The following is a 288,358-nucleotide window of genomic DNA, read 5'->3' as shown; positions in this document are numbered from 1 at the left end:
CTGTGTCTGAGGAAGAAAAGGCTGAAATGGATAAGATTCCATATGCGTCTGCAGTGGGTAGTTTGATGTATGCAATGATTGCTACTCGCCCAGACATTGCATTTGCAGTGGGAGTAGTAAGTCGATACATGTCAAACCCAGGCAAGAAACATTGGGAGGCAGTGAAAGGAATATTGAGATACCTGAAAGCTACAAAGAGTATGCGTATATGCTATTGGAGTCAAGAGCTAAGTGTAAAGGGTTTTACAGACTCAAATTATGCAGGTGACTTAGACAACCGAAGGTCTACGTCAGGGTATGTCTTTACATTGGCTGGTGGAGCAGTATCATGGCGTTCTAGATTACAAGATTGTGTTACTCAGTCTACTACAGAGGCTGAATATGTTGCAGAATCAGAGGCATGCAAAGAATCAATTTGGCTTAATTGACTAGTAACAGATTTGGGAATCAAAGAAGAGATGCCTGTGTTATATTGTGATAGTCAAAGTGCTATACAATTGGCTCGCAATCCAGTTTATCACTCAAAGACAAAGCATGTGGATGTGAAGTATCATTTCATCAGGGAAATGCTCGAGGATAAGCAACTTCAGCTTGTCAAAGTTCACACCACAGAAAATCCTGTTGATCTACTTACAAAAGGACTTCCCTTAGAGAGCTTTGCGCATTTTCGCAAGCAGTTAGGTGTAGGGTAGTACATCACTTCTCTACATCTCTTGTATATTAGCTTGTATAGTAGCTTCTCTCACATTTAAAGTACCACATTGGACTTTAAGTGGGAGGTTGTTGGGGTATAAAGCCCAATGTGGTCGCCCAGGTAAGTGGGCGGGCCGCCAGGTATGTACACATATTCTTTTGTAAAAACCTAATAAGAACTCACTATGCTCTACACATTACAGTAGAGCGAGTTCACCATATCGTCGTGCTCTTCTTCTCGCACTCTCTCTCTCGCGTCGCACTTCCGCTCGTACTCCTTCATAAATTCCCTCAATGGGTTGGTGATCAAAACATATGATTGCTTCTCACTCACTATTTTTTGTTTTGCCAAAAGAAATAGGTACAAAAAAGTTGAATTTTTACCATTCCGCAAACCTATCATCAGAGTTTCTATAGCCACGCTCAATACAAATAATATATGCATGTTTTCTTAGTTCCCTATTGTCCTTTAGGTTCATAAGGAGCCATGGATCATGTCAAAATAATAACACATCTCTTACCAAGGGGAATCTTGGGGACAAAGATGAAGTGCTAAATACAGCAAACATGAAAAAACTGGGTTCAACATTATGAGTTGTAGAATCCCATAGAAACTATTCAATATCTAGCCAAATTTGATCCTTATGACTAGATATGGTTACTACCTACAAAATGCATGTAGTTGTCACAAGAAACTAACAATATTGAAAAAGCTATACTTGATATACTAGAATGTTTCGTTTTCTTCTATAATTGAAAAAATCAACCATCGTTGTCTACTATGCAAAATAGGGTATTAGGTGCCCCAAAACTCAAGGAACATTAGCTTTATGTTACAATATGTGACATAGAAAATCAAAACTGCATTTGGATATCATGAAAGCCACCAAAAAAATCATAGAAGAGCTTAAATTGGCTAAAAAACAAGATTTGACAATTTTTGTAATTTGGTCATAACTTACAACTTTAACATTTATTTCTCCTTAGAAGCATCAGGACATGTTGAGGACTACTAAAGATAGTTCTCTAGTACTATAGACCTCACAAACATGAATTCTAGAGTGGTATAGTTGCAAAAAGATGAAAAAAGTCAAAAACAGGACCCGTTTTTTCACACAGTTTAGGCTGTGAAATGTTGTGCAAGGACAAGGTTAAAGATGAAATTGATATTCCAAAAAAATGTCGAGCTTTTTTCAGCTCATGAGACAACTTTCTAGATAGATAGCACCTGAAAATACATTTTGAAACTCTTGACATAATTCAAGGAAAATGGTCACTTAACAGGACATAAAAGTGTCCCAGGACATAAAAGTGTCCCATTACCAACCTAGTGTTAAAGCTCTCAACCACTTCAAGTTGAAGTGGTTGTACACAATGCATGGCTTCTCTTTATGGTTGGTTTTCACAAGCATAAACTTTGTCTTGGATTCGTTCACAATCAACCACTATGCAAGCAAAAGTTCTCAAGAACAACCATAAGCTTTTGTGCATCTTGTAAAGTGTGTGCTAGAAGCACTACATCATCCGCATACAAAAAAAGCATGATTACCGTATTGCAAGTAGTGACCTCTTCAATGCCTTCTTCTTGCATAAAGTCAAGTACCATTTGTTCCAATTGATCGATGCATAGACCAAAGAGAGTTGGAGACAACGGACATCCTTGTTTAGCCCCAATAGTGCTTACAAATTTTTTTGAAATTTCTCTTCCCATGCGCAATTAACAAATCACCTTCTCATAGATTCGAGAAACTACAAGCATAAACTCACTTGGCACTTGGAGTTCTTCCATCCTTCTCCACAAATTGTTACATGGAATCATATCAAAGGCTTTCTTAAAGTCCACAAAACAACAATACGATCGCTCGCCTTTCAACTCACAAATGATAAGATGATCAACGGTGCTATGGCATCGACAAAAACCCCGCTTGGCCCTTTGCATGCTTGTCATTATCTTCAGCCCAATCACTCAATTTCATATCCATTATGCACCCAAACAACTTTGCCATAAGAGACCCAATCATTATAGTCCGGTAGTTGTTTACATTCTTTACATCCCCTCCTTTGGGCAAAGGCTTAACCCAATTAGTACTCCAATCATAAGGCATACCATGTTGAAGTGCAAGGTTGAACATATCACACATCCATTCATGGGTAAATCTCCCGTCCATTTGATCATCTCCGGCTTGATACCTTGAAGATCTCTCGCTTTGTGGGTGGCCAACTTTTCAAGCCCACCGCATACATCTTCAATAGTAAATAAAGAGGGCATACATGGGAGTGAACCATAAAATGGCATTTTTTTAGCATTTTCTTGCTCATATAATTACCTACAATGTGTGTACATATCCACAAGAATCAAGTTACCAAAATTCTCAACCAGCTTGCCCCTCAAGTTTCTCCAAAATCTTCCACATGCATGTGCCTCTTCTTGGACTTGCTTTACTTCCCATCTTCTTCTCTTCTTTTGAATCAATGCCTTGTATGTATGCAAATGACTTTGATAGTTTTCTTTGTCCATAGTTGCATCAAGCTTTATCAAGGACTTTCAAGCATCTTGACATTCTTTATCACACCTTTTTCATGATCTATCTTTGTTGATACCATGGAGATGCTTTATAGCAAAGCATTCTTCGACACAAGAGAAAATAACTTTCTTGAAAGCTTCCCATTTAGTTTCCAATGGTGCATCATATTAAAGCTTCTTTATCCATAAACTTTGCTCGACCATTTCAATGTACATTGGTGTCCGTTTGAAATCCATACATACTGATAATTTCTCTTTCCTTTGGCTAAGATTATCATGCTTAGTTGCTTCTCCACATGAAATGTCAATACATAAGGTGAGATGGTCGGATTCCGGGTCCATTGGCCAAACATAAAACTCTTTATGCGATACATGATGGCTTCGGAGAGTAGCATATAGTCAATCACACTATCCCCATTATGTCTCCTACATGTAAATCCATTGGTTCCACTCCACAAAGATACACCATTGGCAATGAGCATACCCGTGCTATTATACATGTGTAAAAGTAGCTTTCCATAGTGATCCACCTCTTTCTCATCCATTGAAGAACGATCATACAAGTGAACTAATTCCTCCAACTCCCTTGAAATGTATGGCATATCAAATTGTTGAGTATCATATTGCAATGTTTTTGTGCGAGTATTCATATCCCCAAATACAATAACATCACCTTCACCTATAAAATAAGCAATGTCCTCTTCTAAATAAAAAAATGGCTGTTGTCTATCCATGCAAGCATAAAAGGGAGAATCATGATGAGGAATGTAGCGACCGGCTACCAAAATGGATCCTCTTTTTGGTGTCATAATTTTCAGCCGTACATAACGTTTGTACTTGTCATGTTTCACAATTGATACAAAATCTTCCAATCCTTTCTTAACCATACATGCTACCCCTCCTTGTCCTCTTTGTTGCTTAAGATTCTTTGACCATATCAATGAATGTACATTGTAATTCTCCAAACCGGTAATCCTTTGTGTATCATGCTCCCAAGTTTCAACAAGAAGTACAACATCGGCTTCGCTTGTTAGTTCATCGATGCCAACCCCCACATTCCATGGGTATCCATTACAATTCCAAAAGCAGATTTTCAGTTGTAACTTGATCTCATAGTTTTTAATTGTAGCTTGATCTCATAGGTCACGCATCCCTATTTTCTCGAGGGACTTGCCTCCTCCTTGGGCACATTTTCTCATGAGAGATCTCCTTGTTTTTCTTATTCTTTTCCTCATATGCCTTGCGACACATATTTTGTTTCTAACTAGTGCGATCTTCACATATAAAACATTCTGTATCCCTTGAATAGATTCAACTATTATCAAGGATAATCTTTCGCTTGGTTTCATCCGGCATGGTGCATACAATTGGCCGTTCTCCCGAGCGAGGAGTTCCTTTCTTCCCCACTCTATGTGCTCCATAGACCATAACTCCAGACATGCCAAAGTGGGTTTTGAAGAAATCTTCAATAACAATGGCAAGAGAAGGAGGTGTCTCTAGCTTCTCTTCAAGAATTCCACGAATAAGAATGTTCTTGGAACGTCGCTCCCGTTCCTTCAACTCCTCCACATCCACATTCTCAACATTCTTTGTTTGAGCCATATCTTGCATGAGTGAGGAATTAGAAACCACATTTCTACCACATACATTAGCCCAAGACTTGTTTGTGCATACATTTTTCATGTCACATACATCTCGACTCATGGTGTCAAATTTCTCCTCTTTCAATACATGGTCATGCTCTACTTTGTTCATCCGCTCCTTCAAAGTGTTCAAATCCACAAGAGAGCGCTTACATTCCTTGACTTCCTCTTCAAGTTACATCAAATGTGTTGTTTGCATCTCAAGTGTCCTCTTGAGATTCTCATTCTCAACCACAAGTACCCTTAGTGTGCCATTCTCCATTGAAATTAGTGCTCGTAAGTCTTCGCCTTGTTTGTTCTCTTGCAATGATACCAAGTATGCCATGATCATGGTTTCCGATGTCGTAAGTCTTCGACTTGTTTGTTCTCTTGCAATGATACCAAGTATGCCATAATCATGGTTGGGTGGTTGTGTTGCTATCTCCATACTTAAGAGATCTTGGATCATTTTCCACAATGGTTGTGGACCTTGTTGAAGAAGAAGAACCCTTGTAAGTGCCGAAAGACATTTATGTAAAATTAGAGATGAGAGTCAATTTCCTTGAACCTGTTCACTTCGGAAATGCTGTTAAACTCTGAAAATTTATGTCTCTCCATCAATGCGTAGAGGGTTTTGTGCCCTTCAATTGAGGCTATAGATCACCCAAATCGGAGTTCGAATGAAGAAGTTATGAACCAAAGAGAACTTCTGTCTACTTGTCAAAACATGGCTGCGTTTTTTGTTAGAGAGAGAGAGAGAGAAAGAGAGAGAGAGAGAGAGAGAGAGAGAGAGAGAGAGAGAGAGAGAGAGAGAGAGAGAGAGAGAGAAGGAGAGATAAAGAAGGAGGGTTCTTTTAAAAATTTTATCGGCACCCCCCTTGTATCTCCCTGGCCACACACACACACATATATCTATATATATATATATATATATATATATATATATATATATATATATATATATATATATATATATATATATATATATATATATATATATATATATATATATATATATATATATATATATATATATACACACATAGACAGAGAGAGAGAGAGATAAGGACAAGGGCAAGGTCAACCCTCACCTTGTTTAAATAGTTACAAGTAGAGGACACTCCAAGAGAGATTGAATAGAGAGTCCCGTGAGGTTTGCTTACAGAATCAGCCCAGAGTCCAAGTATGCAGGCAATACAACATCGATAATATGCTAATAGAACTTATTTGCAATGGCACAAGCAGGAGAGAGAAGGGGGAACCAGAGGGAACACTATTATGCAGTAGGCAAGGAGAGTGCTTACAAATATACAAGAAGAAAATTTCTTCTTTGCTCCAAAGGAGGGTCACCATTAAGGATGTGTACTGAATATGCTACGGGTAATTTACCCTTTGAAAGTGAGTTTTTAGGGGAGAGTTCCTACCCAGGATAAATAGCAACTACATAATGAGTTGAGTGAGTTACCACCAATAAATACAAACCATAGGAAATTATTTATGCTGAGACAATATAGGAAGGGGTTTAGCACATAGGAGGGGAGAGATTCAAATATATTTTTAAGCATCAAGTGGATGGCCACCCAGAGGATAGTGTCAAGTCATAATTAATGTTGTAGTTTAAAGTTCTGAGATAGGAGTATCCAAGTATGGGGTAGATTGCTAGTAAGCCACGTATAAACGACCTCTTTGTGTGTGTGTGTGCGTGCGTGTGTGTGATCCACCATGCTCATGAGACAATTCATTTAGCTGTGTAAAACATGCCAGTAGAATGTGTAGAGACATAGGTGGAGTGGTAGTGCTCTAGTGAGACACAACAAGTGTTGTCAGAGTCTGTGCAAACAGAGGTAGAGCGGGTCCGCGCTCTAGAGACATAGATAGAGATGACAAGCATGGAGCTATTTGATATGCTCATGATAGAGGCTAATGAGTTGACCCTAGGACACACAGTTCCACCTATGTGTGAGAGGGACATAGCCATCCCAGTGTTTGCAATGACACATCCATATGCAATGAGTAGTCCTGATGATGGAGTGCATATAGATAGCATAGGGGAGGCTAGTACAGGCAAGTTTGCACAAATTTTGTTAGCGTTTGAGCATCTCATGTACAACCTAGTAGTGTCAAGACCCAAAATAGTAGCTATAGTAGGAGTGCCTATTTGCAATTGGGGTTGTCAGTCGTACGGTGACTGATAATAGCATGATGCATCGTGAAGATTTTCAAACCATACAAAGTTGTCAGCAAGATTTTCATGTAGATTTTAACATGGATACACACTTTCACCTATCACTACAGCCAATACGGCTGCATGTTGATTGATTGAGTGAACCAGTGGGTGTAGCTTGAGAGAGTCTATTATACATACTAGTGGTTTAGCTATTAGGTCCCACTTAGTTGCTTATGTCTATCTATTATGCATGCTTTGCATTCACATGGGGCAGAAGAGGTCGTGATGTGTTGGTTGCATTGCTTAATGAGTTTGTAGAAGTGTGAGAAAGATTCATTAACTTATGTAATCACATTGCTGTGGATGATTGTCTTTTGGCCTGATTTTGCACAACCCTAGACTGCAAAGTGCAGAGTTGAAGAATCTTGATAACATTACTCTAATAAAAAGTGCAAACATTAAGAGAGTACAAATACATTACTCAAAAGAAAAATATAGAAACGTTAATAAATCACACATATAAGTAAACACCAACATGAGGAAGAGACAATATGAATTTCTAGCAATCGTACATGATGAATGTGCATGCATATATGTTGAACATACAAAAGATATGATGATTAGGTTCTTGATTGGGACCTTTCAAGTATGCCTTGAGATGACTTCTTTGGTGCACACTTCTTGTGGTCTCTCAGATGGTTCTTAATTGTGTAAATGATTGGTGCTACTCTGTGCTTTTTTTAACTTGTTTAAAGTGTTGTGTATATGTGTAGATATCATCAGAGCTTGGAGTTGGATTTGGTGCAATTAATAGATTTTATAGATCTTTCTCTTTCCCCCTTTGCTATGTAAATGTTAGTTGGGTCTTTGCCTTCAGGCTGATTTGGTGAGTCCCTTGTTGTTGATGTTGTGGGGTTGCTCCATTGAAATTTCCTGATGCACGAGCAACAACTTGTGATTGCTAATGTGCGAGCAATAGCTTCTTAGAGATAGGGGTTACACAGATGCAAGTGGCTTGAGTGTACCTGTAGCACGTTGATATATGTAGCTTAGGGCTACTATTGTTGGTGTATGTTATAGGTTATGTAAATGTTGTGTGCTTGGGGCTCGTTTTGATGTATGTAGCTTTATGCCTAGGGGTGTGAGTTGTGTAAGTGTAGAAGGTGAATGCGTTGTGTGTAGAGAATGTTTTTGTACATGTACTTGTTGAAAATATACGTAACAAGTGAAATTTTCATGTGTAAAGAAGGTTGTTGTATCACAGGTTGTTACTTAAAAGGTAGAGGATATCAAGGTGCTGATGCTTCCTATGAAGGTATCAAGTGTAGAATCTATAAAGAGGTTGAAATGAGTGTGGGCTGTGAGTGTACCAGGATATGAAAGAGACCGAGGAATGAGAAGCTCCAACAAAGAGACAATAACTTATTTTGATCCATGCTCTGATTCTGGCCTTTATTTGGAATGAAAGTGGTTGTTTATTAACTTTTTCTTGTCCCTACCTATTGTCTCTCTTTTGGAGCCCGATTTTTAACTAGCCCTTTTACCCTAATCACACAATATTCCGGTTTATTCAAGTCATTAATTTTAGACCACTGTCAAAGACACTTGCACTTTTTATGGATCCACTTTAAAGTTTTTTGCTCTCCCCCCCCCCCCCCCCCCCCCCCCCCCCCCCCCCCTCTTTTTTTTAATACTCTCCTAATGTCACAAATTCCACCAAGTTGATCAATAGATTTTTGTCCTCTAAAATCTCAATGGTAGCACTGATAAGAGGCTATGCAAAGTATTGGGGTTGGACTTCTCATAGAGAATTGTGTGCAAGTACGAAACCTCAATCACAATCCAAACACTCTAATTAAAATCTCACTTCACAAGTCATCTGAAAGCCACCAGGGCTATGTATCTTATGGGGAAGGATAATAAGCGAGATTCGGAACGAGCTTTTACCGCTCCTCCACCGCACCGTCTTTATCTATCCATATTCATCTCTCTTTCCAATTTTCTTAGTAGGTAGTCTCTCTCTCTCTCTCACACACACACACACACACACACACACACACACACTCTCTCTCTCTCTCTCTATCTCTCTATCTCTCTCTCTCTTGATTTCTCTTTTTCCCTTTACTTTCTCTTTTTCTCCATTCTCATTACCTTGTCTATCCTTAGGTCCCCTTTTCCCTCCCCCACCTCTCTCTCTCTCTCTCTCTCTCTCTCACACACACACACACACACACACACACACACATACACACACACACACACACACACACACACACACACACACACACACACACACACACACACACACACACACACACACACACACACATACACACACACACACATGTACATTGTCTCTCTCATTATTATGCCTTGAAGGGGGTGGATATGGAATGAGCATGATCATTTGACACATTGATTCCCTTTTTGTAGCCTTTCAGATTCTATCATGTAATGCAAAAGCCGATGACTCTAGTAGTGTGGCACGTATACACTCAAACTTGTAGCCAACATAATGTGCATAGTTGATGTGAATATTTTCCGTTTCCCTAGTGTCCCGTCTCACATTGAGGGGAGCGAGAGCCAAGCCGAATGATTGAGATAATGTGTATCAACGACAAGGGGATAGTCTCAAGAATATTGGAAGGAGTATGGTTTCCTTTTTAGCAACGAACATGGTTTTGTAGCTGAGGGAAATATGTGTGATGTAATGTATGGAGTATAGCATGTTGGAATTTGGCAAAGCCAAAACACATTGGTGTGTGTGTTTGTGTGTGTGTGTGTGTGAGAGAGAGAGAGAGAGAGAGAGAGAGAGAGAGAGAGAGAGAGAGAGAGAGAGAGAGAGAGAGAGAGAGAGAGAGAGAGAGAGTGAGAGAGAGAGAGTGTGTGTGTGTGAGAGAGAGTGTGTGTGTGTGTGTTTGAGAGAGAGAGTGTGTGTGTGAGAGAGAGAGTGTGTGTGTGTGAGAGAGAGTGTGTGTTTGTGTGTGTGTGTGTGTTTGTGTGTGTGTGAGTGAGAGAGAGAGAGAGAGAGAGAGAGAGAGAGAGAGAGAGAGGGGACTGATTGAAATTAAGTCTTTTGGGGTGGACCATCAGCTTTGGGTCCTACCCAACAAAGCTTTCTTAGCACCTCTTTTAAGTGAAACCTGGGTTTACCTTGCCAACCTCCCAGCCTCCACTGTCGAGGATTGCAAACTCCAGATCTTAAAAGGTGGACAATTCCTTGAAAAAGGAGAACTCATCAAATCCTCCTTCAACTTCAATCTCATTGACCACTCTAAACGGCCCTCCAATACTGGCCTCTACATCCATACAAAAGGGAACATGGAGTTTTCTAAAATCAACCCAGACTTCTACACTGAATCCATTTGGAATGTATTTCGGCCTTATGTTAGATGTGCCTGCAGATTTCTGGACCCTAAAGCCTATTGTGAATCTAGCATCATGTGGTTTGATATGCCATTTGGTTTATTCTCAACCATCTTGACCTACTCTTCCCTGAAAAGCCCGTGTATTTCCACCTCTCCCTTATTTGCTCCTGGTTGGGCGGCCAAGCTAAACAGATCGTAATTGCTGAGATTGCCTTTAACATCTTTCATGGGCTACTGTTGAATATCTTGAAAGAACTAAAATCTCATGAACCTGGAGTCTACCTAACTACTTATGCCAACTAAAAAGGTTTAAAGATCATCACTAGCTTACTCAAGCCTTGTATTGATGAAGACGATTCCCCTGCTCTTAAGAGGCTCAATTCTCTTACTACTCCCAACTCTTTCACTTCCTTCTTAACTCCTAACTCTTCCTCTAACCGGGGTAAATCTTGTAGCTACACTAGGGGAAGAAGCAAAAAACTCCCCTGTGAGGAATTTTCTTGATATGTAATCCTTGGTTATATTGCAGGTTGCTACGGGTCCTTGCGGGCAAAATACTCAACAAAGTAGCTCCAAACCAAAGCTTTATCTACGTACACTGTCTTTTTCACAATATACTTCTCGATTGGATACAACCTAAATCTCTTTTCTGTGAGTGCTTTGACCTATTTTTAGGCAATCACAAGCTGCTCGATAATATACTCATCGGTTGGGTATACCAACAACTCGTAAAGAACTTGGTCTACAATAATGATTTTCTTCGGCGGGAGTCGGTCCTTGAATGTACATGTAGTCAATTTATCACTTTTTGCAAAACTTTGGTACATATGGTATGCATGTTTGTACTTGTGATCTTAGCATCATTGGTAATATTTAGGTACACAGAATCTTGGCCAAAGGGCTCAATCACATACCTAACTTTCCAAAAAACCATATCTCACTCTATCAACTTTACTTAGTTGTTTAACTGACCTTGTCAGTTCTCTCCGAGTATAGAAGACTGTCCTACTAGACTTAACAAAAATTTTGGAGTAATGTTTCTTTCAAAAAATCCTATAAACTCCTAGAAAATGGTTATCCACTGATAACTCCTGGCTAAGACCACAACTTGCTCTTGATTTTTACAAAATAGCTAATAATTGGTTCATCATTGGGTTGGATAAAAGCTCTTATTATCCCATTATCATATGCAAAAACCTAGCTTGGAGGGCTGCTCAATGTCAAGTTTCTCGGAAGGAATTCATTTGAATTAAGACTTCCTTACAAACAGTCACCAATATGTTAAGTATGGAGCCTGATTTACCCCTTGTAATTTTTTGTGTTAAAAATGCACATTTTTAAGGCCCCCATTATGAGGAGAAGCCATCATGCAAGAAGAAAAATCACTCGCCAAAAACCAAACTTGTCACGCCTTGTCTCGCTGAGTATTATGGCCGGCCAGTGGTCGGAAAACGATCGGTCGGTTGGCCAATGGCCGGTAGTCAATGCCCGGTGGCCGGTGGTCGGAAGTCAATGGCCGGTGGCCAATATCAAAGGAGAAATTGTCTTCTCAAGGGCGGCTACACAGGGGCGGATTGGAGGGTCCAACTTGGACTTATCTACACAAGGGCGGCTGCACATGGCTGCCTCTCATGAGAGAGGGCAACCCTTTTGGCCTATAAAAGAAGGCCATTTCTACACACATTTCATAGTGTGAAGTTGATGCAACAAGTGGGTGTGAGGTGGTAAGAGTGAAGCAAGGCGGGAGCTCCAAAAGGGTATAATCTCTTTGTAACCTACTTCTTGTTTTGAAGTACTAAAGCCATTGAGTGGCTGCTTTCCTGAGGACATAGCCCACATTGGGTGAACCATGTATATCGTGTGTAATCTCTCTCTCCCCCCTGTATAATATCTTGTGTGTGAAAATTATCTTTCTCCATTAAGTAATCTACTCAATTATCTACTTAGCTATGTCATATTTTCTAAAAACTGGTATCAGAGCAAGGTTTGCTCGTAGCTAAATTATCTCAAGAAAAGGATTCCTTGAATTGAGTGGGAGTAATGGCGGAGGAAGGGAAGCTCAAGATCAAGAAGTTTAATGGCAAAAACTATCAACATTGGAAGATGTAGATCGAAGACTATCTCTACCAGAAGGACATCTATTTGCCACTAGACGGTCTTGCAAAGAAGCCCGCAACGATAGCAGATGAAGCATGGATTGTCCTTGATCAAAAGGCACTGGGAACAATCCGGTTAAGCTTGGCATCAACGGTTTTTGTAGATGAAGACCACGGAGGACTTGATGAAGTCACTTGACAACTTCTATGAGAAACCATAGGCATCCAATGAGGTATTTCTCATGAAGCGCTTGTTCAATCTAAAGATGGTAGAGAATGGTTTAGTTGCAGAACATATAAATGACTTTAGTACCAACGTAAGTCAACTTTGATCGGTGAAATTAAATTTTGATGACGAAGTGCGAGCTCTTCTCATACTATCGTCTCTATCGGATAGTTGGGATAGCCTTGTGATGGTTGTAAGTAGTCCTATTTTTGGCACAAATACTCTTAAGTTTGATGATGTTGTGGGTGTTGTCCTAAGCAAGGAAATGCAATGGAGAAGCACATGAGAATCATCAAGTGTTGCACTGTAAGTGAAAACAAGAGGAAGGCCTAAGGAGAGGTTCAAAAACCAAAAGGGTCGTGATCGCTCAAGATGGAGCAAGTCACATTGTCAGTTCTTGAATGTTGTAAGTGCGGCAAGAAGGGCCACGTCAAGAAGGATTGTTGGTCCAAGAAGAATGAGTCGGAGTCTCAAAACAACAAGCCAACATCGGAGGCCAATGTGGCAGGTAAAGTAGAGCAAGATGCTCTAATTCTCTCACTAGACAATGTGTCTAATTCCTGGATAGTAGATTCTAGGGCTTCATTCCATGCGACACCACACAAGCAACATTTCCAAGATTACACCAAAGGTAATTTTGGGTATGTATACTTGGGAGATGATGAAGCTTGTGAAATTGTCGGCAAAGGTATAGTTTGTGTTAAAATTTCTAACGAAAATGAATGGAAGCTTAAAGATGTTAGGCATGTTCCTTCTCTTCGCAAAAATCTCATCTCTACAGGATAATCGGACGATGAAGGTCACAACATTGCACTCAGAAGCAAACGGTGGAAGATCTCAAAGGGATCTTTGGTGGTTGCCAATGGAGAAAAGTTTGGTACACTTTACTTGTGTACTCTTAGCACGCAACCTTCAGCTTGTGCAATAACTACAAAAATCGACAGTGCGGTGTGGCACTGCCGGCTTGGGCATATGAGTGCCAAAGGAATGCAAATCCTTCAACCAAAGAAGCTTCTACCACGTTTGAAAGAAGTGGACTTAGAGTTCTATGAAGATTGTGTTTATGGTAAACAAAAGAGGATAAAATTTCAAAAATCTGTAAATGAAAGAAAAAATAAAAAACTTGAGTTGGCTCATTTTGACGTTTGGGGTCCTGCAAGTACACCATCACATGGTGGCTCATTGTACTATGTAACATTCATAGATGATGCGACTAGGAAAACATTGGTTTATGTAATGAAGAATAAATCCGATGTGTTTTCCATATTTCAAAGGTGGAAAGCCTCCGTGGAGAATGAAACAGGTGCTAAGGTTAAAAGCCTCAAATCCAACAATGGAGGCGGCTATTGTAGCCAAGCTTTTGAAAGATTTGTGTTAGCGATGGAATTTGGAGGCAAAGAAAAATCCCAAGGGAGCAACAACAAAATGGCATTTCCAAAAGGATGAACAAAACAATCATGGAGCGAGTACGAAGCATGCGGCTACATGCAGGCCTACCGCTTGAGCTTTGGGCGGAAGCTATAAGTATGTCTGTGTACTTAATCAACCGGTCATCCTCATTGGCATTGGATGGGGGAGTTCCAGAAGAGGTATGGACTGGTAAACCGGTGAATTATGCATTTCTCAAAGTGTTTGGGTGTGAGGCTTTCATGCACACAGATAGAAGCTTAAGATCAAAGCTAGATGCAAAGTCCAAAAAGTGTTTCTTCATTGGCTATGGAGAAGGTGACTTTGCGTATCGCCTATGGAATGAAGATGGTGAAATCTTTAGGCGTAGGGATGTAATTTTAATGAAAAAAATATGTACAAAGATTACTTGGAAAGAAAACAAACAAAAGAAACAGGTGACGAGTACATGGAGCTTGAGGACGGTGAATACTCAAGGATAGCAAACGGTGAGAATTTGCAACAGCGTCAACCAAATGAGGAGACTCAACCTATTCCTCGAAGATCTACAAGAGCAAGTAGACCTCCAGAAGGTTCATTCCATCCTTCAACCATATCTTGATCTCAGATTCTGGAGAGCCAGAATCATACGAAGAAGTTATGCATCACGAATCCAAAGAAGAATGGATGAAGAGTATGAAAGTGGAGATGGACTCACTACATTGCAAACAAACATGGGAGTTGGTTGAGTTGCCTAAATGTAAGAGGGCACTTCAAAACAAATGGGTGTACAAGCTGAAGGAAGAAGAAGGTGGGAAGAAAAGGTACAAGTCTAGGCTTGTGGTAAAAGGGTTTTCTCCAAAGAAAGGTATTGACTTCAATAAAATATTTTCTCCTGTTGTAAAAAAATGAACTCAATTAGGCTTCTCTTAAGCCTTGTGGATGCTCATGATCTAAATCTTGAGAAAATGGATGTAAATACAACATTCCCTCACAGTGACTTAGAGGAGGAAATTTACATGCTTCAACCAAGGTGTATAAAGTAGAAGGTAATGAGCAAATGGTTTGTAGATTAAAGAAGAGCTTGTATGGTTTAAAGAAAGCATCAAGACAATGGTACTTGAAGTTCAATCGATGTACGTTGGATCATGGATTCACAAGATGCAACTCGGATCATTGCGTCTACACAAAGAATTTGGGAGATGGGAAGTTCATTATCCTAATGTTGTATATTGATGACATGTTGATTGCAAGTGCTAACATGTAGGACATCAAAGACCTAAAAGAGGAGCTATCTAAATATTTTTCAATGAAAGATTTAGGTGCTGCAAAGAGGATACTTGGTATGAAGATATCAAGGGATAGGATGAAAAAGACAATAAAGCTATCTCAAGAGGATTACATCAAGAAGGTACTAGAAAGGTTTGCAATGCAAAATACAAAAACAGTTTCTACACCTTTGGCTGGTCACTTTAAGCTAACCAAGGATATGTGTCCAAAGACACAAGAGGAGATAGCCTATATGTCTAAAGTTCCATATGTTGTAGTGGTAGGTTCTCTTATGTATGCTATGGTCTGGACAAGGCCAGACATTGCACATGCAGTGGGAGTTGTAAGTAGGTTCATGGACAATCTAGGAAAAGAGCATTGGCAAGTTGTGAAGTGGATACTTAGGTATCTAAAAGGGACAACAACAAATGCTTTGTATTTTGGAGGAGCTGATATTTTTCTTCAAGGATATGCTAATGCAGATATGGCAGGTGACAAAGATACTCGAAGGAGCACTACTGGCTATGTCTTCATAGTTGGAGGCACATCAGTAAGTTGGGCTTCAAAGCTACAGAAAGTGGTCTCACTTTCTACCACGGAAGCAGAGTATGTAGCAATGACGGAGGCAAGCAAAGAAATTCTGTGGCTTCACAGATTCTTAGAAGAGCTTGGATTCAAACAAGACAATTGTGTCTTATACAGTGATAGCCAAAGCGCTATCCATCTTGCGAAGAATTCAGCCTTTCATTCAAGGACAAAGCACATTGAGGTGAGATATCACTTCATACGCACTCTTTTGGAAGAGGGACAACTAAAGCTAGGAAAGGTGCATACAAGTGAAAATCCTACATACATGTTTACAAAGGTCGTCAACAAGGAGAAGTTGAGATTTTGCTCATCTTCAATCAAAATTCAAGGATAACAAGCTAGGATGAAAGCAGTCACAGGTTTGGTTTGGAGATCAGTCTCCAAGTGGGAGATTGTGAAGTATGGAGCCTGATTTACCCCTTGTATTTTTTTGTGTTTAAAACACAGATTTGGAAGGCCCCCATTATGAGGAGAAGCCATCATGCGTGAAGAAAAATCACTCATCAGAAATAAAAATCACTCATCAAAAATAAAAATCACTCGCCGAAAACCAAAATTTTCACGTCCAGTCTCGAGCTTAGGCTCGAGACTGGCTTTGCCGGATTATTTCTTTTTGTCGAAATATTATGGCCGGCGGCCGGCGGCCACAAAGTGGTTGGAAAATGACCGTTGGTTGGCCGGTTGGCCAGTGGTTGAAAATCAATGACCGGTGGCCAAATTCAATGGCTGGTGGCCGATTTCAAAGGAGGACTTGTCTTCTCAAGGGCGGCCACACATGGGCGGATTGGAGGGTCCGACTTGCACTTATCTACACAAGGGCAACTATACATGGCTACCTCTCATAAGAGAGGGCAAAAGAAGTCCATTTCTACACACATTTCATAGTGTGAAGTTGATGCAACAAGGTGGGTGTGAGGTGGTAAGAGTGAAGCAAGGTGGGAGCTCCAAAAGGGTATAATACAGTACAACCCCTTTTGGATAGCTAAAAACTCTACGGAAGTCTCTTTGAACCTCCCTGAACTAATCTTCCATATTTTTTCAGTAGGTATCACTCAGTGCTATGAAAAAATTCCTCTAGAAGGTGATCTTGGCCTTAAGAATATTCTAGCAAAGGTTATTAAAATGGCTTTTTCCAATGCAAGTAAAAAGAGTCTGTTCTACACATCAATTTCCCAAAAACCTAGATGGATTAGAAAAACTTACTCCATACATCCTTTACACTTCAACAAGGAGAAGCTTGGTCTCTACATTTCATGGTTACTTGATAATTGCACTATCCTCTCTGGAGGACATAGTTTTAACCCATCCCCAGGCATCCCTATGGGATTCTCCTGCTCTCTACTAATGTGTAATATTTACTTAGCCTTATTCGAGTACAAATGGTTTCTCAAAGCCATGAAACGTGGGGATAAAAATCTTTCACTATTTGGACACACATACAGATATATGGATGACGTGCTGAGCATCAACAACATTAGGAAAAGTTTGGACTCAAAAATGGGTTGTAAGAATTGTTGATGTGGCATAGCTTTCAAAAAGTGGGGATCGGTAAATTTTTTGCAAATAAGATCCAAACTTGTCGGAGGTTGGATATTTAGAATCTACTCTTCAAATGCTATCTATTGATATATAGCATGCATGTATCGGACATTGCCTTTATGTAGATCTAGAAAAAGGTGATTTTCGATTACCGTAACGGTAACAAAACCTGGCTGATTGAAAAAAAATGGCATAAATTTCATAGAAGTCATCCAAACTTTTCGGACCTTGGCTCTTTAGGTTCCATTTTTCAAGAACTTTCCAATGATATGTCATATCATGGGGTTCTAAGCAATATTTAGAGGGGTCTACCGGGTTGCTTTCTTTTGTACAACTTTGATGATGTGGCACTCTTAAAAGGCCCAAAAATGAGTTCAAAATTTTCCTAATGTAAGGTTTTCCCTGAAGAAATCCGCCACATATATCCTGACTGCCTAAAAATTGAACCAACTTGTTTACATGAATTTGCAACACCAGATGGGGCTTTTTGTACTTTGATGCAATTCCCTAACTTCTCTATCTCCCTTCATATTCCTTGTGTAGGAGGATACGACCGAAAATTTGTGTGGAAAAGAGATCTTCTGAAATTACCACCTTTGGAATTCATTAAGAGGAGTAGCAATAGACCTCACACAGCTGCCCTAAGCACCTGTATCAGACTGCTTTATTTGATCATCTACTCTTCCTCTAACTACTTCCTTGCCTGGGAAGAGATAAACCTACTCATAAAAAAGTATTTTCTTAATGGCTTTAGTCAAAAAGATATTGTCAATCAAATTCTAAAATCTCTTACCCAACATAATTGGCATGACTTACACTTTAACCACAAGAATCTCGTTTCTCTTATAAGGTAGTAGGACCATTCACAATGGGCCTACTATGGACTCATTGTGTTTGGTGCCTGGGCCAGGGCGGGTACACACACACACACAGTATTATTTCAAGAGCCCCTAGCTTAGTGTTTGACATTTAAACTCCTAAAAAATTTATTATATTTGGTCCACACCATGGGACTTGGCCCGTCTATAACATAGGTAATACCTTTTTTCCTATGGGTGGTTTACTACCCTAAGGCAAAACTGGCCGTGAAGGCGCTAGGGTAATTTCCTCTACAATGTAGGTGGCCCCGCTGTCTCAGAAGGAGGGTCGCTCCACTCATGCCAATTCTGCTCATTACAAGGGATTGGCAGCCCACCTCCCTCCTCTATATAAAGAGGTGAGGGCGCATCTCTGCCCCTCACTTATCTTTGTTTGTTGTTCTGCTTGCATAAAGTAGGATTGTCTGTCTCTTGTACACTGGAGAATGAGCTCGCAACACAAACTACGCAGGTTTGCCACTCTGCTCTTGCATAATGTCCTACAGACCTACTTCTTATATAGCAAATAGTCATTGTATCAATGTTACTATAGCAATTTTTTTTGGTGTGGTTTTTTATAAGGATGTCGCTCAGTATAACATTACCTGGTTGTCATTCCATAAGGCGGTGAATATTGATGGTGATGATATTTTTTGGCTTGGCTTTGAACCCTACACCATGGTTCAGATTGCTGGCAATGATGTGTAGGTACTCGTCTTAAAACACTTTATGATGAAAACATTGATACACAACACATCCTATGTTATGGTGATGTTATTATTTTTTTGGCTTCAACCCCTACACTATGGTTCAGATCCCTGGTAATGCTGAGTAGTTACTGGTCTCAATCATTTTTATAACGTTTTGGGTATGGTATACCAACTGCTAACCTTTTGTTAATTTTTTCTAATAACTGGTTTTATTGGGGGGCTATTCTACATTAACAACGGTTTGTTGTGGGGTTTGCAGCTGCATGACTTAGCCTCACAAGTCTTTTTCGATGGTAATCAGACACGTTATGGGGGCTTACAAACATTTTTTAGTACATAGAATTTGTATCCCTGTTGGGTATAGGTACATACTTGAGGGGGGGGGTGTTTTCTGTCCTACTATGCATTGGTTGTTAGAGGGGATTGATCCCGGTGGCACCATTTTGTTGTCCTTACTACTGTATTGATTGGGATAGGGTATACATTGCACTATCTACAATCTCATAGGCAATTGGCTGGTGGTGATATTCTCTATCCAGCTTCGCAATGATTTAGAATGGTTTGAGGTGTTGGGCCCTATTGTGTACCATTGTAGTACTTGGTATGTACTCTATTCAATTAGGATGTAAATTACATTCACTTGGACGAATGGTGCTCCTTTTGTAAGCTTTGAGTGTTGTTTGGAGGTGATAACAACATACAAGTGTCCACCTAGCCAAGGCGCCCGTTGGGTCAGCCGGCCAAAGTTTTGATGTGGTCACATTATTTTTCGGATGTTTAATACATCAAACCCTGTAAAAGCCTAATGTCAATCGTCTATGTCAAGTCTGAGTCAAAGATGTAATTTTTCCAATGATGTATGTAAAGGTCCATGAGAAGTTGGCCGCCGTCGGCCACTTTAGAAAGCCCTAGGTATATAATACACTAAGGTTAGTGTGAAGAAGAGATTATTTTTTTGAAGATAAGTGACTATTGCGTTACGCACAGAGAGCTGCCTCTTTGCTCAAACTTGTAATCATCGCTTCTGTGGCTACGGTAATCCAAATTCAATTTTGTTTCTTGCATTGTGTTCCTCTTACTCTGCTCTTTCATTCAAGTGTAAGCATTCAAGATTTAGTGAAGGTTTCAAACGCATCCATTTAGGCCTTAAAATGCTGTTTTGAGTGTTTATATGTGTATTTTATGTTGTTTTGACCCTAGGAGAGGCTTTAGGGACCCAAAAACGACCCTCTAGGATCATCCGTTCACTGTTTTTGCATACTGTGGGACGAACGATCGTGATCTTTTTACCTCTCAAGTATGTTGTGAGACAGTGATAGGGTATGTTCCTAAGAGTCCCCTATAGCTTTCCTTCAAGTTTCATGCGATTCCGATATGATTTATATGGTAAACGGGCATGATGACTGTAGAGCTGTGTAGAAGGACATAGGCAGATTACTTGGCTTTAGTGCATTTGATTTGCTTGTAGAGTTAGTAGTTGCATCTCTTTGAGTTCACTTCATTAGGATTGACACCCTAGTGAGTTTCCATGCCTCATCCGAGTCGCTTCCCCTGTATCAATAATTTTATGTTGATGCTTGAGAGCTATGCTATGGACGTCCATCGCGGCGACCCACAAACATTGGCGCCGCTGCCGAGGAATGAATCTTAGGTGATGAGTGACCGAGTGCATATTCAAAGTTTTCTTATTGTTCCAAAAGATAATTTCCATTCCATTTACATTTCAGTGAAGCATCTAGATAGGGGTTTAGTGCTTAGTGGAGTCTAGGGTCGGTGGACTGGCTAGATCTACTCTTGAGAGATATAGGGAGTTGTGAATGAGATTGCTTTAAGCATTTTTTCTCTTCAAATTTCTTTGTATTGATTGAGTACTTATCCATCATCCCTTTTTTATCCTGTTTGTTTTGTTTGATTCATTTTCTTATGTTCTTTCATTTTTGTACTTAGGAGTAGGATAAGTAAATCACATTTTAGTTAGATTTGGGGCAAAAGATAGAGTCAGAAAACCATAACTTTGGCAAAAGGGCCATAAGACTCTGAAATTAGAAAATCTGACCAAACAGAGTTGAAATAGTTTCAAATCACAAAGTGATAGCACCAAACACTGGGAAATACTTGTCAGAGAGAGCCTGTAAAATTTCATCAGATTTGGCTCTGGTACTACGATCGCGATCGGTGTACCTTAGTGTCAGAATTATACAAGATTTGACATGTGCCTTCCTGATAAGATTCTAAACAAGTTTGTCTAAAGCAACCACACCCAAAAACATCAAAAAGCAAGAAAATCAGGCCACTTGGGTAAAACAAGCATGACAGACCCAGAAACTGTAAAATCTTGACTTTTGGTGATCCAAATGCAAAAAGACTTGGGGGATAGCCTTAAAACATCAGTGTCTACAAGGATGCCAAATTTGGTCTAATTTGGGCTTAGAACTACGATCGCGATTGATGTACCTAAGTGCCAGATTTTGACCAGATTTCATCTATGGAATCCTCAGGTATATACAAACATAAAAGCCTAAAGGACCTAGAGCCAGAAACCACAAAAAACTGGTCAAAACCACTGAATACAGATCCGAGTAAAAAACTGCTAAGTTAGCATAGAAATTGACTTTCAGTAGACCAGAACACATCAAAACTAGGAAGAAACCATACAGAGGGATAGCCTGTACACATGACAACCCCAGACCAATTAAGCACCAAAATCAGATTAAATCTGATAAAATTGAAAAATCAGGCACTTCAGACCAAGAAACTGTAAATTCTTGACTTTTTTGAGTCCAAATACAAAAGTGTCTGGCAAGTAGTCTTAAAATAGCCTAGTGAACAAGCTGGTGAAGTTTCATCCAATTTGGGCTCCAAACTACGATCGCGATTGGTGTACCTCAATGCCAGATCTGACCCAGATTGGACCCACACATACACCTAGGCTATATAAGATACTAGGAGTTTTCAAAATTAAAAAAAAAATCACCAAAATAGCCAAAAATAGCAGACAGTCAGAAAACCACTGCAGCAGACCAAGATCTGGTAAAAACTTGACTTTTTCTTGTCCAAATAAAAAAAGATTTGGGGAGTAGACTGTACACATCATTGTCTACCATATCCACAAGTTTCATCCAATTTGGGCTCCAAACTACGATCGCGATCGGTGTACCATAGTGACATTTTGGATTGAGACTTGGTGAGTAGGTAGCTGATAACTAGACAAACAAATTTCTCAAAAGAACCAGGGTAAAAAAACCAAAAGACAGTTGTCAAATAGGGAAAACACTAATCACTGATCCTTCAGACCAAAATTTTGAGAAAATTCAAGTTTTTGTGATCCAAATGCAAACTGGGTTTGGGAATAGACTAATCATACCCATGTCTATCAACTCCTAAAATTTCATGCAAAAAGGAGTTGGTACTACGATCGCGATCGGTGTACCATAGTGGCATTTGGGACTGAAAATTTATGAGTAGGTAGCTGACATCTAGTGCAACATATTTTCCAAAAGGAGCAAGGTCAAAAAAGCAAAAGAAAGTGGTCAAAAGTCCCAGTTATACAATCATACCAATAACCACAAAACCACCTGGGATTTGGGTTTTCATTGGTCAAAACATCTCCAAATTCAAAAATACAACGACACTTGGTATCAAGACATCAAGGGCTAGCTACTGTGCAAAAATCTTCCAAATCTGTGACATGGGGTCAACGATCGCGATCGGTGTACCTCTACATAGTGAGGGTATTTGACTTCATAAGTTTGTAGATCTACTTGAGTACATCCCAAATCTCAAGTTTGAGTGAAAAATACCCTCTGGAAGCCAAGATACAAGCCAAAGTTCCTGTGTTCTGGTCCTGAGACTGTTTTGAGTGTTGTTTCAAGTGCAGTTCACTAAAAGTGCTCTAGCTTTCGATAGGCAACTCCAAATTGAGTTAGGTATAGCTAGGAAGAAAGCTTGCGGTTTTGGTTTTAGAGATGAATTTTTCTAGGTTTCCTAATTCCAAACTTTTAGGGTACCTAGAACCAATTTCCAGAGACCAAAAAGGTCACAAATTCCTGACTTTTTAGAGACTTGACTAGGGGCAAAAAGGGATTGTGTGCACAAAGCCAAGGTGTTCTTATCAAGGACCATCTTGAGAGTATTGAGTGAGGCTTAAACATGACAACTCATCCATCATTAGGGTTTCCCACTCAACTTAGAGCTATGCCACCTACACAAACAACCAGAAATACTGCAACACCTATAACAAGAGGGTTGAGAAAGACCATGCGGCTTATCAATCATATCAAGCCAAACCTCAAGGCATGGCTCATGGATATTTGTCAAGTGATCATGTAGCTCACTGGAAGCCAAACCAATCAACTCAAATGAGGGAGTCTGGAAGAGCAAAAGTGGAAATTGCTGGAGACTTAGAGGAGAAGCATCCTCTAATCAACAAACCCAACATGAGGTTCATCAAAACCAATGAAGCCACGAGAGTTCTAACGGATTACACTTATGATGGCCTTCATAGGTTACCTATTGGGGATCAAAACAACTTCTATAGATGTTTAAATTCCATCATTGAAGAGTTGACAGACTACAAGAACCTCTTTGCCTTCACATACACGGATGACCAGGGAGTGCAAGTTCTAATGGTAGATAAGTATGGACAAGAGTACAAACTTATCAGCCCAATTGAGCTAGAAAGATATACATAGATGGGTACTCCAATCTCTGCTTACTACTTTCAACCGAGTGTAAGCGTACCAGGGTTTTTTGAGACTGATTTGCGAGAAGCTAACATTGAAACTATGGAATCAAATGGACCTCAAACATCCAAAATAGCTATTCACGGGAGTGTAGCTCCTACCTCATTGAGTGGAACCAAGAGACCACCAATTAGACTTACAAATCCATCAACATTTCCAAAACATGTTTCAAAGGGGATTCCACTAGGATTTTCTCCAAGACGAGAAGAAGGAATGAGGGATGTCTTTGTGAGAGACCCCAACACGCTAAGATACATGGTTGAACCAGAACCAATGAAACCATATCAATTGGCCAAATGTTTCAAGAAGAAGTATGATGGATTAAGGGATCCATACATACATGCATACTTGTTCAAACAAGTGTTAAGAGCCAAACAAGTATTTTATTTTCATACACAGTATGAGGGATTTGGCTTAACCTTGGAAGGGATAGCATTGAATTGGTTCCAACCGTTGGACAAAAATGCCTTCTCAAAGGTTGAACAATTGTTGCAAGAATTTGTTGTGGAGTTCTCTAAAAGGGGAATAAAGCATAACACAGTGTCCCAAATCTACGCATTCAAGCAAAAAGAAGATGAGAGAGTGAAGGAAGCATCGCTACGCTTCAAACAATATATAGAGAGATGTCTGGAACGCGAGTTACCACAGAATGAAAGATTATCAATTCTCTTCATAGAGGGTTTGAAAAATGAAACTCTCAAGAAAGATTTGCACTTAAAAGGATGTGCTTCCTTTGAACAAGTCACGAGAGAAGCGTTATACCTAGTTGAATTGTAAAGCCTATGGAGAGGAAATTGGTGATACAAAGATCACTATGGATAATGCTCCTTTAGCATCTAGTGAAACCAACACAAGGCAAGTGGTTATGTCTCAATTAATGACCAACATAGATGAGCTAGCAGTGCAAGTAGCACAACGAATAAAATGGTGTGCCATTGAGCAAAAATGGACCAATCATGAGATGAGTGAGTGCTACTATAATCAAACCTACACGAAGGGGATACTATTTGGACATCAAATAGAAAAACAAATTCCATTACCAAATCATCCATTATTTCAAAATAGGGTTGTATCAAGGGCTTTACAAAGAGCTGAGGTATCACAAACTAGGCTAGGGCAAGAACCTATGACAAAACTCTATTCGTTGAATGAGGACACTCTAATGTTCATAGCCAATCAAGAGCGTAGACCATAGACCATTATGGCTAAGCAAGAACAATCATCAATTGTGCCACCAGTGACTCAACAAGATGGACCATGCTACAAGTGTGGAGGTAATCATTGGGCCAAGAATTGTTCTCGTGTAGAGATAATTGGATATTGTACACGTTGTTCCAAATTGTCCAAAACACCCAAACAAACAGGGGAAAACAACAATGAATGTTGTGGGAGTGTTACTTTCTCCAAGTGGATCAGAGGTAGAATCCAAAATTCCTATGAAGGTAGTGACTAGAGCCCAAGCAAAAGAAAATGCTGAGGACCAAGCTAATGAGGAGAAAGATCAACAACCCAAACAAGGGGAAACAACTAGTGTGTTAATGAGGACTGGGAGAAAATCTTGGAAAGCCAAAAGAGAGAGAATTAAAGCAAAAACAATTACAAATCAAACTGCACTACAAACAGAATTACAAGAGACAAAGGAGCAGTTAAAACAAGAACGAAAAAAAAAAAGTGGTGGTGAGCGATAAGAAAGCAAGGAAGGCGTCTTCCGGAGGATCTGTGTTGGTAGACAAAGTACTAGAGCCATTAGATGGTGCACTAGAAGCATATGAGGCTAGATTGAAACCCAACCAAACCCTAGAGCAACGAGGGATGAAATATCCTCATGCTGAGGTAGAGACTGAGAGGTTGAAAATGTGTAAGGAACTGGTAAAAACTGCACAGGCAATGATGGAGCCTAAAGCACCAATTCCACCTCCAGAAACAAAACCAAAAAGTGATGGATTTGAAATGCCTACGGCAAAGGTTGTTGAAACATTAACTCAAAGAAACATTGAGCTAGAATCACAAAAGGATGTGCAAGCAAAGACTGCAACACAAACCAATAACCTAGAAATTCAACTAGATGATCAAGTAGTGTCCAACACCACTAATGATGCAAGGTCAAGATCACAATTTATGGCACCTATCCCAGAGATAGATGAGCCATGGACAAATGAATTGTGGGAAGCAATTAGAAGTGCAAAAGATGGAAGTGCGACTTTCCAATCTGCACCCATAACTGAGGTCAATACAGGGCATGAAGTCTATCAGGGAGACATTCAATCTCTAAATCGAGATGCAGGGACGGAAGTTTCAATTGAAAGCAAACAAGAGTCCTTGAAGACCTTACCCTCATACATAGGAGAACATGAGGTAGACTCAGAGACTAGAGTGGTGCCATCTCAGAGGAAAGCCATATCCAAGATGCTGGATACAAAGAGTATGCAAGAGTTGATGTCAGCTCCAATACAGTGCACCATTACTCTATCTGAACTGCTTAAGATTAGACCACATGTATGGGATGAAGTAGGCAACAATTTGGGGAAGATGGGATTAAAGATACCTCTTCAAGATCTACCCTCAAATAACAATCAAACAAAACTCAACAAGGAAGTGCAAAGACTAAACCTGTGCCAATAAACAAGGTGGGGGAATATTGAGAAGGAGAAGAAGGAAACACCACCTTACCTGTGGAACACAAAGGAGTTAAAACATTGGCTATACTTGATAGTGGGGCTGGAGTAGCCATAGCCACAAAAGACATTTGGGAAAACTGGGGTAGACCAGTGCTTAGGAAAACTAGAATGAAGTTGCAACTTGCAGATGGATACACGGAAAAAACTCTGGGTATCTTAGAGCAAATTTTTGTGACTTCTTGTGGAATTGAATATGAACATACATTTGCAATGGTAGATTTTGGAAAAGGGAACAATTTTGATATCATTTTAGGAAGACCTTTCATGCGTCAACTTAAGATGGTTCAAGATTGGGGCTATGACTATATCTACTTGAGACATAAAAAGATCACCACGAAAATAAGCATAAAAGACTATAGCTATAGAGATGTGAATAGAACTCCTTTAGAAGAAATTGACTCTACTATAGCCAATGGGAAAGAGATACCTGTGTGGCTACAAACCAAACAAGAACTTTGGATGTGTGGTGCTTTGAAGTGTGGAAGATCAGTGAAGGAGGATTGCATCCTAGAAAGATCAATGGACGATGAAGCTTACATACCGGAACCCTTTTCAGAGAAATTATTTGAGCCATTTGGATGGACTCAAATATTGGCAACCTTGGATGTGTGTGTAAATGAGCTAACTCCAACCAAGTTTTGTAATGAAGAAAGCTACGAACTAGTTTCATGTTTTATGTTGAAAGTTCTGAGAAATGCTAATGAGATTTGTGAGAATGAAAATAGAGGGACAAATAGCTATGTCATGGAGGATGCTGCACAAACACAAACTATGAGATCGATACAACCATGTGGAGATGTCATCGTTGACATACTTGAAGACTCAACAACATCTAGTCCAAAGAAACTAACTTCAAACGATGCAGAGTTGAAAGTACAGGAAAAATCAGATGTGCAAAGCTCCACATCAACAGATGTTCTACAAACTCAAGATCAAAGGAAGAATGAGGAAGAAGCCAAAGATGAAAAATATCCCACATTTATCAAATTCAATTTATGCGGACAAACAAGGCTCAAGGTTACATGTTCGGCCGCAATTGATCCTTACGCTACCAAGAATATAATGTCATATGGCACTTGGATAATGATGGGAAAGCCGACAATTAAAGAAGTGGAGAAAAGAGTATACACCAGTGCCAAAACACCAATCCCAAGCTTTGGCATAGCGGAGGCAATACTCAAGTTCAGTCATGGGGAGTTCAAAGATAACTTCAACATAGTTGACTCACATCACATCAAAGAAATTCTAGTCCTAACAAAGAGTTGGAAGAATATCTTCTTCGGGCAACAAAAAAAAGCATCAACAACAACAACAAAGACGGTCCAGGAGACATCAACAAAAAAGACACAACCATCTGCAGACAGCAAAAAAAGCTAAGGCAACTAAACATTGAAGAAGATCATCCTCGCAAGTCAGTTTTACCTTCGACAAGCCCACGTCAAAGCTCAAGAGAAGCCTCTACGTCAAGAGCCACTCCATCAACAATGCAATGGAAACCAAAGCAAAAAGTCTATCAACCAAAGTTTCCATCACAAAAAAGCATTCGAAAGAAGCCGAAGAATGTCAACCAAGTGTTGGTATCCAAAGAGCACATCCAAGTCAAAGACCCAGTTTGGATACATGAAACACGGGTTCAACCACAACAACAAAAGGTGATAGGGTGGGTAGCATCAAATGAGTCAATCATTGCTCAAGGCTACTTCGAAGGAAACATTAATGTTTGGGCCAAAAAGCCTAAAGTAACAGCCTGGATGTACTCACCTCAAGAAAGAAGCTCTACAATGAGCGATCCAAGCTATCAACGAAATAAAAACAACTCAAGCAAGAGAAATAACAACAAAAAAGGACAGAAGAAAAGACCTTCCAAGAAAGCAACACAACAAGTATGGGTACCAAAGTCAAACTTCAACGAAGCTACCCAACAAAAATAGATGCAGCAGTGGATGATTCCAGTTAAGCTACTTGAAGCACAAGGATTTTATGAAGGTAACACCCAAATATGGTTACCCAAAGTAGTTTCTCAACCTAGAGCCACTAAGACCAACCAAGTAGCAAAGGAAACCACACAAAGACAATCAACAACAACAAAGAGCCAATGGGGACTAAGCACAACCAAGGGAGAAACAACCTCAAAATGGATCCCTCGTCTTCTACTACAAAAGCAAGGCTTTTACAATGGTAATAGCCAAGTATGGATACAAAAGCCCAGTGTCCATCAAGTCAAGGGAGAAACTCATGAAGCAACAACCAAGTGGGTCTCAAAAACACTGTTTAAAACTCAGGCTCCTCACAAAGAAGAAAAAGTAAAGGTACAACAATGCGGCCTCCTTACGGAACATCCCATGAAACAAAAGAAGCTAGAGGAGTCAAAGTATGCCAACTTACTCGACAAGATGGTGGCATCCAAAGACCAAAGCAAGGATAGAGGCCTTAATCTCAAGAACTTATGGCATTGGGTTTCAAGCCATGAACAGGTAAGTCCAAGTCGCCATTAAAAATACATGGCATAAAAGTCAAGAGTCGGGCAGCTGAGCCACTAAATGAGCAAGGCATTAGTCCCAAAGCTTCAAGTAATATTCTCTGTGGTCTAAGAGTCTTAGCTATTCTAGGTACTGCTCAATGTGGAGGAGTTGAGCATATTTATGTTGTGTCACTCATGCTAGTATAGGTGAGCATAAGAGTCCAAGTCTATGTATTTTAAGTTTGGTAAAGTGAAGAAGAGAGTCCAAAAGACACTCACACACTATGCATAGTGACTAATGAGTGGAGAAGCTTCAACATCAAAAACCCTTCTTGGAAATGTGGAAGCTATTGAGATGTCCTTGGATATCACATGTGCTACATATGTTCCTTGAAGCACCCAACAACTCATTTTTCACACCGCATGATTTTCTTGAAAGAACTCTTGTGTGCATATAGAGTGTCCCATAATTGGCGCTTGCATTACACACTCTTACTTTATTTCTCCCAAGCACTCACCTTGCATGAACGGGTACTCAACTTCCAAGTGTTCAACCCCAATAAGAGCGTATACCAAAGCATTTTTTCCCACTGGGTTTTTCCCTTTGGTCATTCAGGTTCTAGACCCTAATTCAAAAACACCCATCACTATTATATTGTGTATATTCCTTCCATCAACTGAAACCAATAAAGAATTTGTTACAAGATCTTCAAAGAGATAAAGTGGGTCCACATTGTTCTCAACTACGCTTCGATAAATGCAGCTCTTATCTTCAAAGATACCAACAAATCTCTATTGACAAAGTGGCAAAGAAAATCAAATTGGAGATGCCAGTGCACACACGTCAAAGTCTCAAACATTTTGAGATACGAGCTCCAATAAAAAGTCAACTGCACCAGGAGGCAAAGTATCCAAAGAACAAGTATCATCGACCAACTGCACAAATGGAAAGGTAAAGCAGGATATGCAATAACATGCACAAATGCCTCGTCCACAACATCCAAATCACAAAGAACACATGTTCATCAATCAAAGGAAAATGGACACCCCATTTGAACAAGCAAAACATGCCAGATATAACTCAATCAAGGAAGGGGGGAGTCTCTTCATCAAAACCTAGCCAAGGCGCCCGTTGGGTCAGCCGGCCAAAGTTTTGATGTGGTCACATTATTTTCCGATGTTTAATACATCAAACCCTGTAAAAGCCTAATGTCAATCGTCTATGTCAAGTCTGCGTCAAAGATGTAATTTTTCCAGTGATGTATGTAAAGGTCCATGAGAAGTTGCGGCTACTTTAGAAAGCCTTGGGTATATAATACACTAAGGTTAGTGTGAAGAGGAGATTATTTTTTGAAGATAAGTGACTATTGCGTTACGCACAGAGAGCTGCCTCTTTGCTCAAACTTGTAATCATCGCTTCTGTGGCTACGGTAATCCAAATTCAGTTGTGTTTCTTGCATTGTGTTCCTCTTACTCTGCTCTTTCATTCAAGTGTAAGCATTCAAGATTCAGTGAAGGTTTCAAACGCATCCGTTTAGGCCTTAAATCGCAGTTTTTAGTGTTTATATGCGTATTTTATGTTGTTTTGACCCTAGGAGAGGCTTTAGGGACCCAAAAACGACCCTTTAGGATCATCCGTTCACTGTTTTTGCGTACTGTGGGACGAACGATCGCGATCTTTTTACCGCTCCAGTATGCTGTGAGACAGTGATAGGGTATGTTCCTAATAGTCCCCTGTAGCTTCCCTTCAAGTTTCGTGCGATTCCGATATGATTTGCATTGTAAACGGACGTGATGACTGTAGAGCTGTGTAGAAGGACATACGCAGATTACTTGGCTTTAGTGCGTTTGATTTCCTTGTAGAGTTAGTAGTTGCATCTCTTCGAGTTCACTTCATTAGGATTGACACCCTAGTGAGTTTCCATGCCTCATCCGAGTCGCTTCCCCTGTATCGATAATTTTATGTTGATGTTTGAGAGCTATGCTATGGACGTCCGTCGCGGCCACCCGCAAACAAGTGTGGAGGTGAAACTAACACTGTAAAGCATGATATATATATATTGTTTCAAAAACTTCATGGTTCGGCTCATAACCTGGCTTTTTATCAGGATTCCTTGATACTTGGTTTGCTAAAAAGAGAAATATGATTAGTGATAGTGGGATGATTTAGAGTCCTTTTTACCATAATGGATGTCTGACCTGGAAAATGATTTTAATATGATCTTTTTTTCCGAGAAAAAGATCCTTCTATTAGTTAATGAAAGCTGCCCATAGGGCTACATCCACCTCTGCAAGAGAGGGCTACAACAAACATGATGGGGAGACTCTCCCAATGAAAAAACAGCATATATACAATGGGGCTAAATCAAGAGATGGGAGGAGGGAAAAGCCACACAGGTGGACAGTAGTGCCATCTGAGCACCCCCTGGACCATGGAGTAAAACGGCCCAGGGCGCCAGAGACGAAGGAAAGCCTCGCGGCGCTCTCGCATGCGGTCGGAGCTGCCCTGTAGTCCCTCCAGCTGTCCTCTGAGAGTATGGATCAGCTCTAGCAAAAAGTCACGAACAGTCTCTGCTGGTGGTACAAGGCGAGCCTCAAAGATGCGGAAACAACGGGCCCGCCAGATGAACCAGAGAGCTAGGCCGCTGATGAGCTCCCAACACTCCGCTCTCTCACTGCTCCACTCCTGTGGAGTAAGGTTTGTAGTAGACTGGAGTGTAGGTCGACCCCCCTGTATCACTATCATGCTGCTGGTGGAAGATAGCTCAAAATGAAGTGCCGGGCCCGTGAGGGTGGACCAAGCCGCCGCCCCCCAAGTGTACTGTCGAGCCGTGGAGAGGGAAGGCATCAGCCGAAGAACTCGTAGCCACACCTGCTGGGCCGAGGGACAGTCCCAAAGACAGTGTCGCTGACTCTCCACCAACTGGTCACAGGCTGTACATGTGGCCGAGAGACCACTATGTACAAGCCAGCTCCCTACTGCTGTGGCTCTGTGTGCAACCAACCACTGGAACAAGGTGACGCGCCTCGGCTGTCTGGAGTCCCACAGCCTCTGCCAAAAAGCTGCCAAGAACTCAACTGTGAGACCCTCCTCCTGCCAATGACGTGCTGCAGCGCGGCGGGCCTCTCTCTGTGCTGCAAGTATATGACGTCCAAGCCGAACAGTGTACTAAAAGAAAGGGACTCCTGGGCGGTCTGCAAAAGAGAATGGGTCCCTCCATAGCCACTCACCAGGATCCCACTGTACTCGTGCCAGTGGACAGCACTCCCAAGCCCATAGCCTCCAGTGTCCTGTCTCAAGAGCTGCTGGGTCAGGGTCTATGACGCAAGTCCTCCCACAGATGCCCACAACTCGGATCCTCTGGAAACAACACTCTACTACCTACGGGGCCTCTACTGCAACTCTCTGTAATCGTCCCCCACCCTGAAGCTCGAAGAACAGGGCTGGGACAGTCTCTGAGCAAGCCCTGACTGAAATGAGAACCTCTAGTCGTGTGAAGGCTCCCATCCACCGGGGTGCTACTGGCTCGAGAGGCGTGAGCCAATCAGCTGGAACTGACTCTGAGATGTCCTGACACATGCTCTGAACCCCTCTCATGCCCTGTAGCTGGACAACCTGCACCTCCTCTGACAAACCTGTGAACTCTAGCCAGTCACCTAGAGAGCGCGCTGGACCTGCTGCCATGGGACCCCAAGAAACATGAGGCCTACTCCCAACCAAGTGGCCTCTCTGAGTGCTAACCATGGGGTTCTAGACGAGGGGCTGCCGTAGGCGCTCCTCCGTGCACGTCGGCTGTCGCTGCTCTAGGCCACGCCGCAATAGCTCCCAAGATCGAAGCAAACTCACAGCGAATCGGTCCTCCAGTCTCCTGCTCAAACCAACTCGGCGCAACTCTGTAAAGATCCATCTGGTCGAAGGTTGCCAAGGGCCTCCTGCCTGAGGCACCCTGGCACGAAGCCTCTGCAACAAGAACTCCTTCCAGGGCTCCTCGCCTGGAAGAAGTCCTCTGACGACGAACTTCCCAAGAAGGGCTCTGCTCTGCTGTGCTGGATCAATGATCCCAAGCCCTCCCTGAGAACAAGGAAGTGTGATGACCGACCAAGCCACCTTGGCTTGGGCAATCTGAGTGTCGCGACCAGACCAAAGGAAGTTCCTGATCAGCCTCTCTACCTGGTTGATGCAAGAACTCGAGAAGATCCAGCAAGAAGTGATGTACCACATAGTCGCCAACAACACCTGGTTGGCAACTACTACTCTACCAGCCAGCGAAAGTCGTGCTGAGCTCCAATGTAACAGCTTTCTCCTGATGGACAGGAGAAGAGGAGCAATCTACTGCTCGGGGGACAAATCCAAACCAACCTGACAACCCAAGTACCGAACTGCAGTCCCTGGAGGAATCCACCTGAAACCCTCTCCTGGCATCCAATCTGGCACAGGAGCACTACCAACTGAGAAAGCCACTGTCTTTCTCCAGTTGATCAGTGCGCCCGATGCACAACAGAAGGTCTCCAAAGCCTGCCCACATTTGTGTAAATTGGCCTCTTGGCCCTCTAAGTACAAGGCTGAGTCGTCGGCAAACTCAGCGTCCAGAAGCTCATCTCCCCGTATAGGGAGTGCTAAGCCCCTCAAACCAACCTGCTGTGACACCAAAAATCTGCTCATCGCCTCCGCATAGAACAGAAAAAGAAAGGGGGCAAGAGGACAACCCTGTCTGACCGATCGTGTGAGCATGAAGCGCTCACCTCTACCTCCTGCCAAAAGCACCTGACTATGGGCCTGTCTGTACAAAGCTGACACCCCTCTGATCCAAGCCTCTGAGAAGCCCATCCTGCGTAGCATGCCCTCTAGAAAGTCCCAGTCAACTCTATCGTATGCCTTCTCAAAATCGAGAAGAAGAATCACAATGTCCTCCCCACGGAGCCGTGCAAGGGCAGAAGCCTCCCAAAAAGTGAAGATTTTGTCAAGGATACTGCGTTCCTTGACAAAACCTGTCTGAGTCCCATGTATAAGGCTCTCCAAAAGTGGCTGAATCCTCAAACTCAGAGCCTTGGCAAGAATTTTGTAGGCTGAGTTGAGAATGGTGATGGGACGCCACTGTCGAATCTCATCCAAGGAGCCACCCTCCTTTGGAATGAGGTAAATCAGGCCCTCACTCATGCTATCTGGCATCACTCCTGTGTGAAGAATGTACTGAAAGGCACTACAAAGATCTGGGCCAAGCAGGTCCCAGTACTCCAAGAAGAAGCTGAAAGTCAGCCCATCCTCACCTGGACAGCTACCACGAGGGAGGGCCCTAAGAGCCGTGTGCAGCTCCTCAAGATGAAGAGGTAACTCAAGCCTTTGCCGCATCTCCTCAGTCACAAGACAAGGCATCTGTGCCCAAACCTGCTCCCTGCATGCATCCTGTCTCTCTGACTCGGGCTCAGCCGACAATAGCTCACGATAAAAGTCAGTAGCAACTGCACGCATATCCTCTGGCTCACAAACAACTGATCCATCGGGTCTCCTCAACTGATTGACCTTGGCATGCGAGTGCCGAGGTCCCACTGTCTCAAAAAAAACACCTGTCACTCTGTCACCCACCTGAGTCCACTGAGATGCCTGTCGGTGGAAGGCAAACTCATGGCACCTCTCCTCTGTGCAAGCAAGCTCCTGTGGAGCCTGCTGTAGCTGCTCCTCCAACCATGGACTGTCTGGATGCTGCTCCTGCATCCTCTATAGTGAAGCAATGCCTCGTCTGAGACGCTGCTCCTCCTCTCTCGCTGCAGCCCGTCGAGCCAAAGACTCCTGGAGAAAGAAGTGGCTAAGCTGAGTTAGGCCTGAGGCCACTCTGTCTGTAGGTGGAGCCTGGCTGTCCATGCCCTCTGTCCATAGAGCCTCGACCCTCTCTCTGAGTGCTGAGTCCAACAAGACCCGCTCTGGGATGCGAAGCATCGTGCTCCCACTCCTCTACCTGTCTGCCACTGTGAGGATCACTGGTGCATGGTCCGAGAAGGATGTCCCTTCCAGGATGCCCACTGATCCCCCCAAGTCACTGAAGTGGTCACTAGTGTAGAAGCGATCTATGCGTGATAGATTCACTCCTCCCACTCTGCGGTCCGATCTAGAGAAGGCAAGACTCTCTGGAGGCCTCACAAAGCCAGAATGCTGCCATATATCCGAGACCCTCAACATCATACAAAACCTCTCCCAAGGTGCTAACTCGACTCCATGCAAAGTAGCATGGCTGCCTCTGATCCTGTCAGAAGGGTCCTCCAACATGTTGAAGTCCCCTCCTACACACCACTGGTCAACCTGTGGCAAAGACTCAACAATCTGTGACCAAAACTCTGCACGAGCACTCGCCACATTGGGCGCATAGATGTTCAGGAAACCCACAAGGCTACCCTGAACCTGCATAGTAATCCACTGAGCCCTGCCTGGTACAATAATCCCTCTGCCCACAATGGCCTGCTGTAATGAGTCCGCAATAGTCATACATACCCCACCCTGGATGCCTCTAGGTCCAAAAGCAGCTGACCAAAAGGTATCATAGCGTCCACGCAAAATCTGACCACATCGCCGAATGCGGCTCTCAGACAAATGGTGCTCCTGAAGCATAAGGAGATCAATCTCTCCTCCCACAAGGCAACGCTGAAGCTCCTGACGCAATCGGCCCCGCTGTCGCTGAAATTGGGGCCCACCTAGTCCCTGCACGTTCCACGAGACGATCCTCATGGGGAGTGAGAGAGAACAGATGCTGCCGCAGCAGCAAGACGAGCTATCTTCGAAGCAGGCTTGGATGGGGAGTAATCTGCATCCGAGCGTCCTCTAGATAGGCGAGACTGCAGTGAGTGCCTGGTCCAAGCCCAAGTAGAGCGAGCCGTGCGTAAAGCAACCTCCTCTGTCCAGGAGTCCTCATGAATGAATACATAGCAAGGCAAACACTGCGTATTAGCAAAAAAGTACACCACAATGTGTCTACATCCTGCTGAATCTGGGGGTGTCACCGCAAACTTGGCCAGTGGCCACAAAGTCTGCAGCAAATCTGTAACGCCAAGTTCTCCCATGTGGTGAGAGAACTCGAGAACCTGTGTATGCAACCATCCCACCACTGAGTCGAGGGACCACTCTGTCTCAGTCCTGCCACAGAGGGGGAAGGAGAAACCAACTGCTGAGTCCAAGGCCTCTGTCCCCCTAGCGGCGAGGAACAAAGCGTGGACTCTAAAGCAGGCTGCCTCGTGGTCTGCTGCGGAATCGCCAAGAAAACGAGTAAACCCGTAATCGAAGAAATCCCAGTGGCGTCGGAGGTCAAAGCTCGTCAAACCACGAGGGATAGCTGCAAGAGGAGATGTATGAATCTGCAGTGGGGGCCGCATGAAGGGCTGACCCTCTCTCGCTAGGCGACTCGTGGCGAAGGCGCTGCCAAGAGATCTCCTGGCCGCCGACAAGGGTCCAGTCTCCTAAGCCGACTGTGGTACTGAAGCAGGAGGAGAGGGAGAAGGGGCTGTGGGGGGCGGGGGAGAGGAGAAGCGGGGTGGGGTGGCAGAGACATGGGGGGGGCGAGGTGGGGAGTGAGCGGTAGCAGAGGGCGGGGGAGGGCATGAGGAGGAGGAGGGGAGATCGGAAGGCGGAGCGGCTGGCGAGGGTGAAGTGGAGGTGGAGGCTGGCGTAGGGGGCTCCTCCTGCTCAAGAGGACCAAGGCGGTTCCCCGTGGGAACCCACTGCTGCTGAGTAGGCACCTGGGGGCCACTCTGAGTGCCAGGCTGTCGTTGTGGCCCTTGGCGTCGACGGCCACGGGCCTACTGCCACCCCTCCTCCGCTGGAGCCCCAGGCTCGGAGGGTGGCGCTGAATCTGTGCTCTGTGTCGCTGACTGTGGCTGCGGCCCAGCCTTGGCAGGCTGGGGCTGAGGCTGGGGTGCGGGTCGTGGTCTCCTCCATGGACAGGCCTTCGCTAGGTGGCCCATCTGTCTGCAAATGAAGCACTGGTTCGGGAGACCCGAGTACTCCACACTCTGTCTAAACCAACCCCCACTCACCCGAGGCAGAAGGATGACCTTCGGGAGCGTGTGGGTATCTCTGACCAAAACTCGAACTGAAGGGATGCCAGCCGCCTTGGCAGCTACTGATGCTGCCGTACGAGGTGTCTCCAGGACAGTTCCGATGGCGGAGCCAATCCTGGAGAGAAGTGGAAGGTACTCCCTCCGTAAACCCGGAAAGCAGACTGAGATGGGGATGTCCGCCTCCTCTACTAGCACATCCGAAGACGGGTCAAAACCATGTCGCCACTGTCGAAAGTGGGTGCGTGATGCTCGGATGGCCAATGGACTCATAGCTATGACCTTGGAGGCCATCTCGGAAGTCTCGAACTCAATCTGGTAGTACCCCCGTCCGAGAATCTGGACATCCAAGATCTTGCCCACCTCTGCGAGGAGGCGGGCCTGGAGAAGGTCTCGCAGCTCTCCTCTGCTGGGACGAGTGCCGAGAACCTTGTAGATGACAGAAGTTGCCTGCAAGCGTTCTACCTCTGTGGCAAGGCTCGCTTGCTCTGCCGGCGTAAGAGCAAGTCGAATGGTGGGCTCAGCGGGGTTGGGCGAGGGGGCTTCATGCGAGTCCCTCTGAGGTGAAGCTGGAGCCTCCATCTGTGTCTACTGCTGAGTCGAAGAAGCGGGCGGCGAAGAAGAAACCTGCAAACAAGTCAGCCAGGAACTTTTCCGAAGAGAAAGTGCTGCCGAGCCAGGTGCAGAGGGCCTTCGGGAGCGAAGAGGATGGGGGGGGGGGGGGGTGATGAGGAGACAGCGAGGGCGAAGAGGGCAGCTGTGCAATGTGCGGGTGCACAAGCAGCAACGAACGGGTTGGATGGAGCGAGGAAGGCAGAGCGAGAGGAGGGCAACGGGCTGCGGCAGCCAAAGGGCAGCGCGCAAACAGGGGGGGGCAGCGGGCTGCGGCAGCTAATGGGGCAGCGCGCGCAGATAGGGGGGGGCAGCGGGTGGGTTGAGAGGCAGTGCGTAGGGGCTGAAGGGGGTGGGGGGGGCAGTGAAGGGGCAGCGGGGGGAGGGAGGGGGGGGGGGGGGAGGAGAGCGATGGCGCAACAGCAAAGGGGGGGGGGGGGGGGGGCGAGCAGCAGTAGCGAGCAGTTCTCTTCGTGACTTAGGCTTGGTCTCTAAAACATTCATATTTTAATATGATCTTGTTACTCTATGAGATCTTTAAATGGATCTTTTGGAGAAAAAATTCTTATATAAACTTCATTTGATAGGGTTTTTTTTTTAGGAATTGATGAAAACTGATGAATTTCTTATAAAAGGGGGGTGGATTCAGACACTTGGATTAAAACGGGTGATGGCCTAATCAAAATGATATTATTTTTACTTTAAACTCTAGGATTTTCTAACAGAAAGAAAAATGATAACATCTTTACTTAGAATCTATGGACTAAGTTTGTAAACGTTAAAAAAGTTTGTAAGATGGACATGGATAACAATTGGTATAGTCCATTGATACCTGTAAAACACATCCAAGGCAAACTGAATTGTTGTCTTGTTTCGATGGATGCAGGTAAGGACTCTATCCTATTTGGAAAGGTTTTTTTGGCTTTGGCAAGTTGTCCACCACAGATTACACATTCACTTACTGCAAGAGAAGTTATCCTACTATTTGTATATTGGAATGAGGCTTCATTCTTACAAACATTGTACAAAGATAATTCTAAGGCTGAGTTGTTTTGTACTTATCAGTTCCTTTGTTTCAAAGCCAGCTATCTTTTGAATGTATATAGTTCAATTATGTGTTATTATTTATGATAAAACAACTACACACATGAGTAGAGCACACATGTTGTCTTTTTACGATTCAATTTTTTTAATACTTTTTGTAGTGTAGGCATCTTTGCCTGCTTAGTATTGTTGTTATTATGGGCCTTAGATTGTGGGCTTGCACTAATACCTACTTAATAGTGTCCAATTTTTCCATCTTGCTGGCTGTTTTTCTACCATCTTGAAGTGACTTATTTTACCTGTGAGTTGTTGTATGTATGGCCAACTTCCTTATAATTAGTTTACAAAGACTCTGCAAATATTTGTGTGCACCTTAGGATTACAGGAAGAACTACATCGATAGCAAGAAATCTTCATCCATTACTCGATTTTATTTTTATAATCAAAATATAATCCTTGTATATTTTCCTAGGATAATTGTATACTCAATCAATACATTTTCATGAATTTTCTTGGTTCTATTTATTTATGATTAATTTGTAATCTTTGTAAACTCTTCGTTGATAATTGTATACTTACGTAGTAGTAAAGTTTCATGCAATTGTAAATTCTCAACTTTCCCATATGTATAGGCATTTTGATGACTCTAGCAGTATTCTTTGGTAAAGTTTGAGTTATCTTTAAGTATGTATGTTCTACCCGGTGTCTAGTCCCATTTATGGTTCAATAGTTTGTGAAATCAAGCTATTGTTAGGTATTCAATCACTCACACACACACACACACACACACACACACACACACACACACACACACACACACACATGCACACACACAAAGATTTTCATTGACAAGAATGTCATTATCTCTTCAATCTAGCAAAATCTAAATCTTAATAGTTCTTTCTAAGATTCTATCTTGGTGGGCCTTGATTGTGGATCCTATCCTCGAGTAGGGGAGAGCCACACACACACATTCCCTTTCACTGATACTATCTCTGACCTAATATAACTGAGTTTTTAAGAGCTCTCAATAGCATTATGTATTTTTTATTCTTTAATACTTCTACCTGGTTAATGGCAATATGCCTTAATCTCTAAACTTAGGTATTCTATCCTTTGTTGGGATTTTGTATGCACACACATGCACATATTCTTACATGTGCAATTGTACAAAAAACTGACAAACATCTCTCATATTGGTCTATATATACTTTAGACAATGCAGCTCTTTGTAACATGTAAAAAATATTTAGTCTTCACATATAATAAAAATAGGATATTAAGAACACCTTAATGGTAGGAACCGTAACCAATGTGGGTCTTTTCCCCATTGGCCTTTATTCAAGGGTAAGGGGTTGTAGGAGAGATTGTTTCCCATCGTCAATCCAGATATGGGCTCATTTAAGATTGCACATGGGCCTTGAGGGGGCTAGGGTTCCATTAGAGACTTGTACATAGAGAAGACCTACCAGATGTGTTACTCCTATCCTCTTGGGTGTTATAAACAGATCAAAGTATGCATCTATCCTTCATCTTTGTCGCTCCTACCATGTGAATGAACTCAATGCTTAATTTCACAATATCATCAAAGAGAGCTACCTCCGGTTTGCTCTCAAAGACTCAAAGGTTCTTGGACTTCCATAATTGGTTCACGTAGTAGAATATGATCATCTGAGTGCATACCATAACGGCCTCGCTTTGGATGCCATGCACTCCCAAGATCAGGTCATCCGTAAAAAAGGTGATCTTCCAAGTCCTTCTTACCCACTTGCACACTTTGGAGGTTGTTGTATTCTTATCGGGTTAATATATAATTCTCTCAACTCACAATTGTGAGTATGGAAAAAAAAAAAAGATTTCACATGGGTATGCAACCTTTTTTTAGCTTTGGCTATGAGTGAAAACACTAAATATTATAAGGTGTTGCAAGTGGCCAATGAAACTCCACGTAATATTTAACATGAAATTGTATACACGTTGCATTGGCCTCATCATATTACCTTATGGAAGCTTTCTATATTTTCTTGAATGCATGTGAAGCCCTACTTCTTGTTGCGATGCTTTCTCTCTACCCCCCAACCACACACACACACTCAAGCACAATTCTAACCTTTCGATTGCTAAAATTTGAGGCATTATGATGAATCTGGTCAACACTTTCTTTGGCATGAGGCTCTCAATTGGCATCTTGACATTGGATGTGAAAGCGAAACCTTCTTTGTTTTTCTTCTTTGTAAGGGACATAGTTTGATGGAGGCATAATGCTCAATTCCTCTAGGATATCTTTTCACAAAGATAATGAAAAATATTATTTGGTTTATAAGGTGTATCTGAGATGATTGCAATACTAAGACTCTATGTGATACCGTTGAACTTTTTATGGTGTGCATTTTATTTAGAAAACTGCTAGGATGACAGTATTTCTCGACACCAACAAAAAGAGGAAGGGGTCATAGACACCTATCTTCGCAAGAAAATATTTACAAGAGTATTGATAATGTTCTTGTTTTCGTTTCCTTGATGGTGGCAAGCAATAGGTTCCTTCCTTGGAAATGCGATCAAGCCTGTAGTTGTGGAAATGATTAAGACATAGTAGAAAGTTATGGAATCAACAAGTAAAAGTCATGTATACACTTTCAAGCACAGAGCCTATTTAACATGGCCAAAAATTATGTTCTTATGACAAGGGTTTGTAGAAATGTCTTAGTAAGGACGCATATGATGTCTTTTACAAAAATAATTTCTTCTAATTTCTCAAATATGAACTTTTATTTGAGTAAATAATGTTTGTGATCACTCTTGGTCAGGTTAGCACTATACAATTGATCTAAACTCACTTTTACAAAGATCATTGGTGATTCTCTTGCATTTCCCACCTAATTCAGTCGGATAGGTCTGGGGTCCCTACTTTGGTATGCATGAACATTTTTTACATTCCTTTGTATTGTTGATTCAACTAATCATTTTTAATGTATTTTAGGTTGAGTATTGCAATGGTTTGTGTCTCAGTTTTTTGTTTTTATAAATGCTCATATGAGCTTGAATTGCATTACATCAAAATACAATCTGACCTAGCATATCCTTTGCATAAGGTTCTCTAGAAAAAAAAAATCAACGTGAGAGCTCGCTGACATTTACAAACAAAGCTTACATTTATGGTCTCTTTTTTTTTTCTTTCTACACAGCAAATTCCACTGACACAATTCTAGAACAACATTTGGGTCTAGAGGACCCCCCTTCTTTTGAGAAAGTAATTCATTTTTGGAGTTCCAAATTGCTCTCTACATAGTATCTCTTATGACACTACAACACGCCGTGCAGAAATCGGCACAAATACCGACAAAACAAAGTTAGTTTGAAAACTAAAAAGCACTGAAATAGGCCTCGAAAGAGAGGCCAGTATCGTAACGTTAGTATAAGTACCGGTGTACTAAGCATTGGAATACCCCATGAAATGAGCGTTAAAATACGCAATGAAATAACTGCCGGTAATACTGTAGCTTATTCCGACGCGTCTATCGAGGATTGTACCAACACTTATACCGTACTCTATATCAATGACCAAACCTGTAAATGTTTTTTGGGTAGAGAGGGCTGGGAACTGATGCTTCATGTACTGCAGTAAAAGAAAACAACCCTCTCTACCCAAAGGAAGAGTGCACAAGCAACCACACTCCACGTACAAGCTGACGCTAAAGAGCGAGTGTATGGCAATTAGCAAAATTGTAAGAAAAACATAACCACAAAATCAAAAGCTTGATCATGGCATAACGGCATAAATATTTTATAATCATAATTAAAACATGAGTCGAAAAATACAAAACTATAAACATAATCTGTTTGCAATACCATAACCATAACAACCATACTATCATTGCACAACCATAACCATAACCATAACCATCGCCATCACATGGTTGCCATACCATAATAGCAAAACCATAACCTTAACTTGACTAACAAATCTTAACCGTAACATCGGTGCCATACCATAAACAGAACCATAAACCATAAACATAAGCACTACAAAATTGTACATATGCAGACAATCATTGAGTGAGAAGACCCTTATGGTAATGCCTCCCAGTCGGCGTCCTCTCCCTCCTCCTACGGCTGGGTCAAAAGTGTCACAAGTCCATGTTTGTACCCATACTTCTCCTCTCGGCGTGTCGGAAGACGCTTCACGGTAATTTCCTGTAAAATTATTTTTTAATCATTAGATAAATCTTCAAATAACATATATATTTTCCATAATTTAAAGCATACATGTAATACTAACAAACTCATGTCGAAGTGTATTGTAGTGTCCACTCCCAAGATGTGATGCTCCAGCAGACTCCAAACGTCCTCTGGCTGCATCTCTCTGTTGCTGAAACCTCTGACGATTGTCTTGTGTCTCTCGTACAATCCCTGCCCACTGCACTGCGTCCAACCATGCTGGCTTGGGACTTCCATCATTGTACCTGTCTCTCGCCTCTGATCGATGGTGTGACATTGTGGACTTCGCCACGCTCAAAATCCAAGGGTTCAAGACTGGATCGTACCCCTGTGTCGGCCTGTACTCTCTATGAATGGCCTCGACGATGTAATTATTTCTTTAAACATCGAGTTTATCCCAAACCTCCATCACAGAGTGACCAAATTGAATCGTACAGAGCTGTCAAATCCTCTGTTGCATGGCCTTTTTGACCCTATCCGCCACAACAACCCCATCCCTGCTCTTGTACACCTTTCTAGGATCATGCTCGTGTGATTCTCAAGGTGTAGGTGGTGTGCCAATCGGTGAACTATCTACTGAAGAGAGTGGTGGACGCTCTCTCGGTGGTGTGGACGCATCGGTAGAACCGCGACCACATCAACCAGCACCTCAAGAACAATGACTACCTCATCTAAAGGATGAATCACCCGTCGATGTAGGGGGCACACGAGTCCTAGGCATAGGGGCCACACTAGACTGAGGTGTGGGTCCGCTTGGTGTAGGAACCACACTAGTGTCGAGCATAGGGTCGGCCGTAGTAGGTCTAGAGGGACCTGCTGCCCAAAGCTGTTGTGCCATTGCAATCTGCTGTGGTGTGAACTGAGACAAAAACGAGCCCATCTGTTTGGGTGACATGCCGGGCTAGAGTGACAAGAAAACTAAAACTAGGAGAGTATGGCTCATCGTCATCGACCATGGCTAATCATACACAAACAACACCCACAAAATATGCTAGTTTACACAAGGAATTCTTAATCAATACAAATAACAAATCCACGAAGCTGCTACACAAATGAATGAATCTAAAGTGTATTATAGACTAATAAAAAGAGTTTTACAAAAGAGTTCCTAGAAAAAATCATGACTTAATCTCTCATCCTCTATGAGATTTGATGCACCAAATATGTCTATCTCGATCTGTACTTCTGCATCTTCTTCATCGAACTCTACTTCTTCATTGCTCTCCGCATCAGCTTCAGTATTTGACACCTCATCTCTAGGTTCAGATAATTGCTCACTGCTGACATCCACCTCAAAATCTAAACTTAAAGTTTCCATCGGTCCTGCACTTTGTTCATGCATCACCTCTTCAGCCTCAACGTCCAATCCTTCACACACTTGCTTGCTACGTGGAGCAACTTGAACGACATAGAGCCAACAAGGTTTAGACAAATCATTCTCATCATTTTCTATCCATAGTGGATCGTGTATGAACACAACTTGTTCACAATGTTGCGGAAGGACGAATATATCCCGGGTATCTATCCACACCCACCTAGAGTTCACTTGAATCAATCCACTCTTGTCTTTACGCACAATTACGTTAGGGACGCTGGTAATAACTTTGAACCACTTGACATCAAAGATAAACATATCAAACTTTCTAAAGATAATCTTCAAGATGTCTTGGATGTAGCCAAAGTATACAAGCTGGCTAGCCTCTTTATTCTCACCCCTGGTACTACTCCTACTTTCTTGGATGAAGCTTGCCCTAACACCACTATCGAAAGTGATGTTAGGGCAAGCTTCATCCAAGAAAGGAGGAGTAGTACCAGGGGTGAGAATACAGAGGCTAGCTAGCTTGAATACTTTGGCTACATCCAAGACATCTTGAAGATTATCTTTAGAAAGTTTGATATGTTTATCTTTGATGTCAAGTGGTTCAAAGTTATTACCAGTGGCCCTAACGTAACTGTGCGTAAAGACAAGAATGGATTGATTCAAGTGAACTCTAGGTGGGTGTGGATAGATACGTGGGATATATTCGTCCTTTCGCAGCATTGTGAACAAGTTTTGCTCATACACGATCCACTATGGATAGAAAATGATGAGAATGATTTGTCTAAACCTTGTTGGCTCTATGTCGTTCAAGTTGCTCCACGTAGCAAGCAAGTGTGTGAAGGATTGGACGTTGAGGCTGAAGAGGTGATGCATGAACAAAGCGCAGGACCGATGGAAACTTTAAGTTTAGATTTTGAGGTGGATGTCAGCAGTGAGCAATTATCTGAACCTAGAGATGAGGTGGAAAATACTGAAGCTGATGCGGAGAGCGATGAAGAAGTAGAGTTCGATGACGAAGATGCAAAAGTACAGATCGAGATAGACATATTTGGTGCATCAAATCTCATAGAGGATGAGAGATTAAGTCATGATTTTTTCTAGGAACTCTTTTGTAAAACTCTTTTTATTAGTCTATAATACACTTTAGATTCATTCATTTGTGTAGCAGCTTCGTGGATTTGTTATTTGTATTGATTAAGAATTCCTTGTGTAAACTAGCATATTTTGTGGGTGTTGTTTGTGTATGATTAGCCATGGTCGATGACGATGAGCCATACTCTCCTAGTTTTAGTTTTCTTGTCACTCCAGCCCGGCATGTCACCCAAACAACTGGGCTCGTTTTTGTCTCAGTTCACACCACAGCAGATTGCAATGGCACAACAACTTTGGGCAGCAGGTCCCTCTAGACCTACTATGGCCGACCCTATGCTCGGGACTAGTGTGGTCCCTACACGAAGCGGCCCCACACCTCAGTCTAGTGTGGCCCCTATGCCTAGGATTCGTGTGCCCCCTACATCGACGGGTGATTCATCCTTGAGATGAGGTAGTCATTGTTCTTGAGGTGGTGGTTGATGTGGTCGCGGTTCTACCGATGCGTCCACACCACCGAGAGAGCGTCCACCACTCTCTTCAGTAGATAGTTCTTCGATTGGCACACCACCAACACCTTGAGAATCACACGAGCATGATCCTAGAAAGGTGTATAAGAGCAGGGATGGGGTTGTTGTGGTGGATAGGGTCAAAAAGGCCATGCAACAGAGGATTTGACAGCTCTGTACGATTCAATTTGGTCACTCTGTGATGGAGGTTTGGGATAAACTTGATGTTTAAAGAAATAATTACATCGTCGAGGCCATTCATAGAGAGTACAGGCCGACACAGGGGTACGATCGAGTCTTGAACCCTTGGATTTTGAGTGTGGCGAAGTCCACAATGTCACACTATCAATCAGAGGCGAGAGACAGGTACAATGATGGCAGTCCCAAGCCAGCATGGTTGGACGCAGAGCAGTGGGTGGGGATTGTACGAGAGACACAAGACAATCGTCAGAGGTTTCAGCAGTAGAGAGATGCATCCAGAGGATGTTTGGAGTCTGCTGGAGCGTCACATCTTGGGAGTGGAGGCTACGATACACTTCGACATGAGTTTTTTAGTATTATATGTATGCTTTAAATTATGGAAAATATATATGTTATTTGAAGATTTATCTAATGATTAAAACATAATTTTATAGGAAATTACCATGAAGCGTCTTCTGACACGCCGAGCGGAGAAGTATGGGTACAAACATGGACTTGTGGCACTTTTGACCCAGCCGCAGGAGGAGGGAGAGGACGCCGACTGGGAGGCATTACCATAAGGGTCTTCTCACTCAGTGATTGTCTGCATATGTACAATTTTGTAGTGCTTATGTTTATAGTTTATGGTTCTGTTTATGGTATGGCACACATGTTATGGTTAAGATTTGTTAGTCAAGTTAAGGTTATGGTTTTGCTATTATGGTATGGCAACCATGTGATGGTGATGGCTATGGTTATGGTTATGGTTGTGCAATGATAGTATGGTTGTTATGGTTATGGTATGGCAAACAGATTATGTTTATAGTTTTGTAGTTTTCGACTCATGTTTTACTTATGATTATAAAATCTTTATGCCGTTATGCCATGATCAAGCTTTTGATTTTGTGGTTATTTTTTTCTTACAATTTTGCTAATTGCCATACACTTGCTCTTTAGCGTCAGCTTGTAGGTGGAGTGTGGTTGCTTGTGCACTCTTCCTTTGGGTAGAGAGGGCTGTTTTCTTTTGCTGCAGTACATGCAACATCAGTTCCCAGCCCTCTCCACCCAAAAAACATTTGCAGGTTTGGTCATTAATATAGAGTACGGTATAAGTGTTGGTACAATCCTCGATAGACGCATCGGAATAAGCTATAGTATTACCGGCAGTTATTTCATTACGTATTTTGACGCTCATTTCATGGGGTATTCCAATGCTTAGTACACCGGTACTTATACTAACGTTACGATACTGGCCTCTCTTTCAAGGCCTATTTCAGTGCTTTTTAGTTTTAAAACTAACTTTTTTTTGTCGGTATTTGTGCCGATTTCTGCACGGCGTGTTGTAGTGTCATAAGAGATAGTATGTTGAGAGCAATTTGGAACTCCAAAAATGAATTACTTTCTCAAAAGAAGGGGGGTCCTCTGGACCCAAATGTTGTTCTAGAATTGTGTCAGTGGAATTTTTTGTGTAGAAAGAAAAAAAAAGAGACCATAAATGTAAGCTTCGTTTGTAAATGTAAGCGAGCTCTCACGTTGATTTTTTTTTTCTAGAGAATCTTATGCAAAGTCAGATTGTATTTTGATGTAATGCAATTCAAGCTCATATCAGCATTTATAAAAACAAAAAACTGAGACACAAACCATTGCAATACTCAACCTAAAATACATTAAAAATGATTAGTTGAATCAACAATACAAAGGAATGTAAAAAATGTTCATGCATACCAAAGTAGGGACCCTAGACCTATCCGACTGAATTAGGTGGGAAATCAAGAGAATCACCAATGATCTTTGTAAAAGTGAGTTTAGATCAATTGTATAGTGCTAACCTGACCAAGAGTGATCACAAACATTATTTACTCAGATAAAAGTTCATATTTGAGAAATTAGAAGAAATTATTTTTGTAAAAGACATCATATGCGTCCTTACTAAGACATTTCTACAAACCCTTGTCATAAGAACATAATTTTTGGCCATGTTAAATAGGCTCTCTGCTTGAAAGTGTATACATGACTTTTACTTGTTGATTCCATAACTTTCTACCATGTCTTAATCATTTCCACAACTACAGGCTTGATCGCATTTCCAAGGAAGGAACCTATTGCTTGCCACCATCAAGGAAACGAAAACAAGAACATTATCAATACTCTTGTAAATATTTTCTTGGGAAGATAGGTGTCTATGACCCCTTTCTCTTTTTGTTGGTGTCGAGAAATACTGTCATCCTAGCAGTTTTCTAAATAAAATGCACACCATAAAAAGTTCAACGATATCACATAGAGTCTTAGTATTGCAATCATCTCAGATACACCTTATAAACCAAATAATATTTTTCATTATCTTTGTGAAAAGATATCCTAGAAGAATTGAGCATTATGCCTCCATCAAACTATGTCCCTTACAAAGAAGAAAAACAGAGAAGGTTTCGCTTTCACATCCAATGTCAAGATGCCAATTGAGAGCCTCATGCCAAAAAAAGTGTTGACCAGATTCATCATAATGCCTCAAATTTTAGCAATCGAAAGGCTAGAATTGTGCTTGTGTGTGTGTGTGTGTGTGTGTGTGTGTGTGTGTGTGTGTGTGCTTGGGGGGTAGAGAGAAAGCATCGCAACAAGAAGTAGGGCTTCATATGCATTCAAGCAAATATAGAAAGCTTCCATAAGGTAATATGATGAGGCCAATGCAAGGTGTATACAATTTCATGTTAAATATTACGTGGAGTTTCATTGGCCACTTGCAACACCTTATAATATTTAGTGCTTTCACTCATAGCCAAAGCTAAAAAAGGTTGCATACCCATGTGAAATCTTTTTTTGTTTTTGCCATACTCACAATTGTGAGTCGAGAGAATTATATATTAACCCGATAAGAATACAACAACCTCCAAAGTCTGCAAGTGGGTAAGCAGGACTTGGAAGATCACATTTTTTATGGATGACCTGATCTTGGGAGTGCATGGCATCCAAAGCCAGGCCGTTATGGTATGCACTCAGATGATCATATTCTACTACCTGAACCAAGTATGGAAGTCCAAGAACCTTTGAGTCTTTGAGAGCAAACCGGAGGTAGCTCTCTTTGATGATATTGTGCAATTAAGCATTGAGTTCATTCACATGGTAGGAGCAACAAAGATGAAGGATAGATGCATACTTTGATCTGTTTATAGCACCCAAGAGGATAGGAGTAACACATCTGGTAGGTCTTCTCTATGTACAAGTCTCTAATGGAACCCTAGCCCCCTCAAGGCCCATGTGCAATCTTAAATGAGCCCATATCTGGATTGACGATGGGAAACAATCTCTCCTACAACCCCTTACCCTTGAATAAAGGCCAATGGGGAAAAGACCCACATTGGTTACGGTTCCTACCATTAAGGTGGTCTTAATATCCTATTTTTATTATATGGGAAGACTAAATATGTTTTACATGTTACAAAGAGCTGCATTATCGAAAGCATATATAGACCAATATGAGAGATGTTTGTCAGTTTTTTGTACAATTGCACATGTAAGAATATGTGCATGTGTGTGCATACAAAATCCCAACAAAGGATAGAATATCTAAGTATAGAGATTAAGGCATATTGCCATTAACCAGGTAGAAGTATTAAAGAATAAAAAATACATAATGGTATTGAGAGCTCTTAAAAACTCAGTTATATTAGGTCAGAGATAGTATCAGTGAAAGGGAATGTGTGTGTGTGTGTGGCTCTCCCCTACTCGAGGATAGGATCCACAATCAAGGCCCACCAAGATAGAATCTTAGAAAGAACTATTAAGATTTAGATTTTGCTAGATTGAAGAGATAATGACATTCTTGTCAATGAAAATCTTTGTGTGTGTGTGTGTGTGTGTGTGTGTGTGTGACTGAGTGATTGAATACCTAACAATAGCTTGATTTCACAAACTATTGAACCATAAATGGGACTAGACACCGGGTAGAACATACATACTTAAAGATAACTCAAACTTTACCAAAGAATACTGCTAGAGTCATCAAAAGGCCTGTACATATGGGAAAGTTGAGAATTTACAATTGCATGAAACTTTACTACTACGTAAGTATACAATTATCAATGAAGAGTTTACAAAGATTACAAATTAATCATAAATAAATAGAACCAAGAAAATTCATGAAAATGTATTGATTGAGTATAAAATTATCCTAAACCCTTTGTTCGTCGATCCATTGCACTCTGAAGTGTTTCCCATGTGACCACAAAGCTCCATATTTTTAATATTGCAGCCGTAAAATTGAAACAGACTAAAAGTTATCAAAGCAATGTGATCATGTGGAGCTACAAAAGGAAGTTGTGAAATATACATGCCAATCGCAACCCCGTGGCATCTCTTCTTCCTCTTCAATAATCAACACTCGATTCCTCTTTGCCTCTGAGATTGTCACATCTAACCACCGCCCAGTAGGAAAGTTAGGTAGTTTTTGAAGATGATCTGGAAAAGGAAGGTTTCTAGTGGCACGATTGCGCTTTGAAGGCGATCTATCAAGCGTTGTTGCTTTCCCCTTCGTACCTCTCTAGCCACTTTTGCATGATGTCTAAGTTGAGTAGGCAAAATCTCATAACCTTTTCTCGCATTGTGATGTCCATCTTCCTAATGATGCCTTGTTCCTGCGGCTCGTTCCCTGCCACCTTGACGTTGACCTTAGTAGTCCACATTTGGGGCATCTCTGGATCAATTGAGACCAAAAATTCACTGATGAGGACAAGAGACTCTTGTATAAGCCATCCTTTGGCCATGCTACCCTTGGGGCGAGCCCTTTGGCAAAAAAACCCCTTTAAAGTCTTCATAAATCTCTCCAAGAAGAACATACACCTACTATGGACCACCCTAGCAACTGCACCTTCATCGACCACATGCACCAGTACATGCATTTGGATGGTAAGAATGTTTTTTGGAAGTACTTCTCCACCATGCACACTGCTTCAATGGCATTTAAGTGTGTTGCACCGATGTTGTCTTCTCTTATCTCTTTTGAATTGATCCAGTGTACCAACTCACTGATTTTGTAAATTGTTCTTTTACTGTCATCTGTCAAACAACCCTTTATGGAAATTGGTAAGATAAACTATAAAAATTTGTGCCAATCGTGAGACTTAAGACCACTGAGATTGTCATCTCTTGTAAAAGCCGTTTTCAAACTTCGCATGCACCCTGTGGGAATAATCTTCTTCACTTGTTGCTCTTCTGCACGACTCAGAACCCATGGAACTTTTGGTATAGCAAACTTTCCCTTCGGTTTAAGTCGAGGCCACATCTTTGGCATTTGACCTACATCCTGCAGGTCATCTCTTTGAGCCTTGCTTTCCCTTTTTCCAGTGATGGTTTTCCATATGATCTCCCCCACATTTTTAAAGATGTGCATTGGGTCGAGCAAATGATTAATCAGCAGGTCACTCCAGTATGGGAGTTCATGGAAAATAGAAAGTCTTTTCATTCCAGGTGGCATCCAATCTCCCCTCTCCAGCCACACGTTTTTTCAATCACTCGCTTTTAGTGGATGCATGTCATGTTTGCATATGTTTGGTTCAGGTAGCTCATGTCCTTCAGGAAAAAATCTACCATGCTCCTTGTAAACTGTCTTGCTCAAATGCTCAAAGCGGCAGAAGCCAAGTCAAGGACCACATTTCGGACATGCATGATTGCCCGAGTAGCTCAAGCCTGAAACATCACAAAAAAGTGTTGGCATAGCCAGGAATCACATGTGTGTGAGGGTTTTAAAGGCACTTACCTGAGCACTCACCGAAGCTTGGCCAATGTACATGGTCCACATGATAATGCCTTGCACATGTACATTCTGTCATCCGATTGGTTGGGACATATCAACCACATCGTTTCTTGTCCACAAGATTCGGAGCTCTTCTATAAGTGGTGCCAAATAGACGTCCATGTTCTTTGCTTTGTACTTTCCTGGGATGATCAATGACAACAACAGATGGCCCTTCTTGATAGCGAGCCATGGTGGAAGATTATAATTAACCAGAAAAATAGGCCACGTGCTCCATGACGAACTCTGTAATCCGAATGGGTTTACTTCGTCCACCATTGCCGGATCAAAGTGGATACATCAACACTCATTCTTAAATGTAGGCCAGATTTCCTCTATGTGCTCCCATGCACGAGAGTCAGTAGGTACCCGCATCACATCATCTGTCGATCTAGTATCTGAGTGCCATGTCATCAAAGCGGCTATGGACTTCCACCTGAACATGCTCTTTATTCCTGGAATGATAGGAAAGTGTCGAAGGGCCTTTGTAGGGATACATTTTCCTTGTGTGTCCTCCCTGTACTTGTTTGATCCACAATTGGGACACTGTTCCAAGTTTTCATACTCATTGCAGAAAAGTATACAATCATTAGGACATGCATGTATTTTGTGATAATCCATGCCCAAATTAGTAAGAAGCTTTTTAGCGGTTGGACGGGTAGGGGGCATGTGATTCCCTTCTGGCAAGATTTTCTCATTGAGCAACCTGTCATTACATGAACAAGTCAGCCCTTTGATCACTTTATATGAACTGTAATTTTCACTTTATCATGCTTAGGATACAATGTATTTACCTGAAAAGCTCTGTGTGACTGAGGCGTCAGACCAACCGTAGACATATTGCAAATTAAGCATTGCCAACGCGGTATGGAGAACAGAGATTTTTACACCAGTGTAGAGCGACATGCGTGCAAGACTTTGCATCATCTCGCCATCTTTATTGTTGCTATCATGCCGTCGATATGAACGGGATGGTTGAGGTTGGTCCACAATTTTGCATTCAATGTTGTCGCGTTCTATGTTGGAATCCATGTCAAAGAACGCATCCAACATCTGCTCCATCTCTACTTCTTGAAATGCCGCGTCAGGTATTAGTTGGAAGGACCGAGTCGATGACTGCTCGTTTGAAAATTGTCTTCTCTGGGATGAAGTTGGAGCAATATCTACTTGCGGAGTTTGACCTTAAATCTCTAGACCATGAGATTGATAATGCAGGTCTTGTAGTTTCTCTATCGGAAAGAGACCGTGATTGCGTATGTGTTGGTTGTAGATTTTTCATTTTTGAAAGATCTGATGCTTGCAATGTGCACAAGGACATTCCATCCTATCGTCCATATTTTATCTACCAATGATGCATCAAATAATTAAACACTCTAGTTGTTATAACTACACCCTACTAAGTACATGACAATACATGACAACCTCACATTCTCTAGCCAGGCCCGATCCCCGCACACCTCGGTCTAGAGGTACACGGAGATTAGGACCACAGAGTAATAATCTCTTCTTTATTGGTCAATGACTATATATTAAGGTTCTTGAAGTCTGTGTGCACTTTTGAAGTCCGATTGTGTTTTTTCTACTATTTGCTATTAGCTCTAACAACCTCAGATTCTCTAGCCAGGCCCTATCCCCGCACACTGCGATCTAGAGGTGCATGGAGATTAGGAAAACAGGGTAATAATATCGTCTTTATTGGTCACTGACTATATATTAAGGTTCTTGAAGTCTGTGTGCACTTTTGAAGTCCAATTGTGTTTTTTCTACTATTTGCTGCTAGCTCTAACAACCTCACATTCTCTAGCTAGTCCCGATCCCCATACACCTCGGTCTAAAGGTGCATGGAGGTTAGGACCACATGGTAATAATCTCTTCTTTATTGGTCAATGACTATATATTAAGGTCTTTGAAGTATGTGTGCACTTTTCAAGTCCGATTGCGTTTTTTCTACTATTAATTTGTCGCTAGCTCTAACCTAACCTATAACCTAAAACTAACCTAACTTATAACTTAAACCTAACTTATAATCTAACCTAACCGAAGTCCGTTTGTATTTTTAGACGTACACGAGTCATCTTTGAAGTTCGTTTGCATTTTTTCTACTATTAATTTGTTGCTAGCTCTAACCTAATCTATAATCTCACTTAACCTATAACCTAAACCTTTGTGTAAGTGCATGGGTGGAACACCAAAGAGTGTCTGATGCATATGTCCAATGTGAGGACATATATATGCTTGCACAGAGTTATGCATGTTAAACGAGATGTGGTGCCAGAGAAGAGTATTGAGGGGTTCTTCTTAGAGCAAGTGTAGCAAAACCTATCACTTCTCACAAGAAGGATTTTTGTTGACGAGGTTTCTCCACTCTTCCTCACTGCATCAAGTGCGTGAGTGTTTTTGGACTACTCCATTTTCTCCACCGTACAAAATAATAGACTTCAACTCTTATGCTCACCTCTTCCAGCATGAGCGACATGACTTTATGTATGCTCAACTCTCCAGCTTGAGCTTATATCTATTAGCTAGACTCATAGACCACAGAGAAAATATTAGACTTGAAGCTTGGGTCTAACACTTTGCTCATTTAGTGGCTCAGCTGCCAGACTCTAGACTCTTATGCCATGTATTTTTAATGGCGAATTGGACTTACCTGATCACGTCCTGAAATCCAATTCCATATGTTATTGAGGTTTAGGCCATTCTCTTTGGTTTGGTTTTGTGATGCCATTTTGTCAAATACATTGACAAATACCTGCTCTTCATGCTTTGGTAGCACACTGATGTTGCGTGGTGAGACAGGTCTTGAGGTTGAAGCAATGGTTGATGAAGTCTTCTTCCAGACTGTGTTCTTTAAAACTATGACTTCTTCTTGTATCCTTGCTTTACCTTTGTTGATAAGAGGCTGTAGACTAGTTGTGGGCCTCTGTTGTTGAGTTCCGGCTATAGGTTTTGGAATCCAAGTTGTCCTTGGTCCTTGTGTGACCTGCTTTTCCACTTTCCTTGTTGCTTGTTCGACTTGATGGTCCTTTGGCTTCAGTGTTCAAATATTATTGTTACCTTTGTAAAAGCCTTGCTCCTGTAGTAAATGACGAGGGATCCACCTTGGAGTTGTAGCACTCATGGTTGCGTAGTTGGGTTGTCGTTGTTAGGCATGTTGTGCTACATGAGTTTTCTTCATGATCTCAGGGGAAGCTTTAATCTTTGGCAACCAAATTTGAGTGTTACCTGTATAGTATCCTTGTGCTTTCAGTAGCTTGACTGGGATCATTCGTTGTACTTCTTGCTGTGTGACCTTAGCTTGACTTTGTGGGGTATTTTCACCGCAGAGCTCTGACTTTGGTACCCACAACTGCTTCAATTTTTGTTGCTTGGAAGGTCTTTACTTCTTCTTCCTGTACCTATTGTTACTCCTGTATGAACAGTTAGACCTGCGCTTGATGCCTTGTTGATCTTGTTGTGAAGAGATACCACATGCTGGGTATGTCCAAGTTGTTACCTTTGGTTTTTTGACCCATACTTTGATGTTCTCATCATAGTAGCCTTGAGAAGTGATTGAATTGCTTGATGCTATCCAACCTGTGACTTTTTCTTGTCGTGATTCTTTTGATGCTGGTACCCAAATTGGATCTTTGTCCTTGATGTACTCCTTGGATACTAACACTTGGTTGACCTGTTTCTTTCTTTTGTGGAGGCTTTGTTGCGATGGAAACTTTGGTTGATAGACTTTGTGCTTTGGTTTCCTTGTGTTGGCGAGGGTTTGGCTTTTGATGTAGAGGATTCTTCGTGTACGTGAATCGGCTGGGCTAAAGACTTTGACTGAAGTGAAGGATTTTGGTTGTAGAACACTGTTTCACTTGCTTTAGCTCTTCCTTTCTCGATAGTGGCCGAAGATCTTTGAGTTGTCGTAGGCTTAACCACTGTTGAAGATACAGGTGCTTCTTCAAACATTTTCGCCCATTGCTTGGACAAAATCAAGTGTGTACTCATGTTTTGAGAGTCCACCACTAGGAATTTGTCTTTTACTTCTTTGGACTGTAGTTTAAGGGTCGCCTCTGCAATCCCCAAACTTATGACTTATATTCCTGGTGAGATAAAAACCTTGACTTGAATTTCATAAAGCTCTGGTTTACCTAAAAATAACCACATGCCATATGACATAACATTCGTCGTGGCAATGTGATCAATCTCTGCTGTGAAATTTAGATTGACTCCTTCATGCGTACTTATCACGAATTTGATCTTCTTGTTCACTAACAGGTCTTTCATATCCTCCTTGCATGCTTTAGTAATCTTTGATTCTTGTTCCTTGAATCTTGTGTCAGCTTCTTGTAAATTAAGTTTCTCTGCCATTTCACTGGGTTTAGCAGATTCTGTGCACTTGCTAAAGCTTTGTGTAAGCATCACTTCTTGAACTTCTTGCTGGTCCTTCACTTCGTCGATAGCTCCGGTCACTGACACCTTGATTGTTTCCTCTTGTGCACTAGAGTTGTCTAAAGACTCCTTGTCTACGTCATTTCCCCAATCTAGACGATCCGAAATGTCGTGAGAGATATCCTCTTCATTTATCTTTTCTGGTTCATCCTTTTTCACTCGTGTATCACTTTGATCTGATTCTTTATCAATCACTACTCCCATCATGAAATACGAAACTACATCATATCCGTCTTTGTCGCAAAAATTTGTTGTGGGACCATTTGGAATCGCACAGACATCTAGTGTGGCAAGAATGTGTGTCCATTCTAATGGTTCAAGAACTTCCTCTGGAAAGGGTTCACCAATGTAAGTTTCATCCTCAATCGCCCTTTCTAAGACACATTCCTCGCGTTTAAGGCTTCCACAATTTGAAGCTCCACACATCCATAGCTCTTTGGGTTTACCTAGCCAAGCTGGAAGTTATATTCCTGCTAATGTAGCTGAAGAAATCCTCGACAGGTGTTCGATTCACGTCCTTGTAACTATGGTCTTTCAAGTTTACTCGTGTCGTGGTTTCCTTGTGTCTCAGGTATATGTGGTCGTAACCCCAATCCTGGACCATTTTTAGTTGTCTCATGAATGGTCTTCCCAATTTGAGATCATAGTTGCTCTCCTTGCCAAAATCAACAATAGCAAATGTATGCTCATACTCAATCCCACAAAAAGTCACTATGACTTTCTCTAAGAGTCCCAAAGGTTTCTCCATATGTTCGTCAGCTAGTTGGAGTTTCAACCTTGTTTTCCTGATTGTTGTTGGTTTTCCCCATTTCTTCCATATTTCTTTTGTGGCAATGGCCACCCCTACTCCGTTGTCAAGTATTGCCATTGTCTTTACTCCTTGGAATTCAACTGGTAAAGTTGTATTCCCATCCTCTCCTTCACAATACTCTCCGACCTTGTTCAAAGGTACCGGTTTTGCGTTTTTTTGCGGCTTATTCAGCTCTCGTATCCCTTCTTGCAGCTTTGAAGTTGGGTCTTTTACGCCAAATTTTTCTAACCATTTTCCTATCGTGGCCCACATATTTGGTCGTAGTTTTAGAAGCTCAGCTAGGGTGATAGTGCATGTCATTGGTGTTGACAAAATCTCTATCAATCCTTACGAATCCATAACTTTTTATGAAGAGATTCCTTGTGAGGGAAGCGCTCTAATCTTAGATTTTGCTTCCTATTCTCCTAAGTATGAAGGTAAGGTCTTCAGCGAATGAGGTTTACTCTCTACTGTTCTAACAGAGCCTCCATCTCCCCAGTAAGAATGCAGATCTAAGTCCACTTGAGATCCTGCCTCAAATTCCTCTATGGGAGGATTGCTGATGTCCTTTTCCACATTATACTGATTAGCTTGACAACTCAGCTCATTTGCAAAGTTTTCCTCTCACACTTGTTTCCAAAACTCATCATAATCTTCGTCTCTTTTATAAGACCTCTGTATTAGAGGATGAAAACTTTCCATCTCTTGATCAGTTGAGTTCATCACTATGTGTTCATCCCTATTCGTTCTCTCAGCTTTTTGCGCACTTTTAGCGGTTTCAGCTATCTGTTCATGCGGTGAAGGGATAGCATTTGTTTGAGTTGGGTTTCCAGTCTCATGCTCTAGTTTGTCTCTCGGAGGTTCTAATAGAGCTTGTGCCGTCTCGATCATTTTCTGACACATCTCTAGTCTCTGCTTTTCCAGTTCTGCATTCGAATATGTCCAACGTTGTTCCTGGGTTTGAGTGTTCTTTACTCTTGCTTCGTAAGCTCTCATCAGTGCGTCCAATGGTTCGTGTACCTTTTCAACTAACACCGAGACCTTTCCAAGCTCACACTTGTTGTTTCCTTGCCGTTTTTTGTCTTCTCCTTTTCAGAGTCATCTTCTTGAATTCTCTTTTGACTCTCTAATTTCTCTAATCTTTCTCTCGTTTGTCTTAACTCTTCTTCTAGGATTGCTTCCTCACGTTCTTTTGTCACTTTCATCCTTGCCTTCCTAGCTTTCCATGTATTACGTTGTCTTCGTGTCGCGCTTGGAATACCTAGTTTAGGCTCTTCACTTGACGGGATTTCAGCAGCTTTTTGCGTTTTTAATCTCGTCATGGCTTTAACAGGCACAACATTATCGTGTTCGGAGCTACTTGGTAACTGTACGATAGGCTCATTATTTTTTGCAGCCTTTGCTACCCTATTTGGGTTCTGTGGACAATCACAAATGAAATGATCTGTGACACAACTGAGGCAATAAACATTGATTGGCACAACTTCTGTGTGTGGACAATCGTTTATCAAATGGTTACCACCACATTTATTACAGCCTAACCTCGTTTGTAGGGCTTCTGGCTTTTCTTGGTGGCTGTAAGCAGGTTGCCACCGTGCTATACCTCTCTCTGCAATGAATCTCAACGTTTTTCCGTCCATGTTATACCTTTCCTCTGTTGGTTGGGACGTAGGCGATAATGGTTGTTTTGGCCTTACCATTCCCTGTGCTCCATATCCCGTTTCTGCTCCTAAAGGATAGTATCTCCTAGGATCATTGTAATACATTGGGGTCATTACTAGCGGTTGCATCCTCGGTTGGCCCACCATTGTTGTGTTTCTCAGTCCTATAGGTTTTACCTCTGACATAAGTTGTGGTTGTCCCCGGACGACTAGTGTTACTCTCTCAAAACCTGGGGGTACAGGCAATTTCTCGTGTGCATACCTTGGTGCTTGTATTGGTGCTAGTGGTCGTTCATAGGGTCTATCTCACACGGACCCTATGTAGTAGCACTCCTCTGTTGTGTGATTGGTCCAATTTTGATCTTTCTCATACCACATGGGTTCCCTAAATTCTGGCTTAACAATAGGGGAAAGTCTTTGAACCAACTCCTCTATTAGCTTTTCTTGATCTAGATCAAAGCCTGTAGTTGGCTTAGTCGTGGACTCTGTTGTCTGTGATGAATCACTGTATTGAGAGAACGAGTCGGCCTCATGTATGTGGTCTCCTAAGCGTAGCATTTGTTCTCCAAGACCTTTTGTAGCTTCTCGTCTAAGAGTTGCTAATGGATTTATCTCCATACGATCTCTTAACGAGACGTGTTCCCTTAATCTTTGTCGGTTGTTCTGTAGATATCTACCAGATCTTGAATACACTACTCCTTCTCGAGGAGTCTGACTTTTCAGTCTTGGCAGTTTGTTATTCCTAATTTCTGTGGTCAAACGTGATCCAAACTGAATGACACTTGGTTAATGGGATTGTTTGATCAGATAGAAGACATCTGTCAACTTCACTGAGAAATCTGTTTCAGATTTGCCAAAAAAGACTATATATGCATATAATGTCTTTTTTCACAGATTTTGGAGATTTTTGTTCTGTTGATTCTCTGTGTCACCCTAACACTCTACCAACTCACAAAAATCAATTTGAACTCTGTTTGTGCAAGCTAAGGTCAGATTAGGCTTTTCTTGTCAATTTTCGACTTTTGACTTTTTTTGGGTCAAATGTGCTCCAAATAATATGAAATTTGAAACACAGGCTCTAAACAACAAGTCAAAAGGATCTGTGTTAGCAAAAATTCAAAATTTGCCCTAGGTTTAGGGTTGAGACATCATACGCGTATGATGTCACTTTGCCCAATTTTGGTCCAAAGTTGATATGTAAGCTATACACTATGTTTGCAAGAAACTTGTTAAGTCAAAATTTGAAAATCACCCCCAGAGTTGCCAAAAGACATCATACGCGTATGATGTCTTTTAAAAAAAAAATAAAAAAAAATAAAAAAAAAAATATATATATAATTTTTTTTGGGGCTCAAAATTACCTTTGAGACACGCGTATGATGTCTAAGTGCTCAATTTTGATCCAAACTTGATATTTGAGATGTGGACTATGTTTACAAGCTACTAGTCAAGTCAGAAACTAAAAATCACCTCCAGAAGTGCAAAAAGACATCATATGCGTATGATGTCTACTGGTCCAGATTTCAAATCTATTTCTGTGAAGTGTTCACACTGTCCAGAGTATCAAATATATGTGGTCCAGATTTCAAATCTGTTTCTGTGAAGTGTTCACACTGTCTAGAGTATCAAATATATGTGGTTAAAACAAAATTTGAAACTCTGTTTTGCTTTAAAACTCAGGTTTTTGGTTTTCAGTCTCCTAGGTTCAAATCACCCGTTTTCTCTCAAGTTAATTGTTCAAACTCTTCCAATCTTGCTATGGATGATTGAAACAGTATGTTGTATCGGCTTGCAAGGTCAAAAGTCAAAATTTGCTCACAAATACTCAAGTGGTCATCATATGCGTATTCTTAGAGTTTTTTCTCCTCTCTGACTTGGTCTTTTAGGTTTCAAGGTGTGTTATAGCCCTTATCTCAAGTCATACTTCGGGTGAAACCCCCCTTCCGAACACTCTGGTAATGTCAGATTTTCAGTTTGGGTCTCTGTTTAGCCCTCAAGACATCATACGCGTATGATGTCTTTTTTCACAGAAATTGGATATTTTTGCTTTGCTTACTCTCAGTATCACCCTTATCCTTTGTCCACTCACAAAATTCAATTTGAACTCTGTTTGTGCAAGTTATGGCCATATTAGGTTTTTCTTGGCAATTTTCCGATTTTTGACTTACTTGGGGTCAAATGTGATCCAAATGACATGAAACTTGAAATACAAGCTCTAGACAACTAGTACAAAGGATCTGTGTTAGCAAAATATCAAAATATGCCCAGAATTAGGTTAGAGACATCATACCCGTAAGATGTTTTTTTGCCCAATTTCAGTCCAAAATTGATATTTGAGCTTTCCATAGTATTTGTAACAAACCTTGTCAAGTCAAAGTTGAAAAATCACTTCAGCAGTGCCAAAAGACATTATACCCGTATGATGTCTTTTCTCATAGATTTGCCCAATTTTCAATTTTGATGAGAATTAATCATTATTTGGATACACACAAAGTTCATTAGTCACAATTTGACTATCAATTTAGTTCAAAGTGTATCAAATTAGGTGCAAAGTGTAGGTCAATTTGTGTTACACACCTATTTTAGCAAATGATTAACAACATTGAATCACATTAACACTAGGTTGGTAATGGGACACTTTTATGTCGTGGGACACTTTTATGTCCTGTTAAGTGACCATTTTCCTTGAATTATGTGAAGAGTTGTAAAATGGATTTTGAGGTGCTATCTATCTAGAAAGTTGTCTCATGAGCTGAAAAAAACTCGACATTTTTTTGGAATATCAATTCCATCTTTAACCTTGTCCGTGCACAACATTTCACAACCTAAACTGTGTGAAAAAACGGGTCCTGCTTTTGGCTTTTTTCAACTTTTTGCAACTATACCACTCTAGAACTCATTTTTGTGAGGTCTATAATGCTAGAGAACTATCTTTAGTAGTCCTCAACATGTCCTGATGCTTCTAGGGAGAAATAAATATTAAAGTTGCAAATTACAAAAATTGTCAAATCGTGTTTTTTAGCCAATTTTAGCTCTTCTATGATTTTTTTGGTGGATTTCATGATATCCAAATGCATTTTTGATTTTCTATGTCGCATATTGTAACATAAAGCTAATATTCCTTGAGTTTTGGGGCACCTAATACCCTATTTTGCATAGTACACAACGATGGTTGATTTTTACAATTATAGAAGAAAACAAAACATTCTAGTATATTAAGTATAGCTTTTTCAGTATTGTTAGTTTTTTGTGACAACTACATGCATTTTGTAGGTAGTAACCATATCTAGTCATAAGGATCAAATTTGGCTAGATATTGAATAGTTTCTATGGGATTCTACAACTCATAATGTTGAACCCAGTTTTTTCATGTTTGCTGTATTTAGCACTTCATCTTTGTCCCCAAGATTCCCCTTGGTAAGAGATGTATTATTCTTTTGACATGCTCCATGGCTCCTTATGAACATAAAGGAAAATAGGGAACTAAGAAAACATGCATATATTATTTGTATTGACCGTGGCTATAGAAACTTTGATGACAGGTTTGCAGAATGGTAAAAATTCAACTTTTTTGTGACTATTTATTTTGGCAAAACAAAAAATAGTGAGTGAGAAGCAATCATATGTTCCGATCATCAGCCCATTGAAGTTAACTAGGGAATTTATCTCAAGTCCTACAAAAATCCCTAATCTTATTTTTATGCAACAAAACGTAGGAAATGACTATTTTGATGAAAATGCACTGGTCCATCAACTTTGGAGGCTTGGTGTGACCAAAAGATGAGAAATTTTACAAGTTCCTTATTTTTTCCATGTGTAGTAGGCCTTGAACTATAACCTCATGAAAGGATTTTACAAAATGAGTGGATCTACTATGGTTTTGGAGGTTTTTTTCAAAACCCTGAAAGGACACTTTTGTGTCCTGTTAGGTTACCAACCTAGTGTTAATAAATCAAGAATTGACATAACAAGTGAGTGCACTTACATCGTAAGTACACTCCAAGATATTCCTTTGCTCCATGCAAAGTCGCATCATTGCACACACAAGTGTGTGCACCATCAAAGTCTCCAAAATTGACCATTTGGTCAAAATCAAACACTCAAATCATAAAATTAGGCATAAATTGGTACAATTAACTTGATTAGAGTGATGATTCCACCTCTTACAAGGGGATTTAACATTCATTACACTTCAATGTTAGTGGTTAGGTTAGGAATGTTAGTCAACAATTAGTAAAAATTAGCATGGAAAGAAGCGGAATTAATAAGGGTTAGCATGAAATTAGTGAAATTGGGGTGGAATTGGAGGTTTGGGGTATTTATAACTCAACATTAGCATCAATTTCTTGCACAAACATCATCAAATCACACCAAATTTGAGTTAGACACACTCAAAAACCGAAAAATTATTAATGAAATTACTCTATTCTACACATCCTAAACTCACTAGCTAGGTTATCGATCCCCGACAGCGGCACCAAATGTAGGGAGGCGTTGTAGCACGACCTAATCACAACCCACAAAATTGTCAAATCATGGATTGGTAACCCGGCTAGGGCATGGAAGCACGAGCCTAGGATGTATCAACATAGAGGATTCAAGGGATCCTTCTACTACTCATAGAGAGAAGCCATGGAAAGGGCTTCCTCTAATCAACCACACATTCCTACTTACTAATCACTTGCACACAATCATGTGGTTGAAATTAACCTCTCACATCAATCACTCTATTCACAACTCTTAATCACATAACGACACAAGCATGCAATTAACTACTCTGCATTAGTGTGTCCATTCCGGTACAACCCTTCAAGGTGACTACGTATGCACACACACTAACCGCACACCTTGTAGAGAGAGATGAAGAGAAGGAAGGATTAGCCCTCACACACCATGGCCAATGATGTGGATAGAATAGATTAACTCAAAAAAGGGATTAGGAGATCTACCATCATACTAATACAATCTCACTCCACATAATCAAACAAGGAAGACTAATAAGAAAGAAAGTGTAATTGATTATTAGAAATCAAGAGCTACATGGGCATGGAAAGCCCATGAGCCTCATGACCATCCACTCTACAAAGAGGAGAATTCACCCAAGAATGACTTCTCATTAAGCATAGGGCTCTTTTATAGCTTTGGGCCTCAAACCCTTCAGCTATGGGATAAAGTTGAGCTCTCTAACCTAGACTCATACAACTTTGGAACTCCTACATGAGCCCAAGGCCCTATACAATGAAAATGAAATATTGTGCACTATAGCACATCCACAACTTGGTGTATAATTGGTGTAGCCTGTGTTAGCCGCTGCTAACATATGTAGACAAGTTTTGGGACTTGTATCTCAAAGCCACTGTTTTTAAAAAGATGGATTTTGGAGAGCAAAAACAACAATTTTGTGCTGGTTTAATTGAAGATATGATGGAGTATGTCAAATCCCAAATGCCACACACCATATCTGCGGTCATGCACCATACCATGGTGGCTTTATGAATCAATTTTCAACAAGGGACTAAGAGAAATCTTAAGCCCACGGAAAACAAGGACCGTAACGAGCCTAAGGGGAAGGAAAACGTCCAAAAGTATCCCAAAGGCAATGCCAACAACCACAAAGCTAAGGAGAAGGGAGTTTATAAAGGCAAACATAAACTCTCTCGTGAAGAGCTAGAGCATTATCGTAAAGATAATTTTTGTTTCAAGTGCGGGGAGCAAGGGCATGCCTATCGTGCTTGTCCCCACAAGAATACACAAAATGAACCTCCTAGAGCTACCTTGGTCAAAATCCAAGAAGATGATGCTCACCACAAAGGATCTCCTCTATGCCATGCTCGGGGAAAGGTAAGAGAACATGATGCTTTTATTCTCTTTGCCCCTGGTTCTACTCAATTTCATATCCACAGAGCTAGCCACCAAGCTAGGCATCCAAGCCTATGAGATGGGAGATGTCCTACCTGCAGATGATGCTTTCAAGGGGCAAGAAGCCTCAGTCACTCCCTTAATTGGAAAATTGAGGCTTCCTGTCCAAAGCTATGTGGACAAGGAGGATTTCTTTATCTCTCCTCTCAAGCATGAGGATGTTATCATAGGGGCACCATGGTTTGATCGCATGGCTGCCAATGTTAAATCCCTGAAAGGCAAATCTACTTTAGGCTCAGGGAAAAAAATATGTACATAGATGCTAAGGAGTTGGATAACACCATACCCATTGTATATAAGCAAGCTTTCAATAAGTCAATAAAGATCTCTATTTCCGTGTACATGATTTTTTTTAAAGATTATCAAAATGAATCTAATGCTTTAGCAAAAGAAAATATAAACAATCACACGGAATTAAAGCTATCCAATTTTCTCAAGGGATTTCAAGATGTTTTTATTGTGACGACATTCCTTGTGAACTAACTCTTGAACGAGGCAATGATGACCATGCAATTGAACTTCTTCTAGGAGGTTCACCACCTAATAAACCTCCTTATAAAGTTTCTCAAGCTCAACAAGAGGAGATGCATGAGCTAGTTGAGAAGGGTATGGTTAGGCCTAGCTTATCTCCATTTTGTTCACCAGTGTTATTAGTGCAAAAGAAAGACAACACATATCATATGTGTGTTGACTATAGAGCACTAAATAGGATCACTATCAAAAATAGGTTTCCCATTCCACGGGTAGAAGACCTATTTGATAAGCTACAAGGGTCGACCTACTTCAGTAGGATTGACCTTAAAAGTGGCTATCATCAAATAAGGATAGTTGATCAAGACATTGTAAAGACCATATTTTGCACTACGTTTGGTCTTTATGAGTACATTGTCATGCCTTTTGGCTTGACCAATGCACCAGCCACATTTAACCGCTTGATGGAGAAGTTATTCAGGTCTCACCAAACCGTTACTGGATTGTTCTTTGATGATACAATCATCTACTCTAACTCACTACATGAACACAAGCAACACCTCCAGGTAATATTTCAAGTCTTACAAGAGAATAAACTTTATACTAATCGAAAGAAAAGTGAGCTTTTCTTACAAGAGATTCAATATTCAGGTCACATTATCTCTCAAGATGGCATCCAAATGGATCTATCAAATCTAGAGGTAATATAAGGATGGCCTAATCCAAGAGATCTACATGAACTAAGAAGCTTTATAGGTTTGTGTGCATACTATAGACGCTTCATAAAAAAGTTATCACAAATTGTAGCACCATTACATGACCTAACAAAGAAAAATGTTAGGTATATATGGTCCACCAAGGAGAACAATGCTTTTGAAAAGCTGATCTCTCAACCTGTGCTTACACTACTGGATCTCTCAAAGCTATTTGAGATCCACTGCGACGCCTGTGGTGATTGCCGTGGAGTTGTTTTGCTACAAGAAGGGCACACCATAGCCTACGAAAGTCGAAGGCTTGACCCTATTGAGCAAGCTCTAGGCATATATGAGAAGGAACTCTTAGCAGTTCTACATGCTCTAGACTCGTGGAAGCCCTATTTATTGGGGACTCCTTTCATTCTGCGAACGGATCACCAAAGCTTTAAGTACTTCATGACGCAGACCAAGCTCTCCGACAAACAAATGAGGTGGGAAAATTTCCTTTCGCAATTTCATTTTCATATTGCTCACATTGTTGGAAAGCATAATCAACTACCCGATGCACTCTCAAAACAACCAAGAGTGAATGCGGTTTCCATAGCAACTCAAAATGATCTATCTTCTATGATAGATGAGTACGCTATCGATCCCAATTTTAGAGATGTGATTTCAGCCCTTACACTAGGAAAGAAAGAAGAACCATTTACCCTACAAGATGGTTATCTTCTCTATGGCAATAGACTATGCATTACTAGCTCACTACGCGAGAAAGTAATGTATGAATCTCATGCTCCTCCTTATGTGGGGAATAGAAGGATTTAGTCTACCCTAAAAGGGATAGAAACATATTTCTATTGGCCTGCCATGAAAGAAAACATACAAGAGTATGTTTCAAAATGTGTGGTATGCCAAAAGACAAAGTTTGATACAGGAAAGCATCCTGGATTGCTTCAACCTTTGCCAATCCCTAATTCACCATGGGAGAGCATATCCATGGATTTTATCTTTGGATTGCCCAAGTCTATCCATGGGAATACAGGAATATGGACGATAATAGACAGGTTTAGCAAACAAGCATATTTCATAGGTGTCAAAAAGACTATCAAAGCCCATCAAATGGCAACCCTCTTTATATCACAAATCTTCAAGTACCATGGTTTGCCAATGTCCATAGTGTCGGATAGAGATCCTAGAATGACCACAATGATTTCTGGAAGGGTCTCTTTGAGAATTTAGGTACAAGGCTCAACTTCTCTTTGTCCTATCACCAAAAAGCCTATGTAACGGAAGTAGATCAAAGGTACCAATGGATGAAGTACTTACCGTTGGTGGAGTATGCCTACAATTACACTGTACATACCTCCATGGGAAAAGCACCTTCTGAGGTAATTGAGGGAATCCAAAAGTCCCCTACTACTTAAGGTACACAAGAAGATCTTCACTGCAGATGAGTATAGCCGAGACCTAAAAGAATCTTTTCAAAATATTAAGGATGCTATCTCTATCTCATAGCAAAGGCAAAAAGCTGTTGCTAATAAGCACAGAAGAGCTCAAGACTTTAAACAAAATGATTGGGTCCTGCTTAAATTTCCCAAGTCTCGATTAAGGCACACAACGGGAAAGAATTCTATGGGACACCAAAAGTACTATGCTAAGTTAGCAAAAAGGTACTATGGTCCCTTCCAGATTCTTAGGCCAATCAATGAGATGGCCTGTCAACTCAAATTACCCAGTCATTGGCTCATACACAATGCTTTCCATGTGAGCCTACTAAATCCTTACAAAGGAAAGCCACCTCAAGAACCAACTATTGAAGACCCACCGGAGATCAGGGACAAAGAGGAGGTGCTATAGCCCGAGTGCATTCTCTGACATGAAGACAAGGTATTGAGAGGCGGTAAGATTATCCAACGATATCTTATTAAGTTCAAGAACTATTGTTTTGAAGATGCTAGATGGATGAAAGGCATACATTTAAAGGATAACCTAAACCTTGTCAATGATTACAATGCTTCCCTAGAGTAAGTTTTTTTCTTATAAGACTCTCTTTTTCTTTATTGTGCACAAATGTTAAGAAGTATGCATGCTTAGTATCATGTTTGTGGAGACGACATCCCCCAAACACCAAGTAGAGTTTGTCACTCTACTATGGAATATTGATACGGACTAATGTGTAGTCATGCTTGCCGCAACTACTAACACTCTCAAGAACCAAATGGACTAGTCATCATTTTGGGATGATGTTGTAGGGTAATGTAGGGGTCCTCTACCTGGTAGCAAACGGACTAATGACTAGGCTTTATCGTCTCTACCTCATAGTCAAGAACGACTATGATTTCAAGAGAGACGTAATGTCATAATAACTAATATAATTCTCCTATATGATTTTCTCATATTAAACTGATCATTTAATACGGGGAAGTACCAGGGGAGAAAAAGCTAGAATATTGGTAAGGCTAGAAGACCGGTCTTAGTAGGGATCCAAAGACGGAAAATAAGGATCCAAAAAGGGACCATCTGCAAAAGAGCAATGTGCATCAATGGGATTCAAAGACCCTAAGGTTCAGCCCATTAAGACTTCCAAAAATCTTAGGCTCCAAAATTAAATGAAATGCTCAATGGTCAAGCCTTAGGGAAATTTGGATGTTTATGGGAAGGAGGGGGCAAGCCATTTTTGTAGGGGATAAGAGAGAAACACATACACACACTCTTCCAAGCTCCCTTTACACAAAGGGCATAGTGAACACATGCCAGGCTCCTAAGCCAATTGCCCCCAAGGTGCATTCAAATCCTATTGGATGGCCATAGAGGTGGACCAATGAAGATTAAATTTAGTTTAATTCAATTAAAAACACTTGATAAAAGAACCAATAGAAATTAAGCTCTCCAAAAAACTATTGGACAGTCTACCAAGGGTCCAATGAGCATTTAGCAGCCCAATGGCTTGCCGGATTCCTATTGGTCAGAAGACTAAGAGGTTCAATGAGAGTTTAATTGATTTATTTAAATACCTAAAGCTCTCACAAAAGGGGAAAGGGGGACACATGTCACAAGGCTATCAATTATGCTTCTAATTTCCTATTGGCTAAGCTTGGCATTAGCCAATGAGGGGCCAACAAGAGGAAATAGCAAGAGGGGTCGACCAAGAGAGAGAGAGAGGGCTGATTTTTGCAAGGCATTATCACACACACTCACATAAACTCACGTGTGAAGTAAAGAAGACTATCTCCTTCTCAAGATTTAGTGGAAAGCTCATCATCTACTCCAAGCTTATGAGAAGGGAGGCCTACACCAACAACTCTTGGCTTTGTGATGCAAATCCAACCAATAGACAATGTCAAGAAACTGGCAAGGCCGGAATAGACAAGGGCAAGGCCGGGCTAGGCAGTGTGGAAACGGAGTCCAACTAGGGCAAAGGGCCAGGGGCTATGCTATATAGGGGGTGGTTGAGTGGTGGACTCCTAGGTTCTAGTCCCCCTTGTCTAACATTGGTATCAAGAGCTTGGTTCTTTTTTGGGAAAGGAACAGCCATGGAGGAGGGGAGCCACACAAACTTGCATGAGCAAGTTGCATGTAGGGGTCACCAAACTGTGGAACACGTCTATTGTGAGGAGGACGACAAGCAGGCAGTCCGTCGTGGGCGACCCCCCTTGCAAGGAGGAGCCGCCGAGGTGGACCTGCACCAAATTCACCCCTTGCAGGCTCTATGGCATCGCCCTGGGCGGGGGAACGTTTCACGACCCTGGGCCAAAGCCCCTTGCTCACTTCAGTGGCCGCCATGGCCCCTTTCCTTGCTCGTATGCTGCTGTAAGCGGCCATAGCCATTGTGTGCTTGTTTTTTCACACTATAAGGGTGCCCAATCCCCTTGAGGGTTAGTGGCCATAAAATTCTTTCAGCAACAAGGGGCGGTACCCACAGTGAGGGTACCCCACCCCCTCCCTCATGTGAGGATTCGGTCCGACAAGGTGCGGCATCTCGACACGGTCGACACAAACTTCGAGCACCAAATTCTGCGTATTACCGGCAGAAACTCAGAGATTCAAGAAAAACATTCCGATGGGAGTTCAAAGTACAATTACCTTTCAAAATCAATTAACGATTGCAAGTATAATTGATTTGGCTACCAAGGAATTGCGGAATTCCCTATACGGCAGACAATTTGAATCGATTTCCACCAGGATACTATCAATTTTGTTGGAATTATCAAGACTAATTACACTTTGCAAGTGCTCTCTATCTCAGGTATTTTTTGACTATTCCTTGCACTGCACTTTGTCGTCATGGATTCCAATATCAATATGACATTTGATTTTGAGCAAAATACGCCTGATCCTGCCCATGATGGCCTGCGGCCGGATCCTCTCAAGGAGAGTACTCGTGATGCTACGGTAGGTGATGACACTTATGAATTGCTCGATATTAAAGAATTTCGTGCACTTCAGACACGCATGATAGTCATGGATGAAAATTTTAAAGCTTTAAATGCAAATGTTACTAAACTATCCACATTAGTAATTCAATTAATGCAGCAACAGTCCAAGGGTCCTACTGACATGCACATGCATGAGCACGTTGCTACACAAGGGCAAGGCACTTCTAATCTAGGACAAGGCCAATGATGATATGTTGCATACTCTCACTTCAAAAGAGGCGGATGAATTGTTGAAAAACACCAAACCATTGATTTTTAAGGGAGAAGACCGAGACCGCAATAAGGATGCAGTGAATATCTTTCTCAGAAAGTGGGATGAAACATGCCTTACGGCGTACTCCGGACGCAGTCAGAGCTCTACAAACGAGTTTAACTCTGGAAGTCAAGGCCTACAAATGGTGGATGTCTCTCAAGGAGAAGAACATCATACCACAGAGTTGGGCAGCTTTTGAAGCTATGTTTAGCAGAGCATTTTTTCCTACAAATGAGGCAAATCAAAATTGGACGGCTTGGGACACATGTTCCATGTGCCGATACCCATCATTGCTTGAATATATCTCTCACTATCGGGATGTTATCCTCAAATTGGAAGGCTTAGATAACTTCTAACAAGTACGGGGGTTTGTATGCGATCTGACACCAGATCTTAAGAAGTACGTCAAGACCCAAGACCCTAAAACACTTGAGGAAGCCATAGTGAAAGCACATATTCATGATGATCCATATGAAAATAAAGCACATAATAGTCACGTGCCTGCGAATACACATGGTAATACACAGACTCAATATGGGCACAATAAAAGGAAATTTATAGTTGTCAATTCAGATGCATCTAAAAAACCCAAGGGGTCCAGGGGTCCTCTCTCTCTCCTGAGGACTTTGATAAAGCTAAGAAAGAAAAATTATGTTTTCAATGCTTAGGAAGCGGTCATGGAAAAAAGCATTGTCCCAAGGGGAAATTTGCTGCTCATGGCAAGGAGAAAGCAGTGCACACGGTGCAACTGCTACCTCTTGAGGCTTCCTCACGCTTCTCTACAGTGGAAGTAACACACACAGAGGTGGTACATGAATGCTGTCTCACAGCTTCCATGTGGCAACAAACCTTTGGACCACATGAGTTAGTACGTATGCACAGATCTTTGCAAGGCCACAAGGTGTGCATCTTGGTAGATGACGGTGCTACTCACAATTTCATCAATAATGGATTGGTGAAAAAACTCAAATTGCCTCAAACTCCGAGCACCCACTGCTACAAGGTAGCAATGATGAATGGACATGATACCGAAATCTGGAATACTCAATGTTGAGCTGTTCCATTGGAAGTACAAGGTTACTCCACATGCTTGGATTTTCAGGTTATGAACATGGAAAGGGCAGATGTGGTCCTTGGTAGGGAGTGGTTGCATAGCCTAGGACCATCACTGAAGCGTAGCTATGAGCACAACAACTTGATGTTTGAATCCCATGGCGCATGTGTTGTTGTTAGGAGAGAAGGATATACCTTCATCATCATTGATTTGTACCGTTGAGCTTATGCAGCTCATTTTTTATAATGAAATAGATCAAGTTTTTTTGTGTTACTCACTGTTTCATTTTCTTTCTAACATTAAATCTGTTGAACATTCCTCAACGCCGCATGCTTCTCTCTCATCTCTTCCACCAATGGCTAATTCTAAACAAACAAACGTTGCTAGTGAATTAAAAAAATTATTAAAGGAATTTCAAGATGTTTTTCCTAAGGATTTGCCACCAAGATTACCGCCAACACAATCGGTGCAACATAGCATCGACGTGGCTGCAGGCTATAAACCTGTCAGTAAACCGCCTTACCGTATGAGTTATTCTGAAGCTGCTGAGGTGAAACGTCAGCTTGTTGACTACCTTAGCAGCGGGTATATACAAACCAGTTCTTCACCATGGGCCTCTCCTATCCTATTAGTGAAGAAAAAAGACGGCAGTATGCGCATGTGCGTAGAGTACCGTGGCTTAAATGCGGTTACGGTTAAGAACAAATACCCATTGCCCCGAGTAGATGATTTGCATGATAAACTCACTCATGCTCGCATTTTTACGAAAATAGACTTGTGGTCAGGATGGGATATCACCAAGTCCGTATTTGACTTGCCGATATACCCAAAACTGCATTCCGAACACGGTTTGGAAACTACGAGTTCTTGGTAATGTCCTTTGGGTTAACCAATGCGCCCGCAACATTCATGACACTTATGGATACTGTCTTGAAGCCGTACTTGGGCAAATTTATCATTGTTTTCCTTTATGACATTCTAGTCTACAGTGCTTTTGAAGAAGAACACTTACAACATCTCAGGCAGATGTTTGAGTTGTTACGAACAAACAAATTATACGCCAAGGAATCTAAGTGTTATTTTCTAAAAGACAAAATTCACTATTTAGGGCATGTTATTTCAGCTAACGGGCTATATATGGATCAATCCAAAGTGGATACCATCCGGAAATGGTCTTCTCCTAAAAATATGGAAGAGTTACAATTTTCCTTGGGATTTGTAGGTTTTTACTGAAGGTTCGTTAAAAACTATGCTAATATTGCTGTTCCCATGACGGATAAACTAAAAGGCAAAGGCAAAGCTTTTTAGTGGGGATCCGCTCAACAACAAAGTTTGATACGCTCAAGGATGCATTAGCTACAACTCCCATACTGGCTATTGTAGCTCCTTTGAAACCATTCATTTTGGAAACGGATGCCAGTAACCATGCTATTGGAGCAATCTTGTTACAAGACGGACGGCCGATTGCATTTGAAAGCAAGAAGCTTGATGTAGCTCAGCAGAACTACTCTGCTTATGAGCGCGAACTCTATGCAATAGTGTTTGCCTTAAAAACATGGCGGCATTATCTGTATGGTGCTCAATTAGAGATTGTGTTTGACCATGAAAGCATCAAATGGTTTACACAACAAACGGATTGAAGGGTTGGAAAGCCAGGTGGACCGAGATTCTTCAGGGATATAACACCAAGCTAAGGTATTGTAAAGGTTGATACAATGTGGTGGCTAACGCTCTAAGTTGTATGCCGGAGATCAATTCTCTCTTGTTCACGGAACTTCGTAGTGAAATTTTGGATTCTCTCAAAGGCAAATATGAGCATGATGAAGCATATTCCAAAGTGTGGAGCCATGTTCAAATGAGGGATCCTTCTCACTCCAATGATGGTAGTGTAACGTTAACCTCCACACCTAGTTCACCTCTATTGAGTGATGAACTACAACGATGGAAGCATTTCACCATCGACAATGGGTACCTACTCCATAAGGGGAGAGTTTGTGTACAGACGAAAACAGACATTCGGTGCCAAATTCTTTATGAATGTCATGATAGTCCAAGTGCAGGGCACCCGGGTATTAGAAAAACTTATGCTCTTATACGACGACAGTTTTACTGGCCAGGTATACATGGCTTTGTTCAAGCTTATGTCTTGCATTGCCAAAAATGTCAAGTTAACAAAGTAGAGCGCCTGAAAGCAGGACGACTCTTACATCCTTTAAAGATTCCCAATGGAAAATGGGAAAGCATCTCTATGGACTTTATTGTGGGTTTACCAACCACTGTACGAGGTCATGACTTGATATGGGTGGTCGTAGACCGGTTGACTAAAATATGTAAGTTTATTCCAACCAAATCAACGGTTAAGACACCAGAACTAGCCAAGTTATTTGTGGACAATCTATACAGATTGTATGGTTTGCCAAGAAACATTGTCAGCGATCGTTATCCCAAGTTTAACAGTCACTTTTGGAGAGCTGTGTTTAAATGATTGGATACACAACTGAACCTTAGTACAATCGATCATCCAAAAACACATGGTTAGACTGAATGAGTTAACCAAGTGCTAGAGGATATGCTAAGAGCATACATCAGCAAAAAACAGTCAGACTGGGAAGAATACTTACCTATTCTCAAGTTTTCCTACAACAGTGCTAAGCATGTCACAACTAGATTTAGTCCTTTCATGCTCATGTATGGGTTTCAACCTAGGTCACCAATTACGGTGGGGTTAGCAACCGAAAAACTCCAACAGGTTAATGATTTTCTCCAAGACCACATGGATATGCTAAAACTTGCTCGGCAGAACGTCCAACAAGCACATGATCGGTATAAGAAGTATGCTAATGAGAAATGTCGGCAAGTTACCTTTGAAGAAGGGGAGGAATTATTTTTACGTGTGCCAAAAAATTCAGAAAAATGGAAAACTAGGCCAACACATAAATTATCTCCCCGATATTGTGGGCCTTTCAAAATACTCAAGCGAGTAGGTGATCGTGCCTACAAATTATTGCTACCTTCACATTCTCGTATTCTTCCGGTGTTTCATGTAAGCCGTTTACGTAAGCGGTTACATGGGGACAACAATGTCATTGACCAACAGATTTTGGTTAATTTCATTGAACCTCCTACCTTGCCGCATGAACCTGAACGTGTTCTTGATTATCGAGTTGCATACACGTCATCATGTACGTCAACAAGCCTTAATCAAGGGGAAAGACCGACTTGAGGAAGGTGCCACTTGGGAAAACATTAGTGTTCATAAGAAGAAGTTCTCCACTTTTGTTTTCGAGGACTAAAAATCTTCTTGAGGAGTAATGTTAGGACACCGACAAGGCCGGACTAGACAAGGGCAAGGCCGGGCTAGGCAGTGTGGAAAGGGAGTCCAACTAGGGTAAAGGGATAGGGGCTATGCTATATAGTGGGTGGTTGGGTGGTGGACTCTTAGGTTCTAGTTCCCCTTGTCTAACACCCAAGCTCCAATGCATGCTCATCTCCTCTACCATGATAATTACTAAGTTATGCTAAGCTATTAAGAGTGATTATGTGAGGAGAAATACTTCTTTCTCGTAAGAATAGTTCTTCTTTCTCTCAATCTACTCTCATACCCCGCTAGCTCTCATACCCCGTTAGCTCTCACCATCTTTGAAGGTGTGTGAGGTCTTGGTTCTGAGACTGTGAGGGAATTGATGTTGTGTTTTCAAGTGTAAGCTTGCTGCTTGAAGCTTCCATCTTCATTGCACCAACAAGTTATTGAAGGAACACAAAGTATTGTATTGTAAAATCTCTCCCTTTATGGGGGAAACCTATAATACAAAGCCTTTTGGAGGGGGGACCGGCTCCAAGTAAATCGGGTCCTCAATTGTTGTCAATAGCTTAATTTCTCTCTTTTTGAAGTATTGTTCATGCCTATCTAACTAGGTGTTATGCTTTTGTTGCTCTCTCCATCCAAGAACTCTTGCTATGCTCATTAGGATTCTATTCTTAATGAAATGCTCACTATCTCTAAGTTATTTTCCACTACACACAAGTTACTAGACCACTAAATGTTACGAAGTTTCAACTAAATGTGCATTCTATACAAATCAAGCACTCTTTGTTGTTTCAAGATAGATTTCATAACTTGTTGTGTTGTGTCAATTATTTTTGCAAACCATGTGGTTTCTTCACTAGTGTACCACTCGTTCATCACCAAGTTTAAGCTATACGTATTACAACCATTGACAAAAATGTGTGGAAAGCACTTTTTTATTAATTTGCTAGCATTTTTACAGTTCTTTGAATTGTACATGACTATTTGAACAACATGTTCAGCTCTGATTTCTTGAATTACATTAATCAAGACCTGAGAAATGCATTTGCCACTTTTAATTGCACCAAAACTGTCAATCGCCTTTATGGATGTTTCTCCCCTTAGAAAAACCATCATTACATTGATCAATGGTCTTCTTTGAACATTAGACCAACCATCACTCACAAATGTGCATCCTGAAAGCAAAATATTACCAAGTTTATTTTGGAAACACGTATTTTGAGTTTGATGTAACATTTGTCCTAGAGATCATTTCATATCGTGTGATACGAAGGGGCTGAAAATCCTGGGCCAAACTCATCGATTTTCTTCCAGGTGGCCTTTCTATGATTGGTGTCTACCATGACTAGAGCACTTCCAGTGAAGAAATCGCTATGGCAAGTGCAGTTTGTGCTTCTTCTAGAGACTGCACTCCAAAGATTTGATGCAATATTTTTTGACACATTTGCCCAAGTCCACTTTCATTGTGATTCTTAAAAGGAATGTTTCTTGAAATTTCCTTTCCCTGCATAGGCTGTTTTGCAAGGTTAGTTGGTGATACCATAAGATCATCAGAGTTAATATTTGTCTCTAAATGCTCTTGGCTTGCATCCGTATAACAGAGCTATGTATCCATTGTCTCTTTCCACCCTTTTTGGCGATCTCTTTTCTCAAAAACTCTGCAATTGCACATGCTTAAGGATGTTCACATTTCTTACAATTCTTTTTAATGCTACCCAAAAAATGATCCCTGATACGTGGTGCACAACTTGATTTTGTAGTGAACAAAATTTACATTGCCACTCTATATGTCGACCGCATATGTTGTGAGTCTATCCATGGGAATACAGGAATATGGACGATCGTAGACATGTTTAGCAAACAAGCACATTTCATACCTGTCCAAAAGACTATCAAAGCCCATCAAATGGCAACCCTCTTTATATCACAAATCTTCAAGTACCATGGCTTGCCAATGTCCATAGTGTTGGATAGAGATCCTAGAATGACCACAATAATTTATGGAAGGGTCTCTTTGAGAATTTCGGTACAAGGCTAAACTTCTCTCAGCCTATCACACGCAAACAGATGGCCAAAGTGAAATAGCTAACCTAACAATCCTTGATCTACTAAAAGCCTATGTAACGTTCTGAAGTAGATCAAAGGTCCCAATGGGAGAAGTACTTACCATTGGTGGAGTATACCTACAGTAACACTATTCCACGGGAACAGCACCTTTTGAGGTAATTGAGGGAAGATCCAAAAGTCCCCTGCTACTTAAGGCACACGGGAAGATCTTTGCTGCAGATGAGTATAGTCGAAACCTACAAGAATCTTTTCAAAAGATTAAGGATGCTATCTCTATCTCATAGCAAAGGCAAAAAGCTGCTGCTAACAAGCACAGAAGAGATAAAGCCTTTAAACAAACTAATTGGGTCTTGTTTAAATTTCCCAAGGCACAATTAAGGCACACAACGAGCAAGAATCCTACGGGACACCAAAAGTACTATGCTAAGTTAGCAAAAAGGTACTATGGTCCCTTCCAGATTCTTAGACCAATCAATGAGATGGCCTATCAACTCAAATTGCCCAGCCATTGGCTTATACACAATGCTTTCCTTGTGAGCCTACTAAAGCCTTACAAAGGAGAGCCACCTCAAGAACCAACTATTGAAGACCCACTGGAGATAGAGGACCAAGAGGAGGTGCTACAACCCGAGTCCATTCTCCAACATGAAGACAAGGTATTGAGAGGCGATAAGATTATCCATCAGTATCTTATTAAGTTTCAGAACTATCCTTTTGAAGATGCTAGATGATTGCATAGAATTAAAGGATAACCTAAACCTTGTCAATGCTTACAATGCTTCCCTAGAGTAAGCGAATGTAAAAATGCTTAAAAGAACAAAGTTTTTGTCTTATAAGACTCTCTTTTTCTTTATTGTGCACAAATGTTAAGAAGTATGCATGCTTAGCATCATGTTTGTGGAGAGGACATCCCCCAAACACCAAGTAGGGTTTGTGAATCTTGGCTATACTACAACTTTGCTAGAGTCTGCAACAACGTAGGTGACTTTGCTTGAATGATAGGGGTAAGAGTCACCTGTGGTCGCATCGTGACACTACCAGTACCCCAATCAATAGTGCATTTGGTTGCCAATATCCACGTGCGTCCATGGTTTATGTTGCCCTCCATAATTCCAACAGGCATGACCAAAAAGTCTTGAGCTACAATCCTATTGTCATAACTGACAGAAGTGTGCCATTTGTCATAACTGACAGAAGTGTGCCAGATACCAAAAATTGTGGTTTTTTTCTTGTTGACACCCTTGACTTGGATAATACTCTCTGATAGAGATGGCTTTCCTAACTGACACCACACCCCATATGATAGCAGATTATACTTAGCACCTGTGTCCAATAAGGCATTATATAGCACTTTATAGCACTTTTCCATAGGTGATGTTTACCTCATGTGGGACGCATGTCTAACCTCACCATCCTATCTTATTGTAGTATTAGCGAGAACTACGATTAATTTGTCAAACCATGGGATGAAGCTGACTCGACTAGTGTATAGAGGCTACAAGAGGTTGTCAATCTCTCAAAAAACAACTAACAACTTGCATCTAACTCAAGCTACACTCAAGTGACTGAAATCACCAAAAGCCAATCGCTCATTGGCAAGCAAATCACATCCGTTACAGCATCACATGACATCCAAACGTACAAAACTTTTAGGAAAAATTTATAAGACCTAAGAACACATGCCTATGGTCTCAAACCCCACTTTAGGTCAAGTTCTAAAATCGCAATTATTAACAGCAGTGGATTTTTGACCTAGTCATTTTTGACCCAGAATGCATCTAAATGCTTAACAATGATGCCTCAATGCCCCGCATATGCTTAGTTTTCGATTTAAAAGTGTAAATTCCTAGTTATGATGAAATTAGGCTGCGGGTCGGTGACGCCAAAAGCTACAAAATACTGTGAATGGCTTACGTCAATGCGTAGAGCTCTTACCCGTGGTTGTAATGCAACAAACACAATTGCAATGTGACAACAACCGGAGAGGGAGTAGGAAGCGCGAGAAGGAGAGAAGTGAGCGCCGTTAGCTCAAGCTGTGTATTTCTTATCCAAAACTTATAAAAAACTTACAAAAATTGGCTTTTATACCTTAGCCAAGGTTTTTGGGTGGTCAAAACTAATAATTTGGAGTTCTATCAAAGCTGGGAAATGACTGGCTGATACAATCTAGAAGCTTGTAGCCCCGCTCATTAATTACAAAGCTTAGCTGAGAAAATAGGAGTTACAATATTCCTGATGCATCAAAATAATAATTGTTTTACAAAGAGAACTCTGAAAAATGGTGTCTGTGTTAGCTTGCTGCTAACATTCCCCCCCTCCTCACCTGTGTAGTCCCTTGACATAGCTTTATTGGCTGAAATAGTCTTCGGGTTGACGGCGGCTGGCGAGGTAGTCTTTAAGTGCATCTAGTGCCTTCTGGTATCTGATTCTTCGTTCTTTTTCAGGCACTTGCAAAAATTTCATTGTGCATTGATTCTTCAGCTCCACCCCGCTGAGTAGCCTACAAACCTAGATGTTAGGTTGCTTATCACCGGTGCAAATATCTTCGTTCGCCAGGTAAAGAATCCAATGTAGAATGCAACATGCATTTGGCATAGAATCTGTAAAGGATTTCTTCTGAAGATTTCCCACTCAAATCGTAGCATAAGCCTTTGTTTCCTTCCAAGAATGAGAGCCATGGGGCTAAAAACTTGTATACATGTGAGTAGCATCCTCTAGATCTTATATAACATTGCACAGGAGAGATCTGGCAGACTCTTGAAGAAAGACATGGAGCCCATTAGGGTTTTCACCATGTATTCCTCCGTTGCTTGGCCTCTCTCTAGAGCTGGCAACCTGGGGAAGTTGAGCCAGGTTGGCCTCTTCTTTTGCAGTGCGTCATGCGCTTGCCATGTCCTTACTCTGGGTACAAGACAGAATGTTGGATCTGTTTGAAGGGCTGCAACTGCTCTTGTGAACAGAATTAGGCATCTCGGATTATTGTTTAGCCAGCTTAACCTCCATTTTGGGTGGTCTTTATCTACGCCATCTTCTTGCATATCCTTGTACAGCCTTTCTTTCACCTGTAATAGTTCTACTTTAATGAGAGGGTACGGCAGGGATTGTTGGTGACATTGAGCATTGATCTGATTGGGAGTGAGTTGAGTGACGTTGACAGAGTGTAAAACTCTCAACTCCCAATCCATAGTGGCTTTCCACTTCTCATCCACCTCTAAGGTGATCTTCTCCTTCAGTGCTTCTTTTTCAGCTTTTGACAGCTGGACCATTGGCACTGTGTCTGCATCTGTGATGTGAACCTAAAAATATTCATCACCACTCGGCTCTGTTATGGACTGCGTCTCAAACTCAGCAAATGAGACCGAGGGTATGTCTATTTGTGGCAGCTCTGAAGTGCCCGCCTCTTCCTTCATGTATGGTTTTCCATCTCTGAGGAGTTGATTTATCCACTTGAGTTCTGCTATCTCTTTTAGGAGCTCCTCCTCTCTCTGAACCCTCATCAGTGCCAGGTCCCTGCGCTGTGATTGTTCTAACTTTAATTCCAATTCTAGGTCCTTGTTTTTCTTTTCAAATTCCTTGTACACTTCATCAGTTCCTTTGATCAAGACCACAACTGGATTTTCTCTGGTTTGCCGTAAGAAAATGGCATGATCATTGATTCTCTATTCAGAATATTGTAGAGAAGCATTGGAAACATCTAACTGCACCTGAATTTTTTGAGCTAACAGAGGGGTCGTAAGAAGTTCATTTGTAACTTCTGTCAGCTGCTCATCTTTTGTTTTCCAGGCATCGAATAATTTGGTGAGTAGATCACCTAACTCCTCCATTTCTTTTTGTTGTTTATCTCTGGCTATCTGATGTTGTTCAGCTTCTGCCTTCAGATCTTGCACCTGCCTTTGGAGATCAGTGATGACAATCATCTGTCTTCTAGCTCTCCTTGAAGAACGCCGATCACCATTTCCAATTCCTTGGCCTTTGTGCTGCGATTTAAAGCTGCTGAACGGAGTCTCTCCATCATATCCTGCATCTGACGTGCATATTCATTGACCTGTATTATTACTTCATCATTTGACTGCCACTCCTCCTGGCTTGCTAGCTGGGATGTGCCTGCAGCCTCATGTGTTGCTTCTTGCTGCGTCGTAGCTGCTGGTGGTTCTTGTGTGGAGGCAAATGGTCCGTCTTCTTCTTGGCCATCCTAAGGCTTTGATGCCTCGACAGATTTTGGCTGAGTAGAACTGGAGGGTGTTGTCTCGACCCTTGCCATCTCTTCAGGTGCCTGCCTTTCTTGTTTTTTCGGCTTGGGCTCCGTCTCATGTGCAGTTGTAGGCGCTTTTTCCGCATCTTCTTCTTTATCAGTCTCTTTTTCAGACCTACTTGCTTGTTCCTCGTCTGGCTTTTGAGTCTCTTCAACTACCTTCTCCTGTTCCGGCTTGGCTTCTTTTTGTTTTTGTCTGTCGGGGTGGCCAGCCTCTGTGTAGATTCTGTTTGTTAGGTGGACTCAGAATCTTTCGTTTTCTTAGGCTCTGCTTCTTCATTGGTGTCGGTGCCTGCATGTGATGGTGGTGGACTAGGCATGGGATGGTCTTGTTGTTCTGGAGGCGATGAGGTGGGTCAGGGAGATCCATGACTTTGCTCTTGGCTAGCCGTCTCCTTGGCTTGCCTTTGGTCTTTGCCTTTGGTCTTCTGCTTCCTGGGCTTTCTTTGCAGCTTCTTCTGCTTCCTTCAACTTTAACGCTTCAACCTCTTGGTACATTCTTTGTAATTTCTCTGTAGGATCATACAAATATGAGGTGTGTTTTTAGAAATTTTGAATTTGAGAGGTATTTTGGGAATTAATTCCACAAATTACAAGAGGTATTTTGGTATTTTCCTTGGAAATAGCACATTAAGATCAAATATTGTAAGTAGTGACTTGCACAATGTAGAATCTCTCACAATTTACAACTATCTATCACAGTCTATCACAACATACGATATGTAGATGGAAGTATAGAGAATCAGTTTGTCAGATTATTAGAGTAAGGATTTCTTGTTGTGGTTTTACTCCCGGGGGATTCACTCTATATACAAAATGGGACGCCACCTGTGCGAGCGGACAACTTTGATAAAACCCCTATATACGACTCATATTAGGAAATATGAACCCCCTTTCTACACTTATACGACAATCAATGCAGAAAACTATCATACCCCTATCTTACATATAATATTTAGGTCTCACATGATCTAACTGAGTAAAACTATTCAAAGAGCGTATAGCATAGTGACTGACTACGTACTAAGAAACCAATTCTATTGATCCAATTTTGACCCATCTAAATTACTCAAAAAACATGGTTATAAATTTGTGCTAGGTTCTCCGTGTATCTGCATCTATATAAATATAGCTTTCATCCCTCGACAAATGAACTATAATCACAAAACAAGAAATTGATACAAAGAAATGATAGTTCTTGCATGCATCTTTGTAGCTATTGACTCACAAGTTTAAGGGCAGACTCTTTCGGGAAGCCATGATTTTGAAACACAAAAAAATTCCTCTCATTTTTCCCTTTCTCCCCCCCCCCCACACACACACACACCCACCCTATAAATATGATACCCCCTCCCTTATTTTTAAGCTTGGGAGATAAATTATTGGGGGCCTGCCCCTAGCTTATACGCTTATGTAACTTGTAAAAAAAACCCCCTCCCCTGCACTTACGTGGTGCGGTAAGTTTTCCATGGTGAATCCCCCGGGGGTTTTACTATGAGTGTGCAATGTTGTTCTCAACCTAAATTTTGTACAATCTAATTCTTTTGAGAATAGATAGTACCTTAGACAAATCTACTGCTATCATCTTCTATCAAAGAAGAACCAGTCTTCTGATGAAGGGTTGTCAAAATTATTATCTTTGGAGATGTTGGCAAGGTTAAAAAAGAGGTATTTTGATTATTTCCAAAAAACATTAAATTGCATTTTGGATATTTTTTTCTAGATATACGGGGCATATTAGTATTCTTTTGAAAATTTGAGGGTCATTATTTTCCACATGTTTTTGGGTTACTTTATTAGATTATTTTAATTTATTGTAGAAAACTTATTAAGCTCCAACTCGAAGAGCCAAAGTCTATAAAAGAGGTTGTTCAGGTGGATATTTTGTAACAATTAATGGCCTAATAACTTATGTGTAGCAGAAATTAGCATGAACATAGTGGGAGTTTCATTAGAATAGAATCCTAATGAGAATTACAAGAGTGCTTGGGTGGAGAGAGCAACAAAAAGCATAACACCTAGTTAGATAGCATCGACAATATTTTCAAAAGAGAGAGAAATTAAGCTATTGACAACAGTTGAGGACCGGATTTTCATGGAGCCGGTCCCCCCTCCAAAAGGCTTTGTATTATGGTTTCTCCCATCAAGAGAGACATTGTACAATACAATTCTTTGTGTTCCTTCAAGACTAGCTAGTGCAATGAAGATGGAAACTTCATGCACTAAGCAAAACACTTAACAAACACAACTTGAATTATCCCCGTTCTCAGACCCAAGACCTCACACACCTTCGAAGATGGTGAGAGCTAGCAGGGTATGAGAGTAGATTGAGAGGAAGAAGGAGTATCTTACGAGAAAGATGTACATCTCCTCACATAATCACTCATATGTAGCATAGCTTAGCTTAGTAATTAGCTTGGTAGAGGAGATGAGCATGCATTGAAGCTTGGCTCTTGGTTGGATTTGCATCCACATGCCAAGAGAGTGTTGATGTAGGCTTCTATCTCACAAGCTTGGAGTAGGTGATGAGTTCTCCATTAAAGCTTGGGAAGAGATAGTCTTCTCTTTCCTCTCACATGAGCTTGTGTGAGTGTGTGTGTGATAATGCCTTGCAAAAATCAGCCCCCTCTCTCCCTTGGGCGAGCCCTCTTACTAATTGCTCTTGCTGAAGCCTCATTGGCCCTCCCCAAGTCAAGCCAATTACAATTAAGCAGCATAAGTGATAGCCTTCTGACATGTGTCCCCCTTTCCCCTTTTGTGAGAGCTTTAGGTAATTAAATAATTAAACAAAACTCTCATTGGACCCCTTTGCCTCCTGGCCAAAAGGAATCAGGCAAGCCATGGGGCTCCTGAATGCTCATTGGACCCCTTGGGAGACTGCCCAATATTCTTCTAGGAGACTTAATTCTCATTGGTTTCTTTTATTAAATGTTTTTTAATTAATTAAACTAGATTTACTCTAGCTTAATTCTCATTGGTCCACTTCAAGGGTCATCCAATAGAAATTGGGCACACCTTGTGGGCATCTGGCCTAGGGAGCTGACATGTGTCCCTCATTCCCTTTGTGTAAAGGGAGCCTGTGTGTGTGTGTGTGTGGCTTTCTCTCTCATCCCCTACCTTTAGGGATCGCCCCCTCCCATGTAGGGATGTGCAAAGACTTTTAGGGCACACACAAAGCATCCAATTTTCCCTAGGGTTGACCTTTGGACACAACCTTTGAATTTTGGAACCTTAGCATTTTGGAAGTCTTAATGGGCTGAACCTTAGGGTCTTTTTAGCCCATTGTTGCACATGGCTCTTTTGTAGATGGCCCCCCCTTTGGATCCCTATTTTCCCTCCTTTGGATCCCTACTGTGGCCGGTCTGCTAGCTTAACCAATATTCTAGCTTTTTTCTCCCCTGGCCTTCCCCACATTAAATGATCAGTTTAATATGAGAAAATCATTTAGGAGAATTAGATATTGATTATTATGACATTACCTCTCTCTTGAAATCATAGTCGTCCTCTACTATGGTGTAGAGAAGATAAAGCATGTTCATGAGTCCTTTTCTTAGCGGGTAGAGGATCCCTATGTTACCCTACGACATCATTCCACAATGGATGACTAGTCCATTTGGTGCTTGAGAGCTTGAGGCTGCCGCAAGCATGTCTGCACATTAGTCCTATCAGTCTTCCATAGTAGAGTGACAAGCTCTACTTGGTGTTTGGGAGACGTCGTCTCCGCAAACTTGATCTAAGCATGCATACTACTTCATTTTTGTGCACAAATAAAGAAAAAGAGAGTCTTATAAGACAAAAATTTTGTTCATTTTTAACATTTTGTACATTTGCTTACTCTTGGGAAGCATTGTAAGCATTGACAAGGTTTAGGTTATCCTTTAATTGTATGCCTTTCATCCATCTAGCATCTTCAAAAGGATAATTCTTAAACTTAATAAGATATCATCGGATAGTCTTACCGCCTCTTAGTACCTTGTCTTCATGTCGGAGAATGGACTCGGGCTGCACACCTCTTCTTGGTCCTCGATCTCCGGTGGGTCTTCAATAGTTGGTTCTTGAGGTGGCTCTCCTTTGTAAGGCTTTAATAGGCTCACATGAAAAGCATTGTGTATGAGCCAATGATTAGGCAACTTGAGTTGATAGGCCATCTCATTGATTGGCCTAAGAATCTGAAAGGGACTATACTACCTTTTTGCTAGTTTAGCATAGTACTTTTGGTGACCTGTAGGATTTTTGCCCGTTGTGTGCCTTAATCGAGCCTTGGGAAACTTTAACAAGACCCAATCGTTTTCTTTAAAGTCTTGGGATCTTCTGTGCTTGTCAGCAGTAGCCTTTTGCCTTTGCTGTGAGATAGAGATAGCATCCTTAATCTTTTGGAAAGATTCTTGTAGGTCTCGGCTATACTCATCTGCAGCGAAGATCTTCCCATGTACCTTAAGTAGCAAGGGACTTTTTGATCTTCCCTCAATTACCTCGAAAGGTGCTTTTCCCGTGGAAGTATGTACAGTGTTATTGTAAGCATACTCCACTAAGGGTAAGTACTTCTCCCATTGGGATCTTTGATCTACTTCCGTTACATAGGCTTTTAGTAGATCGAGAATGGTTAGGTTAGCTATTTCACTTTGGCCATCAGTTTGTGGATGATAGGCCGAAGAGAAGTTTAGCCTTGTTCCTAAATTCTCAAAGAGACCCTTCCAGAAATTACTGGTCATTCTAGGATCTCTATCTGACACTATGGACATGGGCAAGCCATGGTACTTGAAAATTTGTGAAATAAAGAGGGTTGCCATTTGATGGGCTTTGATAGTCTTTTTGACAGGTATAAAATGAGCTTGTTTGCTAAACCTGTCTACTATCGTCCATATTCCCATATTCCCATGGATAGACTTAGGCAATCCAAAGATAAAATCCATGGATATGATCTCCCATGGTGAATTAGGGATTGGCAAGGGTTGAAGCAATCCAAGTTGCTTCCCTGTATCAAATTTTGTCTTTTGGCATACCACACATTTGGAAACATACTCTTGTATGTTCACTTTCATGGTAGGCCAATAGACATATGTTTCAATTCCCTTTAAGGTAGACTGACTCCCTCTATGCCCCGCATAAGGTGGAGCATGAGATTCATACATTACTTTCTCACGTAGTGAGTTAGTAACGCATAGTCTATTGCCATAGAGAAGATAACCACCTTGTAAAGTAAATGGTTCTTCTTTCTTCCCTAATGCAAGGGCTGAAATCACATCTCTAAAATCAGGATCAATAGCATACTCATCTATCATTGAAGATAGATCATTGTGAGTTGCTATGGAAACCGCATTCACTCTCGGCCGTCTTGAGAGTGCATCAGCTACTTGATTATGCTTGCCAGCAATGTGAGCAATATGAAAATTAAATTGCGAAAGGAAATTTGCCCACCTCATTTGTTTGTCGGAGAGCTTGGTCTGCGTCATGAAGTACTTAAGACTTTGGTGATCCGTTCGCAGAATGAAAGGAGTTCCCAATAAATAATGCTTCCATGAATCTAAGGCATGTATAACTGCAAGGAGTTCCTTTTCGTATATGCCTAGAGCTTTCTCAACAGGGTCGAGCCTTCGACTCTCATAGCCTATGGCATGCCCTTCTTGGAGCAAAACAGCTCCAAGGCAATCACCACAAGCATCGCATTGGACCTCAAATGGTTTTGAGAGATCCGGTAGTGTAAGCACAGGTTGAGAGATAAGCTTTTCTTTAAGCTTTTTGAAAGCATTGTTCTCCTTAGCAGACCATGTATACCTAACGCTTTTCTTTGTTAGGTCATGTAATGGTCCCGCAATTTGTGAGAACTTTTCTATGAAGCGTCTATAGTATGCACACATACCTATGAAGCTTCTTAGTTCATGAAGATTCCTTGGTTTAGGCCATCCTTTTATTACCTCTAACTTGGACGGATCCATTTGGATGCCATCTTGAGAGATAGTGTGACCTAAATACTGAATCTCTTGCAAGAAAAATTCACTTTTCTTTCGATTAACATAAAGTTTATTCTCTCTTAAAACTTGAAATATTACCTGGAGGTGTTGCTTGTGTTCCTCCAATGAATTAGAGTAGATGATAATATCATCAAAGAACACTCCAGTGAAGGTTCGATGAGGCCTGAACAACTTCTCCATCAAGCGGCTGAATGTGGCTGGTGCATTGGTCAAGCCAAAAGGCATGACAATGTATTCATAAAGACCAAATGTAGTACGAAATGCGGTCTTTACAATGTAAGACCATATTAGGTAAAGTGGGAAAATCCCAATTCCCAGGTTGGACAACTTTCAATATATCATGTATAAAATATAGAGATTTTGTCAAAAATTTGAGTTTTCTTAAGGTCTCATTCCACTTTATGCACATACAATACACAATGAAAACAACTAAAATATCATGGTTTCAATCAATTGGATTATTAGGAGAGGAGTATATTGCATCCATTATCGTTGTTTATGTTCTACTGTCCTACCTACAACTTATCTCAACATGGAGAGCTTGGTTTCTAGGTCCACCACTTGTCCAAGTTAATGTAAAAGTGACTCAAGGTTCACAACTTGTGAAAGCAAGGATCCATTGAGGAATACAATCCACTTGGCTATTTTTCCTTAATTTATTGCATGTGACATTTAAGCAAGGTCCACTTCTAATCTATAACTTCTTAATTTGAGGCATGGGGCATACATAAAATATGTAGCATATGCTCTATTGCCTCATAGGAAGGTTGGTTTCAAGGTGCACTTATCCATGCTAGCCTATCTTGGAGAAATGATGGAGCTTGCTTCTCTCCTTGTTTCAATGGAGACTAGCTTGGACAAGTGGTGGACCTTTGCTTCTCTCTATGTTTCAATAGAGTTAGCTTGGACAAGTGGTGATCTTGGAACAAAACCCCCATGTAAAACATATCATGGGTATTCCAAGTGATTAGAAAGATTACCATTTAAGATATAACCTTATAGGTTGGACAACTAGATCTTGGCTTGGAGAAATGGTGGACCTTTGATTCTCTCCATGTTTCAATGGAGTCTATCTTGGAGAAATGGTGGAGCTTGCTTCTGTCCATGTTTCAATGGAGCCTAGCTTGAACAGTTGGTGGACCTTTGCTTCTCTCTATGTTTCAATAGAGTTAGCTTAGACACGTGGCGGATCTTCAAAATAAACCAACTACTATCAATGTTGCCTAGCTTGGACAAGTGGTGGAGTGTTTCTCTACTCCATGTTTCAATGGATATTAGCTTGGACAAGTGCTGGACCTTAAAACAAAAACCCCATGTACAACATAGAATGGATTTTCTAGATTTCAATGGAGTCTAGATTTAACAAATGGTGGAGCTTGTCTTCATCCATGTTTCAATGAAACTAGCTTGGACAAGTGGTGGACCTTGTAACAAACCCTCCCATGTACAACATATCATTGGTTTTCTAAGTGATGGGAAGGAATACCATTCAAGATATAAACTTATAGCTTGGATAAGTAGTTGACTTTAAAACCAAATTCATCATAATACAATGAAATACAGGTCAGCCAATTCCTAAATCTTGAGACCAAACCTCCCATGCTATTAGAGATAATATATTGGATAAGTGGTGGACCTTCTATTATTTTCCCATGCTTAGTTTAGACAACCGGTACACTTCGCAGCTATAAAGGTTGGACGAGTTGTGGAGCCTTGTTTCTATCCATGTTTTAATGGATCCTAGCTTGGACAAGTGGTGGACCTTGGAAAAAAGCTTCCATGTACAACATATATGAGGTTTTCCATGTTTTAATGGAACCTATCTTAGACAAATGGTCAAGCTTTCTTCTCTCCATGTTGATTTTGGAACTACCTTAGACAAGTGGTGGAGCTTTTCTTTTCTACTCTTCATAATACAATGAAGTATATGTTGGTTACATGGTGAATCTTAAGGCCAAACCTCCCATTTTACTAGAGATGATAGGTTGGACAAGTGGATCAACCTTCTATCATTTCTCCATGACTATATTGGACAATTAGTAGACATAACATCTCTCTATGTTGTCTAGAGATGAGCTTGGACAAGTGATGGACCCTGCTTCTCTCTTCCCTTGGTTTACTAGTTTGAAGACTCAGTATATATACTTTCTTAGATCTAGCTTGAACAAGTGGTGGACCTTGCATCCACAATCTTAATTCAGTACAAAAAAGTATATGAAAAAATAACATAGGAATCTTGGTTTGGAGGTCAAGCAATTAGGTTCCAAATGCACATAATAATATATTTTCCACCCATATTAAAAGAAAGTTAAATATGTTATTACCAAATTGACAAAGGTAACGTCCAAGAATTATATCTTTCCATCTTGTCAGATCTAAATCTTCATCAAGGCGACATGCATGTATACATCAACTTTCAAGCCATTCAAGAATACATGCACTTAGATTCCATAGTTTTGTTTTCAAAGTCTTTTAGGTTCTAAAACTCTTTCACATAAAGTATGTAATGACAAAATTCTTGAAGCAAACATTTGTGCCCAAGAAAAAGATCCCTCTCACATATTTAAAGTCCATGAATTCTCTGATCCACACTTACAAGTTTTATTTTGACATCAAACATCAATTCTTTCATAGTTCCAAATAAATGCAACTTCGATATGAATTGACAAAAAATGAATTTCTTTTACTATATGACCCAACATAGGCCCCAATCAAATAAAAAATGAGTCCCCAAAAATTTGGGTGCACTCTAGCAATACATCAGAGTCCCCTTACAATAGGATGCACTCCAATAGTACATTGAAGTCCCCTTAGAGTAGGGTGCACTCCATTCAAGTGTTCATAAAATTGACACACCTTTAAAAAAAAAAAAAAGACTATATCAAATTATACAAATGTTGAAAGATACACACTAGAATAAAAAAAGCATCTTATAGCCATATTTATTCAATGCTTTCGTGTTGACAAGTACACACCAAGGACATAATTTGTCTCAGAATCACTATACTGATTTACAATTGTGTTGTATGTATAGACTCTCTTATCTCTTGCATACAACCATCCTACCAACCATGGAATTATGGTTCTCTGCAAGAAGTTTTGAAGTTGCTCGGAAGTTTGCCTCCACATCTTTGGAAATATAAGATATGTCCCTGGCATGTTCCACATCACCCTATATGGAGTGTCATCAAAAATTAAGGTATTGTTTGCATCCAAATCCTCAAATATCTTCCAAATATCACTCAGATTTTTGTGATAAACCCTTGTAAATCCTAACATGATATTTGGATTTTGGTAATTTTTGTTACTCATAAACACCTTGAACTTGGTATACTGCTCAGGAAAACACTTTTGTGTGATGCGTTGCACCCTTGTTAAGTTATAGCAACTCCATATCCATAGCTCAAAGTATTTAGCACAAAAATCCAAAAAACTTTGTGCGTTTGGTCGCACCACATGATAAACTTCATCTTTGTCCTCCACAAGTCGCATGTGTTGAGCCCAAGATGGCATAGAATCTCCATGTTTCATTTCAACTGTCTTGAGAAGTAACCCCTCTAGATCCAAGATAAGTACTCTTTTGATGTCCTTGAAAGCAAGTGGTAGGTGATAAGGAGGTGATTCATTCCTTGGACAAGGTCTTGGAGGAGGTTGGATGGGTAATTCAATAGTTTTCTTCAATTTATGCCAGCATATAGCCAATCCATTTTTCTGTAATGGTTCTGAAATTAAAGAACAAGAACACTTAATACAAACACAACAATAGACATGAGTTTTACATTGTCTACCCTAAGGTTTTATTAGATACCAAAATCCATCTATGATCTACTCATTAATAGAAAGAAAGTCAAATTAAAATCCTGACTCTTTTTTATGCTACACTCTCTCTTAGTCTCAATACCATGGAGTTCAACTAGACTTAAGTCAACTAATAACTACTACTTGTTGTTAAAGGTATTCTTGAAGTGTATAAGGCTTAACCAATGCTCTAGTGTAGAATGGGTATTTAGGTCTCAAGGTCTACCACTTATCCAAGCAAAGATCCATTTAGATATGGAAACCCAATTTTTCTTAATATAATGATATAGAGTGGACAAGTGGTGAATCCTGAGACCAAGCCACTCATGCTACTAGGGATAATAGGTTGGACAAGTGGTGGACCTTGAATTTAAACCCCCCATGTACAAAGTATCAGGGGTTTTGGGTATTTCAATGGACTCTAGCATCTTGGAAACATGGTGGAGCTTACTTCTCTCCATGTTTCAATGGAGTCTATCTTGGATAAATGGTGGAGCATCATTCTCTCCATGTTTCAATGGAGCCTACCTTGGACAAGTGGTGCACGTTTGTTTCTCTCTATGTTTGAACAGATTTAGCTTGGACAAGTGGTGGACCTTGGAACAAAATCCCCATGTAAAACATATCATGGACATTACAAGTGGTGAGAAAAAATACCATTCAATATATAACCTTATAGGTTGGAAAAGTGGTGGACCTTAACACCCAATTATTATTAATATAATGACATAGAGTGGACAAGTGGTGAATCTTGCGACCAAACCTACTAGGAAAAGTACGTTGGACAAGTGGTGAACCTTGAATGCAAACCCCCCATGTACAAAATATTACTCATGCTACTAGGAATAATTTGGTATTAAGGTCCATGTTTCAATGGAGCCTAGCTTGGAAAAGTGGTGGACCTTTGTTTCTCTCTATGTTTCAATAGAATTTTCTTGGACAAGTGGTGAACCTTGGAACAAAACCCCCATGTAAAGCATGTCATGGGCATTACAAGTGGTGAGAAAAAATACCATTCAAGGTATAACCTTATAGGCTGGACAAGTGGTGGACCTTAGCACCCAATTCCTCTTATTATAATGACATATAGTGGAAAAGTGGTGAATTGTGAGACCAAACCTACTAGGGATAATAGGTTGGAGAAATGGTTGACCTTGAATGTAAATCACCCATGTACAAAATATCATGGGTTTTGCGTATTTCAATGGAGCCTAGCATCTTGGAGACATGGTGGAACTTACTTCTCTCCATGTTTTAATGGAGCCTATCTAGGAGAAATGGTGGAGGTTCCTTCTCTCCATGTTTCAATGGAGCCTAGCTTGGACAAGTCGTGGACCTTTGTTTCTCTCTATGTTTGAATATGGTTAGCTTGGACAAGTGGTGGATCTTGGAATGAAACTCCCATGTAAAACATATCATGGGCATTTCAAGTGGCGAGAAAGGATACCATTTAAGATATAACCTTATAGGTTGGACAAGTGGTGGACCTTAACACAATATAATGACATAGAGTGTACAAGTAGTGAATCTTGAAACCAAACCACTCATGCTACTAGGGATAATAGGTTAAACAAGTGGTGGGCCTTGAAATAAAACCCCCTAGAGTGTTTCAATGGAGCCTAGCTTGGAAACATGGTAAAGCTTGCTTCTCTCCATGTTTCAATGCAGCCTATCTTGGATAAATGGTGCAGCATCATTCTCTCCATGTTTCAATGGAGCCTAGCTTGGACAAGTGGTGGACCTTTGTTTCTCTCTATGTTTGAATAGAGTTATCTTGGAAAAGTGGTGGACCTTGGAACAAAAACCCCATGTAAAACATATCATAGGCATTACAAGTGGTGAGAAAAAATACCATTCAATATATAACCTTATAGGTTGGACAAGTGGTGGACCTTAACACCCAATTATTCTTAATATAATGACATAGAGTGGATAAGTGGTGAAATTGGGACCAAACCTACTAGGGAAATAGGTTGGACAAGTGGTGGACGTTGAATGTAAACGCCCCATGTACAAAATATCACTCATGCTACTAGAAATAATTTGGTATTAAGGTCCATGTTTCAATGCAGCCTAGCTTGGAAAAGTGGTGGACCTTTGTTTCTCTCTATGTTTCAATAGATTTATCTTGGACAAGTGGTGTACCTTGGAACAAAACCCCCATGTAAATCATGTCATGGGCATTACAAGTGGTGAGAAAAAATACCATTCAAGCTATAACATTATAGGTTGGACAAGTGGTGGACCTTAACACCTAATTCCTCTTAATATAATGACATAGAGTGGACAAGTGGTGAATCATGAGACCAAACCTACTAGGGATAATAGGTTGGACAAGTGGTGAACCTTGAATGTAAACCCCCCATGTACAAAAAATTATGGGTATTGGGTATTTCAATGGAGCCTAGCAACTTGGAGGCATGGTGGAGCTTATTTCTCTCCATGTTTCAATGGAGCCTATCTAGGAGAAACAGTGGAGGTTCCTTCTCTCCATGTTTCAATGAGCCTAGCTTGGACAAGTGGTGGACCTTTCTTTCTCTATATGTTTTAATAGAGTTAGCTTGGACAAGTGGTGGACCTTGGAATGAAACCCCCATGTAAAACATATCATGGGCATTTCAAGTGGTAAGAAAGGATACTATTTAAAATATAACCTTATAGGCTGGACAAGTGGTGGACTTTCACACATATTTCTTCTTAATATAATGACATAGAGTGTACAAGTGGTGAATCTTGAGACCAAACCACTCTTGCTACTAGGGATAATAGGTTGGACAAGTGGTGGACCTTGAATGTAAACCCCTCATGTACAAAATTATGGGTTTAGGGTATTTCAATGGAGCCTAGCTTGGAGACATGGTGGAGATTGCTTCTCTCAATGTTTCAATGGAACCTATCTTGGAGAAATGGTGGATCATCCTTCTCTCCATGTTTCAATGGAGCCTATCTTGGACAAGTGGTGGACCTTTGCTTCTCTCTATGTTTTAATGGAGTTAGCTTGGACAAGTGGTGGGTCTTGGAACAAAACCCCTTTGTAAAACATAGCATGGACATTACAAGTGATGAGGAAAAATATCATTCAAGATATAACCTTATAGGTTGGAAAAGTGGTGATGGACCTTGACAAGTGGTGAAGGACCATTTAAGATATACCCTTATAGGTTGGACAAGTGGTGGATCTTAACACCCAGTTATTCTTAATATAATGACATAGAGTGGATAAGTGGTGAATCTTAAGACCAAATCACTCATGCTACTAGGTATAATACGTTAGAGAAGTGGTAGACCTTGAATGTAAACACCCCATGTACAAAATATCATGGTTTTAGGGTGTTTCAATGGAGCTTAGAATCTCGGAGACATGGTAGATCTTGATTCTTTCCATGTTTGAATGGCACCTATCTTGGAAAAATGATGGAGGTTACTTCTCTCCATACTTCAACGGAGCCTAGCTTTGACAAGTGGTGAACCTTTGCTTCTCTCTATGTTTGAATAGAGTTAGCTTGGACAAGTGGTGGACCTTTGCTTCTCTCTATGTTTGAATAGAGTTAGCTTGGACAAGTGGTGGACCTTGGAATGAAACCCCCATGTAAAACATATCATGGGCATTTCAAGTGGTGAGAAAGGATACCATTTAAGATATAACCTTATAGGTTGGACAAGTGGTGGACCTTAATACATAGTTCTTCTTAATATAATGACATAGAGTGTACAAGTGGTGTATCTTGAGACCAAACCACTCGTGCTACTAGGGATCCTAGCTTGGACAAGTGGTGGACCTTGGAAAAAAGTCCCCCTATACAACATAGATGAGTTTTTTCATGTTTTAATGGAAGAGAGATTCGACAAATGGTGGAGCTTGCTTATCTCCATGTGGATTTTAGAACTAGCTTGGACAAGTGGTGGCGCTTTGCTTTTTTACTCTTCATAATACAATGATGTATAGGTTGGTTACATGGTGAATCTTAAGGCCAAACCTCCCATCTTACTAGAGCTGATAGGTTGGACAAGTGGTCAACCTTCTATCATTTCTCCATGCCTATAATTAGACAATTAGTAGAACTAGCATCTTTCTATGTTGTCTAGAGCTGAGCTTGGACAAGTAGTGGACCTTGCTACTCTCTTCCCTTGGATTATTAGTTTGAAGAATCATTATATATACTTGCTTAGATCTATATAATTACTCATTAGTTAGGTTACAAGTGGGTATGTAATTTGTTAGCCTAAAGGGACTTTGAATATTGAATAGTAAGAAAGTCAAGTGCTGGTTTGAAGATCTTTTGCTTATCTAAACTAGACTCTAACTCAATAATAAGTTTCATGAGTTCCACGAATTGTCCTATCTAGGCTCCAAAAGAGTCTTAATTGGTTTGTGCTAGATTCTAACTTCCTTGATGGGGTAGAATCCTAGAAAAATGAGGCACTATAAGTTTTACCTTAGCTCAAATGGATTTTTCACTTAAACTCGACTGCAATTTGGCTATCTAGTCTTTGTCTCGATGGAGTTTAACACTAGATACATAGTAGTGATATTTAAGCTTCATGTCTCTTCACTTGATCGAGATATGAGACCATACTTTCAAGGTCACCACTTGTCTTACCTAAAGACCAATGTGAGACATGGGAGCAAGAAAGCCATCCGATATTGTTTTAAGGACTATTACATAGGCAATCAATAACTTAAGTAAAGCAAAAAGACTTGGATCTTTCACAATTAATAACTTAAGTAAAGCCAAAAAGACTTGGATCTTTGACAGTTTTTTTCAAACTAAAAAAGCACAATCTCATGCTAACAAAACTATAAATCACAATTGAAAGGTTTGAACAAGAAAAAGATCAACAATCTTAATAAGAAGGATACTTTTCATTTCATTTGATGATTACAAACTAAAATAAAGTCTCTCAAGAAATTGATAAACAAAAAATGTAGGTGACTGCTTCATTATTTTGAGCAAAAATATCAAAATCTCTATTGATTGAGCTCCATCTAGTAGTATCCTTTGTAAGATCCTGCAAGAAGGAATAAAAAGAAAGATTTGTTAGATACCATGCACATGAGTGTTCAAGCATGTGTATCAAGAATATATGACATGTCACTAGTACCTTAGGGTTGCTTTCTATCCAGCCTTAGAAGATTGTTCTCAGCTTTCACCTTATTTATATAAGCCTTTGCTGTGGTTGCCTTCAAAACTCCTTTTGTGTTACAACCCAATTGCCTAGCTAAAGTGGTCAATTGTGACGCCTTCATGCTTTCAATGGGTGTACGCTCCTTTGCCAAGATCTCTTGTATTTGGGCTCTTCTTGTAAAGAACACCTTAGCTGACCAAACATCATTTTTCTGCTTCCAATACTCCATGATTTGTTTGTATTCACTATCATTTGTCACTATAGGTTGTCCATAACGATTAGAAGCAATTAAATCACGCACATCCCTTCTCTCATCAAGCTGAATCAAGTATGGCAATAGCTCCTCCAAGAGCATATTGTCAACCATCTTCTCAGCATCAAATTGTGGTGGAAAAATGCAATTGTTTGCTGGTGAAATACATCCCTTGTAAGGAGAGTCATCAATAAGCACTGTTCTTTGTGGATCACATTCAAACCCCATGGCAATTTTGGCTAGAGGCTTGAACATTGCCTCAACGTTTGGATTGTCGGGTCTAAACAATTTTTGAGTTTGAGCGGTGTAGCAAACATCTTGCGACCAAATTGCAAAGAAAGGCAATGTATCCTCAGCTAAGTTGTTTAGTGCTGCAAGGATTTGATACACATTATTCCTAGTAGCTGTCGACCAAATTGCAACATTAAACCTTTGTAAAATAGTCTTCAAGAATTGGATGCAACCTGGCCTGAGTATAATATATCTTTTTGAATCCATTTGCACTGAGTTGTGGTGTGAGGATGGTTGAGGGGAACGTTTCAACAATAGACCATTTAAATCCAATATAATTGTAAGCATGGATTTCTCAACATCTACGCTACATGACGTAGTACCAATTGGCAATAGCTCGTGAGTGGACTTTTCAGTCTCTTTTGATGTATGTTGCATTTTTGAAGCATCGATTTCTTGGTTCTCATTATTGGAAGCTTGCTCAAGTTGCACAACACTAGACTCTAGTATAGAAATATCATCCATCTTGGGCACTTTAGAAACCATAGAATCTATGGATTCTATAGTTGTTGACTGAACCATAGGAGCATTATCCATCCCAGTTTGTGAATCTAAGAAAACACACACACAAATGGTATCTCAAAACCACTAGAATTTTATTCACCATATTTATATGTAGAACTCCTAGTAAGAAATTTATTTAAGGTAAAGTCGTTGTTAGAATCCTTGCAACCATTTTCAGCATTCGTACACCAAACACCACTTGTCTAAAATACAATCTACTAACTCAACATTTTCCATCCTACACTTTATTAAAGATGAGTACTTAAAGTGAAAACTAAAAGCCACCCTTGTTGAGGAAACATGGATACAAGGTCCACCAAATGTCCAACCTAGACTACAAGAAAATAATTAGAGATTTGGCTTAGATTTGGATTCAAAGGCCACCACTTATTCAAGTAAGATAACTCCACTTGTTTAAGACATAATGTTTGAAGCCCCACCACTTGTCCAACCTAGACATTGATTAAATTTTGGTAAGATTTATCACAAATCTAGAGTAGAATCAAGATTCTATGGCCAAGGTAGTCAAATATGTTAGACAACACACAAAGCATAAGAGCACTCTAGATTCTCGTTGAGCATAAACTAAACAATAATCAAATGTTATATTTACTTGAGATTTCATCCATGAAAAATGAAAATGATGCATGTACTTGAGATTTCCATCCATGTACAATACTTTACAATGTCAAGTAAAGTTATAGTCAGCAAACAACTCTTCTCCTGCTTCAACTTGACAAATAGTCTCAATGCATACATGGCCATATTCTTCTGACTTGATGTGTGAAGAGGTGCATTTATGCCAAGGTGGCAAATTTGGATCAAATGTATAGCGTACGTTGGGACAGACATTTGTACTGTGAGAACTATTTATATAGCCCGACACGTTTCCTTCTTCTACACAACCAATAATGTATGATTGATCTTCCTCTTCTTCTATGTTTGGATCCTCTAGAAGAGAATATTTATAAGCTCTTGGAAATATTTTGCATATCTTTTTCCAGTCTTGAAATCTATACTTATGCCCTCCATAGTTTAGAATAGTCAAACCACTTTCCAGGGTAGTATGCACAAATAGCCCATAACCAGCTCCTTCAATACATGAAAGTCGCACTTCAAAATCCACACCGTTAATATGGAAAATTACATCTTTGGGAATAGGAAAAGTTGGTGTCCCAAAAGGATCTTCATGCCAATCATAGTGTGAAATACATCTAGTTTTTATATCACTTAACTCCTTTGTGTCTGCAAAAAGAAGAAAATATTATGCATAAAATAATGACAATATCAAAGAAAGATATCATTATTTTATAGTCCAATAGGTCCAAAGGAATGACTATAGAGTGTCCTCTTACTTGGTGCCTCCAAAGGTTTCCAAAAAATAAATCATTGGAAAAAAAAGGCCACTGTGTCTCCAATCTATTGCCCATTTGAAGGCATAGAGAGAACCAAGGTCCACCACTTGTCCAAGCTAGACATGGAGCATTGACACAAGATCCAACACTTATCCAAGAACCCTATAGTATATGTGGTAAACATGGGATGCATTGATGCAACAAAAGTAGTCTAGCCTCCTCATCCATCTTTTTTCTTGTAGCCTAGAGGGATTAGTTTCAGGGTATCACTAGTCAAAAACTACACATAGAACATTGATACAAGGTTCCACCACATGTGAAACCTATCATCTCTAGTAGCATGGATGGTTTGATATCAAGGTTCATCGCGTGTCCTACCTATACTCTATTGTAGCATATAGATTCGGTTTGGTGGTACTACACTTGTCCAAATTGGCTTGTTGTTGATATATGGAGGTAATCAAGGGTCCTCCACTTGTCCAAGTTAGGCATATAAAACTTGCAAGGTCCACCATGTGTACAAATATGATTGATTATAGCATGCATGGTCTTATTTCATGGGCAACCATCTTCTCTCCAACATGTGTCCAACCTCGGCTCCATTGAAGCATGGAGGAAGCAAGGTCCAACACTTTTCAAAGCTATTATTTTTCCCAGTGCTTTCAAAACCCATAATACGTTGTACATGGGGTGGGGGGATTCTTGTTTCAAGGTCCACCACTTGGCTAAGATTGGATCCATTGAAACATAAAGAGAAGCAAGCTCTACCATTTGTCCAAGCTAGGAGCCATTGAAACATGAAAACCCCATAATATGTTGTATACGGGGGGTGTTTTTCAAGGTCTACCACTTGTCTTACCATTGGAACATGGAGAGAAGAAAGCTCCACCACTTTTCTAAGCTAGGATCCATTGAAACATGGAGAGAAGCAAGCTCCATTGTTTGTCTAAGTAGGCTCCATTGGAACATGGAGCAAAACAAGCTCCACCACTTGTCCAACCTTGCCTTCAATGTATGGAGAATAATCAAGAGTGCAATGCTTCTCTAAGCTAGGGACATAAAAGAGTTTCAAGGTCCACTACATATACGATCTATGATGGGTTGTAGCATGGGTGTTTCATTTTAAGGTTGACCACTTCTCCAGCTCCGCTTGTCCAACCTCAGATCATTGAAGAATGGAGAATAAAGGTGTACCAACTCTCCAAAATAGGCAAGGACAATCTCTATAAAACCCATGAATTGTTAATATATGCTATGCTGTGGAGTTTTGTTTGAAGTTCACTCCTTATCCAAGCTACATCCATTGAAGCATGGAACTAAGTTAGATATATCTCTAGTCCAAGATAGGATCCATTGAAAACATAGAGAGAATCAAGGTCCACCACTTGTCCAAGCTATGCATGGGTAATTGATATAAGGACCACTACGTTTTCACCTATACTATGCTCTATCATGGATGGTTTCATATCCCACCAATTTTCCAACCTATTTAGTAGGTTGTATTATGGGGGTTTGGTTTCAAGGTACTTCACTTGTCTAAGGTGGGTTCCATTGAACCATGGAGAGAAACTATGTCTACCACTGTCCGAAATATGCTCCTTTTAAAACATAAAAACAAGGTCCACCACTTGTCCAAGCTAAAGTTTCTCTCCATTGAAGCATGGAGAGAAACAAGGTCTACCACCTGTCCAAAATATGCTCCATTGAAACATAAAAAGCAAGGTCCACCACTTGTCCAAGCTAATATAACAAATGGGTGTTGGTTACAAGGTGTACCACACTTGACTAAACTAGTCTTCATGCAAGGTCTACCACATGTCCAAGCTATATGAGCTTGTTTTGAAGGTCTACCACACCTCTTGAAATTAGGATCCATGTAAGGTCCACCTTTTGTCAAGCTATGCATTTAATGAGTACTAAAACTAAGTAAATTGCAGTACTTAAATACCTTTCCAAGCTCATTAAGATTTTGGTCTCTAAGGCCGGCCACCACCACATGTCTAATCTATGCTCTAATTATTACTTATGCTAGTTCTCAAAGTCCAAACATAAGCTCCCTTCTAGCAAGGTTAGTTTAAATTTAGGCTCCAGCACCTGTCTAAGCTAGGTTCAATTTATGAAGCATCACCATTTAACCATGCTACGATCTAATGTATCATATCAAGGGGGTATTGATAAAAGGTCCAAAACTTATTGAGTTCAAGCTCTTAAGTAATTAAGTCTTTGTGAGTATTAAATGTTATAGTTTTAGTCTACAGATCCACCATTCAAAAACTCAAGTAATTTACTATTTACATTCAAACCTTGAATGCTTGAGATAAAAAATACAAACTCAATCAATACTATATAAAGCAAAATCTAACATTAAGAGTATCAAATCAGTAACAAGAAACACTAACATGCACAAGAAACTAAAACATACGTGTCTCCATTTCAAAAGTCCTCCATTGACAGAGGATGTGTGTTGTTGTTCTTTTCTCTTTTGTGGAGAGCACTCCTCTGTAACAGGCACAATGTCGCCTGATTGCGGTGGATTGTTGAAGTCCAGCCCATTTTTCTATATCTTCATGAGACTTAACAAAGTCTAGCAGCATGGTCTCCACGCTTTTTGCCTCCTCCACACTATCAATTAAGCAGATAACTTCTTTTTTCTGTTGTATTCCTTCTTGTGCAACCAAGGAGCCATCACCAAAAACATCAACAAGCTTGCGGTCTTCAAAACAATATGTACGAATGTAGTGCTTGACCAAAGCTCTTTTTTTGGCCTCCAAATATTGCAAATCTGACATATCGTTATCTGCTACTTGAAGAAGGAACAATCAATTGGCATGGGATGTTCCTCTGATCTTCTTCTCAGGTCTTCAAATGCATTGCCTTGTCCCAAGAAGGCAATAACTGTTAGGAATTGAATTGCTCCTTTGCAAGGAGCTGATGGAAAGTGATGCAATGCACCACAACATGGTAGCTCAAATTATCTCCCATGGCGTGAAAGGCACATTGCAATTTTGTGAAGTTAGTGAAATCCACAAATGCAAGAAAGACAAATCCAGGATCTGTTGACCCTCCAGCAATAGCCAAGATCCCATCCAAAGCATTGTTAAATGTCTCCTCACTCCACTTCAAATTGCCTCCAACGTTTTTTGTCATATCTAAAACACATAAGCCAATAGGCACTTTATTATTGAAGTGGCGCATCAAGTAGAGATTGCCTTCCATTTGTAGGCTCACCACATAGATTGACCATGGCAAATCTCTAGGCTCAGTTTTCTCCTTTTGAAGGTGAATTGCCCATTGCATGTATTTTATTGCTCCATCTGGAAAAGCCATTTTCTTTGTTCCACGCGTCAAACTAGATCTGATCCATTCCTCGCATAGCATTAAAATTGTTTTATAAACAACATCATTGATGTTATACATTTTGACCACCTCCTCCCAGTCTTTACATGGTGAAGACTCATTCAAATTGTTGAAGCCTTCAAGAAGTGCATCTTGAATCAATTTGTCTTGCTTCAACTGCTTGATTCGATCATACATGTCAGTTGCATCACCATCCTTTGCACTCTTTGACAGTAAAATCTTCTCATCTCTAATCTCTTCTTGAATAGTCTTTACCTCTGATTCCTCAAGGCCACAAAGGTATCTAAATACAGTTGTTGGGGGTTTCTTATTCTCCTCTTCTAGATTTTCAATGATTTCTATCCAGCAATCATAAACTAAATCAGAGTACGTGACCATGTGTGCCTGTTTAGCAATCCAACTTGCTGCTGCACTCATTCTTGCCATCGAAGAAAAGCCTAAAAAGAAATAGAGAAATAATTAAACTATTGAGCAAGATTTGTTAATTAAACACTATCAAAAAGACAAAGAAAATAACTTACATCCCATCCGGCACGAGATGCATGTCCCTCTGCAATTCCACTTGCTGCCTTTGGTGGTCGTCCTGAGAAGATCCATTGACTCCGTAAATGTCTCAATATTTGGCTGTAAGGTTGCTTGACATACAATGCCTGAGCCTCCTCATTTGCAATGGCAGATATAGCAGTTGCAACAAATGGAGGAGCATTCACAACAATGCGAGCCTTTCTAAATTTATACACGCTAATCAGTCTTTCAAAGATCTCTTTGTTGTTTTGTTCATTGTGAAGCAAAACTTTTGCAGCATAGATTGAATGCTGCCCATCAAGAATCCAATAATGATAATCTTTAATTTTTTGCTCCTCTACCTCTTCTACTGCCAAAGGAGTCCCCTTCTTTGATTTTGCATTTCGAACAGGCATCAAATATGCACATGCTGCAGGCTTGGTCGTACTCCGTGAAAATCCAAATAACACACTTTCAGCGTGTTTTTTATCCATAATACGTGCATTATAGTGATCAGGAGCAAGCAACAATTTTGAATAGGGATATCAAATTCCCTATATTGGAAAGGAAAATAATTTATGTACTTATTCATTCCACCTGTATCTTTTTCTTGTCCTTTCATGGCCTCAGCTTCTAAAACATCTGGATCCACAATTCTCATCTTTGACATTGAACCCTCTGTTGATGAGGATGCCAAAGATGCCTTGTCTACATCCAAAATGGAACTAGTTCGCTTAGCTTCTACTTTCTGCACTTTTGCTTGCTTCTTTGTGGATGGTGGTCGTGAAGCTTTCACCTTTTTTCGTTGTAGTGTGGCAATGATGGAGCAATGGAGCTTTGATCTGCTGTGATATTTGGATTTGATTCTGCAAACTTCCATCCTCGAGAAAACATTGTCTCTTCTTTGTTTCTAGACATGCGCTCCAATGCATATGCTCCTGGAGATAGTTGAAATTCTAGATTCATTGGAACTAGAATGTCAATGCATTCCACCTCTGGATGACTATCAACTACAGAGACAGATGCTTCCACAACTTGTCCAACATCTTCAAACAAGCTGTCATTCTCCTTTTTGGCATAAATAGATGCACCTTATGAATTGTGCACCCTCTATACCATGTATGTCCAAATACCATTTCCTAAGATCATTGCAAGTATAGTCAACTGAGACAGCAACCCTTGCAACCTGTTTTTTTGGAGGAGCCATCTTTCCTGAAACAAAAAAAACCAAATGTTATTTTAACATATACTTTTTTGTAATGGATTAAGTTTGTGTGAATACAAGTTCCACCACTTGTTCAAGCTAGATCTAAGCAAGTATACATAGTGATCATTTAAGCTAGTAAACTAAGGGAAGGGAGAAGTAAGGTCCACCACTTGTCCAAGCTCAGCTCTAGACAACATGGAGAGATTCGAGGTCTACTAATTGTCTAATATAGGCTAACTATATTGAAACATAGAGAGAAGCAAAGGTCCACCACTTGTCCAATCTAGGGTCCATTGAAACATGGAGAGAAGGATGCTCCACCATTTGTCCAAAATAGGCTCCATTGAAACATGAAGAGAAGCAAGATGCACCATGTCTTTGAGATGCTAGGCTCCATTGAAATACCTTTAACCCATGATATTTTGTATATGTGGGGTTTAATTCAAGGTCCACCACTTGTCCAACCTATTATCCCTAGTAGCATGAGTGGTTTGGTCTCAAGATTCACCACTTTTCACTCTATGTCATTATATTAAGAAGATCTGGGTGTGTTAAGGTCCACCACTTGTCCAACCTATAAGGCTATATCTTAAATGGTATTATTTACCACACTTGGAATGCACATGATGGGTTTTACATAGGGGTATGGTTCCAAGGTCCACCACTTGTCCAAGCTAACTCTATTGAAACATAGAGAGAATCAAAGGTCCACCACTTGTCCAAGCTAGGCTCCATTGAAACATGGAGAGAAGGATGCTCCACCATTTGTCCAAGCCAGGTTTGATTGAAACATGAAGAGAAGCAAGCTGCACCATGTCTCCAAAATGCTAGGCTCCATTGAAATATCTTAAACCCATGATATTCGTACATGGGGGGTTTACATTCAAGTCCACCACTTGTCCAACCTATTATCACTAGTAGCATGAGTGGTTTGATGTCAAGATTCACCACTTTTCCACTCTATGTCATTATATTAAGAAGATCTGGGTGTTAAGGTCCACCACTTGTCCAACCTATAAGGCTATATCTTAAGGGTATTCTTTCTCACCACTTGGAATGACCATGATAGGTTTTACATGGGGTTTGGTTCCAAGTTCCACCACTTGTCCAAGCTAACTCTATTGAAACATAGAGAGAAGCAAAGGTCCACCACTTGTCTAAGCTAGGGTCCATTGAAACATGGAGAGAAGGATGCTCCACCATTTGTCCAAGATAGGCTCCATTGAAACATGAAGAGAAGCAAGCTGCACCATGTCTCCAAGATGCTAAGATCCATTGAAATACCTTAAACCCATGATATTTTGTACATGGGGAGTTTACATTCAAGGTCCACCACTTGTCCAACCTATTATCTCTAGTAGCATGAGTGGTTTGGTCTCAAGATTCACCACTTTTCCACTCTATGTCATTACGTTAAGAAGATCTGGGTGTTAAGGTCGACCACTTGTCCAACCTATAAGGGTATATCTTAAAGGGTATTCTTTCTCACCACTTGAAATGTCCATGATATGTTTTACATGGGGGTTTGGCTCCAAGGTCCACCACTTGTCCAAGCTAACTCTATTGAAACATAGAGAGAAACAAAGGTCCACCACTTGTCCAAGCTAGGCTCCATTGAAACATGGAGAGAAGGATCCTCTACCATTTGTCGAAGCTAACTCTATTGAAACATGGGGGGTTTACATTCAAGGTCCCCACTTGTCCAACCTATTAACGCTAGTAGCATGAGTGGTTTGGTCTCAAGATTCACCACTTTTTCACTCTATGTCATTATATTAAGAATATTTGGGTGTTAAGGTCCACCACTTGTCCAACCTATAAGGCTATATCTTAAGGGTTATTCTTTCTCACCACTTGGAGTGACCAGCATAGGTTTTACATGGGGGTTTTGTTTCAAGGTCCACCACTTGTCCAAGCTAACTCTATTGAAACATAGAGAGAATCAAAGGTCCACCACTTGTCCAAGCTAGGGTCCATTGAAACATGGAGAGAAGGATGCTCCACCATTTGTCCAAGATACGCTCCATTGAAACATGAAGAGAAGCAAGCTACACCATGTCTCCAAGATGCTAGGCTCCATTGAAATACCTCAAACCCATGATATTTTGTACATGGGGGGTTTACATTCAAGGTCCACCACTTGTCCAACCTATTATCTCTAGTAGCATGAGTGGTTTGGTCTCAAGATTCACCATTTTTCCACTCTATGTCATTCTATTAAGAATATCTGGGTGCTAAGGTCCACCACTTGTCCAACCTATAAGGCTATATCTTAAACTTTATTCTTTCTCACCACTTGGAGTTACCAAGATAGGTTTTACATGGGAGTTTGGTTCCAAGGCCCACCACTTGTCCAAGCTAACTCTATTGAAACATAGAGAGAAGCAAAGGTCCACCACTTGTCCAAGCTAGGCTCCATTGAAACATGGAGAGAAGGATGCTCCACCATTTGTCCAAGATAGGCTCCATTGAAACATGAAGGGAAGCAATCTGCACCATGTCTCCAGATGCTAGGCTCCATTGAAATACCTTAAACCCATGATATTTTACATGGGGGGTTTACATCAAGGTCCACCACTTGTCCAACCTATTATTCTTAGTAGCATGAGTGGTTTGGTCTCAAGATTTAACACTTTTCCACTCTATGTCGTTATATTATGAAGATCTAGGTTTTAAGGTCGACAACTTGTCCAACCTATAAGGCTAGATCTTAAAGGGTATTATTTCTCACCACTTGGAATGACCATGATATGTTTTACATGGGGGTTTGGTTTCAAGGTCCACCACTTGTCCAAGCTAACTCTATGGAAACATAGAGAGAAGCAAAGGTCCACCACTTGTCCAAGCTAGGCTCCACTGAGACATTTAGAGAAGGATGATCCCCCATTGGTGGAAGATAGGCTTCATTGAAACATGAAAAGAAGCAAGTTGCACCATGTCTCCAAGATTCTAAGATCCATTGAAATACCTTAAACGCACGATATTGTTTACATGTGGGGTTAAACGTCAAGGCCAGTCACTTTTCCAAGCTATTATCCCTAGTAGCATGAGTGGTTTGGTCTCAAGATTCACCACTTTTCCACTCTATGTCATTATATAAAGAAGATCTAGGTGTTAAGGTCGACCACTTTGTCCAACCTATAAGGGTATATCTTAAAGGGTATTCTTTCTCACCACTTGAAATGTCCATGATATGTTTAACAAGGGGTTTTGGTTCACAAGGTCCCACCCCTTATCCAAGCTAACTTTATTCTTCTCATAGAGAGAGCAAAGGTCCACCACTTGTCCAAGCTAGGCTCCATTGAAACATGGAGAGAAGGATGCTCCACCATTTGTCGAAGCTAACTCTATTGAAACATGGAAGGTTTACATTCAAGGTCCACCAGTTGTCCAACCTATTAACGCTAGTAGCATGAGGGGTTTGGTCGCAAGATTCACCACTTTTTCACTCTGTGTCATTATATTAAGAATATTTGGGTATTAAGGTCCACCACTTGTCCAACCTATAAGACTATATCTTAATGGTTATTTCTTCTGACCACTTGGAGTGACCATGAAAGGTTTTACATGGGGGTTTGGTTCCAAGGTCCACCACTTGTCCAAGCTAACTCTATTGAAACATAGAGAGAAGCAAAGGTCCACCACTTGTCTAAGCTAGGGTCTATTGAAACATGGAGAGAAGGATGCTCCACCATTTGTCCAAGATAGACTCCATTGAAACATGAAGAGAAGCAAGCTGCACCATGTCTCCAAGATGCTAGCCTCCATCGAAATACCTTAAACCCACGTTATTTGTACATGGGGAGTTTACATCAAGATCAACAATTTGTCCAACCTATATCGCTAGTAGCATGAGTGGTTTTCCGTCTCAAGATTCCCACACTTTTCCACTCTCTGTCATTATATTAAGAATATTTGGGTGTTAAGGTCCACACTTGTCCAACCTATAAGACTATTATGTTAATGGTTATTCTTTCTCACCCCTTGAAAGACTATAGCTTAAAGGTTATCCCAGCTATTATTGCTAGTAGCCTGAGTGGTTTGATCTCAAGATTCACCACTTTATTAAGAATATGTGGGTGTTAAGGTCCACCACTTGTCCAACCTATAAGGCTACATCTTAAAGGTTATTCTTTCTTACTACTTGGAGTGACCATGATAGGTTTTACATGGGGGTTTGGTTCCAAGGTCCACCACTTGTCCAAGCTAACTCTATTGAAACATAGAGAGAAGCAAAGGTCCACCACTTGTCTAAGCTAGGGTCCATTGAAACATGGAGAGAAGGATGCTCCACCATTTGTCCAAGTAGGCTTCCATTGAAACATGAGGAGAATCAAGGTGCACCATGTCTCCAAGATGCTAGCTCCATCGAAAACATTAAACCCACGATATGTCGTAGATGAGGGGTTTACATTCAAGGTCCACACTTGTCCAAGCTATTATGGTAGTAGCCTGAGTGGTTTGGTCTCAAGATTCACCACTTTTCCACTCTATGTCATTATATTAAGAATATGCGCGTGTTAAGGTCCACCACTTGTCCAACCTATAAGGCTACATCTTAAAGGTTATTCTTTATTACCACTTGGAGTGACCATGATAGGTTTTACATGGGGGTTTGGTTCCAAGGTCCACCACTTGTCCAAGCTAACTCTATTGAAACATAGAGAGAAACAAAGGTCCACCACTTGTCCAAGCTAGGGTCCATTGAACATGGAGAGAAGGATGCTCCACCATTTGTCCAAGATAGGCTCCATTGAAACATGACGAGAAGCAAGCTGCACCATGTCTCCAAGATGCTAGGCTCCATCGAAATACATTAACCCACGATATTTCGTAGATGAGGGGTTTACATTCAAGGTCCACCACTTGTCCAAGCTATTATTGCTAGTAGCCTGAGTGGTTTGGTCTCAAGATTCACCACTTTTATTATGAATATGTGGTGTTAAGGTCCCACTTGTCCAACCTATAAGGCTACATCTTAAAGGTTATTCTTTCTTACTACTTGGAGTGACCATGATAGGTTTTACATGGGGGTTTGGTTCCAAGGTCCACCACTTGTCCAAGCTAACTCTATTGAAACATAGAGAGAAGCAAAGGTCCACCCCTTGTCTAAGCTAGGGTCCATTGAAACATGGAGAGAAGGATGCTCCACCATTTGTCCAAGGTAGGCTCCATTGAAACATGAGGAGAAGCAAGGTGCACCATGTCTCCAAGATGCTAGGCTCCATCGAAAAACATTAAACCCACGATATGTCGTAGATGAGGGGTTTACATTCAAGGTCCACCACTTGTCCAAGCTATTATTGCTAGTAGCCTGAGTGGTTTGGTCTCAAGATTCACCACTTTTCCACTCTATGTCATTATATTAAGAATATGCGCGTGTTAAGGTCCACCACTTGTCCAACCTATAAGGCTACATCTTAAAGGTTATTCTTTATTACCACTTGGAGTGACCATGATAGGTTTTACATGGGGGTTTGGTTCCAAGGTCCACCACTTGTCCAAGCTAACTCTATTGAAACATAGAGAGAAACAAAGGTCCACCCACTTGTCCAAGCTAGGGTCCATTGAAACATGGAGAGAAGGATGCTCCACCATTTGTCAAGATAGGCTCCATTGAAACATGACGAGAAGCAAGCTGCACCATGTCTCCAAGATGCTAGGCTCCATCGAAATACATTAAACCCACGATATTTCGTAGATGAGGGTTTTACATTCAAGGTCCACCACTTGTCCAAGCTATTTTTGCTAGTAGCCTGAGTGGTTTGGTCTCAAGATTCACCACTTTTATTAGAATATGTGGTGTTTAAGGTCCACCACTTGTCCAACCTATAAGGCTACATCTTAAAGGTTATTCTTTCTTACTACTTGGAGTGACCATGATAGGTTTTACATGGGGGTTTGGTTCCAAGGTCCACCACTTGTCCAAGCTAACTCTATTGAAACATAGAGAGAAGCAAAGGTCCACCACTTGTCTAAGCTAGGGTCCATTGAAACATGGAGAGAAGGATGCTCCACCATTTGTCCAAGGTAGGCTCCATTGAAACATGAGGAGAAGCAAGGTGCACCATGTCTCCAAGATGCTAGGCTCCATCGAAAAACATTAAACCCACGATATGTCGTAGATGAGGGGTTTACATTCAAGGTCCACACTTGTCCAAGCTATTATTGGTAGTAGCCTGAGTGGTTTGGTCTCAAGATTCACCACTTTTCCACTCTATGTCATTATATTAAGAATATGCGCGTGTTTAAGGTCCACCACTTGTCCAACCTATAAGGCTACATCTTAAAGGTTATTCTTTATTACCACTTGGAGTGACCATGATAGGTTTTACATGGGGTTTGGTTCCAAGGTCCACCACTTGTCCAAGCTAACTCTATTGAAACATAGAGAGAAACAAAGGTCCACCACTTGTCCAAGCTAGGGTCCATTGAAACATGGAGAGAAGGATGCTCCACATTTTCCAAGATAGGCTCCATTGAAACATGAAGAAAGCAAGCTGCACCATGTCTCCAAGATCTACGCCATTACGAAGTAACAGTAAACCCACGATCCATTATTGCTAGTAGCCTGAGTGGTTTGTCTCAAGATTCACCACTTTTATTAAGAATATGGTGTTTTGGTCACCACTTGTCTGCAACCTATAAGGCTATATCTTAAAGGTTATTCTTTCTTACCACTTGGATGACCATGATAGGTTTTACATGGGGTTTGGTTCCAAGGTCCACCACTTGTCCAAGCTAACTCTATTGAAACATAGAGAGAAGCAAAGGTCCACCCTTGTTCAAGCTAGGTCCATTGAAACATGGAGAGAAGGATGCTCCACCATTTGTCCAAGATAGGCTCCATTGAAACATGAGGAGAATCAAGGTGCACCATGTTTCCAAGATGCTAGGCTCCATTGAAATACATTAACCCACGATATTTTGTACATGAGGGTTTAATTCAAGGTCCACCACTTGTCCAACCTATTATTCTAGTACCATGAGTGGTTTGGTCTCAAGATTCACCACTTTTCCACTCTATGTCATTATATTAAGAAGATCGGGTGTTAAGGTCCACCACTTGTCCAACCTATAAGGCTATATCTTAAAGGTATTTATTTTCCCACTTGGAATGACCATGATATGTTTTACATGGGGTTTGTTCCAAGGTCCACCACTTGTCCAAGCTAACTCTATTGAAACATAGAGAGAAACAAAGGTCCACCACTTGTCCAAGCTAGGCTCCATTGAAACATGGAGAGAAGATGCCCACCATTTGTCCAAGATAGGAAACCATTGAAATGACGAGAAGCAAGCTGCACCATGTCTCCAAGATGCTAGCACCATCGAAATACATTAAACCCGATATTTCGTAGATGAGGGGTTTACATTCAAGGTCCACCACTTGTCCAAGCTATTATTGCTAGTAGCCTGAGTGGTTGGTCTCAAGATTCACCACTTTTTATTAAGAATATGTGGGTGTTAAGATCCACCACTTGTCCAACCTATAAGGCTACATCTAAAGGTTATTCTTTCTCACTACTTGGAGTGACCATGATAGGTTTTACATGGGGGTTTGGTTCAAGGTCCCACCACTTGTCCAAGCTAACTCTATTGAAACATAGAGAGAAGCAAAGGTCCACCACTTGTCTAAGCTAGGGTCCATTGAAACATGGAGAGAAGGATGCTCCACCATTTGTCCAAGGTAGGCTCCATTGAAACATGAGGAAATCAAGTTGCACCATCTCCAAGATGCTAGGCCATCGAAGTACCTTAAACCCTCGATACATTATGCTAGTAGCCTTGTGGTTGGTCTCAAGATTCACCACTTTTATTAAGAATATGTGGGTGTTAAGTTACACCACTTGTCCAACCTATAAGGCTACATCTTAAGGTTATTCTTTCTTACTACTTGGAATGACCATGATAGGTTTTACTAGGGGTTTGGTCCAAGGTCCACCACTTGTCCAAGCTAACTCTATTGAAACATAGAGAGAAGCAAAGGTCCACCCCTTGTCTCAGCTAGGGTCCATTGAAACATGGAGAGAAGGATGCTCCACCATTTGTCCAAGATAGGCTCCATTGAAACATGAGGAGAAGCAAGCTGCACCATGTCTCCAAGATGCTAGCTCCATCGAAAACATTAAACCCACGATATGTCGTAGATGAGGGGTTTACATTCAAGGTCCACCACTTGTCCAAGCTATTATTGCTAGTAGCATGAGTGGTTTGGTCTCAAGATTCACCACTTTTCCAATCTATGTCATTATATTAAGAATATCGGGTGTTAAGGTCCACCACTTGTCCAACCTATAAGGCTACATCTTAAAGGTTTTTCTTTCTTACCACTTGGAGTGACCATGATAGGTTTTACATGGGGGTTTGGTTCCAAGGTCCACCACTTGTCCAAGCTAACTCTATTGAAACATAGAGAGAAACAAAGGTCCACCACTTGTCCAAGCTAGGGTCCATTGAAACATGGAGAGAAGGATGCTCCACCATTTGTCCAAGATAGGCTCCATTGAAACATGACGAGAAGCAAGCTGCACCATGTCTCCAAGATGCTAGGCTCCATCGAAATACATTAAACCCACGATATTTCGTAGATGAGGGTTTTACATTCAAGGTCCACACTTGTCCAAGCTATTATTGCTAGTAGCATGAGTGGTTGGTCTCAAGATTCACCACTTTTATATGAATATGTGGGTGTTAAGGTCCACCACTTGTCCAACCTATAAGGCTACATCTTAAAGGTTATTCTTTCTTACCACTTGGAGTGACCATGATAGGTTTTACATGGGGGTTTGGTTCCAAAGGTCACCACTTGTCCAAGCTAACTCTATTGAAACATAGAGAAAGCAAAGGTCCACCACTTGTCTAAGCTAGGGTCCATTGAAACATGGAGAGAAGGATGCTCCACCATTTGTCCAAGGTAGGCTCCATTGAAACATGAGAGAAGCAAGGTGCACCATGTCTCCAAGATGCTAGGCTCCATCGAAAAACATTAAACCCACGATATTCGTAGATGAGGGGTTTACATTCAAGGTCCACACTTGTCCAAGCTATTATTGGTAGTAGCCTGAGTGTTTGGTCTCAAGATTCACCACTTTTCCACTCTATGTCATTATATTAAGATATGTGCGTGTTAAGGTCCACCACTTGTCCAACCTATAAGGCTACATCTTAAAGGTTATTCTTTTTACCACTTGGAGTGACCATGATAGGTTTTACATGGGGGTTTGGTTCCAAGGTCCACCACTTGTCCAAGCTAACTCTATTGAAACATAGAGAGAAACAAAGGTCCACCACTTGTCCAAGCTAGGGTCCATTGAAACATGGAGAGAAGGATGCTCCACCATTTGTCCAAGATAGGCTCCATTGAAACATGACGAGAAGCAAGCTGCACCATGTCTCCAAGATGCTAGGCTCCATTGAAATAACATTAAACCCACGATACATTATTGCTATAGCCTGAATGGTTTTGGTCTCAAGATTCACCACTATGTATTAAGAATATGTGGGGTGTTAAGGTCCACCACTTGTCCCACCTATAAGGATACATCTTAAAGGTTATTCTTTCTTACTACTTGGAGTGACCATGATAGGTTTTACATGGGGGTTTGGTTCCAAGGTCCACCACTTGTCCAAGCTAACTCTATTGAAACATAGAGAGAAGCAAAGGTCCACCCCTTGTCTAAGCTAGGTCCATTGAAACATGGAGAGAAGGATGCTCCACCATTTGTCCAAGATAGGCTCCATTGAAACATGAGAGAATCAAGTGCACCATGTCTCCAAGATGCTAGGCTCCATCGAAAAACATTAAACCCACGATATGTCGTAGATGAGGGGTTTACATTCAAGGTCCACCACTTGTCCAAGCTATTATTGGTAGTAGCCTGAGTGGTTTGGTCTCAAGATTCCCACTTTTCCACTCTATGTCATTATATTAAGAATATGCGCGTGTTAAGGTCCACCACTTGTCCAACCTATAAGGCTACATCTTAAAGTTATTCTTTATTACCACTTGGAGTGACCATGATAGGTTTTACATGGGGTTTGGTTCCAAGGTCCACCACTTGTCCAAGCTAACTCTATTGAAACATAGAGAGAAACAAAGGTCCACCACTTGTCCAAGCTAGGGTCCATTGAAACATGGAGAGAAGGATGCTCCACCATTTGTTCAAGATAGGCTCCATTGAAACATGACGAGAAGCAAGCTGCACCATGTCTCCAAGATGCTAGGCTCCATCGAAATACATTAAACCCACGATATTTCGTAGATGAGGGGTTTACATTCAAGGTCCACCACTTGTCCAAGCTATTATTGCTAGTAGCCTGAGTGGTTTGGTCTCAAGATTCACCACTTTTATTAAGAATATGTGGGTGTTAAGGTCCACCACTTGTCCAACCTATAAGGCTACATCTTAAAGGTTATTCTTTCTTACTACTTGGAGTGACCATGATAGGTTTTACATGGGGGTTTGGTTCCAAGGTCCACCACTTGTCCAAGCTAACTCTATTGAAACATAGAGAGAAGCAAAGGTCCACCCTTGTCTAAGCTAGGGTCCATTGAAACATGGAGAGAAGGATGCTCCACCATTTGTCCAAGGTAGGCTCCATTGAAACATGAGGAGAAGCAAGGTGCACCATGTCTCCAAGATGCTAGGCTCCATCGAAAAACATTAAACCCACGATATGTCGTAGATGAGGGGTTTACATTCAAGGTCCACCACTTGTCCAAGCTATTATTGCTAGTAGCCTGAGTGGTTTGGTCTCAAGATTCACCACTTTTTCACTCTATGTCATTATATTAAGAATATGCGCGTGTTAAGGTCCACCACTTGTCCAACCTATAAGGCTACATCTTAAAGGTTATTCTTTATTACCACTTGGAGTGACCATGATAGGTTTTACATGGGGTTTGGTTCCAAGGTCCACCACTTGTCCAAGCTAACTCTATTGAAACATAGAGAAAACAAAGGTCCACCACTTGTCCAAGCTAGGGTCCATTGAAACATGGAGAGAAGGATGCTCCACCATTTGTCCAAGATAGATCCATTGAAACATGACGAGAAGCAAGCTGCACCATGTCTCCAAGATGCTAGGCTCCATCGAAATACATTAAACCCACGATATTTCGTAGATGAGGGGTTTACATTCAAGGTCCACCACTTGTCCAAGCTATTATTCTAGTAGCCTGAGTGGTTTGGTCTCAAGATTCACCACTTTTATTAAGAATATGTGGTGTTAAGGTCCACCACTTGTCCAACCTATAAGGCTACATCTTAAAGGTTATTCTTTCTTACTACTTGGAGTGACCATGATAGGTTTTACATGGGGGTTTGGTTCCAAGGTCCACCACTTGTCCAAGCTAACTCTAATGAAACATAGAGAGAAGCAAAGGTCCACCCCTTGTCTAAGCTAGGGTCCATTGAAACATGGAGAGAAGGATGCTCCACCATTTGTCCAAGGTAGGCTCCATTGAAACATGAGGAGAAGCAAGGTGCACCATGTCTCCAAGATGCTAGGCTCCATTGAAAAACATTAAACCCACGATATGTCGTAGATGAGGGGTTTACATTCAAGGTCCACCACTTGTCCAAGCTATTATTGCTAGTAGCCTGAGTGGTTTGGTCTCAAGATTCACCATTTTTCCACTCTATGTCATTATATTAAGAATATGCGCGTGTTAAGGTCCACCACTTGTCCAACCTATAAGGCTACATCTTAAAGGTTATTCTTTATTACCACTTGGAGTGACCATGATAGGTTTTACATGGGGCTTTGGTTCCAAGGTCCACCACTTGTCCAAGCTAACTCTATTGAATCATAGAGAGAAGCAAAGGTCCACCACTTGTCTAAGCTAGGCTCCATTGAAACATGGAGAGAAGGATGCTCCACCATTTGTCGAAGCTAACTCTATTGAAACATGGGGGGTTTACGTTCAAGGTCCACCACTTGTCCAAGCTATTAGTGCTAGTAGCATGAGTGGTTTTGTCTCAAGATTCACCACTTTTTCACTCTATGTCATTATATTAAGAATATTAGGGTGTTAAGGTCCACCACTTGTCCAACCTATAAGGCTATATCTTAAAGGTTATTCTTTCTCACCACTTGGAGTGACCATGATAGGTTTTACATGGGGGTTTGGTTCCAAGGTCCACCACTTGTCCAAGCTAACTCTATTGAATAATAGAGAGAAGCAAAGGTCCACCACTTGTCCAAGCTAGGGTCCATTGAAACATGGAGAGAAGGATGCTCCACCATTTTTCCAAGATAGGCTCCATTGAAACATGAAGAGAAGCAAGATGCACGATGTCTCCAAGATGCTAGGCTCCATCGAAATACCTTAAACCACGATATTTCGTAGATGGGGGGTTTACTTTCAAGGTCCACCACTTGTCCAAGCTATTATCGCTAGTAGCATGGTTTGGTCTCAAGATTCACCAGTTTTCCACTCTATGTCATTATATGAAGAATATCTGGGTGTTAAGGTCCACCACTTGTCCAACCTATAAGGCTATATTCTAAATGATATTTTTTTTGACCACTTGGAATGTGCATGATATGTTTTACATGGGGTTTTGTTCCAAGGTCCACCACTTGTCCAAGCTAGATCTATTACATATATATTATACATACAATATTCAACTAGATTCCCTACCTATCATGTCCAGTAGCATGGATGCTCTAGCTTGAAGGTCCACCACTTGTCCAACCTATACTCTCTTATGTAAGGGAGATCTCGCTATAAATTCAAAACCTTCCCGCCTAAATTTAAAATATCCCTCCCAAATCTTAAATATCCCGCCTAAATTTTAAAATATCCCGCCCAAATTTTAAAATTCAAACTTTTTTATAAAAATTTAAATTTTACTACTTAAATTTAAAATATTCCACGCGAAATTGATTTTAAATTCAAGTTTACCACAAAAAGATATCATTATACCACCTAAATTCAAATATGCAAACCTCAAATCATTATATTGTACATAAATTCAAACAAATTCAAATTAACAAGCCTAAACTGATATTAGTTTGCATAGATATGAATTTATCACACCTAAATTATGTCACCATGTTAGAGAGAGTGGTTAGAGAATTTGAACAAGGTCCACCACTTGTCCAACCTAGATACCAAGAAGGATTGAGTGTACAAGGTATTGTTTGGAGGTCCTTATAGTCCACTGGTCTCAAGGTCCACCACTTGTGGTAAGGGTCACCAAAAAGTGTATATATTCATCCAAAGAAATACACGTATTTTTGGTCTACATGTCCTAGTTTAAACCATTTATGTCCATTAGGTGTATCACTAAACAACACTACTATTTTTGAGAAACAGAAGTTACAATCATATCTACAAATGGATTAGAGGAAAATCAGCTCAGCATACATCCAGAACTCGCTACAAGAATCGACTTTAACAGATCACGCAAGTAAGTCTTCCATTCAATTTTACTAGTATTACAATGTGTTAGTTATTTGTGATATTTATGTATGTATATATACTATGTGTGCATATCGTAATTAAGTGTAATTGTGTATCTGCATTATGTATGAGTATTACAATGAAATAACACAAATATACATACATACACATAGATAACACAGACGCACACATACATGAGCATGTATTTTCAAGAGAGAGATAGCAAGATACAGAGATAGATAGATAGAGAGAGAGAGAGAGAGAGAGAGAGATAAATACCTGTTTTTTAGAGAGAGGAGAGAGAAAGATAACAGATTTCACTGTGTTTATGTATGTGGAAGAGAGGAAGACGATGTATGGGAATATGTGCACGTATTTTCAAGAGAGAGACAACAAGATAACAGATTTCATTGTGGTTATGTATGTGGAAGTGAGGAAGACGATGTGTGGGAATATGTGCATGTATTTTCAAGAGAGAGACAACAAGATAACAGATTTCATTGTGGTTATGTATGTGGAAGAGAGGAAGACGATGTGTGGGAATATGTGTATGTGTGCGGGGATACTTTTAAACTATGTATCTCTGTCTTTTGACGAGAGAGTGTGTGTGCAAGAAGAGTTACAGAGAACCATCTTCTCTATATGGAGAAAGACAGAGAGTGAGAGAGAGAGAAATACCTGTTTTTTCTCTATTCGTGAGGTGTGCAATGTCTCCTGAGAAGACTGCCCGATCCTGCCCTTCTAGAAAGCGTTGTGTACGCTGTTGTTTCTTTATCTTGTGCGCGAACTTTCAATCATGTGCACTCCACCTGTGTGTTGTGTACGATGCCGAGCTTGCTCCTCTACGCGCGCGTATACTCCAACTGTGTGCGATCCGTGTGCGCTTTCTGTGTGTTTGCTGCGCGCGTGCTTTCTCTGTGTGCGTTTCTCGTGTGCTCTCTGTGTGCCTAATCTTGATAGGGTTTATTTAGAATGCCACGTATGCTACAAGTCCATGTTTTATCATAGGATTAAAAAAAACAAAAGCTGCCCCAGGACCCCGCCCAGAACAATATCCCAAAATCAACCTCCCAAGCCCCACCATCGAGAGCGCTATATTCCACATCCCCATCAAGAGCGCTACCCCCAAACCTCACGTGGAAGCGCTGCCTTGTCACTCCATTGTGGCATTGCCCTAAGACCCCGCATCTGGAGTGCTAAATGGGAACATTCTTCATTAGTGAAATTTTGAACATAAATTATATTAGCATATACTTAAATATAATACAAATATTAACATATTAGCTATACTACTAATTTACTATAGCAGTTCTAGATTATGTCCCATACTATATTTAAGGTGCCAAAGGTTTTAGGGTTATGGTCCTAGATTTAGCCAAGTGGTCAACACATATAGGACCAAGTGCACACTGTGCCACAAAACTTGGCCACCACTTCACTTGCCAAAGTTTAGGCCACATGGTCAATCCTAAGTTTCCAATGTTCTTATTATGTCACCTTTTGCCTCGTGGAAAACCTAGGCTTGTTTTCACATACTCAGGCACTTCAAGCCACAATAAATTGTCATTACTCTTCGGCAACCCTTTTGTTCAAGTCTTTGAAAAAACATTGTTTAAGGCCACCCTAAACCATTTTCATTTAGGGGTGTTTAAAACTAGCTTTTTGGCAATTCGAGAAGAAAATGATCAAAGTTTTATACTTAGTTTTAACCACTTGACCAATTCAAATATTGGAAAGCAAGGTCTTGTAATACTTTTCTTTGGACATCACACATTAAAACTAGGTCCCTCACTTGTCCAAGCTATGCTCTAATACAATAAAGGGCTTTTGGTTTCAAGATGCACCACTTTCCCAACCTTGATTCCATTAAAGAAGCTAGCTCTACTTAGACATTTAATAGCAAGGTCCTGCAGCAGTTCAGATTGAACATTTTCCATGGCAGCTAGGTCCACCACTTATCTAAGCTATGCTCTAATAGAGTAAGGGGGTTTTGGTTTCAAGATCCACCACTTGTCCAAACTTGATTTGGGAAGCAAGGTCCTATAATAGTTTTCTTTGGACATTCACCATTACAACTAAGTCCACCACTTCTCCAAGCTATGTTCTAATACACTAAGGAGGTTTTGGTTTCAAGGAGAACCACTTGTACGACTTTGTTTTTGGAAGTAAGGTATTTACATAGTTCACCTTGGACCTTGGACATTGGATACTACAACTAAGCCCACCACTTGTCCAAGATATCCTCTATATATAGCCAAAGGGTTTGGGTTTCAAGATTCACCACTTTTCCAACCTTTCTTCCATTAAATAAAGGAGGGGCATTATAACTAGGTCCACCACTTGTCCAAGCTATGCTCTGATATAGAAAGGGGATTTTGGTTTCAAGGTCCACCACGTGTTAAACCTTGCAAGACTCAAGGGATACTTGGACATTGGAAAGCATAGTCCTATAGTAGTTGATAGGTGGCAGTGGGTATTACAACTAGGTCCAACCTATGCTCTCATATAGCAAAGAGGCTTTTCTTTCAAGGTCCACCACTTGTCCAACCTTCCTTCCATTAAAGAAATGAGGGGCTACGTAAACATTGGCAAGCAAGGTAGCAAGGTCCTAAGGTGTTTCACCTTGGATATTGGGCATTATAACTAGGTCCACCACTTGTCCAAGCTATGCTCTGATAAATAAAGGGGATTTTTGTTTCAAGGTCCACCATGTGTTCAACCTTTCTAATATAGAAAGGGGATTTTCGTTTCAAGGTCCACCACGTGTTCAACCTTGAAAGACTCAAGGGATACTTGGACATTGGAAAGCATAGTCCTATAGTAGTTGATAGGTGGCAGTGGGTATTAAAACTAGGTCCAACCTATGCTCTAATATAGCAAAGAGGCTTTGGTTTCAAGGTCCACCACTTGTCCAACCTTACTTCCATTAAAGAAATGAGGGGCTACGTAAACATTGGCAAGCAAGGTAGAAAAGTCCTAAGGTATTTCACCTTGGATATTGGGCATTATAACTAGGTCCACCACTTGTCCAAGCTATGCTCTGATATAGAAAGGGGATTTTTGTTTCAAGGTCCACCACGTGTTCAACCTTGAAAGACTCAAGGGATACTTGGACATTGGAAAGCATAGTCCTATAGTAGTTGATAGGTGGAAGTGGGTATTACAACTAGGTCCACCACTTGTCCAACCTATGCTCTCATATAGCAAAGAGGCTTTGGTTTCAAGGTCCACCACTTGTCCAACCTTGCTTCCATTAATATAGCAAGGAGGATTTGGTCTCAAGGTTCACCACTTGTCCAACCTATGCAAACCTTTTTCATGTTGTAGCATGATTTTTTGTTTGAAGAGTATTTTTCTATAACTATGGATTTAACAATGTAATCTTTTTACTTACAGGATGGACTTCGAATCTGGGGAGAAAGTACATATGATACTTGACAATGAAATCGTTGGTATTGGTTGTGTGTGTAGAACAGATCCAGATTCCACTTGTGGTGGTACAAAGATAGGGCTGGGAAATGTCTCCATACTAGTGGAGGAATGCTTGAAGGATGTGGTCCTACCTTTTTCTACAATGGATACTTCATCTCTCCAAGGCTCATTATGGAGTGCTGTTCGATGGTCAAAGCTTCTTTTGCAATCTTTTGTATTAAATGGGAACTTAATTGATCCACACGAAAGCTACAATGGTGATGAAGAACATGATCATTCTGATCCTCTAGTTACAGATGCAATACCTATGACAAGCCCAGAATTTGAAGCAATGATTCGAGAGTCTTGGAGAAATCAGAGGGTCCTTTTAAAAGATGACACAATGATGCAAACCATGAATGAAGGGACCATCTTATATGTATTTCCACATGATTATGTCAACTTTCAGGAACTTGGTCCTGATTGTGTGGGTGTGGGTATTGAAAGAGAAAATGCAAGCATTGATGATGTGGTTGAAGTGGGTAGCATCACTTTGCTAAAGTGGCCCATCAAGAAGACAACAATGTTGAATGGGAGCCCATTACAATGCTTTGTTCCTGTTGATGGCATGCATGCTACATATGAGGATGTATCCAACGATGGCAATGTTGGAAAAAAACTTGATGGGAGTAATGTTGTCCAGTTGTCAAGGAAGAGACGATACACTTTCATGAACAGGACTCAAAAATCAAAAGCAGCACCAGCTTCGACTTTTTACCTTTCAAACAAATCAATTCAAAGGGTATCATGCATTGATTGTTGTGCACAAAAATGCTGCCAATTTGAAGATCGTGATATGGTGACAAGGTTACGACAAAAATTTTGGGGAGAGTCTCAAAAATCACGCACTAATTATGTTTATGATGTTCTTTCTATATGTTATCAGAAAGATGAGAAGTCACGATACCAATTCAGGCTAAATGGCTCTATTGTTTGTTGTAGAGCATGGTATGAGCTACATGGAATACCAAAGACATCATTTTATCGATACAAGGAGAACTTTGAAAATGGTGTGCACCAATATGTACATGGGAACACATGTACATTGAGAAGGGGACTTCAACATACTAGTTTAGCAAGAGCACTACTAAATGAGTTTGTGGAAAACAACTCTGAGAAGATGCCACATAGAAGTAGAACACTGCTAGATGGCTCAAGAGAGACTCAATTGGTGATTCCATCAACATAAAAACAAGTGGATATTTTATGTGAAATCAACACGACACTTGACCAAATGGGCTATGAGAAGAAGCTATCCCAATCTTCTTTTGGTAGAATTTGGAACAAAGAGTACCCACATGTCACTTTAACAAAGACGAGTGAGTTCTCTAAGTGCAATATTTGTAGCTCAATCAAGGCAAGGTTAGAAGCTAAACCTTCTCTTGAAGAGAGAGCTCTTCTCTTGAGGGAGAGAGAAGTTCACATGTCACAACAAAAGAGTTGCAGAAGCCTATATTATGCATGGCGCACGTATTCAGAAACTCAACCACAAAAATATGTATGCATAATCCATGATAAGATGGATCAAAAGAAGACTGCCATTCCTAGATTACGCATTGTTCCCAAGGGTGTGGATTCAGGATATAATCTGCAGGTGGCATTGATTGGCATGATCACTCATGGACATGGAGAAGGTCATTACGGACACTTTGTCTTGAATGGTTTGTGGCCAGCTGATCCAAATCTTACAATTGGCTCAATTGCTAATTGTTTACATAACCTCGAGAGGATAGATAAGCATCCTCTTGGTGATCTAGTAACAAATGGACTTCCAAGGAGCAATATTTCACTACTACATGCTTTGAACTCAAGGGATGCTTTGGACTACCATAACTTGAGTGATGGAAAAGAGCCCATTGTGCAGTCGTCAGAAATTGCAGAAGAGGAATTGGGGTCAACATTTCGCAGATTGCCAGAGAACTTGTTGCTACAATTGGATAATTGTGCAGGGGAAAACAAAAATCGATACTTATTTGCCTATTTGTCAATGCTTGTTGCAAGGGGTGTTTTCAAAACCATCCAGCTGGGATTTTTAATGGTTGGGCATACACATGAGGACATAGATGCCATGTTTAGTAGGTTTTCAGAGAAGTTGAGAGTTACACAAACCTATACTTTGCCACATTTGATGGATACATTACGAAACAACTCATCTTCATCTCCAGCTCCATTTTTTCTCACAAAGATCCCCGATTTCAAGCAATATTGTGATGGCTATCTTTGTGATGGACAAGACATACTTGTTGGACATTCCAAACCGCTTCAGTTCAGGTTCTTTAAGCAGGATGAGACACCAATGATGCAATATAAGGCACATGTAGGTGTATCAAGTTGGAGTGGAAGTATTCGCCTTTGGAAAACAGACACAGAAGGCAAGCCAATGTTACCACATGGAGATCCACCTCTAGTACAAATGGCAGAGTATGTCAAGGCCCAGGAAGAAGTCATTTTGGGGCTAAAGAACTATATAAAATTTTGGAAAAATTTAGGGAATGGTTCAAGTATTCCGCGATATTATAGACCCGTGATAGATTATTGGAGTAAGGTAATTGAAGAGATTGGAAAAGCAATCATATCAGAGGGAGTCTTGTATGAAATGTTTTGGCCAAAAACTCAAGAATATTCTCACCTACAAAGCACTACAATGAATTTGCAACAAGGAGCAGAAAGATTCCTAGGCCTTGAAGAGTTGAACGATCATTTTTGTGGGCCTCAACGAGATAGGCCAAGGGAAGAGTTTGACCCTATGTCTGATGTGCACCAAGGTGACTTTCTTATGCTTGTTCCGAGTGACACAGAAATCTATCCAGTGTGGCTTGCAATGGCTTTATCTGACATTGATAATGAGCCTACATCACCAAACTACAGAAAACTCTTGATTCAATATTGGGCACCTTGCGCGAGAAAAAGTGGGATGACAGATACTCAAGCTTACAGTAATTGTTGGAAGGGTTATTGGGCTGTCAACTATAAGGACCCACAAGTGTGGGAAACTATAGATGCAATTGTTTGGTCCTGGAGACCCAACAAAGAAGGACCATTTTCTAGAATAAAGATTCCAGAAAGACATGCTCTAAAAGCCAAAGAAGGCCTCACTCGTGCACATCAGCCACACTTGGATCAAAGTTCAGATATGGTATCAAATGTGGAGTAGAATTATGTGGAGCTTCTATTGTGACTATACTAGTCAATTTGTAAACAAAATCTTTTTTGTATCTTCCTTTGTTTTATGTAATTTATAGTTATTATTCAAATCCATGTGTTGTACATCCTCTTGACTTTTGGTGTTTATCAACACCACAATCCTATGAGATTTTCACTTTATTTACTAGCCACACACCTCAATTTTTCCCACTTTAAGTGGAAAATTCCCAAATTACATGAATTCGGTCGATTTGGAGATTCCCATAATGTGAGATTTTTACCAAAATACCTAATATGGTCTTATGTCTTGATCAACTATCCTTATTTGATGATAGCCACTTTTTAGGTCAACCCTACTGAAGTAGGTCGATCCTTGCAGTTTATCAAATAGGTCTTCTACCCGTGGAACGGGAAACCTATTCTTGATCATGATCCTATTTAGTGCTCTATAGTCGACACACATACGATATGTGCCGTCTTTCTTTTGCACTAATAGCACAGGTGAGCAAAATGGAGATGAGCTTGGCCTAACCATACCCTTCTCAACTAACTCATGCACTTGCCGCATAATCTCCTCTTGTTGAGCTTGAGAAACTCTATAAGGAGGTTTATTAGGCGGTGAACTTCCTGGAAGAAGTTCAATTGCATGGTCATCATTACCTCGTTTAGGAGGTAGCTCACAAGGGATGTCGTCAATAAAAACATCTTGAAACCCCTTGAGAAAATTGGATAACTCTAATTCCTTTTGGTTGCTTTTATTTTCTTTTGCTAAAGCATTAGGTTCATTTTGAGAGTCTTTAACAAAAATCATGTACACGGAAATAGAGCTCTTTATTGACTTGTTGAAAGCTGGTGTATGTACAATGGGGATGGTGTTACCCATTTCCCTAGCATCTATATATATGTCTTTTTCGCTGAACTTAAAGGAGATTCTCCTTTCAGGAAATTTAACATCGGCAGCCAGGCGGTCAAACCATGGTGCCCCTAGGATTACATCCTCATGCTTGAGAGGAGAGATAAAGAAGTCCTCTTTGTCCAGATAGCCTTGGACATGAAGCCTCAATTTCCCGATTAAGGGAGTGACTGAAGATTCTTGCCCCTTGAAGGCACTGTCTGCGGGTAGGACATCTCCCATCTCATAGGATTGTATTCCTAGCTTGGTGGCCAACTCTATAGATATAAAATTGTGAGTAGAACCAGGGTCAAAGAGAATAAAAGCATCATGTTCTCTTACCTTTCCCCAAGCATGGCATAGAGGAGATCCTTTGTTGTGAGTTTGGTGAGTCTCCTCCTCTTGGATTTCAACCAAGGAAGCTCTAGGAGGATCTTGGCGGTTGTTCTTTTGGGGACAAGCGCGGTACGCATGCCCTTGTTCGCCGCACTTGAAACACCGGTTATCCTTACGATAACGCTCAAGCTCTTCAGGAGAGAGTTTATTCTTACCTTTGTAAACTCCCTTCTCTTTAGTTTTGTTGGAGTTGCCCTTAGGAGACTTTTGGACATTGTCCTTCCCCTTAGGCTCATTGGAACCCTTGTTTTCCGGGGGCTTATTATTTCTTTTTGCCCCCGTTTGGAAATTGATTCGAGAGGCGACCATAGTGTGGTGTATTACCGTCGATATGGTATGTGGTCTTTGGGAGTTGACATACTCCGCCATTTCTTCGGTTAAGCCCGCACAAAATTGTTGCTTTTGCTCTCCAAAATCCAACTTTTTGAAGACAGTGGCTTTGAGTTGTAGGTCCCAAAACTTGTCTACATATTTGTGGATAGATTCATTGGGAGAGAGCTTTAAGCTTCGCCATTCGGTGAGTACTTTGTCTTTGGCATCGGTGGCCAAAAACTGCTTCATAATGGAAGCTCTTAAAGCTTTCCATGTTCGTGGAGCTTCACCGTTGGCTCATAGGCTAGACCACCATTGTCTGGCATAGCTACATGGCGTAGCTTAGAGGACTCCGTGAAGCCCTCATCTCCAAACGCCGCATCGAATTGTTGGATAAAGGCCAAGACTTTGTCCGTAGCACCAAAGGTACCATCATAGGTAAGGAAAGAGATGCTCTTCCCTCCCTCTTTGAATTTCTTCAACTTGGACGACCTCTTCCATGCGGCATAGGATTTCCTATGGCCTCTTCTTTTCGATGGTTCAAAGGTTGCACCATCACTTTCTTCAGAAGGTGAAGAATTTGAAGAAGGTGGAGAAGAGGGTGACCTCTTTTTCGCCTTTTTCTTGTCCTGATCTTTGTCGTCTTCACCATAGCTTTCATAAGAGGAAGAGGATGAAGAAGATGGAGAAGAGGGTGTCCTCTTTCTCGCCTTTTTCTTCTCTTGCTTTTTATCATCCCTCTTTGAATTATGGCGTGGAGAAGAGTGTGATGGTCTTCTCCGCTTTGGTGGTGATGGAGAGCGTTTAGCCCGCCGTCTTCGTGGAGCCATCTCCGCCGAGGTGGCGGGAGACTCTCTTCTTTCTCGTTCCTTCGGTGGAGGCTCTTGAGTTCTCCTTTGGGAAGGATATGCATCATCAAGAAGTAAATTCTTGAGCCCTTCATATGGATTCTCTTCTTCTTCCCGAATCGGAGAGAGACCTCTTTTGGTAGTCTCACAAGGAGGCTTCCTAGGTGTTCTCTCGTCATGGTGATGAGCTTGGAGAATCCCGTGAGCACGGAGCTGCCGTTGCACTTCACTTTGGAGAGATGGATTGCCCATGGCTTGTTGAAGCCTAGAAACAAGATAGTTAACAAGCATTGAAGCATCATTAGTAGCTTTCTCATGAGCAAAATCAAAGTTATCAACATTAATTTCACTCTCTTTACTATTGTCAGCCATTCTAACAACTTTTAGGTGTAAACTTTTTAGGTGTACTTTGGCACTTCAAGCCCTAGTTGCTACTCCTCTTTACCCCTTTAGAAAAAGCACTCAAGCTACTGTACCCGCGGCTCGAATACCATTAATTGCAAGGAATAGAAGAGAGGGTCTTTCGACACCAAAACAGCACCAGCTCCTGTCAAGCTTCTAATAGATCAATAGTGGTTAAGCCGTAGGCAAGCCCCGTAGGACTCTACTATTAAGACCATAGCTCTCGACGGTGATGCCCCGTTAACTGCACAAAGGCAGGCGTACTGCAAGGCTGAAAAATCCCTATTCTACTTACTCACAGGCAATTAATAATACCAACCATTTGTAGCTAGCTTGAGGACCTCCCTTCTTGAGCAAGAAAAGAGAAACCTTGAGCTCTGATACCAATGTAACAATTAATGGCCTAATAACTTATGTGTAGTGGAAATTAGCATGAACATAGTGGGCATTTCATTAGAATAGATTCCTAATGAGAATTACAAGAGTGCTTGGGTGGAGAGAGCAACAAAAAGCATAACACCTAGTTAGATAGCATCGACAATATTTTCAAAAGAGAGAGAAATTAAGCTATTGACAACAGTTGAGGACCGGATTTTCATGGAGCCGGTCCCCCCTCCAAAAGGCTTTGTATTATGGTTTCTCCCATCAAGAGAGACATTGTACAATACAATTCTTTGTGTTCCTTCAAGACTAGCTAGTGCAATGAAGATGGAAACTTCATGCACTAAGCAAAACACTTAACAAACACAACTTGAATTATCCCCGTTCTCAGACCCAAGACCTCACACACCTTCGAAGATGGTGAGAGCTAGCAGGGTATGAGAGTAGATTGAGAGGAAGAAGGAGTATCTTACGAGAAAGATGTACATCTCCTCACATAATCACTCATATGTAGCATAGCTTAGCTTAGTAATTAGCTTGGTAGAGGAGATGAGCATGCATTGAAGCTTGGCTCTTGGTTGGATTTGCATCCACATGCCAAGAGAGTGTTGATGTAGGCTTCTATCTCACAAGCTTGGAGTAGGTGATGAGTTCTCCATTAAAGCTTGGGAAGAGATAGTCTTCTCTTTCCTCTCACATGAGCTTGTGTGAGTGTGTGTGTGATAATGCCTTGCAAAAATCATCCCCCTCTCTCCCTTGGGCGAGCCCTCTTGCTAATTGCTCTTGCTGAAGCCTCATTGGCCCTCCCCAAGTCAAGCCAATTACAATTAAGCAGCATAAGTGATAGCCTTCTGACATGTGTCCCCCTTTCCCCTTTTGTGAGATATTTAGGTAATTAAATAATTAAACTAAACTCTCATTGGACCCCTTTGCCTCTTGGCCAATAGGAATGAGGCAAGCCATGGGGCTCCTGAATGCTCATTGGACGGACCCCTTGGGAGACTGCCCAATAGTCTTCTAGGAGACTTAATTCTCATTGGTTTCTTTTATTAAATGTTTTTAAACTAATTAAACTAGATTTACTCTAGCTTAATTCTCATTGGTCCACTTCAAGGGTCATCCAATAGAAATTGGGCACACCTTGTGGGCATCTGGCCTAGGGAGTTGACATGTGTCCCTCATTTCCTTTGTGTAAAGGGAGCCTGTGTGTGTGTGTGTGGCTTTCTCTCTCATCCCCTACCTTTAGGGCTCGCCCCCTCCCATGTAGGGATGTGCAAAGACTTTTAGGGCACACACAAAGCATCCAATTTTCCCTAGGGTTGACCTTTGGACACAACCTTTGAATTTTCGAACCTTAGCATTTTGGAAGTCTTAATGGGCTGAACCTTAGGGTCTTTTTAGCCCATTGTTGCACATGGCTCTTTTGTAGATGGCCCCCCCTTTGGATCCCTATTTTCCCTCCTTTGGATCCCTACTGTGGCCGGTCTGCTAGCTTAACCAATATTCTAGCTTTTTTCTCCCCTGGACTTCCCCACATTAAATGATCAGTTTAATATGAGAAAATCATTTAGGAGAATTAGATATTGATTATTATGACATTACCTCTCTCTTGAAATCATAGCCGTCCTCTACTATGGTGTAGAGAAGATAAAGCATGTTCATGAGTCCTTTTCTTAGCGGGTAGAGGATCCCTATGTTACCCTATGACATCATTCCACAATGGATGACTAGTCCATTTGGCGCTTGAGAGCCTGAGGCTGCCGCAAGCATGTCTGCACTTTAGTCCTATCAGTCTTCCATAGTAGAGTGACAAGCTCTACTTGGTGTTTGGGAGACGTCGTCTCCGCAAACTTGATCTAAGCATGCATACTACTTCATTTTTGTGCACAAATAAAGAAAAAGAGAGTCTTATAAGACAAAAATTTTGTTCATTTTTAACATTTTGTACATTTGCTTACTCTTGGGAATCATTGTAAGCATTGACAAGGTTTAGGTTATCCTTTAATTGTATGCCTTTCATCCATCTAGCATCTTCAAAAGGATAATTCTTAAACTTAATAAGATATCGTCAGATAGTCTTACCGCCTCTTAGTACCTTGTCTTCATGTCGGAGAATGGACTCGGGCTGCACACCTCTTCTTGGTCCTCGATCTCCGGTGGGTCTTCAATAGTTGGTTCTTGAGGTGGCTCTCCTTTGTAAGGCTTTAATAGGCTCACATGAAAAGCATTGTGTATGAGCCAATGATTAGGCAACTTGAGTTGATAGGCCATCTCATTGATTGGCCTAATAATTTGAAAGGGACCATAGTACCTTTTTGCTAGTTTAGCATAGTACTTTTGGTGACCCGTAGGATTTTTGCCCGTTGTGTGCCTTAATCGAGCCTTGGGAAACTTTAACAAGACCCAATAGTTTTCTTTAAAGGCTTGGGATCTTCTGTGCTTGTTAGCAGCAGCCTTTTGCCTTTGCTGTGAGATAGAGATAACATCCTTAATCTTTTGGAAAGATTCTTGTAGGTCTCGGCTATACTCATCTGCAGCGAAGATCTTCCCATGTACCTTAAGTAGCAAGGGACTTTTTGATCTTCCCTCAATTACCTGGAAAGGTGCTTTTCCCGTGGAAGTATGTACAGTGTTATTGTAAGCATACTCCACTAAGGGTAAGTACTTCTCCCATTGGGATCTTTGATCTACTTCCATTACATAGACTTTTAGTAGATCGAGAATGGTTAGGTTAGCTATTTCACTTTGGCCATTAATTTGTTAGCATTTTCACAGTTCTTTGCATTGTACATGACTACTTGAACAACATGTTCAACTCGGATTTCTTGAATTACATTAATCCCCGGGGGATTCACTTTATATATAAAATGGGACGCCACCTACGAGCAAACAACTTTGATAAAACCCCTATATACAACTCATATTAGAAAATATGACCCCCTTTTATATGCTTATATGACAATCAATGCAGAAAACTATCATACCCCTATCTTACATATAAAATTTAGGTCTCATATGATCTGAGTGAGTAAAACTAGTCAAAGAGCGTGCATCATAGTGACTGGTAACGTACTAAGGAATGACTTCTGTTGATAACTAGCTGTACCCTCAATGTATCTTAGTTTGACTTTCAAACTATGTGTCCGTCTAGCTACTCGTCCAATTCTGCCCCATCTAAATTACTCAAAAAACATGGTTAGAAAGTTGTGCTAAGTTCTCTATGTAAATTTGCATCTATACAAACTCTTTATAGCTTTCATCCCTCACCAAATGAACCATAATCACAAAAACAAGCAAGTGTTACAAAGCAATGTTAGTTCTTGTATGTATCTTTGTAGCTATTGACTCACAAGTTTGAGGGAAGACTCTTTTGGGAATCCATGATTCTGAAACACAAAAACTTCCTCTCATTTTTCCCCTTTCTCACTCCCCCTCCCCCAAATAAATATGATACCCCTCCCTTATTTTTAAGCTTGGGAGATAAATTATCGAGGGCCTACCCCTAACTTATACGCTTATGTAACTTGTAAAACCCCCCCCTCCCCTACACTTACGTGGTGCGGTAAGTTTTCCATGGTGAAGCCCCCGAGCATTAATCAAGACCTTGGAAATGTATTTTCCACTTTTAATTGCACCAAAAATGTCAATCGTCTTTATGGATGTTTATCCCCTTAGACAAACCATCATTACATTGAGCAATGGTATTCTTTGAACATTAGACCAACCATCACTGACAATTGTGCATCTTGAAAGCGAAATATTACCAAGTATTATTTTGGAAACACACTCTTTGACTTCGATGTAACATTTTTCTAGAGATCATTTCATATCATGTGATACAAAGGGGCTGAAAATCCTGGGCCAAACTCATTGATTTTCTTCCAAGATGTCTTTCTATGATTGGTGTCTACCATGACTAGAGTACTTCTAGTGAAGAAATCACTTTGGAAAGTGCAGTTTGTGCTTCTTCTAGAGACTACATTCCAAAGATTTGATGCAATGATTTTTGACGCATTTTCCCAAGTCCACTTTCATTGTCATGCTTAAAAGGAATGTTGCTTGAAATTTTCACTCCGATGTAGGCTGTTCTGCAAGGTTAGTTGGTGTCACCACAAGATCATCAGAGTTAATATTTGGCTCTAAATGCTCTTGACTTGCATCCATAACAGAGCTATGTATCCGTTGTCTCTTGCCACCCTTTTTGGAAATCTCTTCTCTCAAAAGCTTTGCAATTGCAGGTGCCTGAAGATGTTCACATTTCTTACGATTCTTTTTAATGCTACCCAAAAAATGATCCATGATACGTGATGCACAACCTGATTTTTTAGTGTAGTAAAATTTATATTGCCACTCCATATATCGACCGCATATGTTGTGAGTATAATCCCACTCTTTGCCAGAGGCTTTTTTATTCTTTTCCTTCTTTGTACCCCTTGTGCCGGCTTTTTGCTCCCTTGCTTTCAATTTGATAATGAAGGCTTAAGAACTAGATGTTCAATTTGAAAAAAACATATTTATTCTTTTCAATATAAATTAGAAAAACATTCACTAAGAAAGTAATCAAATTTGCACAATATGAGATTTGCAATGCACTCTAGTCAATCCACATTTCAATCACATATGTTGTGAGTAGATATACACATTGCAATGCACTCTCTACACGGCATTATGAATACAACAATGCTATAAATTTATCAATGCAATTATAAATATAATAATTATTTATATATCCTCTTCGATTTGCAAACAATAAGGCACATCTATGCTCAAATGCTACAAAGCATAATAAACTTCTACACTGAAATGATGATAATTATTTGCAAAACACACACCAAAGAAATAATATGTATGATTGGTCATGTCATGATCTAACAATATTTCATAATAAATAATGCACTCCCTATATAAACCAATGCATAAATCAATCCAATGAAATCTTAAATAAAATCACACAATTGAGGACTACTTGTACCCAATCAAGGATTGGGTGTAGTATCCTTTATGCATCCAATTCAATATATAAAACCTATTTTCACCCAATTAAGGATTATATCTCTTACATTATGGAGTGACAATGTATATCAATTCAGATCTATGAGGTGAAAAGTACAAGACTACATAAATCTTTATATACCTAGTCCCAATATACTAATACATGGCATTTGACCCTTGACTATTGACTCGTCATTTACATATGCTCATCTTCTAAAACCAACTTCAGTCCTTTTATGGACCAATGGCTTCGTTGCAATGAGCATGAATCTCCAAATTCTCAATTGTTTTGGTTTCATACCTTTATTTTTAGAAGTGGTTACCGAATTAAGAATCATGTTTGGCCCAAAACAAGGACCTATGACTCTATAACCTTAGGTCAATTCACAAGGAGATGACTGTATCCGGTGCTCGGATACACTCCCTAGGAATTTTCCTAGTCAAAGTTTTACTTTATATAATAATGCCCGTTGGGATTTTTTATTTTCTCAACGGACCCACTGAGCAAAGTCCTTTACCTGGCAGGCCCGCCGAGAAAACAGAAAAGATCGGCTAATCAGCTCTATTGGTTTTTGCATGTCATCTCATGAGGATCACGTTAAAAATTAACACGATCAATTATTTTTCTTGTGTAACTAGTGTTTTTAGTTTAATCACACGATCATGATCATGTTAGTGAAATCCCTACCGTGTGCTCCAAGAACCAAAACTCCTCCACTTATGCTCTATGGGAGGGCTATTGCCCACTATATATACCATGGGGATTTTACCCTTGCACCCGCATATGGGCTATGTATCATTCCATGTGGCACTGCCACAACTTCCCACCTTCATAAACCCCATGAAACTCCCTCAAAGCCTCTCAAACCCCCCTTTTTTGCACTTGCTTTAATGTGAGGTCTCCAACTCAGAAGATTATGACAACTTGAAAGTTAGCCTTCCTTTATTCTCAAGTTCCATTGACGACACTCTACTTTGATTCCACAAAGAAAGGATACGAGCAACAAGAGAGAATAAGACCTCTATCCATCGCGATCGTGGTTGTAAGGGTCATACACCACAAGCCATCTCGATAAATCAAAGGATTCTAATGAAAGCTAAATATAAATCTCATTAACGTACTTAGCATCTATAAACAACGTATTGTCCCCTCGTTTAAGAGGCACGACTTCCATTCATAAACCCTAAATATGATACGAGACTTATTCTAAACTAACCAGTAGTCTTGAAAAGTACTCGACTAATTGGATCCACCCATACATAGACATACATCCATTTGGATACTAGTCTCCCATTTTACACACCACATTCACCTATTCTTCTTGTTTTCTAATTACTACCACATTGTTTTACATAAATAAATATGGTTCCTTTATTAATTCTGGACATAGGTCTTTCATATAGCTCTTCAAACATCACCAAAATAATTCTTTCTCAAACATGGTCTAGATGAAAAGAATTCAATATTTCAACAACGAGAATTATACAATTTCCATAAGAGTTTGTCGCTCCCTACAGACTTTGTTTGTATAGAGCCTTTGCAAATGATTTACATATTCACTAACTGAAAAATGTGCAAAGTTTCCCAATCTCTAACCGCAAGGGTGCATCCTGCTAATCACAAGGGACAAAAAAGAGAGCTGATAGCCTTAGCTTATTCTCCACTAACTATGAAATCACCTTACTAACCGTGAGTTCCATCTGGAAACAAGTTATTCTTTTAGCAATGGTTTTCTTTAAATCATTCTCAACATGATTAACTAACTCCTAATATCAAACAGAGATAATGAACAAACAATAACCATTTATTAAACAATTATTTCACTACTCTATAAAATCATATGCTTGTTTCTTGTGATATAATCAGGTTTCTTGGATGGTTTAAGGGGATTCCTAGGATTTACTTATTGGGTCAGCATGTATAATAATACAAAAATATTAATTTATCTTACCGGATTAGCAACATGTTCAACTACCTCCAGTGTTGAAGGTTGAGCAGCTTCAACTTCTTTTGTTGTTGATGCGTGCGTTTGAGTTATGATTGGAGTAGATGCAACCTTTTTTTGTATCTTCCTTGGAGGCAGAATGACAGGAGTGTCTTTGGAGCTTCATGTAACTTGCTTTGGGGCCATCATATCAAGATAGAGAAGAGGGAGAGAGAAAAAGAGAGCTCTAGAATCTGAGGAACAACACAATGGCGATAGAGAAGGAGTTGGAGTTGGAGATGGAGATGTGTTGAGGGAGAGAGGTTGAGGGTGAGAGGTTGAGGGTGAGAGCTTGAGGGAGAGAAGATACCTTCAGTGTCAAGGAAAGAGAGCTTCAGCTTTTAAGAACTTCTATGTGTGTATTGAAAGTGATGGAAGAGGGGCCTTTATATAGGCTCTTAAGACGAAAATCAGAATCTAAGAATAGCAAGAAGCAAGAAGATAAGTTTGCGCATGTTCATGGCTATATATATATATATATATATATATATATATATATATATATATATATATATATATATATATATATATTAAAGCGGTCCAGGGCGGGCAACAAGAAGAGCAACCTCTAGACACCCTTCAAGGCTCCCGTGCTGCTCAATGGGGCTGGGGCACAACACAACACAAACCAAAACAACAAACCCCAGCCAAATCCCAACTACACAAGGGGCACCACCTAGTTTAAGAGCGAACTAGGACGCAAAAGAGGAGAATCGTTAGAGCTACCCACAAACAAGCAAGGAATTTACACTAACCCTAACACCAATGGAATAATCTCACACACTAAAACACGAGAGAGAGAGAGAGAGAGAGAGAGAGAGAGAGATGGTGCTCGGGCTGCTTTGAAATGTATCGTTAATGATCAAGCAAACATAAATATATATATGTAAGAAAGAGAGAAAAAGGGGGAGAGGGTGCTTGTTGCATTAATACCTTCTTACAAATCTGTCATGACAAATCAAAGTGAGATTAGTATTTGTTCAACATAGCTTGCGTAAATTTCACCACAACGCATCACAAGAAAAACCACCCCAATCACTGTCTTAAGGCCAGGGGAGTCCTCTCCACCCTGTCGCCCTCTTACAGTATGTGGGATTCATGGCTAGATTGATGACAACACCCGAGACAAGCTATCAAGAACTTAACAAAAAACACCAAGACACTTACGCATCATTGTTGTCCATTACTTCACGTTGGAAGGGAGACAAAGTATCCAAGCTTAGTCCAAATCCACCCTCCTTGATTCAGCAAATGTTGGGCTTACACTAGTAGGAGAAATGATAGATTTCCTACTCTCAATTGAATGAACACTCTCTCTCTTACAAATGGCATAGAGTTCCCTTGCTAATCCCCTATTACAACACATGCACATGCATAAGACAATGAGCTTCCACTCAAGAGCTCCTTCTAGAGAGGTTGAGCTTGGCTTCTCAAGCTATAGCATAGTGCTCTTGCTTATGGCTCCCCCTTTTGAGCTAGCTACACCCTCCTTTTATAGCAATTTTGAAGGCTAGGGTTACTCCTCTAACCATGGTTGGGTTAGATTTTCAGCAATTTATCTAATTTCTTTTGCTTGGAATTATCAAGAAGTTGGTGGGGAAAGAGAGAGGAGAGAAATGGAGGTGATAGGACTTTTCATAGTGGGTTAGTGTTAGTAGAGTTAGTATTAATTTACAAATGGAATTGGATATTTACAATGGGAGTATCCATGTAGGATACAAATAAGGAAGAAAAACTCTTAAGAGGTAAGAAAAGGTGGATTTCTTACAAGGTTGATGCTCCAAGTGTCTTGAGTAGGGCCAATTTTGACGCTTGTTGACGGTCCACTAGCTTTGACGGTACATTTTTTCTCCACTATTGACCTTCCTTGAGAGACAAGGTAATTGAAGCTGAGTAATCAACCACCATGATGCTGTCTTTTAAGAGAAGAGGCTGAATTTTGTGGTTTTTTTGATAGATATGGGTAAATTGGAGGAGGAAAAATGAGACTAGGTGGTCAATTTTGGAATGGAATTGTGTGTGGGAGGTATGAGTTCACCATGGTTTCTCTTATTCTTCAAGGTTGAGGAGAAGGTGAGTAGGGTGCAGAGAGGAGTGGTGAGAGAGGTGGGGATGATGAGTGGAGAAGTGTGTGTGAAAGAGGAAAATGATAAAGTGGAAGAGAGAGTGTGGCTGCATAGCATGGGAAAATTGGGGTCCACTAATAAAATCATAGCTCACAGCTCGTAGCTCAAAAAAATATGAAAAAATTTGAGGCAAAAGTTCAGGCCACGAGCTACAACTTTTGTTTGTATCACCTTTTCAAATTCGGAGAGCAAGTGAACTTTAAAAATTCAGCAAAACCGACCATTTTTTTCCACTGCACAAGGTCCTTGTGGGGTCCTTCTTTGGATGATTCTTTTGAATACCTCCAAGAGTGAGCCCTCCATAGTGCATGTATGCATGCCACCTACCGTTGACCTTATTTGGTAGGTCTATAATTGAAGATATTGTTGAGATTGTGATATAAGTGAATAGTACAACTAAGAAAATCAAATATTGAGGGGTCTAAAAAATATGTACATGTCAAATATAAATAATATAAGTGGAAAAAATATAAAGGGGTCAAAAGAAATCTCTCTCATTATGAGGCTACCATAAAAAGATAAATATTTTTGGTGTTCTAATTTTTTAGAAAAAAAAAATAGATGTAGGAAGGGGAAAATCACAATAGTGAAAAAATATACACATAAATAAAACTAGTTTTTTTGGATTTTTGTTGGGGTGGAGTTACACCAAATATAAGAGAAGCTTACATGAAAATATTTCTATATGGAATAAAGAGTATGAAAAATGGTAAGAAAAATTGTGGTAATGGTGAGGCAATGTACAGAGCATAAATAACACACACCTAGGTAGAAATATTTAAATAAATATCAAAATAATTATGAAAAAATCTTTTATTTAGGTCCTATATACAAAGAAATATTTACATACGCATGGGCCATAATATACTTATTTTTTATTTTATTTATTTTATTTTTTTGGCTCAACTAGCCCAATGACTAGCTAATTGAGGGTTTTTTAAGAAGATATGGGAAAAGTCCCGTGACTCACGCACGCCTATGTACAGTGAAATGGTAGGGATAGCCACAGTGTTGGGTGATTTTGGTAGGGTGAGGTAACTCACTGTGGCAATTACAAAGAGCCGAAAAACGGCTATCATTAGCCCTCCCCCTGGATGATGGTATATTCATGTACCATCATAGAGCATCTTTTCGAAAGAGAGTGCTTCAGAGTCCTTGAGGAGATCTTTATTGTATGGCCCCTCACAATTTTGGCTAGAGTTACACTCATGCTTCATGTAACAATACTTACATGAGACAGTGGCCTTTTGACAGATCTTTGGTAGATCCTTTGGTAGAAGGCGACTCAAATAGGGCTTCAAGCGATACCCGTTTACTTTCCTGGAGTGCTCTTTACCGTTCAAGTCCATAAGCTGATAGTAACTTGAATTGAAAGCCTTCTTGACCATGTATGGCCCTTGCCATCTTGTTTCAAATTTGGCATCAAAACGATTATCGAGTCGATTGTCATACCTTAGCACAAGATCTCCTTCATTGATGCCTTTGTCCTTCAGTTTCTTGTCAAGCTTCTCCTTTGTCTGTGTGGCTTTCCTCTTATAGCACTCGTATGCTGCTTCTCTTTTCCACTCAAGCTCAGCTAAGGTAAGAAGTCGATCCATCCATGCTTCTTGATCATCTTGTGCTGATTTGCCATGAAGTCGCATTGTTGGAATGTTTAGCTCAATTGGCTGTAAAGCCTCTTGACCATAGACCAAGTGAAATGGTGTGAACTCCGTGGCTTCCCTATATGTGGTTCGATACGCCCACAAGGCACCATCCAAGAAGTCATCCCACAACTTTGTCTTGTTTTTCACCATCTTTCTAATGATGCCTGCAATGACACCATTAGCTTTTTCTACCAAACCATTTGATTGGGGATAGTAGGGTGTACTGTGACGATGTAGAATGCGAAGTTCTTCACAGACTTCTGTGAGCAATCCCTTTCTAAACCCTGGACCATTATCAGAAACAATCTCCAAAGGTGTGCCAAATCTACAACAAATGTGAGTGTAGACGAATTTGCTCACTGTCCTCTCATTTAGCTTTGCCACACTTTGTGCTTCCACCCACCTAGTCATATAGTCTACAACCACTAGAATGTAGAGTTTACCATTTTTTGTCCTAGGCAGAGGACCCATAGCATCAATGCCCCACTTTTCAAAGGGTCCATTTGCAAGCACTATTTTCCTCGGGCCATGCACCAACCTTCTATTTCCATTTATCTGACAAGTGTGACAGCTTTTACACCAATGTTGAACATCCACATGCAAACTTGGCCAAACATACCCCGAAAGCAAAATCTTCTTCACAGTTAATTCTTGGGCAAAATGACCACCACATGCCTCTTCATGCAAACCTTTTAGAATGGCTGGAATTTCCTCGATAGTTGGTACTCGTCTGCACACTTGATCCTTCCCTCTTTGATAGAGGGAGCCTTCTAGGAAGAGATACATGCTTGCCTTCTTCATGAGTCTCCTCTTCTGAGCTTTTGTGAAGTCTGGTGGAAACTCACCCTCCAAAATGTAGCCAATGATGGGAGCCAATGACTCCAATCCCTGGTACCTCGGTTGCTTCACAGCAGCCGCCACCATGATGACCTGCACTTCTTTCTTTACACATGCAACGGCTTGTTGTGCAAGTAAATCAGCATCTTCATTTTGTTTCCTAGGAATATGATATAATTGCACCTCCTCAAATTGATTAAATAGCCTATGGATGGTATGAACTTTGGCCCTTAGTCTTTCATTTTTGCATGCCCAAATGCCTAAAATCTGCTTCACAATGAGAAGTGCATCGCCTTTTACCATGAGACATTGTATACCATGGCCAATGCATATTTTTAAACCATGAAGTAGTGTGTCATATTCTGCTTCATTGTTGCTAGCTGAACTTGGTAGATTGAACTTCTCTTTCATGACCACCTCTCCACTTGGGTTGAGCAACACTAGCCCTCCCCCTGCTTTTCCTGTGGCTCGACGAAAAGCTCCATCAAAGAACAAGGTAAAAGCATTAGGAATACTTTTTGGTGGTGGCAATGGTAGGGTCTTTACTTGAGGCACCTTAATTTCCTTCTCATGTACCCTATAAGTGAGAATCCCTGCCAATTGTGCACGCACACTATCTTCTACCTTGAAAGAGTATTGAAACTCTTGCAACTCCATAATCCACTTTGAGATCCTAGTACTAAGATTCATTTGAGATGACACCCAAGGGAACAAATTCTCTGCGGTGAGGATTACAAAAGGTTTTGGGAGCAAGTAGGATCTAAACTTCCTTATCGCAAACATGAGAGAAATCATTATGAGTTCTGCCTCCGTGTAGCCTCTCTCTAAAGTATTCATGACCCTACTAGCAAAGTAGATGGGCCGCATCCTGGTACTATAGGGATCTTGTTGTAGCAACACAGCACCAATTGTTTCCCTTCCAACACTAGAGCTAACAAAGAATGTGTACTCCCAACAAGGAGGCATGAGTGTTGGTAGCTCTGACAAAATGACTTTAATGTTACAAAAATACTCTTCAAGCTCATCAGACCATGCAAATTCTACTTGTTGTGTCAACTTTTGCAAAGGGTGAAGTAACTCCGAGGCTAAGTGAATGAAGCGTGACATATACTTCACCTTTTGAATGAATGAGATGACCTCCTTAAGACTCTTGGGTGATGGTAGCTCAATAAGAGCCTTTGCCTTTGAAGGATCCACTTCAATGCCTTCGTAAGAAAATTTATGACCAAGCAAGATTACTTCATCCTCACCTATATGGCACTTGTCGGGGTTGAATTGACCTCCCATGTCGTAGAGCTTCTTTAAACCTTCTTCTACCCTTTGTAGATGCAATGATTTTGAGCTATAAATACAGAAATCATCAATGAACACCCTAATTGACTTTCCAAAGAATGCTTGAAACACCATATTCATGAAACGTTGGAATGTTGCAAGAGCATTTGTCAGACCAAATGGCATGACTCTAAAAGCATAACAACCCCAAGGAGTGATAAAGGTTGTTTTCAATTGATCTTCCAATGCAATCCCTATTTGAAAGTAACCTGAGTAACCATCGCACACAGTGTACTTCTCATGACCAGCTACCTCATTTAGTATCTCATCCTGGAATGGGAGGGGAAAGTGATCTCTTTTTGTTGCCTCATTGAGGGGACGGTAATCCACACACACCCTCCACTTGCCATTTTTCTTAGGAGTGACAACAACAGGAGAGACCCACTCTGAATTCTCCACTGGATAAATGAAACCTGCTGCTAGAAGCTTTCTTACCTCCTTGAGTAGAGCCTGCTCCTTTATAACTCCTAGCCTTCGTAGCTTCTGAGCTTTAGGTGTGGCCTCAGGCTTTAACTCAATCTTGTGTTGAACAACATCTACCCCACGCACGTCGGTGTAGTCTTTAGCAAAAAGCCTAGGAAACTTCCTTAGCACACATTTGAACTCCTCTCTTTCATCCTTTGTAAGTGTTGTTGATAGCATACCTTCCAGCATACCTTCCAGCATCCCTTCATCTTGAACACCTTCGTTCTCTTGAGGACCTACTTCCTCCAAGCCTTGACAAGAGGTCTCTTGGTTGCTTGGCTTAAACCTTACCCCCATGACTTCGATGGAAGACTCCTCTTCAGTAATTCTGCCGCTACTTTCTTCTTCTGAAGTGCTATCGGTCCAACCTTCTTCCGTCTCACTTTGAGATGATTCTTCATGGAGCTCCTCTTGGCGTTGCTCCTTCATGTCAAAGACAACCTTCTTATGATTGTCATTCCTGCAAATTAATTTCCCACTCTCCCAATCCTGCAAAGCTTGCATTTTCATTAGCGATGGTCTTCCTAGGATAAATGGATAACCACTTCCCTTGGTCGACATAACATAAAAATCCACCGCTTTCTTAATGCCAAAGGCCTCTACAAAGACATTTTTACAAATGCCTACACACCTAGCCTTGCTATTGTTTGCCATTTTCACTTTGATTTCAGGTGTCTCATGGATGTGCATGCCTAGTCTTTGCATGAGCCCTTCTGTCATGATGCAAATTTGTGCACCCCCATCCACTAGACCTTTCCTAACCAATCTTCCTTTTATGTAACAATCTAGCACAGGTGTAATATCCTCGTTCATTTCAGCATGTGCAATTTTTACAACAGGAAAACTCTCTTTTACCTTTCTCCTAGTGCTAACTGCCTTTGTTAAATCCCTCCTAACTTGTGGGCATAATGCAAGAAACTGAGGCCATGAGATATCAGGACCCTTACCTCGCATGTCTTCCAACAGGTTGTATGGAGCCATACCATGTCCAAGAGGGAAGTCTTGGAGATTGATACGACGTCGAGTCCTCTTAGCTTCCTTGGTCTCCTTTGCCTTCTTGCCTTGTCCATGGTCACTCTGTGATGGGACACCCTCTTTCTCTTTACCTTTTCCTCGGCCACGCTTAATGCCATTGGCTTCCATGTCAACCTCATTTGAATTTGTCACCCCTACCACATGCACATTTGGATCTGGCAAAGGTGGAACTCCTTCTACCCCTTGTGGAGGTGGTCTTGGTCCATTTGGCCTTTGTAGAAGCCTTGGTTGTTGACCAACTCCTTCTCCTGCATTCATCACTGGGTAATTCAAGTTAGGTCTCTCTGGCTCTCCACGGGGCCAAGGACAATTATACATCCCATGTCCAGACTCTCCGCAATTCCAACATTGCAAGACTCTCCTAGTTCGTGGCTCTCTCTCTTCTGACTTCTTTGCTTGTCCCTTTGGACCTACAGCTTGTGCAAGGTGAATTGATAGGCTGCTTAAAGATTCATTTAACTTCTCAATCACTTCAGCCGTTACCTCAGGAAGCTCCCTAGATGTTGATGCTTGTGACTTACCTTTGGGTCTAAGACCTTCTATTGGAACCTCTCCCCTTAAGCACTTGAGTTTCCTATACTTCTCAGCAGCCCTAGTTTCAGCTGCATCAAAAGTAGTAGGTGCACCCTCCTCAACTTTTACCTTAAGGTCAGGAAAGAGTCCGGCTATGAACCTCTCCTTCTTTAAAAATTCTGCACCATCACCAGGGTTAGCAACATTTCGTATCCATAGAGCCCAAAGACGTAGAAACTCTTGCTTGTACAAGTAATAGTCATCTAAGTCTTTTTGCTTATGAGAAACAATGTCTTGCCATAGTTTTTGAGTGTTTTGGGGATCAAAGAAGTATCTCTTAAAACGATTCAAAACTTCTGTGTAATTCCCCTTAACTTCCTCAGGCAAAGAGTCAAACCAAGTACTAGCATCTTTTCTAAGGACCACCTCAAACATTTCTACACGTTCTTGATCGGTTACTATCCTCTTGATACGGCAAGACATCTTGAAATTTGCTAAAAATAATTCTGCATCCTCTCCAGGCTCTCCAAAGAAAAGAGGATATCCAGACATTTGGCGTTGGCTCTCCATTATTATGAAAGATTACAACACGAGTTACAATAAGGGATACAATAGAGATTTAGAACCACTCGCCTGCAAATGAAGAAGTAAGAAAATACCACTCTAGGTTTTCTTCTTCAGCTATCCAAGCTTCAATGAGGTCTCGATTTGTTTGATCAAAACAAAAAGGTAGACTATTGATGAGCTCTAAGAAGGGTTGAAATTCTTCAAAGCTAAGGCGATAAACAAAAATCTCTAGAACTTCATTTTCTGGATCCAAAAGAGCAACCACATCCCAAGTGATAAATTGCACTTGTTCTACAATTCCCAACGCACAAGCGGTTTGTATAAAAACTAGATCTTCATGCTCGTCAAAGGCCGTGAGAAAGTAGCAATTGACTAGGAGCTCCTTTCCTTCGAGTTCCACACAGTCGGAGTGAGGCAACCTTCTCACAATTTCATAAAGAACATCCTCATCAAGTCCAATCAAGTTTGCAAGATTTAAAGACTCCACTTGTGCTACAAAATTCCTGGACAAAAACTCCTTAGGATTATGGTTAAATAATTCAAAAGCATAAAGAGATTTACAATGTCTCTATGAACAAAGTGTCATAGAAAGTAGAGAAGGATGAGAATTTATACAAATTTGCAATCTTCTCTATGCTCTCTTTATTAAGACAAGCTCTGAATAGCTCCCTATCTCCTTTGTTGAAAGCGAAAGGAAGACTATTAATAAGACGCAAATGAGGGAAAAATTCACCAAATGTGAGTCTATGAAGCATGAACTCTGGCCGCAAGTTTCCTGAAGAGTCTTCCTCAATGGTGAAATGCACTCGCCAAACGCCAAATTTCACTCTATTTACCAATCTTAGGGCACACACTAGTTGGATGAATGCGCGGTCTTCCTTAGTGCCCAACAACAAGAGGAAAATGGAATCCACGCGTAGGACCTTCCGTCTTAACTTCACCACCCTCTTGTTATGAGGGAGACGCCTTACTACTTGCTCCTGCAACTCAATTGGTAATAGAGCTAGATCTCTAAGGATTGAACTTTCACTGCACACACATTCCCAGTTAGAATGAATGATCGTTTTTTTGTTTCTTGTAACAACTTGGACAAAGAAAAAACAAACATACACACTATTTTGCCAGGCTGCACTTCATTTTAAAATAAAATGAACACATGTACATCAAAAGAAGTGTGGTAATTGATGAGAGGTAGAATGACAGGGTTTGGTGATGCAAGAATTTCTCCTACTCTTTGGGCACCAAACATGAACACCATACGTTGTTGAAAATGGATTTTCCTACTAATTGCAATGTTTATTCTAATGTGTGGAGTGAAATGGAAGGGGAAAACCTCTATTCCTGGGCCATTATCCATGGTCTATGCATGACCTAATGCTTAAAGCAAAACAAAAATATAGACGTCCAAACTAAGGTCGTACCTAATGAGAGGCAAAATAAAAGGATTTACTGAAGCGTTTATCTCAGCCAACCTAAGAGGACCTAAAATTCTACGAATGACACGTTGAAATTGCAACTTAGTACTAACAATTATGTGTACCTTTTGCCTTGCAATGGGAATGAAGGGATCATACAAATTTTCGTGATTCATGCAAACTACTTGACTATGCTAAAGGTTGATTCTACACAAAAATACACAAGCCGTCCTCCGTGGGGGCACCAATTTGAAGCGGTTCGGGGCGGGCAACAAGAAGAGCAACCTCTAGACACCCTTCAAGGCTCCCGTGCTGCTCAATGGGGCTGGGGCACAACACAACACAAACCAAAACAACAAACCCCAGCCAAATCCCAACTACACAAGGGGCACCACCTAGTTTAAGAGCGAACTAGGACGCAAAAGAGGAGAATCGTTAGAGCAACCCACAAACAAGCAAGGAATTTACACTAACCCTAACACCAATGGAATAATCTCACACACTAAAACACGAGAGAGAGAGAGAGAGAGAGAGAGAGAGAGAGAGAGAGATGGTGCTCGGGCTGCTTTGAAATGTATCGTTAATGATCAAGCAAACATAAATATATATATGTAAGAAAGAGAGAAAAAGGGGGAGAGGGTGCTTGTTGCATTAATACCTTCTTACAAATCTGTCATGACAAATCAAAGTGAGATTAGTATTTGTTCAACATAGCTTGCGTAAATTTCACCACAACGCATCACAAGAAAAACCACCCCAATCACTGTCTTAAGGCCAGGGGAGTCCTCTCCACCCTGTCGCCCTCTTACAGTATGTGGGATTCATGGCTAGATTGATGACAACACCCGAGACAAGCTATCAAGAACTTAACAAAAAACACCAAGACACTTACGCATCATTGTTGTCCATTACTTCACGTTGGAAGGGAGACAAAGTATCCAAGCTTAGTCCAAATCCACCCTCCTTGATTCAGCAAATGTTGGGCTTACACTAGTAGGAGAAATGATAGATTTCCTACTCTCAATTGAATGAACACTCTCTCTCTTACAAATGGCATAGAGTTCCCTTGCTAATCCCCTATTACAACACATGCACATGCATAAGACAATGAGCTTCCACTCAAGAGCTCCTTCTAGAGAGGTTGAGCTTGGCTTCTCAAGCTATAGCATAGTGCTCTTGCTTATGGCTCCCCCTTTTGTGCTAGCTACACCCTCCTTTTATAGCAATTTTGAAGGCTAGGGTTACTCCTCTAGCCATGGTTGGGTTAGATTTTCAGCAATTTATCTAATTTCTTTTGCTTGGAATTATCAAGAAGTTGGTGGGGAAAGAGAGAGGAGAGAAATGGAGGTGATAGGACTTTTCATAGTGGGTTAGTGTTAGTAGAGTTAGTATTAATTTACAAATGGAATTGGATATTTACAATGGGAGTATCAATGTAGGATACAAATAAGGAAGAAAAACTCTTAAGAAGTAAGAAAAGGTGGATTTCTTACAAGGTTGATGCTCCAAGTGTCTTGAGTAGGGCCAATTTTGACGCTTGTTGACGGTCCACTAGCTTTGACGGTACATTTTTTCTCCACTCTTGACCTTCCTTGAGAGACAAGGTAATTGAAGCTGAGTAATCAACCACCATGATGCTGTCTTTTAAGAGAAGAGGCTGAATTTTGTGGTTTTTTTGATAGATATGGGTAAATTGGAGGAGGAAAAATGAGACTAGGTGGTCAATTTTGGAATGGAATTGTGTGTGGGAGGTATGAGTTCACCATGGTTTCTCTTATTCTTCAAGGTTGAGGAGAAGGTGAGTAGGATGCAGAGAGGAGTGGTGAGAGAGGTGGGGATGATGAGTGGAGAAGTGTGTGTGAAAGAGGAAAATGATAAAGTGGAAGAGAGAGTGTGGCTGCATAGCATGGGAAAATTGGGGTCCACTAATAAAATCATAGCTCACAGCTCGTAGCTCAAAAAAATATGAAAAAATTTGAGGCAAAAGTTCAGCCCACGAGCTACAACTTTTGTTTGTATCACCTTTTCAAATTCGGAGAGCAAGTGAACTTTAAAAATTCAGCAAAACCGACCGTTTTTTTCCACTGCACAAGGTCCTTGTGGGGTCCTTCTTTGGATGATTCTTTTGAATACCTCCAAGAGTGAGCCCTCCATAGTGCATGTATGCATGCCACCTACCCTTGACCTTATTTGGTAGGTCTATAATTGAAGATATTGTTGAGATTGTGATATAAGTGAATAGTACAACTAAGAAAATCAAATATTGAGGGGTCTAAAAAATATGTACATGTCAAATATAAATAATATAAGTGGAAAAAATATAAAGGGGTCAAAAGAAATCTCTCTCATTATGAGGCTACCATAAAAAGATAAATATTTTTGGTGTTCTAATTTTTTAGAAAAAAACAAAATAGATGTAGGAAGGGAAAAATCACAATAGTGAAAAAATATACACATAAATAAAACTAGCTTTTTTGGATTTTTGTTGGGGTGGAGTAACACCAAATATAAGAGAAGCTTACATGAAAATATTTCTATATGGAATAAAGAGTATGAAAAATGGTAAGAAACATTGTGGTAATGGTGAGGCAATGTAAAGAGCATAAATAACACACACCTAGGTAGAAATATTTAAATAAATATCAAAATAATTATGAAAAAATCTTTTATTTAGGTCCTATATACAAAGAAATATTTACATACGCATGGGCCATAATATACTTATTTTTTATTTTTTTTATTTTATTTTTTTGGCTCAACTAGCCCAATGACTAGCTAATTGAGGGTTTTTTAAGAAGATATGGGAAAAGTCCCGTGACTCACGCACGCCTATGTACAGTGAAATGGTAGGGATAGCCACAGTGTTGGGTGATTTTGGTAGGGTGAGGTAACTCACTGTGGCAATTACAAAGAGCCGAAAAACGGCTATCAATATATATATATATATATATATATATATATATATATATATATATATATATATATATATATTTGGATACAAAAACATGTCTCGATGTGCAATTTAGAGACCCCAATTTTAGGAGAAGCTTGTCTAAGTTGAGAACGAGAAGAAAAGAAGCTCTAAACTTGACTTCTCTTGCTTCTCTAAAAATACTCTTCCTTTTCCAAAACTTAGCCGAGAGTTTTTCTTTCTTTCTTAAGGGTCAACTCTTATCTTTATACATAGTCTTTTAAGCTTAAGTTTTCCATAGAAACTTATTGTTCTAAGCGAGTAGAGGGCATAACTGATTTTTGATCCGATTGTTCTGTTAAAACTCTCTATGACTTTACAAAAATGCGAACCTCAAATCTTTTTGCAAAGCAACTAAAATATATTAAAAATCTTGGGTACATTACAATTTCCCCAACTTAGGAACTCAAGATGTTCTCATCTCGAGAAAAAGTGAGGGTAGCCCTTTATGCTAAGGCGGCTTCATCTTCCCATGTTGCATCTTCTACAACATAGTCGTTCCACTAAAACAAGATGTTCTCTGAGAACTGTATTTTAAGAATATTCTCTTGATACTCCAAGATTCTAGATGGTTGGAGCTTCAAGATGTTATGAGTGGGAATGAAAATCTGTTCATCATTTGGGAGGTGATCATCACTAGGAATATAGGGTTTTAGTAAGCTTACATGGAATAAATTGTGGACTTTGATGTGAGTTGGCAATTTCAACTTGTAAGATTGGGTTCCTATACACTTGATCACTTTGTAAGGACCACAATAACATGGAATAAGATTCTTGTACTTTCCAAGAGATAAGCTACTTTTCTTTGGGTGAATCCAAAGAAAAACTTTGCCACCTTCTTTGAACCTTTGTTCGGATCTCTTTCCATCCGCATATTTGTTTTGGAGATCCTAAGCTGCTTGAATATCCTTCTGGATGGATTTTGTCTAGCTTTTCATTTCTATGAGCATATTTTTGTCGTTTCAACTCTAATGGTAGGATCTGAAAAGTTGAGTGGAGAGACACATTCTTAACCATACAAGGCACAAATGGGGTCATACCAATGCTTTGGTGATGATAAGCATTGTAAGCATACTCCACCAAAGGTGAAAATTGAATCCATTGCTTAGGTTCCCTACCACAATATACTATGAGAATATCTTCGACAACTTGGTTGACTCGCTCTGTTTGCCCATCTGTTTGAGGATGGTACATAGTACTAAAGTTTAGTTCTATTTCAATTGTCTTAAAGTGTGAGGTCGAAAAGTTTGAAGTGAACTTCACAACTTGATTTCTTACAATCCGTTTGGGCAACCCATGCAATCTAAAAATCTCTTTAACAAATAGTCATGCAATGTCAAAGGTGGTAAAGGTTGTCTTGACTAGTATGAGATGTGCAACCTTTGTGAGTAGATCAATGACCCCCATAAGTGAATTATATCCTCGTTGCATTGTAGTTAATCCAATGATAAAGTCCATACTTATACGCACCCCATTCATTTGGGGAATGTCTCAGCCTTAATCCTTTGGCATGCCAAACATTGGTGAGCAAAGCACAACACATCTACCTTTTTCCCAATCCAATAGAAAATTTTGTATACAACATTGAGAGTCTTTGCATAGCTTGGGTATCTTGAAGTAGGGCTATCATGGGACTCAAATAAGATAGTCTCCTTTAATTCAGGGTCTTTTAGTACACATAACCTATCTATGTAATAGAGACAAGGTCTATCACATGAGAAGTGTAGCATTGAAGATATATTCTTTGATTCTCCAGATAAGAAAAGGCTAAGTTGCCTTTGATACTCTAGATCAGATGACACAATTTCCTTAATCTTATCAATGAATGGGTTGTTGGGTATAGATATAAGGCTCAAAAAATATTTTCAACTAAATGAATCTGCAACCATGATTCCCTTTTGAGGAAGATAGATAATTCTCGCGGGTGCACTACGTAATCATGTGAATTTATAACATGAGTTCAAAAGGACAGGTTTTAAAATGCAAAAAAAGGTAGTTTAACAGAGATACATTAAAATAAGGGGTTTTGATATTAATTTTTGGAAGAAATTCCTAAAATAAGGGATCGTTTTATTTATTCAAACATGTTAAAAGAGGGGTTTTTTTTAATAAGGGGGTACCAAATGGTGAACCCCCTGAGAGATAATTTCAAAGTCATACTCTTGCAAAAGTTCTACCCATCACCTTTGTTGCATATTCAAGGTTTCTTGGGTGAAGATCCAGGTGAAAGATACTGGTCTGACTTCTTGAGCTAATACTCCTCCAACTGTTATCCCACTAGCATTAGTTGATGACTTCAAAGGCCTAGTTGAAATCTAGTAGCTTTAGGAATGGTGATGTAGTCACTTGTTACTTAAGTTGGTCAAACCTTTCTTGGTGTAGTGGTTCCAATTTTATCTTCATACCCTTCTTCAAAAGGTCAATCAAGGGTGAAGCGATCACTGCATAACCCATTATAAAGATTCTATACCAACCTGTGATTCCCAAGAATCCTCTAAGCTCACTTACATAGATGGTTGATGCCATTCAACATGTCTTAAACTTTAGTAGGGTCCACTGAGATTCCTTCTTGCAAAACAATAAATCCCAAATATTCAATCCTTGCAGAGAAGAATGAACACTTTCTCATTTTTGCATATAGCTTGCCATTCTCAAAGAATATCAAGCATCTTTCTCAGGTGGACTTCATGCTCTAGTTCATCCTTTGAGTAGACTAGAATATCATCAAAGAAGACAAGGACAAATTTGTTTAGGTAAGGCCTGAAGATATCCTCCATCAATCTATTGAATGTAGCCGGAGCATTAGTTTAACCAAAGGACATTACTATAAACTCAAAATGTCCATATTGGGTGTTAAAAGCTATCTTTGGAATATCTGATTCCTCTATTCTGATTTGATAGTAACCAAATCTTAGGTCTATCTTTGAGAATACCTTTTTTGGCGCGGTTGTTGTCCGTCATTGATGTACCTCACCCTTTTCATATTATAGACAATCACTGTTTCAGGTTATCTTATGTACAAAAACACTAGAATGATACCTTATTCTCATATTATTGTACAAAAATGAATCAAAGAGTGAGTCATTTTTGTGATATTCCTTGTCCCTTAATTAAAGCCACCTATCTTTTGAATTGTTATGTTCTTTTGTGTATAAGCATTAGTTTAAAAACAAAACACCCCCCCCCCCCCCCCCCCACACACACACACACACACACACACACACACACACACAAGCACAATTCTAGATTTTGATTGCTAAAACTAGAGGCATTATGATGAATCTGGTCAACACTTTATCTGACATGAGGCTCTCAATTGGCATCTTGATTTTGGATGTGAAAGGGAAACCTTCTTTGTCTTCTTCTTTGTAAGGGACATAGTTTGACGGAGGCAAAATGCTCATATTTTCTAGTATATTTTTTCACAAAGATAATGAGAAATATTATTTGGTTTATAAGGTGTATCTGAGATGATTTCAATACTAAGACTCATGTGATACCATTGACCTTTTTATGGTGTGCATTCTATCCAACAAAATGCTAGCATGGTAGTATTTCTCCATATTGGTAACAATGGGAAGGGGTCATAGCCACCTATCTTCCTAACCAAATATTTACAAGAGTATTGATAATGTTCTTGATTTTGTTTCTCGGATGGTGGCAAGGAACAGGTTCTTTCCAAGGATTAAGACATAGTAGAAAGTTATGGAATCAATAAGTAAAAGCCATGTATACACTTTCAATAAGAGAGCCTGTTTAACACAACCAAAAATTATGTACTGGGTTTGTATAACCCTTTTATTAAGGAAGCATATGATATCTTTTACAAAAAAAAAAACTTTTAATTTCTCAAATATGAACTTTTATTTGAGTAAATGATGTATCAGATCAATTGTATAGTTCCATTGAGATGGGATTTTAAACATGAACACACACACACACACACACACACACACACACTTACACACACACACACACAGTCCTATCTGCATAGAGTAAAATTACAAAATCTTGGATAGATTCCAAGCTTGCCTTGAGGAAAATATATACATTGTCATGCGGTCCTCTCTCTCTCTCTCTCTCTCTCTCTCTCTCTCTCTCTCTCTCTCTCTCTCTCTCTCTCTCTCTTGCACGCGCACACACACTCACACACTCACACAATATTTGTTAAAGACCAAGGTTTAATGTATTTTTAATTGGTTAAAATTGCAAAATCTTGGGTAGATTCCAAAGCTTCCTTGTAGAAAACCAAAAAAAATTCACAAGTTTTAGTGCAATCACCGACGAATCTTTGAGAGTTTTAAACGTTCTCATATTTATGATTCATTTTGGGTAAACTATGCATCCACACATTCAATTAACTCTCTCTCTCTCTCTCTCTCTCTCTCTCTCTCTCTCTCTCTCTCTCTCTCTCTCTCTCTCTCTCTCTGTGTGTGGCCCACTCCCACCCCATATCCCCCCCGCTCTCCCTTCACCAAATTCCCCCAATAGCGATATTACTAGTGGGAAGGTGGTGAATACATGCGCACGCCCGTATGTGCACGCGCACGCACACACGTGCGCATGCACACACATACACACACACACACACTTGGTCACTATACGTGGCTATGAATGCTTCATCACTCACACACATGCACACACTATTTTGGTTTACCTTTTTTAACCCATGCCTCACTTACTAGCTGAAATCTTTACCCAGCTTGACTTAAGGCTTGTTTGGACATAGCTGCCTATTCTTTTTCTTTGTCTTGAGTGTGATTACCAGATATATTTACCTTGCACTCTCTTCTATAGGAGAATCTAGCTTGTGCTATGCTTTTTGGATTTGATGGTTATATTGTCTTAAGGATCATTGCTATAAATCTTTACCGGGTTACTTCATCTAGCTCGGTTTGCTTCATCCAACTACAAACACACTTAAGATGTTGATGTAGCTGATGGTTATAATGTCTTGTGGATAATTATTTTGAGTCTTTATCTTGCACTTCCCTAAATGGGAGATTCTGATGTCTGCTATGCATAAATTAGCTGATAAATGCAGTTTCTTGTGGGTGTTTCATTAGTACATAGCATTTTTCTCAATGGATCTAACATAGGATGATTACCACATTAGGAAAATTTTGGACTCTCAAAGGGGCCCTATAAGAAGGTTTGACTCTGCCTCTCTTGTACAAAGTGGGTAGCCCGTTGAAGTACATAAATGCTTGTCAAAACCCTATCAACCAACTTATCATTGAAAAGATCTTATAAAGTAGGTTCTAAATCCCCAAATCCGACAAATTTGGAGTTGATTTTCTCCTCTGAAGCGGAAATGTGGGGAGAGATTCCACTTATAAGACGGAGTTGTCACATTAAAAAATGGAATCTTCTAGAATATTAGGAATCTGCTGCCATGCTATATATCAATGGATATATCTCGATGAGTACATTCTAAATCCAAAAGGTCCGAAAAGTTTTGATTTCATTTGTAAAATTGCGCTCATTTTGGACAAGAGGGAGAAAGTCAAAGTCGCCCATTTGAGAGTCCAAAATTTCCCTAACGGTGGTGATTATCGATAGTCTTTACAATTCACTAACCTCCATGGTTATCTAACCCCTAAAGGGTGCATGCCTAGTGGGAAATTCACCTTAGTTGTACTCTCAATGAAATATTGGGATGCCCTTTTGGACTCTTTTCTGGCAATATTTGGGCCCGCTTTCCCTTGATACTATGCCCGGTCCTCATCGTGATCGTTTGCAGTCCTTATGTCCCCTTGATCTTATGCACTGTGGGCACACTGCATCATTAATACTCACCTCCCTTTTCTTCCCCCTTTGTCAGATGACTCCCTCCCCTTTGATACGTTGACAATTCTCCCCTCTATGTATGTCCCTATATGTGATGTCTCTCATCAACACATATTGACATCTTGGTTTAGCTTTTGATGTACAAGTGTGGATGAGTTGCCTCCTATCTCCTACCTTCCACCTTTATAAATATAGGTGAGGATTTCTTCCCTCACTTAGACTTGGGATTGGGTTTGTTGAGAGAGAGAGAGAGAGAGAGAGAAGAAAGTGGTTTTTGTCTGCATAACTCTACTGTGTGTGCCATTTTGGAATTAGTGAGCTTGCCTTTGCTTCAAAGGTATTATATTATATCACTAAGACATACATTTCCTGCACTTGACAAAAATAAAGGATTAAATTCTATATTTTATCTCATTAACCATGTTAACATATAAATCTGGTTTTTTTTGGCATGATGTGGCTAACATGCTATATTGAATTTTTACAAATTAATTTGAGATAGGGGTGGAATCATGCTCATTACCTTGGGCTATAGTTTTCTTCTGGCATTAGTATTTTGGTGCAAAACTGTAATGATATATCTCTTTAAAACCTTGATTGGACTTCAATTTGATAAACTATGCGTTATGGTCATAAGAAAATTTTGACTTGGGTGTTGGTTATGTCTGTATGGCCTTGGTTCGTTTTTGCTTTGGAAGATTGCTTCTCAAGCTATCATCATAATGAATGATTACTGATACTAAATTGTAGATAATGATTGTGCTATAAAAACTTGGAGGATTGTCAGATTGGTTGAGCTTGGTTTTTTGGATAATCACCTTGGAAGATGACCTTTTTGAGCTTAATCGCTCGATCTTTGCTTAATCAAATAGGGTGCTATTAATTAAATAACCTACGGATATGTTTAAAACTAGAAGATAGGGGAATGGTGGGACTATGATGGGTTTTTGAGAAACCTAACTGGTTACATGTGGTATACCTCCCAGCCAATTTTGCTCAAATTGTACTGCTCCAATAGGAGGATACTTTTTTTCTGATTTTTGAAGTGCAATTGGATACTATCATTCTGTAAGATCCCCAATTTTCGGGTCTCTTCTAAAAATAAGAAAATAGCTTTCAATATCTATTTGACAAAATTTTGGCTTAAGATGCTGGATTGATAGTATTTTAAGGTTCTAAAGTAAAAAGCAAGGTCGTTTCCATGTTCCAGTAGGTAAGACGGACATTTGGTTCAGTTTTGGAAAAATCCGCTATTTTTAGTTTTTTCATGCTTTTAAATGCTTTTTTTGCAAAAAGCAAGATCAGATCCTTGATCTACGTGTTTCAAAAAAGCTATGGTTCAATTTTGTAAATATCTACTTTTTTTGAGTGCTTTTCACACTATTTTTAGCTTTTCATGATTTTTAGTGCTTTTTAGTGAAAATTGAGTCCGCTTTCTTATTCCAGTGGCCGCGGCGAACCTATGGTTCAATTTTAGAAAATTTTACTTTTTTTTTCTTTTTACACTATTTCTAGCTTTTCGTGCTTTTAGGCGTTTTTTTGAAAAGCAATTTGCTTTTTATGATGACCTAAACATAAAAATATTAATTTTAGTCTCCATCGATTTAAAAATGCTCAACCGGAGCAAAAACGGGACTAAACAAGATTTTTACGGGAATTATTTTTATGAAAAGCGATATCGTAAGTACGAGAAATTCATAATTATGTCGGGACATTAGGGTGCGCCTAGTCTAGCTACGGGTTCCATTAGTTGGCAAGATATTGTTCAGATGGTCAATTTTGCTGTAAAAATTGAATGATAAGTGGGAGAGTTGACCATCAAAAGCTGTGCCATGGTTTTAGAAAAGATTAGAGTAGTTTCCCAAAAGCAAGAGACTAATCCAGGCTAAGAACTAGCGCTATTTGTAGCTTGGGGCACTCTCCGGACAACTGTAGAACCTATAAATTGGCATAGAGTGCTCAGTTTTCAGTGTCGTCTGTTGCGTCTACTATCGCAAGGCTATACATATCTATTATACGGAGTGGTGCAAGATCTTCATCATTATCTCCATAAGATCTTCTCTCTCTCTCTCTTAGCATACTCTCTCTCTACTTGCTTACTATCTTCTCTCTCGTTTCACGATGTACAAGCTCTCCGGAAGCTTTCGTAACGGATACCTCTACGTAGCTCTCATCACCGCTCTCTTGTGGAAAAGCAAGAAACCTTTTGACAGTCCCTAATCGATTCTAAAGCACGGTTAGAAGCTCTAAACTCCATAGCTATCATCTCTCTCTCTCTCTCTCTCTCTATGTCATTTTTCTGAGTAGTCACCCTCTCCGTGATTTTTTTTCCGCATATGAGTGCATGTATAGTTTTACCGAGTACATATAAAGTTGCCTCATGATTATTTCATCACTTTTATGATCGCGTGCGTGCATAAAAAGCACTTTTTGTTTCACATCATAGAGGCGGTAGGAACACTGTTTTGGTCATAAATCACAAACCGTTATAAATCAATCCAAACCCTTTATACTAGAGATAAAACACATCATTTACAACATTTTCTCTCTTAAGTGTCATGTGAAAAACACGCATGAGCTAAGAGATATGGTCAAAAAACAGCTTGTTGTCCACTCCACAACCAAATTTTTTGACTCCAGGCTCCTTGGAGAACCACTATATAAATTCATCGGATGGGCAAACCCACTTAACCAATTGAAAATCTTGATAAAACTTGATGATAAATGAATTTAGGTCTCCGTTATCACCTCGGGAAGCGAGTTATTAATCGTTCCATAACCGATTTTGCCTACACGTATAGGGGTGCTACCAAGGGAGGGTACCATATGACGTCGTGAGTTAATCGAGCCGTTTATGTATGATTTATGGTTTGTTTTGATGAGTTGATTTCAACTATTTTTCCATAAACTTATATGAGAGTATATGGTTAAGCATACCGAACCGCATAGGCAGATATGATTAAAGTGGCTTTCTTTTGGGGATACCGTTTTTTGTGTGAGTACCATATGGGTAAAGTGATGTGATCGAGAGATGACCTTGATGCATTGGTTTGAGGTCAAATATTTTCAATTTCATATTTTGCATACTCCCAAAAATGACAAAAATTTGTTTTTTGCATATGTGTGAAGTTATGGTTTATGGTTGACCTAAAGGTCGTAGCTATTTTGCATCATGCTTATGGTGATGGAATGTTATCATATAATATATGGGAGCTCATGGATTGATGTGGATGCCTCATATGCATGGTTATTTAGGTCAAAACTAGCTCTATATGCTAGAGAGGTGAAGTGTAGATGTGATGCATCAACTTTGCATGGTTGGATGTTATCAAAATTGAATTTTTATATCATGATTAGTTTCTGATTGGACTCTTTTTATGCATGAAAGAATCATGTCCTAAGGGTCAGATGTGTGTGGACTCTGATTAATTGTAGGGGTTATGTCAAACTCCAAGTGTGGGAGTTGGTTCATTGTGGTTATGATTTATGGTTAAGGGTTGAGATTATCTCATGGATTATGGTTGTGATTTGATGGTGTAAGCCGTTGTGGTGCATCGTTTGTTTTCTGGATATGGTTATGCTGCCAAAATACTGCTCAAATTTTTGCAGCCATGTTATATTCTAAAATGGTTATGCGAGATTGGTCGTGCCTCACTCAAGTTGGGTGGATTGCTCGCCTGTGTGATGCGATTGGATTATGGTTTATGGTTTTGGGAATGGATCATGAAGTGATCTAGATGGTTTATGGTAGACGTGTAAGGGTAGAGGCCTTGTACAGTTTTGCAGCCATGTTATATTCTAAAATGGTTATGCAAGATTGGTCGTGCCTCACTCAAGTTGGGTGGAGTGCTCGCCTGTGTGATGCGATTGGATTATGGTTTATGGTTTTGGGAATGGATCATGAAGTGATCTAGATGGTTTATGGTAGACGTGTAAGGGTAGAGGCCTTGTACAGTCTAACTGCTTGGAAAAGATTATTTGTGCATACGGTCCTATGGAAAGTGCTATTGTGATTTGACTCACGTGTTATGTTTCTCATGGCAGTGTCGCTACAAGACTAGGATCACCTACACCGCTTAGCCTTAAACTAAAAGGTCATTGACCTTGGGCTTTGCTGGATCGGGGGTGTTGCCTAGGTCTTCTTCTTTTTGTTAGGCTCATCTACACGTTTAGTGCGTCGGGGATTGAATAACCTACATGGCTAACACGTCGAAGATTTTGCCTTGGCTTTGCCTAAACACCCGGTGCTAGGCATTGAAGAGGCGTGGTGTCTAAACTGGTATGGTTGGTGTTGATACTGAGAGGCGGAAGTGAAAAAATAGACCCGGTGGCCTCTACACCAAGGCTATGCACAATGGCCTCATCATGGGGAATACACAATAGGGGCACCACCTAGCAAGATATGCGGCTAGGACGCATACATATACACAATGAAGCATGCATGGAAAACAATTTCAAGATCCACGCCCAAATGTGGAATGGGGTGGTCGGAGAATAAGGTGAGAGGAGTGGTGAGTGAGTGAGAATGGGCTTGCTACGCGTGCATGTAGTAAGGAAGATAAAGAGGTCAGGGATACATGCAAGTATGCTCACTTCTCATACAAAAGGTGGCGAATCCGCACACCTTAAGATGGAGGTAGCAAGATGATAGGAATATGAGAGGGAGAGAGAGTGTGTGTGTGTGGTGGCGAATCCGCACACCTTAACATAAGCAGAAAAAAAATGGCAAGGAACAAGCATATACCATACTCACAATGAGATGTATCCAAAGCGACACAAAGTATGGCACCAAGATGGAGTGTGTTGATTGCTTGCAAAAGATGAATACAATAGGTAGCGTATGGCAGGAAAATGAGAAGGGAACAAGATCGTAGGAGGCATAATGGAGAGATGGGAGTTGATGGCGAGGAATATCATGAGTGTGTCCACCCTTCTTCTTCTTGAAATTGTGCCTTCAACCCTTAATTACAAGTGGTGTGGAGGTGTGGTGCTCATCTTTTGTGCATGGTGATGGTGATGATGATGGTGTTGTGATTATGTGATTAGGGTTCATGCTACAAGCATGTAGCACAAGAGTGTGTATGGATAGGTGTGTGTGTGTGTGTGTGTTCTCTCCCCCAAGTGAGATCTCATGGCCTCCTTATATAGGGAAGGAGGGAAGGATTTAGCAATATTTCTATTTGAGGTGAGTGTCCCACTTTGGTGACTAGGAAAATGGGGTGCATGTGACTGTGGCTCCCATCTTGTCTCCTCATTATTTAAAATACCAGAGTCAATAGAGAGAGAAGAAGAGAGAATGTGGGTAGGATATAGAGGATAGGAAATATTTACAATAGTTTAGCTTTGGATAGACATAAGCTTATTAGGGAGAGAAGAGAAAGGTAAGAAAATTATAAGAGAGGTTGTCGAAGGTGGATATTTGTTGATGAGGATGGATCCTCCAAAAATGGTGATAGAATTACTCTAGACTAGCCAAGACCTCATTAAAAGAGCCTTGTCTCTTGTAATCATGCTTGAAGACTTGTAGAACCATAGCCATTCTAGAAGGAAGAAAAGTGGGGATGGCCTGTGTCACCATTTCATGAGAAAACTGGGATCCACTACAAAAATCATATCTCCGTGTTCATAACTCCAAAAATTCTGAAAAAATTTGAGCTAAAAGTTGAGATCACGAGCTACATCTTTCATGTTGAACGCTCCTTCAGATTCGGGGTTCTTCTTTACTTAAAAAATTTAGCCAAATAATGTATTATTTGTGGCTGCAAAAGTCTTTTGGTGGTCCCCTTTGAGTGGACTTCTCTCTTGCCTTCAAGTGTAAGCTCCTTCATGTGTATGAAAACATGACCTAGAGTGTTGAAAAGATTGGCAATCATCTAGATGGAGGTATTATTGAAATTTGAAAGTGGGGTTGAGGTTTGAAAATGAAAACTAGTGAATAAAATATTTGGTAGAGTGGAATAATATATATACATGAAAAAAATATATTAGAAAATACTAGAATATATATATATTTAATATTTTTAAGATCAAAAGAGAGATCAACAAAGAAAGCTTACTTATTATGCTACATTGTGATTGATTAGCATAAGTATTATTTATTTAATAAAGGTTAAAACGTTAGTGAAAAAGGGAAGAAAAAATCAAAAGTAACTTATATAATAGGAAATATTTTTGGTAAAAGAGAAAAAAATATGGGGGGGTTCCCATGCATGGAAAAGCATGCCTCAATACCCTACCACCTATTGGTTCTTGGGATCCTTTCAGAGCTCGTGTTCATGGAGGGAGGCGAAGCGGCCTCAACCTATGTCTGGCTCAGATAGGTTGGAGGTGTTCTGGCTCGCTCCCGACGAAGTGAAATTCTCTTGGTCGATAGTAGAGCGAAAGTGGATGGGTGGACCAGTCGATCCCTACACAGGGTCAGGTACTCTGCTACTTCTTTTGTCAAACTTTTTAATGTTATGGTATACCGATATTTTTCATTGCATTAATACATGGTTTCCTGTTTTATTTAGACATGACATTTAAAGATTCTCTGTTTTCATTTTTCCATGTCTCTGTGCACTCTATTTCTCTCTCTCTCTCTCTCTCTCTCTCTCTCTCTCTCTCTCTCTCTCTCTCTCTCTCTCTCTCTCTCTCTCTCTCTCTCTCTCTCTCTCTGCAATGCAGTGTACACATATATTCACCCTCCACAATGTTATATTTTTCTTGAGTACGATCTCATTCATAACACCCATTGAGGGGTAGCACTAGTCACTAGGAACCTCTAGATGCAGTCCGGATCATGGCTTTAACTCCATGCTTAGTCGAGCGCTGAAAAATCCTCCCCTATGCAAATGCTTCCACAACTTCGATGTATATTGAAAATTGTATAAAAGTGTAAAATGTATATTTTGTGCATAGATCCCCGGGGAGGGGTATCTCTCACCTGGTATCAAAGCCTATGCTTAAGGTTATAGCGATAGCCTGATACTAGTTGGGTTAGTTATGCATCATGCACGCATTCATGCATGCTGTTTGATAAAATATATTGTATTCATAATGCATCTATAAGTGAAATTGGTCGGTGATACTTGTTTGACTTGTCTTCTTGAGTGGAAGTGTTTGGTTCGAGAGTTGGTAAAATGGTTGAAGTGTTCAAACAACGTCGTTGTAATTTCTTTGAATATGTTTTGTAGTAACAAATGGCTCCGAGAGTGATGTCTGAATTCTTTAGCCAGAGGAATGAGGTTCTGGCCATAGTGTTCAACAATATGGAGACAAGGTTGTCCAAGGAAACGGGAACTCTTTTACTTAGAAATCGGGACCAAAGTCTTTGGCATGTGGGCAGCACAACTTTTTGGAAGAGTGTTGATCGTAAATACCTTACCCGTCAATTCTTCATCTATATTGATGACAGTCCAAGAGATTGGTTTACCAACCTCAGACTAGGCCTAGAAGATATGCTTTACTACTTGGCAATGCGCTCCCAAATGTTAAAAACTTCCAAATTTGCTAAGAAGTTTGAAGCTCTTGCAGTTGTCATAGGAAAAGAGAAGTTATAAGATAACTACAGACCACGTTGTTGCATGGAGGTATGAGAGAATACCCTGTTATGAGAGTTATAAGAATATTTAGAGAATTAGCTCCAAGACACCCATAATATTGTAATGAAATCATAAAGATCAAATTTTGATGAATAAAAAAATCATAGACTCAGTTTTGGTTAACTTGTGTACTAAGTTTTTTTTCTCTCTCCTTGTCTTGTTTTAGATGGATCTTCTTAATTGTCTAGATGAACTCCTAAGTGACTTTACTCAAAGAATATTTTTCAATCATGCGGTTGGATTTAGTCTCCATTGGAGAATTGAAGTGGTTCGAGTTTCAAAGGGGACTAGAGATTACCTTGTACCCAACACTTACGTAGCATGGGAGTTATATGTTGAAGCTCAACCTGAACATCGAACACAAGTTCCTGATAGATTTATGACCAACCCACAGCTTTGGGTGAAGAAAAAGATCCAAGAAGGCGATGTTAAAGTGCAAGGATATGTTCTTTACCTTAACTTATGCTCTCTTTTGGACATACCGAGCCGTGAACTCATACTTAGTAAGAAGGATCTTATGCTAAACCAAAGATACGGCTTTTGTGAGAAGGTCATAATCAGAGTATGGAAGAAGTCAAATGGCGGGAACCAAATCTATTATGTACCCCAGGATTGGTTCAATAGAGTCTATGGACCTATTCTCAAATACAACCCTCACAATGTCACCATTACCTTTGATGGCTACGAGAAACCAAGGTGCAATGGTGACTTGCCCAGGCACAACCAATGGCAGTGAACTCGAGTAGATATTTCTATAAAAATGACGTAAATAAAAGACATGCTCATGTAAACTGCTTTAATAGATTATCACCCAAGGATGTATCACGGGGGCAGAATGGTACAAAAATAAAGACCTGACTTTTAGTGCACAAGTTGAAGTTCTAAAATTTGACACCCGAGATGTGAACAAGTATAGGGGTAGAACCTCAGTTGTAGGAATCAAGAATTGGTTCATTGGACCCTTTTGTATTTATGTATCTTCTAGAAACACTATGTATCTTTTTGGTCTTCTGTGGTTATAAAAATTTGATTTCGATATATGACGCATATTGTTTTGAGGATATAAAATTTGAGTTTGCATCTTGGTTTTATCATTTTAACTAACTTGAGTGATGGGGTGTGTGTGTGTAGATGATTGACATCTTACCTAGAGGGATATGGGTGGATATACTCTCTCACCTTATGGTGGAGGAGCATTTCCAAAGTGGAGTAAAAGTACAAAGATTTGTCACTACCATGCATAATGGGGAAGAGAAGAAAAGGTTGATGTCTACGGATTTTATTGTACCAAATACCTTTCGAGATTGGTAACATTATTCTGCAAGGGAACCCCAAGTTTAGACCCCTGTGCATAAATCCTTGCCTATTGGGAGTATCGAGTAGATACAATCCAAATTGGGAATGGATTGTAGTCACTAATCAAATAATGTACATAAATGCTTATGAACTTACCCTAAGATCGACAAAAGAAACATGGATGGCCAGAAACATATTTCCTTTAGTAATGTTTGTGGGATGCTTTGGCATTGTTATGTTTATTTTTTGGGGCCGGCAATGGCAAAACAACGACCGACATTCCTTTGCCCCGATACCTTGGAAGTTGTTCTTTGACTTGTTTGGGAAGTCACTAATCTACAATCCTTGCAATATAAAAATTATACACAATGCCTACAATAGACCTTAGTGCCTTGTAGATTGTGCAAATATTCACAGCTCAGTTGGATGGGACACATAGGATGTGTTTCCAAAAGAATCTACCTACTTTGATGACAACTTCGGGTACAAGAAGGCGTTTGTCCACACCAAAATGGGGGTACATGTGACAAACAAATCCCTTACTCAAGAATGGTATGACTCACACGCCAATGAAGAGATGTTCTAGCCAAAGATCACAAAGGATTATTGGAGTCAACCATCCGATATACTCAAGGAATGTGACAACTATGCTCCATTGGTCGAAGGATGCCACAATCAGGGATATTACTGAGTGCATTATGTCAGATCCATTAGAATTTATTAGAAGCTTTTGATACACTTGTAGAATTTTCAAAAAACCAAAGTTTTAAGATATAGAAATTGGATTAATTTATTCATTATTCCTTCTCCTATCTCCCTCTCATCTTATCTCTAACTATCTATTTTAACTGATTTAAGGACTTTGAGCGGATTATAATATTTTACTAGGTGCAAACTTGGTTGATATGGTGCAGTAAGTTATCATGCCTCCTAGAGAAAATGCGGCTGCTGCTAACGCAAATACACCTATTGTTCCTCAACACTCCATCATTGATAGAGACATCGATGCTATGCTTTGCAAGTCTCAACTTGGAAATTTTAGCGGGGAAGGCAAAGATGTAGGCAAAGTTCTTGAAGAATGGATTGAGCGCATGGATGACTACTTTGATTTGGCTCATTCGTTAGCTGTAAACAAGGCTATCATTGCTAAGTTCAAACTAGAGAAAACAGCCAAGCATTGGTGGAGAGACCATTGCACAGAAAACAATGTTGATCCTAATGCTGCAACTTGGATTACCTTAAAACCACCCATCTCAAGAAGAACTATCAAAACAAAGTCTATCATTCAGACCCTATGAATGAGTTTCTTGATTGTACTCAAGGAGCCAAAGATTTGAAATCATACTATCAACATTTCTTGACTCTTGTTAAGTATGCTCCAGCAGGGATGACTCAAGAGGTCAAGGTAGCTCGATTCGTGTCAGGGTTACATAATCCTATGAAAACTAGACGTCAGATTCTTTGTCTTACCAATTTTACAGATATCCTTGATGCAGGCAAACCTATTGAAAATAAAGTTATTTACTATTACTAGAAAGAGAAAACCAGAACCTGTTCTTGTTCATGAAATCAAAAGACCTCGTCTCGAGGAGGAACAAAGGTCTTGAAATCCACAACAAAGTAGAAAGAACTTATTATGTATGAAAGCTAAACAGGGTCATTTATGCTACACTTGTCTTGATCCTAGTCATCAATCCAAGGATTATCCATTTAACAGTTCAAGCTTCACAGGATTGGTGGACAATTATGAACATAGAAACTTCAATCCAAATCGGAATTTTAGAAATTTTAGGCCCAGACTATCGGCAGTTCAGAGGAACTTCAATCAACAAACTTTAACCAAAACCAGAGACAACCTCAAAACCAAGGGAAATTTAGACCAGGCAATCCATCTTTTATTTGAAATGGATTGCCTACCAACAATAACAACAATGGGAATGTTAATCGTTAACCTTGTCTAGGAGAGGAGGAAATCAAAGACCTCAAGGAAAACCTCAAGTTAACAAAGCTTAAGGGGCTAAAGGTGAAGGAAATCAGGCAAACGCATATGTTCATGCTGCAATTGAACATGAGGTAGTGAATGAAAAATTTTCAGTTATTCAAAACCCAATGGAGTATCAAGATAACCATTTTACCTTATTGATTGATTCAGGGAGTACACATTCTTTCATATCTCCTAGGTGCATCAAAAACCTCATTTTGCCTGAACACCTTGATACAGACCTTACAATAGAATTAGCTACGGGTAGGAAAGTTAAATCCTCTACTTCAATGGATAACTTGAATTTTGTTTTGGGTGGTTATAATACTTTTGCAAACTTCAGAGTCTTACCCATAGGAATCTATGATGGAATTCTAGGAATGGATTGGCTTAAAGCCAATGATGCTCACATACATTATAAAGATGCTTCATTGAATTTCAAAAACGACCAAAACTCTAGGGTTACAGTTATTGGGAAACGGGGGAAGCCTAAGCTCAGACTAGTAAACTTTACCAAACTTATGAAGCATCATAGGAAGAATGAAAGGATTTACATAGTAAATCTTAACCCTAAGGAGAAGAAGATAGATTCACCTGAACCCGAATGGATAATAAATTTGATGATATATTTCCCAAAGAACTTTCATAGTTACCACCCAAGCGTGATGTTGATCATGAAATAGAGCTTACTCCAAGAGCTCTCAACCAACTTCTCGTAGACCTTACAAAATGTCAGTACCTGAATCTGCGGAACTCAAGGAAGAATAAACTCAACTTCTTGAAAAAGGCTTCATTCAACCTAGCATTTCTCCATGTAGTACTCATGTTCTCTTTAATCAAAAGAAGGATAATACTCTACGTCTTTGTATTGATTATTGTGGATTGAACCACATAATAGTCAAGAATAAGTATGCAATACCAAGGATTGATGAACTACTTGACCGAGTACATGGAGCTTCTATCTTCACAAAGATTGATCTTAAGTCAGGGTATTACCAAATCTGAATCAAGGAGGAGGACATACCAAAGACAGGATTTAATACACGTTTTGGAAATTATGAATTTACAGTTATGCATTTTGGACTTACTAATGCTCCTGCAACTTTTAATCATCTCATGACCGACATATTTCAAGAGCATCTTGATGATTTTATTCTTGTCTTCTTTGACAATATCATGGATTACTCAAGGAGCAGAGAAGAACATGAACAACATGTGCGGCGAGTACTTGAACTTTTCCGCCAAAATCAACTTTACGCCAAACGTAGCAAATGTACCTTCTTCACTAATAAGGTGGAATATTTGGGATTTTTGTATCCAAGGATGGTGTTTCTATGGATCCAAGTAAGATTGAAGTTGTTATAGCTTGGCCTTCACCAAAATCAGTACAAAAAGTACGTGGCTTTCTTGGTTTGATAGGATGGTATCGTACATTTATTGAAGGATATGCTAAGATTGCATCCCCATTGACTAATACGCTTAAGAAGGTTAAAGTGTTTACTTGGAATGAATGTGCTCAAGCTAGTTTTGAGAAACTCAAAGAAGCTTTGATGAATGTTCCAATACTACAGCTTCCAGACTTCTCAAAGACATTCACCGTGCTCATCACACTGATGCAAGTGGACAAGCAATTTGTGGCGTTTTGTCTCAAGAAGGAAAAATAGTAGCTTATTAGTCTCATAAGTTACGTATACACATGAGCTAAATTATCCTACACATGACTTGGAATTATTGGTCGTTGCATGCTCTTAAAGTATGGCAACATTATCTTCTTGGAAGGAGATTTGAACTACATACCAACCATAAAAGCCCAAAGTGGATCTAGACACCCAACCTGACCTTAATATGCGGCAATGAAGATGGATGGAGTTGTTATCCAAATATGATTTTGGAATTGAATATAAACCTAGGAAGGAAAATTTTGTGGCTGATGCTTTAAGTAGAAAGAGTATTGTAGCGGCTGTCACAAACTCTACTACTGTTTTTAAATTACCTTATTCAAGAAGGTATGACTCATGACCCGTATTACTTAAAAATCCAGTACTTGATGAACTTAAATAATTGCACAAAAAAGCATTTAGATATTACAAGAAGCTCATGATATACCTATAGCAGGATATCTAGGATAAATTAAGACTTACTCTACTGTAAGAAAGAGTTTATTTTGGTCAGGACTAAAGCGTGATGTGTTGAACTATGTTACAAGATGCTTAACATGTGAACGTATTAAAGCTAAATGAATTTGATACCCTGGTAAGCTTCAACCCATTGATGCTCCACAAATGAAATGGGGATGGATATCCATGGATTTTATTACAGGACTTCCTACATCTTTGGGATATGACTCTATTTTTGTGGTTGTTGATATGCTTACAAAAATGACCCATTTATTTCCAAACAAGACAACATTAATGGCTAAGGATACAACTCAAGTCCTCATGAAAGGTGTTTTCATGTATCACGGTTTACCTCGACGAATAATCTGATCATGATGCGAAGTTCACCTCTAATTTTTGGAAAGCCTTATTCTCAGCTACAGGAACCCAATTAGCTCTTAGTACTGCTTATCATCCTCAAACTTATGGGTAGGCAGAAAACAAATCAAATCATTGAAGACATGTTGAGAGCTTATTGTATGCATGAGCAAAGTAAATGGACTAGATATTTGTATTTGGTTGAATTTACGTACAATTCCTCATTCCAACGCTCAATTGAAATGTCACCTTTTCAAGCATTGTATGGACAAGAGTGTCTTACTCCACTCAAATGGACAGATCCTCTCATACGAGTTCAAGCATCCAAAGTAATGTTGGATAAAATACAACTACAAACCGATCTTATACAACAGGATATTAAGACTGCTCAAGATAGATGGAAGAGTTATGCTGACCCAAGACGATCTGTCAGACTTTTTGAAGAGGGTGATATGGTTGTTTTGTGGGTAAAACCCAAACATAGTTCCTTATAAATGGGTAAGTGTAAGAAGCTAAGTGCCATATATTGTGGACCTTTTGTAACCACAGAGAGCGGATTAATGATCAAGCTTACAGACTCTTGTTACCACCACACATAAAGGTACATGATGTTTTTCATGTCGGGTTACGCAAGAAGTATGTACCTGATCCGCAACATATTCTTGATGATTCTCTATTATCTACTTCTACTAATAGAACTTTTGAAGTATATCCCAAAGTAATACTTCAGAGCAGAATCAAGCCTCTACGTAATCGGACCATCATTGAACACCTTGTTAAATGGTCAACGTACCCTCAGGAAGATGCCACTTGGGAACGTGATGATGTAATGAGACTAAATTATCCAGATTTCATGTCGAGGGTGAGGACACCTCGAATTTTTCAAGTGTGGGAGGATGTAAGATCCCCACTTTTTGTGTCTCTTCTAAAAAAAGAAAAATAGCTTTCAATATCTATTTTGCAAAATTTTGACTTAAGATGCTTGATTGACAGTATTGGAAGGTCTAAAGTAAAAAGCAAAGTCGTTTCCATGTTCCAGTAGGTTAGACAGACGTTTGGTTTAGTTTTGGAAACATCCGCTATATTTAGTTTTTTCATGCTTTTTATGCTTTTATGTGCTCTTTGGTAAAAATCAAGGTCAGATCCCTGATCTACATGTTCCGAGGAAGCTATGGTTCAATTTTGTAAAAATCTGTTTTTTGAGTGCTTTTCACACTATTTTTAGTTTTGCATGATTTTTTAGTGTTTTTTAGTGAAAAGTGAGTCCGCTTTCTTATTCCAGTGGGGACGAGGGAAACCCGTGGTTCAATTTTAGAAAATTTTCCTTTTTTTTCCTTTTTATTCTATTTGTAGCTTCTTATGCTTTTTGGCGTTTTTGAAAAGCAATGTGCTTTTTATGATGACTTAAACATAAAAATATTAATTTTAGTCTCCATCGGATTAAAAATGATCAACCGGAGCAAAAACGGGACCAAACGAGATTTTTACGGGAATTATTTTTATGAAAAATGGTACCGCAAATACACCGGGGCAGTACGGGAAAGCCATAATTATGTCGGGACATTAGGGTGCGTCATAGTCTAGCTACGGTTTCCATTAGTTGACCAGATATTGTTTAGATAATCAATTTAGCTGTAAAAATTGCATGGTAAGTGGGAGAGTTGACCACCAAAAGCTGTGCCATGTTTTTAGAAAACACTAGTCTTTTCCCAAAGCATGAGGCTAATCTAGGCTGAGAAATAGCACTACCTGTAGCTCGGGGCACACTCCGGTAGTTGCAGAACCTATAAATTGACATAGAGTGCTCAGTCCATCTGTTGCGTTTACTACCGCAAGGCTATACGTATCTATTACACGGAGTGGTGCAAGCTCTTCATCACCATCTCCATAAGCTCTTCTCTCTCGAGAAGATGATGAAGAAGAAGAAGCATACTCTCTCTCTATTTGCTTACTATCTTCTCTCTCGTTTCATGGTGTACGTGCTCTCCGAAAGATTTTGTGGAGGATACCTCTACGTAGCTCTCATCACCGCTCTCTTGCGGAAAGGTAAGAAGCCTTTTGACAGTCCCTAATTGATTATAAAGCATGGTGAGAAGCTCTAAACTCCACACCTATCATCTCTCTCTCTCTCTCTCTCTCTCTCTCTCTCTCTCTCTCTCTCTCTCTCTCTATGTCGTTTTTCTGAGTCGTCACCCTCTCGGTGATTGTTTTTTCGTATATGAGTGCACGTATGGATTAAACGAGTATGTATACCCCATGATTATTTCATCATGTTTAACACGCTGATTTATGCACATTATACGTTTATGATCACGTGCATGCATAAAAAGCGCTTTTCGTTTCACGCCATAGATGTGGTAGGAACACTGTTTTGGTCATAAATTAAAAACCATTATGAATCAGCCCGAACCCTTTATACCAGAGAAAATTTTCTGTGAATTTAGGTCTTCGTTATCACCTCGGGAATGCGAGTTATTAATCGTTTCATAACCGGTTTTGCCTACACGTGTAGGGGTGCTACCAAGGGAGGGTACCATATGACGTCGTGAGTTAACAGAGTTGTTTATGTATGATTTATGGTTTGTTTTGATGAGTTTATTTCAACTATTTTTCCATAAACTTATATGAGAGTACATGGTTAAGCATCCCGAACCACATAGGCAAATATGATTAAAGTGGCTTTCTTTTGGGGTTATCGTTTGTTGCGTGAGTACCATATGGGTAAAGTGATGTGATAGAGTGATAGTCTATATTATGGAGCTGACCTTGATGCATTGGTTTGAGGTCAAATATTTTCATTTTCATTTTTTGCATGCTCCCAAAAATGAAAAAAATTGTTTTTTGCATATGTGTGAAGTTATGGTTTATGGTTGACCTAAAGGTCGGAGCTATTTTTCATCATGCTTATGGTGATGGAATGTTATCATATAATTTATGGGAGCTCATGTATTGATGTGGATGCCTCATATGCATGGTTATGACTGCTTTCCACCTTTCTAGGTCAAAACTAGCTCTATGTGCTAGAGAGGTGAAGTGCAGATGTGATGCATCAACTTTGCATAGTTGGATTTTATCAAAATTGGATTTTTATATCATGATTAGTTGATGGTCAGACTCTTTTCATGCATGAAAGAAACATGTCCTAAGGGTCATATGTGTGTGGACTCTGACTGATTGCATGTGTTATATTGCAGGGGTTATGTCAAACTCCAAGTGACTGTGGGAGTTAGTTCAGTGTGGTTATGATTTATGGTTAGGGGTTGAGATTCCCTCAGGGATTATGGTTGTGATTTGATGGTGTAAGCCGGTGTGGCTCATGTTTTTTCTTTCTGGATATGGTTATGCTACCGAAATACTGCCGAAATTTTTGCAGCCATGTTATGTTCTAAAATGGTTATGCAGGATTGGTCATGACTCACCCAAGTTGGGTGGAGTGCTCGCCCGTGTGATGCAGTTGGATTATGGTTTATGGTTTTGGGAATGGATCATAAAGTGATCTAGATGGTTTATAATAGACGTGTAAGGGTAGAGACCCTATACAGTCTAACTGCTTGGAAAAGATTGTTTGTGCATATGGAAAGTGCTATTGTGATTGGACTCACGTGTTATGTTTCTCATGGAAGCGTCGCTACAAGACTAGGATCACCTATATTGCTTAGCCTTAGACTAAAGGGTCGTTGACCTGGGGCTTTGCTGGATTGGGGGTGTTGTCTAGATCTTCTTCTTTTGGTTAGGCTCATCTACACGGTTAGTGCATCGGGGGTTGAATGAACTTCATGGCTAACACGTCGGGGATTTTTCCTTGGATTTACCTAAACATCCAGTGGTGGGCATCAAAGAGGTGTCGTGCCTAAACTAGTATGGTTGGTGTTGATACCCTACCACCTACTAGTACTTGGGATCCTTTTAGAGCTCGGGTTCATGGAGGGAGGCGAAGCGGCCTCAGCCTATGTGTGGCTGAGGTAGTTTGGATGTGTTTGGATTGCTCTTGGTGAAGTGAAATTCTCTCTGTCCGTAGTAGAGCAGAAGTGGATGGGTGGACAGGCCGATCCCTACACAGGGTCCGGTACTCTGCTAGTTATTTTGTCATAAACTTTTTGATGTTATGGTATACCCAGATTTTGTCATTGCATTAATACATGCTTGCCTCTTTCATTTAGATGGGGCATTTAAAGATTCTCTATTGTCATTTTCTCATGTCTCCGTGCACTCTCTCTCTCTCTCTCTCTCTCTCTCTCTCTCTCTCTCTCTCTCTCTCTCTCTCTCTCTCTCTCTTTCTGCAATGTGGTGTACACATATATTCACCCTTCACAATGTTATATTTTTCTTGAGTACGCTTTCATTCATAACACCCATTCATGGGTAGCACTAGTCACCAGGTACCTCTAGATGCAGTCCGCCTCATAGCCAAACTCCATGCTTGGTCGGGCACACTGAAAACTCTTCCCCTATGCAAATGCTTTTGCAACTTTGATGTATATTGAAAATTGTATAAAAGTGTAAATTGTATATTTTGTGCATAGACCCCCGACAAGGAGTACCTCTCACATTCTTTGCGCTTTAAAATCCACAATCTGGCTTCCTCCTTTTCTTGTACTTGTATCGCTTGAGCTTTATGCTTCCGTTCTTTGGCTTCATGAATCTTCTCCAACATTTCCATGGTAAGAGGTTGATGATACTTCTTCAATTTGCAACCATTGATCCAGTTATTCATCTCCTCTCTCTCTAATGTTGCCACTTGATGATATATTGTTGATCACAAATGGGCCATTACCTGTCTTTTCTAGTTTCTTGGAGTGTTGCTTCAAGGTGTAGACTAATACATAATCTCTCTTTTGAAACTCTTTGTTGATCATGAGTTGGTCATGAAATTATTTCATTTGTTGTTTCTATGCATATACGGTTGCAAGAACAACCAAATTGAAGGGTTCGTATTCAATGGAGTTTTGTATGAAACCCTAAATGCCCATGGAGCTAAGTGTAGTTTCTAATCCCACTTGGCTCTTGATTCATTGGACAATTTTTGTGAGCACTCTGCATAGGATTTTGTTTGTGCTCTCCGCTTGCCCGTTTGGTTGAGGGTGATATGGTGCTGATTTTGCGTGAAGCACCATAAATTTGTGCAATAGGTAGGCAACCATATTGTTGATCAAATTAGTCCCCCGATTACTCACTATCTCAATTGGGTGCCCATATCTAGTGAAAATGTGCTCATAGAAGAAGTGCAATGTAATTCTAGCATCATTATTTTGTGTTGCTTTGGCTTCCACCCATTTGGTTGAGATGCCGGTGGTGAGATAGGTCCAACATAATCTATCCCCCACTTGGAAAAAGCCTTTGCACCCATCATTAGTCCTAGTAGCATTTCATCGCAGCACATTGGTACTTTCGTTCGTTGGCAATTGTCACATCGTTTGACATAATTCTCTACATCCATGTAGAGAGTAGGCCACTAAATGCTTGCAAGGAGTATTTCTTTTGTGGTTTTGTCAGCCAAAAGGTGACCCCTTGTGGGTCTAGCATGTGCTTGCTCAAGAATCAATAAGTATTCATTCTCTACAATGCAAAATTCTCAAGTTGTTGTTGATCCCTCTCCAATAAAGGATATTTTTAATGATTACATATTTTTGCTCTTCATATTGGATTGAATGTAATATGGATGTTCTCAAGTTTGATGACGAGATCCCTTGTTCAATGTAATCCACTATGTATTTTCCCCACTTGGCTGCTTTTATTTTCCTAAATAGTGAGCATATTTGATTGACATCTCGATGGAACAAGTTTCACATGAACTAACGTAGTCATATAATTTTTTGCATATGAGGCCCAAAAACGCCAAGTATCATCAATCTTTGATACGTTTACATTTTTACATTGGGGGTGAAACCCCATCGTTTGTACTTGAGCTTGTCTCAAGTACAATTCTTTCTCGAATGGTTCGATACATAACCTAAGTATTTTGTCCTTCCCTTGCTTGTATATCCATCCGTCTATAAAAACGAGAATGGTTTCTCAATGATTGATGGCTGCCTTTCAATCTGTAGAGAGCCAATGGTGAGCAAAGGTATCACATGTTTGCTCCACCTAGGTACCAGTTGAATGTTAAAGAGATACAAATTTGATAGGTCATATTGTCAACTCTGAGAGGTACTTTCCATTGATTAATCACGATAAATGGTCCACCCTCTATTGAGTAGTCCCTTTCTTAACTAATACCAAGAAATCAAACTCAAGCATTATAATGAACCATCAAACTATGCAGCCAATATTACATGGTTTATTCACTAAGTACAATAGTACTTGGTGATCCACAAAAAATACAAATTTGTTCACGAGAAGATAATGGTGGCTAAACTTTTTAACGGCATAGATCATTCCCAATTCTTGTCTTTTTGTGGTTGTGTGATTTTTCTCTACACTATTGAGTTGTCGCGACTGGAGTAACAAATTGGAAAATCCATATTGTTCTCTCCAGGTTGTGCTAAGATGCATCCAATCATGTAGGTCGACACATCTATGTGGACATGGAAGATCTTGCTCCAGTCAGGAGCTTTCAAAATTGGAGCGAAGTCAACCTCTTCTTCAACTATTGAAATGTTTTCTCACATTCTTTATTCCACTCAAATTTTATTCTCAAGATCTATGGAAATGCCATTTTTTGACACAATATGCCCCAAAATCTTTCTGTCTTACCATGAAGACACATTCCTCAGGGTTTAGGCAAATGCAATAAGCTTTGCACTTCTCAAAGATCTTTTTAGGTGTTTGACATGTTCATCTCTACGTAAATAATGCACACATGGGTCATCCATATAAATCTCTAAGAATTGTCTTAGATGCTCCATGAATGCATGACTCATCAACCCCCTAGAATGTGGTAGGTGCATTGGTTAACCCAAAGGGTATCAACCTATAAGCAAATATGCCCCATTCTGTGGCAAAGTCCCTTTTGTGTTGATTCTCTAGCTTTATTATGAGATGATTGTAGCATAAAAAGCCATCAGGAAAGTTGTAATCTTCCTTGCAACAAACTCTCTGAATCACATGATTCGTGATAGATAAAGAATGGTTGTCTCTAATTGTGGTAGTGTTCACATGTTTGAGATTTACACACACTCACAATTTACCATTCTTTTTGGGTACTACCACAATTGGCATCACCCACTTTGTGTGGTCTTTCTCATAGATAAGTGCCACCTCTTTAATCTTATCCATCCCTTCTTTGATTTTCTTGGAAAATGTTTCATTATAAGTATAGGGATGCTGTATGTGCGGCTTAGCATCCCTCTTAAGGGGTATTGTATGTTGACATATGCTTGGATTGACTCCTTTAAGATCTTTGCAAGACCAAGAAAACACATCTCTATATTGATTGACAATAGCTATCAAAATCTTCTCTTCCTCTTCAGTAAGATCCATGGCTATGTAAGCCGGCCTCGGTTCTTCTCTTGGTTTAGCTAGGCCATTTCTCTTTGCGTTCTCAGGCCCACCATATAATGTTATGGGTTATTTCAGTTCTCTCATTGGTTGCTCAGTCAAAATACGTTCATTTGGAATGGTGTACTTCTTGTAGTGATAGGGTGCATCAAATTTTTCCATAGTGGATTCCTCTTCACTTTCCATGTCAGTTGTCCAAACTCTTTTAGCATCCATTTTAGCTTTTGGTATTCCCTTTTTCCTTCCATTTTGGACATCTTAGTTGATGTTTTGGTTGTGTCCTTAGGTTTCTTTCTGCTTTGTTTTTTTTGGATTTGCTTGAGAAGTCATTTTAGTGGTTTTGGTTATTTTGTCTTGGATATTGTCATCTGCTCCCACAAGCATGAGATAACATGTTTCAGTTATCAATCTAGGCATTGGTTTCTCAAATTGGTTTTGTTGTGTTTTCTCATTTGTCTCACTTGATATCTCTTTGGTCTCCTCAATTTTTGATTATGAAACATGTACAAGATTGGCTCGTCTTGTTTTGGCACGTTTTTATTTTTTGAGCGACTAGAGAGCATGCCTACAGTATCATTCTGTAAGTCATCTCTCAGTGAATCATCAAATTCTTCTCCATCATTGTCAATAAGATCTAAACCAGAAACTTTGTCCACTATTCATTTGCGCTTGATTGTCTCGTTGGTTTTTGCTGTTTTGGTCTCTTCTTCCGGTTTCAAGGTAGCACTTACCATCTGGAAAGACATAATGTCATAACCATCTTTGTCACAAAATATCGTGGGATTACCTTGTTTACTAAAACATCTAGAGTCGCTAGTATTTATTTCCATCCAAAGGTTTCAAATAACTTCTCTAGAAATGGATCTTTTACATATTATTTATCCTCTATCAAGCACTCTAGGATACAATTTTCCTTTTTAGGCTCCACACATCCAAACATGCGCGTCCTTCATCAACCAAGCAGGAAATTGTGTTTTGAAATCCATAGTTACACCAAAATCTTCCACTAGAGCTTGGTTTACATTATAATAACTCTAGTGGTAAGGTGGTGTTTTCTTCTTCTTCTTCACAGTAGCTACCCACCTTATTCACTGGTATAGGCTTTGGTTTGGGATTCTCTGGTTGAGTTGCTTCCATGATTTCATGCCATTCTCTCATGTGGAGGGACCCCTTTTTTTCCAAGTTTATGCTCATTTGTCTCCATAGGTGTGGTCTGATTTTTAGAAGTTTGGTGAGAGTAATGGTGTATCTTACAGGGAACAACATCACATCATGTAGGCTTTTTTTCTCTTCATCTGTGGACCTAGATTCTATTGAGATGGCGCAATTCTCATCCTGTATTTTGCCCCACGCTCCCTTAGAAAGGAAGGTAGAGTCCTTAAGGTTGCTGGTTTACTCTCTCTAAATCTCCATACAAGGATTGTATATCCCCGGGATACATCTCATGATCCATGTTGACCTCAGGGATTAGTGCTGACTGTAGAGTGGCACCACCATCCTTTTTGTTTTTAATTGTTTTATACAATGATTGTGGCCACAACTTGTCTACTTTAGGAATTGGTGGCATCTCATGAGATTTGGCTTCATCCATTGTATTCGCAATGATCCTCATATCCAATGGTTCTTCGTTTTGTTTGGTTGGTTCACTAGTTTTTTTTTTCTTTTAGTGCGCTTGTGTTTTCTTTTTTTGGCATAGATACTACTTGCTCAAGGAGTTTTAATGTTTCAAGATCCATTAGAGCTTGAGCTATCTCTATGAGTTTTTCGCACATCTGCTTCCATTTTGTTTGATTTTAGGATACGGGTAGGTCAACAATCTTTATTCTAGTATTTGGTTGTTTTTTAGCCTTGCTTTGTAGGCTTTTGGCATAGCATCTAAATGCTCGTTCACTTTTTCAACCAAGATTGATCCACCTGATATAGTCTTTCATGACTCCTTCACTCCTTTGGTGTTTTTCTTATTTTGTCATTCACGTTGGAGTTGCTCCTTTGTTTGGTTTAGTTTAGTCTCTAAGGACATCTTCTCCTTCAACCTCTTGGATTTTATTCAATCTCTTTTTGATATCCATGATTTTTGTTAAGTCCTCACTCACCCGCTTTTAGTCTTGGTTTGTTTTGGAAGTTTTAACTTGTTTGCCCCTGGTTGTTTTTGGTTGCTTGAGCTTGAGCTCTTGTTACCACTTTGATAGGAAGAACTATTGGCTTTGGCTCAAATCTGCTCAAACAAGATAAAACTCTAATGAAAGTCACAATATCTTTTCCTTTGTTGTTTGGATTTTTAGCATAGTGTTGGATGAGGTAAACTATTGTGCATCAATCATAGAATCAAAATATTTTATTTGTTGGCCTTTGTTTGGAAAACCTTGTGCCCAATGGTCACCTCCACATTCATAGCATGGAATTTCCATCTGGGTAGTTGGTGGTGCTCCCATTGGCTGTCCTGTCACATGAGGATATCTTCTAGGTTTGTAATTTTGATTTGCTATAAACATGAGCATATTTTCATCCATCATGAATGGTTTCTTTCTATTTGAACCACATATGAAGGTTTCATAGCTTCATCTATGCTTGCTCAAAATGGACTATTCTCAGTAGAATATGCTACACCCTCATGTTCTCCCACATGAGTCTCTACAAGCTCCTTGTAACAAATTATTGGTGGCATCATTGGTGCACTCATGTGTGGTTCTACCGAATGTATGTATTGAGCAATGGCTTGATTGTATTGAGTCAAAGGGGGTTGTTGGACCAACATAAGTTGTAGTTGGTCTCCTCCTCGTGCTGCATTATTGGGTCCAATTTGGTACCTTGGAGGTGGTGTCAATTGTTGCACTTCTGGAGGTCCGTACGACCTTTCCATCACATAGTCCAGATATTCACGGTGTCGAGAAATTTGCGGTCTTGCCGGGAAAGCACCGGGTTTATGGCTGTGAGAGTTTGTGAGAGAACTCCAAAAAACTATATGAAGGAGTTAAACCATAGATGCCATGAAGACTAGGGTTTGGGCGGAAGTGCAATCAAAGAAGTTCCACTCTTTCTCTCTTGCACTCACACACACAGAGAAAGAACACAAAATAGAGGGTCAAAACAACATAAAGATGAAAACATCAAGGCTATGGTCATATCGTATCATGGGTAATATGAAAGGGTTAATAGATGAGTTAATGGCATTCAATCCTGGCTGACCGAATAGGCTACGAATTGTTCTTTGGAATTGTAGTTTTGTGCTTACCATAATATATATATTTTGTCTAGTGATTGGGATTAATTGTGTGTATAAAGCCTTTTGGTTCATAGCAAGATAACTACGCTTACATCAAAAGAAAAGTTATAGTCTATGAGAGGTAGTATGATGAGATCCGGTGATAGAAGTATTTCATTGAGCCTTTCTGGGCCAAAGAGAAACACTATACATTGTTGAAAGTGTAATTTACGACTAATCCATACGTTAATTCTAATAGATCGTCCAGAGTGAAAGCAATAGAAATTATCATCATGTGGGTTATTCATCTAGGATATTATGTGAGAAATGTAGATATGAGAGAAGTGAAGAGATGAGAAGTTTCCCTCCCAAGCCCTATTCTTGCTCGTAGGCAATAAGGATACTGCAGGGAGAGATGTACCTGTAGCAAAGAGAACCTAAAATGTGTAGAGAGGATGAATTACTAATAGTGAGAGAGATAGGTTTGGTTAAGGAGATGATATTAGAGAGAGATATATATGCTGGACTAGAGATGAAAAAGAAAACAACAAGAAATCAAGAAAACATCAATGTAGAACACATCTTACTTGACAAACCCTTCGGCACCATTATTGATGGAGAGAGAAGAAGAAGGGAGAAATCAACTTTGATTGATACGCCAAGTCCACGACATTCTTTGATTAGAGTTGATCTTCCAAGGTTAGCTTGTTGCAAGAATGGCTAGTCTTCTTCTAGGAGGAAGTGTAGGCTTAGGCTTATGTTAATGACTAAGTACAATTTGGCATTACTACTCCCTCCCTCATGAATTCCTCTCATCAATGGCTTGAATGCTTGAGTTCTTTTCAAGGAATAAGGGGTCCCCTTTTATAGGTGAAGGGAACCCCCAAGGGTTTACACAAGAAGAGAAGAGCCAGTGTGAACAAAAACTGGAAAAATTGGAAATGAGCTGTCCCTGCATGATGTGGGCATACTGGGGTCCAGTATTTTGATCATATCTCCTCAACCGTGTCTCCAAATAAAAAAGTACAAATATGGACAGAAAATTCAACTCATTAGCTACGATTTTTATTTTAAAATTGTTTTCCAATTCAGATTGGAACCTTGTGTAAAAAAATCATCAAAATTGGGTCCATTTCTGGTAGCAAAAGTCTTCCCGTGGTCCCCTTAGCTTAGACTTTCATTTGATTCCAAAGGACACCTCATGCCATATAAAAGCATGACATTGCTCCTTGACAAAGCTTTGTAATCATGCTTGCAATAATGCATTAAAATAAGTGTATCTTTGAAATCACGCCACATAGTGTCCCACTAGGATTTTATTCCCCCCTAGTAGCTATTTAAAAAGAAATATAAGAAAAATATAAAAAATACATAGAATATATATATATATTGGAGTTTACCCTAGATATAGGATCTAGCTAAGGTGTGAGATGATAATGAGATAGTATAAATAAAGAATCAATGCTTTTTTGCCCCAAGTTAAAGAGGCGGAGCTATTGATGCTTTTCCCATAGTATTTTTTGATGGTAAAGTAAGAACAGGTTACCCCTGAGATAAATAATAGGATGAGATAGAAAGAATATTATTATACTTAAATATGTGTATGTACTGCATTATAGGAAATATAACTATGTATCTAAAAATTTACAAGATAAATCTTGTAGCATGCGTTCCCACTATGTACGTGTCACAGCACGACAACGGGTTTCAGTGGAGGTAGTTATTGAAAGCTCAAAGATGAGGTGCAGATAGAAGTGCAAAAAATTGACCCAAGTGATTATCCATATATCTGCACAAGTCAACAAACCATATAATTGGTGCATATGAAATCAGGGTCATTGTACATGGCTTACAGTGGTCAGATCTATAGTCAAGAGCCAAAAATGGAAGATCCTGGTCAGTTAGTAGGAGCCAGTCATATTGGAGAACCAAGTCAAAAGCCGTACAAAAATTGAGAAGCGAGTAGCCTATAAGAAGATGCTGACAACTTGGAAAATACATAAACAGAAGCTCCTCAGCAAGAGCTTGACATGACAGAACCAATTGAAATAACACCAGTCATGGTGTATTGCTTAGATTGTGGAAGAAAAGGTGGACATTTTCCAGAGGATTGTCCAAGAAATCCAACCAACCAGGACACGGCTATTGCAAAGCAAATCATGGAGCAAACTAGAAATGCGAACCCCGATGTAAGTTGTCATAATAATCAATATCTAATTCTCCTAAATGATTTTCTCATATTAAACTGATCATTTAATGTGGGGAAGTTCCAAGGGAGAAAAAGCTAGAATATTGGTTAAGTTAGCAGACCGGCCACAGTAGGGATCCAAAGGAGGGAAAATAGGGATCCAAAGGGGGGGCCATCTGCAAAAGAGCCATGTGAAACAACGGGCTAAAAAGACCCTAAGGTTCAGCCCATTAAGACTTCCAAAATGCTAAGGTTCCAAAATTCAAAGGTTGTGTCCAAAGGTCAACCTTAGGGAAAATTGGATGCTTAGTGTGTGCCCAAAAAGTCTTTCTACATCCCTACATGGGAGGGGGCGAGCCCCAAAGCTAGGGGATGAGAGAGAAAGCCACACACACACACACAGGCTCCCTTTACACAAAGGGAATGAGGGACACATGTCAGCTCCCTAGGCCAGATGCCCACAAGGTATGCCCAATTCCTATTGGAAGACCCTTGAAGTGGACCAATGAGAATTAGGCTAGAGTAAATCTAGTTTAATTAATTTAAAAACATTTAATAAAAGAAACCAATAAGAATTAAGTGTCCTAGAAGACTATTGGGCAGTCTCCCAAGGGGTCCAATGAGCATTCAGGAGCCCCATGGCTTGCCTGATTCCTATTGGCCAGGAGGCAAAGGGGTCCAATGAGAGTTTAGTTTAATTATTTAATTATCTAAAGCTCTCACAAAAGGGGAAAGGGGGACACATGTCAGAAGGCTATCACTTATGCTGCTTAATCCCTATTGGCTTGACCTGGGGAGGTCCAATGAGGCAAAAGCCAGACTAACTTAGCAGCTAGGGCTCGCCCAAGAGAGAGAGGGGGCTGATTTTTGCTTGGCATTGACACACACACTCTCACACTTGACCATGTGTGAAGAGAAAATACTCTATCTCCTCCCAAGCTTTAATGGAGAGCTCATCACCTACTCCAAGCTTGTGAGATAGAAGCCTACATCAACACTCTCTTGGCATGTGGATGCAAATCCAACCAAGAGCCAAGCTTCAATGCATGCTCATCTTCTCTACCAAGCTAATTACTAAGCTAAGCTATGCTAATATGAGTGATTATGTGAGGAGATGTACTTCTTTCTCGTAAGATACTTCTTTTTCCTCTCAATCTACTCTCATACCCTGCTAGCTCTCACCATCTTCGAAGGTGTGTGAGGTCTTGGGTCTGAGAACGGGGATAATTCAAGTTGTGTTTGATTAAGTGTTTTGCTTGGTGTATGAAGCTTCCATCTTCATTGCACTAGCTCGTCTTGAAGGAACACAAAGAATTGTATTGTACAATGTCTCTCTTGATGGGAGAAACCATAATACAAAGCCTTTTGGAGGGGGGACCGGCTCCATGCAAATCCGGTCCTCAACTGTTGTCAATAGCTTAATTGCTCTCTCTTTTGAAAGTATTGTCGATGCTATCTAACTAGGTGTTATGCTTTTTGTTGCTCTCTCCACCCAAGCACTCTTGTAATTCTCATTAGGAATCAACTCTAATGAAATGCTCACTATGTTCATGCTAATTTCCGCTACACATAAGATTTTAGGCCATTAAATGTTACATTGGTATCAGAGCTCAAGGTTTCTCTTTTCTTGCTCAAGAAGGGAGGTCCTCAAGCTAGCTACAAATGGTTGGTATTATTAATTGCCTGTGAGTAAGTAGAATAGGGATTTTTCAGCCTTGCAGTGCGCCTGCCTTTGTGCAGTTAACGGGGCATCACCGTCGAGAGCTATGGTCTTAATAGTGGAGTCCTACGGGGCTTGCCTACGGCTTAACCACTATTGAGCTATTAGAAGCTTGACAGGAGCCGGTGCTGTTTTGGTGTCGAAAGACCCTCTCTTCTATTCCTTGCAATTAATGGTATTCGAGCCGCGGGTACAGTAGCTTGAGTGCTTTTTCTAAAGGGGTAAAGAGGAGTAGCAACTAGGACTTGAAGTGCCAAAGTACACCTAAAAGTTGTTAGAATGGCTGACAATATTAAAGAGAGTGAAATTAATGTTGATAACTTTGATTTTGCTCATGAGCAAGCTACTAATGATGCTTCAATGCTTGTTAATTATCTTGTTTCTAGGCTTCAACAAGCCATGGGCAATCCATCTCTCCAAAGTGAAGTGCAACGGCAGCTCCGTGCTCACGGGATTCTCCAAGCTCATCACCATGACGAGAGAACACCTAGGAAGCCTCCTTGTGAGACTACCAAAAGAGGTCTCTCTCCGATTCGGGATGAAGAAGAGAATCCATATGAAGGGCTCAAGAACTTACTTCTTGATGATGCATCTCCTTCCCAAAGGAGAACTCAAGAGCCTCCACCGAAGGAACGAGAAAGAAGCGAGTCTCCCGCCACCTCGGCGGAGATGGCTCCACGAAGACGGCGGGCTAAACGCTCTCCATCACCACCAAAGCGGAGAAGACCATCACACTCTTCTCCACGCCATAATTCAAAGAGGGATGATAAAAAGCAAGAGAAGAAAAAGGCGAGAAAGAGGACACCCTCTTCTCCATCTTCTTTATCCTCTTCCTCTTATGAAAGCTATGGTGAAGACGACAAAGATCAAGACAAGAAAAAGGCGAGAAAGAGGTCACCCTCTTCTCCACCTTCTTCAAATTCTTCATCTTCTGAAGAAAGTGATGGTGCAACTTTTGAACCATCAAAAAGAAGAGGCCATAGGAAATCCTATGCCGCATGGAAGAGGTCGTCCAAGCTGAAGAAATTCAAAGAGGGAGGGAAGAGCATCTCTTTCCTTACCTATGATGGCACCTTTGGTGCTACAGACAAAGTTTTGGCCTTTATCCAGCAATTCGATGCGGCGTTTGGAGATGAGGGCTTCACGGAGTCCTCTAAGCTACGCCATGTAGCTATGCACTTTCAAAAGTCCGCCAGACAATGGTGGTCTAGCCTACGAGCCAACGGTGAAGCTCCACGAACATGGAAGGCTTTAAGAGCTTCCATTATGAAGCAGTTTTTGGCCACCGATGCCAAAGACAAAGTACTCACCGAATGGCGAAGCTTAAAGCTCTCTCCCAATGAATCCATCCACAAATATGTAGACAAGTTTTGGGACCTACAACTCAAAGCCACTGTCTTCAAAAAGTTGGATTTTGGAGAGCAAAAGCAACAATTTTGTGCGGGCTTAACCGAAGAAATGGCGGAGTATGTCAACTCCCAAAGGCCACGTACCATATCGGCGGTAATACACCATACTATGGTGGCCTCGCGAATCAATTTCCAAACGGGGGGTAAAAGAAATAATAAGCCCCCGGAAAACAAAGGTTCCAATGAGCCTAAGGGGAAGGACAATGTCCAAAAGTCTCCTAAGGGCAATTCCAACAAAGCTAAAGAGAAGGGAGTTTACAAAGGAAAGAATAAACTCTCTCCTGAAGAGCTTGAGCGTTATCGTAAAGATAACCGGTGTTTCAAGTGCGGCGAACAAGGGCATGCGTACCGCGCTTGTCCCCAAAAGAACAACCGCCAAGATCCTCCTAGAGCTTCTTTGGTTGAAATCCAAGAGGAGGAGATTCACCAAACTCACCACAAAGGATCTCCTCTATGCCATGCTTGGGGAAAGGTAAGAGAACATGATGCTTTTATTCTCTTTGACCCTGGTTCTACTCACAATTTCATATCTATGGAGTTAGCCACCAAGCTAGGCATACAATCCTACGAGATGGGAGATATCCTACCCGCAGACAGTGCCTTCAAGGGGCAAGAAGCTTCAGTCACTCCCTTAATCGGGAAATTGAGGCTTCATGTCCAAGGCTATGTGGACAAAGAGGATTTCTTTATCTCTCCTCTCAAGCATGAGGATGTAATCCTAGGGGCACCATGGTTTGACCGTCTGGCTGCCCATGTTAAATTTCCTGAAAGGAGAATCTCCTTTAAGTTCAGGGAAAAGGACATGTATATAGATGCTAGGGAGATGGGTAACACCATCCCCATTGTACATACACCAGCTTTCAACAAGTCAATAAAGAGCTCTATTTCCGTGTACATGATTTTTGTTAAAGATTCTCAAAATGAACCTAATGATTTAGCAAAAGAAAATAAAAGCAACCAAAAGGAATTAGAGTTATCCAATTTTCTCAAGGAGTTTCAAGATGTCTTTATTGACGACATCCCTTCTGAGCTACCTCCTAAACGAGGTAATGACGACCATGCAATTGAACTTCTTCCAGGAAGTTCACCGCCTAACAAACCTCCTTATAGAGTTTCTCAAGCTCAACAAGAGGAGATTATGCGGCAAGTGCATGAGTTAATTGAGAAGGGCATGGTTAGGCCTAGCTCATCTCCATTTTGCTCACCTGTGCTATTAGTGCAAAAGAAAGACGGCACATATCGTATGTGTGTCGACTATAGAGCACTAAATAGGATCACTATCAAGAATAGGTTTCCCGTTCCACGGGTAGAAGACCTATTTGATAAGCTACAAGGATCGACCTACTTCAGTAGGATTGACCTAAAAAGTGGCTATCATCAAATAAGGATAGTTGATCAAGACATTGTAAAGACCGCATTTCGTACTACATTTGGTCTTTACGAATACATTGTCATGCCTTTTGGCTTGACTAATGCACCAGCCACATTTAACCGCTTGATGGAGAAGCTGTTCAGACCTCATCGAACCTTCACTGGAGTGTTCTTTGATGATATTATCATCTACTCTAATTCATTAGAGGAACATAAGCAACACCTCCAGGTAATATTTCAAGTTTTAAGAGAGAATAAACTTTATGTTAATCGAAAGAAAAGTGAATTTTTCTTGCAAGAGATTCAATATTTAGGTCACATTATCTCTCAAGATGGAATCCAAATGGATCCATCCAAGTTAGAGGTAATAAAAGGATGGCCTAAACCAAGGAATCTTCATGAACTAAGAAGCTTTATAGGTATGTGTGCATACTATAGACGCTTCATAGAAAAGTTCTCACAAATTGCGGGACCATTACATGACCTAACAAAGAAAAATGTTAGGTATACGTGGTCTGCTAAGGAGAACAATGCTTTCGAAAAGCTTAAAGAAAAGCTTATCTCTCAACCTGTGCTTACACTACCGGATCTCTCAAAACCATTTGAGGTCCAATGTGATGCTTGTGGTGATTGCCTTGGGGCTGTTTTGCTCCAAGAAGGGCACGCCATAGGCTATGAGAGTCGAAGGCTCGACCCTGTTGAGCAAGCTCTAGGCATATACGAAAAAGAACTCCTTGCAGTTCTACATGCCTTAGACTCATGGAAGCACTATTTATTGGGGACTCCTTTCATTCTGCGAACGGATCACCAAAGTCTTAAGTACTTCATGACGCAGACCAAGCTCTCCGACAAACAAATGAGGTGGGCAAATTTCCTTTCGCAATTTCATTTTCATATTGCTCACATTGCTGGCAAGCATAATCAAGTAGCCGATGCACTCTCAAGACGACCGAGAGTGAATGCGGTTTCCATAGCAACTCACAATGATCTATCTTTAATGATAGATGAGTATGCTATTGATCCCGATTTTAGAGATGTGATTTCAGCCCTTGCCTTAGGGAAGAAAGAAGAACCATTTACTTTACAAGATGGCTATCTTCTCTATGGCAATAGACTATGCGTTACTAACTCACTACGTGAGAAAGTAATGTATGAATCTCATGCTCCCCCATATGCGGGGCATAGAGGGATTCAGTCTACCCTAAAGGGAATTGAAACATATTTCTATTGGCCTACCATGAAAGTGAACATACATGAGTATGTTTCCAAATGTGTGGTATGTCAAAAGACAAAATTTGATAGAGGGAAGCAACTTGGATTGCTTCAACCCTTGCCAATCCCTAATTCACCATGGGAGAGCATATCCATGGATTTTATCTTTGGATTGCCTAAGTCTATCCATGGGAATACGGGAATATGGACGATAGTAGACAGGTTCAGTAAACAAGCTCATTTTATACCTGTCAAAAAGACTATCAAAGCCCATCAAATGGCAACCCTCTTCATTTCACAAATTTTCAAGTACCATGGCTTGCCAATGTCCATAGTGTCGGATAGAGATCCTAGAATGACCAGTAATTTCTGGAAGGGTCTCTTTGAGAATTTAGGAACAAGGCTAAACTTCTCTTCGGCCTATCATCCACAAACTGATGGCCAAAGTGAAATAGCTAACCTAACTATTCTTGATCTACTAAAAGCCTATGTAACGGAAGTAGATCAAAGATCCCAATGGGAGAAGTACTTACCCTTAGTAGAGTATGCTTACAATAACACTGTACATACTTCTACAGGAAAAGCACCTTTCGAGGTAATTGAGGGAAGATCAAAAAGTCCCTTGCTACTTAAGGTACATGGGAAGATCTTTGCTGCAGATGAGTATAGCCGAGACCTACAAGAATCTTTCCAAAAGATTAAGGATGCTATCTCTATCTCACAGCAAAGGCAAAAGGCTGCTGCTGACAAGCACAGAAGAGCCCAAGCCTTTAAAGAAAACGATTGGGTCTTGTTAAAGTTTCCCAAGGCTCGATTAAGGCACACAACGGGCAAGAATCCTACGGGCCACCAAAAGTACTATGCTAAACTAGCAAAAAGGTACTATGGTCCCTTCCAGATTCTTAGGCCAATCAATGAGATGGCCTATCAACTTAAGTTGCCCAATCATTGGCTCATACACAATGCTTTTCATGTGAGCCTCTTAAAGCCTTACAAAGGAGAGCCACCTCAAGAACCAACTATTGAAGACCCACCGGAGATCGAGGACCACGAGGAGGTGCTGCAGCCCGAGTCCATTCTCCGACATGAAGACAAGGTATTAAGAGGCGGTAAGACTATCCGACGATATCTTATTAAGTTTAAGAATTATCCTTTTGAAGATGCTAGATGGATGCAAGGCATACAATTAAAGGATAACCTAAACCTTGTCAATGCTTACAATGCTTCCCAAGAGTAAGCAAATGTACAAAATGTTAAAAATGAACAAAAATTTTTGTCTTATAAGACTCTCTTTTTCTTTATTTGTGCACAAAAATGAAGTAGTATGCATGCTTAGATCAAGTTTGCGGAGACGACGTCTCCCGAACACCAAGTAGAGCTTGTCACTCTACTATGGAAGACTGATAGGACTAATGTGCAGACATGCTTGCGGCAGCCTCAGGCTCTCAAGCGCCAAATGGACTAGTCATCCATTATGGAATGATGTCGTAGGGTAACATAGGGATCCTCTACCCGCTAAGAAAAGGACTCATGCATATGCTTTATCTTCTCTACACCATAGTCGAGGACGACTATGATTTCAAGAGAGAGGTAATGTCATAATAATCAATATCTAATTCTCCTAAATGATTTTCTCATATTAAACTGATCATTTAATGTGGGGAAGTTCCAAGGGAGAAAAAGCTAGAATATTGGTTAAGTTAGCAGACCGGCCACAGTAGGGATCCAAAGGAGGGAAAATAGGGATCCAAAGGGGGGGCCATCTGCAAAAGAGCCATGTGAAACAACGGGCTAAAAAGACCCTAAGGTTCAGCCCATTAAGACTTCCAAAATGCTAAGGTTCCAAAATTCAAAGGTTGTGTCCAAAGGTCAACCTTAGGGAAAATTGGATGCTTAGTGTGTGCCCAAAAAGTCTTTCTACATCCCTACATGGGAGGGGGCGAGCCCCAAAGCTAGGGGATGAGAGAGAAAGCCACACACACACACACAGGCTCCCTTTACACAAAGGGAATGAGGGACACATGTCAGCTCCCTAGGCCAGATGCCCACAAGGTATGCCCAATTCCTATTGGAAGACCCTTGAAGTGGACCAATGAGAATTAGGCTAGAGTAAATCTAGTTTAATTAATTTAAAAACATTTAATAAAAGAAACCAATAAGAATTAAGTGTCCTAGAAGACTATTGGGCAGTCTCCCAAGGGGTCCAATGAGCATTCAGGAGCCCCATGGCTTGCCTGATTCCTATTGGCCAGGAGGCAAAGGGGTCCAATGAGAGTTTAGTTTAATTATTTAATTATCTAAAGCTCTCACAAAAGGGGAAAGGGGGACACATGTCAGAAGGCTATCACTTATGCTGCTTAATCCCTATTGGCTTGACCTGGGGAGGTCCAATGAGGCAAAAGCCAGACTAACTTAGCAGCTAGGGCTCGCCCAAGAGAGAGAGGGGGCTGATTTTTGCTTGGCATTGACACACACACTCTCACACTTGACCATGTGTGAAGGGAAAATACTCTATCTCCTCCCAAGCTTTAATGGAGAGCTCATCACCTACTCCAAGCTTGTGAGATAGAAGCCTACATCAACACTCTCTTGGCATGTGGATGCAAATCCAACCAAGAGCCAAGCTTCAATGCATGCTCATCTTCTCTACCAAGCTAATTACTAAGCTAAGCTATGCTAATATGAGTGATTATGTGAGGAGATGTACTTCTTTCTCGTAAGATACTTCTTTTTCCTCTCAATCTACTCTCATACCCTGCTAGCTCTCACCATCTTCGAAGGTGTGTGAGGTCTTGGGTCTGAGAACGGGGATAATTCAAGTTGTGTTTGATTAAGTGTTTTGCTTGGTGTATGAAGCTTCCATCTTCATTGCACTAGCTCGTCTTGAAGGAACACAAAGAATTGTATTGTACAATGTCTCTCTTGATGGGAGAAACCATAATACAAAGCCTTTTGGAGGGGGGACCGGCTCCATGCAAATCCGGTCCTCAACTGTTGTCAATAGCTTAATTGCTCTCTCTTTTGAAAGTATTGTCGATGCTATCTAACTAGGTGTTATGCTTTTTGTTGCTCTCTCCACCCAAGCACTCTTGTAATTCTCATTAGGAATCAACTCTAATGAAATGCTCACTATGTTCATGCTAATTTCCGCTACACATAAGATTTTAGGCCATTAAATGTTACATAAGTGCATCTAACTCGTCATTTTTGGTACAATCATATGATTTTGCATTACCATTAGAAGCACGACAAAGTCAGAATTTCCATAAAGATGCATAGACACATGAAAAGCTTAAAATTGATTCTTTGAACAACAAATCCTACGTGAATTTGATCAAAGTGTCCAGTTATCACCGAAGGTCAAAAGCATTGTAAGGTTTGCAAATGATTTTGCATCCACTTCCACAAGTGTACAATCATTCACGAGTCTAAAAGACACATCAAAACAAATGTTGCTAGCATTGTATGGCACACATAATTCATATGCATACTATATAGACCAAAAAGGAAAATTGTACAAAAAGGATCAACCAATGTTTGAACATCCCACATATCAGCTCATGGAAGTGTACCAATGATATATAAAAAAAGATGGTTCATTTCAGAAGATGATTCTATTTTAGCCCATCCTCTCTAGAGCTGAATGACATTACTTGAGTGAACTCAGAATTATGTTTAGCACTAGAATGGTAACCTAACAGGACATAAAAGTGTCCTTTCAGGGTTTTGGGAAAAAATTCCAAAACCATAGTAGATCCACTCATTTTGAAAAATCCTTTCATGAGCGTATAGTTCAATAACTACTACATATGGAAAAAATGAGAAACTTGTAATTTTTCTCATCCCTTGGTCACTACAAGCCTCCAAAGTTGATGGACCAGTGCATTTTGCCCAAAACAACAATTTCTTACGGTTAATTGCATATAAATAAGAGTGGAGATTTTTGTAGGACATGAGATAAAATGCCCCGTTAACTTCAATGGGTTGGTGACCAAAACATATCGTTGCTTTTACCTCACTATTTGTTTTTGGGCAAAAAAAATAGGTACACAAAAGTTGCATTTTTTCCATTCTACGGACCTATCATCAAAGTTTCTATAGTCACGCTCAATACAGATACTATATACATGTTTTCTTAGTTCCCTTTGGGCCTCTGGATTCAAAAGGAGACATAGAGCATGTCAAAAGCATAATGGATCTCTTACAATTGGAACCTTGGGGGCAATGATAAAGTGCTAAATACAGCAAACATGAAAAAACTGGGTTTAGCATTATGACCTCTAGAAACCAATAGAAACTACTCAATATCTAGCCAAGTTTGTAGTCTATGATTAGATATGGTCACTACCTACAAAATACACACAATTGGCCTAAGAAACTAGCAATATTGAGAAAGTTATACTTGCTACTCTAAAATGTATCGTATTCTTCAGCAATCAAAAAACTCAACCATCATCATATACTATGCTATATAGCATATTAGGTCCCCCAAAACTCAAGGAAGACTAGCTTTATGTTATACATTACACTTACACAAACAAAATTGAATTTGGATATCAAGAAAGCCACCAAAAAATCATAAAAGTGCTAATTTTGGCCAAAAAATAGGATTATGCAATTCTTGTAAATTGGCCATAACTTTCAGTTTTAACACTTAGCTCTCCGTACAAGCATCAAAACATGCTGAGAACTATGAAGGCCTAACCACTAGCCATCTAAACCTCACAAACATGAAGTTTAGAGTGGTATAGTTGCCAAAAATAGAAAACAAGCCAAAAACAGGACCCGTTTTTTCACATAGTTTAGGTTCAAAAATGTTGTGCAAGGGTAAGGTTAATGGTGAGACCGATACTCAAAAAATAATGCTAAGTTTTTTTCAGCTCATAAGGCAACTTTGTGGATATATAGCACCTAGAAATTCATTTTCATACTCTTCAAATAATTCAAGCAAAATGGTCACTTAATAGGACACAAAAGTGTCCAAGGACATAAAAGTGTCCTGTTACCATTCTAGTGTTAGACCCAAACTCTCCTCCATCAGAAATCAAGCTTCGACGTTGTGACGCGACAAGTATCTACTTTGATAAAAAAAAAGCCATAGATACAGACGAGAGTCTAAAATCTATAATGCCTTGGGTCCTTAACACTAGGTTGGTAACCTAACAGGACATAAAAGTGTCCTTTCAGGGTTTTGAAAAAAACCTCCAAAACCATAGTAGATCCACTCATTTTGTAAAATCCTTTCATGAGGTTATAGTTCAAGGTCTACTATACATGGAAAAAATAAGAAACTTGTAAAATTTCTCATCTTTTGGTCACACCAAGCCTCCAAAGTTGATGGACCAGTACATTTTCATCAAAACAGTCATTTCTTACATTTTGTTGCATAAAAATAAGATTAGGGATTTTTGTAGGACTTGAGATAAATTCCCTAGTTAACTTCAATGGGTTGGTGATCAGAACATATGATTGCTTCTCACTCACTATTTTTTGTTTTGCCAAAAGAAATAGGTACAAAAAAGTTGAATTTTTACCATTCTGCAAACCTATCATCAAAGTTTCTATAGCCGCGCTCAATACAAATAATATATGCATGTTTTCTTAGTTCCCTATTGTCCTTTAGGTTCATAAGGAGCCATGGAGCATGTCAAAAGAATAATACATCTCTTACCAAGGGGAATCTTGGGGACAAAGATGAAGTGCTAAATACAGCAAACATGAAAAAACTGGGTTCAACATTATGAGTTGTAGAATCCCATAGAAACTATTCAATATCTAGCCAAATTTGATCCTTATGACTAGATATGGTTACTACCTACAAAATTCATGTAGTTGTCACAAGAAACTAACAATATTGAAAAAGCTATACTTGATATACTAGAATGTTTCGTTTTCTTCTATAATTGAAAAAATCAACCATCGTTGTCTACTATGAAAAATAGGGTATTAGGTGCCCCAAAACTCAAGGAATATTAGCTTTATGTTACAATATGCGACATAGAAAATCAAAACTGCATTTGGATATCATGAAAGCCACCAAAAAAATCATAGAAGAGCTAAAATTGGCTAAAAAACAGGATTTGACAATTTTTGTAATTTGGTCATAACTTACAACTTTAACATTTATTTCTCCCTAGAAGCATCAGGACATGTTGAGGACTACTAAAGATAGTTCTCTAGCATTATAGACCTCACAAACATGAATTCTAGAGTGGTATAGTTGCAAAAAGTTGAAAAAAGACAAAAACAGGACCCGTTTTTTCACATAGTTTAGGTTGTGAAATGTTGTGCAAGGACAAGGTTAAAGATGGAATTGATATGCCAAAAATATGTCGAGGTTTTTTTAGCTCATGAGACAAATTTCTAGACAGATAGCACCTCAAAATCCATTTTGGAACTCTTGAAATAATTCAAGGAAAATGGTCACTTAATAGGACATAAAAGTGTCCCAGGATATAAAACTGTCCCATTAACAACCTAGTGTTAAAACACAAATCATAGGAGTCCAATGGGATAGACAATATCAGGGTGAAGATAATTCTATCTATAGCTTAACTTGGGGAATCATATGTCATGTTTCACGGAGATACATAGGCAACTATGTAGAAGGTTTACAACTGCAAAACATTGATAGTGCTACACACAATATACCTTCACAATCCCAAAATGTGAGATAAAATTAAAGTCAAACAGTCTTGAGCACAGCTCATAGAGAAAGCTTTAGTGACCACCCTAGGAAGGGGGGAGCTGCAAATCCATCAAACTCAGCTCATGTACCAAGAAATGCAACACAAGTTAGAAGCCCTAAAGCGTCTAACCGGCATAATCCTTCAAAGAAAAAAGCATTGAAAGATCATATGGTTGTTGGAAGATACCAATTGACCTAGATTCCCTCACAGTCTGCAGATAAATGCTTCTATGAACATCATCAACAAGGACATAAGTTTCAGTTGATCTCCACAAGTCAGAGTTAAAAGCCGAGCAACCCAATATTGTTCATGTAGTTACATGTGACCAAGATCACATATACATATCGATATACAAATGACAATGAATATTAGCAAGTCCATGACCTTGCACAAACCCCTACATATGGTAATACTGAAGTCAAAGACTATTTGAAGATGGTGCAAAACCTCAAGCTACCAAAATAGGTGAGAGATAGGTCAAAGTAAACAGAAGATAAAGTTGAAGAGGCTACACAAAGGTCACCACCAAAATCTCCTCCAAAGAGACAAATTTTACCAAAAAGTACAGTGGATCTTCTAAGATCAAAGGTTACTCAGATGCAGGTAGACAATGCTCAACAATTGCAAGCAAAAGGTGCAGTCGCATAGTCAAATGAGTCAACATGAATTGAAGTAGGTGGTCAAAGAAAAGAAACTGCAAAAAAAATTACAATCTAGGGACACCGCCAAAGCAAAAGCAGTCAATTCAGAAAGAAATCTTGAGAAGGTCAAGTGCAACATTACTGGTGAACATGCAAAAAAGCTTCCAAGTGAAGCAAAGCTATATTTTCAGCTACACAAGAACCTCATGTCTTTTCACACTTAGAAAAGATGTGGCCAACCGCAACTAGAAGATGCACTAGAAATCATTAGCATATTTGGAAACAAACGAGCATAATGCTAGGGAATCATTTCCACTACCATTCAAGTAGATTCATAGAACCTTGAAGCTCAATTTCATGTGGTAAATGCAAAAGATGTACCATACAACATCATATTGGGAATGCCAATGACTCAAAATGTTTTGGAAACACATATATTCAAATAGGATGCAATCCTCAAAAACAACAAAGAATGAAGACCAAGACTGGTCACCCACGGAAGACAATACAAAGTCCTCAAGCACAATTAAAATGGATATTGATGCCAAAACAAAGGTTATTAAAGATGATCTATCTCTATTGACCATAACCTCTGAAGAGCTTAAAGACAATAAAGAAAAAGCAAGTGTAGATTAAACAAAACAAAGAGCAACCACAAAAGCTATTGAGCAGAAAGAGCCACCAAGACAAGATGTAAAGAAGATCAAGATTGCAGACACCCAAGAAGCAATAGGAAGTCCAAATATCTAGACATTGCCAACTGGATCAGCTAATGTAAGTCAAATTGGAAAACAAAGTCTCAAGCCACTCTCCATAGAGACCAAGCTAGATCAAGATGATACCATGGCAAAAGCATGACATAAATATTCAAGAGAACCTCCAATAAGAATAGCTATAGTCCTTGGTAGTGCAAATGGAGCAAGTGTCAGATGCAATGCTCTATTGGATAAATAAGTAGAGTGCAATATGGTTACAAATAGTATCCAAAGAATACTTGAGATCACTTTGTGCAAATAGGATAGCCATGCAATGCTACGTAGGCTGAGAGTGATGAATGAATGGTTTCTATACTTAGCAACCAGAAGCATGAAGAGCAGGTAGATTTTTAGGTAAATCCTTCAATAGAAATCCATGCAGATGTCATCCTTGGACATTAGTGGCTAGATCAACACAAGGAATACAGAGAAGATACAATGCTAATACTCTCCTTTCCAAGACGTAGCCAACAACAATTACATGTACCATTAATTCCAGATTTAGAGTTGCAAAAGTCCCAAGAATCAAAGACAAATCTTGCAGAAAAAGGTAAGACTAAAGTGGACCTTCCACCAAATAGCACAAAAGGTGTGACATTGTATGTCTCTACATCAAACAAACCTCATGGATCAGCTCCTTCAAGAAAGTCAGGCTTTCAAAATTTCAAGTCAGTTGTTGCTGACCCAAAAAAATCCTCTAGGGAATCACCTGGAAAAGAAAATATATTTCAGTCCAAGTGCTCAAGAAAGCGAAGGAAAATCAAGAAACTATGGGTACCAAAACCGCAGGTTAAAGCATATGAAGTGAGATCAAGACCCTCCCAATAAAGAAGGCCCACAAGGTATCAACCTTAATAGTATCTAAGGATACCTAAGGAGTAGGTCTACAACAGAATGACACCAGATGCTAAAGTCTACTGTACAACTCTCAAGAGGATAGAGAACAAAGATGGACTGCAAGGAATCTTCCTCTTGAACAAAGATTCTACAAAGGCTATACAAAGATTTGGCTACTAGTCAACCACAACCCAAATACAACTACACCAGGCTTGCATGAAGATCACAAGAGCTCAACAAGACATAGTGCCAAGCAAAGTCAACAAAGAAGTTAAGGTAATGGAGAGATTTGGATTCTAAAGTCTTCTAATGCTCCGAGTCAAAATTCAAATGAATACATACAACCGAGGCCTACAAAAACCTCAAAGGCTCCTTACAATAGGCCTAACTCGACAATCAAACCACCAATGGAGTCTTCACTATCAAAGAAGGACAACTCAATAAACAAAGCTATAGATTCCAAGCTAAACAAGTATGGCAAAAGAAAACCTTAATGCCAACTTGGTCCTTCAATAATCCTCTTTTTGAGGATTCCAGTTTACTTTTATATGAAGAAATATTTGTAGTAAGCTGAAGAATGTGAAAAGTCAAGTTACCAGGTTGCAAAAAATACTCTTTGGCATAGTCAAAGTTGGGTTGCTAAGCCACAAAATGAGCAAAGGTTTAGTCCCAAAGCTTCACGTCAATGATTAAGCATTGTGCTAAGAGTCGTAGTTATTAGGCTTACACTGAAGCTAGATGAGCTGAGCATATCTAAGTCATGTCACTCATGCTGGATGAGATGAGCATAAGAGTAGCATTCTATTAACTTAATCATGATGGAGTTTTGTAGAGTCCAACACTCATGCACAATGCACAGTAAGATGAGAGCACATATACTCGACATTGAAAACCCTTCCTAAAGTGGTGCCAGCTTGTAAAGTTGTGTCATATGCTTTTATAGCTACACCTTCTTTCTGAAGAACCCCTAAAAAAAAATCCTTCTTGCAGAGCATATTGTTTACCATTCAATTCTTTGTATGCATATATAGGATGTCCCATCATTGGAGATATGCATTAGACACTCTTTTTGCTTCCACCTACCCACCTTGAGAGGACTATAACAGGCAAACCAATGTTCTATCATGCTACCCTTTTTACAACACTCTTTGAGTGGACAAGGCCGTAATTCAAATGTGAGTGGATGTGTGGGAGTTGTAGTAGGTAGTCAATTGCCAAGCTAGAAGCATGCATGTGTGTGTGTGTGTGCGTGTGGGTGTGTTTGGGGGTGAGAGAGAGAGAGAGAGAGAGAGAGAGAGAGAGAGAGAGAGAGAGAGAGAGAGAGAGATAGAGAGAGAGATAAAGGATGGCAACAAGAAGGGCTTCAAATGCATGTAAGAAAATATAGAAAGCTTCCATAAGGTAATATGATGAGGCTAATGCAAGCTATATACAGTTTCATGTTGAATATTAAGTGGAGTTTCATGTGGCCACTTGAAACACCTCATAATGTTTAGTGCTTTCACTCATAGCCGATGCTAAAAAGGGTTGCATACCCATGTGAAATCTTTTTTTTAAATCGAAAACTCAATCAACCAAGTGAGTAGATAAAACAATGGACAAAACAAATTAGAAGGAGAACAACATACCATAAAGCGGACTACATCAGAAGGTGCCACAAATATCACAAGAGCGCCACTTTGTTGTAAAATCCCCTCCAAGTTAAGGCCACACAGTACATTGGCTAAACATGGAACCACCCTCTTAGACAAACCTAATCAAATGTACCAGCACAAAGACTAAAGCCGCATATGGGTGGAGCCAGTTTGCTCCATCACCACAAGGAATCATCAGACCAAGCCTTCACTATAGGAGCATGAGGGTAATGTCAAGACAAACCGAGCTAGCATCCAACCACCAGTGAAACTCCTTGAACTTGGCTTTAGGGGGAGCCAAACCCCTTTGGAAGAGGCCCATTGGAGCCACCATGTAGCCAAGAGCTGCCACCACTCGACTCCATGTCACCACGATGCACCATAACCACCCTTTTGTTTTGCTCTACATGCAAAATCCACCAGCCAAAACCACCAAATTTGCGACCACACATAAAACATTCACGGCCTCTAGAACCTCCATGTAGATAAGATCCACACCTCCATGGCTGCTCCACAAGTAGCAAGGCCCCATGGCTAGCACCAATCATGCATGGAAAACAAATTTGCCTCTGAAGGAGGCGGGGTAGCCTTTATACCCCTGTGGAAAAAATAAGCCTTGTCCCTGAGCCTCAAACACCATCGGGTGGGGCACAGGCAGCCGAACATCCACTCCCCAGATCCTCCCTTGTCTGCAAACCACAGAAATCCCCCGCCAAGCGGCCATAGTGCCTATAATAGCATTGTACCCACCAGCACCCGTCTCACGTAGGATCCTTAGACAAACCACCATAATGGGTCTCCATCCTGCATGCACTTGCTGGAGCTGTCCAGATCTAGATGGCAACTAGGGTTTGAGACCTCTTCTCCCAGGCATCGTGAAGGCCATATTAAATGATCCCATATTTGGCTTGACATGGGAAACGACTTCTCCTACCACCCCTAAGACTTGAATAAAGGCCAATAGGGAAAAGTTCCACATAGGTTATTATTCCTACCATTAAGATGGTCTTATTATCCAATTTTTATTATATGTGCATACTAAGTATTTTTTACATGCTGCAAAGAGATGCATTGCCCAAAGAATATGTAGACCAATATGAGATATATTTGTCAATTTTTTGTACAATCACACATGTAAGAATGTGTGCATGTGTGTGTGTGTGTGTACAAAATCCCAACAAAGGTTAGAATACGTGAATTTAGAGCTTAAGATACATTCCCAGTAAACCATGTAAGAATATTATAGATCTAAAAATATTTAATGTTATTGAGATCTCCTTAAAACTCGAATAAATAGTATCAATGAGAGGGTGTGTGTGCATGCACGCGCTTGTGCTTGCTCTCCCCCACCCGAGGATAGGATCCACAAGGAAGGCCCACCAAGACAAAATCTTAGAAAGAACTATTAAGATTTAGATTCTGTTAGGTTGAAGAGATAGTAACATTCTTGTCAATGAAAATTTGTGTGTGTGGCGCTCCCCCAACCCCGAGGATAGGATTCACATGGTGGGAGGTAGGGCCAACCATGTGGTACCCTACCCCAACCATCATGCATAGAATGAACAAGTATCTAGATTTTTTTAAAGAGATTAAACATTATTGTAAATTGTAAAAGTGGTACGATTAGGTAAAAGGGTGCCCATGTGGCATATATATGTAACATTATCATCCAAGTATCTCAACTAGACTACTAATAAGAGAAAACATCTTACCACTTTTTGTCTAGATTGAGTCTATCATTTTCCTCCAATTCCAAAAATAATTTGGGAAGATCTGAGACAAAAAAAGGTTCTGATCCAAGAAGTGGGCGGCTGGCAAATGGAGCCAAGTGATCAGCAACATCTGAAAGGCCAAATGTGACGAGAAAGATATAGTGGTCCTTTGAAGACTTCTCTTTTGTTTCATCCCCACAAGGGACAAGGATAAAGCAAGAGTGCTAGCTGAAGATATATGTATTAGATTCAAGCACCCAAACGAATGCCTCATGCGCCTATTTTGGGTTGTCTGGAAATCAAAGCTTTCATGGGAGCTATCTGCAAATGGGTGCACACTCATTTGGGAACTCCTTTCTTTAGATGAGACCTTGCTTTAGGATCTAGATGCATCGATAGTATTGAGCTTCTGACGGTGGACATTTGCATCGCACTACAAGAGGTCACTTAAATTGCGGCGCCACATTACAGGCGTCACTGCGGAGCGTCGGTATATGTGTAGGTATGTATGGAGGGAGCTAAAGTTTTTCAAATTTCCGACGCATGTTTCAGTGCCTATTTCGACGTCAATGCGCATGCACTTTTCGACGCCGTCTCTGGCATGCTTTCCGGCACTTATACCGATTTTTGTACCGACGATACCTGCAAAAGAAGAAAACGTAGGCTTTCTCTGCGCATTTTACTTCTTCTTGCACCTTTCCTCAAGCTCTCTCCTTCCTAACCTCTAGCAAATCTGGTGCAAAACAAGCATTCGGAAGTGCTAATCTTGCTTGTGGGTTAGCCCATAACACGAAGGTGAGATTGTTTTCATGTTTACTTGTAGATCTAGGGTTTAGGGTTTAACTTTGTGTTTGTGTGTGCGTTTTTGCAGGTTCTAGGACATTTACAACTTCTTTTAATGCTTAAATAGGGGGATATTAAATATAGGAGCTTTTCATTTAGAGCTTTCTCTACAAAGTTAGAGCTTTTTATGGGTAGCAAAATCAGATGTAACCTTTTGCACATACTAAGGTATATAGCTTTTGAACTAGGATAAAGTGCATATAAAAAAAATTGTGCTCTACATGTTTGTGACACAATTAAGGGCCATAGTAATACAACATAGATTTGATTTAAAAAAAAATAACCATATCAACGTCAATATATTAATACTGCAATGTCATATATGTAGTATTTATAAGAAAGATCATCACAAAGTCTATGTTTATGATCCATAAGAATTTTAGTACAAAGTAAAATATTTGAATTTTTGGTATGAGGTAAGTTGAAGTCTACTCTAGCACAACGAGTCTTTATCTTGTTCGCATTATAAGCCAATTAGAGAGAATATGAGAGAGAGAGAGAGAGAGAGAGAGAGAGAGAGAGAGAGAGAGAGAGAGTGCAAAGTGAAATATGAGAGAGAGAGAGAGAGAGAGAGAGAGAGAGAGAGAGAGAGAGTGCAAAGTGAAATATTTTAAATTTCTTGCATGGGATAAGTTGAAGTCTACCCTGGCAACAAGTCTTTATCTTGTTTTCTCTACAAGCAATTAGAGAGAGAGAGAGAGAGAGAGAGAGAGAGAGAGAGAGAGAGAACAAAGTGAAATATTTGATTTTTTGGTATGAGGAAAATTGAAGTCTACTCTAGTAATGAGTCTTTATCTTGTTCATGCTATAAGCAATTAGAGAGAATAAGAGAGAGAGAGAGAGAGAGAGAGAGAGAGAGAGAGAGAGAGAGAGAACAAAGTGAAATATTTGAATTTTTGGTATGAGGAAAATTGAAGTCTACTCTAGTAATGAGTCTTAATCTTGTTCATGCTATAAGCAATTAGAGAGAGAGAGAGAGAGAGAGAGATGCAAGTCTAGAGCATTAAGAGAGACCCCCCCCACACACACACAAGCACACATGATGATTATTGAGTAAGCATTTGCTTGCATTACCCTAAACCCCAATAAGAACAACAAAAACAAGATAATGACATGAGAAACACAACATTTTTCCCATAATTGAACAACATATAGATTGAGCCTCAATTTGAGCTATGAAACATCATCCCAAATCAAGGCACCATCATTGTGGGTGAAAAACCCTTGTGGGGACAAGGGAAAAACCCACAATCTTCATATGTTTCTCGTTGTTGCATTAAAAAAATACTATCTTAAACAATACATAGAGTCAAGTCACAAAAATAATTGTCCACCAATGGAAGTAGCTATCTACTAGTTTTTCTCCTAGGAGGAGGACCACAAACTTTCTTCTCTAAACACTCAGAGAAGACAAAGAAATCACCCTCTAACATTAGACAGTGACGTATCTCCTTTGTGCAAGCAAGCCCCAAGCCACCACACCCAGCAAAGATGTCCATAACATGATCATCCTCATATGTGAATGTTTCTAGCAGCCAACTGTGTCAAACAAAATAATCAAATTTTAAAGACAAGAGATTGCATAAAACTATCAAGATGTGTGTCCTAATTCATAAAATTTCATGGCTAGAAATTTACTTGTAAAAAGTCTCAGTACGCTCTACTCCCCCTCGAATTAAATCTCTAGCTAAACTTGTATAATCATTACATGAACAAGGAGGAGACTCTATGAGGTAGCTTCTTGAGGCCGGAAAGAACTCAGGAGAAACATCCTCCCCTTTCTATCATAATGAGGTTAATTCTTTGAGCATTCTTACGATAAAATAGGCCAAGAGTGAGATCCATCACCTATGAAAGGAGAGAACAAATCACTTAAAAAGAATAACTCTAAATTCATATGCAAGCTTCACATAGAGAAGGCAGCCTCACCTGCTCACCAGCCTTTGGGTGTAAATATCCCCCATCACACATCAAAGTCCACGAGCGACGGAGCTGAAAACTAAATCTATTAGCTTGAAGGACAAGATCTCCCAAATGTTGTGTAAGAGACAAAGTCACCAAGAAACCCTCGTCTGCCAAGTGAACATCGGCGATTTCCATGACACCAGTCGCCAAGGCAGTGGAAAAGTGGTTCCACTCAGGAGAAATTTTTACATTACCTACACACTCAAGTTAAAATGAAAAATTACATCATAACATATATGCATTCTATAACCAGCACGAAGCCTCCCAAATGACATAAAAAAAGTTCACCTATAGTGTGATTGTGAATACCATCAACTAACATGGACGTAGGGAAGTCTACAAAGATCAATCTTGCCACATATTGGGAGATTTCCCCCTTCAATGCATACTCGCGCCCATCATAGACTGGTGTTTTCTTGAACCACATTTCAATACTAACACAAAACAAATGATTATGGTAAGAGTAGATTATGGTAATATAACTTTTTAGAGAAATATGTAAGTCTTACCTATGCCATGCTAGGTCATCAGTTGCTTCCACATCCAATAACAAAGCATCCACACATGTAATAAACTCCTCTCCTAAACATGAAAATGAAATTTTCAATTGATTAGGATCTCAAAGAATGCTTAGAAAACCATAGGACATGTCAATGGAATGCAAGCAATAACTAATTAGAGTAATAAAAAGCAAATAAACAAGCAAAGAACGTCTACCTATGGTATGTTTTGTTGGCATCCGCTCATATAGAGAACGACCCATAATAGTCTCAGAGAAGCAAGACTTTGATGCTAAGGTGGATCTTTTTGGTAGAAGAGAAATTGGAAAGCTCTCCTCCTCAACATCAGCATCTACAGGCACACATTGGGAGGGTTTTTCTATACTTTGCTTACCTTTTCTTGCACGTGAGGGTGGGTGGATGGATCAATGTATGTAGCTTGGGGTGAGATTACACTGTCATTAGAGATGGGATTCTCTTCCAAAAAACCTTTCCATACAAAAGTTCACAAAAAAAAAGATCAACAAAATTCTATTTTAACCAAAATATAGTACAGGATGATGACTCGAAATGCAACGGAACTTCACAAGAAGTTTAACCTTATAGAGATCAAAGCAACCATGGAGTATCTCCGGGTTTGGACAACCAAAAGTGGGTCTAAACATCCGATTTGGTGGCAGATACACAAAGCGTCATTTTGGCATAACGGCCAAATTTGGCAACCATTGGCCACAAAACTTCGCAAAAAGCTTCAAATGACCATCAACGACGAATGTCTACAACCAAAATCCAAGGCGAAGCCATTTCACTTACCAATGTGGAAAAAGATGCTTTCGGGCAACTAAATGGCAAAAAGTGTTCGATTTTGACTCCCGGATAGGTCTGTTTTCAACTAGTAAAAGGTGGCAATTCAGGTTGATTCCCGGTTATCCTGACTGTTTTTGCGAGATCTACAACTTTGCAGAAGAAACTTTTTGCAAATTCCTCACTGATTTTTTGATATTCAGCTTAGAAAATTTCAGGTTTTCCGCTTTGGCGTAGTATGCGAGTTTGATGCACTTTTGGAAGAACGAGAGGTGCTCAAAATTAAGTGCATAAATTATGAGCTGAAAATGAAATTTCAGCTTCCGCAGAGCTTGTGGTTTGAGATTTTGTGGTAGATTTGGGCAAAGAATCACGGCGACGTATACACACCAACAGTGGTCTCTTGAGAGACACGGTTTTTCGAAACACACATATACAGCTTCTTTCACAAGTTTCACAGGACACTTTGGCAAAAAGTGGTGTAAAAACAATCAAGGTCAACCTAAACCATACAGACGACTTCCCAACAACTCACACAAGCTCGGGATACAACTCTCGAGGACTAAGATCAGGAAAAGTCTACTTCGAAACCAAAAGACGGACTCGAAGACTGAAATGCCTACAAAGGGGGCTTTTAGCTAAAATTGTGATTTTTAAAGTTGAAAACTAGCTACAAGGGCTTAGGGCACAAGCACAGCAGAAGCCTTGCATGAAAAAAACATTTTTGATAAATCAGACACCATACCCATATGATGTCTCACAGCATTTTTGCACATAACACTCCACTTCTGAGTTCATATTCACTATATACATGCTAATACCATCCAAAATACAAAGTTACAGGAGATTTGGAGCTAGTTAATCGATTGCAAACCCAAAAAATGCAAAGAAGGGCATTAAACCGACATATGATCCTAGACTTGCAAAAATAGCTCCAAATCAAGTGAAACTTTGTAGGAGTGGTGTAAATAACATGCACAAGCCATCTGGATATCAAAAGTGCAATTTGGCCAAAAAAGACATCATACCCATATGATGTCTTTTCACTCATTTTGGGCCAGATCTTAATGTTTTTCATCATACCAATGCATGAATTGGCCATACTTGATCCCGTGCAAGCGGGTGCATCGATACACTAGATCTAGAGGCTGCGGTGTCACGCTTCTTGGTGTGACAATTGTAAGATGCATACTACAGGCCCTTCTCGATGCGTTGCCTTCCAACCTTGATGTAGCTCTTCGTCCTTGAGCCTCTGAAACCCTTAGCCAATTTGAAGATCTTCCCCTCCCCCCGTCTCAAGGTGCAAAAACCCTGCACAAGGTCGACTAAACCCTGCTATACTCACAGCAACAAAACATGCTTCTCTCTCTCTCTCTCTCTCTCTCTCTCTCTCTCTATCTCTCTCTCTCAACTTCTTGACCCAACATAATGATACGTGTGCTCATCTTAGAGTCAAAGCCCATCTTAGCTGAGACTTTGGATATAAAGTCCCGATGTATTGTGTCAAATGATTTTGCAAAATCCAATGGTAGAAGCACAATGTTTTTCCAAACTTAATTGTCTTTGCTATACTCTCCCCCCCCCCCCTTCTATATATGTCCATGGCTAGAGAGAGAGAGAGAGGGAGTAAGGGAGGGAGGGAAACATCATGGGAGTGGGATCTTTCTAGAGAAATGGATGGAGGGAGAAACAATGAGGAAGGGTGTGGGAGAGAGTGTGGCTAGGCAAGGTGATGGTAGGAGGGAGAGAGAGAGTTTAGAGTATAGCAGAGATATAGAAACAAAACGATAGAGAGAAAAAATTCCACAGGTAGGGAGGGAGAGAGAGAGGGGGGGGGAGGTGAAATGGGTGGAGAGAGAGAGAGAGAGAGAGAGAGAGAGAGAGAGAGAGAGAGAGAGAGGAAGGAAGGAAGCTCAAGGGGTTCACTATGTGTAAAACTACCATATCACGTGCTTTCAAAACATGTTTGTAAAACCCCTTATCTGTGAATTTTGTTAGGAATATAATGTACCATTTTCTTTATCTGTAAGTTTTTTTCATATTTGAAAAAAAAATGCCCTTCTATATTTATATTTTTTCAAGTTTCAAGAACTTTAAATACCCTTCTGTTGAACTCACGTGATAGGCTACATTTTTATTAGGTGACCTCCCGGGGGAAGGAAGGAAGAGAAGAAGTTAGTGAGAAAGAGATGTATAGGTAGGGATAGTGAGAGAGAGCCAAAGAGTGGAGGATAGATGATAGGAGGATGAGAGGGGACAGTTGGAAGTGGTGGAGAAGGAGAGGGTGGCAGAGGAGAAGGAGAGGATAGAGGAGAAAAGCGGGTGGCATTAGCGATGCACCGGTGCCCCCCCCCCAAAAAAAAAATAAAAAAAATCACCCCGACAAGATCGCTCCATATCCTAACTCGTGTGTATGCTATTGGTATGGTAGAGAGTGGTATGTAGGTAATGTGGAGATTAGTATGCAAATTGTATGTATGCAAATTGGTACTATGGAGTATCAAATTTGATGATGTGGTGTACCAAATTTGGTACTCTATAACACAGTAGTACCTAGAAAAATGGAGACATACTTAGCAAAGAGGAAAGAAAATAAAGATTAAAAAAGTAACTATTGCATTGCAAGTGAGCAAAATAAGACTCTATTTGGGAGAAGTACAAATGTTTCCAATTGCAAGTATGCTAGATAGGGCCAAGGTTGTTATGCCTTCCTCTCGATCACGTTCTTGTTCATATGAATACTATTGCAGATATTTTTGTATGTCTTTGAGGATAAGCTAACACAATTATGGAGGCTAGGGATAGCCTCCACATGAAAACTTATGGCTCTAACAAGTACATCATCATCGGAGGCATTTGATCCAACAAAGGAACGTGTATCAACTTGGGCATACTACAAGCCCTCAATTAGCTTTCTACCTCTTGCCATTTTGTTATACCAAAGGCCCTTTTGTGCTCTTTTTGTCTGATACATTTTTTTTTGTGCACTTTAGAAGATAGAAGTCCTCATTTGGATTAATTTCCTTGACTACAAAGTTGTCCCCAATGGACAACAATTGGCTCAACACCTCAGGGTCTCCTTCATACATTTGCTCTAGTTTATCCTATAATTGCTCTATTTTCAGAGTCCTATAATTGCTCTAGTTTATCCCCTACATCATGTACCTTTGATCAATGGTGCTTGTGATAGATTTATCATTTCTTGAATGTACCCTTGACCAAGATAATAAAATAGCAATTATTCTTTCTCTTTTATAGACTTCTTTCCTTTGGTCCCAAGCCTTTGACTAAACTAAGCTCTCCCTTGAAATATCATAGTCGTCCTTGACTATGGAGTAGGAAAAATAAAGTCATAGCTAGTCCTTTTATTTTGGGTAGAGGATCCTTTTTTTTACGTGTCTACACCCTTTCAATGAGGTGACTAATTCCACTTGGTGATTGAAAGACTTATGTGTTGCAAGCATGGCTTTGCTTAGCCCTTACATCCTCCAGAGTAGATTGACAAAGTGTACTTGGTGCTCGAGAGAAACATGTCTATCGTAAGTGTGATTTGTTGTATGCATACACTTTTCAAAAAAGCTTATGAACATTAAAACGACAAATTCTTTATGAAACATGCTTTTTTAAAATTTGGGTCTTACCTTTGACATGAGTCATTGTAAGCATTTACAAGGTTTACATTATACTTTAATTGGATGCCTTGCATCCACCTTGCCTCTTCAAAAGGATAATTCTTAGATTTAATAAGATGTCATGGAATAGTCTTAAGTACCACTTCTTAAAACATATTCTTCGTGTCATAGAATGATTTCAGGATGTAGAATCTCTTCTTGACCTTCAAATTTGGGCGGATTTGCTTTTTCCAGTGATCTCTCTGGTCTAATTCCTTAACATATGCTTTGAGTAAATCAATAATGATTGAGTTTGGTATTGCACTTTGGCTATCTGTTTGTGGGTGATAGGACAAGGAGAAATTTAACTTAATATCGAGATTCTTAAAGAGGCCTTTCCAAAATTATTGGTCATTCTTGGATCTCTATCAGATACTATGGACGTTGGTAAGCCATGATACTTAAAGAGTTGTGATATGAAGAGGATTTCCATATGTCCTGCTTTAATAGACTTTTGAGCGGTATAAAATGCACTTGTTCACTAAACCGGTCTATTATTGTCCATGTTCTTTGTATTTCCATGAATCTAGACCTTTACAGTTTAAAGATGAAATCCATGAATATGCTCTCCCATGGTGAATTAGGTATAGGTAGTGGCTAAATCAAGCCTCGGGGGGGGGTCACTTAAAATTATGTGACTATCACGTGAGTGTAGCAGAAGGGGTTATTAAATTTAATTTTTTCTCACATTTTCACATACATAAGGGTACAATAAAATGGAATTGGAAAAAAACATTACAGATTGAATAAGAAAATGGTACATTTTTATTTGTTAAAAATTCACAGACAAGGAGTTTAGAAATAGTCCTCGAACGCATGGGATATACATAATTTATACATGGTAACCCCCCTCTCAGAGAAGCAAGCTAGGCTATTTTCCTCTATAATAATTTATCTTCTGACACACAATGCATTGGGCGACATAGTCCTGTATGTTTTTCTTGATAAAGTACATTTCTATTCCCTTGAGTGTAGCTTGAATTCCCCTATGTTCCACATAAGAGGGAGCATGAGATTCATACATAACTTTTTTATGCAACCTATGTGTAACACATGACCTATTTCCATTCTTGCACATTGTACGGTTCCTCCTTTTCCCTAGTGCAATACTTGACATTACATCTTTGAAGTCTGGATCCATAGCATACTCATCTATCATAGAGGATAGATCATTGTGAATAGCTATCGATACAACATTCACCTTTGGTCTACATGATTCAAGAGCATCGGCCACTTGGTTGTGCTTACCTTCTCTTTCACAATCCATATATATTTTATGCTCTTTTAAGTTAAATCATACAATGGTCCCGCTATGCAAAAGAATTTTTCTATGATGCATCTATAGGATGCACACTTCGTATAAAGCTTCTAAATTCATGTAGCTTTGTTGGTATAGGCCATCCTTTTATTACCTACAACTTTTTAGGGATCCTTACTTGGAGATATTATGACCTAGATATTGAATCTCTTTTCATAAAAATTCACTTTTCTTTTGGTTAACATAAATCTTCTTACCTCTCAAAACTGAAATATTACTTGAAGATGTTGCTTATGTTCTTCAATAGACTTGCAATAGATGATAGTGTCATTGAAGAACACTCCTATGAATCTTTGATGAGGTCTAAAGGGCTTCTTCATCATTTGATGAAAGTTGACTGGCACAAAAGATTCATCTAGGCCATATGATCTACAAAAGGCCGTCTTATGAATATCTTTAGGCACAATTCTTATCTGATGATAACCACTTCTGAGATCTATTTGACTAAATTAGGTAGACCCTTGTAGCTTATCAAATAGATCCTCTATCCTAGGAATGGAGAATCTATTCTCTATGGTTATCCTATTAAGTGTACGATAGTCCACACACATTCTATAAGTACATTTTTCTTTTGTACTAACAGAACTAGTGAACAAAATGAAGATGATCAAGATCTTAACATCCCCTTTTATACAAGTTTGTTCACTTTCCTCATAATCTCCTCTTGTTGAGCCTGTGAGACTCGATAAGGAGGTCTATTAGGAGGTGAACTACCAGGTAGACCAGGTAGAAGTTCTATTGTATGATCATCTTGTCCTCTTTTGGGAGGTATATCCCTAGGACTATTATCCATAAACACACCTTGAAACTCGTTTAGAAAATTAGACAATTTGAAATCCTCTCTAGTTGCACTTCTTACCTCTTTAAGAACACATGCATCCTCCGTAGACTCTTTGACACAACCTATGTAACAAGAAAGAGAGCTTTTTATCACTTTGTCAAAGATTGAGTCTCTACAAGTGGAATAGTGCTTCCCACACTATTTACATCAAATGCAATATCCTTGCCTCTATAGGAAAAGAGAAATTTTCTTTTAGGAAACTTTATAGAGGCATCCATGCAATCAAACCATGGTGCCCACTACAATAACATATTCATGTGAGAAATCTTCTTTATCTACATATTTTTGCACCTGGATTGAATGAGGCTTATTTTCCATTAAAAGATCCATCTTCTTTTGCAACATCCCATGTCTCAAAGTCATGGAGATAACATCCCATACTAGAGATAAAATTGTAGGTGGAGCTAAGATCAAAAAGTATGAAAGCATCATGCTCTCTTACTTTTCCCCAAGCATAAGAGAGCGGTGATCAATTGCAATGGCCTTCCCCTTTTGAAGCTTTCACTATGGTACCTCTAGGAGGGTTATTACATTCACTTTGTCATAAAATATAATATCTAACTTTACCAAATGATTTTCTCATACTAAACTGATCACCTAATATGGGAAGATAAAAGGGGAACAAGAGTTAGTATATATATATGTGCTTCTACACCTATCTCAATAGGGGACCGAAAGGAGAAATGGTTGCATTTCAATAGGGGTCCAAAAGGAGACGGTCTACCAAAAAGCAATGTGCAATAAGTGCTTCTAGATTTACCTCAACAAGGGACCAAAATGAGAGATGCTTACATCTCAAAAGGGGTCCAAACGGAGGTAGTCTATCAAAAAGCAACGTGCATTTAATGGAGCTTAAAAGACCTTAAGGTTAGCTTCATTAAAGACATCCAAAAGTTAGTGTAAAAAAGTCATTTGACCTTACACAAGCTAGGGCTAACCTCGAGGTGGGAATCCTACCCAAGCATGAGGTGCTAAGACACTAAAGTGGTTGTGGGAACCTTGACCAAAGCTTGAGGTGTTTTTAATACTTAAATGACTAATTAAGGTTTTTGAAATTTTAAATTCAAAGATAAATTCTCAAGAGGCATAAAAGTCTATGCTTGATTGACTAAAGCTTGAAGTATTCAATTCAAAACAAATGACTTAAGAAGCATAAAAGACACATGCTTGCTTGATTGACTAAGTCCTTGAAGTATTCAATTCAACCAAATGACTTAATAAGCATAAAAGACACCTGTTCAAATGATCCTTCACAGGTGGCCCTCATGATGTGCTTGAATGCTATTGATTATGTTTTAAAGGGGTCCAATGAGAATTTAGATACATGAAAATAAATAATTAAGTTCTTCTCTCAAAGAGGAAAAAGAGGACACATGTCTAAATGAAATAATAAAATAATATGAGAGAGAGACAAAGAGAGAGAGAGAGAGAGAGAGAGAGAGAGAGAGAGAGAGAGAGAGGACCAAGCATGAGAGGGAGGGTATACTCTCCCCCCCCACACACACACATTCTCTCATTGTGTGGAGTGCAAAATGCAAGAGCTCCATCTCCTTCTCCAAGTTTGTTGAGAAGTGGAGAGCCTACACCAACACTCTTGGCTATGGAATGCAAATCCAACCAAGAGCCATGCTTGAATGCTTAAGCTTGCCATCTTCTTCATCTTCATTGCTATGCTATTATGCTATGCTAAGCAAGAAGAGTGATGATAAGTGAGGAACTATTTCTTTTTCATATGGAATGTTTCTTCTTCCTCTTCCCTACCCTCATTCCCCGCTAGCTCTCTCCACCTTCGAAGGTGTTTGAGGTTAGGGATAGTTAATGCTTTTTGCAAAGTTTATGTTAAGCCTGTGATGCATGAAGCTTTCCATGTTCATAGCATCACCAAGGTCACAAGGAACACAAAGATTGTATTGTAACAAAGTCTCTCTTGATGGGAGAATCTATAATACAAATGCCTTTTGGAGGGGGGGCCGGCTCCAAGTAAATCCGGTCCTCAACTATTGTCATGTTCTCTAATAGTCTCTCTTGCAAAAGTATTGTTCATGCCAAGTTAATTAAGTACTATGTTTTTGTTGCTACCATCAATTAAGCTCACCTTCTAGTTCTCAAAGTGATCTCACAAAAGTGCTCGTCTTAATTCTTTAAATTCCTCTATTCTCAAAGTTCATAGGCCATTCCCATTACATTGGTATCAGAGCATTTGGTTTCTCTTTTCTTGCTTAAGAAGAGAGGTCCTTAAGTAGCCTATTAATGGTTGATTTTGTTAATTATATTAGGGTAAGTGGGATTGGGATCTATTATCGGTTTTGTTGAGCCCACTATGTATGGTGCACACCTCGGGAGATTTGGTCTTTATAATGGGGTATTTTTAGACTTGCCTACGGCTTTACTATTATTAAGCCAAAAGAAGTCCGAAAGGAGCTATCCCTTGGTAATTCTGCTATGTTAGACCCACCCCACTACTCTCTATAATTAACCAAATTGAGCTGTGGGTGTAGATACGTAAGTGCTTATTTTCAAAGGCTAAGAGGAGTAGCAACTAAGGTTTTGAGTTTCCAAAGAATACACTAAGTAAACACATAAGTATAATTAGCATGGATGACAATAACCAAGAGAGTAGAATGAACATTGATAACTTTGATTTTTCACATGAAGGTGCTAGTGATGATGCCCCCATGTTTATCAATTATCTTGTTACTAGGTTGCATCAAGCTATGGGCAACCCTACTTTGCAAGCCGAAGCTACTCACTAACTTCGTGCTTATGAGATTTAGACTCCCAAAAGAAGGCTCTCTCCCATAAGAGAGGAGGAATTCAAAGAATGATAAAGAAGTGAATTCCTAAGTTCCTCTAAAGATGTGTCTCCATGAAGACGGCGGTCTAAACTATCACCAACTCCTCCCAAGAGGAGACGGTCATAGTCATTCTCCTCGTCATTCCAGAAGGGAAGAGAGGAAACAAAGGAAGAAAAAGGCAAGAAAGAGGTCACCCTCTTATCCTTCTTCTTCACCTTCCTCCTCTTCTGATGAAAGAAATAGTTATTCTCCTAGAGAATACAAGAGGAGAGGACATCACAAAACTTACCCTGCATGGCAAAGATCACAAAAGCTCAAGAAATTCAAAGGGGTGGGAAAGAGTATCTCTTTTGTCACCTATGATGGAACATTTGGTGCCACCAACAAAGTATTGGCCTTCATCCAACAATTTGATGAGACCTTTGGAAACAAGGGCTTCACGGAGTCCTCCAAGCTACACCATGTAGCTACGCACTCCCAGAAATCTACTCGTCAATGGTGCGCTAGCTTTCATGGCAATGGCGAGGCCCCAAGACATGGAAAACTCTATGAGTTTCCATAATGAAGCAATTCCTTGCAAGCAATGCAAAGGACAAAGTGCTTACCAAATGATCGAGTTTGAAGCTATTCTTCAGCGAGTCTATCCACAAATATGTAGATAAGTTTTGGGTTTACATCTTAAAGATACAGTCTTTCAAAGGATAGACTTCATTAAAGAAAAGCAACAATTTTGTGTGGTATTACCTGAAGAAATGGCCGAGTATGTCAACTCACAACGGCCTCGCACTATGACCGAAGCCATCCACCACACTATGGTTGCTTCAAGGATCAATTTCCAACAAGGGGTGAGAAGAAATTTCAAGCCCATGGAAAACAAGGATGAAAATGAATCTAAAGGAAAGAGCAATGCTCAAAACTCTTCCGAAGGCAACACCAGCACCAACAACAACAAGGCCAAGGAGAAAGGATCTTACAAAGGTACAAAAAATAAGCTCTCTCCCAAAGAATTAGAGGCCTTTCGTAAAGACCATAAATGCTTTAAGTGTGGGGAGCAAGGACATGGTTATTGTTCTTGCCCCAAAAGAAATGTTTGCAATGACACTCCTAGAGCTTCCATGGTTGAAGCTCCAAAAGAGGATACTCATTGCAAAGTCTCATTCCTCTCCTATGCTTGGGGGAAAGTAAGGGAGCATGATGCCTTCATTTTGTTTGACTCTGGCTCTACTCACAACTTCATATTGATAGCCATTTTTCGGCTCTCCATAATTGCCATAGTAAGTTACTCCACCCTACCAAATTCACCCAAACGCTATGGCTATCCCTACCATTTCGTTGTACATAGGCGTGTGTGAGTTAAGGGGCTTTTCCCATATCTTCTTAAAAACCCTCAGCTAGCTAGTCACTGGGCTAGTTGAGCCAAAAAAATAAAAAAATAAAAGTATATTATGGCCTTTTTGTGTGTAAATATTTCATTGTATATATGGCCTAAATATAGGGATTTTTTATAATTATTTTGATATTTTATTTAAATATTTCTACTTAGGTGTGTGTTTTATTAAACCTATGTACACCTTCTTTCATTCTCTTACACCATAATTATATTTTTTGCCAATATGTACATACTCTAACCTCATATTTTTCCTTTATACAAATCACTCCCACATTTTCACCCTCACCCTCGTGAAAACAAAAAATTGATTTCTACTCATTGGTTACGTTTATTATATTATTTACTTGCATACCTTTTCCTCTTTCACCCAAAATAATTCAAGGAGGGACCATATCATATGATTCCAATATCTTTCCATATCCATAACTCCTCCATATTTTTATTATTATTTTTACTCATTATTCTAACACCATGTGCTCATTGAGCTAAAGTCCATGAATAGTCCATACACTAGTCCCACCATGTACATATTTCTTTATTCACCAATAATCCTCCTCCATGCATGGTTCAAGGGCAACTTGGATGCTTTGTATTATAATATGACAAAGGAGGGGCTCACTCTTGGATGCATTGTACAAATTCAACAAAGGAGGGGGCCACTAAAAGACTTTTGCAGGCATAAAAACAGGCTTTTTGGTGAGAATTTTGGCACCTATCTCCACTCCGAATTTGGAGCGGTGGTCAAAAGAGAAAATGTAGCCCACACTCTGAATAATCACCTCAAATGTTTTCATGATTTTTGGAGCTACCAGCGGTGGGCTATGATTTTTTGAGTGGACCCCAGTTTGCCCACTTTTCTCACAAGTAGCCCTTAGTCTTCTCTCACCCTTCCACACACCTACTCACTCTTACACATCCCTCCCTCTCCTTCCCTCACTCAAACCTGAAATTTCCATGGCTTCTCCCACCCTCTTCACCATTACCCTTCTCTCTCATCCCTATAGTTCTTTTATGAACCTCTACATACATACACCCTCTCCATGTCTCTCTCTATTGCTTCTATGTTACAATTTCATTTACCTCTCCTAAAAATATCTAAAATTCAGCATCTTAACCATGATAACTTCTGCAAATTGAAGATTTGTCATCAACAAATCCTCTTTTCATCGTGGTGGTCAACCGTGGCGGCGGCGTAAAGAAGCGAAGAAGAAGAAGACCAGCGGTCATTTTTTCCACAATCTACACAAGGGTGAGTTCAAGCTTCTTCAAAGCTTCACCATCTCAATGATTCTCTTTTAATTCACCCCTCTTCCTTAATCAAATCAACTCATCCTACCCATTGTAAATGTATCACTAACAATTCTAGTGATTATTACCACTAACAACTAACTTCTCTTGTAAAAATACACCCACACTATCAACATATGGAGTAGGCAACCACACAAGTAAACCAAATTCACTCACTCTCAGGGAAGTTTCTCTCCTTTCACCACATCAATAATTCTCTTACGTGAGCCCACATCCATGTGACTCAAGAGAAAAGAGAGACCCCATTCTCATTTGAAATTCATAAAAATTCATAATCCTTGATCTTTCCTAATAAAATTGATTATGCTTAATCCTAATCAAGGCTTCTAAAACCTATAAATAGAACCCATTCCTCCTTGTAAAAGACATCACTATACCATTGCACACTAGATTGAGCGTACCACACGCCAGTTCTATCTTGGTTGTAAAGAGAGAGTAAGCTTTCTATACACCATCACCTTGGTGCATAGAAAAGCTTGAGCTAGTTTGAGTGAGTGCGAGTAGAAGAGATTCTTCCTACCATTGTTGTATCTACCCCAACATCAATGAATTGGTAGTTTTGGGTGCAATTCATGTCCAAAGGCTCACGCTTCTCCTCCAATTTGGCTTGGCAAACTCATTCAGCTTCATAAGGTGACTTGTTTCATTGAAGGTTGTTGTTTTGTTGCTTGTGATTCATTGGCTATTGTTTGGCTACCATTGTAAGAGGGTGGATGGTGACAGGGCTCCCATAACCCTAAGACAATGTGCTAGTGATGCTATAAACAAATCTTGTCACTTGATTCCGCAAGCTCTAAGTTCCTTTTTGTGCAAAATATAAAGTTGAAGCTAAGTTGTACACCATCTCTCTCTCTCTCTCTCTCTCTCTCTCTCTCTCTCTCTCTCTTTCTCTCTCTCTCTCTCTCTCTCTCTCTCTCTCTCTCTCTCTCGTGTTTTAGTGTGTGAGAGTGTTCCATTGGTGTTAGGGTTAGTGTAAATTCTTTGCTTGTTTGTGGGTTGCTCTAACGATTCTCCTCTTTTGTGTCCTAGTTCGCTCTTAAACTAGGTGGTGCCCCTTGTGTAGTTGGGATTTGGCTGTGGGTTTGTGTTGTATTGTGCCCCAGCCCCATTGAGCAGCACGGGAGCCTTGAAGGGTTTCTAGAGGTTTCTATTCTTGTTGCCCGCCCCGGACCGCCTCAATTTTGGTGCCCCCACTGAGGAACAGGTTGTGTATGTTTTGTGAAGGCTCAACCTTTAGCATAATCAAGTAGCTTGCATGAATCACGAGAATTTGTATGATCCCTTCATTCCCATTGCAAGGCAAAAGGTACACATAAAAGTTAGTACTAAGTTGCAATTTCAGCGAGTAATTCGTAGAATTTAGGTCCTCTTAAGTTGGTAGAGATAAACGCATCAGTAAATCCTTTTATTTTGCCTCTCATTAGGTACGACCTTAGTTTGGACGTCTATATTTTTGTTTTGTTTTAAGAATTAGGTCATGCATAGACCATGGATAATGGCCCAGGAATACAGGTTTGTCCCTTTTATTTCACTCCACACATTAGAGTAAACATTGCAATTAGTAGAAAAATCCATTTTCAACAACGTATGGTATTCATGTTTGGTGCCCAAAGAGAAGGAGAAATTCTCGCGTCACCAAACCCTGTCATTCTACCTCTTATTGATTATCATAGGTCATTTGATGTGAATATTTTTATTTTGTTGTAGAATAGATTGCAATTTAGAAAATATTATTGTGTAAATCTTTTAAAGAAAGAAAAAACAAAAACGCGTCACTTTGAAATCAATTCAATGGAGAGCCAACACCAAATGTTTGGATATCCTCTTTTCTTTGGAGAGCCTGGAGAGGATGTAGAATTATTTCTAGCGAATTTCAAGATGTCTTGCCGTATCAAGAGGATAGTAACTGATCAAGAACGTGTAGAAATGTTTGAGGTGGTCCTTAGGAAAGATGCTAGCACTTGGCTTGACTCTTTGCCTGAGGAAGTTAAAGGGAATTACACGGAAGTTTTGAATCGTTTCAAGAAATACTTCTTTGATCCCCAAAACACTCAGAAATTATGGCAAGACATTGTTTCTCATAAGAAAAAAGACTTAGATGACTACTACTTGTACAAGCAAGAGTTCCTACGTCTTTGGGATCTATGGATACGAAATGTTGCTAACCCTGGTGATGGTGCAGAATTTCTAAAGAAGGAGAGGTTCATAGCGGGACTCTCTCCTGACCTTAAGGTAAAAGTTGAGGCGGGTGCACCTGCTACCTTTGATGCAGCTGAAACTAGGGCTGCTGAGAAATATAGGAAACTCAAGTGCTTAAGGGGGGAGGTTCCAATAGAAGGTCTTAGACCCAAAGGTAAGTCACAAGCATCAACATCTAAGGAGCTTCCTGAGGTAACAGCGGAAGTGATTGAGAAGTTAAATGAATCTTTAAGCAGCTTGTCAATTCACCTTGCACAAGCCGTAGGTCCAAAGGGACAAGCAAAGAAGTCTGAAGAGCGAGACCCACGACCTAGGAGAGTCTTGCAATGTTGGAATTGCGGTGAGTCTGGACATGGGATGTATAATTGTCCTTGGCCCCGTGGGGAGCCAGGGAGACCTAACTTGAATTACCCAGTGATGAATGAAGGTGAAGGAACTAGTCAGCAACCACGGATTATACAAAGGCCAAATGGAGCAAGACCACCTCCACAAGGAGTGGAAGGAGTTCCACCTTTGCCAGACCCAAACGTGCATGTGGTAGAGGTGACAAATTCAAGAGAGGTTGACATGGAAGAAAATGGCATTAAGCGTGGCCGAGGGAAAGGTAAGGAGAAAGAAGGAGTTACATCACAAAGTGACCATGGACGAGAAAAGAAGGCAAAGGAGACCAAGGAGGCTAAGAGGACTCGACGTCGTATCAACCTCCAAGACTTCCCTCTTGGACATGGAATGGCTCCATACAACCTGTTGGAAGACATGAGAGGCAAGGGTCCTGATATCTCATGGCCTCAATTTCTTGCATTATGTCCACAAGTTAGGAGGGATTTAACAAGGGCAATTAGCACTAGGAAAAAGGTGAAAGAGAGTGTGCCTGTTGTAAAAATTGCACAAGCTGAAATGAATGAGGACATTACACCTGTGCTAGATTGTTACATAAAAGGGAGATTGGTTAGGAAAGGTCTAGTGGATGGGGGTGCACAAATTTGCATCATGACAGAGGGACTCATGCAAAAACTAGGCATGCACATCCATGAGACACCTGAAATTAAGGTCAAGATGGAAAACAATAGCAAGGCTAGGTGTGTAGGCATTTGTAAAAATGTTTTTGTGGAGGCCTTTGGCATTAAGAAGGCAGTGGATTTCTATGTCATGTCAACCAAAGGAAATGGTTACCCATTTATCCTAGGGAGACCATGGCTAATGAAAATGCGAGCTTTGCAGAATTGGGAGAGTGGAAAGCTAATTTGAAGGAACGACAATCATAAGAAGGTTGTCTTTGACATGAAGGAGCAACGCCAAGAGGAGCTCCATGAAGAATCATCTCAAAGTGAGACGGAAGAAGGTTGGACCGATAGCACTTCAGAAGAAGAAAGTAGCGGCAGCATTACTGAAGAGGAGTCTTCCATCGAAGTCATGGGGGTAAGGTTTAAGCCAAGCAACCAAGAGACCTCTTGTCAAGGCTTGGAGGAAGTAGGTCCTCAAGAGAACGAAGGTGTTCAAGATGAAGGGATGCTGGAAGGTATGCTATCAACAACACTTACAAAGGATGAAAGAGAGGAGTTCAAATGTGTGCTAAGGAAGTTTCCTAGGTTTTTTGCTAAAGACTACACTGACGTGCGTGGGGTAGATGTTGTTCAACACAAGATTGAGTTAAAGCCTGAGGCCACACCTAAAGCTCAGAAGTTACGAAGGCTAGGAGTTATAAAGGAGCAGGCTCTACTCAAGGAGGTAAGAAAGAGCAGCAGGTTTCATTTATCCAGTGGAGAATTCAGAGTGGGTCTCTCCCGTTGTTGTCACTCCTAAGAAAAACGGAAAGTGGAGGGTGTGTGTGGATTACCGTCCACTCAATGAGGCAACAAAATGAGATCACTTTCCCCTCCCATTTCAGGATGAGATACTAAATGAGGTAGCTGGTCATGAGAAGTACACTGTGTGTGATGGCTACTCAGGCTACTTTCAAATAGGTATCGCATTGGAAGATCAATTGAAAACAACCTTTATCACTCCTTGGGGTTGTTATGATTTTAGAGTCATGCCATTTGGTCTGACAAATGCTCCTGCAACATTCCAACGTTTCATGAACATGGTGTTTCAAGCATTCTTTGGAAAGTCAATTAGGGTGTTCATTGATGATTTCTGCATTTATAGCTCAAAATCATTGCATCTACAAAGGGTAGAAGAAGGTTTAAAGAAGCTCTATGACATGGGAGGTCAACTCAACCCCGACAAGTGCCACATAGGTGAGGATGAAGTGATCTTGCTCGATCACAAGGTTTCCTATAAAGGCATTGAGGTGGATCCTTCAAAGGCAAAGGCTCTTATTGAGCTCCCATCACCAAAGAGTCTTAAGGAGGTCATCTCTTTCATTCAGAAGGTGAAGTGTATGTCACGCTTCATTCACTTAGCCTCGGAGTTGCTTCATCCTTTGCAAAAGTTGACACAACAAGTAGAATTTGCATGGTCTGATGAGCTTGAAGAGTATTTTTGTAACATTAAAGTCATTTTGTCAGAGCTACCAACACTCATGCCTCCTTGTTGGGAGTACACATTCTTTGTTAGCTCTAGTGTTGGAAGGGAAACAATTGGTGCTGTGTTGCTACAACAAGATCCCCACAGTACAAGGATGCGACCCATCTACTTTGCTAGTAGGGTCATGAATGCTTTGGAGAGAGACTACACAGAAGCAGAACTCATGATGCTTTCTCTCATGTTTGCGGTGAGAAAGTTTAGATCCTACCTGCTACCAAAACCTTTTGTAATTCTCACTGCAGAAAATTTGTTCCCTTGGGTGTCATCTCAAATGAATCTTAGTACTAGGATCTCAAAGTGGATTATGGAGTTGCAAGAGTTCCAATACTCTTTCAAGGTAGAAGATAATGTGAGTGCACAATTGGCAGGGATTCTCACTTATAGGGTACATGAGAAGGAAATTAAGGTGCCTTAAGTAAAGACCCTAGCATTGCCACCACCAAAAAGTATTCCCAATGCTTTTACCTTGTTCTTTGATGGAGCTTTTCGACGAGCCACAGGGAAAGCAGGGGGAGGGCTAGTGTTGCTCAACCCAAGTGGAGAGGTGGTCATGAAAGAGAAGGTGAATCTACCAGGTTCAACTAGCAACAATGAAGCAACAATCAAGCAAGAGAAGGTCAATCTACCAGGTTCAACTAGCAACAATCAAGCATTCTTTGGAAAGTCAATTAGGGTGTTCATTGATGATTTCTGCATTGATAGCTCAAAATCATTGCATCTACAAAGGGTAGAAGAAGGTTTAAAGAAGCTCTACGACATGGGAGGTCAACTCAACCCCGACAAGTGCCACATAGGTGAGGATGAAGTGATCTTGCTCGATCACAAGGTTTCCTATAAAGGCATTGAGGTGGATCCTTCAAAGGCAAAGGCTCTTATTGAGCTCCCATCACCGAAGAGTCTTAAGGAGGTCATCTCTTTCATTCAGAAGGTGAAGTATATGTCACGCTTCATTCACTTAGCCTCGGAGTTGCTTCATCCTTTGCAAAAGTTGACACAACAAGTAGAATTTGCATGGTCTGATGAGCTTGAAGAGTATTTTTGTAACATTAAAGTCATTTTGTCAGAGCTACCAACACTCATGCCTCCTTGTTGTGAGTACACATTCTTTGTTAGCTCTAGTGTTGGAAGGGAAACAATTGGTGTTGTGTTGCTACAACAAGATCCCCACAGTACAAGGGTGCGACCCATCTACTTTGCTAGTAGGGTCATGAATGCTTTGGAGAGAGACTACACAGAAGCAGAACTCATGATGCTTTCTCTCATGTTTGCGGTGAGAAAGTTTAGATCCTACCTGCTACCAAAACCTTTTGTAATTCTCACTGCAGAAAATTTGTTCCCTTGGGTGTCATCTCAAATGAATCTTAGTACTAGGATCTCAAAGTGGATTATGGAGTTGCAAGAGTTCCAATACTCTTTCAAGGTAGAAGATAATGTGTGTGCACAATTGGCAGGGATTCTCACTTATAGGGTACATGAGAAGGAAATTAAGGTGCCTTAAGTAAAGACCCTACCATTGCCACCACCAAAAAGTATTCCCAATGCTTTTACCTTGTTCTTTGATGGAGCTTTTCGACGAGCCACAGGGAAAGCAGGGGGAGGGCTAGTGTTGCTCAACCCAAGTGGAGAGGTGGTCATGAAAGAGAAGGTCAATCTACCAGGTTCAACTAGCAACAATGAAGCAGAATACGACACACTACTTCATGGTTTGAAGATGTGCATTGGCCAAGGGATAAAACTTCTCATGGTAAAGGGAGATGCACTTCTCATTGTTAAACAGATTTTAGGCATTTGGGCATGCAAGAATGAAAGCTTAAGGACAAAAGTTCATGCCATTCGTAGGATGTTTAATCAGTTTGAAGAAGTGCAACTATATCATATTCCGAGGAAACAAAATGAAGATGCCGATTTACTTGCACAACAAGCAGTTACATGTGTTGAGAGAGAAGTGCAGATCATCATGGTGACAGCAGCTGTCAAGAAACCGAGATACCAGGGATTGGAGTCATTGGCTCCCATTATTGGCTACATTTTGGAGGGTGAGTTTCCACAAGACTTCACGAAGGCTCAGAAGAGGAGACTCATGAAGAAGGCAAGTTTCTATCTCTTCCTAGAAGGCTCCCTCTATCAAAGAGGGAAGGATCAAGTGTGCAGAAGAGTACCAACTATCGAGGAAATTCCAGCCATTCTAAAAGGTTTGCATGAAGAGGCATGTGGTGGTCATTTTGCCCAAGAATCAATTGTGAAGAAGATTTTGCTTGCGGGGTATGTTTGGCCTAGCTTGCATGTGGATGTTCAACATTGGTGTAAAAGCTGTCACAATTGTCAGATAAATGGAAATAGAAGGTTGGTGCATGGCCCGAGGCAAATAGTGCTTGCAAATGGACCCTTTGAAAAGTGGGGCATTGATGCTATGGGTCCTCTGCCTAGGACAAAAAATGGTAAACTCTACATTCTAGTGGCTGTAGACTATATGACTAGGTGGGTGGAAGCTCAAAGTGTGGCAAGAGTGAATGAGAGGACAGTTAGCAAGTTTGTGTACAATCACATTTGTTGCAGATTTGGCACACCTTTGGAGATTGTTTCTGATAATGGTCCAGGGTTTAGGAAGGGCTTGCTCACAGAAGTTTGTGAAGAGCTTCACATTCTACATCGTCATAGCACACCATACTACCCATAGTCAAATGGTTTGGTGGAGAAGGCTAATGGTGTCATTGCAGGAATCATTAGAAAGATGGTGCAAAACAAGACAAAATTATGGGATGACTTCTTGGATGGTGCCTTGTGGGCATATCGAACCACATATAGGGAAGCCACGGAGTTCACACCATTTCACTTGGTCTATGGTCAAGAGGCTTTGCAGCCTATCGAGCTCAACATTCCAACAATGCGACTTCATGGCAAAGGAGCACAAGATGATCAAGAGGTATGGATGGATCGACTTCTTACGTTAGTGGAGCTTGAGTGGAAAAGAGAAGCAACATATGAGTGCTACAAGAGGAAAGCCACACAACCGAAAGAAACGCACGACAAGAAACTGAAGGACAAAGGCATCAAGGAAGGAGAGCTTGTGCTAAGGTATGACAATCGACTTGACAATCGTTTTGATGCCAAGTTTGAAACTAGATGGCAAGGGCCATACATAGTCAAGAAGGCTTTCAATTCTAGTTACTATCAGCTTATGGACTTGAATGGTAAAGAGCACTCCAGGAAGGTAAACGGGTATCGCTTGAAGCCCTATTTGAGTCGCCTTCTACCAAAGGATCTACCAAAGATCTGTCCAAAGGCCGCTGTCTCATGTAAGTATTGTTACATGAAGCATGAGTGTAACTCCAGCCAAAATTCTGAGGGGCCAAACAATGAAGATCTCGTCAAGGACTCTGAAGCACTCTGTTTGGAAAAGATGCTCTATGATGCTACATGAATATACCATCATCCTGGGGGAGGGCTAATGATAGCCATTTTTCGGCTCTCCATAATTGCCATAGTAAGTTACTCCACCCTACCAAATTCACCCAAACGCTATGGCTATCCCTACCATTTCACTGTACATAGGCGTGTGTGAGTTAGGGGGCTTTTCCCATATCTTCTTAAAAACCCTCAGCTAGCTAGTCACTGGGCTAGTTGAGCCAAAAAAATAAAAAAATAAAAGTATATTATGGCCTTTTTGTGTGTAAATATTTCATTGTATATATGGCCTAAATATAGGGATTTTTTATAATTATTTTGGTATTTTATTTAAATATTTCTACTTAGGTGTGTGTTTTATTAAACCTATGTACACCTTCTTTCATTCTCTTACACCATAATTATATTTTTTGCCAATATGTACATACTCTAACCTCATATTTTTCCTTTATACAAATCACTCCCACATTTTCACCCTCACCCTCGTGAAAACAAAAAATTGATTTCTACTCATTGGTTACGTTTATTATATTATTTACTTGCATACCTTTTCATCTTTCACCCAAAATAATTCAAGGAGGGACCATATCATATGATTCCAATATCTTTCCATATCCATAACTCCTCCATATTTTTATTATTATTTTTACTCATTATTCTAACACCATGTGCTCATTGAGCTAAAGTCCATGAATAGTCCATACACTAGTCCCACCATGTACATATTTCTTTATTCACCAATAATCCTCCTCCATGCATGGTTCAAGGGCAACTTGGATGCTTTGTATTATAATATGACAAAGGAGGGGCTCACTCTTGGATGCATTGTACAAATTCAACAAAGGAGGGGGCCACTAAAAGACTTTTGCAGGCATAAAAACAGGCTTTTTGGTGAGAATTTTGGCACCTATCTCCACTCCGAATTTGGAGCGGTGGTCAAAAGAGAAAATGTAGCCCACGCTCTGAATAATCACCTCAAATGTTTTCATGATTTTTGGAGCTACCAGCGGTGAGCTATGATTTTTTGAGTGGACCCCAGTTTGCCCACTTTTCTCACAAGTAGCCCTTAGTCTTCTCTCACCCTTCCACACACCTACTCACTCTTACACATCCCTCCCTCTCCTTCCCTCACTCAAACCTGCAATTTCCATGGCTTCTCCCACCCTCTTCACCATTACCCTTCTCTCTCATCCCTATAGTTCTTTTATGAACCTCTACATACATACACCCTCTCCATGTCTCTCTCTATTGCTTCTATGTTACAATTTCATTTACCTCTCCTAAAAATATCTAAAATTCAGCATCTTAACCATGATAACTTCTACAAATTGAGGATTTGTCATCGACAAATCCTCTTTTCATCGTGGTGGTCAACCGTGGCGACGGCGTAAAGAAGCGAAGAAGAAGAAGACCAGCGGTCATTTTTTTCACAATCTACACAAGGGTGAGTTCAAGCTTCTTCAAAGCTTCACCATCTCAATGATTCTCTTTTAATTCACCCCTCTTCCTTCATCAAATCAACTCATCCTACCCATTGTAAATGTATCACTAACAATTCTAGTGATTATTACCACTAACAACTAACTTCTCTTGTAAAAATGCACCCACACTATCAACATATGGAGTAGGCAACAGCACAAGTAAACCAAATTCACTCACTCCCATGGAAGTTTCTCTCCTTTCACCACATCAATAATTCTCTTACGTGAGCCCACATCCATGTGACTCAAGAGAAAAGAGAGACCCCATTCTCATTTGAAATTCATAAAAATTCATAATCCTTGATCTTTCCTAATAAAATTGATTAGGCTTAATCCTAATCAAGGCTTCTAAAACCTATAAATAGAATCCATTCCTCCTTGTAAAAGACATCACTATACCATTTCACACTAGATTGAGCGTACCACACGCCAGTTCTATCTTGGTTGTAAAGAGAGAGTAAGCTTTCTATACACCATCACCTTGGTGCATAGAAAAGCTTGAGCTAGTTTGAGTGAGTGCGAGTAGAAGATATTCTTCCTACCATTGTTGTATCTACCCCAACATCAATGAATTGGTAGTTTTGGGTGCAATTCATGTCGAAAGGCTCACACTTCTCCTCCAATTTGGCTTGGCAAACTCATTCAGCTTCATAAGGTGACTTGTTTCATTGAAGGTTGTTGTTTTGTTGCTTGTGATTCATTGGCTATTGTTTGGCTACCATTGTAAGAGGGTGGATGGTGACAGGGCTCCCATAACCCTAAGACAATGTGCTAGTGATGCTATAAACAAATCTTGTCACTTGATTCCGCAAGCTCTAAGTTCTTTTTTGTGCAAAATATAAAGTTGAAGCTAAGTTGTACACCATCTCTCTCTCTCTCTCCCTCTCTCTCTCTCTCTCTCTCTCTATCTCTCTCTCTCTCTCTCTCTCTCTCTCTCTCTCTCTCGTGTTTTAGTGTGTGAGAGTGTTCCATTGGTGTTAGGGTTAGTGTAAATTCCTTGCTTGTTTGTGGGTTGCTCTAACGATTCTCCTCTTTTGCGTCCTAGTTCTCTCTTAAACTAGGTGGTGCCCCTTGTGTAGTTGGGATTTGGCTGTGGGTTTGTTGTTTTGGTTTGTGTTGTGTTGTGCCCGAGCCCCATTGAGCAGCACGGGAGCCTTGAAGGGTGTCTAGAGGTTGCTCTTCTTGTTGCCCGCCCCGGACCGCCTCAATATCAACGGAGTTGGCCACCAAGTTGGGCATTCAAGCTTTTGAGATGGGAGATACTGTAATTGTTGACACAGCTTTCAAGGGATAGCAAGCATCCGTTACTCCCTTGATTGGGAAGTTGAGGCTTCATGTTCAAAGCTACATTGACAAAGAAGATTTTTTTTTTTAATCTCTCCTCTCCAACATGAGGATGCTATCCTGGGGTCGCCATGGTTTGATCGCATGGCTGCCAACATGAAGTTTCCTAAAAGGAGAATCTACTTCACCTATAGGAAAAAGAGTATGTACATACATGCTAACGAGTCAGGGAACATCATATCCCTGGTAAATACGCTTGCTTTTGATAAGTCAATGAAAAGCTCTATTTTTAAATATTAAAAATATGATTTTTGTTAGAGACTCTGTAAATGATTCTAATGTTTTCATGTAGCGATAAAGGGAATCAAGAGGAATTAGAGTTGTCTAGTTTCCTAAATGGATTCCAAGATGTTTTCAATGATGACATGCCTAGTGAGCTACCTCCAAAATGAGGGGATGATGAGACCATGCAATAGAGCTTCTACTAGGAAGCTCACCTCCTAATAAACCTCCTTATTGAGTTTCACAAGCTCAACAAAAGGAGATCATGAGGCAATTGCATGAATTGGTGGAAAAAGGGATGGTGAGGCCTAGCTCCTCTCTATTTTGTTCACCAGTACTTTTAGTGCAAAAGAAAGATGACACATATCACGTGTGTCGACTTTAGAGCACTAAATACGATCGCTGACAAATGCTCCAGTTGCATTCAAACTTACGATGGACAAAGATCTTCAGGCCACTCAAATTTTCTTGAGGAGTACAAGTGACACCTCCAGGTAATATTTCAAGTTGTGAGAGAGAATACGCTTTTCATTAATCAAAAGAAAAGCGAATTTTTCCTACAAGAGATTCAATATTTAGGTCACATTATCTATCAAGATGGTATATTCATGAATCCATCAAATTTGGAGGTAATAAAATCATGGCCTAATCCAAGGAATCTACATGAGCTAAGAAGATTTATTGGTATGTGTACATACTATGGACGCTTCATAGAAAAATTCTCTCAAATAGCAGGACCATTGCATTACTTAATAAGAAAGAACGTTAAGTACTCATGGACTGCTAAACAACAAAATTCTTTCACAAGCTCAAAGAGAAGCTTATCTCTCGGCGAGTCCTCATGCTTCCGGATCTCTCAAAGCCATTTGAGGTCCAATGTGATGCTTGTGGTGATTGCCTTGGAGCAGTCTTGCTTCAAGAAGGGCATGCCATAGCATATGAGAGTCGAAGGCTCAATGCTGATGAACAGGCCTTGGGCATATACAAAAAAGATCTTTTAGCTGTTCTACATGCCATAGACACATGGAAGCACTATCCTTCAGGGCTCCATTCATCCTACAAATGGATCACAAAGCCTCAAGAAATTATTCATGATGCAAATCAAGCTCTCCGACAAAAAAATGAGGTAGGAAAATTTTCGTTCACAATTTAGATTTTATATTGCTCACATTGCTGGAAAGCACAATCAAGCGGTCGATGCACTTTCACAACGGCCAAGGGTAAATGTAGTGTCTATAGAAACTCACAATGATCTATCTTTTATGATAGATGAGTATGCTATCGACCAAGACTTTAAGTAGGTAATTACAGCCTTTGCATTAGGGAAGAAAAAAAGAACCATTCACCTTGAAGGATGGTTATCTTCCAAACGGGAATAGGCTATGTGTTACTCACCCATACAATAAGAAAGTCATGTATGAGTCCCATGATCTAAGTTGCATTATTCGTTATTCGGGAGACGTATAATACGCGAATAATGGGCGTATTATTCGTTTATCTAAATTATACGGCCGTATTATACGGTGCCACATCAACAGAAACGGCCAATCGTATAACTTCTTAATTTTTCGATCGAAATTATTTTCGAACGAAAGTATTTTCGATCTAAAATTATAACGATCGAATATGTTAGTATATATAGCAACACGCGAAAGGTCTCATACCAGCTTTCAAAGTCAGTGTTTTCCATGTGAGTACTCTCACCAAACGATCAAAAAATGTAATTTGTAAAAAAATAAAACAATTTGAATGCAATAAAAATTAAAATTCAATAGAATTTTAAGTTTTGTGATTCAAATATATGAATATGTTTTGAAAAACTTAGTAAATAGTTGAAAGTTTGTATTTTGTGAAGAGTTTAATCTCTCACCTGATACAAACTGTAATTATAAGAATCACTTGTGAATGTGTTCAATTAATTGACACTTGAAAGTGACTAATAAAAAAAAAAGATATTATCGTTGGGTGTAGAGTGTACTCTCACATGAGATAATTAGTTTAAAAATATAATTACATAAAAATTAATTTTATGTAATTTAAAGTTCGATTTTGATGTGTAGAGATTTTCTCTCACTGCAAAATGAATATAATGAAACAAAATTATATTTTTACACTTTGTGTAGAGCTATTCACACTACTATGCTCTCACTAGAGTAAAAATTTAGGAAAAATTTACGTTTTGTGTAGAGCTATTCACACTACTATGCTCTCACTAGAGTAAAAATTTAGGAAAAACATGTCCAAAAATAATGATATTCTCTTATCTTTATTTGGACTGCAAAATCTACCGTACCGTGTGAGAGCATACATATGCTCGCATTGTAGATAGATAATCGCTTAAAAAAAATATGGTAAAGTGTAAGAACTTTTTATTCGCACTTTACATAGATACGATAATTATCAAGTATTGTAAGTGATTATCGTTTTGACATTTAAAAATGTCACTTATAGCTCTTGTATGTATAGTAATTTATAATGATAATCATTTTAATACTTGATTTAATTGTAATTATTGATTATCGTAATGTGTTAAAGATACAAGCTTGCACTTTAGATAAATCGATGCAATTTATATGTAATCCAATGGTATGTTTTTTATTATTGTATTTTTGTTCAATCATTGTTTTTAATTATTTTAATTTCGTTCAATCATTGTTAGTTAAATTAATTTAATGGTTTAACTGATTTTGATTATGAAAATGATCATTGACTTTGTTTTTACTAGCAAACTATTTTTGTGCATCATGGTGAAAGGACAAGAGTGGAGTTATGTGCATGAGTTGAAAGCTGGGAGAAATACATCTCGACTTAAATGTAAATCTTGTGGCCACGAGTTCAGTGGTAATGCAACCAGAATTAAAGAGCATTTGTTTAAAGTCCCTGGCAATGTTGAAAAGTGCGGGGCACCACCAAAAGATATTCATGAAAAATTTGCCATGTATTCTCGCAAAGTAAAGTTGATTCTTGCAGCTAAACATAAAGGTGATGTTTCTAAAGATATTCATGCGAATATTGAACCATCTGTATGCAATGAGGCAACAGAAGAGGTGTGTACGGCCACTCAAGTAAATGATCAAAGTTCTCAATTGAACCCTCTTCATGGACATGCTTCTACATCAAGAGGAGTTCCTAGCACAAGCAAATCTGGCAGAGCGTCATCCAATGGACAGGCAATTCCTGAAGCATTAGGTAAACAATGGTTGCTTAAGTTGCATTTAAAATGGACACAAGCATTTGTTGCGTGTGGCATATCGTTTAATGTTATGCGCAATCCAATATTTCAAGATGCTTTGATGAGTACAGCCAAAAAAGGATTTGTGCTTCCTGACTATAACAAGATGCGAATTGAATATCTTGATAAAGTCAAAGACAGTACTGAAGCCATTCTCAAACGCACAGTCCTAGAGTTTGTTCCAGCATATGGATGCACCATAGCATTGGATGGATAGACTAACTGTTAGAAAAAACCTTTAATCAATGTAATGCTTATTAACCCTAGAGGGGCTATGTTCGTGGAAGCAATTGACAGCTCATTGAAAGAGAAGACTATCACCTACCTAGCAGGGGTGTATGAGCGTGCAATTGCAAAGGCAGGTGGACCAAAGAATGTGATTGCTATTGTCATAGATAATGCGGCCAACTACAAAGGAGCAAGAAGAGCTATTCAAGTCAAGTATCCGGAGATTTCTTAGGTACCATGTGCAGCTCACACTTTAAATTTGCTTTTAAAAGATATTGGTAAAATGGCTTGTGTGAAGCAAACTTTATTGGATGCAAATCATGTGGTGAAATTCATTAGAGAGCATCAATTTTCGTATGCTCTTTTTCGAACCAAGTCACCAAATAAAGCTTTGCAAATATTTTGCGCAACAAGGTTTGCTACGGCATACTATGTTCTTGCTGCTTTGCAAGAGTTGAAGCCTGCATTGATGGAAACATTAGTAGACAGAAGATGGGATGGATGGCTCAGCAAGTATCCAAGTTATCAGGAAGCAGCTGGTCGATGTGCACAAATAGTAAACTCGCTAGTCTTTTGGCGTAATGTAGAAAGAATAGTAACTGTGTCTAAGACATTTGTAGATCTTTTGAGAGCAGTTGACACAGATTCTTTTATTTTTGGTCGGGTCTACTGGTATATGTCAGAGGCTCATTAGGAGATTTCGGAGGTCTTTTGGAGGGCCTTTTGTAAGAGAGAGGAAAATAAGCTCCTCCAATGAGAGAAGAGCCTACGTTACGTAGAAAAATAGATTGATATTAACAAAAATATAAAAGGTGTCCCTCTCCTCATTTAATAATCTAGTGGTCCTTGAAGACGAGCACTCTCTTTCATTTAATGCGAGCACCTTTTTCAGAAGGTAGATGTGGTGCATTTGATACGGGCTACGTCATCACTAGAACTCAAAAAGTCACAAAACTATCAAGTGGTGGAAGATTTTGAAACTTTTGATATTGTCAATGCGTCCGGAACGCACATATCTCCTAGAAATGAATGTCCAATTGCCTCGCTCAGACATCCAAAGAGGCAAAAAAATGTCAAAAAGCCCTAAAGAAACATTTTACTAACGGCGCGCGAGGGGCCATTCCAAAATTTTGTAATGCCTCCTCGCGCGCCGTTAGTAAAAAGCCCCTTTTTCCTCTTTTTAGGGAGCTTTTTGAGAGGAAAATGTCCAAAAACCTCTAAAAAGGGGCTTTCTGGAAAGATAAGTGTCAAAAATCACTAAAAGGAGCTTTGTACTAATGACGCGCAGAGGGGCATTCTAGAATTTTGGAATGCCTCCTCGCGCGCCATTAGTAAAAAGCCCCTTTTTCCTCTTTTTAGGGAGCTTTTTGAGAGGAAAATGCCCAAAAACCTCTATAAAGGGGCTTTCTGGAAAGATAAGTGTCCAAAAATCACTAAAAGGAGCTTTGTACTAACGGCGCGCAGAGGGGCATTCTAGAATTTAGAAATGGCTCCTCGCGCGCCTTAAGTAAAAAGCCCATTTTTTGGGGTTTTTTGACATTTTTTGCCTCTCCGATTGTCGGAATGAGGCAAGTAGACATTCGTTTTTAGGGTATTTTGGCTTTTCGGACGCATTGGTGGTGTCAAAAGCCTCAAAATCTATCACTATTTGACAGTTTGTGACTTTTTAACTTTTAGTGATGACGTAAGCTGCATTGAATGCGTCGCACCTGCCTCCTGAAAAAGACGCTCGCATTAAATAAAAAAGTGACCGTTTTCAAGGACGATTGGGAATATAAATCTACTTTTTAGAGTGTCTGGTTGTCCTTTTGGACGTACTCACAAGGTGCAAGTGCAATTTATAAAAAGTTTCTAGAGAGAGAAATACAATTTCTTACAAGGCCCTCCAAATGACCTACGAAATTTTCTAATGATACGCAAGCTAAGAGAAAATGTCAGTTTTGGTGCAAAGGATAAAGCTACCATGATTACAATTGTTAACAAGCGTTGGGTGCAGTTGCATACGCCATTGCATGGTGCGGATTTTGTATTGGATCCTAAGTTTCAAATGCATCAGCAATCTGCCAACAAAGAAGTTATGTCTAACTTCAAAACAGTGTGCTCCCAACTCTTAGGGCACGAAGATGGGAAAATAGCTTTTCATCAGCGAGTAGATTATGCCAACAGAACTGGTATGTTTCAGGATCCATGGCATATAGATGCCATTGGCAAAACAAGTGCACCTTTATGGTGGAAGGAGTATGGTGGAGAGAAAGTAGAGTTGCAACACATTGCAGTTAGAGTTTTATCAGTAGCTGCATCAAGTGGAAGTTGTGAACGAAATTGGTCAGCATTCGACTTTGTGCACATGAAAAAGCGAAACAGACTTCATACTAAACGGGCTGCTGATTTGGTGTATGTTTTTTGCAATATGAGACTTATTTATAAGCCTCAAAACATTGCAACTAGAGCCGCTCAAAAACAATATGGAGTCTTTCAAACGCATGAAGCTATTTCTGCAGAAGTTGATGATGAAGAGGATATGGAATGGGAGATAGTTTCAGAATGCTCAGATATGGACGAAGTAGATGATATGGTTGCAGTTTTTGAAGATGGAGATGATTTGTGAGAGTACCATTGTAATACTTAACAAGTTTTTGCATATGATGAAAGAAAGTGGTATCTCGTTGTCGTTCATATCAAAACCTCTCTTTCTCTCTCTCATACGCACATATTTACTCACACACAAATATAAATTGCCGATAATATCTTGTCGAATAACAATTACATAAAGTCGATGTAGGTTTGAAATTACAACAAGGTTCTGGGAAAATTACTCAATCGAAAAGAGTGTGATATAATTTTGAGATTACAAAAAGCTTGTGAGTGACTTATGAGTTGATAGATTTGCTATAAGCTGGTCTATGGTAAAATCTGTAATTCCTAGCTCAGGGGATGGTTGGGCCCCATCTTTATGTGAAGTGGTAGTATCATTGGCAAAGGTCCATAAAATGATTCATATCGTTGAAGCTTTGCTTGTGCATCACATAACTCTATCTTTCAAGCCAAGAATACAGGCTCTGAATGAATTAGCCTGGAAGGACAAGAGCTTGCAGCTAAGGAGAAATCTGGATTGCTTCGTGGGGATGGTTGGGCACCATCTTTATGTGAAGTGGTAGTATCATCTGGCAAAGGTCCATAAAATGATTCATATCGTTGAAGCTTTGCTTGTGCATCACTTAACTCTATTTCAAGCTCAAGAATACGGCCACGAAGCATGTCCGTGTTTTTCTCTTGGCTGGCAAGGTCTTGTTTCCTTGGCTGGCTAATTCAGTCAGTGTTTCTGACTCTTCAGGAAGTAAAACAATAGGACGCTTGCGAGGAGGCATTGGATTATTGCATTGCGTGCTGCCACCTTTTTCTACAATGCGTCCACGTCCAACGCCAGCTGCCTGAAACGATCTGACCAATCCACTCTCTTCAGCAAAACATATCGAACATAGCATTGTTGGATAAAGTAATTGCTACTTGGTTGTTGTTTGGTAGGCATCTCTCTTCGGATAAACCTTTGCAGCAATACACGTGCCAGTCCTTTATGTTGCAAATCAGAGAGCTTTAACGGAGCTGTATCTTTTGCATTGCCACTTATTTGAAATAGTTGATGCCGTACAAAGTGATTAGGGCAAAGCTTTTTGCACTCTTTAAGGGTTAGTGGTTCGCCCTGCAGCTCAGATTCATCTTCTTCAATGTTCGCAATAGTAGAAAGATCTGCTTGTCCACATCTAGCTTGTTCTTCTTTAAAAATTGCCTGAGCTTCAGCGTGGTTGAGTTCTTCTTCCATATCTGCATATTAGGTGAACATGTCATTACTTTTAAATACCCATTCAATTAATTTGACATTGGAAAGTATATCAAATGACAAACATAGATATTTTGTTCAATTAAACATACAATTAAATCTGACACCAAAAGTAAAACAATGATGAAATCATGAGACTTGTGTTTTCATTAATGATCAGCCGGTCGTAAGCCAGATGTCATTACAATGTTGTAACCCACTCTATGGGCACCATTTAGACACAAGGAGAGGTCAAAAGCGTTAGGCTGGGTTTTGGGGTTTAGGCGCTTGCCGGTTTCAAGATGAGCAAGTACACCACTCAAAAAATGTCTCTTGCTTTGTTCTTGGGTCGTAAGCCAGATGTCATTACAATGTTGTAACCCACTCTATGGGAACCATTTAGACACAAGGAGAGGTCAAAAGCGTTAGGCTGGGTTTTGGGGTTTAGGCGCTTGCCGGTTTCAAGATGAGCAAGTACACCACTCAAAAAATGTCTCTTGCTTTGTTCTTGGGTCGTAAGCCAGATGTCATTACAATGTTGTAACCCACTCTATGGGAACCATTTAGACACAAGGAGAGGTCAAAAGCGTTAGGCTGGGTTTTGGGGTTTAGGCGCTTGCCGGTTTCAAGATGAGCAAGTACACCACTCAAAAAATGTCTCTTGCTTTGTTCTTGGGGCTCTGGTAAGCACTTCAAAATGCGTTTACATGTATGACACATGGAATAAATATCCATAGCTTTGGTCCAGGAGGGAGGATTACTAGATATACATTCGGGGGCTGCCCATGGATAATCTCTCTCATATTGTTTTCTAGTTTCTATCTGCATATCGCGTAGAGGAGGAAAACCGGCTGTGGTATTTGTTTTGGTGCATGACCCCAATCCACAATGCCGGCATAAACACCTTTTTCGCCAAAATGCAGCATCATATTCCGAGAGTGTAGATCATTGTGGAGGTAGTTATGCGAATGTATATACTTTAGAGTTTGGAGGAGAGCATTGATTATCTGCAAAATATTCTCCTGGAATAGCTCTACTGTTCCTACAGTGAGTACATAATCGCGGATGACAGGTTGGCTACCATCTGCAGTGCATTCTTTGATCCATTGCTCCACATGGCCGCCATTCCAAAATCGTGAAATGAGCATTGGTCGCTCCACGTGGCGCACCATGGCAAGAGGGTAGATAATACCTCGATGTGAAATATCCAAAATTGTTGTTTCGTCTTTGACCTGTTGCTCCATAGTGGGCCCATGTAACTGTACTTTGAATACTTTTGCAGCATACACTTGATCTTTGAAAGCTGGATGTGTGACACCCACACGCTTCACATGTGCCCATCTTCCCTCTCCTAGCTGTGGAGCTTGGATATTGAAGATGGCTGTGTCGGGTAAAAGGTGTAAAATAGGTGGTAGTTGAGAGAGGTCTAGTGTAGCAACGGATGACGTTGCAGGCTCTGTTCTAAGAATGATTTCTGGTTCAAAAGCAGCTTCAAAAGAGCTGGCTTCCACTCTTGCACGCTTTGCTGCTCTTTCTAACTTTTCCTTGCTCTTGAACTCCGTGTAAAGTTGTTGCACAAGATGTATGCGCTCAGCTATGTTTGGCAAGAAAGTAATTGCAGGATTTTTCAGTTCTTGAAAGGTTTTCATGATCTGTCCAATGGTTTGTTTGACCATGTTTACTAAAGCACCTGATGTTAGGAGGGCTATGTCAAAAATAGCTGGTGCAAACTCTGCCTGGAGCTGCTCAAACACAGACTTGGTTAGAGTCTCCGTAAGCTGATAAAAATGCTCTGGAGCGACAGGGTTTCAACAACGCCTAATCTCTGCCTCTGACGAGTAATGGAAGTGTCTCACAATCACTTCGGAGACGAACTTTCGTTGATGTTTTGCTAGCTTCGTGTCTGCCATATCTGTATGACAAAATTATAAATTAAGAATCTTACGAAATGATTGTACACCATAGTAACATAGTTATTATATAATGAGTGTTAACCCTATATATATATTAAATGATTATTCAAATTTATTAAACAATACTAAATTATTGCAAATTAAAGAAAAAATCTTATGATTACAAACCACATTGTGCGAATCGACCATGAAAATTAATTTAGAGAGAGAGAGAGAGAGAGAGAGAGAGAGAGAGAGAGAGAAACAGGCCAGGAGTGTGAGATGCTCTCAGCACAAGAACTGGACCCTGCTATGTGCAGAAGTGTGAGATGATGAAAGAAATTACATCTAAAGGGTTGAAAAATCGTATATGTGAACAACTCAGCTAGTGTGAGATATTCTCAGCACAAGTCCTAGATGCTGTTGTAAAATAGATTGATAGTTTTTATCAATCTAATCCCTTTTAAAGTGTGTGGAACTCACAACACAACTATCAGCGGATAAATTAACAATTGCAGATGTAAGTTACCTATCGTATGTGTTTACGTCCAAAACAACACCAAGTCATTTAATGATGAAAAATGATGTTCTTTTGGAATATGAAACACACGAGTAACCAGTATGTCACATTAAGATGAAGAGGACATGAAAATATGCATCTCTTCACTCTTAATATAATGAGTGGTAACGCTTGTGTTTCTATGTAACACATATGACAGAAAAACTTAATCTAAAATTGTAAATTTTATAAGCTATTTCTAATGGAGTTTGTGGCACGCACAACACAACCATCAGCAAACAGCTCAACAATCTCAAATGTAAATCAATTGTTGTATATATCTACGTTCAGAGTAACACCAAGTCATCTGCTGATGAACAATGATGTTACTACAGAAATAGAAGCACAAAAATAACGAAAGTCGTATTAAGATGAAGAGGGCATAAAGTATGCATCTCTACACTCTTAAAATGACGAACCTTAATTTTTGTGCTTCTATGTAGAATAATCAATAATGATTTACTTTAAGATTGTAAATTTTATAGGCCACTCTGAAGTGAGAGGTGTAGCATCATGCCTACTACACTCCACGAGTCAACCTCTAATCCTAACTCATCTCTATGGTGAGAGATATACTACTACACCATACGAGTGAGAATCTAAATTTACCCTTAGCCTTCCCTGGAGTGAGTTATATAACTACACACCACGGGAAAGAAAACTATATTCTATACACCTCTGGAGTGAGCCATATGGGCCTATGGCTACACACCACGAAGTGGTCTACGACCTGCAAGCCAACTTTGTGGTGAGAGCCGAAATTACTGCACCACACAAGTCTGGCACAACACAAAAAAAGTTAATATTTATTGAAAATTTAAAAAATATACCTGAAAACCGCTGTAAATCAAAGTCGTTGTCTCTATCTAGCAAACTCTCAGAAGCTCCAAGCTCTCCAAACCCCAAGAAAGTCCACAATGCTTTTCGATCGAATACGGCGACGATTGTATATATATACTTTTTTTCGATCGAAAAATGTTTTATACGGCTATTCGGTAATTATTCGGAGATACGGCATATATTGACGTTTTATACGTATAATTTTTGTTATACGGGCGTATAAATACAACGCAGCCCATAATTCTCCTTATATGGGGCAAAGAAGGATTCCATAATCTACTCTTCAAGGAGTAGAAATGTATTTCTATTGGTCTACCATGAAAAGTAAACATGCAAGAGTATGTTTCAAAATGCATGGTGTACCAAAAATTCAAATTTTATCGAGGGAAGCAAATTGGATTGTTTCAGTCGATAGACTTAGCAAGAAAACACACTCTATGCCTGTGAAAAAGACTATTAAGGCACATCAAACAGTAACCCTCTCTAGATCTCAAATTTTCAAGTATCATGGCTTACCAATATCCATAGTGGCAGACCAAGATCCTAGAATAACCAGTAATTTCTAGAAGGGTCTCTTTGAAAATCCAGAAAGTAGATTAAATTTCTCTTTTGGCCTATCATCCACATACGGATGACGAAAGTGAAATACCTAATCTAACGATTCTTGAACCTACTAAAAGCCTATGTCATGGAAGTAGATCCAATGTTCTCAATGAGAGAAGTACCTACCTCTTATAGAGTATGTGTACAATGACATTGTACATACTTCTATGGGAAAAACACCTTTCGAGGTTAAAGAGGGAAGATCCAAAAGTCCCTTACTACTTAAAGTATATGGAAAGATCTTCGCTGCTGATGAATAACCAAGACTCACAAGAATCTTTTCCAAAGATTAAAAAGTTTATATCCATCTCAAAGCAAAGGCAAAAAGGGCTGTTGCTAATAAGCACAGAAGAGCTTTAGCAAAATGATTGGGTCTTACTAAAGTTTATCAAGGCTCATCTAAGGCATACTACAGATAAGATTCCTTCGGGCCACTAAGAGTATTATGCTAAACTAGAAAAAAGATACTATGATCCTTTTTAAATTCTTAAGCCAATCAACGAGATGGCTTATCAATTGAAGTTGCCCAACCATTGGCTCATTCACAATGTTAACCATGTGAGCCTACTCAAGCCTTACAAAGGAGAGCCACAAAAAGAACCAATAATGAAGGAGAGATCGAAGATCAAGAAGAGGTATTGCAGCCCGAATCCATTTTTCGACACACGAAGACAAGGTACTAAGAAACGGTAAGATTATCCAATGATATCTTGTTAAGTTTAAGAATTATCCTTTTAAAGATGCTAGATGGATGCAAGGAACCTAGCTTAAGGATAATATGAACCTTTTCATTGCTTACAATGCTAAACTAGAGTAAGCAAATGAAAATGCATTTTAAATGAACAACATTTTTGTCTTATAAGACTCATTCTCTTTCTTTTATTGTGCACAAAATTTAAGAAGTATGCATGCTTAGGATCATGTTTGTGGTGACGACGTCTCCCAAAAACCAAGTAGAACTTGTCACTCTACTTTGGAAGTATGGTATGGACTAAAGAGTAGATATGCTTACGGCAACTAAGTCTCCCGAGCACCAAATGGATTAGTCATCCATTCTAGAATGATGTCGTAGGGTAAAAAAGGATCCTCTACCCGCTAAGAAACATGGACTAATGACTTGGCTTTATCTTCTCTACCTCATAATCGATACGACTATGATTTCAAGAGAGAGGTAATGTCATAAAATATAATATCTAACTTTACTAAATGACTTTCTCATATTAAACTGATCACTTAATATGGGAAGATAAAAGGGGAACAAGAGTTAGTGTGTGTGTGTGTGTGTGTGTGTATATATATATATATGTGCTTCTAGACCTATTTCAACAAGGGACCAAAAGGAGAAATGGTTGCATCTCAATAGGGGTCCAAAAGGAGACGGTCTACCAAAGAGCAATGTGCATTAAGTGCTTCTAGATTTACCTAAGTAAGAGACCAAGAGGATAGTCTATCAAAGAGAAACGTGCATTTAATGGAGCTTAAAAGACCTTAGGGTTAGCTTCATTAAAGACCTCCAAAAGTTAGTGTTAAAAAGTCCATTGACCTTATGCAAGCTAGGTCTAACCTCGAGGTGGGAATCCTACCCAAGCATGAGGTGCTAAGACGCTTAAAGTGGTTGTGGGAACTTTGCCCAAATCTTGAGGTGATTTTTATGCTTAAATGACTAAGGTTTTTGAAATGCTAAATTCAAAGATAAATTCTCAAGAGGCATGAACATCCATCCTTGATTGACTAAGGCTTGAAGTATTCAATTCAAAACAAATGACTTAAGAAGCATAAAAGACACATGCTTGCTTGATTGACTAAGTCCTTGAAGTATTCAATTCAACCAAATGACTTAATAAGCATAAAAAACACATGTTCAAATGATCCTCCACATGTGGCCCTCATAATGTACTTGAATGCTATTGGTTAGGTTTCAAAGGGGTCCAATGAGAATTTATAAGATACATGAAAATAAATAATTAAGTTCTTCTCTCAAAGAGGAAGAAGAGGACACATGTCCAAATGAAATAATAAATTAATACGAGAGAGAGAGAGAGAGGAGAGAGAGAGAGAGAGAGAGAGAGAGAGGTGGACCAAGCATGAGAGGGGGGATATACTCTCCCACACACACACACACACACATTCTCTCATTGTGTGGAGTGCAAAATGCAAGAGCTCCATCTCCTTCTCCAAGTTTGTTGAGAAGTGGAGAGCCTACACCAACACTCTTGGCTATGGAATGCAAATCCAACCAAGAGCCATGCTTCAATGCTTAAGCTTGCCATCTTCTTCATCTTCATTATTATGCTATTATGCTATGATAAGCAAGAAGAGTGATGATAAGTGAGGAACTATTTCTTTCTCGTATGGAATGTTTCTTCTTTCTCTTCTCTCCTCTCATTCCCCGCTAGCTCTCTCACCTTCAAAGGTGTTTGAGGCCTTGGGATTGAGGCTTAGGATAGTTAATGCTTTTTGCAAAGTTTATGTTAAGCCCGTGATGCATGAAGCTTTCCATATTCATAGCATCACCAATGTCACAAGGAACACAAAGATTGTATTGTAACAAAGTCTCTCTTGATGGGAGAATCGATAATACAAACACCTTTTGGAGCGGGAACCGGCTCCAAGTAAATCTGGTCCTCAACTATTGTCATGTTCTCTAATGCTCTCTCTCTTGCAAAAGTATTGTACATGCCAAGTTAATTAAGTACTATGTTTATGTTGCTACCATCAATTAAGCTCACCCTCTATGTTCTCAAAGTGATCTCACAAAAATGCTCACCTTAATTCTGTTAATTCCTCTATCCTCAAAGTTCATAGGACATTCCCATTACACACTTCTTGTAGGACATACATGTGAAACGTGTTCTTGGTCCCCACACTTAAAGCACTATCCCTATGATAATTCTCTACCCCTTAGGTGAAAGTTTTTTAAACTTTGTAGCCTTTTTCCTTCACCTTTTCTTTGTTGTTGTTGCTATTAGACTTGGAATAATTTTATGTCTTGTTGTTCTTCCCCTTTTTCTCAATTGGTTCCTTATCTTCCATAGTTTTGTGGGCCTTCTTACTCCCTTATTGGAAGTGAATCCTTGAGGCAACCATCATGTGATGTATGGCCATCGAGATAGTTTTGGGCTCTTGTGAGTTAACATACTCACCTATCTTCTCATACAGGCCATCACAAAATTGTTGCTTTTCTTTTGCAAAGTCTATTTTGTTCTACACAGTGGCTTTGAGATGTAATTGCCAAAGCTTATCCCCCACATACTTTTGGATAGACTCATAGGGTGCTATCCCCGTGCTATCTTTGAACTTCACCATTCCAAAATTTGTCTTTGGCATCTCTTGACAGGTCTTCATGATAAAAATCCTCAAGGACTTCTATGTCTTTGGAGCTTCACCTTGGGTACAAAGACTTGCCCACCATTGACGGGTTGATTTTTGGAAATGCATGGAGACATTACGTAGCTTTGAAGATTCTAAGAAATCTTCATCTCCAAAAGCTGCAAATTTTTTTTGGATAAAATCCAACACTTTATCAATTGCTCCAAAGGTCCCATCATAGGTAAAAAAAGGGATGTTCTTTCCTCCCTCTTTAAACCTTTTAAGCTTGTTTGACCTCTTCCATGGTACATAGCTTCTTTGTTTACCTCTCCTTTTTTATTTCTGGATGATGACTCGTTGCTGTCCTTATAGGAAGATGATGAGAAAAGATGAAGAAGAAGGAGAGGATGGTGACCGCCTTCTCCACTTCCTCCTTCTTAGGTTGTTTTCTCCCTTCTTAGGAATAGCATGGGAGGGATTTCCTCATGACTTCTTCTTCTCCTTGAGAGTACGTTGTGATCATTTTACTTGCCACATTCTTGGTGTTGCATCACTTTCATACGTAATTGGAGTATCATTTCCATACCTCTCCCTTGAAATTTCTTGACACATAGCATCTTCTTGGATAGATTATCCAAAGAAGTTCCTCTTTTGGAGGTCTCACTAGGAGGCTTCCCAGGATCTCTTTCTTCTTACGCACTTGGAGGAACGTGAAGATCTTGTAATTGGCTTTGAACCTTTGGTTGCAAGGTAAGATGACCCATATCTTCTTGAATTTTTCCAGCAATGTAGTTGATAATTCTTTGACCATAATTAGTGGCTACATCATGTACTAAATTCAAGCTGTCAATACTAATTCTATTCTCTTGATTATGTTGTGCTATAATTAGAGTTCATTGTATGTGTATACTAGCTCTGTCTTTGGTACTTTCAAAACCTTTGTCTCTGCTCCTCATAGACCTTGAAAATAAGCACTCAAGTATCCACACACTTGATTTAGAATATCGTTAATTGCAAAGAGTAATGGATTGGGTTTAACATAGCTAATCTGACATTGATTTCTATCAGTTTGAGCATTCAAGAAATCTATAAATAAATACGTGCAAGAGGAAAATGCTCACTCTTGCATGAAGAGAGATTTCACCCAGTGCCTGTGTCTATTCTCCTCTCCTCTCTTCTCTCTCACCGTGCCGGTGTAGCACTGTGCCCTAGGAGGTGCACCTACACGTGCTCTCTCAGTCGCGCTCGCTAATAGATCAGTAATGCTTAAGCCATAGGCACGTCTTTAAGACCATAGTTCTCAATGGTGGACCCTAAACCCTACAAAGCAGGCATGTCAATAGAGATAATAATTTCTATTCCCATTTACCCAAGGCCCCCCTTCTTGAGCAATAAATGAGAAATGTTAGATCCGATACCAATGTCAGAGAATCTAGTACTTTCATGCAATGATAGCAAAATTAACTAATGAAAAGAGAGTTTTTCATCAAGACGATTCTTTAGAGGAGAACCGTAGGTAATGTAAGGCTAATTTCATAGCATCATTTATGCATTGGAACATCAAATTATGAAATATAACTTGAAGAAAAAAACACATTAAGATTGACAACTTGTTGAGGACCGGATTTTCTTGCAGCATGTTCCCTCTCCAAAAGGATTTGTGTATTATAAAACTCTCACAAGGAGATGCTTTTTGCAATACAAACTTGTGCTATTACAAAGATCCTTTGAACCAATGAAGATGATGATATTTATGATCCAGTTAACTTCACATGGTGTAATCCTCCTTCCGAAGCCCTAAACACCCTAGTCGAGAGAAAGAATTGTGAGGATGGAGGTAGGTGAGGATGAAGAGAAGAAGTGGTTTCTTCTTGAATCCTTACTCCATGAGAAAAATCTTAAAATAGCTAGACTAGTAGAGAAGAAGAAGATGGGCTTGGATTTGCAACCATAGCGAAGTTCTTGAGCAAGGAGATCATCTCTTGAACTCCCATGTGAGAAGGAGAGAGAGAGAGTACTTGCTTGGATTTTCTTGGGCACATGATAATGAGAGAGAGAATGTCCAAAAATTCCCACGAGCCCCCCCTTTTTCTCCTTCCCTCACTTGCCAAAAATCTCAAAATGGAAGACTAGGTACATGACTTCTATTCTTGAAAACAACTACAAATATAGACCTCCTAATGGGTGCAAATATTGATTGGGAAAAAAAGGTCAACTAGTGTGGCAAGAAGGATCATGAAGTGCCAAAAGTGGCAAACATATGTGATTATATGCATTGTATGTTAGAGGACCTCTGGTCAAGAGAGTAAATTGAGACATTTACCAATAATGGGGACCTTTGGTTCCTATGATGGATATGGTATGCTTGTGTAACCTAAGATACTACATAACGTATATACACTTTAAGAGGAATATAGAGCTTATTATGTTTAAGAGTACAACTGATACCAATACCAAGATTGGTATTGGGAAGTATCAAATTTGGTACTATGTGTCCTGGTGATACTGTGTAGGGTACAACAAAGCACCAAACATGTTTGCAACACCAAATTTAGTGTTGTACTACCTAGAAACATGTCCGATCTCAATGTAGATATCAACTTCCACTGATCGGTAGTCCTAGACTCATTGAACTAGTTCTTCCAAAAAAAGTACCATATTTGGAGATGTATAGAAACTTTGGTATTATGCGGTTGTCTATAGAGAATTGTAGGTGGTACGCTAGGACCTTCTTGATTATCCCTATGAATAAGCCGGGAAGGAGCCTCTTGTCTCAAGATAATCCTTGCGGGTTGTCCTAATTTAAAACTCATAAGGTGTAAGAGCTTTCCAGGTTTTGGTGTCAGGATCATAGAAGGTCCTTCTTCTCCTGGTGAGTCTGGATTTGGCTAGCATATGGCAATATAAAGTCGTGTGAATTCACCCTTTTGGTGATGGCTGATTACATTTAATTTTGGATTCAAAAAAAAATTCAGCCATCTCTGTGTAAGGTATGGGCTTTGTCCTAGAGTCACTAGCCATTAGGAAAAGTTTGGACTCAAAAATGGGCCTTGTATGAATTGTTGATGTGGCATAGCTTTCAAAAAGTGGGGATCGGTAAATTTTTTGCAAATAAGATACAAACTTCTCAGAGGTTGGATATTTAGAATCTACTCTTCAAATGCTATCTATTGATATATAGCATGCATGTATCGGACATTGCCTTCATGTAGATCTAGAAAAAGGTGATTTTAGATTACTGTAAAGTAACAAAACCTGGCTGATTGAAAAAAAATGGCATAACTTTCATAGAAGTCATCCAAAATTTTCGGACCTTGGCTCTTTAGAATCCATTTTTCAAGAACTTTCCAATGATAGGTCATATCATGGGGTTCTAAGCAGTATTTAGAGGGGTCTACCGGGTTGCTTTCTTTTGTACAACTTTGATGATGTGGCACTCTTAAAAGGCCCAAAAATGAGTTCAAAATTTTCCTAATGGTGTGAGTGAATGACTCGTGAATGAGAGAAGAGTGGAATTATCCCACATGTATTGGTGCAAGTTCTATAGAGCTACTTAAAGCTCCTTTCATGAATAGACAAATCATTCCAAGTTTGCATTACAGGTCTCTTGTTTATGGTGAGCTTGTGATGGGTTAGCAAACTACTCAAGATCATGTTTATGAGTCCAAGTTAATCTATCCTGGAACATAATTCGCTTGAGTAACAATCTAGCCTACACACACTCACTTATGTGCACAATGTTTGTCTATCACCCACCTTAGCTAGCACAATCCCATTCCCATCAAGTGGTATTAGAGCCATGGTGTGCTAACTAGGTTTGTTGTTCTGCATTTGTGTGTTAGTGATTAGCATCTCCTTTAGAGTGATTAGTATTTCTTAATCATTGCTATGATCCATTGGCATTTTCCATAACTATTGCGTGCAAACTCAGGCTTAATACCTATATCTCGGAATCATCCCACAATGTGGGGCCTTGGGCCAAGTGGTTAGGCCACCAAACATAGAGTGTTTGCATGTGGGTCGTGTGCTCAAGCTTCACATTGCCTAATTTTAGCCAAAACAGCTCATGGTCGGATGCGAAACTTGCCGTCATCTGAAATAGAATGGATTTTTGCGTCCAAAACGCTGGCCCTAACCTTTGTGACCCAACGTGCTCCATCCGGCAAGGATCGACTTTCCATGGTGCCCCTTTCAAATAGTTTTTGGGTCCACCATTGCAAGGACCCCTTTGCCACAGGTGTTTTAGCTCTTTAAAGGCCAACCCAAGGCCTCGTTCCTACAAGCCTCCAAATTCCATATAGAAGGGTGCTCCCATGGCCATTGGCTCTTACCCCCTTGCTAAGCAGGCATTCCCGTAGCCCCACTACTCCAAATCACCATGAATCTGAGCCCTTCAAGGGCCTACTCCCACCGAGTTTTAGCAAAGCCAAAGGATCAAAATGGCTTCAAGGCCACTCAAAGGCATCTTCAAAGCTTCACCTCAAGAAAAGCCTCCAATCCTCAAAGGCCCTTTAAAGGAAACTTCAAGGATTCTCTCGGGCATCAAGTGGGCTCCTTCGAGCATTCAAAAGCTAAAGGAGTTCAAAGCTCCTTCAAGGGTATCAAAGAAGGCCTTTTTTTGCATGAAGGGTGAATTCACTTGTGTGAAGAGGTACTTCACAAAACTAAAGGAAATTATCTCTCTCTCTCTCTCTCTCTCTCTCTCTCTCTCTCTCTCTCTCTCTCTCTCTCTCTCTCGCATTAACTCTAAAATTTTTGCAACCAAGTACCATTCACAATGTATGTCATAATCTACATTTATGGAGACGATTTTCTAGTTGTGCTTGTGTAAGGAGTCAAGACATTGGCCTTAGAGAGTCTCCAACTGCAAAGACTACTCCAAGGCACCATGGGGGAATTTGGGAAGTCCACTTTAAGGGGAGGGAAAATCGGCAACAACAACATTAGCATCCACGTCAACAATTCTTTTATATCATTATTTTTGTTGTTTTCAATAAATCTCAAAACAAAGCTATGCCACTCGAGGAATGCTTTCAGGATTTTCTTATATGTAATATCAGTAGAGAAAATGTCCTCCTGCATCTCCACTATGAGACTCTGTGTGACGACTTGCATCCTCCTTGCATTGGCTCACACCTTCAAAGTACAACATCAATGTCAGATATGTACAAAGCTCCTCCAATGATATTAAACTTCAAACTCTTAATTATCAATGCCTTTTTCTTTGCCTAGGACTAGTCTTCTGGAATTCCTCCTGTTAGGTAAATGTAGTGTGCCTCAGCGTGCTTTGCTTGTGTCTGTCGGCGGCCAGTGTCCCGCCGCCCACATTTATCTCCTTATTCTTTATATATTTAAATAATAAGGATCTCTCACTCATTCTCACATTGTGCTCATACAGTGAGATTTGGAAGCTCCACCACGTCTTGTGTACTCTCTCCCTCTCCCTTCTCACTCTCCGCACACGCACCACATTAGGAAAATTTTGAACTCATTTTTGGGCCTTTTAAGAGTGCCACATCATCAAAGTTGTACAAAAGAAAGCAACCTGGTAGACCCCTCTAAATATTGCTTAGAACCCCATGATATGACCTATCATTGGAAAGTTCTTGAAAAATGGATTCTAAAGAGCCAAGGTCCGAAAACTTTGGATGACTTCTATGAAAGTTATGCCATTTTTTTTCAATCAACCAGGTTTTGTTACCGTCGCGGTAATCTAAAATCACCTTTTTCTAGATCTACATGAAGGCAATGTCCGATACATTCATGCTATATATCAATAGATAGCATTTGAAGAGTAGATTCTAAATATCCAACCTCCGACAAGTTTGGATCTTATTTGCAAAAAAAATACCGATCCCCACTTTTTGAAAGCTATGCCACATCAACAATTCTTACAAGGTCCATTGTTGAGTCCAAACTTTTCCTAATGCATTCGCACACTCACAATTGGTATCAGAGCTTTGGTGATGCGTGTGCGACAGCTTTCCGCCGATGAGACGAAAACGACGTAGCTGGGCTATGGAAACTTGAGCTTTTGGCAACGGTAGAGAGATCAACAAATCTTGGAAGCTTTATGAGAATGAAATGGGAGCATGTGAGCTCAGTTGAGAGTGATGTATGCTCTTGTGGAAGCTCGGTAAGGAGTGTGGAAGATTGAGTGTAAGTGAAGATGCTACCCTAAAAACTGTGTGCGCAGTAGCATTGTTTTCAAATTCGTTTTTCTCCTTGTAGAAGAAAAATTTGAATATTTTGCTCTCATTGCCCCATCCGTTTTGACATCTTTGCAGAAGAAACTTTTTACAAATTCCTCACCGTTTTGCTGATATTCAGCTCAGACTGACTGTATACAGAAATTGTAAGTTTTTTGTTTTCGCATAGTGTGTGAGTTTGATGCACTTTTGGAAGCACGGAAAGTGCTCAAAGTTAGGTGCATAAATGCTGAGCTGAAGATGCACTTTTAGCTTGTGCAGAGCTTGTGGTTTGAGGGTTTTTGGTAGATTTAGGCAACAAAGTACGAAGGCGTTTACACACCATCAAAGCGGTCTCTTGAGAGACACAGTTTTAGGAGCACACATGTGAAGATTTCACATGATACTTTGGCAGTGATTTTGTGCTTGGATTCATGGTCTTTGCGGATGGTTTGCATATGGTTATGGCATATGGTTGATGCCCATTATGCATGCATTTTGGTGAGCACTTTCAAGTGCCGGTGAGCTCTCTTGAGAGCATTGTTTTCACATTGATCAAGTTTTTGGATTGCAACTCTTTTGGCGCTTGCTTATGCACGGTCACTCCGTTGTGCGGATTGCCATTGTATGTGAAAATGTGGAACCATTTTGGCATTTATACTCATTGACATTGAGTAGTGTTATGGTTTATGGTAGAGATTGTACTTGAGTTTTTGCTCAGTTTTCAAGGGAAACTCTGTCGGACTTTTCCCAGATTCTTGCGATGGTTTATGCGTATTTGCAGTTTGCTCTCTGATAGTATAGTGGTTGATATATTCCCACTTTGACAGTGATTGAGTGTTTACTCTCACTTTGACAGGTTTTGTCAGTTTGGACACAGTTTGGTGTTCTTGTACCCACTCTCGCAGGAGTGAGGAGTGTATGCTACAATTTTCTGGCACATTGTTCATTCATTGACAAATTTTGGCATCATTTTTTTCACTCACATATGTATGTCATTTGTGGTGCCATTGAGTGATACTTCAGCTAAAGTTGCTTGGCTCTATGTATGACTTTGTGAGGTGATTTCGGACGAGTACATTCCTGTATTGGCCATTTGGGCATTTGTTGTTGTCTCCATTGCGATTTACTGTTGAGTTTTTTGCTCGAGTTACAGAAGAGACTGTGTCAAAATTTTGCAAGATATGTATGCCTATTGCAGAGGCTAGTGAGCTTGATCATTTGCTCACCTTCTTTGCTTGAGACAGTGGTTTGCTCTCGGGTGGAAGGGTCTTGTGATCTCGCGTATTGTTTACCATAGTTTTGGCATGGATATGGAGACACTTTAGATTAGAGGTGGTTCTCACTCACGATCGTGATTGACATGTTGTCACTGCGGCCACGATGGGCATATTAAGCACCGTTGCTTCAGGCGTATGAGGCAGTGGAAGAAGCAGATGCATGGTGCTACTATGAGGACAGATGCTAGAGAGTATGCATGTGCGGGCATGTCACTTTTGAGTCTAGCTTGCCTTCAGACTACTTTGTGTCTTGGGATAGCGCATTGTCTACATGTTTTCTACTAGACGATCATGTAGTTTTTCACGTGATGCCACATCATGATTTGTTTTTCTCTTTCTCTAATGGGAGACTTGATTGTGTGCAGTTTGCTGATGGTTCAACATATGACATAGAGGGAGGTGGAGATGTATGCATGTCTTTACCTAGCAGTGCATTGCTTACGCTACGAGATGTATGTTATGTACTAGGACTCAGCCAGAGTCTCATTTTAGTGCATCAATTGTAGAGTAGTGGACATTGTGTACTACTTGGAGAGCGGTCATTTTAGATGCATAAGGGATCACTGGTGATAGCTAGAGGTGCTAGGAGTGGTCTGGTATACCCTTTGCATATTTTTGACACACGAGGTGGTGTAGTCTCTGTGTATTTGCAGCCATGTTTGGATCAAAGAAGCGGCATGTCTCTTTTGCGGCGGACGTGTTGCATGGAGAGAAGGTTGTAAATTTGTCTTATGGTGATGTTCACGCAGACATATCTCTGGGGATGCACAACTTGGTCAGTCATCAGTTGAGGTGACATCAGTTGAGCGAGAGACAGATGCATTGTTCTATGATGCATCTAATACATTTAAGGGCGACAATGTCCTTGAGATAGCTATGTGTGACTGTAGTGGTGCTAATTTTTTGGTTTTGCAGTCATTCTCAGCAGATACGCCTTTACCAGACGATGCTGACATGGTAATGGATAATCAGGTGGTTCCTGATGAGGATGCATATGGCACTGAGGTTGCTGACAGGGATAGGTTGGCACACATAGTGCATGTTCGTCTCTTTCGGGTCTCTCATGTCTGACCTTTTGGTCTCGAGACCTGATCTTGCTTATGCGGTGGGTGCATTTGCAATGGAAGTTGTCAGTTGTGCAATGAATGACATTGGCATCGTGCATTGTGCAACCATGCAGATGGTGACTTGATACCTGCATCAAGAGTGTCATCGTAGCTCTAGCCCTAGTGTTATGCATGTTGCATCTACACTAGAGCGATTACAAATGCACTCAAGTTTTTGGAGTGAGCAAATGGGCATAGGTTGAGAGCCGTCTTCTCTCACCTCTTGTATATACTAGTTGTAGGCTAGTTTTCTCACCACTTATCGGAACACAGCCTTTAGTGGGAGAATGTTAGTTAAATGCAGTGTGCCTTATCGTGCTTTGATCGTGCCCACCAACCAATGTCCGGCCACTCACATTTATCTCCTTATTCTTTATACATACAAAGAATAAGGAGCTCTCACTCATTCTCACATTGTGCTCATATAGTGAGATTTGGGAGCTCCACCCACATCCTGTGTACTCTCTCCCTCTCCCCTTGTCACTCTTTGCACACGCATTGCATTCGTGCACTCACACCTCCCATCAGAAGGAAGTCATAGACATCTTGCCATTTTGGATCTGGTTCATCCTCAGCTGTATTTTTATTTTTTTTAGCATCCATTGGTTCATCTCTTAGTGATGCTTTGGAATAACCTATTGTGCTTGTGAAAAGAAAATCAGCATCACAGTGTGTCTTTCCTTGCTTGTGGAAGACTTTGAATTCAAATTCCATAAACAACATCATCCATCTAACTAACCTTCCCTGAATAATCACTTTCTTTATTAGAAAGAGGACTTCATGATTATCCACATAGAAGTGAAACAACTTTCCTATCAGATAGTGCTTGAACTTGTAGCATTGAATACCATTACCAGTGCTTCTCTTTCGGTGGTAGAATAGCCTGTTTAGCCAAGCTAAACCTACGACTAACAAAGTAGACTAGGTATTCTATCTTCCCATCAAGCTGGGCCAGTATACCTCACATTACAATTCTACACGCATCCCAGTTTGGTTGGCAAAGAACTGGCTTCCTACTCATTGCATCCTTTAAGCACTGGGAACTTTTCTCACATTCCTAGGTCCAGATGAACTTATTCCCTTTCTTGGTCAATTCATATAAAGGAAGTGCTTTGGCTACAAACACATGCATAAACCATCTATAAAATTTAATATACCTCAAAAAAGATCTCAATTTAGATATTGTCATTGGGACCCTGACTTGTTGAACACACTTAACTCTATCACTGGCCATCTCAATGCCATTTTTGGAACCAATGTGTCCCAGAAGCTATCCTTTCTAGACCATGAACACTGACTTGAAAGGATTCAGGCATATTCTTGACCATCACCAAAAATAACAATTGCATTTCTATGTAGAGAAGATGGTAAAATCATCTACAAATATGGCCAAAAATTTGTGCAAAAACTCATTGGATATCTCCATCATGCATCTCTTGAAGGTTGCTAGAGCATTACAAAGTCCAAATCGCATGATCAGATACATAAATTCTTCCCATTCAGTGTGATGAATGTTTCTTTAGCCCAATCCTTAGGTGCAATCTTAAGTTGATTGTAGCCACTGTATCCATTATTTTTGTGCAAGGGGGACATTGCTCCTCAAAAGAAAGACGTGTCCTTGTTGCACAAAATACGTATAGAAGGAGGCTCATCCAACCACACATATTTTGCGTAAGGATGACACATGTTAAAAATAATTTGTGAAGAAATATGTGTAGAAGGATTGGGACAAAAATGAAGATGTGTCTTCCTTGCATGAAATATGACTAGTCGAAGGCTAGTCTGACTACCCAATCTTTGCGCAAGGGAGATACATCTTGATCTTTCAAGTTTTATCGAGCTATGTAGCCCATCCAATACTTTGAAGAGCATATTATATAGTAGTTACTCCCAATGTCAAAAGTCCACTTTAAATCGAGATTTTGAAGCATATAGAACCAAATATAGTGCTGAGAATTGTGTACCTTTTATACGTATAGAGTGTTGGAATATGGTGTGACTGCCTTTCTCTGTTTGTAGATTAGGTGTTTAGCAGGAAGAGTTTGGAAGGTATGGACAATGAAGAGGCTGAAGTGACAAGTGATGATAGGTTGATGGATCTACTCTACCAATTCAAACAACTATAAAAGTTTGCTTATGTTAGGGAAGTATTTAATGTTCTCTTTTGATTGGTCGGATTTCTTGAAGGCTTTAACAATGAAATTTTTGACTATCAAAAGAAGCACAAGGTTGGCAACTTTGTACACTGTAATGATATTTTTAAAGCCTTCTAAACTCCCAATCTCTCCCAAGCTTTTCCAAGCCCTCCCAAGCCAAATAAAAATAAACGTTATAATCCTTGCCTTAAATTGTATTTTATGGTGCGCTTAATTTGGTATAAAGTTCTATTTTAATGTTTTTTTTTAATTTTTAAAGTGTGCCAATCTTGCCTTTCTTGTTGGCATTGATCCTATAGTTAGATGAGAAGTGTCCTTGTGAAATGTTAGACCAACAGTCACTCTTAATTTACAAGTAGTCAATCAATTTGTCTTAGGCATCCGCAGTTCTACTTTGGACCAGCAAATGCTAGCAATGTCATCATGCAAATTGGTGAAACTAATTTGTTTTACCACATGGCCGCTATCTTCACTTCAACATCAATTCTATTTTGGATCGAAAGTGTCGTTGTTGAACATGGTGGTTACATTTGACTTATGGGTAGTTCTATTAGTCTTGCCGTCAACATCAATTCTATCATTGGACTAGGAGTGTCATTGTACAAGCTAATAGGCTACTTTTTATGTTTGTGTGTGACCTATGTATACGTGCTTTTAGGCTAGTTTGGTGTTGCTTTTGGCATTAGCTCTACTATTGGGCTGGAGTTATTGTTAGTCTCATTGAACGATGCCCTGCTTTTCAGCTAGCTCAGTGTTACCCTTGGGTTGGAGTTGTGTTTAGTTCCATTGAATGATGCCTTGCTTTATAGGCCCTAGTTCATCAGTGTTGCTCTCCATATCAGCTCTACTATTGGGCTAGAGTCATCATTAGTCACATTAAATGATGCCTTGCTTTTTAGGCTAGTTCGATGTTTCTCTCGACATCAGCTCTACTATTGGACTAGAGTTGCCATTAGTCCCGACTATCATTGAATGATGCCCCACTCTTTAAGCTAGTTCAATGGTTGCCGTAGTTGTCATTAGTTTCACTGAATGATATACTCATATTTATTTTAAAATTTCAAGTTATGTTGTCCTTAAAAATTATGAAAAATGTTATCATTGTAGCATAGATGGATCTTCTAGAAACAAAGAAATTGGAAAAAAATTATTAGAACTCTCATGGTCACATATATATGTGCCATGGCCACAGAGATCACCTCTACATTGGAGAGTGAGATGCACAGAGAGTGTTTCTTTGACGACATAGTTGAAGCGATTTGGTCACATATATATGTGCCATGGCCACAGAGATCACCTCTACATTGGAGAGTGGGATGCACAGAGAGTGTTTCTTTGACAACATAGTTGAAGAAATTTGGTCACACTTCTTATCTTACAATGCAAAAACTATTCATAGTAGACAGTATTGTGGCAATATCACTACAACACGCTGCACAAAAATCGACGCGGATATTTACGACTCAAAGCTTGTTTTAAAAGTAAAATACGATGGAATAATCATCGGAATAGACGCCAATACAGTGTCGTCGGTATATGCATCGGTATTTTAGCCGTCGGAATAAGTTATGAAAAGCGTACCGGAATAAACATTGAAATAAGCACCGATATGATATTTTAAAATACCAACACCTGTTCTGAGGACTATACCAGCGTGTATACCAAGTATTGTACCGAGGATAGAACCTGCAATTTTTTTTTTGGGCAGAGAGGGCTCGGAACTGATGTTGCATGTACTGCAGCAACAGAAAATAGCCCTCTCTACCCAAAGTAAGAGTGCACAAGGAACCGCACTCCACCTACAACTTGACACTAAAGAGCGTGTGTATACAGATTAGCAAAATTGTAAGAAGAAAAAAACCACAAAATCAAAAGTTTAATCATGACAAGTTCTCAAAAGCATAACCATAACGTCGACTCCCAAACCATAGGCACAATTATATAAAGATTTTATAGCCATAATCTAAAACATGTTTCAAAAACTACAAAACCATAAACATAACCCACTTGCCATATCATAACCATAACCACAACTTGCTTGTCATACCATAACCATAACAACCATACCATCATTGCAAAACCATAACCATAACCATAATCTGATTGCCAAACCATAACCATCACATGATTGCCATACCATCATTGCAAAACCATAACCATAACCATCACATGATTGCCATACCATCATTGCAAAACCATAACCATAACTTGATTGTTGCCAAACCCTAACCATACCATGATTGCCATGCCATCATTGCAAAACCATAACCATAACTTGATTGTCAAACCATGACCATAACATCTGTGCCATACCATAATTGCGAAACCATAACCATAACCTAGTCATACCACAATCATAATTACAAATGGAATGCAAAACCATAAACATAAGCGTGAAACTGTACATGTATTCAATCACTGAGTAAGACTATATCAAGAAGACCATAGCTACAAAAAAGACTGTATCAAGATGACTGAGTAAGACTGTATCAAGAAGACCCTCATGGTAATTCCTCTTAGTTGATGGTCTCTCCCTCCTCCTGCAGCAACTGGGTCAAAAGGGCCACAAGTCCATGCTTGTACCCATAATTCTCCTCTCGACGTATCGGAGGGCGCTTCTCGGCAACTTCCTGCAAAATTATGGTTTAATCATGAGATAAATCTTCAAATATCATATACATTTTTAACAAGTTAAAGAATATGTATAATACTTACAAACTCATGTTCAAAGTGTATCGTAGCCTCCACTCCCAAGATGTGACTCTCCAGCAGACTTCAAACGTACTCTGACTACATCTCTCTACTGCTGAAATCTATCAGGATTGTCTTGTGTCTTTTGTGCAATCCCTGCCCATTCCTCTGCGTCCAACCATGCTGGCTTTGGACTGCCGACATTGTATCAATCTCTCACGTCTGATCGATGGCGTGACATTGTGACCTTTGTCACGCCCAAAATCTAGTCATTTGAGACTGGATCGTACCCCTCTACCGGTCTGTACTCTCTGTGAATGGTCTCAACAATGTAACTCTTTCTTTCATCATCTTGATTATCCCAAATATCCATCATAGAGTGGCCAAAATAAGCTGTATAGAGCTGCCAAATCCTCTGTCACATGGCCTTTCTGACCCTATCTACCACAACAGCCCCATCCTTGCTCTTGTACACCTTGCTAGGATTATGCTCGTGTGATCCCCAAGGTGTATGTGGTCTGCCAATCAATGAACTAGCTACTGAAGAGAGTGGTGGACGCTCTCTCGGTGGTGTGGACGCATTGGTAGAATCGCTACCACAGCAACCACCACCTCCAAAACGACACCTACCTTGTCTCAAGGATGAACCACCCGTCGGTGTAGGGGGCACTAGAAAATGTAGATCTAGTGAAGCTACAACACTAGAGTAACATATGTCATGAAGATAGTTCAAAATTTAAAAGAGCGCACAACATTGATGTGCAAGATATATCCACAAACACAAAGCTAGGCCATATTTTATTATGCAAGCTTCTCTCAAGATGTGGTAGTGTCAAGGTTGGATGCACAAGTTGGGGTAGACCATGAGCATTTAGTTCACACCTGCTTCATGTCCCAGTGCACCATCGGTGTTTACCTCATACATGAGGCCATCAAGCACGATAGAAATCTTGGCAAAGGAAGCTATAGAGTTGTCAGAGTGCACTATCAAAGGCATCACTTGGTTGCCACCCAAAGTGCAACATGTAGTGAAGGACTTCAAAGGAGACGAAAGCGCCACTCTTTCACTCTAGAGGTGAGTGTGCACTTGTTTCATAGGGGCATCGTAAGATGCATAGCACAAACATACAAAGAGCCATAGTTCCTCATATTTCCTTGCTTTAATGGAATGGATTTGGGTGACATGTTAGAGTGAGTCCCACCACCTGAGGGAAAAATTTCCAACATATTGCTGGCTCAAAAGGAAGCTCCTAGATGCCCTCCCATCTCCCTCCCATAGAGCAAGAGGAGAGCAAGAGTCAGAGATGTGCAAGCATATGCTTGAGGGGGCACCTTCTTTTATGATTACCCTAGTGAATACCATGGTGAATGACATAGCCAACTTCTCGCCAGCCAATGGGTGGTACTCATCAACAACATACACAAGATCTACTACCAAGATACTTGTCATTATAGGTGCGAGCTAGTGATGCAAATGCACTTGGTCACTAGGAACATGACTCGGGCTGCAAAGTGACGTGACTCCGCAGAAGAGGGATTCCTGGTGGTAGAGGCCTTTAGCATTAGAACCTATTCAAAACCAAAAGTTTTAAACTTTAAACTATGCTTATCCGCTCAAGCTTACACGGAATGCAAGCAAGATGATGCTTATGAGAGGAATCCAAGTCTTTCCAAGATATTTTCACCAAATGCAAAGATAAGACCTCTCTCCATATGAAATCACCTATGCTTGCACCTTGAAGACCTTCTTATGGGTGACAAAATACACAATCCCATTGCTAGTCAGAGGTTGTTGGAGAAATAAGTTGTCCTTGGCAATACTTGATCTCTTAAACATTGTCTAGACTCTACAATTCCAATCCCCTTTAAGGAAAACTTTACATTCTAATTCATTTTGATTCATATTCTCATATAAAAAACACTCTCCTCCTCATTAAGTTAAATATATATTCTACATCTTTTGTATCTATTCTAATTCTTGTGATGTGTGCCAAAGGAACCATATATATATATATATTCACAACATTGGACATTTCAAATGGACAAGCAGGTCTCCAATAATTTGCATCCAATCCTCCATGTCTATGTGTCTGCTTGGACAACACGTAAAGACCACAGGGTAGGGCACGGCTTCCGTTCCTTATAATTTTTTGAGAGACCATAGTGCTTCTGGAGATATCATAGTGTTGATTCCCTACCATATTTTGGTATGGACCTTTTTTATGATGTACACTATATGTTTAGCATTTTCACTTTTTGCCTCATTGAGTGAAAAATGTTTAACTATTTACATTGTTTCCAAGTAGCTTAACACCAACAACGTCTTCTATCAGGTGAGTAGTGCACTTGAGTTCTAGATTTTGTTAATGCTTTTTGTATTTTTGGATGGCAAATGAGAACAATTTCTCAATTTTGCAAATGTTGATTGAGCAATCAAGGCATTATGCATACACAATATCTAATACACGCAGGTTATATACTGTTCAATTTCATGTCTTTTTTTTTCATTTTAATGTGCTCTATTTCATGTCAACTAGATCATGTTAAGCATAACCTCTATAGCATGACCTACCAAGAAAGACTAGTTAATATACATGATACTCAAAATCATAATTAGCTAAGCATTTGTCATGTTCTCTCTTACAATAGCTTATGCTTAATTTACTCCTAATTATCTTGGTAACATATATGCTTATATTAACTCATAACTAGCTTGTGCTTTTGTAGATAATGAAACAAAGGTGCAATAAACCTATTGTAGAATCATGTATCATCCTTGACCTACCCAACGAGATTACCTATTGATCTTGGTATGTGTGCTTCTCTCTTACCAGGGTTCATGTCGTCGCATCTCTTATACATGGTAGAGTACCTTGGAACCTTCACTAATTATCTACCTAAGAGATTCTCTCCACATCTTAGAAAATTGGATTTTCTTTGACCTTAATGACAACACGCTTGCGGCATGATCCCATCCATCATCGCCTCTTGTGATATGAGAAGTGTGATTGGTGCAAGAGTTAATGAGATTTTTTATCAAGAATATGCAAGGATTACCTCTACGACATGGACTCAAAACAAATGTTCTCATGTGCGAAGACGTGCTAGTGGAATCTACAACATTAGAAGATCACCTTGTATGTGAAGTTGGCCATTTGAAACAAGTGCAGACAGGGGGGATGCCAAGAAAAAAATTTGGGAGACAACGTCATATATGCATATGGCTATATGCGATTTGCATGTCATTTGCAGGCTTTTGTGATTGAAAGGAAGGGGTTGTGTATGTGTCTTAAATTTCCACACATATGATTGCTAATACAATAGATTAATGGTTGACAATGAGATTAGCTTTTCCATCAAAGATGTGAACCAAAAGATAGGGCAAGATATTTCCCTTAGTATGAATGAGCCTTCAACAAGTTGCAAACGCTTTTTGGGATTAACATCAAAGAGGAGGATGAAGTGGCTCTTCTAGGCGACCACTAAAGAGAATGAGTTCAACTTAGAGATGGGAAGCTATGTAGCTGATAACATCTAGGGTCTTGGATGTGTGGGATTACCCAATTATGGTGCTCATGGATTTGGATTCTTGTGTTAAGATGAATATGCGAAAGAGGAGCTTGAAATGGAGCTCGATGGGGATGAACCAATCTTCTTAAGAGGGAAAAAAAGGTAATCCATTGATGTGTCACCTGTGAAAATCATAAGAAGTCGAGATCGTTCACTTTAGAGAGGTGCATTGACAAAATTTTCTTTAGACAAAGAGAGGAAAGTTTTGCAAGAATAATAGCGAAGGATTATCCTTGATTCCATCCTAAAAGATTTGAATCATCCTTAGGAAGATCCCATGTGAGAAACATAAGAGTGGCATCTTGCTCAAGAACTTCATGGTGTAGAACTCTCTACATATGACATGCTGGAGTATATGGTAAGGTGCCCACATTGGTTAGCGGTCAAATTAGCTATTGGTACAAGAGCAAAAAGACAAAGTCTTCCATTTACAAATTGAGAAATGAGTTGGTTACGTTAGGACAGTCCACATGAATGAGGACAAATCGACAACGGGAGCGTCTACAAATCGATGAGATAAAACTATCTGTCAACAAGTCGTACAAGTTCGTCATCTACATCTAGGTCTCCATGTCTAAACGTTTGCTTGGACCACACAACTGGAATACAAGGCAAGGCATGGCTTTCATTCCTCATAATTTCTAGGGAAACACAATGCCGACTCTTCGCCGTACTTTGGTATAGCACTTTTGGACTATCTATGATCTAGAGTTTGTATCATTTTTTCATTGCATGACAAAAAGTTTAGCTACTCATGTAGCTTGGCAAAATAACATTCTCTCCTTTGCACACTTAGACAAGATGCCTACTCATTGATCAAGTCAATAGCCCAAGTTAAGTTTTACATTTCTCTAGAGAACAATCTACTATAGGAAAAAAAACTGGTTTTAGTTCCAACAACACATGAATACTAAACGGCTCCAACAAGTCAATGCTAAACCATATCAACGAATACCTTTGGCAAGGCCAACCAAGCAAGACTAGTTATAGAGAATTTCCCCAAGAGACCTTAAAGATTTATATGTCTTGAATGAGTAGATAGTGCTAGAGAGAGAGAGAGAGAGAGAGAGAGAGAGAGAGAGAGAGGAGAAGAAGAAGAAGAAGAAGAAGAAGAAGAAGAAGAGAATTTTAACGTCGTAGGAAACTATCCCAAGAGACCTTAAAGATCTATCCGACGAGGAGAGTTAGAACTCAAGACCTGCTATTCAAGAGAGAAATGGGATAACCAATCTACCACACTTGGGTGATAGAAAGGTTATACCATTTTCCTCTTCTTATTAGTGCGCACAGCCACACACACACCTGAGAAGAAGAGTTTTTTAACATCGTAGGAAACTATCCCAAGAGACCTTAAAGATCTATTCGAAGAGGAGAGTTGAACTCAAGACCTGTTATGAGAGAGAGAGAGAGAGAGAGAGAGAGAGAGAGCGAGAGAGATTATTTAAATAATGTACGTCATTAGCATAACATTTGAAAGTGGGAAGTGCTTATACTTAACGTTCATGTGGAACTAGCTGCTGTCATCAGGAACGAGGATGCTAAATGCGCACGAAAGGGGATCTCGGAGGAGGAGGAGAATGAGGTTGTTTGGGGGCTGGCTGGTAGTGGGAGTGGTGGGGTGGTGGATGGGAGTGTGGCGTGTAATGAGGCGTGGAGGGGGGGCTCCATGAACGGGTGGGCGGGGGAGGGGTGAGGAGAGGAGGCGGCGGAGAGTAGAGAGGTGGGAAGGGGGGCTGTAGACTTGAGGAGGGGAGAAGACTGGGGCAGGAGGGGACTTGTGGTAGGGTGGGAACTTGGGCGGCGAGAAGACGACAGCAGGTGGAGGAGGCTGGTAGTGGGGCGGGGACATGGGTGGGCTCTTATGAGTAGAGTGGCCTGCATGGGGGAAAGAGGGTGGAGGAGACTTCATATGCGGTTGGGAAGGTGGTGGCTTATAGTAGCCAGGGGCTTCTGCCCACCACCACCACCACCATAGATGTTGCTTCTATCAGCCAGCGCACAGGAGAGTAGGGAGGCCAGCACAAGCACAAGTGCAAATTGATGTCCCATACTGACTTCTCCTGGGTGAAGGAATGCCTAGGATGAGACTGACGATGGATTCTCGCCTCCCCTTTATATAGTTTCCGAGTTTATCAATGTCACGTTTTGAACACAGCTGCTTCACAGTCTTCACATCACACACTTTCACGTTGACTAGCTGACTGCATGCAAGCGTTGCGCACACCGCTAGTGCGACACAGAAGTGTTTCTCTGATTTTTGGCTTTCTAAAAGAATCCTTAGTGTTGAGTAGAGTTAGGCATCCTTCCAATGTTTTCAGTGCCAACAATGAAGACTCATCTTAAATGTTGATGGAGTTTGTCAAAAGGGTCCCTTTCATTTCATAGCCTTACATGGATTTTTAAGACTTTGCCTTGTTTTTTTTTTGTCCTTGCTCATCTTATATTATTTTCAATATGAACACACAATTTATACTTGTTCTTTTTTCTTAGGATGGGACTACATTGCTTTTATTTTGTGTACCTTTTTATTTTTAAAGCTTTTAAAGAGTAAAGAGCTTTTTTCACAAGAACAAGTGATTGTGACTCTCTCTCTCTCTCTCTCTCTCTCTCTCTCTCTCTCTCTCTCTATATATATATATATATATATATATATATATATATATATATATTATTTTTATTTCCCTCGTATCTTGATTTCCCTTTTGGAAAGCCATCGTGAAATCTCACCTTGTTTTTCAAACCAAACGCTTTCCCAAAGAAAGTCCACAAACGTACCAAACCGACGCGACAATTAGGCATCAAGTTCCAACTCTCTCTCTCTCTCTCTCTCTCTCTCTCTCTCTCTCTCTCCCCCCCCCTCATATCCAACATTTGAAGTCATACCAACATAGAGCATGTGACATGTTTTAACTATATTACTTTACATAAGGAGTCCCACTACAATGGTGAGAATTGCGCCTCTAATCTTTGTTAGTACTTGTGAGTCAAGAATGTTGGGTAGCTCTTCACAATCATGCACAAGCAATATATACTATGCTAGAGAGGGTGTGCATTCAATGGTAGTTAGAATGCCAAAAACTATGTAACATCATTTAATGGCCTAGTAACTTGTGTGTAGCGGAAAATAGCATGAACATAGTGAGCATTTCATTAGAATAGATTCCTAATCAGAATAACAAGAGTGCTTGGGTGGAGAGAGCAACAAAACGTATAACACCTATTTAGATAGCATGAACAATACTTCAAAAGAGAGAGAAATTAAGCAATTGACAATACTTGAGGACCGGATTTTCACGGAGCCGGTCCCCCCTCCAAAAGGCGTTGTATTATGGTTTCTCCCATCAAGAGAGACATTTTACAATACAATTCTTTGTGTTCCTTCAATACTAGCTAGTGCAATGAAGATGGAAACTTCAAGCAATAAGGATAAAACTTATCAAACACAACATCAATTCCCTCACGGTCTCAGACCCAAGACCTCACACTCCTTCGAAGATAGTGAGAGCTAGCGGGGTATGAGAGTAATTGAGAGGAACAAGGAGTAGACTTACGAGAAAGATATACATCTCCTCACATAATCAGTCATACTAGCATAGATTAGCTTAGTAATTAGCATGGTAGAGGAGATGAGCATGCATTGAAGCTTGGCTCTTGGTTGGATTTGCATCACAAAGCCAAGAGTTGTTGGTGTAGGCCTCCCTTCTCACAAACTTGGAGTAGGTGATAAGCTTTCCATTAAAGCTTGGGAAGGAGAGAGAGAGAGCCTTCTTTCTTTCCACATGAGTTTGTGTGAGTGTGTGTGGATAATGCCTTGAAAAAATCAGCCCCCTCTCTCTCTTGGTCGACCCCTCCTACTATTTGCTCATGTTGTAACCCTATTGGCCCTTTCCAGGCTTAGCCAATGAGTATTAAGAAGAATAAGTGATAGCCTTCTCATATGTGTCCCCCTTTCCCCTTTTGTGAGAGCCTTAGGTAATTACTTAACGCAACTAAAATCTCATTGGACCCCTTTGTCTCCTGGCCAATAGGAATCACGCAAGCCATTGGGCTGCTGAATGCTCAATGGACCCCTTGGGAGACTGTTCAATAGTCTTCTAGAGAGCTTAATTATTATTGGTTCTTTTATTAAGTGTTTTTAAATTAGTTAAACTAGATTTACTCTAGCCTAATTCTCATTGGTCCACCTCCAAGGCCGTCCAATAGGATTTGAGTACAACTTGTGGGCATCTGGGGTAGGGAGCTAACATGTGTCCCTCATTCCCTTTGTGTAAAGGTAGCTTGTGTGTGTGTGTGTGTGTGTGTGTGTGTGTGTGTGTGTGTGTGTGTGTGTGTGTGTGTGTGTGTTTCTCTCTCATCCCCTACCTTTTGTGCTCGCCCCCTCCTTTGTAGGACTTGAGAAGACTTTTTGGGACACACACAAAGCATCCAATTTCCCTAGAGTTTGACCTTTGGACACAACCTTTGAATTTTGGGACCTTAGCATTTTGGAAGTCTTAATGGGCTGAACCTTAGGGTCTTTTAAGCCCATTTTTGCACATTGCTCTTTTGCAGATGGCCCCCCCTTTGGATCCCTATTTTACCTCCTTCGGATCCCTACTGTGGCCGGTCTGCCAGCTTAACCAATATTCTAGCTTTTTCTCCCCTGGCACTTCCCCATATTAAATGATCAGTTTAACATGAGAAAATCATTTAGGAGAATTAGATATTAGTTATTATGACATTACCTCTCTCTTGAAATCATAGTTGTCCTGGACTATGAGGTAGAGAAGATAAAGCATATTCATTAGTGCTTTTTCTAGCGGGTAGAGGGTCCCTATGTTACCCTATGACATTGTTCCAGAATGGATGATTAGTCCATTTGGCGCTTGAGATCCTAAGCTGCTGCAAGCATGTCTGCACATTAGTCCTATCAATCTTCCATAGTAGAGTGACAAGCTCTACTTGGTGTTTGGGAGACGTCGTCTCCGTAAACTTAATCTAAGCATGCATACTACTTCACATTTGTGCACAATAAAGAAAAAGAGAGTCTTATAAGACAAAAACTTTGTTCATTTTTAACATTTGTACATTTGCTTACTCTAGAAAAGCATTTTAAGCATTGACAAGGTTTAGGTTATCCTTTAGTTGTATGCCTTGCATCCCATCTAGCATCTTCAAAAGGATATTTCTTAAACTTAATAAGATATCATCGGATAGTTACCGCTTCTTTGTACCTTGTCTTCATGTCGTCATGTCGTAGAATGGATTCGGGCTGCAACACCTCTTCTTGGTCCTCGATCTCCGGTGGGTCTTCAATAGTTGGTTCTTGAGGTGGCTTTCCTTTGTAAATCTTTAATAGGCTCACATGCAAAGCATTGTGTATGAGCCAATGGCTGGGCAACTTGAGTTGATAGGCCATTTCATTGATTGGCGTAAGAATCTGAAAGGGACCATAGTACCTTTTTGCTAACTTAGCATAGTACTTTTGGTGTCCCGTAGGATTCTTGGCCATCGTGCGCCTTAATTGAGCCTTGGGAAATTTAAGTAAGACCCAATCATTTTCTTTAAAGGCTTGGACTCTTCTGTGCTTGTCAAAACACCAGCCTTTTGCCTTTGCTGTGAGATAGAGATAGCATCCTTAATCTTTTGGAAAGATTCTTGTAGGTCTCGGCTATACTCATCTACAGCGAAGATCTTTCCGTGTACCTTAAGTAGTAGGGGACTTTTTGATCTTCCCTCAATTACCTTGAAAGGTGCTTTTCCCGTGGAAGTATGTACAATGTTTTTGTAAGCATACTCCACAAAGGGTAAGTACTTCTCCCATTGGGATCTTTGATCTACTTCTGTTACATAGGCTTTTAGTAGATCAAGAATTGTTAGGTTAGCTATTTCACTTTGGCCATCCGTTTGTGGGTCATAGGCCGAAGAGAAGTTTAGCCTTGTCCCTAAATTCTCAAAAAGACCCTTCCAAAAATTACTGGTCATTCTAGGATCTCTATCCGCCGACACTATGGACATTAGCAAGCCATGGTACTTGAAGATTTGTGAAATGAAGAGGGTCGCCATTTGATGGGCTTTGATAGTCTTTTTGACAGGTATAAAATGAGCTTGTTTTACTGAATTTGTCTACTTTCGTCCATATTCCCGTATTCCCATGGATAGACTTAGGCAATCCAAAGTTAAAATCCATGGATATTCTCTCCCATGGTGAATTAGGGATTGGCAAAGGTTGAAGCAATCCAGGTTGCTTCCCTCTATCAAACTTCTTCTTTTGTCATACCACACATTTAGAAACATACTCTTGTATGTTTTCTTTCATGGTAGGCCAATAGAAATATGTTTCAATCCCCTTTAGGGTAGACTGAATCCCTCTATGCCCCGCATAAGGAGGAGCATGATATTCATACATTATTTTCTCATGGAGTGAGTTAGTAACGCATAGTCTATTGTCATAGAGAAGATAACCATCTTGTAAAGTAAATGGTTCCTCTTTCTTCCCTAGTGCAAGGGATGAAATCGCATCTCTAAAATCGGGATCAATAGCATACTCATCTATCATTGAAGATAGATCATTGTGATTTGCTATGGAAACCGCATTCACTCTCGGCCGTCTTGAAAGTGCATCGGCTACTTAATTATGCTTGCCAACAATGTGAGCAATATGAAAATGAAATTACAAAAGAAAATTTTCCCACCTCATTTGTTTGTCGGAGAGCTTGGTCTGCGTCATGAAGTACTTAAGACTTTGGTGATCTGTTCGCAGAATGAAAGGAGTCCCCAATAAATAGTGCTTCCATGAGTCTAAGGCATGTAGAACTGCGAGGAGTTCCTTTTCATATATGCCTAGAGATTTCTCAACAGGGTCGAGCCTTCGGCTTTCATAGGCTATGGCGTGCCCTTCTTGGAGCAAAACAGCTCCAAGGCAATCACCACAAGCATCACATTGGACCTCAAATGACTTTGAAAGATCCGGTAGTGTAAGCACAGGTTGAGAGATAAGCTTTTCTTTAATCTTTTCAAAAGCATTGTTAGACCATGTGTACCTAATGTTTTTCTTTGTTAGGTCATGTAATGGTCCTGCTATTAGTGAGAACTTTTCTATGAAGCATCTATAGTATGCACACATACCTATCAAGCTTCTTAGTTCATTAAGATTCCTTGGTTTAGGCCATCCTTTTATTACCTCAAATTTTGATGGATCCATTTGGATGCCATCTTGAGAGATAATGTGACCTAAATACTGAATCTGTTGGTAAGAAAAATTCACTTTTCTTTCGATTAACATAAAGTTTATTCTCTCTTAGAACTTGAAATATTACCTGGAGGTGTTTCTTGTGTTCGTCTAATGAATTAGAGTAGATGATGATATCATCAAATAATACTCCATTAAAGGTTCAGTGAGGCCTGAAAAGCTTCTCCATCAAGCAGTTGAATGTGGCTGGTGCATTGGTCAAGCCAAAAGGCATGACAATGTATTTGTAAAGACCAAACGTAGTGCAAAATGCGGTCTTTACAGTGTCTTGATCAACTATCCTTATTTGATGATAGCCACTTTTTAGGTCAATCCTATTGAAGTAGGTGGACCCTTGTAGCTTATCAAATAGGTCTTCTACCCGTGGAACGGGAAACCTATTCTTGATAGTGATCCTATTTAGTGCTCTATAGTCGACACACATACAATATGTGCCGTCTTTCTTTTGCATTAATAGTACAGGAGAACAAAATGGAGATGAGCTAGGCCTAACCATGCCCTTGTCAACTAACTCATGCACTTGCCGCATAATCTCCTCTTGTTGAGCTTGAGAAACTCTATAAGGAGGTTTTTTGGGCGGTAAACTTCCTAGAAGAAGTTCAATTGCATGGTCATCATTGCCTCGTTTAGGAGGTAGCTCACAAGGGATGTTGTCAATAAAGACATCTTGAAACCCCTTGAGAAAATTGGATAACTCTAATTCCTTGTGAGAGTGTTTATTTTCTTTTGTTAAAACATTAGGTTCATTTTGAGAATCTTTCACAAAAATCATGTACACGGGAATAGAGATCTTTATTGACTTATTGAAAGCTTGTGTATGTACAATGGGTATGGTGTTACCCATTTGCTTGGCATCTATGTACATATCTTTTTCCCTGAACCTAAAGTAGATTCTTCTTTCAGGGAATTTAACATTGGCAGCCATGGGATCAAACCATGGTGCCCATCCTCATGCTTGAGAGGAGAGATAAAGAAGTCCTCTTTTTCCACATAGCTTTGGACATGGAGCCTCAATTTCCCGATTAAGGGAGTGATTGAAGCTTCTTGCCCCTTGAAAGCACCATCTGCGGGTAGGACATCTCCCATCTCGTAAGCTTATATGCCTAGCTTGGTGGCCAACTCTATGGATATGAAATTATGAGTAGAACCAGGGTCAAAGAGAATAAAAGCATCATGTTCTCTTACCTTTCCCCAAGCATGGCATAGAGGGGATCCTTTGTGGTGAGTTTCCTCCTCTTGGATTTCGACCAAGGTAGCTCTAGGAGGCTCATGGTGGGTGTTCTTTTGGGGACAAGCGTGGTACGCATGCCCTTGCTCACCACACTTGAAACAACGGTTATCCTTGCAATAACGCTCAAGCTCTTCATGAGAGAGTTTGTGTTTACCTTTGTAAACTCCCTTCTCCTTAGATTTATTGGAATTTCCCCTAGGAGACTTTTGGACATTGTCCTTCCCCTTAGGCTCATTGGAACCCTTGTTTTCCATGGGCTTAAAATTTCTTTAAACCCCTGTTTGGAAATTGATTCGAGAAGCCACCATAGTATGGTGTATAACTGCCGATATGGTGCGTGGCCTTTGGGAGTTGACATACTCCGCCATTCCTTCAGTTAAGCCCGCACAAAATTGTTGCTTTTGCTCTCCAAAATCCAACTTTTTGAAGACAGTGGCTTTGAGTTGTAGTCCCAAAACTTGTCTACATATTTGTGAACGGATTCGTAGGAAGAGAGCTTTAAGCTTTCCATTCGGTGAGTACTATCTTTGGCATCGGTGGCCAAAAATTGCTTCATAATGGAAGCTCTTAGAGCTTTCCATGTTTGTGGAGCTTCACCGTTGGCCCGTAGGCTAGACCACCGTTGCCTGGAAAGTGCATAGCTACATGGTGTAGCTTAGAGGACTCCGTGAAGCCCTCATCTCCAAACGCCGCATTGCATTGTTAGATAAAGGACAAGAGTTTGTCCGTAGCACCAAAGGTGCCATCATAGGTAAGGAAAGAGATGCTCTTCCCTCCCTCTTTGAACTTTTTGAGCTTGGACGACCTCTTCCACGTGGCATAGGATTTCCTATGGCCTCTTCTTTTTGATGGTTCAAAAGTTGCACCATCACTTTCTTCAGAAGATGAAGAATTTGAGGAAGATGGAGAAGAGGGTGACCTCTTTCTCGCCTTTTTCTTCCCTTGATCTTATTTTTCTTCACCATCACTTTCATAAGAGGAAGAGGATGAAGAAGAGGGTTCCTCTTTCTCGCCTTTTTCTTCTCTTGCTTTTTGTCATCCCTCTTTGAATTATGGTGTGGAGAAGCATGCGATGGTCTTCTCCATTTTGGAGGTGATGGAGAGCGTTTAGCCCGCAGTCTTCGTGGAGCCATCTCCATCGAGGTGGCAGGAGACTCACTTCTTTCTCATTCCTTCGGTGGAGGCTCTTGAATTCTCCTTTTGGAAGGAGATGCATCATCAAGAAGAAAATTTTTGAGCCCTTCGTATGGATCCTCTTCTTCGTTCCGAATCGGAGAGAGGCCTCTTTTGGAAGTCTCACAACGAGGCTTCCTAGTGACTCTCTTGTCATGCTGGGGAGCTTGGAGAATCCCATGAGCATGAAGCTGCTATTGCACTTCACTTTGGAGGGATGGATTGCCCATGGCTTGGTGAACCCTAGAAACAAGATAGTTAACAAGCATCGGGGCATCATTATTGGCCTACTCATTAGCAAAATCAAAATTATCAACATTAATTTCACTCTCTTTACTATTGTCAGCCATTCTAACAACTTTTAGGTGTAAACTTTTTAGGTGTACTTTGACACCTCAAGCCCTAGTTGCTACTCCTCTTTACCCCTTTAGAAAAAGCACTCAAGCTATTGTACCCGTGGCTCAAATACCATTAATTGCAAGGAATAAAAGAGAGGGTCGTTCAACACCAAAACAAAACCGGCTCTCGTCAAGCTTCTAATAGCTCAATAGTGGTTAAGCCGTAGGCAAGCCCCGCAGGACTTCACTATTAATACCATAGCTCTCGATGGTGATGCCCCGTTATTTGCACGAAGGCAAGCGCACTGCAAGGCTGAAAAATCCCTATTCTACTTACTCACATGCAATTAATAAAACCAACCATTTATAGCTAGCTTGAGGACCTCCCTTCTTGAGCAAGAAAAGAGAAACCTTGTGCTTTGATACCAGTGTGACATTTAATGGCCTAGTAACTTGTGTGTAGCAGAAAATAGCATGAACATAGTGAGCATTTCATTAGAATAGATTCCTAATCAGAATAACAAGAGTACTTGGGTGGAGAGAGCAACAAAAAGTATAACACCTAGTTAGATAGCATGAATAATACTTCAAAAGAGAGAGAAATTAAGCAATTGACAACATTTGAGGACTGGATTTGCATAGAGCCGGTCCCCCCTCCAAAAGGCTTTGTATTATGGTTTCTCCCATCAAGAGAGACATTTTACAATACAATTATTTGTGTTCCTTCAATACTAGCTAGTGCAATGAAGATGGAAACTTCAAGCAGTAAGTAAAACCCTTATCAAACACAACATCAATTCCCTCACTGTCTCAGACCCAAGACCTCACACTCCTTCAAAGATGGTGAGAGCTAGCGGGGTATGAGAGTAATTGAGAGGAACAAGGAGTAGTCTTATGAGAAATATATACATCTCCTCACATAATCAGTCATATTAGCATAGCTTAGCTTAGTAATTAGCATGGTAGAGGAGATGAGCATGCATTGAAGCTTGGCTCTTGGTTGGATTTGCATCACAAAGCCAAGAGTTGTTGGTGTAGGGTAGGCCTCCCTTCTCACAAGCTTGGAGTAGGTGATAAGCTTTCCATTAAAGCTTGGGAAGGAGAGAGAGAGAGCCTTCTTTCTTTCCACATGAGTTTGTGTGAGTGTGTGTGGATAATGCCTTGAAAAAATCAGCCCCTTCTCTCTCTCTCTTGGTCGACCCCTCTTGCTATTTGCTCATGCTCTAACCCTATTGGCCCTTTCTAGGCTTAGCCAATGAGTATTAAGAAGAATAAGTGATAGCCTTCTCATATGTGTCCCCCTTTCCCCTTTTGTGAGACCTTTAGGTAATTAATTAATGCAACTAAAATCTCATTGGACCCCTTTGTCTCCTGGCCAATAGGAATCACGCAAGCCATTGGGCTGCTGAAGGCTCATTGGACCCCTTGGGAGATTGTTCAATAGTCTTCTAGAGAGCTTAATTCTTATTGGTTCTTTTATTAAGTGTTTTTAAATTAATTAAACTAGATTTACTCTAGCCTATTTCTCATTGGTCCACCTCCAAGGCCATCCAATAGGATTTGAGTACATCTTGTGGGCATTTGGGCCAGGGAGCTGACATGTGTCCCTCATTCCCTTTGTGTAAATGTAGCTTGTGTGTGTGTGAGAGAGAGTTTCTCTCTCATCCCCTACTTCTTGGGCTCGCCCCCTCCTATGTAGGACTTGAGAAGACTTTTTGGGACACACACAAAGCATCCGATTTCCCTAGAGTTTGACCTTTGGACACAACCTTTGAATTTTGGAACCTTAGCATCTTGAAAGTCTTAATGGGATGAACCTTAGGGTCTTTTAAACCCATTGTTGCACATTTCTCTTTTACAGATGGCCCCCCCTTTGGATCCCTATTTTCCCTCCTTTGGATCCCTACTGTGGCCGGTCTGCCAGCTTAACCAATATTCTAGCTTTTTCTCCCCTGGCACTTCCCCATATTAAATGATCAGTTTAACATGAGAAAATCATTTAGGAGAATTAGATATTATTTATTAGTTATTATGACATATCAAATATGGAAAACACTTTCTAAAAAACATGCAAGCCTCTCAATGTGCTTCCAAATCATCCATGTAGTGATACTGGCTATCTTGGTGTAGGGAAATTTCTTTGACTGACCTTTCTCTTAAATGAGGGCAACCGCCTACCGACCGATGGAGGTTGGAAGCTAGTGGTGGGAGACCTTATTCCAAGGGAAACGTCAGCCAAAGACCTTTTTCGGTTGTCAAGCGTCCTGGGAAGGGGGGCCAAACTAGAGGTTAGAACTGCACTGCAAGACTACAATATAGGCAAGCACTTCAGGTGTCATAGGCAAGATTACAACGATTGAGATGGCAACACCTCAATGTATTCCACCTGCTGATTTGGCACCATTTAATTGAAGAGGACATAAGTTGCATTTTGGCTGCTGATGTGCTTGAAATTTGATGGTGTATGCAAAAATTCTCATCAGGAATGTGTTGTGGATGAACATCTAGGATACTCAACCCCCCAACCCAAGACCTTGATAAAGAGTGCACAATGCGTGCGGAGTGTGAGGGAGAAGAAGAGCAGATAGGGAGTGTTGGTGGAGCTCCCAATGAGGATTCTAATTGAAATGCCTCACTACTCCCTATTGTTCTATATGATCAAAAGAATAGATAAAGTTAGTACAATCAGTGTGATGGGTGTCTGATCAGTTTTCTTGAACCCTAACAATCGCCCACTTGAAGACCAACGTGCCCAAGCGGCTTATGTATGTACATCTGTACAACCGTGAAGCAATCCTATAGCTCACCCTATACTCATCATGTCCATGCAATGTGCAAACCACTCAAAGGGGTAGGCTCTTTGTGAGAGCATCTGCAAGGTTGTCATCAGTATGAACCTTGACCATCTAAATGTGCTTGCTAGTTAATTTGTCACGTATCACATGATAGCAAACATCTATGTGTTTCGACTTGGAGTGAAACATGGGGTTTTTTTCCTAATGCAATCGCACTTTGACCATCACAATAATGAAACACTAGAGTCTGAGTAATGCCAAGATCTTCCACTAGGTGAGCTAACCATACAACTTCCTTGCTTACCACATACTCTGTCTCGATGGTGGAAGATTGCATATAGTTTTGGAGACATGATCTTCATGACACCGCTACTCCAACAAATAGGGCAACATAGCCAAACGTGGATCTTCGACTATCCACACAACTCGCATAATCCGCATCTGTGTAACCTGTCATAAAAACTAATATCTAATACTCCTAAATGATTTTCTCATGTTAAACTGATTATTTAATATGGGGAACTACAAGGGGAGTAAAAGCTAGAATATTGGTTAGGCTATCAGATCGGTCTCTGTCAGGGATCCAAAAGAGGGAAAATAGGGATCCAATGGGGGACAATTTGAAAAGAGCAATGTGCTTCAATGGGGCTTAAAATACCTAAGGTTCAACCCCATTAAGACTTCCATAGGCTAAAGTTCAATGGTATTGTCCAAAGGCCAAAGTAGGGGAAATATTGGATGCTCAAGGGAAGACTAAAAAGTCTTCCCACATCCCTAGGAAGGAGGGGGCGAGCCCTTATTGTAGGGGATGAGAGAGAAACACACACACACACACACCACCAAAGCTCCCCCTTTACACAAAGGGAATACTGGACACATGTCAGGCTCCTAACCCAGTTGCTCCCAATCTCCCCTCAAATCCTATTGGATGGCCATGAGGAATCCCCATCCCCGAGCAAGTACTTCCGAGCAAACAAAAAACCGAGCAAGATAGGTTAGATAAGCGAACTTGCTGTATCTTACTTTGTTTATAACAAAAGATCCATAATGTTAATTTGTTCGCAAACGTAGATGGAAAATTTAAGAGAGGCACTTCAACCTAGCCACCAAAAAACTGACAAAAGAAATTGAATGAAGAACATAACCCCAATCTTCAATAAGATTCTGTAGCAAACCTGTTGCATCTTACATTGTTTAAAACAAAATATTGTTCATTTTTTTCCAAACACATATGAAATTTACAAGAAACCATTAATAGAATGCACTCTCAAAACTTGTGCTGATCTCTCACAAACTAGGGCGTATCATAAGTAGACAAAATACCGCTAGGGCTTATCATAGGGCTGATCTCTCACAAACTAGGGCTTATCATAAGTAGACAAAACACCGCTGCATTTCAAACTACATACCACACAAAGCTTTTACATCTAGAGTCACTTTAACTATTGCTGCACATTTGGCCGCAATCCTCCCAAAGCTTGAAACAACTCCACCTTTGTTAGGGCTGCTTGGTGCATGAACTCATGGGCATGAGAGTCCAAACCCAAAATTTGGAGAAACACATAGTAAATATGCTTGCATGGCACATATGTCAACCTCTTGGACTCTCTCTTTTGGAAGTCCTCACATGTACATCTTGGAAAATTAGACAATGTCACAGAGTATGAAACTCCCTTTGCCCTTGACCCCTCTGTGCTAATGTAGAAAACATGTGTTTCATTGCACACAACAATAACCTCTTTAACTAATGTTGCTGCCATGCATTTTCCAATATCAATTCTGGTCTGAAATTCTTTTGTCAGCTTTGAGCGCCATTTAATAACCTTGACATCCCTGTATTTGGGCTGAAAGGCACTTGTAACTCTATTTGCTCCTCGAATGCCCCCATTCACAGTTTCACATTCTACCCCATGTTGTTGTTGAAGTACAAATCCATTTGCTTGGAGCTGTTCTGCCTCATGTGGTAGTAGATTTGTACCCTCTACGACCCTCCAAACCCCTGGTGCAGGTCCCGGTGGCCCCACCACCATGTCATGAATCTTCCATGTGTGCATGTTACTAGCATTGCAGAACCATACATAACCCTCAACAATCCCCCCAGGCTTTGATCCTGACGAGGGATATTTTCTTCGACCCCAAAAGCACGGTGCAGCTACCCCAGAATTAATATTAGGTGAGCCTTGATTAATGAATCGTCCACATCTATCTGTTTGATATTGCAAAATTCCAAAACATGTCATTTTTACGTCCAGGTTCAGTTCTCCTAATTGCCCACACCGTTTTTGCAACAGTCACCTCAGGCCAATACTTTGTTTCCCCATGTGCACGTGCATACTTTGTTCTACCAATGGGTTCAGTGACTGTGACATACTCGGGCATGTGGCTATCATCCTCTAGCACAACACCAGCATCCACAAAGATTGGTCTCTTTTTTTTTACACTCTTCTCCCTTATATTTGACCTATTCATCTCTGGACTTTGCAAACCCATTTCGTTCATTGAGCAGTGTGTAAGATTGACCAACTTCTTTGCAGCAGAGACAATGGATGAATGATTTAAAAATATTTGCGCAAGGTCTTGTATTCCGGGACCACTACATGTCTTTGCACCTTTAAGGTATGCATTGTACTTAACACTTTGTAGGACAACCATTGCCATATCTGCCCCTGCAGCTTCATATAAACTAATTTTCTCTTTGAAACCAAAGCATGCCCGCATGCTAGCATGTTTACTCTCAGACAAGTTAGTGTTTGGCACAAAAATGCCAGACTCATCTTGCATAACAAATCTTCCTCCCCAATGTGAAACTCTGATATCCCACCAAGCCAACCATGTCTCCAAACATGAAACTTCACCATCAACAGCATGTCCTGCTCTCCAAAAGCGACAAAGCTCTCCTTTGCAAATATCTGCTTGATTCTCTGATGGTGCATTTTGCCATTTTCGGCATTTAATTTTGTGTTCCTCTTGTGAGGAAGGTTTGATACATTTAGTAGTATGCCGGATCATGGATTGCTCCCAATGAAACACGCAAGACCTTTCCTTAGATGGTACAACCGTGTTGGGACCCCCAAAGTAAACTGTTCTGATTGCTATCCAATTTGCATTAGCCTCATCATACATGAAACCTCTGAACTCAGTCTTATCAAATCCTTCATCTTGAACCACCTTATTGAGCATCTTCCAAAACTCTATTTGTGCAAACTTATTCTCCACAGTAAACTCACATGTTGCGATTGTCATTAGTTCACGCACAAACGGATCATAAACATGTGCAGACATTGTGGGCCAGCCTTGCACACGATGCACATGATCAAAGTGTATCCACATCTGCTCAAGATTTCCACCCGGACGCATTCGATTAACCAGATCAACTCCACTTCCGGGCCCAATTATTGACATCTTGAACACATGTGGTTGTTGGGCATTTCCAAGTTGACCAGGGAAGAGAACATCATGTATATATGGATACCTACTCTTACTCTTCAAGTCAAGCACTGCTTCTAAGCCTTTTGCACTTATATTTTTTGATCTTTTGGCGCATTCCAAGCTTCGTTCAATCCTTCGTCTACTTGACAAAGGTGTGATTGTGTCGAGAAATTCAAAAAACTCACGATCTTCAATATATTCGGTGTTGTCTGCATTTTCCATTACAAGCTTTCCCGTGATCATATCCTGAGCAGTCATGCGCTCGAGCTGTTTGGCTGTAGTGAATGGTTCTTGAGCAGCACGAGCTTGAAGCACTGATTCTACTTTTTTCTCATTTACTCTTGACCTCCCTTCCGCACAAGGATGTTGATGCTCACCTAGATGCAGCACACAATGGGTCCACTTTTGTTTCTCCCTTGGTATACAATAATAAATAACTGCAGGACAGGTTGCCACACACTCTGGCACTTCAGAGCAATGATTGCATATCAAGGTGCCATAATCAGGTGTTAGCATGCCTTTTGGAGATGACTTTGAAAGCCGGCCTCGCCAATGAACCTCATTGTAGAGTCCTGTCCTCGAGTAATATGGACAATCAATGTTGACACAACATAAGTGACCCGAGCATCGACTGAACCTAACGACCCCTGGAAAGGTGTCACTGCTACATGTGACATATTCAGTCCACATGTGGCTATCATGTCTCTGTTCCATCCCAATCATTCCATTAGTGTGACCTAGAGAGGGCAACTCAAATGCAACATATCCATCATAAAACACAGGAAGCTCTTGAACTTGAATGATATCTTTAGCTTGTTTCAGGGCCAAGTACAAGTTGCTCTGCAAAGGCATTGAGCGTATAATATCAAGTACGCTAGAGCAGCCATGTGACTCGGCATCTGATTCTAAATCGACAATTACTGGAGGAGCCTTAATTCCACTGTCAAGTTCAGGAACTGACAAGCGAACCTTGAAGAATTGACAGACATCATGATTCAGAAGGAAGAACTCTTCACCACTAATAGACTCAGTAACTTCCATTTTTACCTCTCCTCCACTTAGTGTAAGTGGATGTAAAGTAAACGCATTAGTTAACTCAAAATGCTGTTTCACAAAAATGAGAGAAAGCGCATATGTGCTGCCTTCAAAAATAAGAACAAGCTTTTGACCAACTTGTGGTCCGAATATTGTAATGTGTCTAGAAATTGGAAGCAATCGTCTTAAAGAAGTTAAGGTGAGTGCAGAGTCTAAACTGATAAATAACATCAGGTACAGATGGTAGTCGTTATTTCGGGCGTCATTCTCAAAAAGCGGTGCAGACGGCTTGCATTCATAAAAGATGATCACCGAACGTTAAGCAAATCCGGTTCAAAATCTAAAAAATTCTTTAAAATCTTGTCAATAATTAAAAATCTGTAAAATCTAGTATATTGGTCCTCTAAGTAGCATGACTTATATCCAAAATCTTTTAAAATTTTTACACTAGGGCCTCTTTCACGCAGTGCTCGAAAAAAACCTAGGTTTAGTATAATCCAAACCTACAAATTTTGAAATTAACATTTAAATTTTTGGTGTTATTTGATGTAAAAACCTTCAAACTTTGTCAATTTAGCTATCTTGGTCCACATACGAAGGTTTGTCAAGTTTTGGAAAAAAGTTTTTTACCGAGCCCTGCCTCTGTGTAACGTCCTACCTAAACCGGTTTCTCTGTTGCGCTTCTGCTTGAGAGCGTGCGTGCGAGGAGCGTGCTCTGTTGCGCGTGCATGCGAGGAGCCGTACGCAACCTGCCCGTAGGAGCGCGTGCCGGCGCGCGGTAGTTCAGACATAGCATAACGAGCAGGGCAGGCTGGTTCAGGCATTCTGGCGCAGCAGTTCATGCGCAGCTTTTAGGCTCGGGCGTTTAGGCGCAGCAGTTCAGGCGCAGTTTTCAGGCTCAGGTGTTCGCGCAGCATTCAACAGTACAGGTTTTAGCAGTTCAGGTGTTCGCGCAGCATTCAGCAGTACAGGCGTTCAGCCAGTTCAGAGCGTTCAGCTTTCAACAGCTCAAGCGCAGTTCAGCAAGGCAAATTGTTCAGGCGATTCCTTGGCCGTAGGAGCGCGCGCCGGCGCGCGGTGGTTCAGATAGCCGCAAATTGTTCAGCAAAGCAAATCGTTCAGCAAGGAAAATTGTTCTGCAAGTTCATTTAGCAGGTCCGTGGCATTTAGCAAATCGTTCAGCAAGGAAAATTGTTCTGCAAGTTCATTTAGCTTCCGGCTTTAGAAAGGTCTTTGAGAGGTGTCAATGGCTGGCCGAAACTCCGCGTTGGCTCGAAGGGGTCGTACACCTACAAGGTGCTCACTGATGCTCAATACATCTTGAACTTAGCTTAACATTTCCCTTCTATATTAGCGTGGCTTTGAAGGGGAATATTGCTCAATTTAATATCAGCTTGTTCTGTATGCATTTGATGTATTGAGACCCTGGCTAATTAGGTAGTTTGTAAAACATCTTTTAATTGAGCTTAAATTAGAAAAAACCTATACATTTAAGATCTTTAAAAAAGATACATTATGTTTAAGATCTTTAAAAAAGATACATTAGGTTGATTTGTGTTGGGCTAAAGATACACTATGTTTAAGGTCCTAAATTAATGCTTGGTTGATTGGTGTGTGGCCATAGGTGTGTGGACCTTAATTTATGCTTCATGAATTATGTTTATGAAAGAATTTTAAACACCAAAATTTTTCAAGTGAGAAGCCATTATGGGCTATAGTATTTTTTGAAATAATGCTCTATGTACAAAGGTAGCTCTGTACAATTTTTTTAAAGATTTCTGTTGTGTTTTATTTCAATATGGTGCCATATATAATTTGACTCTTTTGTAAAATTATTGTCTCCATGTTTCTAGTTGATATTGAAACAGCCCGAAACCACGTGGAAGATCACGAAGGGGGAGGAGTAACAATGCTTCTCTTTATGGCCAGGTAGATGCTAGTGATCAAATATCTTCAATCTCAGCTACCGACATGATAGAGGAAATTGAGACACAAGGTGAGGAGGTTCTTTCCATGGAAATGGGACAGATCTCTCTACACGAAGTTGATGATACTTTAGCCCCCGAGGAGAATGGTTTACAGATTGTTCCATGGGAGATAATGGATGAGGTTACCGCAGTGTCTGAGATGGAAGATGAGCAAAATATCTTTATGCATAGAGGTGCAGACATCCTTGAAATCACACGTGTTTTTAGTTGCTTTGATTGTCCCTCCATTCCTTTATGTAGATTGATTCCATATGCAAGAGTGAGAGGTTTGAGAGATGATCTCAGTGGATTGAAGGCGGCCTTTGCAAAATAAGGTTATATGCCAGAGAAAGGAGCATTCATTGTCTCTTTGGTAACATGCAAAAGAGAGGAGAGTTTTGTGAATGGTATGTGTTAACACTTTTCATTTTTGTATTGATGTCCATGTGCTGTGAATGTTGTTTGAAGTTTGACTTTGTGAATGTTCTAGATGAGATAAAGGCTACATGGGATCCTCTTTGGAATGAAATCAATGAAGAATTTGAAGCCGAGTTAAAAAAACAAAGAAAGTTTCAAGATCTTACAAATCACATGTTCTATGTTTAGGAAGGGAATCATCGCACCGTGGCTTGGAGGGAAGCGATAAAAGAGAAGTTCTCCACTTCAAAGGAGAAACACTGTCGAGTCCTATGCACCATTATAGATCCCACTAAGGTGCCAGAGATTGCCTTGCTAAGCAGTTTACAACGAATTAACTTGTAAGTGTTGATGTTTCTTCTATCTTTGCTAACACTTGAATGTGAGTATCAACTGGTTTTTTGGTCTTTCAATGCAGCATGAACACTCATGCTCTTGTTGTCACTCATCTTCGTGATGAGATTGTCAATATGACACATATTTGTACAGCGGACCATGAAATGTATCTAAAGGGTTTGCCAGATAGAGATCAAAAACTTATTGCCGCTGTACGGAAGAAGAATGCCAAAGGTACAGAACCTTGGTATCCACTTACTCGACGGTACCTTGGCAGATTGGTCTATGATGTATGTGTCAGACTAAATGATTTTTACTCTCATTTAAATGCATGATTTCAAAGCTTATTAACGTATATTTAATTTTAGATTCAAATGACAAAAGAAAAAGAAAAGCGAGTTGCTCTTATCAAACAAATCTTGTCTGCGGAAGAGCATCAGAAAGAAGAAGAGAGAATTTGTGAGGAGATTACTCACAAATATCAGGATCGAATTGGAAAGGTATGTAGATAACATGAATTCATGGCATTCTCTTGAGAAGAACGTGCAAAAATTTACTTAAGTACTTGTCATATGCATTATTGAATTTTTCAGTTGCTTAACATTGTTGATCCCAATCTTGGGACGGATTGGCTAGCAAGAGTTTTGTCTTTGAAATGGGGTCTTGATAGTTGGGCTACGTTGGAGAAGCTGAACTTAATAGCACTTCAAGATGCCCCTGTGCAAAACAAGATTCATTGGGTTTCATTATTAGAAGCAGACAAGATTACAAGGAGTGCATATGGTATGAAAAAGGGAGATCACGTCTTTCGCATGTAAGTATAGCTAAGATTAAAAGTACTAAATATATCATGCATTTATATAAAAGTCTAACTTTGTCTCCTCTTTTTATTTTGGATTGTAGCTGGCTTCGTAGAGAGGGTTTTTTGGCTTGGGTTTTTCAGAGGGCATTTCAGATTGTGTCAGATCTTTTGGATGTGCCAGTCGTGGTGCCTTTGCAGCATGACTGCACTCTTGCATTCTACTTTGAAGAAATTAAATTTGAGGCGAGGCCCTATCTATTTCCAATAGAGGTGTCTCTTGGAGTGAAGACTGAGGATATCGATAAGCAGGCATTAAAGAAGGTGGATACATTGAGAATCGCAGCACAACGTTTGGCTTTCAAGTGAATCACTAACTGACTTAGATATATAACATTCGTTGTTATTGTTTCGTAACATTCGTGTCACCTATTTGACCTTTGTAGATTCTTCATGTTCTTGGTTGCCAAGAGTGTCTTGCCTGCCATGCCCTTTCTGGCTAGACAGTGGACTCATCTAGCGATCCAAGACACAAGCATGTATCCCTCTACTATGCACACATTGACCATGGTGGATAGATATGGAGAAGGGCCATGTTCTTGGACGTGAAAGAGAGCTACAAGAGATGATATCGAAGGATGCTGCGATGAAGGTTCCTCCAGTAGACATAGTAGAAGAGAGTCGTGCAGGTATGTTTGATCATGCTCATATTTGCCTATCTAAAAGTTACAGTGCTCTGATTTGAAGTTATCTATTTTAGCAATGCGCAACTCACAAAAGGAAAAGGAGAGGGTTGTGGATCAGATCATTGACGAGGAGGTGGAGCCACCTCCAGGTAAACTACAATTGCATTTGTTAATGATTTCCTTCCATGTGGTTGATGCATGGCTTATTAAACCTCCCTGTAATGTCTCAGTTGCTCCTGGCACGATCGTGGCTCGAAGGAGTATCTCTTTTTTTTATATTATGGAGTCTCCATCTCATTGTTTCTCTAGTTCTATGGATACTCGATGCATGGCTATTGTTGGGGACTACATTGCCATTGCTGCAGACTATAGGGAGGGGATCCGTAATCTTGCATGGGTCCCTGTACACGATCATCTCGTGCGGGCACGCTCTGACTCTATCTTGTATACCCGCGGCACGAAATCAGTTTCATGGGCTGCAGATTTGATTTTCTTAGATCTTCCATTTGGTGGGTCCCTCTTAGACTCCTCTACTTCACCTCGTTGGGACATTTTCACTGAGGATCATGTACGTGCTGGCGTTCATTTGGCATTCTCGGCATTGGCGGATAGTGGATGGCTGTTGATCATGGTTTCTTTGGCAGGTCTATCTTGTTTATATTCATGCAAAAAAATTGTAATATTTGTGGTATTTATTATTGATATCTAGTTAAAATAACAGGAGAGGCCGTTGGCTGGGTGGAGAGATTTTCTCGTGCTTCGGAGATGGTGGTTCATCGTCGCATTGTAGTGCTCCATCATGGACCATATGGTTATGTGGAGAGTTTTGGTGGTCGTGTGGAGGTGATACATTTGTTTTTACATCAATATTTCAGCACTTTGTCTTGTTGTTTGCTCTAATCGTGTGTCTTGTTTTGCAGTGTAATTGCTCTATGCTATTTATGATTCACAGAGTGAGTATGCGTCCACCTTGCTTTGTATCAGAAAGCACTACCTTGTTCTCCCGTCTTGGTATGCACTCTTCGGATTCTTTTATGGTGCATCACCTTCTGGAGCTCTCTCAGGTTAGATCATTATCAGGCAAGCCATTGCGAGGAGGACTGCAACGGAGCCATTCTTTCATTGCATGTTTTGTGGAGCTGCTTTGCCGACGAGGAGGTATTTGTTTGGAGCTTGGATGTGGCATAGCCCCTGTACTAGCAGCTTGCTTGGCTTCAGGACGAGCATGTGTTGCAGTCGACATTGATGAGCCCTAGAAAGCGGGGCAGAAAGGAGGCGTCCACCTCTTTAGATATTGATGATGAGAGTGACATGCCATCGCATGTCAATCCCTTTGACGACTAGTGAGGGCCCCTCTTACTTTTGACATTGACATTGCTCTCACTAGTCGTCAATCCCTTTGACGACTAGTGAGGGCCCCTCTTACTTTTGACATTGACATTGCTCTCATCTTTTTTGTCACTATTTTTGTATTAGCGTTGGTATATATTGATCATCGATACTGCCTATATTACTTGTTTTGTGTTTAACTTCACAATCTTTTTTTTTAATGGAAGTGCATTGCCGGTCTACGCAGAGCAGATGGCTAGAACCATGGCAGCTGATACGCGGTACAGTTCTTGCATCCCTGAGAGGTATCAGAGACATAACGTATTCATCGATGATGAGTGCGAGTCATCATAAGAACAATGGATTTATAACATTGGTGGATGTTAAAATTCAAATTCATGTCTTGTTTTGGATAAGTAGTATGTACTGTTTTGATGGATTTGGTTAAGTTTTAAAATCCTCATGTGAGGTGCCGTGAAGGCTTATGATTATTTTTGAAATCTTGCTTCATGTACAAGGGAAACTATGTCCATTTTTTTTTTAAGTACTTTGTTTGTTTTTCTTTGTTTTTTGTGAGAGGAAGCATAATGGTTATGGCCATTTTTATTATTTTTTCAAGCGGTGATAATACCACAAATACTGATGTTCTAATATTTTGGATTGTGGATAAGTAGTATGTACTATTTTGATGGATTTGGTTAAGATTTAAAATCCTCATGTGAGGTGCCGTGAAGGTTTATGGTTATTTTTGAAATAGTGCTTCATATACAAGGGAGACTATGTCCAATTTTTTAAAAAAGTACTTTGTTTGTTTTGCTTTGTTTTTCGTGAGAGGAGGCATAATGGTTATGGCCTTTTTTATTATTTTTTCAAGCGATGATAATACCACAAATACTGATGTTCTAATATTTTGGATTGTGGATAAGTAGTATGTACTCTTTTGATGGATTTGGTTAAGACTTAAAATCCTCATGTGAGGTGCCGTGAAGGTTTATGGTTATTTTTGAAATAGTGCTTCATATACAAGGGAGACTATGTCCAATTTTTTTTAAAAGTACTTTATTTGTTTTGCTTTGTTTTTCGTGAGAGGAAGCATAATGGTTATGGTCTTTTTTATTATTTTTTCGAGCGGTGATAATACCACAACTATAGATCCAATAGAACCAATAGAAATTAAGATCCCTAGAAGACTATTGGATAGTCTACCAAGGGGTCCAATGAGCACCCAATAGCCCAATGGCTTGCCTGATTCCTATTGGCCAAAAGACTAAGAGGTACAATGAGAGTTTAATTAAATTATTTAATTACCTAAAGATCTCACAAAAGGAGAAAGGGGGACACTTGTCAAAAGGCTATCAGTTATGCTTCTAGTTTGTGATTGGCTAAGCTTTACATGAGCCAATGGGAGACTTGCATGAGCAAATAGCAAGAGGGGTCAACCAAGATGAGAGAGAGGGCTGCATTTTACTCTAATACAATGCCACACACACACACACACACACACACAACTCATGTGTGTAAGAAGCACTCCATCTCCTTCTCCAAGCATGGAGAAGTAGAGGCCTACACCAATGACTCTTGGCTATGGAATGCAAATCCAACCAAGAGCCAAGCTTCAATGGCATGCTCATCTCCTCTACCATGCTAATTACTAAGTTAATCTATGCTATTAGAGTGATTATGTGAGGAGAATACTTATTTCTCGTAAGATACATCTTCTTCCTCTCAATCTATCCTCATTCCCTACTAGCTCTCACCATTTTTGAACGTGTGTGAGGTCTTGGGATTGAGGCTAGGGACACTAGGTGTGTTTTTCAAGCATAATTTGGTGCATGAAGCTTCCATCTTCATTGCACCAATTAGTTTGTCAAGGAACACAAAGATTGTATTGTACAAAAGTCTCCTTTGATGGGAGAAGCTATAATACAAAGCCTTTATGGAGAGGGGGGGCGGGTCCATGTAAATCCGGTCCTTAACTGTTGTCAATTGTTCTATTTCTCTCTCTTTTCAAGTATTGTCAATGCCAAATTAGCTAGGTGTAAATTTCTATGTTGCCTTTTCAAATTAAGTACTCTCTCTATGCTCATCAGGAACTTGTTCTTAATGAAATGCTCACTATGTTATCAATTTCCGCTACACACAAGTTACTAGTGCATTAAATGTTACATTGGTATCAGATCTATTAGTTTCTCTTTTCTTGCTCAAGAAGAGAGGTCCTCAAGCTTGCTACAAATGGTTGGTGTTATTAATTGCAAAAGAGTAGATTTTTCATCCTTGAATCACTCCTGCTTTATGTAGTTAATGGGGATACCGTTGAGAGCTATGGTCTGGCAATCAAATTATGGTTATGGTTATGGTTATCGTTTGGCAATCAAATTATGGTTGTGGTTATGGTTTTGCAATGATGATATGGTTGTTATGGTTATGGTATGCCAAGCAAGTTATGGTAATGGGTATGGTATGGGAAGAGGGTTATGTTTATGGTTTTTGTCAGCGCCATGCCCGGGGACCACCGGCTGTACCCTCTCCACATGGATACACCGTGATCTCCGACATCCCTTCGCTTGAGACCGAAACCAAGACAGGACTCCTCCTTCTCTTAGATGCCAACTCAAGGGGGTGATAACATTCAATTTCTCTCATATGAATCCCTCAGCCCCGAAGAACCTTTGCTTACAGATCAAACTTACCAACCGAAGTCATCAGACTAATCTAGAACTCAACCTTCCAGGGTCAACTGGTGGGAGTTCTCTAATTCACCCTTGGTTCAAGGTCATTGACGTTTTTTTCCCAGTTATGATCGAGCACATCCGTCAATGCGTTCCCCTATGGTGAGTGTATTATAATCTACACGAATCCCTCGATCCCAAGTTTTTCTCCTGCTCCGTAGACTGGAATCCCTTTCCCTCGCTATCGACTTTACTTCTAGGACAACATAACATTGGGTTCAACTTTCCGGCCAACAATTAACCTTAGCCGAAATTCGCCCACCTACCGAACAGTTTGATAAATGCACCTTCCCAAGGTAATACTATGATACTAGAAAACAGTATTCCAATCACGTCGAACCAAGAATACATTTCAAGCATTTGAAAGCAGCATGAAAACTGTTGCATACCCTTGCAAATGTGCATTTATCAGGTCGTTCCCACCTTTTTCTCTTTATAGAATATTTTCACTTCCTTTTTTGTTTAATATTAGTAAATTATCTAGTTATCTTTCAAGCAATCACATATACTTCTCCAGGCATATCCCTATCCTTGTCCCAGGACTCAGGTATCCTGTCTCCTCCGCCACGCGTGGAGGCAGCGCCTTTACACAAATTCCACTTCTTATTTTTTCTTTATCTTGTGTGGGGAGGCTTCAAAGATAATCTACTTTAGGTTCCTCTTAAATCAATAATCCCGAGAAGAAGAGCAAAAGTCCCGCTGATGAGGATAATTGCGGAATAACCCATTTAGGTTCCTAGCCTTTCCAAGGTTCCTTTTTTACCAAACGATTTGAAGAGTTCCTTAATTAAATCACATCCTCCTTCCTTATCATGATCCCTCCATGGATCCTTTTTCCTTCCTCCTTTTCCCATCGACATCAAGCCCTCCCGTACTAGGCCGATTTCCAGACGCATCATAGGTCACATCCACCCTGTCGGGACACACTCCCATTCACTCCCGTTTCTAGGGAAATGAATGAACCCGAGCTCAAAGAATAGACCAACGGTTATCAATCCTAGCTAAAAAGGACCATCCCCCATTGGGTAAACACTTGCGCCGGCCTTTTTCCAAACTTGAAGACAAGTTCACACTTAAATCTCTATGTTATGCTAGGTCTATCCCGTCAATCTTCTCAGTAAAGTTTTGTAATCCTAGTTTAAATTTAGATTAAGCTCCTTGAGCTATAATCCCTTAATTCCTACTTCCTTTTAAATTTCTACTCAAAACAAGACCTTAGAAATCAACGAATCTCTTGGAATTTTAAGGTTTTGCCTCGACGAAAGTTTTGAGTTAACCCTGACTTCGATAAATCCCATTTTGGTCCCTTTTCATCATACCCATCCATGGAGCATCTCCATGGAAGCGTTGGGAGTTTTATGTTCAAGCGACACGGTCACGACATCCGTGAAACTATCCCCTTACTCCCCCCTTCGAATTTGCAAAACAAACTTGAAAGGAGACACAAACTTGAAATGAACAATGCATATGCTTTCTATAATGAGTTTCTCTTGGTGTGTCTATGCGTGGTACACACAAAACTTCCAAATGCACCAACTTGCCATCTTGGGCAACTATAAAAATTTTCTTTGAGTGCTTATGCAAGAGTAAAACCCTTCTATGCATGGTAGTGTAAAAATGGCAAAGTTCCTAAGATTGGACATGCTAGTGTATCGTAAAGTATGCATGTAATAGTGTATGAATGATTAACAAATTCTTCTTTAAGAAGGGATTTAGGCGTACCTTTACTACCCTGGAGAGGATTAATTATGTTGCTAGAAGAGGCTTATGATTTTGGAACTTAATGTGTCTTTAGCAGGGTCTTCTCCTTGCTTTGGAAGAGCAACAATGATGTGTACTGATGTCACCAATTCTTCTCCGCTTCCCTTTGCTTGAAAACCACCAATTTGGCTATGGGAATAGAGAGATGTTAAGAAAATTGAAGCTATGGAAAGCTTGTAGGTAGGAGAGAGAAGGTGAAGAGTGTAATGGTAATTTGGATTATGGTTATGTCTTCTCTTGAGGAGAGAGGTGTGTGTAGCTTGTGTATGAAGAAGGAGGATTAGCTATGGCTTTCATAGCTCACTATCAAGCTTGTACTTTCAGATTGTGTAGAGAAATGAAGTGAAGTGGAGTGAAGCGAAGTGTTTTATGAGTAGGGAAGGCCTCCTTTTAAACTTATCTTGATAAGGCTCTTAACTTATTGTAATAATTTACTTTTTCATATCATGATATGCTTTCTTTCTTCTCAAAACTTCTCCAATAAGCTACTTATGCAAGAAGCTAATTTCTTGACAAGTGGCTTATGCAATAAGCTAATTTTCCTACAAGTGGCTTATGCATGAAGCTACTTTTCCAACAAGTGGCTACTTTTTCAATTCAATAAGTGACTTTTCAACAAGTGGCTACTTTTTCAATTCAATAAGCTACTTTTCAACAAGTTAGTTTTTCACCTTACCCTTATTCTTTCTTATGCAATTTTTTTTTTCTTGAGATAAAATTAATATCCCATGCATTGGTGAAAACCAAAAGTGTCTTGTGGATAGCTTTGCATTGGTTATATCCACGTTCCCATGGTGAAAACCGAAAGTGTTTCGTGGCTAGCTCGGGTGCTTGACTATAGACCAAATTTACTCGGTCGTATTCAAAAAGTCAATGGATTAGATATGTCATCAAGAGTAAGGCTAAGAGGAGGACCTTACAAACTCCCCAAAGAAAAGAAAGAGTTGTCCTCAGCTCGAAACAAATAAGGAGGTGGTAGATCTTTATCCATACGTTACACTTTTCAATTTTTGGTTAACGCTAGTTTAGACTTCGTTGGTTGGCTCACCTATATATAGTGAAATATATTTTCATTTCTTACAGTATTATTCCCTTTGTCTTTCACTTTTATTCCCATCTCTTGTCAAAATTTCTTAGGTTTGTCTTTTTGCTCGTTATCTTGCCTTATGGATCAATGGCAAGAGCTAGTTTTATCTGTGGCCATTCCTCATCTACAACAAACAAGTGAATCCATGAGGAGAGATTTTGTGGAGCGATATGGGTGCCTGCTATTTCTCACTTTAGAACTCTAGTAGCTCAAACCAAATGGCGGACATTCCAAAGCATAACAAGTGTGACCTTTGGGGTTGGGATCACTTTCGTAATAATGTCCGTTTGGCTATGGTTACTAAAGCTATGGATTTGGGTCCTCGATATTACTGCATGCTGGGGTCAATGTATCGAGGTTTTTCAAAATGAGTCTTCCTACTTGATCAATTCCTTCCTCATCACTAGATATATCTTTACCCTCACTTTGGTTTACCACTTAGAGGGCCCTTTGACTTCACACATCGTACTAGAGAGATCAGTGCAACAATTTCACAGCGAATCCTTCCTATTAATGAGACGCCTAATATGTGCCATGCTTGTGATAGTTGCTTTTGTGATCATGTAATGGATGGGCTTATTGACCTCTAGAAAATGTATCTTTGTTATATCTCTTAACATGTTCATCATGTTCTAAGATCTTGGTGCCTATCTTAGTCCTTCTTTCTTTGATTTTTTTTTTATCGACATGATGAAATTGGTTCTGAATTCTAATATCTTGTATTTGATAGAAGTCCTTGAGAGAATTTCAAACTTAGCTAAATCTATTTATTGATTTTGTAATTCCATACACAGATCCGAGTCACAAGATGTAAAGAAAAACGCTAATCTTGTTATTATTTAGCAAAAGGTCAGGTTACAAAAGTTTAGTAAGATAGAACTTGGATTTGTAGTTACATGGGCTAACACAGTTTAGTTTGAGTACAAAAAGAGGAGAATCTTGATAAAAAAAGATGAGGAAACTGAGAAGTAAGGGGTTCCCAATCTTCCCAAGAGGCATCTTCAATGGGATAGCCCTTCCACTGGACTAAAGCCTCCCGAATTGTTCGATGTCATAGCTTCCGCTCCTTCATGTCTAAAATTTGCTCTGGCTCCATCTAGAATTCTTCCTGTGTGATAAGAATAGTATCTTCATCATTTAGGACGTGAATGGAATTTGCAACATATCCTTTTAGCAAGCTAACATGAAAAACATTGTGCACATGCAAGTGAGGGGGTAAAGCGAGTTCGTAAGATTGGTCCCCTATCCTTCTCAGAATCTGAAAGGGTCCACAATTTTATTTGCTAACTTCCTATATTTGCCCAATTTGAGTGAACTCCTCTTTGCTTTGACCCTAAGGAAAACTCTATCTCCTGCCTTAAAAATCCGGGGAGATCTATGTAAATCGGCATAACTCCTTTGCCTGTCACTTGCTCTCTTAAGGTTCTCCGTTATTATTTTTGATTTGACAATAAATTTCTTCAAGTGTATTCTTTGTTGCAGGCACTGGGAGACTTGGGTCGGCCATTCTAAGAGGAATGATACAGTCTTGTCCATAAAGAGCTTTGAATGGTGACATTCCTAGGCTTCTATGGTAGGAAGAATTATAAGAAAATTCCACTAAGGGTAAAAACTTGATCCAAAGATGAGGTTGCTGACTGCAGTATGATCTCAATGTAAGGTCTCTGACACGATCACAAGAGCACCCTTGTACCACGAAATGAATACAATGGAATAAGTTACTATTTTTAGCAGTTTTCCATATTCTGTCAGTGCCATGATGTTTAGAATTTTATAAAGCTTCAAAATGTGAATTAAAATAATTTTTGTGAAAATTTTCCAAAAATAGTAAGTTTTTGGTCACCCGACCCGTCCAATTTCGACCGTCTCGAAAATCTGCACCCGTACCCCAAATTTGAAAAAAATGCATTTTCGGACCCAAGGGGCCGCTAAATATGACAGGTACTCGGGCCAGTACGCCTTAGTTAGAGCTTCGTATGGCAATTTACGGCATCAAAATCCGATTCGTATGACCCGTTTTAGCCTAGAACCAAATTTCCTAAAAATTGTCCGGGGAGGCACCGGGGGCCCGGGACTGTGTGGGAACAGGTCCCAGGCCACTCCAGATCAGCTTTAGCAGCTAGGGGGCGCCCTCTTGCTTTGTGGGAGTCTTGAGAAAGCTGTCAAGCCTGCAACTCAGTCTCAGAACCAGTTAACCAAGCCAACCTGACACTTGGTGGGCAGAGAACTGGACTTGCCATGCTTAACTGGAGAAGCTCCCAGATGCATTTAGCAACCCAGATCGATTTTCAGCCTATAGGAGCCTATTTAAAGACCTGCATACACACACACACACACTTATGATCACACACACACACAGTGCATACACACACACCCACATACATTGGGGAGGTGCTATTGAATCACACACCTATTGAAGAAGAAGCTAGGAGGGAGGTGCTGCCGAATTTTCATCTCAAGAAGCTCGATTAGATCAGAAAATCGAGAAGATTACCAGATCTTAATCACGGTAACGACAGTTTAATTAATGCCACCTGTAAATCTTTTTCTCTACCATCTAAATTCCTTGTCTATTATGCTTATTCCTAGTCGAGAATCTCTATGACTACTCTCTAAATTCTCCTTATTCGTACTCTATTATGTAATCATCATTCCATAGCTGAATTATCAGCCATTCTTCACTCTCAATTAATGATTAGAGCATAATTATCAGAATCTTCTCTCTCTAGATAACATAGTAATTAATCGGTAAGCTAGTATTTGTGCAGATTGAAGAGAATCACTATTGTAATCACTCATTAACATTGTAGCTTAATTGAATTCATTTCTCTTATGCATTAAGACGTAATTAAGGAGAAATTAATTCGTCAATAAGTCTCTAAGAATTGGTTTTTCCTCACACATATGCATAGGGTAAATCTGCATCATCTAGTTGCTAGGAAATAGTTTAATCATACTTAATCCAATTCTCTGGTAATTCCAATAGTGAAATCCTAATTATTCTTGATCAAGTAAGCCGAATAATTATCTTAGAGCCTATTCCCATAGGATTATGTGCCATCCTTAATGATTTCTTTATGAAAGAAATCTAGACTCTCATATAGGAGGGATTAATTGATGTCACTAATCTACCCATTGGATTGTTATGATGCTTGTGAACCTTACCTCTTTCTCCAAGCTAATCATTTAAAGTAGTGAAAAATGGCCCCGGTTAAGAGGACGCGCTTCGGTGGTGCCCATGATCGCGAAGCAGGAACGAGCAATGTCAACGGGAAGGGGAAGGCTCCCATGGACGAGCAAATACCGGCCATCTCACGGGCTATTGACGAAGAAATGGAAGAGGTAGGTCCCAATTTATATTCAAGTTGTTTAATTAACATTGCATACGATTAGTTAGGAATGAACATATCCCCGAACATGTTGGAGAAATCCGACAAAAACCTCGGCATTGAATGCATAGTACATTTAAGTATAAAGTAGGAAAGAAATGATTGATGGGTATGCTGTTTGCAAGAGGAAAGAATGTTTGCTAGGGAAAATTTAGCTCGACATGTTCATTTTATTTCCAATGTTGAATCCGTCCTGACCCCCCTACTGATCACAGGGGACAGAGTTCCTCGTTAGGGCTCTTGAATCCACGTCTTGCTTTCTATGCGGTGGATACCCACGACTTGCTTTCTATGCGGTGGGAACCCACGTCATGCTTTCTATGCGGTGGGAGTGTCCATGACGTGCTTTCTATGCGGTGGACATACCTAGTTGTATGGGCAGCTAGGCGACAACGGGAGGAGTGAACTCTCGCTGGAGGGGGGATGTTGTACCTCCAGAACATTGGAACGTTTATGAATAAGTTTGAGTAGAATTTTTACTAGAATTCTGTCTTGGTGTTGTTTGCAATACTGGTTGAAGGGCTGTTTTAACGAACCATGTGATTCGGAATTAAACAAGGAATATTTATGTTGAACAACCTTTGTGGTAGTAATTAGGTCACACGAGGAAGTGTGAGTGTGGGGGTGGAAAGTGGGGGCTTGGCTCAGGTTGCCAATGCCTACGAGATGGGTGGTCCCGATTGGTCGGGAACTCTCTGTCCCCATAGTGCTTACTCGATATTAGTAATGCTCATTGCCCCTAGAGTGGGGAATTCTCGAGAGTACGTGCCTCTGAAACACGGGGAAAAAGGCACTCGAGGCTTCTCTCCTCTTGGAAGGTGGGTCATAGGATCGCTAGATAGTTAAGTACGCTTCCCCTGCGAGGTGGAGCTAGATCTCGTTGCTAGTAGGCTCGAACTCGACTCACTTTGTGACGAGAGATCGTCCGCTAGTTGAATCCTGAACCATTTTGTTTGCGTTCGCTATAGATCTAGTGGCCACCGGGTTTACCATCAGATCCGTTGTTTGATACGACGGGGTGGGGACCTCACACCTGGTATCAGAGCCTAGGTTAGGCTGGGAAAATAAAGTCGTATTGTTTGAACATTTAAAAGGAACTGAAAGTATATAGGTAGTTGATCCGAATTCCTTGCATTGGTGTTGCAGGAAGACCCCGTGTTCGAATATCGGAAGTTCCAAGTGTTTGAGCTTATTTATGAGCAAGCTCGAAGATCCCCAGTTTACCAGTTCAGGCGAGATGTCATGGAGATTCTGTTGAAGGCTTATACACCACACTCCACTCGCATTGATAAAGGATGGGAACTTGATTGGACATTTCCAGGAGGGGTTTACTACATCAACGCTCGGAAGCTAGGATGCCTGGCTACCGACTTGAAGAAGATACGTTGGAGAGAAGAGTTGAGAGTGAAAGAGATATTCTACTTGGTGCCCACACGATTGGACCAGACTGTTTCGGGCAACTCCAACCAAACCATCAACGACTGGCTCCTGGAGAAGGTCACCAATGTGATTCCAGCAAACCGAGTCAAAACCTTTGGATTACTGAAAGCGAAACTCCGTCCCGATATCTTAGTTTATTATCCCCTCAAGAATGTGTATAAGAACTATTACACGAATGAAGTAGTGCATCAAGTCAATACCATTTCCTAGGCGTATGTTATACGCAATCCATAAAGCCATGTAATAAGCGGTCATCAGTCATTCTAAACCTTGAGGAGTGTCGATTGTAATAAATTTCCATCAATAAAGTGCTTTTTGTCTCTGAATCTCTGTCTCTTGATAAAGTGGAATTTTGAATTTTATTAAAGTCTCGTGTCTATCTTGAAATTCAAGTAATGGTATCAAGAATTTCGTATAACCCATGTAGGCACCGCCTGTTGCTCTGTATTCGGCAGCGCAAGAGAAGAAGCTCCTCCTTAAGCAAGCCCAACCTCCGATCTTTAAGGGCGAGGGGGCAAATGTGGAGAGAGATGCGGAAGTATGGATGGAAGCTATGGACGATTACTTTGAAGCTGCAGGAACCCAACCCGTAAATCA

The sequence above is a fragment of the Adiantum capillus-veneris genome, chromosome 19 (assembly GCF_014529385.1).
Source record: "Adiantum capillus-veneris isolate H3 chromosome 19, ASM1452938v2, whole genome shotgun sequence".
Classification (NCBI taxonomy): Eukaryota; Viridiplantae; Streptophyta; class Polypodiopsida; order Polypodiales; family Pteridaceae; genus Adiantum; species Adiantum capillus-veneris.
The sequence above is the reverse complement of the archived record's forward strand: the minus strand, read 5'-3'. Positions refer to the sequence as shown.